At 40.2% G+C, this 218,828-nt stretch overlaps 8 protein-coding genes and 1 long non-coding RNA gene across 21 annotated transcripts; 4 read left to right on the top strand and 5 right to left on the bottom strand.

Moving 5' to 3' along the window:
* Window positions 1–19,583: 19,583 nt before the first annotated feature.
* On the bottom strand, window positions 19,584–63,885 carry GAN (gigaxonin). Of its 2 annotated transcripts, XR_012630631.1 has the most exons (12): window positions 63,651–63,885; window positions 49,952–50,066; window positions 48,730–49,080; window positions 48,067–48,284; window positions 47,008–47,129; window positions 46,409–46,521; window positions 45,194–45,343; window positions 44,746–44,882; window positions 44,106–44,234; window positions 37,002–37,111; window positions 35,934–36,234; window positions 19,584–19,601 (listed from the first exon to the last, which is right to left on the bottom strand). XR_012630631.1 is itself a non-coding variant. In XM_074882193.1 (11 exons), exons 1-11 carry the CDS (start codon window positions 63,815–63,817, stop codon window positions 36,053–36,055), a joined length of 1,794 nt encoding a protein of 597 aa, XP_074738294.1. In that variant the 5' UTR covers window positions 63,818–63,885; the 3' UTR covers window positions 21,881–36,052. The 2 variants fall into 2 exon arrangements, 1 of the variants encoding a protein (XP_074738294.1); XM_074882193.1 differs by lacking the exon at window positions 19,584–19,601 and having other exon boundaries at window positions 21,881–36,234.
* Window positions 63,886–67,552: 3,667 nt separating this feature from the next.
* BCO1 (beta-carotene oxygenase 1) lies at window positions 67,553–136,150 on the bottom strand. 4 transcript variants are annotated; one of them, XM_074881284.1, is made up of 12 exons: window positions 136,069–136,150; window positions 86,473–86,628; window positions 82,591–82,719; window positions 80,958–81,087; window positions 79,018–79,165; window positions 77,997–78,144; window positions 77,679–77,899; window positions 76,565–76,822; window positions 75,290–75,392; window positions 74,392–74,486; window positions 72,151–72,262; window positions 67,553–71,486 (listed from the first exon to the last, which is right to left on the bottom strand). In XM_074881284.1, the coding sequence occupies exons 2-12, from the start codon at window positions 86,534–86,536 to the stop codon at window positions 71,314–71,316; spliced, it is 1,581 nt and encodes a 526-aa protein (XP_074737385.1). In that variant the 5' UTR covers window positions 86,537–86,628; window positions 136,069–136,150; the 3' UTR covers window positions 67,553–71,313. The 4 variants fall into 4 exon arrangements, with proteins under 4 accessions (XP_074737385.1, XP_074737384.1, XP_074737387.1 ...); XM_074881283.1 differs by lacking the exon at window positions 136,069–136,150 and adding an exon at window positions 117,328–117,445; XM_074881286.1 differs by lacking the exon at window positions 136,069–136,150 and adding an exon at window positions 83,920–83,971 and having other exon boundaries at window positions 86,473–86,580.
* On the top strand, window positions 96,332–137,170 carry LOC141948603 (polycystin-1-like protein 2). Its single transcript, XM_074881281.1, is given in 43 exon segments — window positions 96,332–96,349; window positions 96,914–97,078; window positions 100,276–100,461; window positions 101,261–101,371; window positions 101,787–101,934; window positions 103,570–103,799; window positions 104,472–104,876; window positions 105,987–106,085; window positions 106,824–106,873; window positions 108,003–108,120; window positions 108,731–108,938; window positions 109,663–109,783; window positions 110,045–110,186; window positions 110,681–110,881; window positions 111,108–111,253; window positions 111,733–111,927; window positions 112,783–112,908; window positions 114,299–114,481; window positions 115,536–115,660; window positions 116,486–116,612; window positions 117,775–117,909; window positions 118,586–118,811; window positions 119,215–119,408; window positions 119,844–120,074; window positions 120,272–120,373; window positions 120,589–120,767; window positions 121,101–121,247; window positions 121,763–122,032; window positions 122,034–122,331; window positions 122,874–123,090; window positions 124,026–124,254; window positions 125,014–125,245; window positions 125,699–125,795; window positions 127,190–127,330; window positions 128,041–128,226; window positions 129,081–129,408; window positions 129,918–130,051; window positions 130,946–131,073; window positions 131,403–131,563; window positions 133,223–133,433; window positions 134,807–134,908; window positions 136,085–136,216; window positions 137,060–137,170. Coding segments are annotated over 42 exon segments (7,272 nt in total). The 5' UTR covers window positions 96,332–96,349; window positions 96,914–96,918.
* Window positions 137,171–137,726: 556 nt separating this feature from the next.
* On the top strand, window positions 137,727–145,172 carry GCSH (glycine cleavage system protein H). The gene is made up of 5 exons (XM_074881291.1): window positions 137,727–137,874; window positions 141,347–141,426; window positions 142,674–142,737; window positions 144,329–144,460; window positions 145,043–145,172. Exons 1-5 carry the CDS (start codon window positions 137,739–137,741, stop codon window positions 145,138–145,140), a joined length of 510 nt encoding a protein of 169 aa, XP_074737392.1. The 5' UTR covers window positions 137,727–137,738; the 3' UTR covers window positions 145,141–145,172.
* On the bottom strand, window positions 142,746–161,349 carry LOC141948608 (protein phosphatase 1 regulatory subunit 3E-like). 5 transcript variants are annotated; one of them, XR_012630512.1, is made up of 3 exons: window positions 156,331–161,349; window positions 152,113–152,235; window positions 142,746–143,763 (listed from the first exon to the last, which is right to left on the bottom strand). XR_012630512.1 is itself a non-coding variant. In XM_074881289.1 (1 exon), exon 1 carries the CDS (start codon window positions 160,146–160,148, stop codon window positions 159,201–159,203), a length of 948 nt encoding a protein of 315 aa, XP_074737390.1. In that variant the 5' UTR covers window positions 160,149–161,349; the 3' UTR covers window positions 152,335–159,200. The 5 variants fall into 5 exon arrangements, 1 of the variants encoding a protein (XP_074737390.1); XR_012630511.1 differs by lacking the exon at window positions 142,746–143,763 and adding an exon at window positions 146,938–150,070; XR_012630513.1 differs by lacking the exon at window positions 142,746–143,763 and adding an exon at window positions 146,938–148,862.
* Window positions 161,350–172,287: 10,938 nt separating this feature from the next.
* Window positions 172,288–187,543, bottom strand: ATMIN (ATM interactor). The gene is made up of 4 exons (XM_074881282.1): window positions 187,308–187,543; window positions 181,854–181,979; window positions 180,732–180,931; window positions 172,288–179,751 (listed from the first exon to the last, which is right to left on the bottom strand). The coding sequence occupies exons 1-4, from the start codon at window positions 187,536–187,538 to the stop codon at window positions 177,921–177,923; spliced, it is 2,388 nt and encodes a 795-aa protein (XP_074737383.1). The 5' UTR covers window positions 187,539–187,543; the 3' UTR covers window positions 172,288–177,920.
* Window positions 174,578–179,909, top strand: LOC141948611 (uncharacterized). The gene is made up of 4 exons (XR_012630515.1): window positions 174,578–174,615; window positions 175,582–175,609; window positions 176,777–176,911; window positions 179,744–179,909. It is a non-coding gene; the product is annotated as an uncharacterized LOC141948611 (long non-coding RNA).
* A 1,172-nt stretch (window positions 187,544–188,715) lies between the features above and the next one.
* CENPN (centromere protein N) lies at window positions 188,716–198,365 on the bottom strand. Of its 2 annotated transcripts, none has more exons than XM_074881288.1 (11): window positions 198,300–198,365; window positions 197,150–197,331; window positions 195,969–196,014; window positions 195,188–195,244; window positions 194,766–194,842; window positions 193,073–193,249; window positions 192,244–192,345; window positions 191,617–191,674; window positions 191,074–191,183; window positions 190,334–190,457; window positions 188,716–190,037 (listed from the first exon to the last, which is right to left on the bottom strand). In XM_074881288.1, the coding sequence occupies exons 2-11, from the start codon at window positions 197,318–197,320 to the stop codon at window positions 189,922–189,924; spliced, it is 1,038 nt and encodes a 345-aa protein (XP_074737389.1). In that variant the 5' UTR covers window positions 197,321–197,331; window positions 198,300–198,365; the 3' UTR covers window positions 188,716–189,921. The 2 variants fall into 2 exon arrangements, with proteins under 2 accessions (XP_074737389.1, XP_074737388.1); XM_074881287.1 differs by lacking the exon at window positions 198,300–198,365 and adding an exon at window positions 197,761–197,830.
* Window positions 197,954–212,257, top strand: CMC2 (C-X9-C motif containing 2). 4 transcript variants are annotated; one of them, XM_074881292.1, is made up of 4 exons: window positions 197,954–198,091; window positions 205,393–205,529; window positions 209,749–209,820; window positions 211,984–212,257. In XM_074881292.1, exons 2-4 carry the CDS (start codon window positions 205,449–205,451, stop codon window positions 212,056–212,058), a joined length of 228 nt encoding a protein of 75 aa, XP_074737393.1. In that variant the 5' UTR covers window positions 197,954–198,091; window positions 205,393–205,448; the 3' UTR covers window positions 212,059–212,257. The 4 variants fall into 4 exon arrangements, with proteins under 4 accessions (XP_074737393.1, XP_074737395.1, XP_074737394.1 ...); XM_074881294.1 differs by having other exon boundaries at window positions 197,957–198,382; XM_074881293.1 differs by having other exon boundaries at window positions 197,957–198,468.
* Window positions 212,258–218,828: the final 6,571 nt, after the last annotated feature.

Genomic DNA, 218,828 nt, shown 5'->3' with positions numbered 1-218,828 from the left:
CGCCGCCCGCGGAAGAACTGGGGGTGTTGCGGACACGCCATGAGGGGACCCCCAGCCCCGCGAGGGAAAACGTGAGGGAAAGGGGTGTGTGGGGGGGCGCGTAGTGCCGTAAATACCCTTTTCTGTCAGCCCCCACGCCGGGGTAGGGCAGAGGGTGGGTGGCCGCCTCGCCCCTATGGAGCAGGGAAGTGGTGAGGGCGCGTTAGAGGTTGAGTGTTTGCTCATCTTCGGTCCGGCGTTCAGCTCTTGTGCAACCACTGCAGAAAACGGCGTGTCTGGTCGCTGTGGCTTCACCAGTGGCTCCCACTGATCTTCTTTTCCTCTGGCTTGACGGGGGGACAGGGAACTGCTGTGCTCCCCTCAACCACCCGCCCGGGAATCGCAGGGGTCGGTGTGCAAGCCCAGGAAGAGTGGCACCTCCCCAGTACCATGCCGAGCAGGATATTGAGAACCCTCTGATCGTCCACCAAGCAGAACAATTGTTTACCAAAAAAAAAAGAAAAAAATAATGAAAAAGTGAACTCCCTCCTAAGATCTCTAAACCGCTTAACGGCTCAGTAATGCTGTGTGCAATATGGATGCCATGGCATGAGAAATGGTACCATTTATACTTGCATTTTTCTCAGCAATTTAAAAGGTAGTGATAGAACTTGGATCTCGTTTCCAATTTCCTTCTTTGAACAACCGGGTTAGGACCAGCAGAAAAATTACATTTTATATAATACGTGCACATGCCATTAAACTGGGGAACTCATCGTAGTGGAAATTGCCAAGGTCCAGAATTTAGAAGGAATTTTCAGGGCTGTTTTACTTGATGCTAGCAAAATACTCAGGGAAAGTATAAACCTTCATGCTTAAAAGTTTAAGCTCATCTCTTAATTGAGGGAGGTTGGGAAAGGGATGATCTGCTCTGTGACGAACCGACTATGTCACAGTGTGTACCTGCGTCTGGGTTTCTGGCAGCATCTCCCAGCGCAATAGTCCTCAAATGAGAGGTCACCATGCCAAGTGAGGTGCCAGCAGTTACGAGCAGAGTCGTGAGCCCGCCCAAGAGAAAGCGCTTTCATCTGATCTGTCCGCATCACGAGTCGCACAGATTATCTGTTGGAGAGGCGAGCTGCAACTGGGAGGGTTTGGGAGGCTTTGCCATAAAGCCTTTTGTAGTGGCTGCTGTCAAAGACAATACATGACTGGCTGGACCACAATTGCTGCGAGCATGTCCATCACGTGTGTTATTATAGCGCTGTTGTGTTGAAATAGGCTTGCATTCGGCCGGAGAATTGCTGTTTAAACACTTTTCAGGAGGGAAGCTTTTTGTAACCTATCAATTACTAGCAAATCTGAGGGATACTTTTGTTGCATGTTAGCATCAAAATTATTTATGAAAAGCTAGGAAGTCTCCAGAGTACTCCTAAGTACCAGTTGATAGAACGATGCAGAATTACGCAATTTGGCAAACGTTAGAAGAAAGACACTCATTTAATGACATGAATAATACAACCAACAGGAAGACAAAAATCTCTTTTATAGAGGCTCAAATTGTCAGTATCTCATACCCCTGGTAATTACTTACCTCCTGAACTTAAACAAACTGACTGGTCATTATGCACTAAACATTACAGGCGGTTCCCACAGCGCTTAGTATACCATCTACTGCTGGGGTGAATGACGCACGCATTTACACTGAAATAAAACCAGATCTACTCATACCTGTAAATATGTGTGGATCTGCAATAAAAATAATAACAGAAAAAAAAAAAAAAAGACTTGCGAACCAAATTTTAAAAGGACAGCCTTGTTTAGATGTAAGCTTTCTACTGCAGGAACTGTCTGTTTCTAGCAGTTCCTAGGGTGCCTGGTACAAGGGAGACCTGTTCTTGTTTGGCCCGAGGCACCGTTCTGGTACAAACAATAATAGTGTCAACAGTAGGACTGTTCGCGTACACTCACCTGCACCCACACTTCACTCACCAAGAACCACAACCAGTGTAACTGTTTTGGTGAAAGTTTGTGCAAACTAGCCACCTGCTCAAACCACTGCTTTAAATCAGCCGTAATTGTCATCTCTGAGAGCTGCTCGCCAGTGGGAGGACAGTATGTAAAGAGTCTGGTGTTCTTATGTGAATTTCCTGGCACATTAGAGCAGATGTTTTCCACTTGTGTTTCACAGAAGGTAGCAAAAAAAAGCAAGGCTGGTCTGTAGCGGTCAACCCACAAGTTACCTGAAAGGATCCAAGCTTCCACTGGAAATCCACCACTCCAAAGTGTTGAAATCCACTGAGATACTGCAAAAGCACAGCGCATCAGGCAGCGCCGCTCCATCAAGGACAGAGGCCCAAATCCTCAGAGATGCTCTGCATTTGCAGCTCCCGCTGCATCCACACTCTCAGGCTGCTGCAGGTGTTCTCTCTGAAGCAAACTCGGCACAGCACGATAAGATCAAGGTATGAAATCTCACATTCCCTGCCAGAACAGGGCAACTGAAAACCCTGTCTAGACAAGTGAAATCGAAACACGCTGCTTGTTGCACAGCTCGCCGGAACGCACGTTGGCCATCCAACCTGCAGTAACTGGCTGGTATGTGAGCCAAGGCTGAACACACTAAACCTAACGCCTCTCCTCATGTCCCTTATAAATTATACCGAGCACAGGCTGGATGCACTGCACTCCCGGCTTTGTGCTTTTCCAGACTTCCTCTTCTGGCTCCATGCAGCCCAATAGACATCTCAGGTACACAGGCTTGGCAGTATTTCAAGGTGGCATTTGGGGATTTCTGTATGTTTTGTTTTTCTTCCCAGAATCTAATTTTTATGAGCAAATCCAACCAGAAGTTTATTGTGAAAGTGGGACATAATCATTTGTTCATATAGTAAACACTGAGCAAATAATTCATAATAAATAGCACATCAGTGAAAATGTACCTCTAGCTACTCACAAGGTGCTTATGTGCATGCTATCAGTTTTGAATAATTCAAGAATTTTTGAGGTTTTCTATGAAATACTTCATTTCTGTGCTAGAAGAAAAACGCAGGCTTTGGCAATGAAAAGTGAGCAGTTTATTTATTATTATTGATATTACTACCAAGTAGAAGCTCTTTTAAGTCAGGGCCTCTAGGTACAGGTCAAATTTGAAGGGGAAAAGAAATAGTAAGAGGGAGAATTGTTCTTCTCTGCAGAAATATCAGTGCAATTGGACCAAAACGAGAGTGGGGCTGGCAGGGAAGCAGGCAGAAGTGAAGAGGTTTCCTCACAAAGAGAGGTCACTGGCAGAAGGACAATTCAGCTCCATTTGCCAGTCCTGTGCCCTACTCCTGAGCTCAGCCCTTTCATTTACACTTCTTCGTATCTTGCTCTCTTTTTATTATTCACCGCCACTTCATAATAGGCTTTGTAAACACAAGCATCACTTCCTGAAATTCACCATAGCCTGGAAAACTGGGATATACCCACCACGCAGTTTAAGGCAGACAGATTTTTGGGGTCACTCTCAGAGGAACAGGTTTAGACTTTTTTTTTTCCTTTCCTCAAAACTAATTTGGTTGTGATCTGTATTATTCAGAATATTCATCTGCTCAGTTACATGCCCATCAAACCAGGAAGGCCCATAAACACAATCATTTGCAAATACCAGCTGGGATGACAGTCTTAAGAAAAAACACTTTTCATGCATTTCCAGCGTTTGGTCTCTTGCCTGTCTACGCTCAAGTCCATTGGGTGTTCTGCAGAAGTTGTTCCTGGGTGCCAAACCAGAAGCACTGCCCTGATATACCTTCTTAAGCTTGGTAACACCCACATATAAACATGCGTTAAAACAAAACCAATGTGATATTCTGAAGGAAAAGGCAGCAGCAATTTGTGAGTAGTGCTCAGTGCCAGTAACACAGGTTGCATAGCAATGGAGGGCTTGGAAAACCCATGAGAAAACACTTGAGATGCCAAAAACTATGTAGGAAAAAAATATTGCCTAAAGGCACCTTGCCTGAGAGTAAATCCATGCAGTGGCATTATCTGACAAGCTGTATGAGGAAAGCAACGGAGCAGCTGCGGCAAGGGCCAGAGAGAAACACTGAGATGCCTCAACAGCAGATGTGCTTGCCAGGGGAGAGAGCACTGTCCGCAAAGGGGCTTTGCTGGATTGGTAGTATACTTTAAAAGGGAAAACAAGAAAAAGGAATAAAATAAGCCCTTACTACACTTTTTAATTATTCCTGATTTATTTTACAGAATGTTATGGTATTAACAGATGTTTTGGTAAACTCCCCAGTCAATCAAAGAAGGAAGAAAAAAAAAAAAATCTCCTTTTATTGTCTCACACTGAAATTTCCTGTTGGAGGCTGTAAAGGCCTACCACATTCATGCTTTCTGTAAAAACCCCAAATGCTCTTGTCTGCTTAACATGTCTCTGAGAGTTGCCTGTACAGAGGTGCGTGTTACAGTCTTTCCAAGCAGAGAAGAAAGCACCAGGAATTCCCAACTTGTATTCAATATCCGTTTAGACTCTTAGGAAGCAGCTGTCCCTCTCATGTTTGAATCCTCGATGCATATTAGAGATAATGGAGCTTTCTTTCCTTATTCACAGAGGTGCTGCGTGGATTATGGAATTCATTAGTCAATGCTTGCAAATTGCCACTGTTGACTCAGAGCAAATTCCTGCTATCAGACTCACTAGTCAGCTCATTTTCATAACAATGCTATATTGTTAAAAAATACTTTTAAACCATTCTTCAGTGAAACTCGGGAATACAACACATTCAAACAAACATATGAAACATAAAAGAGATGCTGTATCAGTAATGCTAAAAGTCCTCATTTGAAGTTTGTTTAAATTAATCAACATGGTGGTGTCAAGAGGATTCAGCAAGTCATAAAACTTTGGGAAACAGAATTGTTCCCCAGAAGGGGTGATGGACACTTAAAACCTGACTAGATAAAGATTAAAGAAACCCACCCTGCAAGGAGCAGTTCTGTAGTTGCCCCTAAGGGAAGGAAGGGCTTGATTAGGGCACCATTGATCACAGATGCATAAAATAAAGATTGGGTTTGCAAGCATCTCTTTTCCCCAAATTTCTCATCACCCTCTTCTTCTGAGCCTAACAGTAATTTTGGAGGGCACTTCACAAATGGAGTGGTAAGCAGGAAATCAGACTCTGATGTGAACTGATAATTCTCTGACATCTCTGACATTCAGATTTCTACTGTTCTCAGATTTACTCAGTCGCTGTGTTCTTGTTTTCCCAGCTGATGCACATTACACTACAAGGCTAACTGCGTGCTGCGCACACTCTGGTGACAAATGTATTTTTGATTCTTCACTGACATAATGCACACTTTTGAGTGCATGATGAAGAAATCGTACTTCTTTCTGCCTGTCATCATCAGATGTGGTGATGTAGGGGATGCAGGATGAAGCTGGTGGTATCAATTGCTAGAAGGAGCCTGCCATCTGCTGATCTGAACAGCACTCCAGTCTTTTACCTGATCTGCTATTAGTAGAATGGGGCACTACCCAAAGTAGGTAAAATATATTTGAACAGAAACAGGCATTAAAAGACTTGCTGTGGTGAAGGAATTTATTTAAATGGAAAGAGGAAGTCTCATGTCTATAATCTCAGGTTTAAGTCTGAATCAGGCAAACAGAAACAAAAAGGCAACTAAAATAAACAAATGAGTAGATAGGAAGGAAATAAGCCAAAGATACAAGGAAGAGGGGGAAGAGCCAGAAACATCTTTTCTGCTCTGCTGCACCCTATCAGATAGTGCAACTAAGGTATCAGCTGTCCTTTCACCGCATTTACCCTTCTACGTGACAGCAGCCCTAAGTGGTAAACTACGAGCATCTACCTTCTTCCAGGGCCACCCCCATGCCCAGGTGTAGAAAAAGTCCTGGAAAAAGAAGGGCTCCCAGCAAAATTCATCAGGCTGCAATCTCTTTTTCCTTTAGTGCTTACTGCCATCAAGATGTATGTCAAAAACTGTCATTTGGCAGGACGTGGTGAAAAGTCACCACTTCCATTAGACTGACTGCATTACTGTTCCCACCCCCAGCTAATATTTCCTATTTCATCAATAGGTCACATCCTAGCAGTCATTCTAAGTTGTGAGCGCTCGTCAGTCTGAAATGCTCTATTAGCTCTTAACACATATAAAACATCACTGTAACACAAATAAGCATTAAAAGCCAAAGGGAAACAGGATATGATGCAGAGCTGTGAGCTTGTCACAGCAAGGTGAAGTTTCCCCAAAACAGAGGACGAACAACTAAGAAAGAAAAAGGTAGTCCACGGATTAAGGAAGTATATCTTAACTCACTGAACCAACACACTGGGGAAGTGAAATTAGAAGTGGATGAGATGCTGAAAGACATGGATTATTTTTTGAAAGAACAGGGGGAGAAAAACAACAGAATGGGAAAGAGCATCGAGTATTAGCAGGATTAGTATACACAGATTCTCTGGTGAAGAGGTGTCATAGAGGAAGAAAGAGAAGATAAAATAACATTCTTAATTATTGTTTTTATTATTAAAATCCTGTTTTACAATCATTTCAAAACAATGTTACACAAAAGGCAGGTGAAACTCTCCCACTTGTCCTCAGTCTTTTCCTTACCTTAATATGAGCAGGGTTGTAAAGGGAAGTATAAACCCCCATCTGACGATAGTGCACATCATCCAGTGCTTGCGCCTTTGTTGTGCTAAGCACCTTGTAAATACATCCCAGGAAGTCCTTGGCCTAAGTCTAAGAAAACAAATACAAAGGACAGAGAGAAGCATCAGTTTAACATAGTTACCTTTCATGATTTATAGGTACTCAGATACAACTAAAGAAATCATCTGTTTGGGTATGTTTTGCTAATTATACACCATGTAATTTTCACCTTTCCTTCAGCTGAGCATAGCTGATTTCTTGAAAGTATAGTACCCTTAGAGGCTTTACAATCCAAGGGGAAACAGAAAATAAGAGAATAGTAGTGATTTGCTTAGGACAGTCCCTGGCTGACATGCAACAGAGCAAGAAAATAACAAATCTGGAGAATTCTCTGGAAAGCACAGATGGTCAGTAATTGCAGATTTCACCTACACGGACAGATTGTACCATATACCTAGAAGAAATGCATTACCCATCATAACGGGGGGGGTGGGGGGGGTGGGAGGGGAAGAGAAAGAAAAAAATCACACATATAGCTTTCATAGTGCCTAAGGCTGTGGCTGACCAGAAATCAGTTTCTGAGCTATCACAATATCGTAAAATGGAGGCATTTTCTTTGATATACAAATTTGGCTGCCAGTATATAAGGCTATTTTCCCCTAATATGAAAAAGAACTAAAAAGAGTACGTCTTAATTGAACTTTTCTTTGATGGCCTGGAAAGGTTTAAGATACAAATGCAGAATAAGACATTGCAGGAAAGAATCACCTATCTAGCATCAGCTTTTGAAGCCTTTAGTAAGACCTTGAGAGTATTAGGGATGGTACAGCTGTTACTGCAAAACAGCTTGTAAATTGGTTAACTCCATCAGCAAACTGCACCAGGGTAGATATCATTTACATTTGTTTACCACAGTCACACAGGTGGTGGGAGGAAAGGGAGGAGCTGGAGGAGTTGGTGGATGTAAGTGGGCAGCCTGGAGTAGGGCTAGGTTATCATTATCAACAGGAGCAGAATAAAGGCAGTCTGTGTGTACCACGTCTTGTTTGTGAGTACAGGCAGCCAGGGTTTGGCCTCTTGTTTGTCCTGCAGTCAAAAGCAAAGAAGATCATTACCATCCTAAACGCTATCTGAATTTTAACAGAGAAATAAAGAAAATGTTGGATGAGGCTAGCGGGTCTGGGGCACTGGATAGAAAGGTGCAAGTAGGGATCATGGGGCTGGTCTAACACGTTCAGAGGCCTCATGCTATGTAACTAGTACAAGCATATTGAAGATACAGGTAAATCCCATAGTTCAAGGTCGTTTAGGGAGATTACAGTTAGCTTAGCAGTAGTTTTTAATGAGAAAAACCTGCATGTGGACCAGGAAAAAGAGACATTTCAGCTAGTTTCCTTCATGCAGCTGTTTCAGTTGACTTAGATCTGTGGCTAAAATGCCTCCTTAAATGGGTGTGGGGGTAACAAAGTACCAGGCATTAATGAACTACAGTATTTCCTAATGCCCCATATTCTGAGGACAATGGCCATTCAATAAAAAGTCTATTTAATACCTTAGGAGCTGTGTAGCTGGGTTCTGGGAATAGTCCTTCCTGTGACAGTACACTGGGAATTTGTTTGCTTTTATACCTTTTAGAAAGAAAAAAGGAAGACAGGGCTGCCCGGAGCAATCAAAAGAGGTACTTTATGGGTGCAAGTTCCACAAGTCATTCCTTGCCTGGGAACAGGGGATGATTTCAGGAAAGACTGCTATGCTGTTTTCGCACTGATTTTGATTATGAAAGTGTATGGGTTCACGCTTGCTATGCAGCAGTAGTTGCCATTTCCCAGGATAAGCCAATTAGGCTGAAAGAGTGAATAAAGAGATATTATCACCTTTAATATCTGGTGCTGCTACTGCCACCACTTTTCCAAAATATTCTCCTGTGGGCATTAAAGTGATGTTTTCATTTATCCAGCAGTAAAAACGCAGCCTTAACCCATCTGCCTGTCCCTCTGTGTATATATCTGGGTAATTTAATAAATTCTTCTGGGTGATGATTTACGTCATTGTATCTCTATATAAGCACGCCTCTGTGAGCATGCTGTTGGTTGTCTGTGAGCGTTCATTGTTCGCATTTTGTGTGTGTATGTCTGTGTGTCTGAATATGGTTTTGTTTAAAATTTTTCCCTAGAAAAACCAGAGAGTCGGGTGTTTCATGAGGTCGTTAGTTAAAACCAAGGAAAGGAAGGAGGAGACAGTAAGGGATAATTTAGAGAGAAAAAGGGGTAGATTTGGCTACAGTTAATCATCTGCCTCAGTGTTCACCGGAGAAGATGGGGGAGTTCATTCCACGCATTAAAATGTCTCAGGGGAGGATTGTATAGATCATGCTGGAAGAGAGATGGAAACAGTAAATTATCTAAAGGCTGACAAAGCAATGGAGCCAGATGTCATCTGATCCCAAAGCAAGGATAAAAACAGGGAGAGAGAACCTTCCCAAGGTAGGCCCAGAATTCCCTCAGAAACTGTAGGTAGAGATAGGGAAAATGATTTCTAACTGCTATCAGTGAGGTAGATCTCTGGGATACCAGATTAATTTTGAACCCGTAACCTGGTTCCAGCTGTAATTCTGGCTCACTGGGAAAGGTATTATTCTGAGTCAGAATGCAGAACAAAAGAACATTAAAATCGAAGTAAATGCAAAGTTTCCCAACCTGCCAGCATCCCTTGAAAAATAAGCCTTAATAATGGCCCAGGAACACTTTCATAACATGAGTGTCCTCAAACCAACAGCAAAAGGGTTCTGACAGATTTTCCAGCTCCAATGCCCAGATCACTTTGCATACACACTTGTTTTCCTGCACTTAAACAATCGTGGGCCTGACTCACCATCCCTTTGCTGCACTATTCGGCCAGTTCAGCTGCAGCGTAAACAACTGAACCCAGTGGCACCTCACCAGGGTAAAGGTGGGCAAGCAGCAGTGACCCTGTATGCAGGACAGTGACATACTCCATTTCAGACAAGAGAAAGGTAATTCCTGTTTCAGAAGCTGGTGCACATGCTAAGACCACAGACACGGTCACTGGATGTGTCTTGATATATGAGAATCAAAAATTTTTGGTGTTGGTGGCCGGGTATTCAGGGACAGCAGATCTGCTCACACCAGCTTGTATTGGCTTTGTTAGCCAGACGCTGAGAACACAAAAATGTTTGTACATGGAAGTGCTGGGTATGTTACCTACATCCTCCGTGACATTTTGGCTGTGATCCAGCATAGTTCCCGAGAAATACCTGGGACATTTTTTATAAATATAACCTCTGTTTGCAGAGGGACTCCTACGCAGCACAACTCTTCCCAACAGTGCTATTAGACACGAATAACATCAGCTCTGATTGTTGCATGCATTTCCTAGAAGAGATAAAACAAACCGAGGAAATAAGGACTTCTATCCCCACATATGATAAAAACTATCTAATGAAAATATTTTCTGCAACAAAATAATATCCTCTTCCTTACAGAGAAGAGCATGACTCAGATTTTGAGACAGTTGGACATTTACTCCCTATAGAAATTCCCACTAAATTCATAAGCCTTTGATGATCCTGTTCACACTTGTTATTTTCAGGAAGTTTTCCCCATGTTCCCTGATACACTTCCCCTAATTAACATCCTCCATAAAGTCATTTCTCTCCACAGCACACTATCAGCAGCCCCTACATTTTTCCCCCAGCCTGCTGCCTATCTGGCGTGCAGCAGCCACCCCTCTGCAGGGACCAGCAGTACCAGCAGCCCCAGCCATGGGGCCCATCTGCCCATAAAACCCACCCGGCCGTTCCCCAGCACTTCACTTCGTGCGTTCTGAGGCGATGTGTCAGCCAGGGCTATTGTTTTTAACAGGAAGCAAGTTTGGCTGCCTCTGTAATTTAGATTGTGGGCAATAAGCAGGGGTGTGGTGTGCAAAGCAAACAAGTCAGGATTAACAGCTCTTTTCACTTCTGGACAAGGAATCCGTATGGCTGTGGCCCACAGGATCCTGTCCCACATTGACTTCGGCTTCTCCTCGTGACCACAGCCAGGAGTGAAAAACCAGAGTGTCCTCCAGGTTTTCAACAGGAGAATGAAGATAAAAGTCCAGGCCCCATGTCCTGACAGACCTTTACAAGCTAAACATCTTGAAATGAGATTATGAGAGAAAATTAAGAACAGTCTTCTCCTTTCAATAGGTCTTTAAAAACAATAACCAGGCTTTACTGTAAATTCATTTATTTACCCTCAGCGTGCCAATTCCCAAGCTGATATCGCCTCTGTGTACCAGGGATATATATAGATCTAAATGTGGCAAGAAGACAGAAAGATTTTATTTATTTTGCGTAAGGACAGCAATGTGGGGAATTCTTTTTTCCAGGAAGAACTCACATCAGAGAGCTTGTTAAAGAAATACTATGAGGTAAATAAAGTCCAAATTATATTTAGCTCATAGGTGACAAATATTCGTCAGGTTGGCTGTTGCCTTGCTGGAAGTCCATCAGAAACCACTCTCAAAGAGAGCACAAAAATAGAGAAAATAGAAGAGCATGTACTCAAGATGGGTCTTGCATTTGCTAAAGTGATCAACATTCTGCTGTTTATTCCCAACATTTTTTAAAACTAGTTGTGAATGCAAGGAAAGGTACCTAAAGTCAAATCCTGGCCTGCATGCTGCTGAAATCACCTAAATGCCTGGTTTAGATCTCCAGAACAGTCCAAAAAACCCTCACACTACACATAGGACTGTTAGTGGCAAAGACAAAACCTGTGTCCCTTGTCCTGGCAGATCACCACCTCCGTGGCACTGCACATGTCCTTCTGTACCGTACCACAGCCAGGCAGGGACATCATTCCCCACCGCAGCAGCTATGGACAGGGCAGGCTGGATAGAGCCTGGGCAAACAGAGGAAACTTGAGATAAGTTTCCTTGCAAAAACCCAAGCCTGTGACAAAATTGGGCTAGACATCAGCGTGGCGGTGTGTATTAGCTTAGGAGGAAACTCAAAGCAAGGATGAGGCAGCCATAAGCATTCAGATCCCTGGATCCAGACACGCGTTTATCTGTAAGACTTCACATGCAGGGCTGAGCTTTGTGGGGATGCCCTAGATCCATCCAGTGATCAAACACGCTTTAATTCGCTCATAAGGCAGAAGTGCCTCCTCTCACCAAGCGCTTCCTACCCTCTTCACAGCTCCCTTCTGGGTCATCCCTCCCCACGGGGTGAGTGGGTGCTGCAGGAGGATCATTCTTTCCTGGCACAGCAGCTAATCCACCCAGCCTGACTGCAGAGCTAGCTGACTGTTTGGGAAGGAGCAACTGTGTGAGGGGAGATTTTTTTAACCTATTTTTGCCTTGTTCTGTGTAAGGAAGCCACAAAATCTCTCTCACTGAGGCAGCTGATAAAATTGCCTCCTTTGTTCAGCAGTAAAACAGAAAGGACATCTAACCAGAGCAACTGGAATGTAACTTCAAGGGTTATTAAAATTTGCAAGCACTAACAGTTATTTATGTGCACTCTATCAAATGAACATATAATTATCAAATGATTCCCCCACATCTTCTTGGTTGTTGGGGTTTATTAAGCGAAAGCAAAGGATTATACTGCTCACCTGAGATAAAAGAGCCTGCAGAAAGCAGCCTGCCTTACATTACACTTTGCTATGCTAACAGTTGCTGTCTGCAGTCAAGAGTTCCTTCTCTGAGCACTTGAGCACTGTAAAGTGCTTGAGGGGACACTGCCTTTGCCTAGAGACAGATTTTGGGTGAGATTTTGGAAGAAAGGTTTGCATACAAGTAGCGTGTGATCACTGCTGGAATGCTGGTTTCCTGCTAGACAAACACACAGATTTCATGACCCCGTGTTCTCTTTACAAAAGAAAAGTGACCTGCAAAACCCCAGCCTTTCATATCTCAGAGTGGTGGGGCAATACAACCTACATAACAATATGAGTCATTGGGAAACAGAAGGATCAAGCTCCAGGGATCTCCTCCTCAGTACAGACCTGCAAATACACTGGAATAATTTGCATTCCACAGCTTGCCTTGCAGAATCCACAGATAAAAATCAGGCTTGGCATGGCTAGGATAACTGAGCAATATTTAGCAGCAGAACAATGCACCAGCTGGGAAAGCACGTACTTATCCAAATTCAAGTGGGCAAGTCACTTTGGGCAAGATGGTTACTTGGGGATTGCCTGCACAGGGAGGTTGGTACAAAATAAACTAAGGTTTGAATGCACCGTATGTAAACCCACTCCAGACAAAAGTGGTGTAAACAGTCCAGTTGTTCTCAGAGCAGTGGATGAGAATTGTCTGGGGCTTTTCTGGTTGTATGAGATCGGAGGTCCCCAGTAGCTGGGCAGCTGGCACAGCTGCTTCCTACTTCTGCCCATGGCCTGACACCTTGGCTTGGATTGACTGTAGACGTTGCCTGTTCCCTCACCCCTTGCAGAAGTTACTGCCTCAGTAACAGGAACTGGAGAAGCAAACCTTCCTCAGCTCTTACACTGGCACAATTACATGAAGCGACGTGAAAGCCACACTAAATTTGGGATGAAAAAGCAAGATGAAAGTAGCCTGCACAGAACTCTCAGTGTAAGCCACCAGGCTGTGAGCTGGCACAAATGAAGCGTGGATTCAGGTCCTATTATTTACGGCTCAGGCTATAAATTGCAACCAACCACTCCTTATTCCCAAAAATCACAGGTCTGGGTGACACTGCAGTCTCCTTCTCCAGCATGGCAACCCAAACCACGATGATCTCAGGGGAAGCAAAGAGAGAGGCAGTCCCAGGGGGTGCTTACTGATGGCGATTTGTAGGTACAGCTTTTCTGAGCCCTTTAAAAAAAGGAGGAAAAAAATTAAAAGAAAGACTAGAATAGGGCCAAGGAGGAGTGACAGAAAGGGATCAGACCCCAGCCAGATGTACATAAAGCTAAAAGCTCTGATCAGACTTCCCTGTCCCTGCACCCATCAGACATATGACCTGGCGTGCTAATACTGAAAGAGCATCAGAGGAAGTGGGATTTGGCACCGTGTGCAGGCGGTGGGGAGCCAGATGCATGACCAAGGCCATGCGTGTTTATACCACCATGGTGTCCTCCAAGAACCTCCGGCCCTGGCTGTGTCAGCTCTGGTGTGCAGGCTGGGGCTTGGCCAGCACGACCTGCCTGCACCCGAGGGACAGGAGGCGTGGGGCTATCCTGCACTGCCCACCCAGGCAGCTCTCCTGGTTTTGGGAGTGAGGCCATCTCTGCCTGCGACAGTGGCCACATAGGGAGTTTTTCCCACTGAGCAGCTGCTGTGAGTTTCCCTGTGGCCTGGATGAGGGCAGCTCCTTTCTGGACAGAGCCATGATGATGCTGATATGGCAGAACACGATGTGGCTCTTCACATGGGAGCGCTGGATGCTGCAGCAGTAGGGCTTTCCAAGTGTAAGCTTGAGCTCAGGAAGTTTCATGAGCCACCAGTGCTCCTAAATTCTCTACCCCTTGGGGATGCTCCAGGTTTGGTGCGTGCTTCGTGCTTCAGGGGACCCTTGGTAGGACATGGCACTCCGAGCCCCAGGACATCCATCAACAAAAATGGCATTCAGGCATGGCTTATCTCACATGGTGAGAGCAAGTTTACATACAATTTGCATAATACTTTGTGTGAGAAGTCTCACAGGAGGTTATGGTGTCTCTTGTCACCAAGTATCCTTGTGAAAGCAAATTGAAATGCGTGAATCTACTGAAGAGGCTTGTTTAAATTTCTAAGGGAAGGGACTCAGCCTTCCTCTAGCCATCAGAAGTGCAGGGGCATTCACAGGAGGTTCATCTCCCTGGAGAGTATTGCATGTTTCTGCTGAGGAGCAGAAGAGGATGAAGATGACCAGAAAAGCAAAGAGAGTGAGCAGGGAGGGCTAAAGGTGCTGGAGCAGTTTAATCTTGTTCACACTTCCTCCTTCCAGCAGCATCGCTGTGCACTGAAGCATTAAAGGCGAGATCTCTTTGCATCTTGCTGGGCCCTGTGGCAAAAGGAGATATCCGTCTGCCCCTACAGCTATGCGAGAGTTTCAGAGCAAGAGTAGTGCAAAAAATTACCCGTATCTCACAGAAGTAGTCAGCTGACACCAGGGTTTTCTGTGTGTTAGAAGCTCTAAGAAAAGTCCTTTCAATCACGATGGTATCAGCCACCAGTATGGGCAGCCTTTCCTTCCTTCCCCTAGTCTACACCCTGCTGTGGTGGCCCTGTTCCCCAAATAACATCTGGAGCTACCAGAGGTGCTTGAACAACCCCTGTTAAGGAGGGGCAAGAGCCTCTCGGTCATCACGGATTAGCACTGCAGACCAGTCAGTTCTGTTTTCTCCTGTCTAAAACAAGGGAACAAGGAGACAGAAGCATCCCCTCCAAGGTAGGAGCTGACTTTGAAGACAAGAGATCAGAGGATGATCTTGGATGACTTTGGCATGTTCAAAGATCTGTCTCTCTCCAGCCTGCCAGTCACACAGATGGTGCAAAGAAGGGCAAGGACCAGAACTGATTCTCCATCCTCATTGCTGGACCATTTGTCTGCATCTCTGATGAGTTTCTCATAACAGTTCACCAGCATTATTGCTCCTAACTGCTGTCTGCAGCCCACTCTCTGATAACAAACAGGTAGTTTACTTGCAGTTGGCCAAAGCAAGAACAACAATTAACTGAGAGAAGCAGATAGAATTTTAGATGCTTTTCTGGTTCCAGACAATATATTGTCCAAACAGAACTACTACCTTTGTGACATTTTTTTGGCATGGAGAAAATTTAAACTACCATAATTTCAAGTTTCTAGGAGCTTTTTGTTTATAGGAAAAAATAAATGGATAATGTTTGAGGCCCCCAGTGTAAATAGAAACAGATCATATTTATGAGATTAGGATTTAATATTTGTGAATTTTAGGTAATATTTGTGAATTTGGTGACATTCATGATATAGTAGGACTGCAGCGCAGAAACACTAAATCTACTTTGTGCTTTGGACAAATCACTTAATCATCCCGATTCATGGCATCCAGCACTAATGAGAAGAGTCTCTTCCACTAAACTTATCACACATGCAAGCTTTGTTTTGCCAATCAGGACTGTGCCAGGAAAGTGCAAATACCCAAAGATTATAGGCAGTGGTAACGGGTGTAGCAATAAGGATGATCTTGATAATTATGTACCTTCAAGAGAGAGGAGAAACTTGTTTTGACTTGCAAATGGAATAAACCTGTCATAGCTGTGATAGGAGTCACCCAGGCTGGCAAGAACTAGTTTTTTTTCAGGTCTCTTTAATAAACTGGTACAGTGGGGGAGTGGTAGAAGAATCTGTGAGAAGCTCTGCTGAGAATGCGCTTCCTTGGTCCTCCAAATTTTCAGATTTCCTGATCTGTTCTGCTTTCAACCATGTGTCATTCTAGGTCCAAGCAACACTTCCCTGTCTAGCAGTCTGCTACGTTCACAGGGGCCTCGCAAAGGCAGACCAAAGATTTTGCAAATGCAAAACCTAAGCACAGGTCTAAATATTTGTTGGACTGGGGCCTTACTTTGCGATCTTCATGCTGCTTATAACTCAGGGTGAACCCCAAGAGCAATGCTGACATCACAAGTTGGAAACAGGGTGTTGATTCAGCCCAAGAAATTTTATGGAAGATTCCTTCCTTCCAGATTTCTCTAAAAACAGCACAGGGGTATAGATGCCTGTGGCTGTGATGATGGCTGTTTCCTCTATTAAACTGCTCTATTCTAGTGTTCTCCGACTCAGTCTTTTCTAAATGGTTAATAAAGAAAGAAAGGACAAAGTACATCCACAGAACTGAGTGTCCCAGAGAAATGCTGTAGGAAGATGTCTTCTCACCACACTGCCAATGACAGTGAAAGAGTGGAAACAGAGGAGACATCTAGTTCAAATTCACTTCTACAGATATGAAAAAATCTGGAACAATATTATACTTTCTTTTTCAAACTCAAGGATAAAGTAGGCAACAGCTATGCTACCCCTAAATTATTCTCAGCATCTATTCAGGCAAGAAAAAGTTCATATTTAGGACCTTTATAACAGTATGTTTGTACAAAGAAGAGCAAATCCAAGGAGCATCTGTCATCTCAGAGTCTGAAGGTGGTGCCATTTTAATTACATCAGCCTCAAGGAACAGGTTAGGTTAAGGAAAAAAAGGAGCACAGAAAGTTGGAGTGGGCAGTTATTAGCAGGTAGCAGGAAATTACTAGATTTTGGGTTATGTCAGTAAGCAGACTAGTATCTGGAGGATATAAATGCTATTCAGCATGGAGAATAAAGTTGGGCAACACCATAAACATTGAACTGAGTAGTGGTGTCCTTGGTTCTGACGCTGACACTACAGCTCTGAATGGAGACAAATGGAACGTGCCTGCGTTTAAAGACACTTTTCCAATTTAGGAATGTATTACGATGGTATATTGTTATTCCTGCACCAAGCAGTGAGTCCAGCGTATTTCTCTGAGCAGGGACTGTTTAACCTTAGCCACTGCCCCCCACCTGAAGGATTTGTTTCAGAATGTTCTTCCTCAGCCCTTTCCTCGTCTCATTTCTTAACGTGGGTTGCACAATCATTCAGCTGCAAAACAGTTTTGTTTTCATTTTAGCTTGCACAACCTTCCTGTTGTCTTTAAACAAGTACAAGGTAGTGGGGGGTTCTCTTTTTCAACTTTCATTGAAATATTCATAGTAAGATGGAAAATTCCAGGGAGCAGTTACAAAAATGAGAAGGGTAGATTACCGTGCATCAAAGGGAAACAGCATTTGCTAACTCCTCCTTTTTATGTGTGTGTGATTCACAAACTGCTTTATGAAAAGGGAAAAATGATTGAGAAATCGCTCAGGTCCTGACAAAAAAATAAACTAATAGTAACAACCTAATTTCCATGAAAATGGGCTGGTCTCCAAAGCATCTGCCAAGACCAGACAAAGTGGTGCTTGCAGCTTTCCTTTGTTTGCTCTTCAAAGCAGGTAGAGCCAGGAACGTTCCTGTGCCTCATGGCAAGCTCTAAGATGTGGTACGTGACTTTGAGATGAGGGAATTTCACATTTCTCCCTGAATATTTCACACTACAACAGCAAGGAGAACAGCACAGACGCAGCTGAAATGAGGAGGAGACGAACTGAAAGGCCAAAAATGGATTCTTCAGCATTACTCTCTAGTATGGGGAACTGAGAGGGCAATTAAAACCAACATGAAAGAAGATTTAATTGCAAATCAGCGAAACTTGCTGAAGCACAGATAGCAAGAAGCCCAGAATCACCTCACCTGATGTCCAAGCCCTTCACAGAGAGCATTGCCCTCAGCTCTGCGGCAGCTGATGGGAACAGATAGGCCCTTCCCAAGCAGACGTTCAGATCTCAGACTGAGCAGTGCCTGGGGGAATGTCTCCCTCTCCCCAGCACCCAGGGTGACTCACCCTCAGACAGAAGCATATCAAGGAGAAGAAATCTAGGACAAACCCACTCAGCTACTCTGTCAGGAGGAGCAGCACAGCACGACCCTCCCCGTCCCTGCGAGGTCACTGCATCCAGCGATGAAATTAAAACCGTGGACTGTAAGCGGGTGTTGATGGCAGGCCACGGGGTTGTGCCTAACCCACTGCCTGGCTGTCTCATCGCACGGAGACTGCAGCCAGTTCTACAGCACCGTGCAATGATTTCAGTGTATGGGCTACAGCTTTTAAATCTGAGACTGCAAAAAAGAGCTTGAGCAGGAGAATTAAGGACTCAAGAATCCTTAGAGAGGGGGTCACTGGGGAAGGGCAGGAGGGAGCCTGGAGCAAGGGGGAAGAGAGAGGTCTTGCAGCTGATGAGGATGCCAGGTGAGGCTGGTTTTGAGGAGGTGGGCATGGTATGAGACACCATGGTAACACCCTCAGCCTGTCTCTTTGGTCAGGCAGCTCTTACCATTTCAAAGTGTTTCTTTTCTTTGTGACTCCTACCACCGACTGAAGCAGGCAAGCGGGTATTTACAGGATCAGCAAAACCCCTCCTGCCTAGCTGCCCTGAAAGGCATCGTTATTGTCTGCCCTGCAAGCAAATTGCAATGTGTCTTACTTAAAGGTTTTTCTAGTCCTGGGCCAGGATTAAGGAAGGGGAAAGAAGAGCAGGCTGTGGATAATGTCAGGGCCCCGCTGCTGCCGGTAAGGTGAGCCCTGTGCTCATGTCCTGAGCCAAGGGCGGCCGTCCCTGGGCGCAGGGCGCAGGTAGGGAGGGAGCCGAGAGCAGCCTCGGGCGCCCAGCGGCTGCTCTCTCAGGGTGGAGGAGTTCCAACGGGCACAGTGGCAAGCGAGGGGACGTATTCAGCCCCTTTCTGAGCAAAGCACTGAAGCCAAAAAGCAGCCCAAGACCACAGCCACCTGATATGCTGCTTGTTCCAGAAGCAGCAGGGTGGGGTAGAGGACTGTGAGGGGAATCTGCTTTCCTCTTCAGGGCAGAAAACATCAAAGTTGCCCTGAAAAATTAAAAGCTTCTGGACAAGCTCTTAGCATATTTAAAAAAGCAAAACAGACTCTTTTCAAAGCACTCTTTCCAAAGGTCTTTCCTGAACGTACATCACATGCAATGGAAAAACACTGCATGTCTGGCATTTAATATTTTTCACCTGTGACCCAGGATTGATGTCTATTTAACTCCCTGATTTAATCCAACAACATGTCTCAGCAAGAAAAAAAAGCCTTTCAGAGTTGGAAAGGAGTTGGACAAAACTAAAGTCACGCTCAACACTTCCCCTTCCCTGGAGAGATAGGAGTGCTGCTTGCCCTTTCCTGACGATAAGCATATCCTGGTGGTTAAAAATACATTTTGCTCTTACCGTAAATTCTCCATTAGCCAGGTCCTTCAGCCCAGCCCACAGTGTTGGGGTTCACAATTCCTTAGAGGCCACACGTGACACAGCTTGGCCTGTGTGCGTCCAAATACACTGGAGAAAAAGCACAAATAATAGGTCTGATCCTGCTGCCATTGGCTTCACCTGGAGCAGAAGTCAACATCCATTGAGTGGCAACAACCTTGATCTCAAATAACTTGCACCTTTCCCAGGACCCTGTGGAACCTGCATTAATTCTTGACTTTGACTTCACAGCAGCTTCCAGACAAAAAGCGAAGGGTTGTATTGAATTCTGAACAGCAATTAATTCTTCAGTTAATGTTACTGTTTCTGGTGATCATTTTGCCAAAAGGCTGACTTAGCAACACAGAGCTTAGCGAAAAGTGGGGCTCGCTGCTTGATTTGAGATTCTGGAGGCCAGGAGCCAGTTACCTGCTCTGTAAAGCTTCTCGACCTTCCCACATCACCTCCTTTCTCTTCTTCACCTGGAAAATTCACTCTGGTGAAAGCCTGCTCTGACACCTGAGCTCTGCAAAGGACACAGATGTCACCTCTTACCAAGGAGGCACTGGCCCTGGGAAGAGCCTGGCTCAGCAAAGCCGGGGCTGCTTACACACCCAGACACCTCCATGGCAGGTCCAACCTGCAGGGACCCTTTGCCAGCTGTGGTGCCTCTCCTGGCACATTCCTGCCAGGGAAAAGCTGGCGAGACACTCTTCTCTCAGGTTGGGGTAGAAGCTCGTGGACAACTGTCTGTGGCACAGACATTGTAAGAGTCACAAGCCCTCTTGTGTAAACTCAGTACATAGCCTTCTTGGCAAGTACCTTCCAATTAAGGAAGCCCAGGGAGGCCCAGGTGTTGGAGAGCCTCAGCTGAAAATCCCATTTAACAAACCATTTTTGGATTTCTTCTGTGATATTTTAGAAAAAAAGTGAGGGGATAAAAAGAGGAAGAACTGGAAACTTCAATTTTTATCTTCTCTGTGCATAAAAGGTAAAGGAAACCAGGCAGCAGCCCTCTTCCCCTTCTGTTAGGATTCCAGGCTGTGGAATAAAGATAAATCCAAGTTCACCCTCCTGTCTTTGTTTCTAAGACTCAGTAAGACAGGGGAGATAGGGCAGAGCCCATCTACGCAGCCATAACCATGGGAACACCAGCAACAAGGGTAAATCAACACAAGACTCCCTATCATCAGCCCATGTTTACATGGGAGGCCTCAGGCTCTCCACTCCAAACGGGCTGGCAGTTCAGGACCTGTGCTTCACTTGTAGGGCTGGTGAACTAACCAAGAAAAGGTTTTTATTGAGCAAATATCCACCCTGCTGTCCTAACACCCACCATCTCTTTTAGAATACGTGTTTACAGCACCCAGTTTTGCACTCTGCTTTGAAGCTGTGGCCTCACTCCCCCTGCCCAAGCTACCCCAAACCCCAGCTTTTCCTTGACTCCCACCTCACATTCAGCCTTGCCTCAATGTCCTTTTGTTTCAGAAAAAGGCAGACAGCTCTGAGTGAAATCATGTATTTTCCCGAAGATCAAAAGGTATAGGACTACTGCAGCGGCTCATTTTTTTTGCTGTCATCGCACTCCCACCTCTAATCAGAGACGAGGGTATCCCTCCTAATCAAGAGTCAAAAGTCCCTGCTCAGGCTCTTCTGTCTCAGGGGAGGCAGCACTAGCAGAAGCAGTGGCCAGTACACCAGCAAAGGGCGAAGTGCAGTATGAAGAAGGAAGAATATTGCTTAATTTGAGTTGCAGCTGCTTGGCATCTTAAAAGAGCCCAGATCTCTGAACTTGAAGGGGTTATGCGTGCACGCCGTGGCGCAACCAAGGGTCGCCAAGTATCTGCCAGCCCTGGAATGGGCTCTTTGTACCCGCCCTTGGGAGCAGTTACACTTCACATATTTTTCTCCTCCACTTTTAAAGGTCACATGAAAGCAGCAGTATTTGTGAAGAGGACAAGTGAAGGTGACTGCAGGGGAGAATGGAGATCTTCAAACAACTGCGAGAGCTTTTACAGGTGAGCAGAAGCTCCTTCTCACTCCCGTTCCTCCCGGAGTGGCCGTCACCAACATCCATGGCCCAGCGCCCGTAAGCGTTTACTGCCCGGGCAGAGCCGGAGAGGGACTGCTCCCGCCTCCCCTCACTTCCTTAGCCTTTCCTCCTCCATTTATTTCCTTTGGGTTTTCCCCTTTGATTAAACTTCTGGCATGTAGGAACGTTAATAATAAAACAGATAACTCATGGGAAATTATATTTATAAATTCTACTACTTTTTTTTTTTTCATTTTTCGTAAGACCTCAAGAGAATCTTGAACTATGTTCTTCCTTTCTTTTAAAAATAGAAAGAAAATGCATAAGGAGCAGTTAACAAGTTTTCAAACCATCAATGTTTTATTTGGTTAGTTTATTAAACACCTTTAAGACAATTAATTTTGGTCTGTACCCTTCTATAAAATAATTCAAGTTCTGAACAAACCTCCAATACATAAAGCAAAGTTACTTTTACCATACGCAAATTTCAGATCAAAATACAACACTCTGTTTTCTTACATTTATAAAACCCGGTCAAATACAAACAACATTAAAAAAGATAAAACACTTCCACTGATCCTTGGTACAATATTACAGCACAATTTGCACAGTGGCAACTAAGTCCCCAAAGCACAAGTCAAATACTTTAAAAAGGGAACCTCCCTTTAGTCACCCAACATTATACTGAACACGTAAATGAAGCGAGTGCTACTTAATCCAGGAAAATTCTCGTGTCCCTTTTCATATCGTGTGAGCCACAAAGCAATTCTGCAAGGGAGGTTACCACTAAGTAACCAAACAGCTTTCCTGCTTCGCTGTTACAATTTTATGTGCAACTACTCCATGAAAATAAATAGATGGAGGTGGACCAGACTCCGCACTGGGCAATCTATGGCAACTAAAGTAAACCAAGAAATGTGTGTTTTTCTAATAACAGATTATAAAACTCTTAAAAAAAAAATCAGTACCAAATTTATCTGTGGGTACAATTGGAGTAACTGCCTTTTTCTTCACTTTCAAGACATCTAATGTTAGACACAGAGTGTTTTCAATTGTTGAGTTTGTTCCATTGCAAAACCCAGTGTTTCAGCAATAGGTCAAAGTGCCATTAAAATTGCACATTTTTCTTCAATTATGAGAATACATGGTAGCATGCAATGTTCGTCTGTTACTATGCCCAAAAGCTTGCACTTACACTAACCTATGAATGATGTGGGATCTCTTAAAAAACAGGAGCAAGAACAAAAACTAAAATACAAACATAAAATGATAAAACTGAAGTGTCAGTTGACAAACATTCCCAGGAAGGTTCTACTTAGCAAGCCTTACAGTAACACCTCAAGAAGAGCAATAACAGAAGGGTCTGATGTATCAAACTCAGGTTATACTTTGCATAGGCAGTCAAGGCAATTGCACTGCAGTGCAACTAAAGGGTATTTTTGTCTGCAGTTCTGCAAACCCCTGCTTTGCTTCCCCCCACCCCCAAACCACTAATTTTACTTATAATTCAATTTTAAGTTCAGTTACTTTAGTCTCAGCTAATGTGAAAATGTGTACATAATTAAATGGAAAAATACACTAATGGCTCTTTCCTCTCCTCCCTCCCCCAAATTCATGTCATATCCATTAGCATACCACACACTTTCCAAAACTTTTCCTATCTGTTAACATTAGTATTACCCCGACAGAATGAAGAATTGCATACTGCACAAATAGCACATATTTAAATAATGCTCAAGTGTAAACAATATAGGATGGAAACAGTTTTAAAAATCCCAGTGAGATACAGCAAAAACTTAATTTGCTAATTTAGTCTTTTGAGTGCAATTGAAACACTGCATACTGCCCTTCTCCAAAAAGACTCTCCATAATTAAGCTACACTACTAGGCTTATTTCCCTTAAAGCTACATACCCATGCTATAACTCAGTATATCGACTTAATGCAAATATTTGTGGGGGAAAATTAATTTACAGGGTTAATTAAAATCTTTATAGTATTCAAAAGGAATGATAGTAAAGGGGTCAACCATGGAAAATGTGGTAATACACGTTTTTAAAAATATTTCCAATAATTCTAACACAAAACAGCAAGTATATTTTGAAAAATGCATAGAAACCCTGTCAATACAAAAATCCCCACTAGAATTACAGAACTAAGCAATTTTAATCTAAATATTTTATGTGCTTTTCCTATAAAGGCCACTTTGACATACAAATACAAAAAAGTTTACATTTTTCCCCAAAATAAATTATTTGTTCCTCAATTAAAAATACTGAATATGGAAGCATAACAACCCTCTCGCATGCCAGCTGCTCATCTGCAGCGGCTACTTCCGAAGAAGAAAATCTCCAAATATTTTCAATTACCAAAAGAAATAAGAAACGCCTTCAGACTTTGTTCTGCCTAGCAGTAGGAAAAACCTGGGGTTAGGAATGGAACAGGCTGAACCCCTTACACTGTTTGTGCCGGGGAGGGAATGAATATACACAGACATCTGCAGAAAGATTTTCTGTTTGCCTCCCGTGTTATGCACTGAAATCCCTTTTTGAAATCAGAGAAATAAATCAAGGTTAACCTGAATTAAAGAAAGGCAAAATAGTAAATGGAGTTAGAAGGGAGAAGCAGTATGAGGTACGAGGAGGGTTAAGTAAATGAAAAATACAGTCAAACTACTCAGAAGAATGCATGTAAAGGTGAGAAGCCATGATCAACTGCTAGAGAAGAGCTAGTCATGGGATGCAGAACCAGGGGAAACAGTGTACCAGTTTTATTAGTATTTAATAGGAAGAAAAAGAGGAACAGAAAGGAACAAACTTCACCGGAAAAACAAAGCAATGGGAGAACAAAGAACCTTTACCAGCAGTCCTCACCGCAGGGGCATTTATCCCTGAATTGCCATGGAAGCAGCAAAATCAAACTCATACACAAGCACAAGCGGTGGAAACGAAAACTTACTTGGACTGGATTTGAGACGTCACAAGTATTCTTTACTGTAAGCACCAGACCCACAACCGAGCAACACAGGAACATAAAAGCAAGACCTACACCTATCTGGAGGGGCACGACAAACCCAAAATGCCTGACATGCTCTAGAGCAGAGATGCAACTGTCGTGAAGTGGCCCCCAAGTTACTCCAGCGGGTAAGCCACGCTGGCGGGTCTACAAGATAAGCTTCAATCGACAACAGTACGAGACAGAAGTGGGGGATACACTTGGATAGCACATCATTCAGAGCCAAAACACCTAATAAACTGATGGGCAAGGCTGGGGGGAAGGAGGAAAACCAGCGAACAAGAGTTGATCTGGATGCAAGGTTCTTGGGCAGCCATTGACCAAGGCAACCTTGGACCAAGGACTGGATTTGGAAGGACACAAGAGCCGTGAGTCTTCAATAACACAAGGAATTCAGCTCTCTGGTGTGCTGTATTGCATAGTTTGATTGAGACCAAAGAGCATTTACGTCTTATTTTTCCCTGTTTTTAACAGAAGTGACTCGACATACTCAGGTCAGAGCATTCCAAAGTCTGGCCCTATGGATTCATTTCTAAAGCAACACAGGAAGATTTTGGGGTGGGCACAAACAAACAAAAGCAAAAACTCCACTCCCACACAAAGCACAAAAAGACCCACAGAAAACATACACACATAAAAAGCCTGTTACCTCTGTAATACAGAAGTTAAAACATGACAGCTGGATGATGGGAATAAACCTTGCTGTCAAGCTGCATGCCAGTGGTGGTAAACAAGACCAGGTGAGTGTTTCTACCACACCACACTGATGTATTTTTTGTAGAAAAAGCAGCAATATATTCTGACAATATCGTGGTAATTATCAAGACCTTAGATTTGACAGAACACTGAACCTTTACAAGCAGTAACGTGGCATTATGTTCCAACACTCTCCTAATTACTTGGCTCATGGAACACAGGTATCATAATTGGATTAATCAATGTAGTTGTAATTTCATTCTCTTACACTAAAATATTTGTACAGTACAAAGTCAGACTAAGTATATTAGTCATCACTCATATAATATGTATTTCAATTCTTTAGCCCAATCCTACAAGATTCACGGTACTCAAACATAGTTTACAGAGGGAAAACTCTGAAGGTAGAGCACCTAACATGAAGAAATTCTCCTTTTTCCTTTTGAAAGCAAAATTAAAACAAATCTCAGCCTGTAAGGCTCCCACTTAGATTATTAAACAGTAAGCATACAAACTGGGAAGCAGTTAGAAATTTCTGTTTTCTCAAAAAAACCCCAAAAGTGGAAGGGAAAAACCAGGTGGCCAGGAGCTCCCCAGTTATTTAGGCCAATACTTGCTGTTCCACCCTGCAGAAAGTTCCAGAGCCTTCAGTATTTTCAAATTTAAGTAGAACAAATGCAAAATATTAGATGTCCTATAACACTCAGCCCATAAATTTTTACATCTTACCCTTATGTAAGGGACAGGGTGGACTCATCCTTACCCAGGCTGCCAGGGCACAGCTGCAAGACTCAAGTCTCTGGGCACAGGCCTGGCAATGAGTGGTGCTGCTCTTCAGCCTTTCCTAAAATAAAAGGGTTAAGGATTTGCAAGCTCAGTGGTCCCTCATTTATTGCCTGTTTTTCAGACAGTGTTGCAGGTAATGCAGATACACTTCATGAAGGCCACCAGTCCATAGTTCCTGGACAATGACAGTCTGGACAAGTCAGGAAGGTCCAGAGGGCAGCACCCAACATGTGAAGTAGGAGCATGACAAGGCAATCTCAGGACTCTCTTCAAATGGCTAAAGGGCTCTTAGATAACAAGACTGAGAAATGATACACCACTGGGACTGTGAAGCCTAGGAAAAGGCCATAACCTGATGTGTCTGGTGATGGGACGAATTCAAACATCAACCCCTGGATCCTTCCTGCCGCTTCAGACAGGGCAGGAGTATGATTTTTTTATGTCCCCCACAGGATGAAAAACATTGCTAAATGTTTTAAGCATTTAGCAATGTTAAATTACAAATCCCTAAACCGAACCGATGATATGGATTAAACAAAAATACAGCACAATAAAGACAACAACAAAATTCCTATGCAAGATTAAATTCAGCTCCCTACTCCAAGGCTTGCACCTACAAGAGCCTTCTCCTCAGATCTACCAAGCTGACATCCCTCTAGTGATGGCAGCAGTTGGTAGCTTCCCTCCTTTTACCTCCTGACCACCCACAGCATGGGGCAGCCAAACCCTCCGGGGTGAATAGCCCTTGCCAGCCACATGCGTGCCTCAAACAAGGGCTGAGCAGATGAGGTCTGAGGCAAAATCCATACCTGGCCCAACATCCAGGTGCTCTGACAGCCACATAGGTCAGCGTGTCCCAGACACACAGGGAACAACGCACAGCCAGGTCCTGGCACTGAAACCAAGATTAGTATTTACAGAATAGCCACTATGATGCCAATAGAAGGCTCTGGAATTAGCAGCTAATTGGTACAGTCTGCAGAGATGTGAATAGCTCCTTGTTTTATCCCTACTATTTGTGCGTGGCCAGTAAAATGTTTGCTACATTTAATTCAAAGTTAATATGAGCTGCTACCTAAAATTTTAGAGGAAAATGTTCCCCATGAAGCATTTCTTGGTTTTGCCTTTAAGAAGAAAGAAAAAAGGCAGCATTTCCCATTACATTTTGTACTATTAAGGCCTTTTACAATTTGGGAGCTGTCTTTATGAGAAGGGATTTTTTTTTTTTTTTTAAAAAAAAGGACTGAATACGCAGAAGAAAAAAAAAGACCCCAGAGAACAAACACGAGCTGATTATCAGCTTACATTGGTACTTTAAGAAGTCAAGCACAGTGTAAGGAATTCAAAAATATGTCAAAATAGCACCTTTAGAAGCAGAAGAAAACATTTTTTATTTTTTAAAAGTCTTCAAGCTAAGCAAAACCCTGCATACTTGAAGAGCTCAAAGAAATGGGCAAATATATACTCTCAGGTACAGAGGGTGGGTATTTATTTGGACAGTTTCTCCTCTGTAGGTGAGGAGGAACTCCATGGGGAAAAAAAAAAAATCCAGATTAGACATTACAGAACAATCAGTGAATCTCTCTACTGAGATAATGGATCAAGTTCACAGGCAAAACAGTGCAGAGTAGAGGCAGAGAGAAAACTATCTGATCTGTCCTTATAAGAGCAGAGACTTCTATTTTTTAAACAGATTTTTTCCTATTTAAAAATTGTCAGGACAGTCTTTCAATTGCTTCTCTCATTTACAAGTATAATAGTTACTTTCAAGTAATATAAATTTTTATTTACTTTTTACAGCAGCTGCAGGTCAACCTTGGTCTTTTTGTACAGAAACATGCATTTAAAATGAAATTAAAGTAAACTGTCCTTGGACAATGGCATCATTCTGCCCTGCTTCTTGTCTGCTTTTAGTTTTTGATTGAAGGACAAAATGCAATTTAAAACAAAACCAAAAAAAAGATTTGACAAAGTGCAAAGAAAAAAAATGAGGTAGCTGGGAATAGGGGCTTTTCCCCACGGACAAGGCAGCAGACTTCCAGCCACAAGTAACACGCATACACAGGAATGGGGTATGCATGTTCTACCTACAGGATTGCTTACAGATGTTCAGGTGATCTCTAATCTGCTGACATGTTTTACAAGCTTGATGAAAAAGTCATTTCATCATGCATCAAGCACTCTCCCCACATATACTGAGCGGAGTTAAAGGATGCAGAGATGCGCAAAAAGCCAGCGCACAGAAAGATCAAGTTTGCGTGGACATCCTCCAACCCACAGGAGCTCTTCCCAGTGATCGTTGGCAAAAGCAATGCATTCAGAAGTAAATTTGGGGCAAGAGTGAAAGCGAAATCCTGTTAATAAAAGACAAAACAACTGAGACCAGAAAGCAGCATTATGCATGGGGTATGCCCAGGAATCTTCATCCATTGGTCTGACGGGGCTTTAGGGGTCAATTCTCAGCCAGCCACAGCCTCGAGTCCTCTCTGACACTCAACATGTCTGCAGCTGGGCAACATCCCAACCGAGGGCAGCACAGGGTGGCAATTACACAAGCTCTGTGCCAGAAACAGCCTCTTGCCCCATCGGATACACACAGCAAGGCCATATGCAGTATAAGGAGAAATCTTGCTGGTTTACTGACACTTTACCTCCCCCCGTAACACTGTAAAGCTACCTTCTGGGAGTCTACTAGAACACAGCTTGCTGTTTACACTGATTAAACTAAGATACAATAGAATACTACTCATCATACACTGCAAAATACAGTCTCAGACCCTTAAATACAAAAAAGTTTCAATTACAAGCAGCAAATCATTAGGTTTTGGAAGTCAAGGAGGAAAAAAAAATGCTTAGAATTGACTTAGCAGCTGTTTCCCCAAGCAAACAAAAGCAGCTCTTTCCCCAAGCTAGAAGAGATCCCGGTTTCTCTAAGCAATCCAGAAGAGACCTTTGCACTAGTTTAAGACTAGTTCTGAAAGAGTTCAAAAGTATTTCTTAAGAGGGTAGTCCTTGGCCTCCCTTCAGAAAGAAACTTTAACAAGAGCTTTAGAGAATGTCAGCTCTGTTCAACTTGACCACCTTGCCAGATACCCCAGTGTACTGGTTCACTTATTCTAATAATTAAGCAGACTTCGCTTTTTAAGTCCTAAAAATAGCAAAACAAGTGACGAGGATGATAATGCTTCCTGCTATCATGTGTAAATTAATAAAACAGATGCTGCCTAGCTGAAGCTTTAGCATTTGAGATCATTAAGGTGCGAATCTCAAGAAGATGGGGATAGGGTTTTTGTAGCACTCTCCCTATCACATACTGAAATTTAGACTTTCCAAAATGGCTCTTGCTTTTATCAGGTGCAATATTGTTCCACAGGTTTTTTTTCTATTTTGAAATTAGGAGAGGTGGCAACATGCTAACAGAATGCACAGAAATTATACTTGTAAAACCAGCTCACTGTACAGCCTGCTAAAATGGTGTCTTTCAGGCTCTGACTGGGTTTAGAACTACAGATGAAAAACTTGCCCTTGACAAAAAGAGAGGATGTCTTAGCTTAACTGAAAAAAAAGGAATGTGGAAAGGCAAAGAAAAAAAATAATTAAGGACATTAGGTGATAATTCAAAAGCACCTAGTATTAAAAATAAATTACATTTTCATGTTTTATCAATAATGTTACTTACGCTGGGGATGCTTCTTTCTATCTTACTATTTTAATCACATCCATAAGCTTTTACAAGGGCTCAGTATAGTCTGATTTCATTATGAAAATTCAAGGGCATAGGTAGGCAACGGCATTGAGCACGTTCATTTACTGATGCGCTCTGGCGGGTGTTCATTATTCACATGAAACCCTGCAAAAATACTGGGCAACTAGCCTTTTACATTGAAAAGTTCCAATCTTCCAACTCACTTTTTAAGACGTTTCAATAGATCATGTCAAATAACCTTCAAATATTATTCTAAACAAATCCTTTACGTATTTTAATTATTTTTATAACTAATCAGCAGCTACCTAGAATACGCAGTTTTTAAAAATATCTTTAAGATTTTGTATCACCAACAAATTTACAACATTATCAACTGTTGGCAGGTGTTTACAGTTTAATTCTCCTATTACCCTCACACCTTTTTAGTAGGTGTTTATCTAGTTAGGCACTTTGCAGGGTTTTAGTCTATTCTTTCAGCTTACCTGTTAATCAAAAATATGAGAGAATTGATTACTGGAGTACAACAGCAGTTAGAATAAAGAGTCACGCAGGGCATGGCTGATCAGAGATATCACCTTAAAGCCTGGCTGCAATCCTTCCTACAGTAAGGAATTTTCCAGAAAAAACAACCCCAAAAACTATAGGGATGCTGGAGAGCAGGTGCCCAACCTATCAGTAAACTTCAGAGCACCTACAGAAAATGAGTGGTGCTTCACCCAAATCTTACTGGCTTTACAGCAGTATCTCCAAGTCAGCTTTTATTGGCTCTCCTTCCCAATCTTAAAAGATCAGACAGATCTTCCTTACTGTTGTTTCGCATGTAGCGTGCCACGGAAACACAGACCCTACTGACGCAGCTCTCGACTCCAATAACAAGGAAGAACAGCAGCAAATGGCAAATGTCAAAAGGCTACAGCACTGAGGACTGAAATGCAGGCCTGTACTCATTCCTTAACAGTAAAAGGAAATACTCCAAGTTAAGATGGAAATAGTAGCTCCTAACTGCAAAACACACATGTATATAATTAAGACCCCTCCCACCCACCTGAAGAGACTGTTTAAGTACTCCAAAAAATTAAGAAAACACAAACCCCAAAAATCCTTGATGTTAACATTAGAGGCAGAAAGGATCCATACCCCAAATTAAATGTAACTCCTTGGAAAGCATCACTGTGAGTGGCACCAAAACATACTGTAGTTACAATCTTCAGTATGCCTGTGTCCCTGGTTATAGTCACACTTCCTGAGACACAGCTTTCCTTCTGCAGATAAGATTAATTCAAACAAACTGCACTTTATCTAAATATTTCTAACTTTAAATACGAAAACCTGTTGTCAGCTGCCATTTGTTATACACTTGCATGGCACTAGTGCTCTAATAAAGAGCAAAGTGTCCATGTGCATCACATGGAGTGATGTCTCAAGGCAGCTGTGAAGAGTAACACAAACCTGCAGAACAGTATTAAAAAAAAAGATTTACAGTGTTTTAAATAGCATTAATTTAAAAAAAAAAAAAAAGAACCACTGCTCTTTTTTGGAACACAGTGAATTTTAAGCATCTCTGTATTTTAATAGAACAGTTGAGTTATTGTTATATACAGAGGAAACCAAAAGTTTGGCACTTGTAACAACTTGCATTTGTTATTGCATCCTGCACTTTGCATGGCATACGTACGTTACCAAAACCCATGCAGGCTGTATGGCCACAGTATTTATAGAACCAACCAGAGAAACTGCAGTTAAAACAGAGGAAAACGCCCCCCAAACCCCTCACTTTTGTACTTGTGCATTTGCCAGGTTATGTGGGCACAAGAAATACTGCAAAAAAGAAATGAAGCTGCTTGTTTCTTTCTGGAAAGGGAGTTTATAAAGCAAGCCAGGTGCTTCAGCAGCTTTGATGAAAAAACTCCCATTTTCAGCAAGAACTCCACTTCAGAAGGTAGGCTGTGTGACATGCAAGTTTTGTGGAGTCAAAAGCAAAACATATACAGCCTGCCCACAGTTATTAGTGAGCTGATTTTGTAGGTTTGTTTTCAGATTCACCACTATCCTTTTGTGTAATTTCATATTAATTTGCCTTCTGTTTAAGGATGAAGTACTGTCAAAGCTATGGAAAGTCACTTGACCCGGAAGAGCGGAGTTGATACAGCATTTTCACAATAGCTAAAAACTTAAGGAATAGCTGATAAAATATCCGAGGACAGGCAGACCTTGCTGTAGTATAACAAAACAGAATACTCTTCAGGATGCCTCTTTTTCAGGTTATAAAAACAGAAAGGATGAGAATTTGAAATCCAACACTGACTCTTTAGGAACACAAGCATCTCACAGGGCTAGATAAGAAACAGAGACCAAGCCAGGTGGGTGCCTCCCTAAGAAACCCAGGAGATTTATTTTGTGAGAGCAACAGCACTTTACACCTTTGCTTCTGTCATCACTCCTTCTGCTGTGCAGAGCAGCCACAAGACTACACGCATAAAACAAGCACTGAGGACACTGTTGTGTGCTTATAGCATTATCTTCTCCACTTGTTCACTCAAACTTTTGATTTTACCTTTAAATTAGCAATTCCAGAGTTTTTCCAAAAATAAGTTGTGGCACATGGAAAAAGGAAAAGAAAACTTTGGGGGAGGGAATTGTAGTAAGAGGTGGAGTGAGAAGAGAAAAAAGCCACCACTATTCCCATCTTCCACAATCCCTACTTCATATTTGGCAATTTTCTGATTGCAATAGCTGGGGTTTGTCCAATTCTACAGCAGGGGGAAGGAAAGGACACAGAGGCCCAACCCAAGTCTCTCAAGCCTGCAATGTGACCCAGCCAGTCCTTGTTTGGGATAGTGCTGAGCTTGACTCAAGATGCAGCTACCTCAGACCTGCACCCAAGGACCCAGCCCCGATCCGAGGTGTGGCAAGTCATCAGCACTCTTCAGCAATACAGACACTGGTCTCAAAACATCAACATTTCAATGTTGTGATGAACTCACAACCCCAGCAAGGCACCCAAGTTCAGTAAATCAGTAAGGAAGGTGCCTAAAAAAGCCTGATGCTTGGAAGCCAGCAGATGGCACAGACAGCTGGCTAAGAAAATCATTCAAAAAGTCACCTGTGGGGGAACTGACTGAATTTTAGCGCCAATTCACAAGCTGGAAGGAATTAAGGCTACTGTGCCAAGCAGGGACAACTTCAACAAGTTTCTAAACTGCCAAACCACCCAAAACCCCTGGATTGCAAATTGAGAAAATTCACAAGTTGCTCCCCATGTGGTTCAGCCAGCATACGCAGGGGTACGCAGCCATCAGGAAAGCAGGGACACCTGAGGTGCTGGCATGTACCACTGAACCCAATTCAATCTATCCATGTCTGCATGTTCAACACACTCAGGAAACTGGTGACCTTTCTCCGTTCAGCACCTCTGGTATCAAAGTCTCCCTCCTCTACTGAAGTCAACCATCTCTTTCCCCAGAAAAGCCAGAGGTCAACTATGCCCGTACAATCAGACTCTCCCTGCAGAAAGGAGAGCCTTGCCTTCAAAACCTTGCTCCAAACTGGGAGGCAATCAAACCTGTCTATTGCACATCCCAAGAGATGCACTCATCACCCGGCCTGCAGATCAGAACTAGACAGACAGACAGGTCAGACCCCAAAAGATGCGCTCCTTCCCTCCTACACACACACAGAGGCTACAGCATCTCCTGGATTGGCCCCACAGGCAATGCAGGTGGGGAGTGATTCCCATCCCCTTGAAGCAAGGCCAAGGAAGCCAGTTTTGAGATCTTAGAAGTGCCTAAAAATCTTCAGCTTGAGCATGCACCCAGAACTCCAGGAGACAATGTCTCCAGACTTGATCCCTGGCCACCAACCACGCAGAAAGTGACAGGAGTACCCGTGCGCTAAGGAATTAAGTCTGTAACTGTTTCAGGTGAAGAGGCTTAAACTTCTTGGTCAAATCTCACCAAGTGCATTCGCAACATACCAATTACCAGCAGATTTGTTTTATTTATATTTAAAAAGAAAAAAAATACCTACTGTTAATCCTACTTTAAGTGTAAACATTTGGTTCAGTAACTTTAACTGCAAAACACTGCTAGAGTATATACGATTTGGATTTATTATGTGCATTTATTACTTAGGTTTTCTGGATGCTGAATGCCCTCAAGTGTACTGGAAAGCTACAGGGACTCAAGAGATAGCAGCCTGCAACATTCTGAATAATATTTTCAGAAATTTTCTAAGCCACTTAGAAAACTGAGCTCAAAAGTGAAATAGATACTTAGGAACATTCATCACTTTTGAATATGGGATCTTGGCACTTTGTCTAAGAAAAAGAAAATTGAACAATGTAAGATTTTTCAAAAAAGGGAAGTTTTACAGATGAACTAACAGCACTTGATTTATTTCACAAGACAGCCAAGGGTGGAAATAGCAGTTCACATTTCTGAAGTAAAGCATTATATATAAATTTAAAATCTAAAGACATATATATACACACACACACACCAAGTCTACTGCAATGCATAAATATATAAACTTTTGATATGCCAACTAATATAGGTCAGAAAATTGATGTATATAGTTCAAGTTTTGCAGCACTTCAGCATTGTAAAAAATAAAAAAAAAAATAAATAATGGTCAATGGATTGGCTGCTGCCCTCTCTTCCCACCCCTTTGCTCAGAATCAGTAATTCCAACCACACATCAGCACTATGGAAGGACTGAGCAGAAGTAAGTTTCAGAACATCTCTTCAAGGAATATTTAGTGAAATACAACTATTTTGTACCAATTTGGGATTATATTTCAGCATACCTAAAATGATTCAATAAAGATAACGAAGGTTTACACTAACACAACCGAGGGCAGAGGTTGGCTTGTCTGAGGTCCACAAAGTTGCAGAGTGGAAAGTATTGTATGTAGTTATAATACTGGTTATACAAAGTCTTTTTCTGAAGGGTAGGAGGTTTTATTTCTATTTCCATCTCTCTCATTTTATTCCTTTTAAATAAATACAGGTTACGTCCCACCCATCACAATAATGAAATCAAAAATTGAGGTAAAAGTGTTCTACCAGCTGATCCTGACTACGAACAGAAGTCAATTAAATATCACTGTTGATGTGAACAAGACTTAGTAAGAAATAAAATGCAACATACTAAATTCTTCACTATAACCACACCATAAAACCTAGCTTTCCAAGTCAGACAGCAGTAAACAAGACTGTACCTTAGCATGGAAATCATTAGTAAACCAACTTTTGATCCCAAATTAAAGTCATTGTACAAATTTTCCTTAACTCTTAGTCCAAAAATCATGGTTTCTGTAAAACAAATATATCCTTGGCATATTTCACCTTTGTTCTAACAGAGATAAAAGTACACCCTTCTATAATCCTCAGTCTTAAAAACCATTCTTAGTTTGCAAGCAATCTGAAAAAGGAACACAACCTATTTGCTTTAACTTGTCAAGTTTTGTTGTCTTTTACCAAAAGCAGCAATCATCATTAACCATTCTAAACACCGTTTCCCATTTTACTTCAAGGAAACAGCCACCAAAGCCCACACAGAAACGCACGCCACCCATCTCTACACCAGTTCATCAGGCTAGTCAAATGACAGCGTAGAAAAAACAGTTTACTTCTCTGTAGTATACTGTATCCATTTCAGATTAGTCCATTTTAAATATATTAAAAATATTTGTAGGAATGAAAACATCGCAAATGAATGAAAAACCATATGTACACACCTCCACCATTTTTAGGCACAGACCTTAACTTTTGAGGAAGGACTAGAAATAAAAGGTGCAACAACCAACATCTCCTACGGCATTACGGTCAAACAGTCTTTGCAGTATACCAGGGAGGTTGGTTATCATATAGCTTCTGTATATTATAGCTATCCAGTCCAAGATAGCACATTTATTCTTATCAGTTCCCCTCAGGGGAAACGCATCTTAAATCTTTTTTGCTTTTCAATAAACTTCGACAAAGGAATACCAATTCCCAGTTTCAGACACCAAAAACCTCCTTCAATAACATGGTTTAAACTCCAAATGGTTACGACTGAAGGTGTTTCCTTGATCCCCCCTTTTATTTCCCCCCTCTCTTCTTTTTAATGTATACTTAAGTTATTTGTTCCCGAAACAAGAACTGAGACTCAAGCTTTTTAAGCATTTAAAACAAAAACAGTTACCATACCAAAGCACAGCATACAGTGTAAGTTTCAGCTGTAATTTCTCAGCTTTTCCTTTATATAGAGCTATATTATGGTGGACCGCGCAGAATTCTTCCAGTCTCCTCCACTGTCAGCATAGGGATCACGGAGAAGGTACGCGAATGCGGAATAATCCTTGTTGAAGCTGCAGTCGAAAGAGCTTGCAGTTTGCGATACGCAAAGCTGCACAGCCAGTACGGCGCAGGTCCGATGGAAATAGTGGTTTAGTGCGCTGCCAAGTTCCCGTGCTTCTTTTAAATTCTCTAACATAGTCATAATTTGTACCTGAATTCACAGATGCACAAAAAAAAAAAAAGATAAAATGTTTAAAACACACTGTAGCTATAACCACATTTAACCTCTAATAAGGCAAATATGTGAACAAGAGCATGCACAGAAACACAAATCAATTTCTGGATGTATGGCTGAAATTATTGTCAAGAGGAAACTACTATGACATTTCTTACCTACTTAAACCCACCACATTTGGAATTTGGCCTTTCATATTTTTAGAAAGCCCTGTCACACACTCACGTACGTACACATGGCCACGAAAGCATGTAGTCTTCCTAATGTTTTTTACAGTATGTGGCCAGATGCTGAAAGCTGAGTACTGAATAAGTTTGTTAATACACATTTATTTGGTTGGGATTTAGAGTCAAGAACCACTGTCACATCCATATGAATCACTGGACAATGTCCCCGAAATGCAGAACCACCTGCTTACCACTGCAAAGATAAGAGAAACAACCTCAGGCACTTCTTATATTTAGACAAATGCAGTAACATACTCTTAGTCTTGATCTCTTCTGATCTCCAAACTGCTAATCAACGAAATGCTTGTAACACTGAATCTGTTTCTGAAGAGCTCCAATGTACAAAACCAACCTGCACATTTCTGTATGTCCAGCGTAATTCCCCTGAAGACAACAGTAACTTAACCCCAGAACATAGCCCCAGCCTTTCATTCTAAAAAAATTCCCTCTCATTAGTACCATGTATTTAAGAGACTGGAAAAAGACAAACAGGAGGTTATTAGTTCTAAATCTAACCTGTATCGAGATCTCCAATCACATATATGCTGGCTCCAATGGGCACAGCTCCATACACAAATGAAGAACTAGTTGGGATACATAGGTTCTGGTCATTTAGATAAATCCACCTGTAAAAATAATAATTGAGAAAAACAGTATACAATTTTTATTGAGCACATTAAAAGAATTTCAAGTTCTTTTTGCAACTGCCATCTTTGAATCAAAAGCAGAGTGTACAAGTTAATTTGTTACATAAACACTGCTGGGAACATTGCCTAGTTCAGGACAGTCTTGGCTTTTCCTAGCGAGGAAAAGCTTGGGAAGCCGGGGATACTTTATCCTGAATTTATTTCAGAATTGCTCCACTCATCTGTGTAATCTATCTGAAAGAAATTCTTCTTGCAGCCACGCAGTGTGACCTTCTGGAAGAGAGCAGGCATATAAGAGAGCCTCTTCTACGACAGTTATACCAGTCAATTTTCCCTACAGAGAAAGTTTTAGGCAGCTTTGTCTTAAAATCAGTAGCATCATAAAAGCATGTAAGTCTTAATAATTTGCACTAGGAGAAATAACAAATTGCTATATAGCAAGGCCTCATTATTAAGCAGTGCCTTCCCCCATATAATTCCCTAATTTCTTTAATTGCACTTTATCAGTGACAAGAAATCCCCAGACCAGTAAGAACAATGCAGCACTTGGCAGTGCTTAACTTTAAACAAGGGATAGAAGACTGAAAATCAAAATGGTAAGGAATTTTCAGAAAGAAGTGTCCACTACCTGGAATTGAAACACACCTTCCTGATCATCTATCAGGCTCTTTTCAATCACTTTCTAGCTCATACGATAATCTTACAATTTCAACACTACATCAGCCTGATCTTTCTACCAAGTAAAAAGCAGTTTTCCATGCTGGAGCCTTTGGAAACCAGGTAAGTATGTACTCATCACCCACATAGGACACTGGCTTGTAAAGATGTCCCATTTATCTAGAGCCATCAGCATCCTCTCTATGGTTCTGAACCAAATTTCTACAAAATGCTGCTGCACTTCCACAGATGCTGTCGCAGTTACTATTTATAGACCCTGAAGACATACAAATCACTGCTACTTTAGATGACTGCTCCTAGATTTTTTATTAAATAATTTAGAGAACAGGGAAGTTTAAAAAGCCTTTGAAAAGCATCCTATGTATTTTCATGGCCATATCTGGTTAATTTGAGGGAAAAGGATACGAAATATCCTCACAAATACTGCTGACCTTTAAAATTTCTGCATTATCTTAACTCATGATTCAGAAGTAAGCCTCTCTTCTGGCACTGAAGGAGAAGCTGCTACATATCCATTATCTTTGAGAGAGAGATCAATTTTTAAAGGCCAAATGAAAGGATTAGCTGTCCATTATTGTGTCTATGCGCTGTACACTGAAGGGTTAAGATTCAGCAGAAAGCAAGGGAATGCTTTGTAGCTGTCACAGAGGAGGACAGATGAACTGAGAAAAGGAGAAGTCCTCTACACTGATTCAGAAACTCAGTTACAGAGCAGAACACCTTTCACCATATTTCATTAGCTTCCTTTCCTTACTGGGAAGTCGGTATTTTTGCTACTTTTTAGTGCTAAGTTACCTAGAATTACAAAAACTGAGTAAGTGGCAGAGAAATGCAGGAGAAAGCCTGCAATGTCTTTTTTCTCTTTTTTTTTTTTTAAATAGTAAATATAGGACCATGTGGAAGAAGGGAAGAAAACAGAATTAGAGTTTAATCTAGCCACTGATTAAGTTTGAGCTTCGAAAAACACATGAGCTTCAGGGGTTTGTCTGCACTAAATATTCAAGGTTTTGGGGTTTAAATAAAAAAAACCTCACAACAGTGTAGGACCCAAGCATCTTCCTACTGCACATCAACAAAAGACAATATTAAAGTATCTGTAGTTGCTTGTGAAAATTCATTATCAACCTTTCTCAACACATATACTTTAAAAAACAGGCAAAACTTTTCAGGAACGCTTACAGCAGCTTTAGCAGTTAAAACTAGGAAGGAACAAAGACAGGAAGGGCAAGGGGTCACGTTTCATCAGAATTTGACTAAGCTCCAGCTTAATGTGGGTTGTGCCTGCTGTTTGAACAGCATGGAAAAAACACCGTAACAAAAAACTCACGATCTTCAGGAATTTGAAAACACTCCTTGGAACATAGCTCTTGCGTACTTCCCTGGGATGGCTCTACTCAAACCGAATCTGAGAGTAGCAGGGGAGAAGGCATGTACCTCTGTAACCACAGACAGAAATGACTGCTCCGAAACTGAAATATGCTTCCATTCAAGTTTAAAAAAGGGGAAAGAATCCAGATATTTTTTTTTTCAGTCTTAAAGTGATATAAACAAAAAAATAATCTATCCACGGTGCTGTAATTAATAAGCAGGATGGCAACTGTTTTATTTCGAAGTGGGAAATAAATAGAGATGCGATATAGAGCCAACATGTTCCAAACACGTCACCTCAAGCTCACACCAGCTGTGAAAGGAAGCCTCCAAATGAATGAACATCTTCTCTGTGTTCCTCTCATCTGACAGCACTATCAGTCAGCCAGTTAGTTTTCTCATTACATTTGCATAAACACTTTCTTTTAATGAAATTCCTGCACACTGAATGGGAGAATCTTCCTAATTACACATGCTGTGTTACGAGATTATTTAGTTTACTACTTACATACTGCTGAAAGCATTTCCTTATTTTTACCATGTTCCAGCAGCAAAAAGAATGTTTTTAAGGAGTTTTTACCAAGTACTGCTTCTGAACAAGTATCTCTCACTTCTACCTCCCTCAATACCTGCAAATTTTGATAATGCTTTTGAACCAGGAGCTTGTGAAAAGGAAGAAAGCCTACCCCACTTACAGACCACAGTGAAAGGTTATACTCAAGGACAGAGCTCCACCAGCAGCTCTTGCAAAGAATCCTAAAATTAATATTATTAAATATTAAATATTTCTGAATATCCACACTGATAAGAAAAAAGCCCCAGTGTGTACAGACATCCAATTCTCCACACACCTACATGATGCAGAAAGGCATATTATAAGTTATGAACTCTGGCAGAAGGAATGACTGACCCATCAAGGTCTTTAATATGTAGTTAAGATTTCCTGCTTTTTATCGAGTAGACCAACTCTGGATCATTGAGTGAAGGATATCCTTACACCTCCATCTCCCACTTTCACATTTTTAGAAAAAGAATCTATTTTTAGCTTGATCAATATTTTAAAAACCAGGATGCAATGTACACAAAGCTCAATCTATAGTCTTTGAAAAAAAAAAAAATCTACATCCTGAAAAAACCTGCAGTCTGACGTGTATATTTTCTATCCTCGGTTCACTTAAATTCACTCATGCACATGACTAAGGCTAACAAATATTAACTGAAAAAACCCAGTTACAGAAGTACTTTAAATATGAGAATTATTTTCCACATTATCCTGTCCACATTTCATGTGTATGCTAGTATTCTGTCTCACTTCGTTTATTTTATTACTTGTTTTTATGGTATAGCTTAACAGGAGTCTCAATGTTTATTTTTTTTGCTAGTGTGAAGATCTCAGCATATCCCTAGTCTTTAGAAAAGTCTGCGTCACAGTTAAGAGTAACAATTTTGAAAGACTGTGCTCTGTGAGTTCTGGAGTAAGTTACTGTCAAAGTAAGAAATATTTAATAAGTTAATCTTCAGCCCTTTAAACCAATTCAAGCCAAAATCATGCCAGTTTATATGAATTAATATGTTTATATAGTGATATAAGTACATACTTTCACACATACACTAAGTAAAACCTGTAACTCGGATCCTCGTGGACTCTGGATGCTGAGGATGATGCTAGATCCCGTATTCTCAGGTAATGAGAGCTAAGGCACATATGAGAAATGATGCAGATCATACACGTGTGCATTGCTGCACATCACTGTAAACCAACAATATGTGACAGCTGAACTCAACAGTGAAAAAAATTCTTTCCATTCAGACAGAAAGTGAATGTGATGGAGTTCTGCACTCACTTAAAAACAGCTGGGAAAGTCTGTAGCTCATTATGAAGTATGCAATACTGGTATGTAACTATTAAAAAAATACTATGAATTTTGGTTTGAGACTGCTAGAATTTACATGCTGTCCTTTTGACCCACTGCTGCTAGATGATCTTGCAAACATTCCTCCTTTCCACAACTCTCTCTTACCCCAACACTTCTGCACTTCTGTCAGTAACATACACATACGCTGTCAAGGTGGTATTTCAGCATTGACAGTTACAGTAACTTCAATGTAACTACAAAAAGAATATGCACTGTGGAGTCTGAAGGTGCTTATATCCTTCATGATGACTTTTTGAAGCTGCTTGTTTTTACCATTACTCGTAATTAACATTATTTGTTTCAGAAACTATTGCTGAGGAAATAAATGCACTTTTCAACTATAAATTGATCACCTTGTAGCAACTGCATAAAGTTTAAGATGAAGAATCAGTCTTTATATATATTACATTAACTATATACTGAGGAACAGAGAGAGATGCTGTCCACCTGTGGTAGAACCTGTAGCATCACTTATGCTTCACTCAAGTAATGATGCACAGCAGAGCACATGATACCCAGTGCAAGCGGAATTGCTTAATTAATCACACACTAGTATTTAGCATAAGGTTTTCACAGGCTTAAGAGAAGCATATTATTTAAGCTTTCATCCTTCACCCAAAATAAAGTGATTTAGATTTGTTTTCTGCTATTTCTGAATCAGCTCAGGAAATAATACCCTCATGTTTTCCAAAGAGTCAACCTGCCCTCATTTGGTATTCATTTGATATTTGTGAAACACTATTATAATGAAGTTATGATAATTTTTCAGATTCAATCTTACTTCAAAGAAGAGTACCAGACAAGAAAGTATTTTGTCTACCAGTATTTGGCAGGAGGAAACATTTGCTAACTGCATTTTGAAGGGAAGTCCCTTTATGGCTATTTTCTCTCTTTCCCCCACAGGTACAACTGCTCAGGTCTCACAGGCACTGCCACAGCCACCCTCAAAGGCATCTCTCCCGCACAGCACTCCAAGGGCACCAAAATTTGGGGTAACTGTTAGACCCCACGAGCTAGCACGCTGTAGCATAACACAGTGATGCTGCACCCTCTTCTGGTCAGCAACACCCCCTCTGCCTCCCGTGGCTGGGACCGGGGCTTTCCAAAACGGAGAGCAGAGGCACAAACCCCAGCTCTACCAGTACTAGGAGCAGAAGTGGCCATCGTCCCGGTCTTTGCTGGCCCTCTGTTTCCAAAGGAAAACACAAAACCTGTGAACAGTCTGCAGCACAAACACAAATTTATGCCGAGTTAAATTTCTAAGCTCAAATTCTGTGCAGTGGCAGAGCAGAAAGGTAAAGTCTGACTATCTCAGCAGCCCTCAACGCATGCCTCCTCTGGCACCTGGAGACTTGGATTACTTGCTGCTGCCGCCTCACCCTCCTCTGTGCCAGCACGGCCCTCCTGCCACACACACAACATACGGGGTGCTACAACAAGACCTGAAGCAACTGGATTTTTATTATAACTTTACTTGAATCCTGTAACACCTCTGGGATGCCACCAAGCAAAGACACAACACACACATTAGAAATACTGCCGGGCAGGCATCTGTGCTGCAGTCAGCAGGTGGCACCAAGGACCCACCTGCAGCACCTAGGCTGGAACCTCCGAGTTTCAAACTCCACTTTGTGAAAGCTCAGTCGGTATCAACCAGTGAAACAGGTTTACAGTTGCTGGTGAGGAGTCATGAGCTATACCACCTTTTGAAGAAGATAATCAGCCTGGAAATATTTCAGGCAAATCAACTAAAAATAGTGAGCAGGAGAAAGGGGAGCACTTCTTTCCAGGATTCTTTCCCTTTCAAAGACCTCTTGCCCAAAAGTTAATCAATCAGCTTTAGCTTTTCCCCACACCCCTGTAGAGCTACAAAACTCTAGGGAGCATCAGCAGCAATAGCCTTTCTTATCTGTCTGCTTTCTATAACCACTTTAAAGAGTGTTTTTTCTGCAGTTTCATTTGATTATAGCTAGATTGGACACCACTTTGAACAACACTGAAGATCTCTTCATACAGAAACTGAAGTCTTTTTACATCTACATCTTACAAGAAAATCATATAATGAACTTATATCTACTATTCTTTTTTAGTGTGCTTTTATACAGGTCGGATCATAAATAAACCAGTCTTGACTTGTAATACAGACGTATTCATCTCCTTCACTGTCAACAAGCCTTGAAACATCTGACCACAAAGTCTTATTTCAATTTAGTTTATAAAAAAGAGCATCATCCAATTTATAGTTATATGCAAGAAAAAAAGACACCAAAGGAACTAAAGCTTGCCAGTTATGACTGGAGAATAAGGTGACTATACACAAAATTCTGTCTAACGTAACATTTTGAATAGTTACCACATATAGTAAAGTGGATTCCAATACCAGAGCCAAGAGATAACCAATGAAGTCATCAGAAGCAGATTCAAAACAAACAGAAGGAGATTAGCCATGCACAGTGTGCTGAGGTGGCTGTGGGATGTATAGCATCCACAGTGTCTTTCCTATGGCAAAAGCCTACATGGGTTCAAAAAGCAATCGGCTGTAAATGCTCGGAACAAAACCGCATGAAATTTCTTATCTCTCACTTAAGAATTCCCTAAGCTGCAAATCCCTGGAGACAGGACCAGATCATGGAGAAGCATCCCTGTACACACTTACGCTCCCTCATAAGCGCTCAGAGTACGGGTGGGGGGCAGCAGCACCCTGCGCTTGGGGAAACGGCAGGGTGCAGCGGAAGAACCAGGCAATCTACCTGGTCAAGGTGATCAAGGTTCAGAGGCACTCAAGACTGCATGGCAGCCCAGGGCCTTCGGCGTGGTATTTTAGCAGGGCAAGCCACTGAAGCAAACAGATGTTTGGCAACAGCCATACTGGATGATAAAAGGTAAAACGAGTAACGGAGATGCATGGCACAGACCTAACACGCTTTGAAGTGCTGGGGCAAGGGAGGGGGGAACAGACAGCCGAGTGTGCAAGGCACATATTTTCTATGTTTATAGCTGTAGCTAGTTACCTTTTAAACTCATCATGATAAAATTCAGATTTGCATGTCACCATCTCACTGGCTTGACTGTCATCACGACTCCTGACCCCGCCAAATACATAAAGTTCAGAGGCAACTCCACAGGCCACTGCCCCAAATCTGAGAATACAAATAAGAAAAAAAAAAAGCGCAACATATCAAAACCATTTCATATACCCTTCTGAACTCTCTCCATTTGTAAACCTTTTTTCTTTTATATACACACACACATATGCACCTTATATGTTCAACAAGATGAGTCATGAATATGAATTGTAAGCACTTAATTCAGACCATGTAAAAGAACAAACCAGAAAAGTATTTATCTCTAGTCAAAACATGAAGTTCCAATTGAACTACAATTTCTGGTTTTCATTTTGCATCAGGGTAGTATTAACTGTAACATCAGGAGTGTATTTCCACAAAATTAATATTTATTGCTTGGATGCTTATCTTTACTCAACCACATGTTAACTGCAGGCCACCATGATTCAGAAAGACATGGTGAAATTCACAGGGCCTCTGACAGCTATCTTCAGGGATTCATCAGAGAAAGGACAATTTCCTCTCATCAGAGCACTAAAAAAGGTTGTACACAGAAATCTAGTTCCACCCTTCCATTTTCACTCACCTTCTCTCTTTCAGAGGACAGATTGCTGTCCACTGCTGAGTCCTAGGGTCATAACACTCAACAGATTCAAAGAGTTTTCCATAGGAGCCTCCACCCATTGCATAGATTTTCTTCTTCATAGCTGCATAGCAGCCAATCTTGGGGAAAAAAGAAAAAGTACATCTAAAATTACACACAAATGCACAGTATCGAGAGCTCAAAACTAGCTAAATACACATACACACACATACGTATTTGGGTTGCCTGTACCTCATGTCAAACAATGCTGTGCGGAAAATTCTCAGTCACCGTTTTGTTTTAGTATAGAGAGAAGCTGCTCTCCCTCATTTCATTTTGAGACTATATGTTACAGCTTCTACTTGAAGCAAAAGGTTGAAAGAAAAAAAATATATATAGGCATTAACTATTTAACAATAAGTAGTGTGATAAAATATGATGTAGTTCTTACCTTTCTAACCATGGTCAAGTCTGGCTGCTTGGTCCAGGTCCGGCTATAAATATCATAGCTCTCCATAGAGATCAGCTCCCTTTCACCGTCCTCACCTCCCAGGATATACAGAATTCCATCAATCTCTACCACACCAAAATTATGTCGTGCCTAAGGAATATCAATAAAGTCAACATTGTGAAACATAACTGCCATTATGAATAAATCAATACAATCTTTTTTCCAGCATATCTGTCTGCAAAGTGGTACTGATATTATGCCTGATTTTTGGTTTGTTTTTTAAATGAAGTCCTAAACTCCAGAATAAGATTATTAATTTATTCAACAAAACAAAGGGTATTCAAAAAAGAGAGTGAAGCAAAAGCCAATGAGAATACACAGAAATCTAAGAAGAGAGCTTGGACACATTTCAGTTTGCATAGTAGTGGTCTCTAGGATAAGGCTGTTGCTTTCAGGTCTCTACAGCAGTAGAACTCAGACCCATTATCTGTGAAAAGGCAGCTCTTCTATTTTGTCTGTAGGACCTCAGCTACCCTCAGTCTCACAGTAAACATAATATATTGTAAAGTCTTACTAATAATAAGAAGGAAACTTAATGCATCATAAATACAAACGTGGCCAAAACTACAGGCCTTTGCCAACCAGAGTCTGTAATGAGGAAAATTCTGTGGCAAAGAACAATTTCTTAATAAACACCCTATGCTGATTTAAGAAGATAAAAACATGGGTGTATTAAGGATATATGTTTACAGGTAATAAATTGTTACTTTTTGATGATGCAAATATGAAGGAGGAAGCATTAACTCAAACCAAACCTAAATATGTCTGTGCAAGCCAAGTTCTCTATGTTGGCCAGTCCTCTGCCCATCTTTTCTGCGCAGTCCGATCCCTTTGTCCACTTAAGGAGTTCTCTTGGTTTAGAAGGTCAGTATACACAGAATGTTAAGTATACTATATGACTGATTCACTATGAAATTCCTGAAATTTTGTAGTTCATCTTTACAGCTAGCTCTTCAGTAATTGTTTAGTTTTTCCAGACCCTGCAGTCAGTATTGGACCACAAGTATAACAACGGGATATAAACAAGAGTCAGTCTGTAGCACGATTTTGAATGTGTAAGATGCAAGTGACTGGAGAGTCAAAAAAAATTTTGCAGAAAAGGAACATTTTGCCAAAGTAAAAACTTAAATCCCAACAATTAGACAGTGGTCTTGCCTCATTCATTGGTGGTAAGGAACTCCATGAATTGGTATCTGGATCATACTTCTCTCCAGAGCTTAGTGTTCCCTTGTTTTCATCCTGACCACCAAGCACAAATAAAAATCCTTCTGTAAAACAAAAGGGTAACATGGTCTTAAAAACAGGTCTCATGCCCGTACACTGAGCAAGACAATGTGACCAGTGAGCTGTATCCTGGAATTCACAATGAGGTTCAGACCAGTCACAGGTCAAACTCTGGACTGGAAAAGGTAAAGCACATACTTATATCTAGACTCAAGTCTACCCCTGCAGACACTTTTCAATATATTCAGTGATGCAGCAACTAGAATTTACTTCAAACATTAAATACTCCTAGAGAGACAGATGTAGCAGATTCCCACAAACTGTTGTGGGAATAGTGATTTTAAGACAATCAGATGACAGGGATTTTCACAGAATCAAGTTATGTTTTGGGCAGACAAAGGGGAAGCATGGAATAACCCCAGTGCAGTCAGTCTTAAAGAAAAAAATATTATTATAAGCTGTATCTCAGATTTTGAGGCACTGGTAAGTTTTCATAATATTGACTTTACAAATACAAAGTTCCCCTTTACCTGCTGACAATACTCCATGATTGATCCTTGGAATACTCATAGGAGCAAGTTCAATCCAGAGCTGTCTATTGGGATCATAAAGAGGACACATACACCGCATCACTGAGGTTGGTTTCCGTGATCTGAACACAGGGTGGGGAGGGAACAAACAAAAACAGAAAGACAAGACAGAGTTTTACGAGTTCACTGTTAACAACTTGTGTCTGAAGTTTGCTTGTTCATGTTTTAATGTGTATTCACAAATATCCTGGTAAGGAGAAAACCCCCAAACCAAATGTGTGTAAACTGAGTTTTGTACAGCCTGGAGACATAAAAAGCAGGTGCACTTCATTCATACTGTATCTGCCTGTAACATTTTTTATGAAGGAACTTTGAACAAACTAAAAAGAACTGATAGGGAGTTATTAGTAATGTCTGAGTAAAGCAATACAAGCAGTCCACAAACTGAGGTGCCAAATGTTGAGTATTTTATTACACTTCTATAAAGAGCAAACATCTAAGTGCTAAACTTATTTAAAAAGGACAAAACCCTCCCCTCTACTGCAGGGAATAGTCCAGAAAAGAAAGGGACTATTGTGGGGAACAGGAATTTTCACGTGGCATCCCAGATGCATCAATAACGACTTTTTTTTTTTTGGAATCACAGCCATTATAAACAAAACCGTTAAAGCATGCATTCATTATTTTTAAGATTTATTATAGATGCTTTTTCGATTTCTCCAACATTCTGTGCTTATTTTGAGTAACATCTATTCAGTTAAAAAAAAAAACACCCAACAAAAAAACCCCAGCCAACGCTTACTGAACAAACAACACATCCTACTCAGTCGACTACATGTTGAATGTCAGAAAATTATCACAAAATAACTATTTCTTGCTGAATCATTCACAAAGGTATTTTAGGTGTGCCTGACCAACTTAAAAACAAACCCAAATGAAAGAGTAATAAGCCCATTAGGTGCACATATTCTCTGCATGCTGTGTTTTCAGATGTGCCATGCGTGCTAGACCCTTGTATTTTACTAACTGTGACAACCTGCACTGCCACTTCATACTTACACTCGTTCTTCTCCACCAACAGTCACTATACACTCCGAGTAACCCCGGGGCTTGAAGGAGGCCAGCATCGCCTCTCCCTGCTGCGGCGGCGTGAGGGGAATATTGTTGCATTCTTTGACGATCTCCCGTACCAGCGGTTCGCTCATCATCTGCTCACGTAAATACGCTGCATCTAAGCCCGAAACCCACACTGCTGACATGACATCCTTCATGTGAACCTATAGGAAGAGATAAACGCCTGAAAATCCCCCAAACTTTATAGAACAGCAGTAAGGCACTTGTATGACAGATGCTTCTGTATTTATCAAAAACTTAAAAGAGTATTTTTGGTATTTGGAAGTAGTAACAGTATCTACAAGAAGAAAATGCATCAGGTCTTCAAAGTTTCACTAGAAATGTGCTGCTTGCTTTCTCTCTACAACAACATTATAGCATCAAATGCCAAAAAGGTACACTCCTCCCTTAATGCCTATTAAATAATAGAGAGAGCAGATGATATACCATCAATACATCACTGCTGACAGCACTTCAGGCAAATTTCAACTAATTCTATAAATGCAAGATTAGCCCTGAAAGAAATGTATCTATTTTAAGCTCCCACCAATTCGAATAAACACACTGGTTTGGATCCCATTCAAAATATAAACATTTTGATGTCCTGACCTTTCTCGATTCTGAATCATGAGAAATCCACCTAATCACTGCTTCAAAGACGTATCTTTCGTTTCCAACATTGAGCTTTTCCATTGACAGCACTTCTTTCAGTTTTTGAGGAGTCAGTTCCAAGAATTCCTCTGTGCTGCTGACATCTCGAAAGTGAGTTTCCAGATACTCTGAGGCAAGGTAGTGAACATGATGCAAACAATAGTGCAGTGCAAAGTCCCGAATACCAATACAGTTCTCAGCAGCTATGCAACCTTCTAAAAACTCACAGCAGAGAGTTTTTAAGTCTGTAAGCAGCAGGAGATCAGCTGCCTGTACCACATCTTGGATAGTTTCTTCATTTAGCCTGATCTGCAAGAATTAATTTAGAAGTTATAGCTACTACCACTCATTTGTTTCATGACATGTCCGCATTCATTACACTCATTCTCAGTGGCTGAAAAATGGAGCATTAATGACAGTGTAAGAATTACACAAAATTGATATGACTACTACCCGCTTATAAATTAACACAGGGATGGAAAGGCATTTGCTTGACAGAAGGCATCAAGCAAAATTTTGTGCCTGAAGGAACCATGAAATTGCTCATCTAGTCTGAGAACCTAAAATGAATTTTGCTGCAATTAATAAATATTTTTTTTAAATGCATGTCCAGAAGAGAATTTCAAGCCACATCCGCTTTTTGGTTTTCTGCTGAAAGTTAAACTCGTTCAGCGATCTCCATCTCGTTCTGAATAAACTGGACACACCAACTTGAATTTCTGCTCAGGCTACTGGCCCAAAGATCTGAAGGGGCGTGCTGTCAGCAACAAGGGGCCGGAGAGGTGGGCATGAGGGTCAGTAAGGGAGGATGCCTGATGTACTGTTATGTTCAGTGATGGGGTCTCAATCTCTACTGCTATCAATCCAGTTCTCTTTTACAGCTGTCAAAGACTGCATGTTTTAAAGCAGGTTACTGAAGGTAGCCACAAATTTTAATAAAAGCATTTGACATGACTCTTTTTAGAGTCTTTCCCCACGGCATGAGAAGAGCAGAGACAACTCCTGAAGAGCCTACTACCTCTACTTCACATGCACAGCGCCAGCATGATAGAACACTTTGTGGAAGTTCTATGACAAAGCTTTAAACCTTTATAAGTTTATCTTTCAGGATAACACTGTCAAAACCCAGGTTATTTTGGCAAATAATTCAATTTCCATCTATTTTTTTTTAATACCATACCTGCCCACTGAAGATGTAATCTAGTATCTCTTTCATGATATCAACAGATATCCCTTCAAGTTCAATCTTGTATGTTGAGCCATCATCCTTCGGAGGATTATAATTCAGTTTTGTTCTAAGAGAGGAGAAAAGAAAAAAAAAAGCTCACGACCTGGGCATTGCTAGCTCTCAGTTTCCTGAAGAAAGAAGTGCTAGCTATGGATCACTTTAGCTCTAACAGAGATGTTAAACTCTTACAATATGATTTGAAAATTGTCTTTCTTGAATTAGCATGAAAAGGATGCTTGCATGGTCTCTAATACTGCTCATCACATATCCAAACTGAACAAATACATTAAGTCTTGCAAACTACCCATGGCATCAAAGAGCCAAAGTAATTTTTTCACAGCTCACTTACATTCAAAAACTTCACTCAACATCAAAGGAAGAGCAGCTCTGCTGACAGATGAAACTTAAGAATTTGCTTCGATAAAGGTGGGAAAAAAAAAATCAAAACCAAAGCACTTTACCAAGAAAAAATTAGTGAGCAGATGTGATCAGAATATACACTGCCAGCACAAATATTCGGACTGCATTACCATTCTGTGTAGTTTATGTCATCAGCCTAATGCTGTGCCTGGCTGTAACTGAACTGTGCGCTCACAATTGTATGAAACAGCCCATGCGCTGCTCAGCCATGCTCTAAATATTCATCTACATCAGTGGATGCTTCACTTATGAGCAATTTCTGTAAAAATACCAAGAACAGTTTGATGTGCCTTTGAATAGAATGGGGAGGGACTGGGGGAAAAGATGAGAAAATCATAATAATAATACAGCAGACAGCTTTGCTTTCCATCATCAGTTAGTGCAAACGCTTTTTCCAGGAAAGACAACTATAAGTCTTCAAAAGGGAGCAGTGTCCATCAGTCTAGTGAAAACAGCCACAAGAGGTAACAAAAGATCATTTTGAACATCTTTTTTTCCATGCTTTAGGCAATGAAGAATATATTATAGAAAGATCAGAAAACTTGTTTCACTACCTCTGTGTGTATATATATGTCTACATCTATATCACAGCACATTAAAATTAAAGCCTTAAAACCAGTTTTATATTCATTCGAATATATTCTTAGAATTAGTTTCTTAATGTGAAAAGCTGTGGCTTTGCTAAGCTCAGAGTGTCCAGCTTGTTGCAGTCTTCCGCTATCCACGCTCACACTAAGTAAATACATAAATAGGACTTGGCTAAGGGCAGATTCTGCTTCACTTAGTCATATCGGAATAAATTAGTTTCTCACAAAATGAGGTATAACTCTCATCAAATAAAACCCTAGTCTATATGGAGCTATTTTGAAGTGTGAATAAGGATGGTAATTTTAGCCCTGAAGTTACTCGTATTTGTGGTCTTGTTTTCACATCGCTTCTCTACTCTGCAAGAGGCCCATTGCCAGCGAGCAGAACACCCTGGGAGATACCACTGCTCTGGTGCAAACATAGGGCTGTGAGAGGTCAGAAGCTAAGCTGCTCCCCTCTCTGTTTGTACAGCACCTAGCACAAGTTATGATACAAGTAACAACAATGTAATATGGATTAGGAAATTGTTTATTTCCTAACACTTGGAAAGAGATTAGAAAAATTAAGCCTGTTTCGCATGTGACTTCCATAAAGTGCATGCTGCAAGAGCAGACATTGATTTGCAACTTGTATATTCAGTTTAGAAGTTTTCAGCTGACATCTCCAGTGACATCGTATAACACGTATCTCAACTCGCACCATCCTTGCCCACGTGGAACATGCATTTTTCATGCTTATGAGCTCCAAACGAATGAAAGAGCACATACACACAGAGTAACATGTATTTTCAACTCTAACACAGTGCCAAGGCTTCTTTATATGCACTTTCAAATCTATTCAAACTACCTCAATTTTAATTATGCCGACTACATTCAAGTTTTGGGATTCTTGATTTGTAATGAAAGGTACATCTTGTTTCCTGGGATGAAACTCTGTTTTCTTTTACCTTTAACATAAAATGTATCAAAGTTTGAGGCATCTGGCTTCCTTCACCAGAAAAGAGTCAGATGGTATCTGGATCACACACCCATCAAGTACCTATGAGTAGTAGCTGGCATGGTCAGATACACAGCAGTATCTACACAGAACCTGGGTAGTCCTACACACTGTTGGGCTTATATGCAAGGTATATAATAAACACATTGCATGCCAGCACTAATGGGGAGATTAGGGAAAGGACTAGTGCTATTTATCACTAACTTTCATCTTAGCATCACCCGTACACACCCAAGCTAAATCACCTCACTGCACGGACTTTACTCTGACACCTCCTGGTAACAAGACAGTGTTGTTCAGAGGTTTTGAGTCTTATCAGGCTAGATGTTCTAATTGCTGTGTATTTTTTTCAGGCATCAACACTTGTTAACCTGAAACAAACCAGCCACTGATGCAAGCCCAAAACACAAACTCAAAGCAGAAAGATAACCTTAAGAACAAATTGACTGATTTCAAAGTTACAGATACTCCTATGTAGGCAAACATTCACATTATGTAAACGCATCCCAGTTCAGACTAAGCTTTGTTCCTACAATCTGTCCTGAGAAGCACCCATCTGTAACACAACTTTAACTTGTCAGTTAATATACTAGGTTATTTATTTTGGTACAAACATTTCTGAGCTATGACACGAGAACCATTCCCAAAGGGCAGCTGGAGTTACTCCTTGTCGCTCACGTCAAGCACTGCAGGACAGCTACTGGCTGGTGGGAAGAGGGGATGAAAAATTGGTGCAAGGACATATTATAACCAGGTTTGGGGCTGGAAAAGTTTAAGATAGAAAACTGTGAGCCTAATGTGGAAAGAAAGCTGACAGAGGAGATAAAAAGGAGGAGGTATCTAAGCGGAGGGCAAGGAGCCATGCCTCCTCTTGCATCACTTGCACCCACACCTGGCTAGCTAACAGAGGTCTAGGCGTCCTTGTCGTAACACACACAACAGACAGAACGAGAAAGTTTCAAAACACATTTGTTCCCAGTTCAGAAAGACAGAGCGGACAGCATGTAGTGAAACATTTAACCCTGGTCCTCTATCAAATTTCACTTCAGAAAAAAAGTTTCTAGCTATGCTTAAGCAGCGGTTTTCCAATCTATCAGTATCCCAGCAAGAAGGATGCTTTCCACCATGCCCTTCCCCATGGTGATTTATTCAGCCCATGATTTGTGTGGCTGAAAGCTGGAAGTGGCAATCAGCAATCCAAGGTGCAGAGATGTGCCCAGCTGCAGCACTGCTGCTTCTAACACATCCATGTGAGATATTCCTACTCTGGACATTTCTAATTACTTTAAAAGCACTCTAAGCTGTCAAACCATGGCAGAAAAGGCTGCTTCAGTCTTCCTTAATTCAGATGAAAGACCAGAACATCAAGATTTAGAAGGAAACAACTCCCCCCCCCCGCCCCGAGCAAACCAGCAAATCCATTAGCTGGGAGTAGAGCACAGCTGAGACACACACAGAGCTGGGGGAAACAAAACAAGGCAACTTCATCCTGCAAGTAATTTAATTTTGAGCAGCTTGACTCCAGACATGTTTTAAAACAACTTTTTCCATTTTTTAATTAAGATGATCATCACTGCAAGTTGAAATTGCTGCCAGTAACATAAATAGTGTTCTGTAAATGCATAACATCCACTCCAACCTCTTGGGCCTGGTCAGGAAAACTGCTTGGCACATACTACACCTTGAGCAAGTGCCGTAAGATTGGGGTTTATGTTGTGTTTTGATGTTGTGGGTCTGTGTGACAAATTTAGAATCTGCTCTTCCACATCACTTAAGGAATATAATCCTAATGAGTCATCTCAAATGACACTACATAAGGCAGAATGAGGAAAAAAATTTCGATACCTCTTCTGTGTATGTAAGCAACAATATAAGCAAGATAAATCATTAAAATGTAAACAAAGGCTTAAGAACAAATGTTAATATTGCTAGGAGTTACAATTCACATTTCATGGCATAAAACAGATTCAAATAATAATAAAAAAACCCCACCAAAACCAAACCAAGGGATACATTTAAGACTGTCCACGGTTCTTGTCAAATTTAAGATGGATCTTCCAACTTGCCTCTCATTTTAAAAGAGCAAAACAAACACAGTCATACTTCCAACATTACAGCCGAGTCCCTGTGAGAGCACTGCTGTGAGACAGTTAAATTGCAGGAGAAGCACATTAAGAAAGGGTCCATATTTGAAAACTTCTTTTCCTACCTTTTACAGTGGACAGTTTACAGGAGGGGGAATAATTTTTAAAAACCCAACCCACCAAAACAATAAACAAAACAAAAACCAAAACAAGTAATTCAGCTGCCACCGCCAGCACTTACTTTCCTGAGTCAGACATAATTCTGAGGGAATATTTTTATCTTTAAAACCTCTGCCTTATTTGTAAACTGTTATGAAAAAATAACTGATGTGTTTCTACAGCAGTGACACAAGTTATAAAGAGAACACTACAACTCTTGGAATGCTTTAATCCTTAGAGTGCTGGTATATTGGTACCTAAACAGGTGAAGAAAACATCTGTTTGCAAAGACTGCACCTTTTTAAATGAGAATACTCTAGACCACATTCACCTCAAGCAGGTTTATATTTACAGTGAACAGCAGTCAAAAGAATCTGGGAAACAAAAGACAGCTTTTGTTTTTGATGCTTTGCAACACAAAAAACTTTTACCTGCTCTCACGTCATCCCACTGCAAACAACAGAGTCTGCTGACCTACTTACACAGCTGTAGCAGGGTGTAAGGAACCAAACTGCAGGAGACAAGAGGGAAACACTTGTCTTTTTGAAACAAGCTGTCCTTAGATTAATGATTTTGCTCCAGATTAACCATAAGGGCTAGTCTACACAAGCTTTGCCAATATTGCCACACTAGCAAACATTAGTATTAGAGTAGCAAAGCCATCCTTCCAAAGCAGAGAGTAATAAGGGTTTTGATGATATATCCTTTACCTGCACCAGTCTTTTGGCCTTCTCCAGAGAGCATTAGCATTTTAAAATGAGGTTACACCTCCAATAAATGTTTCCAGCAAAGACATGCACCAAACCCAAAATACGCTCACAAGGATGACTCAGTCTCAAAAATGACATAAGTACTTAGAGATTTTGCATCAGTAAGGAGAAAACTTTAAAAATTCTGCTTCTGATGCAAACATAAGGTCAATTTAGTCTCCTCCTGATCTGGGCTTCCTTATGTAGGTTTAAGTCTTTCAAGTACAAGCTTTCCATGTTAAATCTAATTAAGTCCTACTTAGGATTGACCATTTTAATGGTGAAGTGTTTTCATTTGTCTGCTTTTATCCCTGCAACATTTTCTCCCATGAAAGCTGGTCTTTCTGCGTGCAAAAAACCTTAATAATCACATTATTAAACAGGTCAGACAAAAACATGATGCAGCAGTTCACTCCACCCACTGCCATCCTCCAAAAAGATATTTTACAACCAAATCAGAAGGTTTTCTTTGAGGTCGCACCCTGGCCTTTAGCACCACACATAAAAGACAGTCTTCACCACACCCTGCAAAGGGTGCCAGCTCTCAGAGGATTTTGGCTATGCCTCTTGTATGTCTCTCTTCTTAAGATTATCTGTAACTGCAACTTCAGGTCTCAAGGCAAAGTAGTCCACCTAACAGCTCAACACAAAAACCTGCAGAAGTTGCTTTGCTTGGTTTAGGAGAAATAGCTAGGAATAAACTTTCCAACAAATGAAAAAATTAAGTGAGGCAAAAACATAAGGCTTTGCCCACACACACAAGAAAGAGAACAAAGCAATTCCTTCAGCAGCAGCACAGGGGACATGTACAGGGCTCATGGGCTTTGCTCAATGAAAAGCTTGTTTACCCTGAAAATCTGAAGTTACTCTGACTACACTGAGCTCATCCAGAGCTAGATTGTAATCTGAATTGGAAATCTACCCTCAACCAACATCTCTTGCCTAAACATGGGAGTTAGCCCTAAGTAGACAGAACACACACTTGACACAGTCCCTAAGAATGGACCCTTGGAGCTTCTCAGCAACAGTAAGTACCTGCCATTTCATTTTACTTGGGCTATTTTTTAGGCAACTTGGAAAACAACCAATCAACTGTACTAGCCGAGCTTACAAACAATTCAAACACAAGCAATGCGGATGAGCTGGCTGCTGGGCACCAATGGTTCATGCCACACACCTCGTACACAGCGTGAAGCGCCGCTCAGCCTCATCAATGCGTGTAGCCCAGCAGACCTGGGTCAGCAGTTGGCTGTTCAGCTCTTCCCACATGAAGCACAGATCTATTATGTACATTCCTGTATTAGAAGTACTTGCCATTGGACTTAGAAAGGTGGTTTTGGTTTGGGTTTTTTTTTTTTCTTTGTTTTTAAAAGGTGGGGGGAAAAAAAAATAATCTAATCCCTGTTCCTCTACGGGCAGCAGACTAACTCGCATGGAACACCCATTAAAGCATCTCCTTAAGTAAATCTGTATCATATTTATGCCACTTTTGTGCTACACAACACTTAAATTCACTCGCTAAGTAGATGATACATGAGATTTCCAGTCCACATCAGTTAAATTTAGCTTTCTACTGAACAGCAGCGTTACACCTATTAGGTAGCAGTTTGGAACTAGGACTTCCTCAGAAAAGCAAAGGAAGGCATTTCTGGTATAGTTTTAAACCAGGAAAGGAACCGTATCTTACTTGAAAATACATCTTCTTGCAAATGAACTCTGCTTTTAAGTTTATTAAAAATGCTTTTTTAGAAGGAACAAGCACAGTACCGTACCTGTGCTGTTAAACTTACCATTAAATATACTTAAGAAATGCAATGCTGTGTAGCATGTCTCTAGTAATCCAAACATTCCTGTGACTTACTAAAATCAATATTTGGAAAACACCAATGAAGCTGCTGAAAAAACTTGGTTTAATCAGGTTTTTATACTTCACTTATCCTTATAGCACATGGGAGAAATAAGCATCAGAGTCGGAGCAAGATTTTCATAATTGCTGGTAAGTATGAAGTCAAATGGGCAAAATTACAAGTGCACGAGTAGCATCGTGGGACAACTGGAAGTTGCAACAACTGTTTCTTTGGGAATCCAACTGAGGGAGGCACCAGAACTCGGGGCATGCCAGGAGCTCAAAAATAGAGATCTGCAAGATTATCACAGAAAATGATGACACAGCCAAGAAGAAAAAGGAACCAGGAGCATGGATTTCACCATCAAAAGAAGGAAAAGCCAAGAGTGTAATTCGGAGTACTAACTGTGTCTGTAAACAGTAACAAGAGCTGTACCATACAGTTTAGAGTTGTTCAGGAGATGTAAACCAATGAGCCTGAGGACATAAACCAGCCACTAACTACGTGGTATTAAGAACGTACTTCCTTGATAGCCAACAAGCAATGTCAGAGCTGTCCATAAGAGTGATTTTTTTTTTGTTTGTTTGTTTTACTGGAAATATGAAGCAGTCATATAGATATAATACAGGAGACAAGTACAAGACTGGAGACACCCCTCTGTATAGGTAGTGCTACACTGGTACTCAGTACAAGGACAGAGAGAAAGCTTTGTACAATATATGAAATACGAAGTCTGAACAGAGAGTGAAGAAACAAATTCTTTAAGACCATTTGTTACTTTTCATATATGTCAGTCTACACGAGGAAGAAGTTCCTTTTGTAACCGCAGCTGAGACCAATGCAAACAAAACAGGTTCAAAGAAAAAATAATACAAAAACCAAAACACAAATCAAGAAGTCCAAACTCATCAACTCCAGATCTTTCTCCAGACACACGAGCACTTTCAGAACAGCCCTGTTCCATCCACAAAATACATTTTAAGGCATGCAAGAAAAGTTATTAATAAAAAAGATTCTTTTAATAATAGAAGTTTTGCCAAACAAGGCAATTAATGCAGGTGTAAAGGCAACCTACAGAGTATAAATTACCCAGACATCCCAAGCAGCTCCATCCTGCCACACCTCCTTCCACCCCAACTCGCCTCTTGCATCAGGCACACAGACGAACTGTGTGTCTTCAGATACAAAAAAAGGACAAGAAGCTTCATCTCAAGTTCTCGTGTGTAAACAAGATGCTCCGATTTCCAGTTCTCCCTTTGCCTGACGTGTAGGAGCAACCCAACTGTATTTTCTTACTATTCTGAGCTGGGCAAGAGCCTTATTGCTTCCTCCCTTCAGGCCATCTTTAGGGGCTTGTTGGAGCAGGAATATCATTAACAACTCCCCATTCAAGCCTGGTACAGTGATTTTTAAATCCCTTTTAAACCATAAGCTTTTACCATACCTTTATCACTGTTGTCCCTCAGCTACTTATGCAAACATAACACACATTTAGGCACTTATCCTGAGCTACCTCAGGTAGAGAGTTCCTGGTCAAGGCAACTACTTTGATTTATTGCTTCTCAAAGTTACAGAGATTTTACAACTCAGTTATCACTAAAACATCACAAGTGACATTTTAGTTTCCTTTTTTAAAAAACGAAACTATGCCTAATTTAAAAAATAGATTTAAAAGTCTGGAAGCAAATTCTGACATGATTTATTCCTGCCTTTCTACTGCCAGGGCAGCCTGTAAAGTTCCCAGGAGACTGTCAGAAACAAACTTCTCATAAGAAACCTCGAAGACAACATGGTTTTAGAGCCCTCCTTGATAGAGCAGTTACCACAAGGCTGCCCTGCACACCCAGAGAAGAGGCATCGAGCCCTAGCACAAGCACAATGCGATTCAGCTAAACCAGAACTTGAGAGCATGGGGTCCTGACAACCAAATACCTCCCAGCTTCACCAGTGGTTTGTATTTGTGACTCCAGTACTAGTCCCAATTAGAAAAAAGTTTTAAAACACTATAAAAGGTCTCTATAAATGTCCATGAAAAACAAACAGGTATCAGGAAACGAGCAGCAGAAGCTACTGGTACGCGCTGGCTTCCACCTTGCCTTGCTCTACAGTATTTATTGTCTAACAAGTGTTAACAAAAACTGCCAAGTCGCACCTTTCCAGTGCACTGCAGAACAGATGTACCGTCCCACTTTTCACATCAGCACTTCGGGGTGCTCACAGACACACTTACACAAGGACAATGTCTCAGACGACTGCCTTCTCATGGTTTCATGACAGCTCAAAATGCTCCAAGTGCCAGCACGCAGAGGAAAGGACTGGAGTTCAGTGATGGGGAACACGTTCCACCACATCTCTGTGGAAGTCTATTTTGGCACTGGCAGACAGGTTACGGTTTTGTGGCTGTGCAGGGGTCTTACAAGGCCTGCAACATTTTAGGGATGTCAGAAGGTTGAACAGCACAAGTGAGAAGATACAAATGCTGTCAGGTTATTTCTGACCAAAATCCATTTACAAGAAGAACAGCTATTTACAAGTAAAAGGAAAATAATGTGAACTTAATTTTACATTTTTATTTTTGTTTAGTTATGTTTATCTGGAAAAAGATGCAAATATGGTTACTGGTCCACTGCTAAGTTAGCAAAGCCCTGGGGAACAGTATAGAATACCTATACCCATCTGTAATCTGTTCACACAGATGCATGAAAACCAAAGACAAAACTTGTTGAGGTCACAAACATGTCTTAATTTAATTTCTAATACAGCAGCACAATCCCTGCGTAACATTAAGTTCATCTAAGAATCTGAGCTTAAATATCCTCTTTGTTAAGGTAGCTCCCACATGTTCCCTGTGATACACGCAAGCAGACAGTAAGGTAGCAAAATATTAAGAGCTGCAAGTTGGCCAGGAACGACTCATGCCAGACAGTGACTGATCTGTTCAGATGAGAATATCTGCTGCTACCGCTGAGGATACCAGGAATACTTGGACCAAACCTATCCTATAAAAGGTCTGTAGATATATTCTACACTTACACCAAACACACTAGTGCGAGCATGGTTTATTCTGGTAAAGTACTCTTATGCCACAATAATTTACACTGAGCTCACAAACTACATAAATTAAACCAGGGCAATAGAATTGTATCTACATTAGGGCAATTGCCAGGACAAAAAGTACTAAAAAAAAAGGGCAGGCTTCTGGCTGATTTGTTATGGAAGAGAAAATGAAGAACTAACCTGGCTCAAATTTAACTTCTCTGGGATGCACAGCAACATCCCTTTGAGCCAAACCACACTTTGTCCTATGGCAGTCTCTTCCTGAGGAATTCTCCTTTTCTCAGGCTGGGAACATACCACAAGATGTAGGAGATATGCAGGAAGACTTCTGTGTTTTGTAAATGACAGGATTTGCTCCAGGGGCACACAGAGGGATTAGATAAACCTGTACATATAAGGCAGTTCTGTAGGAATTCACACAACCACCCCAGACCTCACTGCCCTCAGAGAGCTATAAGCAACTTGGCATTAAGCAATTGAGGCAAGACCTCAAGAATCAAACTACCACAAAAATTAAAAGTCTTACTGGTCCCACAAACTGAAAGTTTATTCATGAAATGGGCATCTATTTCTTTTCTGTACTTGCAGAAGCTAGCCTATGGACAAGAAAGGCAGATGGGGCCCACGACACCAGTAACAGTTTCCCGTGTTTCTGCATCCCCTCCATGTCTTTTGTTCTCTTTGTGCTGAAGCCGCCATTTTTGAACTGCATGGATAATCCAGTTGCCAAATAACTAGAGGGAAGCCACATCACTATAATTTACAAGTGTCCTACTCATAACCAGTCAGCCAAACAGCTTCCATGCAAAACTAAAAAACAGGTAACGCTCCTCTCTGTGGCTGCACAAATCCTTCAGCACACAGACTCTGCTCACACCCAACCACCCCCTCAGAAAGTCCATGCCTACTTATTTTCCTACTCACACCCTAAATGAAGCATTCATACAAACCCTACACAGCTTCTGAACTCGCCCACTGACTTGCCCACAGCCACAATACACACTGACACAGCCAGACACAGAAAACACCACGCCAACTCGTACTTCCACTGCCTCACTACTGTTTCACGTACCCATTCATTTTTCTTCCAAGTTTTACTTCTGAAATTAGTTAATGGATTTTTCTGAGCTTTATATTGGAATTTTTCAAATGAGAGCAACCCAAATCAATTGGCATTTGGAGAGTGTAACAGCCTCTGGTATCAGAGCGTGCTTTGGAATCATCTACCCTTAAAATACAAGGACATAAAATTCTTGAGTCTCTTGCAGTAACTCCTTATATAGAGACCTAGACCGATCATTTTATTTGAAAAAACAACTCTCAAAATAAATGGGACTTGCATAGACTAGGCACAGGCTGGAGATAAAATTAATCTCAAAAAAAAGTCACTGAAACATTGCTTTTGGCTGGAAACATAATGCTCCAACACTGCCAACCTACCTGACCAATTCTACCCAATGGGAAGACCAGGTGGACTAAGGGATAGATCCTGGAGTGATAAAAAGAAGAGACATAGGCAGCAGGTAAAAATTAGCCCCTGCAAAGGCAGGTAATACAAATGTATTTCTTAATGTGCCATACAGGAACTAGGCACATATATTTTTGGTTCTTTACATCTTGCAAGCCTGAGGAGTAAAGATGAGTAAGCTTGAAAAAAAAAAAAAAACAACAACCTAACCTACTTTCACACATAGTTAATGAGTTCCTTCATGGGATTTGAACCTGAACAATTTTGAGTTTTAAAAAAAAAACCAACCCACAACTCTAATGACTACAAGTTTTGTTGCTAATGCAGTTATGCCTGGCACTCTTGCTCCTCACACACGCTTAACTCATGTTTCCCCAGTACATTTTTCAGAGATGAACAAAACGCAATACCTAAAGATGAAATTCTGTGAAAAAGGTACTTCTTCACAGAATAATTTACAACATCTTTTAATTAAAGTCTTTTTCACAGTAAAAAGTTTCCTGTAAATTCATCTTGCTGTTAGAGTAGAACAGCAGTTTTTCCAATATGACCTCTTTCCACCTAGGGCAACTCTTTTGAACCTCTAATTTCAGATATGGCATACAGTCATCTAAAATATGATGACCAACAACCTAAAAAGCATTCAGGCGTTTTGAAGAGTATTGGATCAATGGCTCATTTCAATTTCATGTCTTTGATTTGTCTTTCACCACAGTCTTCCGAAACTGCTCCTCAAGACAAGCAGTGAAAAAAAATTATTAGTAGTACATAGGCTCCGTGGTGTCTTTTTTGCCAATTCTTGCTGATCTTCTTTGTGAAATTTATTTCATTTTATATCTCAGTTCTGCTAGCTCAACCAGGGCAGAGAACTGTTTCTTTAGGTCTGTCAATGATCAACACCCATTTAAAAGTTAAACTCTATTTTCTGTTTATTTTTGTACTCGAGAACATTATACTATAATGGTCACCCAAAATACCATATTGCCTAAAAGCAGATGATAATACAACACTGAAGCAGGTTGCACTTTTTTGGAGAGTAACACACAGACTCCCCATCCTCACCTAGCTCAAATATGCAGATTTTATGATAACTTCACAGGAAGCTACAACTGGGAGGAATGCCCAACCGTTACAAGAAGTCTGCTACAGACTTATGATAATCCTGCGTTTAAGTGATACTGAAAGGTCTGCGCCTACTTTACAGGCTAAGATAAAATTAATGTCTTTATTAGCTGCAAACGATAAGACTTAAAAATAAAGACCCTTTGGGATTAACCACTTGGAATTATCCTCTCTGACACGCAGCTATGTCCTTTAAAAATCTTATGGCGGGTTTATCCCTTTGACTCGATGTCACTGGACTCATCACATCCAGCGCGATGGAGAGGCTCAAACTGCTGTCGCCAGCTGCGGCAGGACCCCTCACGACATGGGTTTGTTTCTCTGCACACAGAGTCCGGGACAAGCTCCTTGCCGGGCCCCTCGGCAGCCGTGACTGTGCTCACCCAGCCCCGAGCGCTGACCCCGCTGCCGTGACCCGCTGGGCCGTGACCCCCCGGCCCTTCCCCAGGTACGTTCTCAGGTGGCGCACGGGAACTAGAGATGAGGACACAAACCCGTGGGGTTTTTTTTCATTGAAAACCTGATGTACTTCAGGATCCATAAGCACCACCTGGAGCCCTGTCTCGCTAAAAGACGTTACGGAGGTAAAAAAGCTGATCCTGAAGTGCTGACTCGGTGCAGGCGACGGCCGCAGCAGGCACAGCGCACCGGCGGCTGCCCCGCGGCCGGGCCCCTCCCCTCCCACCGAGCAAAGTTTATTTTTTTCTGGGTCGCTCGCTCACGCCAGGCACTTGGTGGCACTTCAGTCGTTGGGGGCGGGTTGTGCCCCCCCTCCCCAGGGGGTTAAACGGCCCTTTCACACCCGGTGTAATGCAGAGGACGGGGGCTCGGGCCGGCGGGGGAGCGCACGGCGGCACTGGCCGCGGGGACGGAGGGAATGGCCCGGCCGGGCCGCTGCTTTCCCCGGGGCGCTGGGGCAAACCCCGGGGAGGGCAGCGCCTGCTCGGGCCACGGCCGCACGCCCCCTCCGCCGGCCTCCCCTGACTCTTTCGTCCTTAAAAGCAGCCAAGCCCGCTCCTTACGTAACCGTTAACGGGCACACACACACACCCCCGCCCGGGGAGCGCGGCCTCCCGCCGAGCCGCCGCCCGGGGAGGGAGCTGGGGAGGCCGCGGGCCCGGCCCCGGCCCGCTGCGGGCCGCGCCGCCGCCCCGGCCGTACCTGATGTAGGGGCTGGCGGCTGCCAGGATGTTCTTCTGCACCGGGATCTCCTCCCCCTCCAGCACCAGGTGCGCGTCGCAGAAGCGGCTCTCCTCGCGGAAGGAGCTGAGGGCCCGCAGCAGCCGCGCCGGGTGCTGGGGGTCCGACACGGCGCTGGGCCCCGACATGCTGCCGGGCCCCGCCGAGCCGAGCCGCGCCGGGCCGGCCGCCTCAGTGCCTGCCCTCACACCATGGCTGCCAGCCCGCCGCTGACATCATCTCCCTGCGCCGCCCCGCCCCGCCGCCGGCCCACGCCTGAGGGGCGGGAGCGGGACGGCCCCGGGCTCCGCGGGGCCCTGGCTCGCCCGGCCCGGCCCGGGGGTGGGGGCGGCCGCGGTACTGCGGGCCCCGGGCACCGCGGGGCCCTGTTTCGCCCGGCCCGGCCCGGGGGGGCGGCGGGGCAGAGCAGGTCGGGGAGCCTGAACCCACCATCGCCTGCGAAATTACTTTTTTTTTTTTTTCCCCCCTCCCCTCTTGGCTTTAAAATATGGCTAAACTCTGCCTCTTACCTATATTTTTTCCCTTACAAGAGCTGGAGGTAAGACGATAGACGTTAGCATGAGAAAAAGTTAGAGAATGAGAATTAAATACAGCAAGACTCATTTCGGTAGTGCCGCTGGAAATACGCCCTTCTCAGGCAAAAAGATTTTGTTCAGGACTGTTCACAAGGTTTTAGGCCGTATATTTAACGCGCTTAATTGCACATTAAGAGATAAATTGATTCCATCTGCTGCTGCTTTAACAGCATCCAGTATGTGAGTAGCGAAACTCTGTTTGCACCGAGTGAAAGTGTCTCACAAACTGTGATCTACTTTACCGGCAGTTCGGTCGGTGCTGCCAGGAGGGGGCAAACACAATAGCTCGCCATGGCCCCTGCTCCGACAGTCAAAAGCGGACTTGGGATTTCTTAGGCTGGGAAACACCCAAAAGGACATCACGCTTTCTGTTTCTCTGTGGGGAGAATAAATTTTCTGAGGGCCTGATCTAGTAAACTGTGATTCTTTTATTATTTGCATTTCTTTAAATCGGTGATGTCAAGCATGATCTATAAAATGCATACCTTTGAAGTGTGGACAACTTAAAATTTTTCAAATTTATCCTAGTCCAGTCTGATAGCTCTCCAAATCGTTTTACCCCTAGAAAAAAAAAGAACAAAGGTGTCTGGAAATGTCCCCATAGGAGAGAGAAATGAATGACTTTACAAAGGCAACATTGTCCCTCCCAAGCTAGACACAATGGTGTTTTGTTCTCCAGATGCTGGGACATCTGCACATGCAGACCCCAGCAGTCAAAACACCGCACCAAGTGCTTGGTTGTGGAGAGTGTGAATAGCCCCTTTCAGCCAGTGTTTACAGTTCAACCCTTGCTTAAGTGCTTTCGGGCTGGAGAGGGGTCGCAGAGAGTACCATGCTCTAGGGTTGTGGTGCAGCTTTGAACAAGTTTTAGAAGAAGCAGAGGATGAGTTTCCCGTCCTGGTGTGATGGAAGGCCTAAAAACATCCTCATCTGCATGAAACACCAGCAACCTTGCATCACTTATTGTTATAACATACCCATTTAAAAATATTAGAAGGTCACTTCTTCTGGCTTGGGTATAATTATCCAGGATGTCAAGTGTAGAATGAGGAAGAGCACAATAGATCAAGAGGACACATCCCTGGCTCCCTTTGAGGGTAATGAAAGCAGAGAGCACTCTGCATCTGGACTGCGGGTGAAAGATGTGTTTTGCTTGTTATTAATACTTTGGTAATTGCATACCCAAGGGAACAGTGGTTTAAATTATTGCGAAAGCTGTCATTGAGTGGCCTGGTTATTTAAAAACACTGGTTTGTTTCTGTGCCTCCTGCATAGATTGTTATGTAGGAAAACATAGTTGTATTTCTGGTTTTTAACTCGTCCTAGTAAACAGTGTTTCTGCTTCCTCCTGCTGTGTATGTGGGGCAATGGGACAAGGTGTAACAGGTAATGTGCACTTCCAGAGAACAAATTAATTATTATGCTTTGTTATTTGTTTCATTTCATGAAATCTGTTGATAAAAAAAGAAAAAAAAAAAAAAACCACTCTACCAACTAGAGGGCCATTTGTAACATCTTGGAAGTGATTCTATGTATGCATACCCATGGCCTGATTCTCTTGCTCAACTATGGTTTTTTTCCTGTAATGGAGCTGTCTATCCCTACTATTTTTTATTTGGAGTCACTAAATCTAGATTATTTTTTATGCCATTACAATAACTCCACTAGTTTTACTGGGCTAATTTATGACTTAAATTGGTGCAAAAGAAGAATCTAACCTTTTTGTCCCTCAAGATTTCATTCATAGCGAAGGATGTCAGAGAGCAAACCAAATGACACACTCATCACCATGTGCCATGTTACCACAACAAAAGAAACCCACAAGCCTTGCAGCCACTTGGCAAAGCATATATGCATTCCCCCTTGTTATTGCCAGCCTAGAAATGATACAGTGTGTTACCATATTCAGGGTAAATGTTTCATCAGATTACTATTGCAGCTGGTAAAAACATTCTTGAACAAATTTGTGATTAGCCATATGGTTTTATCCATATTGTCTCTGCCACAGGAGGATACTGGGATTGGCAAATTCAGATTTACATCACTGTTTTTCTCTGCAGGTTGACTACAAACCTGATGCTAATCAAATCCTGTGTAATACTGACCAAGGTCATATGGCACACTTTGTTTATAAGAATTTGTTTTGGGTATGATTTTTAAATTTATTTTCTGCAGTATACATGAACGTAAATAACACATTTGCTTTCTTGGACTGCAGATAACTAAATCTGATCCGTTTTTATGATGAATATTCCCCCATCATGTCATCTCTGTCGGTAAGAGTTAGCTCCTCAGAAGTCAAGTAACTCTGTATCCAAACTCATGATCATCTTAAAACATAACCCTATGAATTCTACAGAAAAAAGTCTGGAGACAAACTCTTAAAAGGAGATCTATAATAAAGGTTAGACTTTTGATTCATTACTACCTCATAATTCCAGAAATATTTGTGGAGACTTGTTAAATCCAAACTTTTTCAGATTAAAAGAAACAACTCCACAGCTGGTGTCCTTTGCCAACATCAGAAGTCAGTCTTCCATTCCAGTACTGGTTCCATATTACTTACAAAAATGGAATTCAGTTACTACTTTGGAAGATAAAGTTCTCTTAAACAGTAGTGGTAATATGCCTTGAAAACACTAGAGATGACTATTTCTGCAACACACCTTACTGAAGTGTTTATTTCCATTTTATGGAATATATAAACATTTAAATGCCCAAAACTGCATTATTTTAACTCTAGATCTAACCACAGTGACTTTTTTTTACATTAAAAATAGCTTGCATATTCTTTATACTTACAAACTTTAAAGGCTTAAGCAGAGAAAGGGAGGTATAGTTGTTACAGAGCAAACAAGAACTGTGGATGATGTTGGTCCGATTCCTGCTCTGCCGTAAACACCTTGTGTAATCATGAACAAGTCACCAAAGCCCAGATTCTCGTGTGATGGGGAAATAGTAAATGACAATGATTTCATTCTGTTTTCTACCTGTAAAACACAGTGAGCAGCAGAGACACTGTGGGAGTGCGTATATAAAAGAGTGAGAGATACCTCAGTAGTGTTGTGATACGTGTGGAGCAGATGAACTCCTAAAATGGATGGATGTGCACCTAGTTTTCTCCATCAGTAAAGACATCTCCAACAGTAAAAACAGCTACAATAGGAAAATACAATTCAAAGAAAAAAAGCTCTCATTTAAAGAAAAATCAATGCCCCAAATCAGAAAACAGAAATACACTCAGGGGGTTAGGAAATGCCATTCCGATAACAAAAACGAGTCACGGTGTACTTCTACATTGAAACATGCTTTTTAATTGTGACGATGAATGAGAGTTGTGTACTTTTGTTGGGAAGCGTCTGTTACAGGCAATGATAAACCCATGTCAGAACATGGATGCTCCTAAGCAGACAATAAAGCACATGCTTAGCTGTAGCAACAATAGTTTGTAGTTTCAACTACAGTGTAGTCCAGATGAGGTCTAAATTAAGTCTTGCACTCTTTTACCTAAACAGTTTGTTGAACATGTTTATCTGAGTTCTGCTAGAAATATACTGCTCTCATTCAAATATACTGTTATTAACAGAGAGTAGTAGCAATATTATATGTTTATTTTTTACACAATGTAATAATCTGATTACATGAAATGCCATGTCACATATTATCCTCAAGGAAAACTGATTTAAATACAAAACACCTAAGATTGAACAGCACTAAAGTATAATTGAATGCTACATAAAACCATATATTCTATTTAAAGTTACTTCTTTTTGTCAACATAAAAGGGAAAAAAATACACCATGAAATTATTAGCAAAGCAGTTTTTTAAAGTTCTAAATTAAAAAGTTGTAGCACCTCAATGTAATACTTTGGTTCTGGTGGAGTTTAAGAAATCAAGCATCAAGAGAATACATTACCGTGACTTATTAGTATCACAGCAGATCGTTTAATACGAGGTTTTCTGGCAGGAGACAACTTTCATCGTGATCTGCAGTCTTGAAACAGTCCATGGAAGTTACATGACCTGCAGACATATGTGACTCATGCCATGCATCACCCTGTAAACACAGTACTTCATTTGCTCAGAAAGCTACATTCTACTCAAATAAAACATAGAGGGTGTCACTCTCTGTGTCAGTGACCAGCTGGAGTGCAGGGAGCTCTGCCCGGGGATGGATGAGGAGCTGACTGAGAGTTTATGGGTCAGGATTAAAGGGAAGGCAGGGACAGGGGATGTTATAGTGGGGTCTGCTACAGGCCACCCGACCAGGAAGACTGAGCAGATGAGGCCCTCTACAGACAGATGGGAGCAGCCTCACCTTCACAGCCCTGGTCCAGATGGGGGGCTTCAACCACCCTGAAGTGGTTGAAGCCACTTGCAGCATGGAGTGGTTATGCTGCAACACTGTAGCACATAAGCAATCCAGGAGGTTCCTGGAATGCGTTGATGATAACTTCCTTCTCCAAGTTCTAGAGGAGCCACCGAGGAGAGGTCTCACCAACAGGGAGGGGCTGGTGGGGAGTGTGAAGCTCAGGGGCAGCCTTGGCTGCAGTGACCATGAAATGGTGGAGTTCAAGATCCTTAGGTGGTGAGGAGGGCACACAATGAGCTCACTACCCTGGGCTTCAGAGAGCAGACTTTGGCCTTTTCAGGGATCTGCTTGGCAGAGCAGCATGGGATAAAGCCCTGGAGGGAAGAAGGGCCCAAGAAAGCTGGTTGATATTCAAGGATCACCTCCTCCAAGCTCAGGAGCGATGCGTCCTGACAAAGAGGAAGTCAGGTAAGAACTCCAGGAGGCTGAATGGATGAACAAGGAGCTTCTGGACAAGCTCAACATAAAAAGGAAGTGTACAGAGGGCAGAAGCAAGGACAGGTAACCTGGGAGGAATACAGAGAAACTGTCTGAGCAGCCAGGGATCAGGTTAGGAAGGCCAAAGCCCTGATAGAATTAAACCTGGCCAGGGACATCAAGGGCAACAAGAAAAGCTTCTATAGGTACATTGATGATAAAAGGAAGACTAGGGAAAATGTGGGCCCTCTCCAGAAGGAAACAGGAGACCTGGTTACCTGGGACATGGAGAAGGGTGAGGTACTCAATGACTTTTTTGGCCTCAGTCTTCACCAGCAAGGGCTCCAGCCAGACACACCACCCAAGACTCAGAAGGCAAAGGCAGGGACTGGGGGAATGAAGAACTGCCCATTGTAGGAGAAGATCAGGTTTGAGATCATCTAAGGAACCTGAAGGTGCACAAGTCCTTGGGACCTGATGAGATGCATCCACGGGTCCTGAGGGAACTGACAGATGAGGTGGCTGAGACACAATCCATCATATTTGAAAAGTCATGGCAGTCTGGTGAAGTTCCCACTGACTGGAAAAGGGGAAACATAACATCCATTTTTAAAAAGGGAAAAAAAGAAGACCTGGGGAACTACAGAACAGTCAGTTTCACCTGTGTGCCAGACAAGATCATGGAGTGTATCCTCCTGGAAACTGTGCTAGGGCACAGGGAAAATAAGGAGCAGATTGGTGACTGCCAACATGGCTTCACTAAGGGCAAATCGTGCCTGATGAATTTGGTGGCCTTCTACAATGAGGTTACAATGTTGGTGGATAAGAGAAAAGCAACTGACGTCATCTACCTGGACATGTGCAAAGCATCTGACACTGTCCCACACAACATCTTTGTCTCTAAATTGGAGAGACATGGATTTGATGGGTGGACCACTCCATGGATAAGGAGTTGGCTGGATGGTCACACTCAGAGAGTTGTGGTCAGCAGCTCGATGTCTGAGTGGAGAGTGGTGACAAGTGGCATCCTCAGGGGTCATGTTGGGACCGGCGCTGTTTAACATCTTTGTTGGCAACATGGACAGTGGGATCAAGGCACCCTCAGCAAGTTTGTCAGCGACACTGAGCTGTGTGGTGGGGCCGACACGCTGGATGTGCCATCCAGAGGGACCTGGACAGGCTGGAGAGGTGGGCCCATGTGAACCTAATGAAGTTCAACAAGGCCAAGTGCAAGGTCCTGCACATGGGTCGGGGCAACCCCAAGCACAAATACAGGCTGGGTGAGGAGTGGATTGAGAGCAGCCCTGCGGAGAAGGACTTGGGGGTATTAGTGGATGGAAAACTGACTCTGAGCCAGCAACGTGCGCTCACAGCCCAGAAAGCCAACCATGTCCTGGGCTGCATCAAGAGAAGTGTGGCCAGCAGGTCAAGGGAGGTGACTCTCCCCCTCTACTCTGCTCTTGTGAGACCGCCCCTGCAGTGCTGTGTCCAGCTCTGGGGGCACCAACAGAAGAAGGACACAGACCTGCTCGAGCGGGGCCAGAGGAGGCCATGAAGATGATCAGGGGGCTGGAGCACCTCCCCTGTGAAGACAGGCTGAGAGAGTTGGGGGTGTTCAGCCTGGAGAAGAGAAGGCTCTGGGGACACCTTAGAGCAACCTCCCAGTACTTGAAGGGGGCTACAGGAAAGATACACTCCTTTATCAGGGAGTACAGTGATAGGACAAGGGGTGATGGTTTTAATCTGAAAGACAGAAGATTTAGATTAGACATAAGCAAGAAATCCTTCACTGTGAGGGTGGTGAGACACTGGCACAGGTTGCCCAGAGAAGCTGTGGCTGCCCCCTCCCTGGAAATGTTCAAAGCCAGGTTGGACGGGGCTTTGAGCAACCTGGTCTAGTGGAAGGTGTCCCTGCCCATGACAGGGGGTTGGAACTAGATGATCTTTAAGGTCCCTTCCAACCCAAACCATTCTATGAGTCTATGATTCTTGTTACCTTTGTCTCCTATTCCCTGCCCCATGAGTTGTATACATTAGCACTTATTACTGATCATTCTTGTTTTGGAATAGTTGTGTACCAGTTCCACATATAATTATTTATAATGGAAGTTATTGCTATCTCTTATAAGAGATTTTATATAGTTATTGATGAGATAACATTTAGTCATTTCTTGTCATAAGATAAAGTTGTTCCTGAATGATATTATCCTACACTCAGTAGAAGGTTGTCTCAGTCTGTGTAATGGGATAAATAGCATTTTACTCAGTTTCAGTCTTCAAGTCTTTCTCTGGTACAAACATTCCATGCAGGTCCAGATGCATTTCTACATCTACTGTGGCTCGGCCCAATTCTTTGAATGTTTTAGCATCCAAGACAAGTAGGAAGGGTGCCTTCTTTGGATCAGATGTCACAACACAGGTTAGAACAACACCTGTGACATACAAACGAAGAATTAGAAGCATACTAGCTACACCAAGCAGAAAAGATAAAACTGTCAGGAAACAATTCTTACTTCCTAAGAATTTTAGGACACAAACTGAAAGTGCTTACTAGATCAAGAAGTCTACTAAGAGCGCTAAAGAACTAATGAATGCTTCTCTTCTGTGGTTCTTTCTGATCTGCCTGCAGTTCATTGGGAAGGAAAAAAGCAAACCAACACTGAACTATGTGCCTGGCAGTTTTGGAATCATCCTTTCAGCTATTTGCCATCTGCCTTTGCAAGGAGTCACCTGAGAGCAGAACTGGATCAAGATTACAGGGATACTTGCAGTGCCACTTCATGTTCTCATCTGTAACAACACTGACTTCCCACAGCTTCAGCTGCTCCAAACTATTGGTAAATGCAGCTTGAGCGGCTCTCTGGAAAGTCCTAAGCATTGGTTTTATTGTTTATGGCTACCTTGGGACATTACACAAGCTGATTTTGGTCTACCGTTGCTTTGGGTTTTTGTCTGCAGGTATAAAATGGCTGGTGCTAATTTTAATCTCACAGCGGAAGCATCAACCCAGCTTTCTTGACTAAGAACAATGAAACTTGTAAGATTTAATGCAAAAGTCATGTAACCCCAGCTTTCAGAATGTTGTCATTATTTTACCATCATCCTCTTCTCTTGCATCAGGGCTGGGAACGAAAATGGGCTCAGATGGCCAGCTGTGGTCCTCTCTCCAGTGGAGCATTTCCTTTGTCTGGATGTTAAATTTCACAATCTAAATTATTACGGCCAGAAAAGAAAAATGTCAGTGACCCAGACAGTGGTTTATTCCAAAGGTGCAACACGAACAGGCTGCTGACATGGAGAACTAACGCTAAGAGTCAAGGAGCAACAAGGCATGTGTCATCACAAGAAGGAAACACCTGGAAAATTTTAAATATTGGAGTCACATTTAGTGGCTGCATAATCACACAATGTTCTTTCAATTTCATGTCATTAGATTACAGTTACACCTTTCATTTATGGGCTTTAAGTATTTTACAAATCCTAACAGATCATGAGAGAACCTTCATTATAAATAATGCACTCACTATACAGAGGAACATTTAAGTGACTTGGGCCAAATCACTGCGATTCTGTAGTAAAGCAGGAAACAGGATTTAAACCTTCCATTTTCTAATCCTGTGAATTATTTTCCTTTTATTGTGACCTCAATATTTCTCAAGGCCTTCTATTGTTAAGTAGGGTATATATGCCAGAACAAAGGCTATTAATAGTGATGTGTAAAGATTAAACCAACAGGGCAAGAATTCCGCACAGATACTGGTATTTACTGAAGGAACAGAGTACAGATTTTCATCTCCTTAATGGGTCAAATGCCTGACCAAACCAATCGCCAGTGGGGATGCATGGCATTTTCAGTTCAGTTCTATTAAGACCTTTTCTCTACCCATACAGATGCAGTTATATTCTTTTTCTTTTTGACCTTTAGTCAAAAGATATGTTTACACAAAAATTAAACTATTCAAATTACTGGAGGAAGAATTTGGAAGAATTCTCCCTTGTAACCAAGATGACAGCAATTTCGCTGACAGACTTTACCTAAGGTTTATACATGGTTGTTGTTGTGCCTGCACTCATTAAAGAGCAACTGATGTGGAAAAAAAAAAGTCTTCTAACAGCATTTTTTATTATATTTAAGTCAAGCAGGGATTATCTACACTGAAAATCACAAACTTGCAGATTTGTTTGAGCTACTGTCAGATGTGCTGCAATAAATTTTCTTACATCATGCAGAAATCCAGCTATATTTTGTAATCAGTTGTGGTAATTATATACAAGAACCAACAGTGAACTCAATTTGCGCTGCCTTATAGTCACAGAACAAGAATTATAAAGAGTTTGTCTGTACAATACTCTTATCTTCAACTATTAATACCTTTCATCTTGATCTATGTGTACTCTAGGCTGTCTCCTGAAAAGTTGGCATCATTTATACACAAACGAAACATTTGCTACCCTCTAATACCAAACTAGCTAGCAAAACATAAAGCTTTCTGAAATATTAGATACTGTTTTAATATTGTTAATTGATTAGATACTGTTGCAATAACTTATTTTTTTTAGTTAGGTTTCTTAAAGGGAAAAAATATTACAGAGGTATGTCTGTCTAGTACTTCTATTTCCTACTTACTCTCTCCTTGGTAGCTTTTGGCACATTACAGAAGTTCAGCCCACTTTCACAGAAAAGTGAGGGTCTCAGTAACTATTGTGTTCAAGAGACTTTGTGGAAATACAAAGGTGGATAAAGAAGCCTGAGTTTATTAATATTTATGAGGGAAATGGTACAGCACACACTCACCCTTACAGGAATTCAGGCATTTCATGTTTCTTAGCATGTGAATGACCCACCAATGGGAAAAGTTTTGGCAGAAACACATACACTATTGAATACTCGAGAATTCAATCTCAAGTCACACCTGTAAGAAAGCATTTGTTCTGCTGCCTATGGAACTACATGTTTTTAACAGCTGATAATAATGTTCTGGATTTTCAACTAGTAAAATTAAGACATACTGTTTCCATAGTTTGGCCCAGTGAGACTGTTTTAATCATACAAGTAAGCTACACATATGTCCAACTTCTCATCTCCTTGCTTTCAAGTGCTGAAGTTTATGAACATAGTACCCAACTATGTGTCATCGTTTAGAAGCTTTAACTTGAGGTTGAAAAAAAGAGTTAATTTTCTGGCCTCAGAACCACACACTTTGAATTTGTATGTATGAATGCAGATTAGGCAATATTTTGGGTCAAACTAGTAAAGCATGGTCTACTTATAACTGCTTAAATTTGATATGTGTTCTGTAAATACAAAGTTCCTGACTTTGTAAATGTTAATTATACCTGTACAGGAACTGGACTCCACTGGACTTCCGTTGCAAAGATGTACTTGTATTTTTTGCCATTATAGTCATAGTTGATGCGAGGCAGTTCTATCCCTGGATAAAATAAAGTTCCAGACTTAGGAACAAGTGAAGAAAAATAACTCAAATGTACATTTACATATGCCAGCCTTCAGGAAGTTTTGCACTTTGAAAAACCTTGACAGTATTTAAAACAGGTGTGGCATAGATTTTGTGTGTCTGAATTTCTAAAAAGCTGAAGATGGATATTAACACAAAATATTTAAGCCAGGGTTGTTTGTTAGTTCAAAAATTACAATTCTTCATTCTTAGGATTTCATTATACTGGAACTTATGAGGGTTCTTTTGGGTTTTTTTCTTTCTTCATAAATACATGAGATGCGAACATCAGATATAATTGGAGGTTATCATTCTATGAAATTAGTTTCACTGTAGATAAATATATACTCTTTACATATTCCTGTTATTATCCCATGAAAGAAGTTTAAAAATCTACTTTCAAAGGCAACCTTTATAAAATACAGTAGTAACTATTTATAACAGACCTATTCAACTAAAGTTACTCTTGTAGATTTGCAAGCCATATTAATAGCTGTAATATTATTATAAAACTGATGTAACTGCAGACATTTAAAGGATTTCACTCTTGATAAATATGTATCTGAGATGTTCAGGGTCATATATTACTGGATAGACCAAGAGCAGGGTAGTAAAGAGAAAGATATTGTCAATATCTACACTAAACATATTAATTAAAAGTTTTGTTTCTCTTCGCTTTATAAAGATCTTACATATATGAACAGCTATTAGGTATTATTAGAATGTACCTGTGTGTGTTAGAGAACATATTTGAGATTTGTAGAATGGATATGTCTCACCTTCACATAGTATTTCAGGTTGACAATAGATGCTGCCATCTTTCTCTTTTACAGCAGTTGCAGTAGAGGGAACTGTGACTAAATTAGAACCTACTTCAGCTTCCTGAAAGAGACATATGCTGAAAAAGTAATGTGTCTCTAAGAATATGCTTCTCATTTAGAGCTTTCATCAGGTTTGATATTAATACAGACGATTCTGGGATTAAACAAAGAATACAGCTTCAAGAATTTCCTTCTTATGGCGTTTATCTTATAACATTAGATTCTGACCTTTTCATTAGAAATCTTGTTATACTCAGAGGATTTTAATAGATCATAGAGTAATAATTTTGAATCACACCGAGCCTTTAAAAAAGTTTAGATAGACATGGCTATATCCCAGAAACACAACAAATGGATTACATAGTTTGTGAATTTAATTAATGAAGATGGGTTTCAAGGAATTAGGTATCGAATTCCCACTAAAAGTCACCAAGTTTAGGGGTTTTTTTGCACCTGCTGTAAATCAAGTGCAAAAATAGGTGTAATGCACCCTTGTTTTTAATATGCTATTGCTGAATTCTTAAGCTTGCAGAGTAGTTTGGATAGCTGGTGTGATCCAACACATCCTTTGTCATTGCTGCATAACTGTTTTTGAGGCATGACCAAAGCAGCAAGGTTCTAGGATGTAGAAAGAAAAAGTATTATCCATTCCAAATGTATCAGACAGAAACTTGCCCAAGTTGCTGGGCAGTATAAAATCTTCCCTGCAAACAATGATGTAAAATGATGTTTTAAATTAAACTGAAAGATAAATTCTTTCATCTTCCTGGTAAATCTCACACTTAAATGAAATATTCTGATTTTAATAAAACCATTGCAACAGTTGGGAGTATTTATGTATTATATACAGGCTTCCAGTAAAGGGAAGAAATAGATTGTTCAAAACCTCATGCATGCCCTTCCAGTCAACAACCAAGTTGATACATCTGCTCACATTTGATGGCATTTTACAAATAATCTCACTGGGAAGGAAATTACGTGTGCTCAATAGCCCTGTTCTCCCTGAAGAATGGTATCAGAACCTAGATCCAAGTAACTACGTCCAGCTGCTCATTGCCATTTCTCACAATACATACACAAACCAGAACTCCCGCACACTGGGTGAACATGTTATTTTTAAAGAATCAGAAATTTGCACATAAGGGCTGGCAACTAATAATTCACCTATTATTCACACTCATGTATTTTAAATTACTGATCAAAGAACAGATTAAAAAGCAATTTTCTTTTTACCTTGTCATACTGCAGAGGAACAACAAACCGTTTACAGGTTGGTATGGAGGTAAGTTTGCTCTTCTCTTCAAAGTTCTTACTCAGGTTTTTTAAATAGAACAGATCATATAAGCTATTGTCTGTATAGGCAATAATATCAAAAATAATGTGGCCATCCTCTTCATAAGCATTTACATGGTGAAAAAACACCATAGCATCAGTATAAAACTTGGTGGATACTTCTTTTTTAGTCTTCTTGTCTACAAAGTGAAACCAAGTCTGAAAGATAGGAAACATTATTTAAAACTGTTGATGATTAGCAAATAGTTATTTAGGAAACTGTTTTCTAATGATAGCCATCAACATTCTAACGTATTGTCTGTTTCTACTGAAGCATATTAAAAACTCAGGATTTGCTGCTAGGAGACAAGAGGTTCCAACCTGAACAACAGAAAATGCAGGAGTAAAATGAATGTGGAAGTGCTTTAAACTCATTTTACTGTTGCAAATTACTATTTGGACTAGGCTGAGGATTGAGGTTTTCTGGTAAAACCTGGAAAATCCCCTGCTCTATTTTTAAATTAAATAAATCTGCCTTAGTCCAGAGTTTCTGTGGTGCTTTGTGCTGGTGCCCTCTATCCCAGCATGCCCCACAGAGCCTGTGGAAATAAGGTTCTCAGAAAACAGGTTTTTTTCCTCAGTTGCTTTCCTCAGCGAAAGCCTCTCCTTTTGTTGGATGCAGACTTTTCCACCAATCTGGCTCTCCTATCTGATGCAATGGATCTAGAGCAGATCTCATCCACAATATACAGTGTTTTGTCTGGACCAGGAGCAACTGTATGTATCTGGGATGCTAGTATGGTTTTGAATTTCTCTTCAAGCACAGAGTATTTCTAACACCACCAAACTATCCTCTTTCTCAAGCACTTCAGCATCAGATATTTACTGGTGAAATTTCTGGAGATGGGATATGGTATTCAAAAAAATACAACTTCTAAAAAAAATGTGCAACATGGAAGTCAAGGCTTGAAGAAAGGTGAGGGATTACTGAAATTAATGAACCAGATAAAAACAGAACAGTGTGGAAGAGGTCACTGGCCTGGCTAACTCCATTGTTCAGCATTAGGAAAAATACCTTATCTTCCTTATGATAGGCAAGGCAGGAAGCCCAGTTCACACCTCGGATGTAAGCAGTTGCCATTTTGACAATATCCAGTTTGAATGGCTGCTCTACGAAGACAATGTAATTTTCTGTGATTCCAAAACTATGGTAGTAGCTTGGGTGGAGCAGAGAACGAGAAGGGATGGAGCATACCACTTCCAGATGTTTAAGACAAGATTTCTTCTTTTCTTTTTCTGAACATACATGATAAAAAAATAAAGTTATATTTATCATAAATTCCAATCCAATCTCATGCTTGGATTTCTCCCATGTATGAAGTACATATCTTACCTGCCACAGAAGGAGGAATCTTAAATAGAATGTATTTTGTCTTCCCTTTATCAACTATTGAAGTGCCCATGTTGAGAATATTTCCAGCACTGTCATAGTGTGGGTGAGAAGTTGCCACATTTACAGCTACATATTTGCTGTAGTCAACCTGGAAAATGATACAATATGAGATTTTAAAGATGTGTAAGAGAATTAAAACTGATCTCAGTTAACACCACAAATCCACCAGCTTTTTAGCACTGGCAGCCTTTTATTGGTACCCTGTTTTCAAAGGCCTTGAAGTTTAAACAATTAAGCCAAATTATTTATGTAGGTACTCAAATGATTTCCTAATTGAAGGCTAAAACAAGTTACAGAATCTGAACTACATTCACCTCTCCCTCACAGCCATGTAACACGGGAGGACTGGCTAAAGAAGTTACTCTGCAAATGCCCATTTCATACTGAAAGCAGTTTATTTAACAGGGGTTTGAGTCCAGCAATATTCTGGAGCAAAAAGATTTCTATTTGATTTAAAGTTTGGAAATTGTACTCAAACTATACTGCATACTAGAAAAACCTCATTGTGTATTTCAATATGTCAAGATTTCATTTTAATAATTAAGTACTATTTTGCATAAGGTACTTGAAAATTACTCATATAACTGATCCACTGAATTGTTAATTATATAAATTACTTGATAACTACAGATGCATAATAATGGAAATGACCCAAAATAATTATGTCATAAAGCATGATATATGGCATTCCTGCAACTTTGCTAGATTATGTACAAGTGAAATTGCTCAAAGCCCAGCTTTTCCCAAGCTACCTGGGATTTAATTTTGAACTCATGAGTTCTTAAAAGATGTTATCTTCACTATTTCACTTTATCATGATTTCAAAAGTAAGGGAATAGTAGAAGAAGAAAAACATTTTTCCTGTTTTGTGTCCTGCATACATTAAAGGATCCGTATGAGTCAGCCTGAAACTTTATTCATTAGCAGATGAGGAATCAGAATGACAGACAGTTGTTTATACCTTCTCTAATGTCTCCAGAGTCTGCGGATTAATTTTCCTGATGAAGTTAGTCTCACTGGTAGCATAAAAATCATCCCCAGTTTTCATAATGTTGATCAGGCAGTTGTCTGTGAACTCAGGAATGGTGTGAGACAAATACGAGAACGCCCTGCACAGAGGGAGATTTCCTATCAGTTCACTAGAGCTGCAGCAGCTGTAGTGTTTTACCCCGTGCAAAGCAGAAATCACCCGAGCAGTGTGGGCTGTGCACAGCAGCAGGGTCAGGGAGCTGGGTCTGTCTCTCCCCTGCTTTGCTCTCTTCTGGCAGTTTCTGCACCACCCCCCTGGAAAGGGTGGAAAAGCAGAGGAGATGGACTTCTTCAACACCCTTGGCCTGAGCAAGGGTTAAGGACACACAGAATCCCAGAATCATCTAGGTTGGAAAGGACCTTGAAGATCATCCAGTCCAGCCATTAACCTCACACTGACCGTTCTCAACTCCACCATATCCCTCAGCGCTGGGTCAACCTGACTCTTCAACCCCTCCAGGGATGGGGACTCCCCCCCTGCCCTGGGCAGCCCATTCTAACACCCAACAACCCCTTCTGTAAAGAAATACTTCCTAAGAGCCAGTCTAACCCTGCCCTGGCGCAGCTTGAGGCCATTACCTCTTGTCCTATCACTTGTTATGTGGTTCAAGAGACTCATCCCCATGCAACACATGCAACAGTTTTTGCATACGCAAATGGGCATCCAGGTCCAGTCCTGCTGTCAGCTGTAAAATATGCACTGGTTTATCAGGATGGGCTAATCACATGCTCTTCTGGGCATACCTTGGGAAAATTTGGCCTAACACTTCCTACCTAAAAGCTGGTAGGTTTTTCAGCATCTGCCTTCATAAAATAGATGGACTCATTTACTCCCTGATGGAATATTTTTGTTCCCGGTGTTATCCCGTATCACAATTATGATTTCAAAGAAGATCCAACTTCACATATGGGCTTGACAGTTTTCCTTATTAGTTTAGGATTTTATCATATTCTCTTGAAGCCAAGACAAAGTTGCTTATATCCCTTTTGAACTTAAAATACCAGCATTACCCTATTACTGCTGGAAGAGGGAAGAAAAGCATCTTATCTCAGGGTAACAACTGACAACTTATCAACTAGTTTATAATAGCTATCCATGAATATGCTTCTACCAAATAGCAAATTCAAGGTCATTAGAGGTAGTTCAGCCAGGAAGAAGAGATGGGTGAACTACTTGCATTTGTTAGGGAATTTCCATCACCAGTTTTACAACACAGGTGATAACATGATGGCTTACACCTTGCCTCTCACATACAGCCTATCATCCTTGTTAATGGTATGAAAGCAGCTATTGCAGTGATCCCAAGTGGTTCAGATTTTGAATATAAGATTAGTTCAGGCCTATGAGTATAGTCCTTCAAAGCACTGCACCTGATTCAAGGAACAACTGGAATTTTTCGTCACTTTTTTTTTTTGTAAAAATGGTCTTTAATCCAGAAGTTTTTCTGACTCTTTTTCAATCTTTGATGCTTTTCTTCTTGTTGTTGAATAAACTTTGCATAAATACCTTCCCCATCTCTTAATCTTTTCCTTTCTTGCTGCTTCTCCCCTTACAGAGTATCATTTTTTTAAAGTTCTGCAAAACACTTGAAAAAGAAAATACTTGTTTTTTCAAAATTACAACAAAATCTACTCACAATAGTGAATAAAACTGCCAATATTGCTGATAAAATTAATTTTAAATATTTGCCTTAGAATAACCCATAGAGAGTACAGTGCTGGTTATATCTCTTGGCCTTTCCAATATTTAGCAATTGTAAATTTACAAAACAAATTTTGTATTTGTAAATATGTGTCAAGGGTAAACAGAAAGACATCTGTGCTGTAGAGAGAAGTAGACAGAAGAATCTTGTTGGGAAAAGCATTGCTTACTTGGCAAATATGTTTTTGCATGGATCCGGATAAGCCATTGTTCCAAACTCAGACACCACAATTCTGTTTGCTTCTATATTGCAGTTGTATGTGTCGCTTCGGAGATACTTACTTCTGTAGTAAACTTCACCTGACAAAGGCCAAACAGGTTTCAATCACATTTCATACTGAGTTCTTGAAAAAAATTAGTATAAGTAAAGTCAGAGAAAGAGTTTCTCAAGCAGATGTCTTCTAGCTAAGAAAAGTTAGCAATGAAACCAACAATGTTCCTAAATCCCTGTTTTGGAAGGCTTTTTCAGCTCTCTGAGGAACCCAGGACTGTTCCTGTGGCTGCTGAGATTAGAAACAATTTCCTTGACACAGTTGGACAATACTGGGGGACTGGGGAGAGGAAAGGAGGGATTTGGATAAACTATTCCTGTAAACCAAAACAATCTGTGTAAAAATGATTAATTACACATCAGTGTGTGGGTGGTGATAAATCTCCTATATTGGCAAAATTTAGTTATGAGAGAATAACAAATTGCTTGAAGGAATCAATGCCGATCCTAAACAATTTAGTGGACCACTATACTTGAACTAACTGAGCTCAGTTTGCTTTAGGTAAGCAAAATATACTGGCCATTCAATAAACACTGGTCATTTCTTTATAGGTTATTTTGTTAAGGACATAGAGCTGGACATCCTGCAGTGGCATTAAATGCCTCTAATCACAGAAACAGAAACTAAAAACTTAAACACAGAGTAAAGTTGACTTAGCGCTTAGGGATATGCTGTAGTTGGGAACTGTCAGTGTTAGGTCAATGGTTGGACTGGATGATCTTCAAGGTCTTTTCCAACCTAGACGATTCTGTGTAAAAAGTAAACACTAGGAATGGCGGGTGACAGGAGTAAAACCCAGTTCTTTTACAGATATATACATTTTGCAGCAAGAATCTAGGTGTAAAACATCCTGCCTCACACTGTAAACAGCTGAATGGATAAAAAACACTTTAACTGAAAACAAAAAATGAAATTGATTTGGATAGAGGATCTGCCTGTTTTCCCTCCATAAGGATGACAAGTAGGAGGACTGCTTGTAGGGGTGTCAAGTGTACATAAGCTTGATATTTGAAGTGACACAGTGGCCTAGTTTCTGTTCTGACAGGTGTTATAGCTACAACCAAATCCCAAATGGGGAATGCTAGTCTTCCCTGAAACTAGGTTGTTCATCCACAACAGAAAAACCTCTGGATATTACAGTATTTTTGGTTGATCCAGATCAAAAGAATAGAGGCTTTCTTGCTCTGGGTGGAAGGCAAAGGCCGCCCTGCAGTGACCTGCTCAGAACTGGTCGCAGACCGTCCTGCAGTGCAGACAATATTGAACTCTGGCACTCCAGAAAAAAAGACAACACAATCTATCCCTGATAACAGCCCTGCAGGGACACTTGCTGCTGCTGTGGCGAGCGAGGTGTGAGTGTTATGTTTGGAGAGACTTTCCCCAAAGCGGTTACCACCTCACCACACATGCCACTCTGCAGACTGAAACCTGCAACATTCTAACACGAATCAAACTCAAAACAGAATTAGCAACATAAGGCACCAAGATTTGGGTTGTTGAGCTTTTTTTAATCTGATTTGCAACAACTTACCATTTTTAAATGTAAAGCTATGCAGCAGAGCCAAGCCATCAAACCAGTGGTTATACTTAGTGTCCCCTATTGTGTGCATTCCTGGGCCATTTCGGAGAAGTATCCCTTGCAACCAAGGGGGCAACTGACCTATAAACAAAAAGGAGATTTCAGTATCCATTCATTTAGGTGAGGGGAATGTTACAGGACAATTTTCCTAAGGGCATAGGCTTTGTATAGGCAGACAGATTATGGGTGCGTCAAGATTTGTAATAGCCTATAATTATGTTGGGGTTTTAACTAAAATATGATCTGCTCAAAAATGGGGCACTAGTATTATTTACATCAATATTGCTATATGAGATTACTATAAGAAGATGAGATTGCTGGAAAGTGATTTATTAAATATCAGGAAGTAAATAAAGCTGGACATTTCTTTCCTACACTCAAATCTTAAACTGATACATTTAAATGCTTGTACTCACGCCAGGAAAAGCTAGAGCTTATCAGAAACAAACATATTTTATAGGTCATATGACTTGCATTGGCCTTCAGTACATCAATTTAAACTTCAGGCTAAATGAATTCCAGTAAAAGTTTCATTAATTAAATTACACAGCACAATGTAGTGTCATTTTGGGAGTGCTTTTGTGACAGTAGTCATAATGTTGATGTTTTGAACACAAATAAAAGGTAGGAATATTATACTGAAAATATGTAAGTACTGTTGAGGTTTCGGTAAGAAATGTTCCTCACCAAATCCCCGAAAGAAATACATTACCTAGCATTTGACACACAGAATAACAACAATTAAAGAAAGTCATTAGGGTTAAAGAGCTGAACAAAAGCATATCAGATATTAAATTAAAAGCTTCACTTGCTTCTTTGTGCATATGCCTCCTGAGGGAACATTTAAGATCACATACTACTTTTCCACACAATTCCTGCACTGAACATTGTCTCTGCATAAAAAGCTATTCAGAACTTTTAATTCTCCCCATCATTTAGTTTGTGACCCTATGTTGAATACATTGACACACTTTCTTATTAATACTCCCTTTACCACAAATAGAAATGTCCTGTGGAAATATTCAATTTTGTCAAAGCTGATGCAGTTGCAGAGAGGTAACAATTGTTTTGCTGTAAGACTTCTTGAGATCCTAAAGGGACTGTGGCCACTTTCTAAGAGAATATTTCCTGAATTTTGACCTTTAGGTAAGGCAAACAAGGACATCTGCCACTTCTTCAAAGAAATTACATTAAGGACATAAGGAAAAGCCATCCAAATGCAAAGGAAGGGTATGGAGTAAATGCCGGCTTTATCTAAAATATATTTTCAGTCAGGCTTACCAGCTAATATTGTATGTCACAATACTCACACAACTTCATTAGGGTTACAGTTCTGGAATACATAGGAAGATAAAAAATTGTTGACACAATGGATGGACTTTCATTATTATTATTATTTTTACTACATTCTATAAAAGCCTTGAAAACCAAAACTTACTTGCCTTTCTAATACAAGAAGTTCCAATGCAATAATTATAGTACTTTTTTGTCTAAGATGAACAAGTTTTAACCTTTAATACAGATAATTGCACAAAACTTGAGTATCTAAAAATAGTTGGTGAGAAGACAGTGAGGAAATCATAAGTTAGCAAAATAAAATAACCCTTCAGAGAGAATAGGATTATGATCTTAAGAAAGTATACATTCAAAATAGAAACATAATTTTTGTTTGGCTGACTACTGAACATTAATAACTGAACAAGTTTAGTCTGCTTATATACCTCAAATACAAGTGTTTCTCTTCTTGTCACTTCCCTTTCTACAGTTTTCTGTTATGTGGCAACAGAAGATTGTAGGCTCTGCTATTTCTCCAATACTATGGGCAACTGCAGGGTAGTGAGTGTAGTCTTCTGTGTCCCTACCCTCCTACCAATGCCATTTATGATTGTAAATCTGTGCCATGAGCATGGGCTGCAACCAGCCTTTTGCTAACACTGAGTTGGGGCTGACTGCAGGGGGTCTTGCTGCAACCAGCCCTTCTTTCCCTGCAGTGAAAATGTAGTACTTCTGCTGCATATGAGATCTTGTGGGATTCTGATCCAGTAAAAACTATCTTCTGCTTTAGGTCCCGTCATTCAAGAAAAGCAGATATTTCTGCAATTCAATGAACATCTTGCAGTTCCTAGGGCTAAAAATTTTTTTCTCTATCTCAGAATAATGATGCTCAAAAAGTTCCAGGACAGGCCAAGGAAATAATTTCACTGGAACAGATAAATAGGAATAAAAGGGGATCTTCTTTTTAAGGCACTGTGGACTTGATGCAGCTTCTGAAACTTCTGGTGTACTTCAGTGTAATTTCTGGCATAATTCCAGTATGAAAAGCATGGAACAAAGGGTCATCTAGTGAGGTTTTCAGACGAAAATTCATCTTAGTAGGAATTAAGAATTTCTGTAAATCACACGGGGTACCAATCAGCATCCTAAAGAGCTTAAATAGCTTTTAAAATCTGGACCTTGTATCTTTTTTGCTTCAGAATTTTATCTGAAGTGGAAATAATGATACTTTTCTGTACCACATGAGGACACAAAAGTGACACAGTAAAATCTCCAAATATTTGGATGCTTATTAGCTATCATAACAATAGAGTTTCATACAATCACATGGCTGTACGGTGTTTAGGAGAGCGTGGGTTAAATTACAGTTGACGTTAGAATTATGGGGTCATATGTACAGTGTGCATATTGAGTAACAAGGAGCCAAAATACTGGCAGAGCTCAGGGCTAGCAAAATATTTAAAGACGTCAAAGTTCTCTTTAGTCTTCATAATTAGTAAATACTGAATCATCATTGCCAATGAAGGAATATTTTGTATACATAATTTTATGTACTGAAATATGCAGTCTTTGTTCAAATAAGCCATTCCATAATACAGATCAGGTATGATACATGGTTTGTTTTCAAACAACTTCAAATGTTTCGATAATAAGTTTTTATCTTGAGAAAAAAAAATAAATTGAAAGGCATAAAACCACTGCAAATTGTAACAAAATACTTTGTCTGACTTGAAACAAAATATTTTCCAATTCCAAGCCACCAAACTGAAGAACAACAACAACAAAGCCCTGCAAGTTTTAATTGTTGTCTTTTTAAGTGTTGTACTTGGGAAGTGACTTTAAAATTGGTATTAAACACCAATCATTTCTTCGACTAAATATTACAAACAATGCAGTATATATTTACTAAGGAGGGGACCTCAGCAACAAATCTCTCCTATAGCTGTGGCAAAATTCTGTTCTGTAAAGTAAAAAAAGACATAAAAATAATAGATTGATCAAGTGTTCACCCCTAGAGAGCCACTTTAATCTATCTCGCTGAAGGATACCCTGCAGTTTTTACTGGATTAACTTCTGAACCCCTTTTTTAATAGTACATGGTGGCATTCATTCCTGCTGCTTTTCTACTTAGAAATACTATTGTTGAAGAGTCCCAATTTTAGTGCCTCTCTCCAGGAGAGTGCCTCTGCAAGGAAGAGTGTGAGCAGGCAGAGGGAGGGTAGGGAAGGGTTACAGAGAGGAGAAACCGAAAGCCCGAGCAGAGCCGTGGGGGAGGGGGAGGTCACCAGACTAAATCCCGAGATTTCGCCCCTCACCACCAATTTCAGTGAATCCTGTTCAAACAGACCTTTCGGAAAAGTATACAAAAATGCCCACAAAGTGAGAAAAAAACCACAATCGGAGCACAAATATTATCTGAGATCAGTCCTTTAAACAAAGTTCACTTCTCGCTTTCTCAGTTTCCCTTTTCAGTGTTGTTTTGGGTGAATAAGTGTTTCAGTTTTCATTTGAAAACAGCAAAGCAACCACATGTATTAGAAGAGATTTTCTTTCACTTACCTTGCACCTCAGCTTTTATGGGTTCTGGATGTTCTTCTTTATTTCTACCAAATATTGTATCCATCTCTCATATAATAAACAGGTTTTGTGTCCTCTACCCAGCTGCTCCTGCAGCTGTAGTTGTCCCCTCCTGTCTGGGCTAAGAACAGCTCTTTCCTGTGACATATAAAGATAAGGTCAAAGTGCAATACGAGCTAGTGGTTTATAGATCGACAATTTATAATAGCTGATCTTTAATCCCTAGCACATTCTCATTAAAATTAACTCTTTCACTGATTCAAAGGAGAAATAAGAAAAACATAACTCACCTGTTTGTTCCTTATAAACTTATCTGAAGCACCCAGGCACACCCAGGAGTCAGGTAGAATGACTCTGAAACATCACCTTCAGCATTTCGGATAAAATTTTAGACACTGTGTAGGGCTGCTTGCCGCATTTGACAAGTAGGGAGAGAAAAAGAACAGAAATCTCTACCCAGTGTTCTGAATTTGGCTCTTTGGGAGTGACAAACATTTCAGAGCAGGGTGTCATCTTTTTCTTTCCATTCTGTGAAATTTAAACAGGGCTATTCTATTAATTAACAAAATATCATCACTGAACAGTCATGTTCTGTATTTCTTTATATACAAGCTGTTCCAGAGTGAACTGAGGGGCACATCTTTGAATTAAACATCTTTTCACAAATAATCACTATAACATATTCTCCCATATGTGACCTGAATCCACTCTGTGAAAGTATGGCAGGAATCATTAAAAATACGGGGGATTTTTATCCTGACACTTGTTTCTAGATAAGGTACTTAACTGAGTTCAATGTTGTTAATTTCAAAATCCTCTGGGAAAAGAATTATTTCAATATAAAGCATGTGATCACAGAGCAAATCATAGGCCCCATTGAACATGAAGGATAAAAAGATTCTTTGCACAATTATATATTATGCAATTTCCTATGAGGTTACCCTAAAATCCGATTTTTTCAGCTAAATCACTGTTGTTCCCCAAGTGTTTTAACATCACTTCTTAAGGCTGACTGATCTTTTCTAAATATACATATTTATTTTATTTAAAAAACAATTTGTGCTGCAGACTGCTCTGACACACTTGTTATACGTTGCTCCTCTCTTCCTAACCCATTTTCTGTTTGATGGCCTAGCTTCACTTTGGGAGATCATCAAGAGATGTCTTTGTCTCTGTTTGGAAAGCACTGACAGAGGCAGGTGATAACAGATTAAAAAAGAAAATATAAGGTCTTTGTTGGAATTAGTAGTATTAATAAACAGCAGGATTGAACCAGAAGGCTGTAGGAGGCGAAGGGTATCCAAGTCCACATACATACACATATGCAGATATATATATATACATAAACATACATACACTATATGTGCATGTATATGTGCGTATATGTGAGAGAGAGTGTGTGTGTGTGTATTGAGATGTAAACTTACTTGTATACACAAAGCCAAGTAAAGGATTTTTCAGCAGTGTTAGAGACTGAAAGGGATCTGGCAAAAAAGCAAAGCTGTCTATTTCCACTAAGCCATGGGGACATTTTCTCTGTCCATGATGTTCTGCTGTGCTTTAATAAGTTCTCTTCAGTGTATCCTCATCCATTTACATGGCCACAGCTCTTACTGCTGCAGTTTTAATTATCTGACCTGTGAGTGGTCTAACCTGTAGCAGTACTAAGAAGATCCCCATAGAGCAAGCAAGCAAATAAAAAAGATCAAATCAATTTGCCCTTCTCCACCATGACTGTTCATGTAGTTTAAGGTTCAGCCAAGATGAGGTAATTGGAAACCTTGTTAAAAGTTATTTGAATGGAAGAACAAGGAGCTGCAGATATCCAACAGTTTTTGAAATCAACCTGGATGTGTTTTGGTAGCTAATTTCAGGTGTCTGTGCCTGAAAGTTCTGTCCCATATTTTGCACAACTTAAATAAGGTGGCCTTGCAAAGTTCATTTTTCCTGCTTGTCAGTGAAAAGTACTTCATTTGCCAGTAAAACACCTTTTTTGGTTTTGTTTTCATCATGATAATGACAGTTAAACAGTTTAGTAAGGTATGGAGAGATTAATTTTCTTGCTAACTGTGTAATTTTCCCCTTTTTACACTGAAATATCAAAGTATTGATTTACAATTATAATATGTAATTATCAGCAGAAGTAGATGTGTCGTAGGTGACTTTTCTAATTTTATTATTTCACAATGTTTCTTCTCCCTTTGTAAAACCACGTGTTTGATGGGAGAGAATGGAGAAGGCTATAGAACTCTGTGTGGTAGAGAAGATAGATAGAAGATATTGAAATATAAGTACTTAATTTACTTTTATCTCGACCTTTCTCTTATAAAATTCAAGTTCTAATTAAAGCCTATTAACAAAGGTCACATTACCTGAATGTGACTTTAAACTGTGCTAAGAACTTTCAACTACCAACTGTTATCTATTATTACCTAATAAAGACTCCAATAGTAAAACTGATATGAACTGATATGTCGTTCTTGCTGAAATCACACTGACTGCGATCTCACTGTGCCAGAGATATAAGCTCTTATCTTTGTTAAATACTGTCTTATTGACTTGTTCTCATTTAAAAAAATTACCATCAGCACTACCTAGGAATACTTGCACTGTCCAATTGCAAACACAAACTACTAATATAGTTTGTTCAAACTTAAACAATAGTTTCCATACATGATTCTGATCAGGTTTTGTTTGGATCAAAACAGTTTTGATTGAATACTGTTCTGATCAGTATTGTTTGGATCAAAATAACTGTGTTTGTGAAATTTTAATTTTCTTGATGAGATTTTAATTTTTTGTGAGATTTTTGTGAGATTTCATTATTTTTGTGATAAACAAAAATACTATTTTCTTCTATAAAGTCCTATTTTTAAAATGTATGACCAGAAATACTGATTTGTTCATTTAAATAAAAATATAATGTAGCTTAGTATTAAAACTCTTCAAGTGCTGAGGCACAGAACTGCCAGCCTACCCATAGTAGTATCCAACCAGACCAAGCCTGATCATAATGCCCAAGCATTTGAACATAGACATTTGAACAACAGCCACAGTACCCACACCTCCTCACCATAAGACTTTTATAACCTTATTTGCACCTTTCAACATCTGAAGACTATTTACATGTTTTAATATTTAATATGTTATACAGTTCAGTAATGTGTTTTCAAGTGGGCAGAATGACAACATGAAGGTTGGCATTCACTTCCATGACTGAAGGTGTTGCAGACATTTACAGTGGCAGAAGTTAATGCTGCTACACATTGTCCTACCTTTTAGCCTACTGTACATCTTTGGGAGAACATAAAAACTAAAAAGAACTGTTGTCTGGTTTCAGACAGGTGACATATCAGTGTAGAGTGCTTAACACAAAAGCAGTATTCCTGAACAGAGAGACTGCTGGACCTCCAGTATTCTCGTTATGGGGACTGTGAAGCTGATCTCTTTTGTAAGGTGTTGGGTATCTACTGATGAGAGGCATTATTAATGAAAACAACTTGTAATACAGCTTTTTTCTTTCTGCTTTCATGTCCTGTAAGCTCAGAAGTAGCTTATAACAAGCAGAAGAAAAATGTGTAACAAAATGAAATAAAACAAACAAGAGGTGGAAGCTAGACCGCCTTAGAAATCTGTCCAGTCTTACACTTATGGGAATCTGGAGTGACCGCAGAGACACCAGTGGAGTTGTGATGGCTGTAGATTCAGATCCAAGCAATTTTTTTTTTTTTTTTCTGTCTGTGTATGCTAGGAAAAGTTCAGTCCATTTGTATCTACCAGTTAATGTTTTACCCAAAGAGGGTACCTTTAATCCTTAGAACAGTTTGCTTATTAAGATAGTAAGTTAATGGCGCATCTAAATTGTGTCACTTAGTCATGATCACAAGAGCACATGAGGTGTCAGCAGATAGTTCTGCTACTTTCTGTGTGAATTCAAAGCTGACCCTAACCATCAATAACCCTAGCTCAATTAATGTTTGTACAGGGCACACATCCTTTTCTTTCCGACAGTCAAAGTTCTGCTGTGGAAGGCAATAAAACATAGGAACTAGCTGGGAAAGAGGGAGCTATTGAGGCATCAGCTGTATGGCAGGCAAAGAAAGTTAAGCTACAAGCTCAAAGACAACACTGTAGGTGCTTCCGAAGGGACAGTTCCTAGGAGAAGATCCTCAGCGACTTATCCAGGCAACATTTGTGCCAGAAGGTAACCATACACATCCTATAAACAGAAATTATGTCCAACCCAGCAACTCCTGAATGTAGTTCTACTTATCTTTATCCTGACCCCATCATGCCAGACATGAATGCCTAATTTAATTATTGCACCCTGTAAAGATAAGAATTGTTTCCCTGTTTTTCTAAACAAGATAACATCAAACTTGCAACTTGGCAGTGCTCACTGGTAAGTTCACTGTATTGCCACATGCAAAATTAGGCAGTGGAGCAACAACAAAAACAAACCCTTTGCAGTCAGCAAATGACTGGGTGTCACTATCAGGACAAGCAGCCCAGGAGAGCAGCAAGGAAGAAAGAGTGATTGTGATCCACCTTCTTAAACTAATTGGCAGATGGGCTTTTTTAAAGCCAGCTGGAGAGACGGAAGATGTAGGTATACCTAGGGGCTTTTCTCCATCCCTTTCGGATAGTCTGCTCAGTAGTCAGTAGTTCCTACCTATTTGGGTAATATTGAAACAGATCTTTTCAAGAGGCAGTTCTGCACACTGCAGGAGTGTACCTGACACACTAAAATGGACCACTCATAATCTTGTCTCAGGTTAATGATACCTGAAAATAATCTTTTTGCTACCTCAGACACAAAATAATATAAATCAATTTTCCATTTATATGATTATTCAAATCATAGAACAGAGATATATTTCTATTCCTGATAAAATCTATACATTACATTCAGTAACATTCAGGAATGTAAAGATGGTAATATCCTCTTACAGAGAGTAAATTTACTTGCTCTTCCTCAAGGCAAATGAACAACAGCCAAAATGAACAGGGATGTGATTTATTCCTTCCCACTGGCAGCTCTTCACTTCCTTAACTCTTCAAATCTAGTACTTTCTGGCCTCTATGAAGGATTCTGCTGTGCTGCAATGCCCTTTTGAATCACAGGATGTTCTTAGGATGTCATGATGCAGCTGTAATCTGCACTAGGGTACAAATCAGGACCACCCTGAAGTCAGTGGCAGCGCTGTACCTCTCCTCCTTGTTAGTGCACCCAGCTCTCCAATAGCCCAGTGAAACTCTGGAACTGATTTTTCTCAGGTCTGAGACATGAAAGTTCAGGAATAGAAAAGTCTTATGAATGACCTGTGTTCTCCTAATAGCAGCAGTTGGTCATGAAGAAATTTGCAGTTGGATTCAGGGTGCCCTGAACTATAGAGCTATTGATTACACTGAACAAGAATTCAGGCTTGTATTTTTCAAAATTGCAATCCAGTGCTGGTGCCTAATTTTGGGCATGAAAGGCTGATTTGCAAAGGTGTTAAGGCAAGCCTACCATACCTACATATATTAGATAAGCATTGTGTGCTCATCTCCTGTTCTATAAGAATTTAAGCATATAAAGCTGAACTTTCTAAATGGCATATAATTTACATATAAAACCTTAGATTCAAAAAAATTAATTAATTTGTGGTTATGAATACTTTTGAGATTTGCCTACCAAAACAGCTAGTTTTAAGGAGTTCAGTTTTTAGGAGTGGTGAACACCATCTGGAAGATTCCATTACAGAACCTCAGTGTAGGCCACCATCATATTTTTTTAATACCCATTAACATTTTCAGCATCGTTGAAAGGTTCTGCAACAACAAAAATTAATAAACCTTGAAGGATCCATGTGAAAACCAGGAATAAATCATTCATCGTTATTTTTGTGATGTTTTATACAGCACAATGGTCTTCTGAAGAAATTTTCTCTTGATGGCCACCATCTGGTGTAACGCATAAGGGCAAGTCAGGACTCTGTAAGAGATCTGAAGGGCCCCCTAAACATTTCTGAGAAAAATTAAAGACTTATTCCAACAGACGCAAGAGAGTTCACAAACAAAGGAGTTATTCATAGCTTTATCGCAGCTTGGAGTGAGGGTGTGAAAATATTGAGAAAGCTTTGTCACTAATTTCTAGTCAAAGCTTGCAAACCACAATTGCTTTGCAAGCCTTATTTTAGCTGGTGAATATGTTTTAGTTTAAGTCACTGGTACATAACACGTGCTGTAAGGGTGGTTGCTACATCAGCCTTTCAGGCAGACAGCTCTAACTGAACAAGGATTAACAAGTCTTGGCTATATGCACAGGGCTCACACTTCCTTAGAAACAATGCTTATGTACAGACTTCTCTTTTGTGAGCCCGCCCCAGTTCTTCAGAACTATGCAAAAGGCAAACAAAAACCATCAAGTGAATGGTTTTGGTGTATCCAAAATCTATATAGCTGACATGCTTGACACTTCCCTGACATTACTGGAGTGGCTTTACAACACCCATTAGGGGTCAGTTACACTCCCATGGGCAGCCAGAAGAGGAGAACTCATTGTAATTGCCAGCTACCCCCTTGAGACAATGAGAGCGCTTTAATTAAGCAATTCCATAACTGCCTTTTGAAACATGCAAGATGAGATTATACAGCAAGGTGCACCATTTTGTCTCTTGCACACTAGCCTATGTGACTATTTAAGTAACTTATTAAACTATTTAAATTATTTAAATTCAGCAAGCTATACAAAGACAAATAGCAAAAAAAAAACCAAACCCACAACCAAAAAAACCCCCATTATACTGTGAAGCTTCCATGCAGACGTCTGGCATAAGAAAACTATTTTTAAAAAGAAGTCTTTCTGTTGAGGAAGAATGCAAAAGGCATGTTTCTTACAAAATGGTAAATTCAAGGAGCAGAGTTTATTTGAAACCAAGCCATTTTTCACTTATGAGTGAAAAGGGCTTTCAGGAATTTTCTCTCTTCCTGAGGACCCTAGTTGCTAATTTTGATGCTTTTAAAGCAGTGTTGTCTTTTCTGTAAATGCTTTTCTCTTCCTTGTGGTAAACAGAATAAACTGACAGACTGCTTTACTGGCACTAAAACATATGAAGTCAACAAACTGTAGAAGAGGGAAACTGTCTTTCTTCCATTCCTCATCTGCTGCAGGCAGCTGAAGAGTTACTTATAGCAACCGTAGATTGGGAAAAAAATTCACAGTGCTGTAGAAATTGCCAACAGTAGACTCACTTGGAGAGCTTGGCTTTATTTGTAGACACTTCCAAACATTATTTGTTCTTTTTAGGGCCTGTTTCAAAATCCGTCAAAGCCAGAGACAAGACTTCCATTAATTTCAATGGCTTTGGAGCAGATTCACAGAGGATAGCCTGTGGCACCTCCAGCTCTGGCACTTTTAACAGTATGTTCATGTAGTCAGATTTCCGTTGCAGAGACAGAACAGAATCCAGTAATCACTAACATGAGCCAATGGCACCTACTGGAAATGCATAGTCTGCATCACTAAGCCAGATACATTTACGTACAGTCTCCATCACACCTATGTTTTCAGAAACAGGCTGTGTTTCTCATATCTAAAAGGACAAAATGGGAAGGCTGGCTGCCAGCTTCTGCAAAGCCTGGCAAGTCAGCACGCCCAAGAAGCAGCAAGGACTCTGAAGGAAATGTCATGAAAATATACAGTGGCCAACAACTGAACAGCAGCTGCCCTCAGCTCTGACTTTTGCAATAGCTTGAACATAAAACAGTTGGGTTGGGGGTTCCCAAATTGAAGCCTCTTCCAGGAAGGGGATGGGTGTCTGGGCACTGACTGGGCCAGATCCATCAGCTAATTAGAATATGGACTGGCCTTCTTCAGAGCTGGGAAATCCAGTCCCAATATTCACATCTCAGCTGCTCCACAAGCCCTCCCTATTAATCAGTCAGAAATTAATGTGGGATCTGCTCCAAGGGTTCCATAGCTGAAGTAAGCCTTGATTTTCAAATGCAGTGGGAAAGGAGACATCCAGCATAGTGTCTATCCCTCCATCACCATGCATTTTCTTCCCCTTTCCTCTCCTCCCCCACAACTGTCCTACTCATTAAACACTTTCCTATGAACTTTATCTTGAAAACCCTGATCATAGTCCTGCTTTATCCAGCTGAGCAAGGTGACTATGAACTGGCGGTCCAGAAAGGTCTTGGGATTGAAGATCACTCTTGAATGCTTACTGGATGAAGTACATGTACTTTACTTTGCAAGAAAGCTTTTGAGTTAGAGCTGGACTAGCATACTGGGTGGTATGACATGTGCGTTACCTTCAGCTCAAGAGCGCAGTGCAGGTGGCATTTCTGCAATGCAGGACTTCAACCAAACATCACTGCTTCCTGCATTTCTGTGAGGCAGTAGCTGGCTCACTGATCCATGTCTAAATATAAGTGCATGTTCTTTCAGTGTCAAGTTGTGTGGTATAAATTAATAATAATTGCATCAAATTCAATGGAGTTAATGCCAAGGACAGGACGATCGCAATAGCTGAAGATCCTTATTTGTACTGTATTTCTGCTAATCCAGTGGCCTTGTAAACCTGATGGGTGTCTTTTGTAAGGAAGTTCAGAAGCACTTAGGGATTTCAGCTCCTAAATGTTGCTGGGCTGGCTTCCCAAAGTCCATCAGCAGCCTTTGGAATGTGCACACAGGGCTCCCAAGTAATTCTGATGATTAAGGCAATACTTTCATCTGTTCTAAATGACTGCTTTAACTTCTGGCCTTCTCTTCTACCTCCTAGCAGGTATAAATACTGTAGCTCTATATAGTTAAGCAGCTTAGCTTTTAAGGGATGATGGGAGCATTTCACTTGGGGTGTGGAATTCTAAAGACACAAGACTTCAAAATGAAGCTTACTTGGGACAGCTGAGATTAACCTGCATATGTGTAAACAGGTGGGCAGGATGAATACAATACAATAATTATAGACATTGCATTAGCATCCAAAAGAAGCACTTCAAATAATAATTATTAAAAATAAAGCAATCCAAAGCAATGAAATGTATCTAGAGGAGCACTGTGTGTTTTCCCATCTCATATCTCGTGTTCCTCATTTTCCTCATTCTCTCATTCTTACTATTGTATCACTTTGTTGTTGTTGTAAAGACCTCCAGCTTTAATGTCCACACAATGATGACTTTGATGTAGGAGCTTTATCTCTATTTCCCACGTGTCCAACAGCAGCATATATCAACTTTATCTTCTCTGCTCATGAGAAAAGCAATACCCTAATGTCTTCTCTTCAAACCAACTTCACATGGAATGACACATTTAACAATAGGCCTCACAATGGCCATTGCAGTGACTTAACGTCAACAATTGTTGTGTGTATCCTCAGACACAATCACCGTTATATATTAGAGGCAATCTGTTCCATGTTCTATTGCTGCTGTTGTTGCAAGCAGCAAATAGGAAGGAGAAATGCTGATGACACAACAAGGATGACATCTCAAGTGTTTGAAGAAGGCAGCAAAAAGAGTGGTGATGTGATAAGCAAGACGAGTGCCACACAGGGCACTGAGCTGAAAATGTGGCTTGGGATCGCAGTTCTAATTTCTCTTGCTGTATGTTTGGCTGTGGAGGAAGCAACCGTTGATGAAGGAATCCCTTGCTCAAAGTACCAGCTAGCTTTCAACCATTCATGCTATGAGTTTGTTAGACTCCAGCATACCTTCACAAGTGCCCAGAGCTGGTGTGAGAGAGGAGGAGGGCACCTTGTTTTTATTGAAAATGAGGAAACTCAAGAGTTCTTGCAAAAACATATTGCTGAGGACCAGGAATGGTGGATAGGACTGATCTCAAACTCCTTGCTGAATGAAACTACTGACGGTAGGTGGTTTTGAAATCATGTCTTCTTCAAAACTGTATCAGCCCATGACGCTTACTTAACATGGTAACAAATGCAATTAGTCTCTCTGTAGACAACTGCTGAAAAGCCGCTGTCTTCTGTTGCTGTAACTTCAGATTTATATTAAGATGTTTTAATTGCCTGCTTCACTTCCCAGTTGCATGTTGTCACCCTTTCCATTGGATCTTGTGGTTGTGTGAACGCATGGTGAATTAGATCAGCTTGCTGACCTGGTGAAAAAAATGTGCTGGGTTAGGTCTCCAGTGGAAGAGCAACCTGAGCCAATTCATCTTACTAGGAAGTGCTGCAAGATCTGATGCAAGGGAAATGGTGGAATCTTGAGGCTGAGAGCACAGGGGGAGTGGCAGTGTCTCTTTTAATGATTATATCAGGCTAAATATAAAAAGTAATTGAAGATCCCTATGCAGACTAAATCACCTCTGCTTCAGTAAGAGCAGGGCTACAGCCCTGCTCTGCAGGCTCTGACTCTGTAATGGTATTACTGTGGAAAATAAACATTCAGGACACAATTACTTTGTTCACAGGGTCAATGACTTGGCTGGACACTTCAAACATAAGCTACAGTAACTGGTACAAGGATCAGCCATCTCCCTTCTCATCCACATGCGGGTACATCCTGAAGAATGCCAAGTATCAGTGGGGTGTGACTGAAAACTGCAGCCAGGAATTTGACTTCATTTGCGAGTTTGGTAAGGTACACAACAGCTGGAACTAAGAAGTGAGCATGCCGTGTTCACAGCTGTGCATAAATTGCCTTGCTGCTTTCAAAGTGGCTGCACAATAACTTAATCAGGCTTATTAAAAGTGAATGAGCAAAAAGCCATATAACCCCAGCAGGTGCTCTTTTTCCAGTGCACTGATGTAGGCTCTGATCCAAAGAAAGGAAGAACCCTGAAATCTCTAGGAAATGTCAGCGCTCAGCAACTAGCCATTAAGGTCCAGGTTTCCAACAGAGGACTAGTAAAATAGAAATGGATCTGAGAGTGAATCTAAATGTGTAGCGGTCCATGTCTACAGTGGACATAAGCTAGCTAGTTTAAAGCCAATCTGAGCAGTGCGTAATAGCATGGTTGCAAGAATAAACTCCCACAACAGCATAGTACCTGAGCTAGCTGGTACCTGTATGACTGCCCTGTAAAAACACTCCTAATCATAAATATGTGCCAAAATAATTTCCATTTGTAACTGAAGCAAAAATACAGCCAGGCTTCCAGAGACACCACTCCTGGCAGCCTGGAGTAAGCAAAAGTGAGAGCAAGTTTTTCTTGTTTCTTCTCAGACCCTTCCATCAGGTGAAGTTCAAGGGCTTCCCCAGGATAAGGAAGCAGACAGGAACCTGTACTTCCTGGTGGCATTTCAGTGCTCAGACAGAAAATCTACAGACATTTTGTCCCTTAAATTGTGACTTGGAACAAACAGTCCTGGAAAGGAATATCAGCAATATCATCCCATTCAACATATAGATATGAGGGGAATTTGTGTTCCTCACACTTTGCACATAAACAAGCATTTTAACCTGTAACTAGAATTAAGGTCACAAGCAGTGGAAGGACAGTCTGGCTGTAGGCTCACTAGTATAAAAAGTCTTCAAATCCAGTATGCAAGTACAGTTTTCCACAAGCCATAGAACTGCTACTGTCCTCGTCCAGCACTGTACTACTTCTGACACAAGTCACTCCACAATCAGCAAAACTAATAAAGTTTTGTTTCCTGTCCTGATTTTCTGTTCCACATCCCCTCCCTACCCTCCACCTCAGCACTCCCAGTTCACTCCCATATCTCCAGCATGTCCCACCTCTGCAAATACTTTTCACTCCCTCAGCTCCCTCACCTGCAGTTCTGCAGCTCCTCCAGAGCTCCATGTATGTGCTGCTCTGTTGAATCCCACATCGTGGAACAGAGAAACATCAGGTTATAATCCCTACTCCTCATAGAGGCACTGATGTAGCTCTTTCTCCTCTACCTAGTTATTGATTTTCATGAAATTTTAGGGTGTTTTGAGGTTTATATCTATACATCAAATTTGGCTGAAGATGACTAACATTAAAAATGATTGGGGGAGAGGAAATTGGCAGACAGCACAATCTCTTAAGCTTATTTTCCTTGCAAAAACAGACTAAAATTATTTTTCCATTACAACCATGGTAGACAACTGTCTGTTTGTAAGGAAACTATCATCTGTTACCATAGGATCTGACTTAAAGCCCATTAAATTCAAAGAGCATTTGCATTATTGAGCAACATCGTCCTACACTACATCCATCATTCCATTACCCAGGAAACCGAGAACAGATTGAGGCAATTATAGCCTTGTTTTCAGTATCTACAGCCCATGTCCATTGATACACATACATATTTCAATAACAGAGTAGACTCCTCTTTTACCAGTTTTGCATGCGAGGAATTAGATCCGATATCCCAAAGAAACAGGGACAATATTTTTCATTAGTTTCTCCAGGTGTTGAATGTCTGGAAGTTCCTGCAACCTGACAGTGCTTCAGTTTGTCTCTGAGTGATACTTAACACCTTCACGCACAGCTACCGTGAGGCTTGGTTCACATTAACATTGAGTTTGAAGCTTCAAATGAAATGCATAGGTAGCTCCAAATGGTACTGCTATTTGAATTTAGTATCTGATTCCTGATAACTTGTCTACTTGATCATTTGAGCTAGGTATATGTGTACAAACTAACCAGACAGTGTTCTGTCTTCATCCTTTCTTTGGCCACCTACCCTAGCATTATTTGTGTTTCTCAATGCAACTAAAAACTTTTCTTATTATTATTTCTTATTATTTCTATTCTACCATTTGGTACTCTGTAGGTTAGCAATTTGTTGCAGTAAAAATATACATATTGAACCAGGGTTTGTACATAGGAATACAAACCAGGTTCTGTACCTTTTTTCCATGTAAATGTTGATGAGACAACAAATACTATGGGAACTCTATACAAAGTAACGAACAAAAAACTGCACAAGATGATGGTCCGTATTAGAAATTTAACAGCACGTTATTTTTCAAGTTTATTTAGAGAGCTCTAATCTGTAAACTGATCATGTTGCTATAGTTACAGCCAGGCTCAGATTTAGCCTTTAAATAACAATAGCACACAATTACTGCAGTGTGCACACATTGGCACTGTTAATCAAGGTACTTAAGGGGAATGATCAAAACAGCAACTGGAGGACAATGTATTTAAACCTGAGACAGCTGAAACAAAAACATTCTTTTGCAACACTGCCATATGAGAGCAGTCTTTCGCATCCTCCTCTTCAGGGTATTAAGTATCCTGATTACTACAGGATACTAAGAACTCTGAAAGATAATTAACTGTCCCAGATTAATCAAAGAATGAGGTGTACACATTTAGAGATATGACCTTACTGTTTTGAGCAGTCCTGCTGAATGAAGTCAGTCGAATATCACACAGGAACAAAGGTGTCTCTGTAGCAGAAATGGGATCAGGTCCCATGCTTAATATGCAAACTATTCTCCAGAGCAATTACCTGAATATCATGCAAATCGCATACCACCACAAGGCTCTCTCAGAAGTAAGGAGTAACTTTAAACCTTCCAGTACTGCAAGTCAAACAAATGCTAAGTGTTTTCTACAAAGATATGTTTATTTTTTAAATTAAAATACTTTGGTTTACTAGAAATGTTCTCAAATTTTTGTTTAAGGCAGTAAAAACCATAAATATATTACTTTGGGTTTTAAAAAAGGAAAAATATTTTATTTGTTCTTTTTTTCATTTTCTTAATTGTTTAGCTAAAAAGGGAGAAAAGAGAAGAAAGAGAAATGGAAAGAAAAGGGATATGCAGGAGAATTGTAGCAGGTTTTTTCAGAAATTCAAAAAGTTAAATCTGATTTTTTTCTCCTATTAGAATCTGGCCAGAGCATTGCTTGTGATAATTACAATGCCACCATACAGTGTGGATCAGGAGAAGTTATTCAAATTGGAGAGAGCTTCTATGGAAGGAAGACCCCTCACTACTGTGTATCAGAGACTCCTCTTCAGTATGATACAGATGAAGACTGTAGCTGGATCAGTGTCAAAGATGAAGTAGCAGGTTGTATCTTATGGTATTGCTTGTCAGAAGCACAGAGTATGTGCCAAAGTTCCTGGCCCCTAAAATACTTTATTTTGTATTTCAATAGAGTTAGTGAAAGGGAAAATGGATTCTTCCTAAAATGAAGGGAATGACAGAGAACTTCTGACATGGAGGAGGTTCCCACAGGAGGCTGGATGAAAAGGAAAGACTTTGTGAGGATTCAGAGAAGGAGAGGGGGAGCAAATGGAGAACAAGGGCACACTTGGTTCCTCTCACTGTGTGAAGAAAATATGTGGGCACTGATTCACTGAAGAACTCAGTGGGAGACCCTAGGTTTGACAGAGATGGAGAGAACACATCCATACAAACCTAACTGCAAACCAGAAGGGGTGAAAAGGCTGTCACCAGCGGGCACATGAGGGCAGGAAGAGTCTGCTGCTGCCTGCCGCGTGCCGAGGACACAGCCTGCTGGAGCTACCGGGCTCCGCTGCCTGCCAGGTGAAACAGTGACTGGCCTGATAATCACCTGATAGGGTGATTCTTTGGGCTTCCAGCCAAAATTAAACAAAACACATAAATTCTTTTTTGTTCTACCCACTCTAACTCAGCTTTATTCCAATAAAGTGGAATGGTGCTAAGAAATACCAGGCAATAAGCAACATACTAAAGTCAAAGTGATGTGGGAGTTTGTCTAGAGATCAGTGATATGATATTGCTCCCCCTCCCCTTTTTGTTTCTGTAATCATCTCTCATCTGAGCTGTTATGACAGTCAAAGACAAAACCCACTAGTTCCTATAAAACGGTCCTTCTTTCCAGGCCAATGTCATGGTCTCCAGGCCTGCCAGGTGGCAGCAGATGGTACTTTCTTTGGAGATCCTTGTCCAGCTTCCGGAAGCTATTTGTCTATTCAGTACCACTGCAAGGAAGGTAAGTGGGAGGGGGCTGTCAACACCTGTTCTGCTCTTTGCTGTAACACTGTGACCATTGATACTTATCCTAAAAATCACTGCTCCATACTCAGAGAAGAACCTGTAAGAGCGGTGCCTAAAAATAGGCACAAAAATGTAGCTTCCCTGTCCTAACTGAGGGGTTTTGATAGCATACAAAGCCAGGAGATTCAGACACATAAAACATGCTTAAATGAAATTATGTTTCAACAAAAATCTTGACCAGTAGGTATAGTAAATAATCATCTCTGTGTCACACCACTAATGCACTCAAATTAACAGCAGTTATCAACTCGGTTTTGAAGAAAGCCTGCTCTCAATACATGAAAATTAATTGAATTATGTAAGAAATGTAGACAAACAATGGCACTGAATTCTGTCATTATGTTTTACAGGTCTGCAGCTGGTTGTAACAGATACATGCTTTGTCTTTGAAAATATCACAGTCAGTTTGAACTGGCTGCTCTCTCCATACTCTGGCAACCTTTCCTGTATCATCAGCACTGGAGACGGCCACACTATTGATCCTTACTACCCTCTATCGTAAGATATATCCTTCGTGACAACCAGTAAATTCTACTGCTTGCATTTTATTGAATGTTTCAAGTCTCTTAAAAGAAATGTTAAAAATTAAGTAGATTAATAATAGACCATACATACAAGACACCTGGATTCTGCAGAAACTTGTTTTGAAATTAATACAAAATTTTATGTCAAGCTGCCAACCACAATCTTTCTTCTGCTTATTATGACAAGTGATTCCTATTTCTTACTGAGAGAATTTATTCTAGATCCTAAGACACAAAATTACTGAAAACATGTCAGTAATTGCCAAAGAAAAAGGCAAGCATTATTTTCTTCAGTTTAAAGAGTATTTTTTGATAACATTTAAAATAATACAATGGCATTCTGGAGTTTTCTTTTGTTTTAATAGCATAAAAATTGTGTCTTTAAAAGATCAAACTTTTTTCTGCTGGATTTAAAAATCAGATTTTTTGTTCTAGTGCTAGGAATGACAGAGAATGGCTCTAGAAATTTGTCTACCAATGGAATACTACTTGAGTCATTTAGGAAAGTAAGAGTAGAAGACTGAGAACTAAAAAGTGGTAATGTATTAGAAGCAGTAAACATTCTTTCAGAGCTACAGACACAGACCTTTAACTGTAAAGAACTTGAAAAAAAATCTTTGATAGTGAGCCTTTAACTAAAATAGATTTGCTGGCTGTAAGCCGAGGCTTCACGTTTTATGGGAAGCCCTTTTACTTCTGGTTTGATACCTACTCTTATAGGAATTGCCTTTTCTCGTCTGATCTTGTCATTGATATGTTTTTGAAGTCCAGTTAGAATGAAACCTTTTTCTTCATTAAAATAGCTAATGAAAAATATGCATTATCAAGGATGATATGTCCTGATCTTTGTTTGTGTTTGCTAGGTGCTACTGTGATAAGAATATAGAGTTCAGAGAGAATAGTGTCAGGAATATTATTTATTTGCCTTCCATGGGGTATGTCATTCAAGAAAGATATCCTTAGGTTCTTTTCACCATCTCCCTGTGCTCGTTAGTAATAATAGCAGCTACCACGATTTTTTTCATAACCATTCATCTCCTATTGCTATCATGACCAGAGCTGCACCAGAGTGAAGAGACATTTTTGCTATCATGGGCAAGTATAGAAGCAGCTGCACATAAAAAAAAAGAGCAAGGGAGTGCTCTGACAAAATGCTGAGCAGCCTCAGCCTCAACTTCCACTGATATATCAAAATGATGGCAAATTGACAATGAAATAAAGACTAGAGGATTAAGGACACTGTTACATGCTGTAACGTGCATAGTCACATGTCTGCTCAGAGTCAACAAGTCACAAACAAGATCTATTGCTGCATGTGATCCACCTGCTGTGAACTGTGATCTACCTACTTTACAGAAAAATGTATCCACCCTTACAGATAGGCTTTGAGAATGACAGCCTCTGATATACAACCTTACTGACACTGTAGCTGGAACAAGGGAACAATCTTCAACCCTAAAAATTCTATGTAAATAAATGATGGATTAGTGATTGCAGGAGAGCTGAGTCAGGTCAGAAATCTGGGAACTGTGACCTCCATTATCATGTAAGGCTAAGGACTTCCCAGGACAGTCTTCCACACCAAGCAGCTCTTCTCCTTCTATTCCAGACTGGCCAGCAACATCGCATACAGATACTCGTCTCCTGGAGAGTATACTGTTTTTGTGGAATGCACTACCAGCGAATGGCATGTGATGGCACAGAAGCAGGTGACTGTCCGAGATAAGATGGATCGACTACACATTACTGGGTGCTATAACCAGTATGGATCTGGGAACAGCTCTCACTGCCGTACACTGTATGGGGAGTTGCTGTGGATTCAAGTTGAACTCAATGGAGGTGAGCGTAATTACTCTGCATGATTTAAATGGCAGGCTAAATATTATGCCACCCATGGGATAGAAGCAGGATTTTCATTATGCAAAACAGTACTTTTTAGCGAATGCTTTCCTTCTAATTGTTGTATTCCTGAAACCGAATGCTCTCAGCTCCATTGGAGGGGTTTTTTCTCAGAGCTATTACACCACCTCAGACATAAGTATAAACCTTTTTCCCCTCTACACAAAGCCAACAAAGCGTGAGCATAACTTCAGTCACATGAATCCATATGAAGCCAGTAAGAATATTTCCATATTTGAAGTTAGGAATCCACAGAAATGTTTCTCTGATTGAGGGTAAGAGGATTCCACCTGAGCTGGTCACATTTGCTTGTGTACATTTCATTCTCTCTTCAAGTTCCTGGAATCTACATATATGTTTAAAAAATAAAATTCAATAGTGTATGTTTGAATTCTCTTGACTACCCCAACACTCCCAGCAGAAAACACACAATAGACTTCTACAGGGAGTCTAAAGGGGCACAAAAGCACCTGAAGTGATCTTATTAAAAGTGACTGCATTGCTGCAGTGTTCTTACGACTCCTTTATAAATACCTGAATGCTGCACAAAGCAGCTAGACTTGGATGGCCTATTATGCAAGCTGTGAGAAATTCTGAACTGTCTTTTTGCAGGCAATGGAGTGACCTACATTATATTAGCAGATAACATGACGCTCACTGAATCCAGTGCAAAGGAAGGAACTGTCCCTCACAATCTGACACTCAGCAGTACCTCTCAAGAGCTGCTAGGCCCAGGGATACATCAACTGGAAATCCGAGCATCCAGCAACACAACAGCATTGGAGATTTCTGAAAGTATTACTGTTCACTTAATTGAGCCAGTATCTGGTCTTCAGGCTGCATTAGCTTCTCACACTCTGCAGCTGGGGGAGAATTTGGAGATGAATGTCTCTGTGTCTCATGGTGCCCCAGATAAGCTGAAGTTTGAGGTGATTGGATCTAATGAAAGTCACTCTCACAAAGAAGACGGCCCTCACGGGGAACCTCGAACGTACATCATTCCTGTGCACTCTGAAGGTACAGCATGCTGACATCTCTATTTCCAAGACACTCACAGCTGAGTAGAGGAGTTCACATAAACAGTCACAGCATCCTGGGGTAGGGGACAGTAATGTACATCTGAATATGGTAGCTTTTCTAACTGCTCAGACTTGGTCTACAGAACAGTATGAACAGCACAGTCTTTATTGACTTGTACATCAGCTAAAAAAATTGAACTGGCAAATGGGTCTCCATATGGAGACTGAAAGCAAGGCTTCACGTGATTTTTGTAATAAAAAAGACATAGTGAACCAGGGATTATTTTTTCATTACACGGTCTGATTCAAGTACAAATGATGACATTTTCCTGAATCACAAAATGTTTCCCTCCTGTTTGTTCATATGTATAACTTTTCAGGTTTACAGTCCTCTGCATTTTACACTGCAGTAATTAATAATCTGAGCAGATCTCAGCAGAGATGACAAAGAAAAGGGGAGATTTTCTGTGCGTCGGTCTCCAACACATAGTTTTTGTTGGACTTACTTATGAATAAGCTTTTTAGTAATTTTTAGTTTCCATTAATAAGAAATCAAAGCCTTCAAAGTGTGGGATTAGGGAGATTGTCCTTAAGAGTTAATTCAGTGGCAGAAGATAAAAAAGTTTCCTCCTCTAATGAACTATTCAAATCCCATGCCAAAGCTGGAACACTAGAAGCTAATTATTATTTCATTTTATGTTTTAAAATTATTCAATATTAAAAGTTTTATTTGGTCTCCCTATACCCATTTGAACATCACTTCCCTTCAGGCAGAAATTTTCAAAAAAGACAGCTGCTCTCTCAAGATGCCTAAACTCATTTGGACTCCAGTATTTGCACACTTCCAGTTTCCTGTGTAGTAATATCATAGCCAGCTGACAAAGAATAGCACTGCAAGTGCTAGGACCAAGGCAGCTGAGTTATTAAAAAGCTGAGATAAAGCGGAATAACATTCCTTGAAAAGCCTTTCAGCAGTGGAAACTCATCAGAAAAACCCCAAAGCTCTTAACAGAAAAGATTAGGATTTGCTTTACAAGTTGGATTTTATATCCCAAACATGATGGACTGGTCCCACTGCTATTCTTAACTGGCCATTTATCTTCTGTAGGTACTTTCCTAGTGAAAGTGGTGGCCATGAATGCCTTCTCAAACATGAGTCTGGATCTTGGGTTCATCACTGTGTTGGCAAACAGTTCTCATAAAAAAGGTAATTGCAATAATCTGCCAGTGCCGGTTTTGACCACATAAGTGTGTTTTTGCAATCAAAGCATTTCATGGAGTGTTTATGGTTTGCGTCTAGTAATTGCTTTCCTTCCAGCAACAGTGCTGAAAACTTTTGTGGAGGCTTCTTCCCGATGAAGGCAAATTCCCTGGCTTTGAAGTAGTCATAAATTAGCATCACTCTGTATATGTTACACATTGCACATTTGCTATTTGTCCTAGAAATAATTAGTGAAGTTTATGGCTCAGGACATAGCTTTGAAACCAGGAAATATTTGCATCACAGCAGTCTCATAAATTGCTGTCAGTAAATGTTTCTAGATGGCTCATCCTTACACTTACAAAAGCAGATTATATCAGGAATAAAGTGACTTTAGCACTAATCCTATTGAGACTTTTCCGGTGCTTTCCCTCAATTTTTCTTTGTATATTGATGAAACTCCATCACTCTGTGAATTTATTTTGATTTACACCATTATGATTGAAGAATCAGGATCATCATTTTTATAGTATGTGACTAGCTTGTTGCTACAATTTTAGCTACTGTAACTATTTTACCTACTGTAACTAGACTGTTTATCACAGTTCTAAAGTCTGATTCTTATAGACCCATCTTTCAGACTGTTGGTAGTCAAATCCTGTGTATTTAAGTCGTATTTGCTGAGGATATCTGAAAGCTTTACAGGTAACACTAAAATATTCCGCTCTTTTTTGTATTAAACAGATTCTGCTAAAGAAGGCGGCAGCTCCCAAACAAATACCCAAAAGACAAATGTAAGTATTATTTAAAGATCTTTCTTTAAACTGAAATGCTTAGAAATTTTTCTTACCAGTGAAAGTGCTGCATAAGATATTGAAAAGAAGTCTTTGTAGCACACTAGATTATGGACTAGACTTTCTGTGCCCCATTTGGTTTAACATAAAATCTACACCAAAAGACTCTGAGACAAATGTGTTTACAGGCATTCAATCTACAGTTCGTAAAAGCCTGCAAGTAACAATTACAAGATTAGAGAAAATTAACTTTTCACAATGATTCAGTTTTGGAAATTGAAATGAGATAGGTGAATTTTTAAATTATGTACTTGACTAATGGAAGCCTCTCTTTGAGGGGCTATCTCTCAAGCACAGTTTAATATATTTTTATATTATTTCTAAGTGTTTCCTGCTTCTGTATTGGAATGTTTAAGCTACTTTGCAATGAAGAAATTTCCAGTTAATGGCAAACTGAGAAACTAATGATACACCAACTGCTAGCAGCTGCACAAATTTAAATAATGAAACTGCCAGATATAATATTTTATTATAATCTTAAAGGTCTAGTTTTTAGCTATAACACCCGCAGACAGATGTCTGCTATAGGAGACATGCTGCTTCACAAGAAGGCATCATGCTTTACACATTGCCTGTAAGAATATACTGCATGAGAGGAATATAAATCTAATTCAAAGCTAAGTTTATCATAGTCTGTTGCACAAAAAGACAAATTCAGCTACCCTCTTTTTATCTATAGCTGTAATGTATCTAAGTCAGATAAAAAAGGAATGTACTAGAAGGTGTACTAGAAGACAAATGATTGTCCAAGGGTAAAAAAATCTTGGTCTAGAAGTGGGAAACGAACGGGAATTAGTTTCCTAAGTGCCTGCATTAGTTTTGAAAATGAGAACTGGACTCCTAAGCTTTTGGGAGTATTTTGCCACACAATTTCTCTGTGCCATCTGCTTCTATTCCCATAGCTTCTACTTCCATACTACCACTGATCAGGGAAAGATCATTTAAACTACAGATCTGTGTACAGCGACTCGGGTTCTAAACTTTCAGACCTTTTTCATTATAAAGAAGCAAGATACCTATGTGTTTATACATGCCCCTGTCCTAACTGATACATTTACTTATTATTTAGGATCACAAAAGAAAAAACAAAATATATATTAAACCGAGTCGCCATGTGGATCCTTTCACAACTGTTACGCTTGGCTGGCCAGACAACAACAATAATTCCAGTTTTCTCTGGTCCTGTGGTATGTGCATTTCCTGAACTTTTCTACCAAATTCTATTTGATGAGTAACAAACTCACTGTCATGTCAGATCAAGTGGTGAAAATCTGGTGGTTTACTCTCTGGCTTTAAAGTTTGCCACTCCCTGTACATGAAGAATGTCCTTCTACCTTACCCTGGTTTTAACACCAAACTAATTATGGTGTATAATATGGCATAGTACTCAGTTTTGTCTTTTCTCCTAGGTTTCATTTCTCAAGATCTGCCCATCCTAAGCCCTAACCCTCATAGCCAAGAACTAATCCCAAGTGATTTACATACTTAGGCATTTGCAAGGTACATGTGTCTCAATAAATGAGCAATAATTAGCATCAAACATAATGCAAAAACATTTATGGCTGAAAACTGAGTTGAGATTCAGGACATCTGTGTTCTGTCTCCACATTTATCCCTGATCTCATACATTACTTTGAAGAAGTTGGTGTACTCTGAGCTCTGATTACCCACTCTTTAAATTGGGTTCAGGAAACTTGTTTGCTCTATAAAGCTCTTTGAAACCTAAGGTAGCAAAGTCCTTCATAAGAGACATGGGATGTTGTGACTATTTTAATTATAAAGGAAATGTTTGTGCAGGAGCTTGTTGGCCTGAGTGGAACAAATGTGTGCAGCAACAGATAATTCTAACCAACCAAACTGAGGTGCAAATCCCACCTTCCTGCCTTCCTCCTCCAAAGTCAGCAGTGACTGTCAGGGTTACAGTCCGAAACCATGGCAATGAAGAGAAGCAGGATGAGCAATGTCTCTATGTGACTGCAAAACAAGAACTGCAACTGGAAATCAGGTCTGTTTTTAAACCCTAGTATTCACTGGTTAATATTATTACTACACAAACATAGTGCAAGGCCACAGTTACCAATAATAATGATAATAAAGTGATAACATACTTATTGTTGTGAATCTATTTATACCTTACCATTATAGGAATTAACAGACAAAATGGGTCTTGCTACATTTTCCAGTCCACATTTCTGAACATAATCCTTTAAGAAACTGAATAATATTCTTCCCAAAACCGTTTAGGGTTTTTGACCCCACTATATCCTTTCAATGTTGGAGATTTCCATATGCAAACCTCATTGAAACAATCGGAGTAAATGCCATAAAATATATCTGGAATTTCTACTAGACACCCAGATACACATTACTGCCTTAAAAAGTCTGTTCTTCAACAGTCTAGTGCCTCATTAAAGAGCAGTGGCATTTCAATGATCTGTTAATACAATAATTTCAGGAGCTTAGATAGAGGACCTTTCATCTGAGAGCCTGAATCAGTTTTGCAACATAGTTTGAGGGTTCTGGGCCTCGGTCATGTTGAAAATGGAGATCAGGTTCCTAAATCTCTTGCTGTAAGATTAAGTATTTTGCTATTTGTGAGTCACGTGTCACCTGACTCATATTGCAGGGCTTTTGCGGGTTTTCATCAAATGAGAGTAAAACAATAAACATCAGGGACTATGACATCTCTTACCGTTACTACCTGTAACTACCATCTTACTTCCTTACAGGTGTGAGGCAAACTGCAAGCCAGTGAATGCTAGTGATGAGGTTATTTTGAGTGTCTCTGGACAGAAGGACTCCCAGGCCATATATTATAACTGGTATTTAGATAACACATTCCAAACCAAGGTGAGAGCATCAGATTTGTCAGAAATACTGCACACACAAAAATAAACATCCATCCTGAGGGAAAGCCACGTGGTCTCAGAATGATACTTTGTCAAATGGATGCTTTGGAAATCATAATGAAGACCAAGACAAGGGGGTGCCTGGTTTGGGAGGGGTTATAATGAAGGGCACCAAACTGCCACCCTGCTCCTGATACATCACAACAGAAATCACAGTAAAGAGCCTCTACTGTCATGTTTTCTTTCCTGTCTGATTTTCCAGTCTATGCTCCTCCCTCTAGCCTGTGGCCTCACTGGTTTCCGGCAGAACTCTTTGAATTTGCTTCAAAGTAACACATCCATGCTGAAAATGAACAGCTCCTTCTTGCAGACACAGGGAGAAGCTTTTCAGATTAAAGTAACAGGTAGGGGCAAGCAGGGTTTTTCAAACTCCTTTGAGATAGTCTCTGCCATCATGACATCACACTGACGTTACACACACATAGCCTCACTGACAAAGATGAAGTTAGATTAGTCCACAAGTTGAGAGCTGTTACTTTATATGTGGGTTCTTTAAAATAATTAAGAATAAGGTTATTCTGGGCTGTTGCAAAGCAGGACAAAATCAGTTATCTTACTCCAAGCTGTTAATAACTTTGTAAAGACTCATCTGGAAATGAAGTCTTTACAATTTCATCATCAAATAATACAGTTTTGCTTTATAATGCAAACACTACCATGTTTTTAATAGTTCTTTTCCTCTTATGGCTTATTCAGTAGTGGGATTTCATTTCTGATTTTCTGATGTTTCTGGTGTCTGAACAAACAGTATCATTGCTAAATAGGCAAGATGTATGTCTGAAGATCAGTGCTGCCGGGGCACGAATTATTGCTGACGTTCTGCTCCCTCCACTCCCAGCAATGACTCAGCGTGGCTACGGGGAGGAAACGTACCTTGTCAGCACCGTGCCTCCGCCCGAGATCCCCAGTTGTGCCGTGTCTCCCAAGCAGGGATCAGTGCTCACCACATTCACAGTCTCCTGCAGCACTCCTTGCTTGGGGGATTCATGCCAACCCAGTCATAACAGACAGCTCACATACTGCTTCTATCTGAAATCAAGTAAGTCCTGAGGTGAACTGTTTGGCTAACTGCTCCTCCCTGGTTCTAGCAAGCACTGGTACTGTTGCTAACAAGAGCAAAGGCACCACCTGCTTCTGCTCCCTGCAGAGACTAATAAGGAGTCAGCCAGGCCTGCACAGAACAAGCCCAGGGTCCCCTGTTCTGTCCCCTGAACAGGAGGTGTCTGTGTGGTGTCTGGTAGGTGACCCTCTCTTTCCTGTTTCAGATTCTCTCCTGCACTGTGGCCCAGATCCTGAGCTCTTCCCAGTTTATCTTCCACTTGGAGAAGAGGAAAATAATTTCATTTTACATATGACAATTACTGTTAGCAACAACTTTGGTGATACAGTTCAAAGTAGTGCTTCAGTGAAGGTACACAGTAGAATTACTTTCCTTTAAGGTCTCTTAAGTTGATACCTAACTCACAATTCACTTTTGGAGCTTCTTCCTATTTTATAGGTATTACTTCTTTCTGGATGTGCCATAATCACCATTTTCCTATCTAACAGAGAACTATTTTCTGTGGACTCAAGGTAGTCAAAAGAATCTTCTATTGTCCTTTTACTAGGATAGAAATTTAAAAGATGATCTATTTGGACCTTAGGCAGCATAAGCTGTATTTAGGGAGTCTGGAGTTACTCTGTGTAGGCCCCAGAAAACTCCTGCTTCTGCCCCAGTGCCCCAATAAGGAGATCCTTAACAGGCCACTAAAAATAAAATGTTAAAACCAGGGAACACAGAGTTTTCTGTCCCATTCTAGCTAGGCTGTTAATAAGATTGTCATGGAAGCTGTTCAAAGATAATTATAAGAGTGTTGGCAATGTTAAGAGCATATCTGATTTCTTCATCAGGTTGGACATGCAGATATGATGGAAGGGAACCTGACCCTGCAAGCTATTGTATCTGAGAAGGCAAACACCATTCTAAAAGAAGGGAACAATAGCATGAGTCTTCTTCAGCTGTATAAGTCAGTGACATCTGTCCTTAATCAGGAGACCCAAGAGGAATGCTTTAATGTATCTTTACAGATGAACACACGGAAAGAGGTCAGCCAGACACTTGTTTTCCTGCAGAACAATGCAATATAATGGACTCTTCATATTCTTTGACAGCTCTTAAGTAATAAAAAGCTTGTATATCACCACCTGATATCAATGGAGGTTTCAAGTTTCTAGCACCTGTCTCAGAGTTTGGCACAGGTTTCAGCTATTTTTCACTATTTGCCCACATAAATAATTTGTTTTATCATCCATCAGTAAAAGAATTAATTCTCAATTGTTATTGTGTTAATTTAAACTAATTTGGATGATGTTTTTAAACTTAAAATCAACCTGATTTTCTACAAACAATTTAAATATTAATAAAATGGCCTCTCCTGTGGGAGAAATATCCTATCTAATTTTCCCCAAAAGTACTAGATGGCAGGTAATTTTAGTTTGTTCATTTCAGCTACCAGCTTATGTTTCAGTTATAAGCTTGTATTTGTACAGTGCTTTGAGCACCTCAGATTAAAAGATCTAGAGAAATGCAATGTATCCTTCAATTATGATTCATTCTTTGAGTAACATCAATCATAGATGGCTCTGATTTCTCCAGAAGTGGCATTTATACAGTAAGTCACATGCATTAGTACAAATTCTCACAAGTAACTCTCCTTGCTATTAGTGGATGTTAAGTGCATAAATTCTCTGCTGGGTGGTAACATAAAATTCGTGATTATACAGTTGCTAAGGCAAGTGGCATCTTGTCAGTAGACCTAATATCAGTTCAAATGATCCTTGTTGTGGAGTCTTACTCTACCGCATAATTTACAGCAAGCCTGGCTGTCAACATACAGCACTACTTGCACAGTCCTAATTAGCATCTTATTCCTTTGCCTAATTATCCCTTTTCATCCCAAGCTCCGAGGGCTGATGCTGACAACTCTCTCTGCTGTTAATGTAACATCAGTGCAGACTGCTCTTCAGATGTCAGAAGTATTGAAAGAAATCACTTACAGGAGTGAAGAGCTGTCTGTCTCAGCACAGGTAAGAAGCAATTCATCTTAGATCTCCTCAAACTAATAGTATAGACTATTGAACCCCACCAACCTTAGGAGAGATTCAGTGCCTTACAGGTATCTGTTCTTTACCCATTTTTTCAACTATACCAGCATGTGTATTTTGACTAGAAGGGAATATATTTTGCTGTTTAGAGTAAGTGAATTTGGACTCTCAGGCATTGTCTCAGCAACCACTACAGTCGAGACCATCTGGCCAGTTACATTTTATGACTCATCTTCAAGATGGAAACCTTAACTTTTAGTCAGAGGCATGTTAGGATGTAGATTTTATCTTGTAAAGTACCCTTAGAATCCTGAAGAAAAAGAGCCCAGGAGGTTTTTTCTAGAATTGCCCAGATCCATTCATCCCTGATCCATGCACTGTCACAAAATGCATGCAGGCAAGCTGTCAGTGAGGCAGGAACATGACAGCACCCAGAGGAATTGGGCACAAATGTTCAGAATGGACTCACAAAAGTATTTCTTGAATCTTATCTGGCAACATGACATTATTAGTAGATGATGCTATTTATGCATAAGGAGTGAGCACATGGGAGAACAGAACAAACTGTCACTGGGGAAGTTTCCCAAATATGCTGGCAATAAAAAGAGCTGTCCGGATTTCTGATGTATTATACAGTTGCAGCCAGACAATGGCTTGGGAGCATTTCAGCAGTATGTGGTTAACTTTGGCAAGACAAGAACATCACTCAGACTCAGCACTCACCCTACAGTAAGGCTGCTAAGTGTTTGCAGGCTGTGAGAATGGATATGTCCAAGCTTGCAGTGAATTTGCTTGGCTCTCTCACCACCCTGGGCTAAAAGCTGGTCAGTGCTTTCACAATCACAAAGCAATCACTGGCTGCATTCAGGCACAAAATAAAAATTGTAAAACTCATTCTCCTTTGGCACTTAGCTCAGCACAAGGCCAGAGGTATTACTTGCTGTTAATCCAATAGGGTTTGTGGAAACTAAGACTGAAATGCACCTGCACTTGACAATATGATAGTATATTTTGGACACACCACCAAAAGTATAAACTAATTTACTGTATTACTGCACTTCTAAACTGTATCCTTGCCCAGTGTTTGACAGACAAGCTTCTTCAGATGTTATTCATCTTTTTTATGGATTAAATCTGTAGAAGCAGGCTGCATTTTTCAGGTCTGTATTACATGTTAGTATACCATCTAGTATATCGTCTTTATTCACATTTGAGGTATTACCCCAGCACAAATAATTATAGTAAAAACAGCACTAGCCACAAATAGTCCCATGAGATTACTTCTGTTGCAATATTCAGTCATGACACAAGTGTCAATTCTGTCATTTGTAGTACCAACACATATAAACTTTTCCCCTTGTTTCCCACGCAGGTGGAAGCTAGCAACACTTTAAAAGATGTCAGTGCTTCCTTGCTCACTGTAAACACAGAGGACAGCAGAGATGATCAGAAGCTAAAGGATGCAGCCAACTATCTATTTAATGCAGTGAGCAATGTTCTTAAAGCTTCTGTAGAAATCAGAGCTGTGAACACTTCAGTGCCAGAGGCAGAACAGGTAATTTTGGTTCAGTCCAGTTTGTAGTGGACTGTGTGTGAACATCTGCTTGCTTTGGAAGGTTTTTAAGAGTTCTGCTGCCTCTCATATTTTAAAATTGGCATTGGGTAGGGTTCATTGTGACACCATGATGCACTTGAATATCAAAGGAAACTTCTCCCCAGTTAGACCTGTTAGACTGAACCATCTGCTAATGAAGATGATAGAAGCCTCTTAAGATTTGTTACATTTAAAGCTGAACAGGACAGAGCAGTGGAGAACACAGCATCAGGGTACAGCCTCTAATGGATGACAAGCACACAGATTTTTTTCAGATTTGATTCTACCCCCTCCTTTTGCCCCATAATTCAAGGAAGACACAGGTATTCAGTATTCATAACTGGCTTCACTACTTCAAAGCTGGAATCAGCTCTGGTTGCTGCTTACACTTTTTCAGAAAGCCCACTCTGATTTTCTGTTCAGAATTGTGCAACATGTTTATTTTGTCCCATCCTTTCCTATCTCTATGTGAATTGTCACAGTTGCCTTTGTATGCTTCCTGGGCTGAGCATATTTTACCTTTCATCACTGCAAGGGAGTAGGGCATGAAAGAAATCTAACCTGAGAGAAAAGGTTATGAACTGTTCGAACTCCCCCAGGATAACACACTAATAACACACAATTAATATGTAATTAGGTCTTGCTTTTGCAAGTAACTAAACACTAAAGTGTGCAGCTGAAGGGCATTAATGTACAGAAGTGCATGAATATATTGCATTAAACTGATGTCATGTTTGTAGTGCTTCAAATTTCAGTGTGTAGAAGTTATAAATAATAGAATACAAATGTAAAAGCTGGGAAATATTAGTTTGCTGTCTGCAATGTTTTAATGAGAATTACTGAAATTGAATTGCTGATTAGAATAAGTTTCTCTGAGATCAAGAAGCACATCACCAAGTTTGCCAGCTTTGTAACACAGTGAAAATTACTATTTTTTCCTAAAAGGAAGTAAAGGCAAATAATGTGTAACTTGATGATTCTGCATTGCAAGTCTCCTCCTCTAATACTTTTCCAGAGTTCAGTGTCACACCAGCTCCTGAGCACAGTTGAAAACCTACAAAGTGCCCTTCTCTTCGGGAAAGAACCAGATGATGAACCAACAGTCCTTACCACTCCTTCTGCCACAATGTATATACACAGGTAACAGTAACAGCGTCACCCACCTTACTCCTGATAGGTAATCAAATTTGCCCCAAATATTCATGACATTGTCCTTAAATGGAACCACCCAACTAAATACTGTAGCATAATAACAACTTCAACAGTGCAATGAGGCTGTCATTACTGATAGTAAGAACAGCTTGGCCTCCAATTAGTTTCAAAAACCCCACCTTAGAAATTCTCATGCTGTGTCTTCTGTGACCAACAGAGAATTTACTACTATTTCCTGGGTGAGGCAGTAGTCACTTACCTTTGAAATTATGTGGAAAACTCATGTCATGCCAGTTAAGGGGTTTTTCCCTTTTCCAAGTTGCCAATAATGACATGTTATATAGAATTGTAACCAGCTTGGCAGAAGCAAACATAATCATGAGGAGCCTGACGAGCATTCTCCATTCCTTATGATCATCCCTAAATTGTTCCCCAAGAGCCAGGTTTTCATCCACATTTAACTACACATTCAAATCAAGAGCATGTTCACACAGAAACCAGGTACGTCTTTCACATAAGTACACCTAGCTGGGTCCAACTTCCTATCCAGATACGCCAATTCCACACCTTTTTTTGGATGGTTCTATGGTAGCATTGTGTGGAGTACCACATCAGGGACAGATTAATGTACAAAGTATTTACTGGCAGAGTTAGAAATAGTTTTTCAACTAAGTTATTCTCAGGAAGTAAGAAAGCTTTTTCTCTAGATATTAAGTCCAGGCTATTGATGGGGTTTTTTCTGTTTGTTTGTTTGTTTGTTTGTTTTTAATTTCTTTTGTTCTGTTTTGCTTGTGTCCAACCCTAACTGGACAGATTACAAACAGAAAACATGGATGGCACATCCATTAACATCTCCAATTCCAGCTCTGCCAGCTTTACTCTCCCACCTGCTTCCTCTCTCAGTGTTTCAGGAGTTGATGATGAAACAGTGGATATAAGGGCAAGTAAACAGCTTTTATCTGACTCAATCTGATACCACCTACATTCTTGATCTAGTGGCTTTAGAATCTTTTCTTCTTTTACAATGAGTACACAAGCACACAAATCATCCATCCTGTCATGCCAAGAAAATAATTTGAAATATTTTTTGTCAAAGAAGCTTTTCATTTATCTTAATTGCATGAGGTTCTCAGCAAGCTAAGGAGGACTGAAAGGTTAAATTCCCCATCCCATCAGCCCCTCAGATACGCTCCTGATTCATACTTGCATGACTAGAGAAGACAATGGAATAAATCAATACCTATAAATCTATTTGCTGTTTGTTTACATCTTATGCTCTGAGGAGGGTGCAACAGCTCAGAGTCCATATCACCATTAAAACTAACCTGCAGCAGTCCTGTTTCATCCCAACTAGAAATACATGAGTTTGAGGTACTCAGATCCTGCAGGAGACAAAAGGCCTGTGAATGTCCTGATGATAACACATCCCTCATCTGAATTGAGATATGGTGGTTTTTCCCTCAGAACAATAGATTGCATATTATTGTAATATTTTTAAAATAAATTTTCTAAAGGCCTCTCTGGTTCATTTGACACTCCCAGGAAACCCCTAGAATACCTGCAAAAAATATTTTTTTTTCATTGTGTCTTTTCCAGCTCTGCTAAAAAATGTCCAGAGCCCACTGAAACCAGTGGAAACACATCCATTGTCTTACCTGAGTGTTAGGGGAGGCTCCTGAATCCTCTCATTGGACTGACTAACATACTCTTCTGGGCATTGCTATCATAGTAGAAATAGACTTCTGTTCCTAATTCCAAGAGGGGTGCCACAGCCTAGCTTTGGTGGAGTTACTTTGAAAGAGGCTTATGCAAGTGCATTTTGATATCCGGTGTCTAAAAGGCAAAAGAGTTACAATGAATGGAAGCAATAAACATTGTTGTACACATATCGCATTTCAGAATCAAAATCACTTTCAAGGTCTGTGTTTGACCTACCTTAGAGATAAGGCAGCTTCTTATTTAAGTCTGGATGCAGGCTTCTTTTAATGTGAGTACTGTTTGGGTCTGAGCTCAAGCTTTCACTATTCAGCAATTTTGAGTGTGAATATAATTAAATATTGACAATAGCTCAATTGTCTGATTCTTAACTGTCTTGCTAATAGATGGTGAGCTTTGCAGTGAATCCCTTTTTCTCCAGTGACACCAGTTTTGACATCAGTGGAACAGTGGGAGGTCTAAGTCTTACTGGTCTGGATGGCTTGGTCATACCAGTCAGCAATCTCAAAGAGAACATTGAGGTAAACCCGCTAGTTTCTATCCCTCTCCCTCTTTTCCCCTTTTTTCCTTTCTCTGTTAACAAACTGTCATTTGTGTTATCATCTTCTGTGATGTAACTGAAAAAGGTGGTAGCATTCATTACATTATATAATGGAATCATGGTGTCTGCATTTGTGATGGAGGGATTTGTGTGATGTGACAAATAAAATAACAAATATTGCTGTCTTTTCTTAAAAAGAAGGTATCTTATTCTTCATTTAAATGCTTGTGAGAGTGCTAGTGGTTGTGGAAACAGACTCCAGATGACAGTCATCCCAAAACACAATGCAATGTCTAATTTCATTGTCTTATAACTGTATGTTCATATTATTACTGTTTGGGCTTCCTAGCCGATGTATAAGATGACATCTAAATCATTCATATATGCCCTTCATGTAGTCAGTGCTTCAGTCATAATCTCAGCTCTTAGTTCAGAAATGCACCAAGGGTCATAGACTTTGTGAGGAATCTATGTAGGTTTCAAATGAACTTTTCAGAGGTTAGCTGACAGTATCAAGAAAATTACTCTGAAGCCAATATTTTTGCTGGCCATGCTTTCTCTGTGTTATTAAAAAAGATGTGGCTATATTGTGCTTATAGATACAGAAGCAAGACGCTTTGCTGTATTTAAAGCTATGTCTTTCTGTTTAAAACCAGATAATATTACCAAGGCTTTCAGCAACTCAGGAAGATAAGATTCTGCTGAATCTGGGCAATTTTAGCACTTTCCAAGTCAATGTTACCTCAGAAAACACATCTATAGTGATCCACCTGGAATCTGAACATGACATTCCACTAATACTCTACTTAGGGTATGGTTATCACCCAAATGAAACTACCTACGATATGAAAAATCATCTGTCATATAAGAAAACTACTGGAGGTAAGATAACTTGTTAGTAACCCATGAACTTGTGTATTCTGGGCTTATGTAACCAAAAGACTTTCACCACCTGTAGCAAGTTAAGTGCAGTCAGTATGGGGAGTGCTCATCCATTAACAGCACATGCATATATCTGCAGCATGAGCCTTGATCATGAGTTCAGACATCTAACTGGAAAGAAACCTCTCAAAGGAGTTTCAGTCTGTCACGCTTCACGGTTCCAATCTCTAGTACACAGTGTTCACTAACAGGAGCAAAGAGTGGGATGCTTTGAACAATGAGTTGCTAAGAATTATTTCCTACCTGTTTCTTCATTTTGTTATTTGATTCTACACAATAGAGCTGCATACTTCTGAATTAGCATTTCTATATATGCATTGAAACTAAAATATTTATGTTCAAGGTGAGACAAACATCTGGGTTCTTAGCCCAGAAGAACTCGTTTTTGGAGAGGGAACCTACTATTTCATGGTTTTGCAAGATATGGGAATGGATTCCACAGTCTATGACAGGCTAACTATAACTGTCACTTGCTTTGCATCCCGCTGTGTATTTTGGGATGAGCACCAGGGGAACTGGAACAGCTATGGATGTCATGTAAGTAGAGCAAAACAAAGCAATGTTTATATTATATACTTCAAAGCCAGCCCTTATAACCACCATCTTGTAGTAAAATGATAGCACTGAACTCACACCATAAAGCAAGATCATTCTAAGATATTTTAATAAACTGAAGAAGTTTAGTTACACTGGACTAAGCTTCAAATGACATTTCCATTTCAATTTCTTGGTATGGGCTTCTATATAACAAGAAATTGAACCATTCTGACAGGGTTGTATTATATTGTAATGCCTGTTTCTGTCTAGAAATTAGAATTATTATTCCTTATTGGAACTTGAACAATTCTTTTCTGTATAACAGTTCTGCTATACACTAATTTACCAATCTCAGCACTGTCTTTTCATTTGCTTGGTAAGTTATCCAATACTTTGAAGACAAATGTTTTATCAGGGAATTTTTCTGGTTTTCAGGTAGGACCAAAAACAAATTCTAGAAGCACACAGTGCCTCTGCAACCATCTGACCTTCTTTGGGAGCTCCTTCTTCATCATACCCAATGCCATAGATGTCAGTAAAACTGCACAGCTATTTGATACATTTGTGGACAACCCTGTGGTGGTGACAACTGTGGGATGTATCTTTCTGATATATGTGCTTGTACTTATTTGGGCTCGAAGGAAAGACATCCAGGATGATGCCAAAGTAAGTCTTCAGCTAATAAAGACTGAATGTATCTGGGCCAATTCCCACTTTGCCTAGCCTGTTTTAATAGCAAGTCTTCAACCAAACCTACTCCCTTCCCCGTAATTCTCTGTTTACTGGTAAGTATATGCATTGTTCACAAGATGACAAACACCTATCCACAGCTAACACACTGCTTGTGTTGTGTCACTCCGCAGGTGAAAATCACAGTCCTGGAAGACAATGACCCCTTTGCTCAGTATCGTTATCTTGTGACAGTTTTTACAGGACACCGCCGTGGGGCAGCCACCACCTCCAAGGTATGAACAGCACTGTGTGGTAAGACAGTTTATGCACTCATTTAGAGAACTGGATGAATAATGAAGCACCTGAGGCTATTAAACAGAATGGCTCAAATGCAACATCTAAGCCAGAAAGTCCTTAGATTTGATGAAAGCAGGAGGAGTATGCCAGAGGAATAATCATACACAGGATCAAGATGTGCAAGTCTTCATTTTGCCATCTTATTCTCCAGGTGACTCTCACCCTCTATGGACTGGAAGGAGAGAGTGAGCCACACCATCTAACTGATCCCGATACACCTGTCTTTGAACGTGGAGGAGTGGATGTTTTCCTACTCTGCACCTTCTTCCCTCTTGGGGAACTGCAGAGTATTAGATTGTGGCATGATAATTCAGGGGACAGTCCATCCTGGTAAGTGGGATCTGGAGAACCTGGAAAGTAAAGATCCACAAATATTTTTTCCTTTTCTAGAACTTGAAAATTATCCTTTCTACAGTTCTAGAAAGGAAAGAAGTGTTAGTTTCTCATTTTTACAGATGAATAGATTAAATCATAATCCAAACTGCAGGACCAGGAGTGCTTCCCATAACCTGTCCAGTACAGGATGGGATGTGTTCTGTGCCTTACAGTTTAGACACAACCTAGGAAGCCAAAGGCCACAGTTTGTCCTCCATAGTCCTGTTGAGGCTTGAATTCCATACACCTCAGTCACCTGTGAACATGCTCTGTATGTTTTTCTAACAGGTATGTGAATCGAGTATTGGTCCATGATCTGGCATGGGATCAGAAATGGTACTTCCTCTGTAACTCTTGGCTAGCCATTGATATTGGAGAATGTGTCCTAGATAAAGTGTTCCCAGTAGCTACAGAACAGGACATGAAGCAGTTCAGGTACCTTATATTTTATGGACTTTTTTACTCTTGATAGCAATCAGTCTAGAAAAGCAAGTATGTAAAAATGATCAAACCCCTAGACAAAAATGAAAACAAGAGAGGTCTTTCCATTGCCCTCAAAGGGTTCTGAACAATGAAAAGAGGAAGGATGGTTAATTAAGTCTAATTGTTACCCTAACAGTAATACCACACTGGAAATATTGGCATTAAAGAAGGATAGCCTGACAAGACCTAGAGAAACCCAAGCATCTTCTCCTATGTGTAATTTCCCTAACAATTCATATAGAAACTGCTCATGATTAGCTTTCCCTCCACGGTGTGGCCAGAAGAAAAGGACATAAGTAGCTATGACCATTCCATGCAAATCAAGCCATGATATATGGTAATTTCTCATAGTTACTATTTCTTCTGGTTGGGCCTAGAAGCATGAACAGGTCAGGACCCTGAACTATAGCTTTATTCTTCTCTCTCCTTTCTGAGTATCCATTTCATTTCCTGCTCCTCCTTCCCAGCAATCTGTTTTTCATGAAGACCTCCAAGGGTTTCCAGGACGGGCACATCTGGTACTCAGTTTTCAGCCGTTCCCCACGAAGCTCCTTCACACGAGCCCAGCGCGTGTCATGTTGCTTCTCACTGCTTCTCTGCACCATGCTGACCAGCATCATGTTCTGGGGAGTGCCAAAGGATCCAGCTGAGCAGAAAATGGATTTGGGTAACAATCCTCACCACTGCTTGGGCAGGGAAATAGAGAGACAGCAGAATCTAGAAGCAGGAGAGTTGAACTTTTTCACAAGAGGGAGATCTGATGGTTCTTGGGGTTATTTTTCCTCCTCCCCTCTGTTTGATCTTGACAGGTAAGATCGAGTTCACATGGCAGGAAGTGATGATTGGCTTTGAGAGCTCCCTCCTCATGTTCCCCATCAACCTGCTCATTGTGCAGATCTTCAGGAACATACGATCCCAGCCAGCCTCGCAGGGGAGAGAGAAGAAGCCGGGAAAGAATGGTCGAGTGTCCCCAAGCCTACCTCCCACTCCACAGGCCACCCAGGCCATCTCACTCACTCCAGAAGCTGTGATAAAGGCAAGTCCCTGTGGCTGCTCCCCAGTGAGTCCCCACCACCCTCTGCTGCCATACGCTACCCAACACCCCCAGTTTAACAGCAGGTATCTTCCTTCTCAGATGCCCTTCAGTTTGTCTGAAGCAAAAAACCAGTTACACACTGGTGTAAAGCATTCATTTACCCATCTACCTGAATGCCCGACTTTATTAAGATCTGCCTATGTACATCCCAGTCCTTGCACAATATTATGTGTGACCAAACCCATTGTGTTCAGAGGTCAAAACAAGCATTAAGCAAGGCAGTGAGGATAAAAGGTATCACAAACCCAGTCTTTCTCAGCTTAGGTCCTCAGGCAGGTAAGCTGTATTTTTGAATTCTGAAAGCTGTCTTGCTGAACTCATTGAAATCTTCCTGTCACATCCAGCACTATAGGATGTGCTGTCCTTATCCATTCTGGAGATTTTAGGAGTTGGTGCAGCTCCCAGTCAGTGGTGCCTTCAGATCACATCAGCTTAAGTCACTGCAGCCAGAATCACTGCTGTGTTGCTGCTGTCTTTTCTAGGACATAAGAAGAATTGCCAACTCACTCTTTAAAGCCCTGAAGACTCCATCTCTCACTTCAGTATCAGATCTTGGAAAATCAACTAACATCAACACACTTTTGGGATTGGTTGAGGACATAATCTGCCAGCAGAACAGAGCTGGGCAAGAGTTTTATGATGAGAACAAGAAGAAGGATGACCCTATAATTGTCACATTAGGTGCTACGGATATACAAGGTAAACAACACAATGTGACATGCCTACTTAAACCTTTGTAGTGAAAATGATGGTAACGCTGGATGTGATGACCCAAGCTCTTCTTACATTATGACTCAAAGGCAATTACAGAATCACAGAATAGTTGAGGTGGGAAAGGATCTCTGGAGACTGTCTGCTGGAGCAGATTGCCCAGGATCACATCCAAGGATGGAGACTCCACAAATTCTCTGAGCAACCTGTTTCAGTATCCAACAGCCCTCACAATGCAGAAGTTTTTCTTTATGTTCAGACAGAATTTCCCATGTTTTCATTTGTGCCTATTGCATCTTGTCCTTTCACTGTGCACTGAGTGCCCAACTAAGCAAAGACATGGTGAAATCTCTTTCTTATGCCATAGAATTAAATGTTAGCTACCAGCCTTGCTTGGGAGCAAGATCAGTATCTAATAGCATAAAGACTCAGAAATACTAGTTGTTTCACAGTCTTTTTGTCCTGTCTTTTTTTTCTTCTTGGCTTTGTGCTGTTGTTCCTTTCAGTTTGACTCTTAGGCATTCATTTATTTTCAACTAAACAAGAATATATGAGTAAACAATTCCACTGATTTCATTAAGACTCACATTTGGCTTTTCCAATGAGTGTACCAAGGTATTAATTGCACAGGTAAGCTCTGAACAAATTAACACTTGATCTTATCTGACTTCTCTATTAAGGTTTGAAGTCCTCTGTCTAACTAAGTTGCTTTCTGGCAACAATTCCAGCCCATTCCAGCAGACGAGCATTAAGCTCTAGTACTACAGCTGCTTTTACATGTCCCTTCAAATGTTACTCTTCACTTTGGCACATTCATAATCCTGAGCTCCAGTTCTGCTACCCTTTGTACTTAAGAGTATTTTAATCTAGAAATAGTTATGCTGATTTTCTTTAAAAATAAATTAATAATTCTTTGCCTGCAGAAAAAACAAGAAGCCCAACTTCAGAGAAGGGGATGTGTGAGCGACTGAAATACAGTGATTACAATCGCTGCTTGTACGTGCAACTCCAGCATGTAGAGATGGAGCTGGAAGTACTGGGACCCCATAAATTTCTGATGCCTCAGAGTTACACACGAGCTGTTCGTCAGGTTCAGCACATGAAGAATGTCCTGGAGAACGAGATCTGCTCATCAGCGTCCACCAGTGAGAGGTAACCTAGTTCTCATCTCGTTCTCAGTGTAAGTAAATTCAGGTCATGAAATCAAAACTGGTCAGGATGACAGAGCCCAAATAATTACTGCTTAGTATGTGCTAGATAACTATTATTATAGCTGTAGAAACATGTTTTACTATTATACTATTGTAGGAGCAACAAAGACATTTCAGTGCACTATGAACTGCACACAAAAGCAATAATGACAGATCATTGCTCTTTGTCATGTCTGCCTCCAAAATTGAATGTTACAGTACAATGCTACATGATAGTAAAGGGCTGGAATAATCCCTGAGCTCCAAAGTCTCAGAAGTCTCTTAAAATATATGGATAAAGAAAAACTAATAAGCAGACAAATATTTCAGTGAAATATGATAATTAAGTTGAAAGTGTTGAAAACAACAGCACTAATAATCTCTCTGGCCTTTATGGTGATCACAAGTGATGTATCCAGCAGCTAAAATGGACTCATGGTTTTATATGTCAATATTTCTACTGGAAGTTCAATTATGCATGAACTGAGGAGTAAATAAACCCATCATATTTGTTTTGATTTTAGCTGATCTCTGCACACTTCCTCATATTTTTGCTCACTGTATTTTTTGCTATCCATGTATCCTATATAACTGCATCTAGAATATTTTGATTGAGAATTAAAATCATAAGATGTTGCCTATGCCCACTGAACCCAAAGACTGTGATTTTGGCTTCTGTTCCACTGCAGACTGATTTTTTCTCTTCTGGTTGACTCTCAAGGTGGTCCCTTACTCCAAGCTTCTCCGGTGATGGCAAGAAAAGTTATTCTTCGAAAGGGTTGCCCTGGTGGTTTATGTTCATTGCTTGGTTCCTTGTTGCAGCCACCAGTGGTGTATCTGGGTTCTTTACCATGCTCTATGGGCTGCATTATGGCAAGGAGAACTCCATCAAGTGGTTGATCTCCATGGCCATCTCCTTCTTGGAAAGTCTCTTCATCACGCAACCCTTAAAGGTGAGATCCTCAGAAATGCAACCACTGGCCAATATGATCTCATTTGACTATCATTTCAGGAAGACAATGTAGCGTGTTCTAAAGAACCACCGGATTTAACATGTAAAATGAGAAGTATTTGCCCTTAAAACAAGAGCTAGCAGGTGGTTTACAGAGTTCAGTTATCTTTTTCTGACATTAACTCCATTAGCTTCATCCCCCTTGTTTTGTCAGTTTAATAGGTGATGGGGTTTCTGACCAGGGAAGATGTGTCATATGGCAGAATCAGTTTAGCTGGATGGACCCCAGCACTGTGCACTGTTCTCTTCTTTATGAGCTTCAGCTGCATGAGTTCAACAAAGCCAAAGCACAGACGTTCTCCTGCAGTGCCTGGCTCCAAAGGGATCCAGGTCAAAGCCTGAGCTTCTTTATATGAAATAGGCATATGATGAGTTTGTAGCTAATTCTTTCCAGGTGCTGGGATTTGCTGCTTTTTTTGCTTTGGTTCTGAAGAAGGTGGAGCATGAGGATGAAGAAAACACACCTATTGACGGGCCTTTATATACAGCAGGTAACTGCCTGTAAAGTGAGAAATCATTAAAGAAAGTGTTCTCCAAGCTTTTGGAGTGCTTTACGCACAAATACGTGACTCAGCTCAACTGAGAACTTAACTGGTTATCTTTATATATCTGAATCTTAGCTGACAAGGTTAGCAGAAATCATTAAACCCACAGGTGTTGTGACTATGTGCCTACCTATTAGCATTCCAAAGATCAAGGTGGAAGTGGAAACAAACCTAAACTAATTTTTTGCTGGTTGGAGAAAATATAAAGACCATCGTATGTTTAGGTTGGACAAATCTTAAAGAATGCTTAATGAAAGAGACCACAAGATCAAAAAGATAGAAGTAGTTCTGGATCAAAAGAATAATACCTCCTTGTTTATCTTTGTACCGCTACAAATATAAATACATGCACAATCTCCCCTAGTGCTGTTGCAAGATCTCCTCTGTTACTGGAGGACCTACTTGCTGTCAGGATACTGATATGTGACTCCTTCCTTCCGTCCACCCCTGGCTTGCCTATGTCAGGAAAAAAGCAGTGCTCTCCTATATTGCTTCATACAAGACCAAGAATTGTACAAGTGGATACTCAATCACTTTTCAGATTGTCAACATTCAAGGAATATCTAGAAAAGAACATAATAACATGTGGCAAACTGACTGAAGCCATTATCATCAAAATCAATGAATCGGTGCTATTAGTATGCAGTAACCATGCTTAAATATTTTAGCTCTCACGTCAGACATAAGAAAAATCAGATATACAAGGAGGCTTGTTTTAGCTCTGTGCAGACACCTCAGTATTTATGGCATGGCTTGCAACAAAACCTGTAACTATTTCACAACCTAGTGAAAATAAACATGTGACCCAGTGCAAAATTCATCTAGATTGGTAGATCTTTATCTGACAAGCATATCTAAAACTCTCTCTCAAGGAAATTTCCCACCTCCTTTAAGACTTACATGAAAATTCTTAGTTTACATACTTTTCCTCAACCACAATTATCTGTATTACTCCCATAAACCAAACAGTGGCTTCTGCAATCACAGTCATGTCTAAAAAAATCTGACACCAGCAGACAGGAGTCCTAGAGCACAGCAAAGAATCCTAATCTACAGCTTCCTCCTCATCAGCCTCAGGCTCTGAATACATCATCTCCTGAGATGCTCAGCCTAGAGAGACACACCTGGACTACACCTGGTCCTAAACCTAACACACTGTATCTGTGAGCTCCTTCCCTCCCCACTGTGTGCCTTACTATACTAATTGGTTAAATCACATCCCCTGTCTTCCTAAGGAAAAGCATTAAATACAAATGTTTCCTTATAATGTCTAAAGAAACAAAAAGCAGGACATAGATGATCTGTTGACTAATTCCAGGGTTTACTGCTCTCACTCACAGGTGATTCAAATCCTCTCTTCGGAGCCCGACGGGACAGTAGAAGCAATATTTACCAGCCACCTCCTGCAGCTGATGTGGAGAAAATGAAAATCAGCTGCATGAAGGAACAGAGAGCATTTGCCCTCATCAGAGAAATCCTGGGTATTATCTATATGTAGATTATTTTGGTTTATTCACTAGTATTTATCAGTATTTTTACATCAGTGAAAATATTGTTCTTGTGGGTGAAAACGCTTTGGCATATCTTTAGCTTTCTGCCAGCCATTACAGTGTAGAGACAGGCTGCTCAGCGGCAGTTGGAGCTGAAAGGAGGTGAGAACGTTAGCTGGAGATAGAAGTGTAGCTAAGGCTTGATTTTATAGTAAAGAAACATATTACAGACACATGAGAGGTCAAAGAAAAGTTAGAAAGGGTAGAAGGAGGAGGTCAACAGTTAAATGAAGTTGAAATCAAAAGAGCAGATGGAGGCCATCTTCTTAAAAGCAGATAGTATTTCTAGATAATGATTTATACCCCAGTTTTATTTCCTCTAAAAACAATGGAAAAAAATTACCTCAACTTCACTTGGAACAAAGTTAGACTAGTCATTTTATTTAGAGCTGTCATTACTATTGGTGTTCAGCCAGCCTTCCCACTTACTTTCTTGACTGCCACTCGTATTCCAAATGTGATATGCTTCAACTGCAGCACGTTGAAGTAGCTTGTGTAAATTCGTTGGCACTGGTCAGAGTCTAGCAAAGCATCTCCTTAACCTAACAAGTGATGACAGCAGTAATCATTCATGCAATCTATTTTGAACAGCAGTGTTAATTCTGAGCTCACATGTGCTGTCTCTTCTTGCTTTTTTCCAGCCTATCTGGGGTTTTTATGGATGCTGTTGCTGGTTGCCTATGGGCAGAGAGATCCCAATTCCTACTACTTAAACAAACACATTGAGAACAGCTTTACAGATGGATTCTATGATGTCTACAGTTATCAGGATTTTTTCACGTGGGCAAACACTACCTTAGTCAAAAACCTTTATGGATCATATAAAGGTACAGAGTCACATTATTTCACTTCAGCTTGCCAGATTCTGAAACATTATCTTCTATACATCTCCCTAACTTGCACATGCATATTTGACTTGCAGAAAGACTGTGAGTGTGTAAGATGGGTGTAGATTCTTATAATATGAATACTAGTGGTTAACAAAAAGCCCACAGCCTGACCCCAAGTTTAATGTGCTCTGATATTTTCCTTATCTTTAGTATAAACCGAAAGTTCCGCACTGTAATTTTACATTTTTCACATTTTACATTACTTATTCCAGATATTCAGATAGATGCCTCAGTTTTACACGAGTTTCTTTCCATAATTTTAAAAAAAGAATTGCAGACAGGTGGCACTATAAAGCTTTTCCTTAGGAGAGCTCTGTTTGCATCATGACTTAGGTCAATGAGAAGGCTAATTATGCAATATCACCATTTCTATCTAGTCATATCCAGTAATAAATATGACCTGTTTTCCAGCTCACATTTAAGACTAAATACTGAAATACATTAGCAGAGTTGTTCATTAGACATGACAGGCACTGACCAACTGTGGCCAGACTGAACACTGCATACAGCTACTCTGCTGTGCGACTCAAAGCAAGTCCCTTTTCTCCTCCAGGCATGAGTTTCCTTCTGTATAAAATACAGATAGGTAGTGATACTGAACTCTACTATCTAAGAACTTAGTTCAAATCAACACTAAGGCTTAATTTTCATGACTACTTTGCTTACAGTGTTTTTTAGAAGAGGATCTATAGCAAAATATTAACACATCAGTGAATCATAAACGAAATTAAGAAATATTATTATTAGTTCTGTCATCTTGCCAGCACTGCTCTTTTCCATCTCCTGTTTAGGATTCATTACAGATGGCAATTCCAAGCTGGTGGGCAGTGCTCGAATTCGTCAAGTAAGAGTGAAAGGAGGCATCTGTCCCATTTCTCCCAAACTCCAGCATGTAATTCAGGAATGCCATGCTCCATATTCCCTACAAGCAGAAGATACATCAGATTATGGGGAACACTGGAATACTTCAGTCTTTGATAACTCCTCTGACTTGAGCTCAGCATGGCAGTATCAGAGTCAATCCAAACTGAGAGGGCACCCCAGCTGGGGCAAACTTGCCATCTACAGGGGAGGGGGATACGTGATTCACCTGGGAACTGATCCTAAGAATGCCTCCAGGTACCACTCCTATTCTTGTAAATTAGTAGTGCATCTGCTGTAGCATCAACAATGCTCTTTCCTCTACCCTATTTAAGATTCATTTCAGATTACATCCTGAGTTTTCCTGCTGTGCATTGTGCTGAATATTGTAGATATTACCGTGGTGCTGTCGTTGTAGTTTATGTTCCTATCATCTTGCTCAATGCTAGGTAACAACCAGGATCCAAAATCAGAACCTTTTTCTCCTAACCTATATGAGGTAAATGATCAGATACCTGAGGCATCTCAGGTTTAGCACTGGCCAGTATCTGGTACCTGCTTCTCCAGAGGAGACAAAAAGAAACTCACCACCTAGACTGACAGTACAAATATCCCCCATACCCAGACTTGACAGATCAGATGTCCTCTTGAACATCTTACCTCTGGTTTACCCCTTCTCTATGATAATATCCAAACAGTCCTACCCTCCATGTGATGCTGTCTCTTCCCTGCCTGAGTTAGATCACTGGCTGTATATTTTTTGGCAGAATTCTCCAGTACCTTTTCAACAACATCTGGCTAGACACCTTCACCAGAGCAGTGTTTGTTGAATTTACAGTCTACAATGCCAATGTGAACCTGTTCTGCATTATAAGCCTGATGTTTGAAACCAATGCTTTAGGTGAGAACCTTTTTTAAGTTACACATTTCTGAAGACAGCACGCAATGCACCTACAGATTTACATGCTGTCAATGTTTACCTAGTTCTTTATTCAGTACACAGAAGTGTTTTAATAATTCTAATCATGACAGAATCAATGCAAAATTTATAAACCATTTAGGAAAAACGTAGCATCATAGTAATACAGATCATAATGGAATATCTTACGTTTGCTTATGCTGTGGTCATCTGCTGATGAAGAAAACATGGTACTGAAGCTTCATCTCCAGAATTTACACAACAGGAACAAGCAAAATTATGTTTCCTAATCATTTCAGCTAAACAATACAATATTAAGACAAAAAGTACAGATAACAGTCTGTCTTTTTTGTTCCAGAAGACTTGTAATATACAGCTGTGTAATCATATAATACATAATTGGGATACAACAAAGAAAATAGTGAAACTAGATTCTGGTTTGAAGGCCACAGAAAAACATTTAATCTGAGCAGTAGCCTCCCTCAGGTCTGTCCCAGTATTGGAAAATGCCCCAAACTAGACCACAAAACTGAGCTCATTTTCTTTTTTAGAATGAGATTCAGATTTATATCTCCAGGTCCTCCTGCTACATTTCTGTGTTGTAGTCCAATCCAAACTCAGCGTTGCTGGGATTAGTATCATCCAGGAGAGAACTAGCACTCTAAAAGCCATTGACTGCCTGAAACTCCTATTTGAGGAAAATTTCAAAGAACACTTATAAGGCTACTCATATAATCAAGTCTAAATCTTAGTTAGATATTTGGATTCAGTCTCACAATGTGAGTACGGAAGTTTTACTGGTGAACTAAATTGTTTGAATGAAAATAGAATGATGTAATTATTGGAGCACTGAGGTGAACATTGTTTGGTTTTCAGGGGCCTTCTTCACAAGCGCAGAGCTGCAAAGTGTCCGGCTTTACCCATACACCAACAGTCTCCACATCTTTGTCATTGCAGCAGAAGTGATTTATTTCCTCTTTCTTGTGTACTACATGATAGTGCAGGTGAGACCAAATGGAGAGCTTGGCTGACAGCATCACCTTGTGTCTGGTTTTGATTTCACTTATAAAAACTTTAGAACTATTCTTGATTTCAGTAGTGCTGCTGCTGACTTGCACCAATGGAAGATTGAATCAGATACTGTATCTATTAAATAATAGGAAGGCAACATTTTATTTTGCTGGAATGCTTCTTTTAGGAAATTGGTGCAAGACGTAGTTTTATCCATGTGCAGTAGTCTGCTTTATTGCAGAGGGGTTAGCCCTAATCTTTAGAGGTGTGTTGCACGATACAGAGTCATGAGACTGAAACAGTAAAACTCCTCTTTTCGCAGGGAAAACTGATGAAGACTCTGAGATGGAGATACTTCCACAGCAAGTGGAATCTCCTGGAGATGGCCATTATATTGATTAGCTGGAGTGCCCTGTCAGTGTTTGTGAAGCGGACAATCCTTGGGACCCGAGACATCAGCTACTACCAGGAACACAAAGAGGAGTAAGTACTAATGCTATTTAGTGCATCCTTTGTTGGTGCTACTTATGCAGAAACAAATCTATTTTTCCTCTTCACAGTCAGCAGCTTGTCTCTGCTAGATAATGCTACCCTATATGGCTATATTCATGAAGCGTGTAAGTATTTCAGGGCTTAGATTGTGCCAGCAATAGGATTTTCTTCTGATATTGCTCTAATAAAATCCAGCACACTTGAGCACCAAGTTCCCTAGCCTGGCTGCTAGTTGCCTATCTGCATCACCCTCTTCTGAATCAACAAGCCTTTCTGCTGCAGGACATCCATCCAGATAGTAGATAATCTGCCTCATTCTTTCTTGTAAAAAGCCATTGGTTAGAGGATGATAATGGCTTATTTTATGCAGAATGGAAAATTATAACATCTGTTTAAAAATGGTCACACAGGGAAGGGGTCATAGAATCGCAGGATAATTTAGGAAGGAAAGGACCTCTGGGGGTCCCTGCTCCAACCTCCTGCTTTGGTGTTAGATCAGGTTGCTCTGGGCCTTGTTTGGTTGAATTTTGAGTATCTCCGAGGACAGAGGTTCCACAGCCTCCCTGGATCCCTGTTTCCAGTGCTGAACCACTCTTATTGTGGGAGAAAAAAAAAGGTTTTTCCATCTCCAGCTGGAATTCCTCTTGCTGTAACTTGTGGCTGTTGTCTCATCCTTTCATCGTGTACCTCCAGGAAGCATCTTACTACATCCTCTCTAGAACCACTGACCAGGTGGTTGGAGACAGCAATTAGAGACCTCCTCAGCCGCCTTCTCTCCAGGCTGAACAAACCCAGCTCTCACCTCCTTCTCTTGGATGTCCTGTACCCCGACTCCCAACCACCTCAGTGGCCCTTCACTTGACTCAATGTCCTCCTTGCACTGGGGAGCCCAAAGCAGGACTCAGTATTCCAGACACCTCGCAAGTGCTGAATGAGAGGAAAGAACAAACACTTCCTTTCACCTGGTAGCTACACTCTTGCTAATGCGTATCACATTGTATATGTCATGTGCAATATTAGCAAACACAATTTATAAAAGCTTTTTGTGGTCACCTCTGTTGTAAGCAAAATTGTAAGTACAAACAATGTGCTACCTTTATAAATGGTAAATATAAGCATTACCAAGTTTTTTTCAGCTAACATTAAGACTTGACTCACCTCAGTCACAGATCACAGTTCTGACCTCCAATCTTTTACTTCATTCCTTACAGTACTTTCTCACATCTTGTTGGAAATGAGCTAATCCTGTCACAGCTAGTGCATCCTGCTAGCTGCACAGCACCAGTAACCCCATCCCCTCAATTACACATGCATAGAACAACCTGTCTTCCTTTCTAAGGGTCAGAATTTGATAGAAAGTTTGCATTAGCTGCCTTTAAACTGTGACTTGCTAAAAATGAGCAGCATTTGGGCTACAGCCTAGACCCTCTCTCAGCTCTAGCTAACACTGAAAAAAACCTCTGCCATGTACAACTGAGCTTTTTGTGTATGCACAGCAGGAAGTACAGGTGGGAACATTCAAGCAAGAACTCAAGTTAGCCCTCCACTGAAAACAAGGACGGAGGGACTGGCTTTTCCAGCATACTCATTTACGCACTTCAAAGGCTTCTGTGTGCTCGGTCTATTACATCTTTTCTTTTTTTCTAACAGCTGTGTAAGCTTTAATGAAACAGCAAGAGCCGATGCAGTTCTTGGCTACCTGATTGCGTTCCTGGTGCTTCTCTCCACAGTGAAACTGTGGCATCTCCTGAGGCTCAACCCTAAACTAAACATGATAACTTCAACTCTAAGGAGGGCATGGGGTGATATCTCCGGATTCATCACTGTTATTGCAATCATGTTCCTCGCCTACTCCATTGCCGTGAGTACCGCTGCAGTTTCTGTTGTCCGCAGTCTGCATCCAGGTACTGTCAGGTTAAATGAATTATTTCTGAATGCTGAAAGCAATATAGCTTTGAAATGTAAAACTGAATAAAGGTGCCTATCTAAATCTTAGGTTAGCAGCTTGGAGCCCAGTTCTTCAGTGTAAGTAAAAGAAATATCTACTTGTCTGTTCTTTGCAAACTGAAATTTAGTACAAAAATCAAACACCAAGAGGAGAAGATGGATTCTCTGTGTGTAATAGGTGTGACAAAGAACAAAGTATGGGAAAAAATAATTTTCTGGATAAAGCTCAAATTGGGGAGAGTGCAGCAAGTGCCATTTTCTGTTTGGCTAGTTTTTAAGTGGGAAATAATTATTTTTCTGCCCATTATAGGAATACTTATGCAAATAAAATTATATTTTCATTCTAATGAGATTAAAAAATTATTGGACTGCAACTATTTATGCATATTTCCTGACTTGGCTGAAATGTTTTGTGTAAATCTCCTGGCAAAGTGATGTGGGAAATTCAGCACATCTCAATCGCAAAATCACTGAAAAAGTGGAAACTATCTGAACCGAACCCGCTGTCCTGTAAAGGGCAGTCCTGTGACAAACGGGACCTGCTGCAGTGTCACCTGCCTGATTTCAGAGTCCTCAACTCTCCCTTCCTCCAGCACTGACACTCTAGCAACTGGGTAGCTTCAGGCATCAGTAAGGCCACAAACTTAACAGGTGATGAGATCAGTTCCATGACCCAGCCTGTTGTCACGTCATGCAAGTGCTGGAGCTGTGAAAGAAAGAGGTAGTAATATATATGTAAGGATGGAGAAAAAGGTGAGACTGCAGCAGCCCCCATTTAAACCAGACACAGTAGGCCCATAAGGTATAAATGAAGAAAATAGCACCTTGGTTACTGAGTGAAAACAAGGAGGCTGCCTATTGGGGAGGATCTGTGTGCTGAAAGGCAAGTGTTTGTGACTATGATTAATTCGGTCAATCATGCAGGGATATATCTGCTACTTAGGGGTGGTCTAAATTACTTTCCTGACTTTGCCATGTATTTGCAGATTTTTACGTTATCTAGTGGCAAGCTGAGCAGGTATAAGACATTCTCATGTCCATGATAAAAGGTATTACAGCTAAACACATTCAGAAAGTGTGAATCCAGTTCTCAGCTCTGGGTTACTCTTCTGTGACCTCGTCTGGTGTTTCCCCTGCTCATAGACAAAAAAAAACCCCAAAACACACAAAAAGCTTTATGGCTCTGATGACAAGCTAGGAGAACTTTCTCTGAATACAGTAGTCATTAACTGATTTTGCAGCAAGGACTCTGATCATGACACAAGATATGCCTTCTTTCCTCTGCAGACAAACTTGATATTTGGCTGGAGGCTCTACTCTTACAAAACACTCTTTGATTCATCAGAGACCATGGTCAGTCTTCAGCTGGGAATCTTCAACTATGAGGAGGTACCATCTGTGGTTTTGAGAAGTTTATCCCTGTGTAATTAGCAGCTCAGCTATCAAATATGCTTTAAACCAGCAAATAGAAAGACTTTCAATTAATGCTAGACATTACTCTGATTTTGCAAGCTCCACAGGATCCTAAAGCAGCCACCTTTTCTCAACAAGACAAGAAAAAGACACCAAGTGAAATACATCTCACATCCCATTTTGACCACCGGTAGACTCATAATGAATGTTTCATTGAGAAAGGTGCTCACATTTTAACTAGATATGTTGCTCATGGACCACAGAAAGTTTTGAGCAATTTTGTTAGAAAGCTACAGAATGTGAGTGATGCCCTGCAGTTGTTTTGAACACTCACCCATCAGCTTCTCAAGAAAGGCAAGGCCTTTCACAAGGGAACTTTATGTTACATTTGATTTTATTATTCTTGACTTTTTCATTAAGTTCTTTCAAATGTTACAATATCCTTTGAACAGTTCTTTGTGGATTAAGCTAGTTCTCAGACATCTCTGACTGCGAAGTCCTCCTTGGTGGATGTTTTTAGACCATGGATCCAACAGGGTATGGGCAGCTTTGAAGATCAGTAATTGGGCACAAATTTTTTCACCTCTACATCCCACTCATGTTAATCATGAAAATATATTCCTGTGTTATAGCTTACATGAAAATGAGGAATTTGGATTTTTACACAATCCCTTGTTGGTATGTGTCCATGGCAGTCTGACTGGGCTTCTTTGTAAAGACACTACTAAATAAAAGCATACAGAGATTTCATCTACACTTGGAAAGCTGAGGCATGATGGAGCTTCAGCTGTTCTGCAGATAGACAGATCTCCAGGCTTGTCAACTTCCACATGAAATTTCCATACCCTTACAGACAAATTCAAACACTTAAAAAAGCCCAAAGATTGCCCATATTCATATATCATATATATGAAATATTCTATCTTTGTACTGTATCATATCAACATAGGAAAGAGACTAAAGGAGAAAATGTATATATATATGTATAATATAGACAGCATAATTTATTAGACACAGGGATTTTGAGACAAACTCCTTATTGTGTTTTAACTGCCTGTATGTATGTATGTTTTGCGGGGTTTTTTGGTTGTGTTTTTGTTTGGGGTTTTTTTTACAATCAAAGTATGACATCTTACCTTATTAATGCTACAGGTCTTGGACTACAATCCAATTCTAGGCTCCTTCTTAATTGGATCCTGCATAATTTTCATGACATTTGTAGTACTGAATCTGTTCATTTCAGTGATTCTGGTTGCTTTTAGTGAGGAGCAGAAGCACTACCAGGTGTGTTCATTTAAGCTCTCCTGCCATTTTTAGCATTTATTGTACAGTTCTTACTCATGATTTAGGTATTCCACCATCAGATGAAGCCCATGTAAACTCAGTCCAATTCTTAAGAAGTAAACATTTACTCATAAAGCGCGCTTCAGATTTTCCAGATTTATACTGTCCATTCCTGTTCAGACGAGTCCCTGTGCAGATTTAGTGCAAGATCTGATTTGTAGCCTTCTGTTCACATACTAAATCTGGCAAAAGTCTCAGACTTGTGCTGCAGCTCCACGAAATCAGAGCCAAAACTGCTCCTAAAGTCCTTGAGGACTTTACAGCTCCCTTTTAAAATGTCACTGTGAGTGTCTGATCCATTCAAGGTACTGATAGCATGGTGTGAAATTCTGCTTAGTACTCCAGTACTGTCCAAAATTCCTCTATGTTTTAAATAAAGTCAAGGCAGATGAAAACAAAGGACATGGACAATACAAAACAAAGTCTATTTAGCTTTTATCATTTAGTTCATCTAGAAATGGTGGGTGGCTCATTGTGTATACCGCTAGCTGTATGGTAGCTGGCAAGTGAACTCAGGGCTCCTGTAGCAGGATTTCCCTGGGCTTTGACAGAGCCCAAACTTCTGTAACATCCATGCTTACCCATGCTTATTTGGGACTTTTGCCTTGATAAAAATATTGGCATGATGTTTTGCTTTGGCAGTTACTCATGCTCTGCTTAGAGTGAAAGTTGGTTTATTTAATCTCAAGTAGAGATTTTTCTCTTGAAACTTTCTCTGGTTTCAGCAGAAACTGTATCCGCTTCTGGTCTGTGCATCTGAGTAACTTCTCGTTGTTATTTCAGGCTTCAGAAGAAGAGGAGATTGTTGATCTAATGCTAATGAAACTTTTCAGTTTCTTTGGGATTAAATGCAAGAAGGAAGAGAAGCCAGTCACTAATGATCAACTGGAATAACTTGCCAATGATTAAATGATAACCACAATGAAAAGTCACTTTGGGGGTGAAAGACTCACTTTTTAACTATCAGCTGCAGTGGCTAGACTTAAGTTTTCATGGCTTCTGACTAAAATGCTGTGGCACTCAACCAATAAACTGTTGCTGACATGTTATTTTGGAGTATTAGCTAAGAAATAACGCTAAACCTAACATAAAGCATCCCACGCACACTTCCTGTAGACTTAGCATCTGTATTTAATAAACACTGACCGCTTGTTGCACCGTTCGACTAAAAACATTCGTTTATCGCCAAGCAAGGGCCGTGGAAAGATGGCGACCCCCTCGGGCCGCCCTCCTCCCGCCGGCCCGCTCCTGCTCCCGCCTCAAGCCCGGCGGCCCAGCACGAAGCAGCGGCGCTCCCCAGCTGCCATACGGGTCCCTCAGGGCCCGCTCCTTGCCCTCAGGGCCCGCTCCTCGCCCGCTGAGGGGACCGCCTGAGGGCCGCCCCCTCCCGCGCGCCGTCGGGGCTGCCCCTGACGACGCCCCCGCGAGGCGGGAGCTCCGCGCGGCGCCGCCCCCGGCAAAGATGGCGTGGCGAGCGCTACGGCCGGTCGGGCCGGTGCTGGCGCCGCGCTGCCCGCGCCTTTCGCCGCCGCCGCTGCTGCTGCCGCTGCGGGTGCCCGCGGCCCGGAGGTTGGCCACCAGCTCGCTGGTGCTGTCCGGTGAGTGGCGGCCGGAGGGCGGCGGCAGGAGGGAGGGAAGTCCGGTTCTGCGGGGAGTCGTCGCTCCCTCCCTGTCCACCGGGGGGGGGGTGAAATGCGCGGAGCAGCCCCAGAGTGCGGGAAGCAGCGCTCCGCACCGAGCGTGTCGGGCGCGGCGGAGCGTGGCCGGCCGAGGGGGTGCAGCCCGGGGTCGGGTGGGTCACCGGCAGCCGCTGGTGCAGCGGGGCCCGCGTGGGGACCGGGGAAAGGCCTCGCAAGATGGCTGAAGCCTTGCAAGGGCTTGGGGCTGCGGGGGGCAATCGGTGCCGCCCCGCTTTGCCGCGCGGGTGTCACCTGCCCCTTGTCCTGACGCTCTCCTAGTGCCTTCTCCCGTGAGGAGCTGGTTCACTCCCTCAGGTGGCAGAAAACTTTTAACCTCCTCTCCACGCTGCAGTTTTTCAGCAAAGTGGCCCTGTTCCATCCTGGCCCCAGCTGCAGGCTTCACGGAGTGGGCTGAGTGTGGGCAACACGCACTCGACAGAAAAAGCAGATAGCTTTTCCTGGGATCGTCGTGCTGCAACAGCTTGTTGATAGCTCCAAGGAGCATCAGCAGCCGTACAAGAAAGGGGCAAAAATGGGTGGATGGAGGAGGCAGGCCTGCAGCAGTTAGACTGGCGTGGGCTGCCAGGGAGCCTGAGCCAGGTTTTCAGGGCCTTGGGCCTGTTCAGGGTAAAGATGTTTGGCTCTGTCTCACCAGCTCCTGTGCAGTATACAGAAGAGATGAACTTACACATCAGTGCTTGGAGTGATTTTGCACTTAATGTAGTTAATTTGGAAAGTATCTGCTGCTGACGAAGCTCTGTTTGAATAACCGTTAGTCACAGAAGTATGAAAAACACAATCTGTGGTACTCTAGCAAACAGAAAAGTTGAAAAGGTGGGAGAGGAGGAGAATATGCTATAAAAGTAATGATGGTCACTAGGAAGAGGTCATAAATTTCCTTCTAGATGAGTCTTTTAACCTAACTGTTTAACTGCCTTCTGCTGCAAGTGAAAGAAATAACATTAGTCATTATTTGCAACTTAGTGAGTCAAGATCTAAGCTTTTTTCACTATTCTAATTGCTTAATATACCCATCATTTTTCTATAGATATAACTTGAAGGATTAACATAAATTATGCTTTTAATTTAGGCAGAGAGGAAAAATTTTGTATGCCTCTTTGTGGAGGTGTGAGTTTTCCTTCACTCTCAGGTTTATATTTATGAAATATTTAATAGAGGCAGGCTAAACTAAGTGAAGGTCTAAATTCAGAATGTGCTAGTTAAGCTGTAGCCAAAGTCATGTTCAAATGAATGAAGCTAGAGTAAATTTAGCTGCTCTTCTGAAAAGGAATGCTCACAGAAGACATTTGGTGTGCTTTGACATTTCATATTAGTGTAATTTGCTTTATTTAATGGGCTGATCACATAAGCTCAAAGTCCAAATTTTGAGATTACTTATTAACTCTTTTTAATTTGACCTTTACTTTATTTGCAGTGTTTTTTGTTGCATGATCAGAATTTTTCATTTTTCATTTTTTTTCCTCCTACAAGAAGCTTATGTGCTCTTCTGACTGTTGAGAATATTTTGCTGCTATGTTCCAAACTGATCATGAAGTACTAGGGGTTTTTTTAACCCTGCTTTATAGACAAATCTTACAAATATTGCTATCCTAAATAAAAATATATTGGTTAGCTTATTTGATGTGTAACGTCACAAATGTTCAGCTTGGGTTTGAGATTGTGTCATTCTCTGTTCTCGTGGTTCATTGCTCATTTCTAATGAAATTCCTATGGGTTTAATGTCTTGACCTAAAATGATTTAAGACATTTCTTTTCATTAGAATGCATTTTGAAAGATCTTTGTAGGTATAAATAATGCTAGCTGAAATTCTCTGGATGTTTTTGAGTGATAATTCATGGAAAAATACTTCATATTTGTGTTTTATTTAAAACTTTTTGTGTACTGTATTTGCAGAAACATGTATTGCTCTACTGAGGCCTATAAAACTTAGGCCATCTTCAAAGACAAACCATTTTATCTGAGACTCACTTCTCTTACATGTGTTCAGACATAAATAGGAGGATCACTACAATTGAACCAGCTTAAAATATGGCTGACTGACAAGGGAGGGGTTTTAGCAGATCTACAGCGAGAACTTCTGTTTTCCTTCATGTACAAGTTTAGAAAATACATAAGGATTTGCAGAAGTGTAGTTTCTCTAGTGAGTATAAGGAGTCCAGCCTAGAGGAAGAGCCTGAGAGGAGAACTTTAAACTCAAAAGTAAGGTCCAGCTGTACTAGTCTGGCACTAATCACACAGGGAACTCTTGTTTAAGAAGTTATCTTCTCCAGTTTTGGGAACACCCATTGCTTGACTGGATAGGTGCTACAAGTGAAAATTAAAAAGAAATTTTTTTTTTTTTTTAAAGAAGGACGAAAGTATCTATGGGGGAAAAAGGGAAGAAAGTATCTATGGAGACACTACGGAAGTGAGAAAACAGACCAAGCAGGCTGAAAATGTTCAGAGTAAGAAAAGTTCCTGGTAAAATGTTAGCAAGAAAAATTGCCTGTTTCAATTACTTCTTTTGAAGTTTCTCCATATGACTTTATAAAAAGAATTGCTTCTAATAAAAGCTAGTACAAGATGCCCTGAATCTTACAGATCTAAAATATATGTAGAATTGTAAGATTGCTGTGAAAAGATTTAACAGGGTCTTAAATATGCTTATTATAAAACTACTGTGTTCTTCTCACAGTAACAGTATTGAGAGCAAATTTGCCAAAGTAGCAGTTGCCTGTATGAACTGCCTTATTAATTTGCTCTGTCTTCATTTGCCTTAATTTTACATAGATTCGTGACAACAGTAAACAGGGAGACTCTATAGCAAATGTCGGGTGAAGGGAAAGGGATCAGCCACTTTTGCTAGCTAGGTTGCAACTTTCTTACTTCAACTGATGGCTCTATTTAAGTACTTTGAATGAGATTCTGTAAAGCTGCCAGTGTTTCTAACGAGCCATTAACACTGGTCTTCCCAGGAATAATAAAGCGGTTGTCAGAAACAAATACTAAGTATGTTTGAAAAGCCACTATGCTATCATAGAAATGCATAACTATGAGTAGAGTACATATATATGCTTTAGATTTATACTTTTGTTTGAAGTAGAACTACTCCTTTGCTCCTGTACTTTGTATCAGTCTCTAGAGGATTGCACAGGAACTAGCAATACTCTCAGCAGAACACCTTGTGAGCTTCTACCGTTTCACTGGGCATGTAATGAGCAGAACAAAATGCTTCTGTAAATTGTATTTGCTGTTTAAAGTATGTTCCAAGAAAAACTAACAAAACTAACCTCGGTAAAAAAACCCCAGTTTAATTCTGCAAATGTGTTACTGTATTTAAGTGAGCAACATGTCACTTATTTCTGAAATACCAAGTTTGTTTCATTTTAGCCCGCAAATTCACAGACAAGCATGAATGGGTAACCGTTGAAAATGGCGTTGGAACGGTAGGAATCAGCAATTTTGCACAGGTATTGATTCCTTCCCCCTTACCCAAGTCTGCAATATTTATTTTTGCATACCTGCTCCTGTCCTTGTTCTTTGGACAGTTATGTTTTTTTATTGTTCTAATTGCATATGCTATACAATGAGCGTGATTTTTGGACTTGGATCTGTCACATTATTTATGAAGCAAGCGCTGCTTCAGCATTCTGACAAATTCTTAATCTTAATAACTTCAGATTGAGCCTTGGAGAGCTGAACTTGATGAGAACTTAATGAGAACTTGATGAACTTAATGGTTCAGCATAATTTAAAAACTTCTTTATTACTTCAGTTCTTGCAGGCCAGAGGAGTTCGTGGCTATGTGAAGACAGTATCATGCACTTTTTAGGCCACATTTCCCTTGAACTTGAATATAGTGCAGTCCCTCTGGCTAAAGAACAGTTGTGAATAGAAAAGTACAACATTTCCTACTCTAGGATAGGAATTCCTTTGGATTTTTTGTTTTGTTCTCATGCAAGTACTTGATTTGGAATAGTCCCAGGCAAATCCAGGATAGAGATTCACTGTATGTGAAACTTAAAATCTAATGTGAGAGGCTATCAGTGAAGTGCATTGAATTAATGTTTCTTAGGACAAGCAGCATTTCCTGTAATCTCAGTTTTCTGTAAATAACACTAATACTCTGTAAGATCCCCAGTCTTTTGTGAGATAGGGCACATTTGTTAGTGAAGAGGCAGAAGCCTATTCTGGTTGAGCCTATTCTTATGGTGATAAGGCTCCTTATTAAGTAAGGACAAAACTGTATGTTAACAGCTCTGGAGCTGTCCATGTCTGGGGAAGAATCATTGTATTTTCTTTCAAATTGCACTGGAAGTAAATCCTCTGTGCTTTGTAACAAAGATAATTCCACCAAATAATTAGGAACTTTGTCCTTTAAAACAGTTGTTACTCTAGCTGATGTTAAGAATATCAGCAGATGTTACTTCTCATTCTGCCTGAAGAAATCTGTGTATAAACCTTGTAACTCAGCCTGAGGGTTATTAACACTGTAACAGATAAATAATAATTTGGCATTTGGGGCATGATAACAAAACATTTTTTTCAAGTTAAATGTTTAAAGAGAAAAAGTGAAAAATATACAGTCCTTAAGGAATGAGAACTAAATTTAGAGACAGCAATTACTTATATACAGTGATTCTAGAGTTACTGTATCAGACCTCTCCTATGTATAGTTTCTTTTACTTTGCTTTGATGCTTTTGTTTTTCTTTTAAGGAAGCATTAGGAGATGTTGTTTACTGTAGTCTTCCAGAAATTGGGACAAAATTGAGTCAGCACGGTAAGTTTCAGCTCTGATTTCTAATGAATTATTCTGCTCATCCCACTCTCCCTTTGCAAAGATGAATTTTATGAAGTAATCTTTATGTTCATTAATACCATTATAAATCTTCTGGATGCAAAATAAATTCAGGTATTTCTACAAGAGCTGGCTTTAATTTCAAATTCTCACTGTCAGACCATGCATGGTAGCACAAAATACCTGCTTATTAAACTGAATACACTTATTTAGAATCAAATATTTGAAACATCTTTTTGTAATAATTTTATCTATGCTCTGTTTTAGAAATATTTATGCTTTGATTTGAACTTGCTAATGTTTAGGCTGGCTTATTTGTAATTCTGCAGTTACACATTTCATGAGTTGTATGATGTGAAACATCTAATTGATACCAAGCTCTTACTGATTCTGTATAATCATAGAAAAATTAATTTTTTGGTATCAACTGTGATCATAGCTTTTTGCTTATTAGTGATGTACAGATTGTTTTGTTACATTCTTAATCATTCAGTTATGTAATTTTCCATGTTAAAGAAAAGTGAGCATTAAGAGGTAGAAAGGAAAAGCCTATTCCTGTTTTTACATGGAGAGCTGACTCACTAGTATATGAAGAAAAGATTGTCATTAGCTTCAGACACTGCAGAACAAGAATGTAGATCTACTGAGGTAAAGTAGCAGGCCTTTCTTCTGCCATCCTTCTTGTGGAATAGGTCCATATCGAACTGTTCCGGCCAAATCTATTACATTGTGTTGAATGGTGAATGTTAGACAAAAGGTCTTTCTGTTTAGGGTTTTAATTAACCAACTTGAAGTTTTATCTGAAGGAATTTTGTTTACATTTAGTTCTTCTCTTTTCTACCCCTTCTGGCCTTAGTCCAAGCTTTCCCAAAACATGTTGTTCTCTTATTCCTTGTCCTGATGCCTGTCTACTCTTCTGACAGCTCCGTGTTTCTCCAGCCTCTGTCTTGTTTGCTTGTGGCTTAGAGTTACTCTGGACTAACATTGCTTCAGGCACCATTTCCGTAACTGCCTACAAAACAGGAAAAAGGAAAGAGCAGCTGGGTGATTCCAGTGTGGTGCTTCTGAATACTAATGTGTGTTTTCTAGTGAGTGCAAACGTAACACTTGATAGTGTTTCTGAAGAAAAACTGGGATTCCTGAAATTGTGGCTGTGTCTATTTTGTAACCAAATTATGTATAAAAAAAAGGTTTAAATTGTAGATAAAAGGCATATTTAGGTCTCTTGAAGCAAGAGCTGGATGTGGTTCCTTCCAACCCCACATCATATCATATACTGTAGGGCATTAGCCAAACTTAAGCAACTTCCGTCCCTTCTGTAGCAGCCAGCTAGCTAGTGTTACGCAAGTTGCCCAGAATAATTCAGGAGCATAAACATCAAATTTCATACTGCTTATCATTGTCGTAAAGTGGATTACTTCAATCTCTTGACAGCTTTCCTTGCTCAAGATCAAGACACTTCTTCAATGGCTAGGTCATCACCGGAATTGGTGCTTTGTCTGCAAGCACCAACTTTGTCTGAAGTGCTTTGTCTTTTCCTCTTAAAAGCGTTCGATCGTATTCTGTGTTTCAGATGAGTTTGGAGCTTTGGAGAGTGTGAAAGCTGCTAGTGAACTCTACTCTCCTCTCTCAGGAGAAGTGACTGAGATTAATGCTGCCCTTGCAGATAATCCAGGGCTCGTCAATAAATCTTGTTATCAAGATGGTAAGATGTCATTTTTATATTTCAATAATGAATATCACCTGGATTCTTGCTATCACAAATGGCTCTGCAATTCCTAGTTCTTCCAGTTTAATGGTGCGGAGGCTTAAATGGAATATATTGAATATAGTTCACGCCCAATAAAATTTAACATGAAAGTATTATTGTAGTCTTGTCTTTGCTGACAGCTGTGTTACAGTGTGTTCTTTGCAGACATAGGCTGTGGTTGAATTTAAATCTGTTTCCCTTGATTGCACCTCTCTCTTGATCTTCTAACAGCTCGTGATACTGAGAGGTCAGGCTCTTTCACTCTTTCTAGACAGCATCTCACTATTGCCACTGTCAGAGATGACTAAATTAGACAACTGGTCTGACTCAAAAGGCCATTTCTTATGACAGGTTGTTTGTTTATTTTTTTAAAGTATTGCAACATTGTTTTGCCTGCACAAGAAATCCTGTTGATTCTGCCAGTGTTACAGGGCTTGTGTGCCTGCTGGGAGTACTTTTCTAAGGCAGTAGTAACATGAATGAAACTTTCTTGTAGGATATTAGCAACTGATTTTCTTTTTAATTTCCTAACTACAGGTTGGCTTATCAAGATGACTGTGGAAAACCCTGCTGAACTTGATGAACTGATGAATGAAGATGCCTATGAGAAATACATAAAATCCATTGAGGACTGAGCTGGAATAATGAAATAAATCCACATAAAATATTTCAGTGTAGTTTGTCATCAATCAGTGAAGTACAGAATATCCAGTTTTAGCAACCTGAAAAAGACCACTTATGATCATATATACAAGGCCATAAATAATTGCAGCGATAAAAATGTTTAACATCTGTATACCTGCAAGAGGTTTTTACTCTGTTGTCTGATTTATATAACTTCAGGATGTTATCTATAATATTTTTGGAAACAAAGTTTATTTGCTAAAATATATACTTCCCATGATTTATTTGACAATCAAATTTAGGAACAACAGCCTTAATATGGTAATTCTGTAGTAGGCACATGACTGTTCTCGTAACCTGGACTGCAGCTTTCCCTGAAATGCTTTTCTCTTGCTCCCAAGATACTGAAAAGCAGTGTCTCCCTAACCTCCTAATATTTTTACTAATTATAGTTGCAAGGATGATACCAAAAAAAGGAGAAGCCATATCAACTACCTCTTCATGATTTTTACTTCTTTACAGAATTTATTAACCCTTTGTTTTCCTTCTTCATTTTACTATATAATCAAATAGTTTTGCCTTTTGAGACAGAAGGTATGGTCCTTGTCTTCTGATTTATATACTTTGATAGTTGATTATCAAGGTCCTAGAGTGGATTGTTTAAGCTGTATTTTTTGTCTAGTAAACACTACCTATGTCACAAGTAATTAAGGAATTCTACATCTTGTGCCTAGCAATTGTGGTGATACTTGTGAGAATTGTGTGATCAGTAACAGTCTGACATATAATGTATCCATGTGTGTCTGTCTTTAAGATCAAGTAGGCACACTTCTGTAATGACATCACAGGAATGAAACTAAAACTTTTACTTTGCAAACCAGTAAAGCAGCTGATTCCATTAGACTTAAGATTTAATGAATCTACAAATGTGCACTCAAAGTTGATGTGACATCTAAGGGTGAGGTTGAGTTGTACAGACCTGCGCTTTAGGAAAACAGAACAGTACAGCAGAGTTTTGGTCTAAAACTTTCACAATTTTAAAATAGTGATTAGAAGCTAAGCACAAAACAGGAATGAAAACCAAGTATCTGTAAGTTGAGCTAAGAGGAAGCAGGGGAATGTTTATATCATCTTACATGAATAAGGCAAAATTCATATTCCTTTGGAAGTTCCTTTCAAAAGCACAGCCCTTCTAAAGGTTACACTGCAGGTTATACAAAAACCTTTCTAATGTATAAAAATGTAGGGCTTGCTTTTATGATCTGAAGGGATGTCAAAGTAATTGGTGGTTTTTTGAAATCCTAGGAGCTAATTTTTCCTGCACAAGTCACAGATAAAAGCCCTGCCAAGAGAGACTTGCTGTGTATTTAAGATAAAACTATCTTCTCCATAGGAGTTAAACTGCAAAGTGACTAAGAGGAAAGAGTGGGTTAGACTGTTCCACAGGAGTCCTAACTTGGCAGTGGCTGATAAACAAAAGGCTCCAGTAAATCTAGTGTAAATGCTTTAAAAATTGTCAGTGCTTATCCATTCTTCACAGTGTCATGCAGTATTTATTGTGACAACATTCAGGGCCCAGAGAGCTGGGAGCTTGATCCTGGCCTCTTGCAGACTCCCTGTGTCCACTTGAATCTTCCTCCCTGTGGGCTTTCCAAGGGAAAAGAGAAAGTTTGTTTCAAATTAACATGAGTGCACGCAAATGGAGATAGGAAGGCAGGAAAATGTTTCAATTTGATACTGTTTCTTTCACCCTATTTTCTCCAACTTTACTAGAGAGTAATAGGCCCTTCATTCATTGCCATGTAATATATCACCCTTGTGGATCTCCCTTTAAAGGTTAGTCCAGAGCACTGTAATGAATTTTAATACAATTTTTTCCTTAAAATGTTTATATTCTTTCCTTTTGATCAATAAAATACAAAATAGTAATTTCTGTAATCCCCTAAGGAACCTGGGAGATAGTAAAAACTGTGTATTAGCAGGTTTACAAGGTTCCACAAGTACAGCTGAACAATAACTTTCTGGAGAAACCATCTGAAACAGAATTCAACCTTTCTTTCATGGTGTACAGTTAAAGAATGGATGTTCTTTTGCTTAAAGAGGAAGACCAGCAACTTTGCTATCCCCAGTTCTTTCAGGATTCTGTATGACCTTAAAGTGATTTATTACATTTCCCAATTCAACTTAAACTGGGAACAATAATACTTAGGTGTTTTTCTTGTGTGGTTTATGCTGAGAGCTCTGGTGTTCTGCAGTTGGGTTAGGCCAAATGATGTATATCAGAGCAAATATTTTTATATCTTCCTACAATCCACTCGACTACCTGAATTATGCTGCCAAAAGAATGTATTCTTCCTTGTTTGATGTATGCTACCCAAGCAGAGCTCCTGGCTTTCAAATAATCCCGTAACCTCAGCACATTCAGCAGCAAGCAAGAAGCACCGTGCACTGGCTGGAGCCAGGCTCTGCAAAAGCACGAATGCAAAACTTGCCAACATGAATCTGTAATGAATGCATTTCATCAGAATAGAAAGATGGAGTGAATGTGTATTAGCTTTGCTCTGTGACACAATTTTAAATACTTTTGTATAAATTGTAGGGAAAAACATCAAACTTGTTCACCAGTGTGTACTTCTACAGAAAATTAATGAAGGAGATGATTTTTTACAAAAATAACCACTTCATCTGTGACCTCTTAAGTCCTGATTCTGAGCTTAAGAACTTAACACTCATAATTACTGGATATTATAATTACTGCACTCAGCAGAGAGACTGGCTTTATGGCAAATTACAATTTCCATACTTCTCCCACAACCAATAATTATGTCTCTCTATCTCCTAGGGGTTAATTATATCATCACCTTTCTTCTTGCCAACACTTTCTTTCTGTTCCACAAGTACCAACCCCTTTATCTCTTAAATTATTTAACTGAATGATATAAGCTAAACTTGAAACTAATTTTTCAATTAATATTTAGTTTTAGAAGATTTTTACCAACATCAGTCCTGAAAAGATTGCATACCTAAAATTTTGTCTGTTTTTCAAGTAATGGAAGTGCTGCCTCTCCCCGTGAATCTTGACCCATCGTGTATATAAATACAAATCATGTAATTGTTACTTCTCATCAGAGGGGAAAAAAAAAAATCAATGGTATAAAACTAAAAGAACAAAAATACATAACAATCACACTTGGTGGTGTTTTGATGAGCATAAAATAAGGGTAATTATCAACTTCAGTCATTAAATTAGCAGTAAAACAATTGCTCTGATGATTAGAAGTGCAGCAGATCTCAGTTTCTACTGCTCCTCCTAGCTGGTGTCTCCAGACAGTTGATGTCCTGTGGATAAGGATCCTCTTTCTTCATAGTGATAGACTGGGAATTTTCAATTTTCCTGTAGTAATGGGTCCCGCCACAGAGTTTTAATACGCCAAACTGACACATAAAGGACATAACATCTATCTTCACGTCAGCCTAGTCATGTGAATAAACAGAACTGCACCAATAAATCAATCAAGAATGACCCTCAGCTCCTCAACTGAGCATGTGAGACTTTTCTGTTGTGTTGGGTGACATCACACGGCAAGAGGCAAAGGAAATTGCACCACCTCCACTGCATATTTTGGAGAAGAGAAAGAATACCTAAGAATTGTGCATAATTAATTAATAACACGAGTTCACCAGCGGGTGGAATGCTCCAGGTCGTCAAATGGTGACATGCTGATTTAAACAACTGCAAATTAAAAAAAAAAAATTGCATAATTTCACCACACGGTGGCACTCAAAACGTTAAGGATGGTAACACGGGGGCAAGGTCAGGAAGTGCGGTCAGACTGGTTTTCTAGTTCAGCTGCTCAGTCGCTAAAAGGTACTGCAGTGACATCCCTGCCTCAGCGGCAGTTACTTTCCTAGGTCAACTCCAAGATCAGAAGAAATATTAAGCACACCTTGCTTCACTGAAAAAGTTTAAAAAACGAGCCTCACAGCACTACATGCAACAAAGAAATTAACCTGGTTTTACTGTACCCATCATTTTACCATCTTTCTCCTCCCCCAGACTCCTCACCCTCCTTCTTGCAACACACCTAAAATTTGGCCTGGTGGGGAAGGGGTGTGCATGGACAGTCTAAAATTTTACCAAGTTCCAAACATGATGCCAGCCATTAAGTTAATAGGAGCTTTTCAATAACAGAGCAGATGGACTGGGAGCTTTGGGAAAAACGTTCTTCGCAGGTGAAACTGCTTTTACATTAATGAAGTTGCATCAGTCTTAGACTGCAGAAGTCATCTACATGACACAGCTCCATCTCCCTGGACAAATGTGTTTTAATGTGGTAAAATGTGACTGGACTGATGGAAAACTGAACATCCTTTGGCAAGCCCCTTCCAGGGAATATGACCTCATGGATGTAAAACAGTATTAAAAGACTCCTGAGCAATGTCCATCAGTGTAAATTACCAGCAAGATATGCTGCAGATGACACAGACAAAATTTGAGAGCAATTTAGGAACATCCTCAATGTAATTCTCTCCACTTTCTTGACACTATTTGAGACACAGTCTTAGAGGAAGAGTCCTTGGCAGGAGGATTTAGTCTGTGGCACTGGATTGGTTAGAGTTTGCCTCACAATATTGATATCCCTCTCCTCCTGACAAAGCATAAGTCAGTCACTTCAGACCTGATCTATTTTAATGCAGTACAAGTATCCTACATCCTCTGCTATTAGGCTGTTTTATTTGTTATTTGTTTATGGTGTTTAATTATTTATGCTGTTGAATGCATTTTGCTTAGAGATGTATTTTAATGGAGGTACAGCACTTGTATCTTTCTCTAACCACAAAAATCAATCCACAAGATAGGAGGATGAGTCCACACTTCTTAGGACTCAAAGAGTACTTGGTTTTCAGCCATCACCCCTCTCCCTTCTTCACTGCATGGGTCTGGATCAAAAGAAAATGACTGAGAATTAAGCATTCTTGGCAACTCCCATCTGTTCTGACAACCCCTCACTTGTGCCACAACTGGTAAGGCAAAGCCAGTGATAAAACTGGTATAATATCACCACTGCACAACTCTTTTTTGCTGCAAAGTATCATCCTCATTTACAACTGAAACATTTTTGCAGCTTCCTATTAGACTAAGGGGCATTTCTTACATCAGGTTGGCCTGGACTGGTAAATGTGTTAGAAAACAAAGAAGACAATTCAGCTGTTCAAAACCCATATGAAATTTTTGTCTACTTCCCATATCATCCATAGGTTTTTTAAAGAGTAACTGAAGGACAACACGGTCCTTTAATGCATGTCCCTGCTTCTATGTGATCTAAAGTAGTAATTCTAACAGGGAGTCTTAACAGTCTTGCAAAGGGCCACTCTTCCTCCTCTTTGGCCTCTCCCTTCTCTCTGTAGCTGATCCTCCTTGCTCTTGCCACCTCTGCTGGTCACAGGGGCTCCCCCATTTGACAGATTCATGGCATTCAAGTGCATCCCCTGAGCCAAGTCAACTCATCAGTCAGCCCAAAAATTGTTGGTGGATTCCACAAAGCACCCAGAGAGGGACATTAAGAAATAGGGATAGTTATTATTAGTAGTACTATTATATGAATACTTCATACTCTTTAACACTTGTTATTAATAAGACTCTATCTACTGTATGTAATTCTAATTAAGTCAGATGAATTACCATAGTCATATTCTGTCCATGTAAGAGTGGGAAAAAAGAAAAAAAGAAAGGAAAATGAATCCAAGACTGAAGAACAATGTAAAACTATTCTTTTTTCCTTTTTTTTTTTTTTTTTCGTTTTAGAGCATCATGACTTCATTATAATTTTCACCCAGAACTGTAATCTCATTACTTCAGGATCTCTCAAGCATAACAGCAGTTTTAAATTCAAAGCATATTCTTATGAAAAAGAAAAGGGAAATTATACTCTATTACTCTAATTGTTGCAGCCTAATATTTATATAATGGCACCTTAAGAAAACAGTTCTGGATTCTGTAATTTATGTGAGCTAAGAGTTCATTTTTACTTGAACAAAAAGATTAGATAGATGTCAAATCAGAAAACATTCCCTCTGGAAAAAACCTGAAATCTGAGGCTACATTTTAATTATTTTGTCCTTCCAAAGAAACACATAAAAATACTACTATTAATTATTAGTAATAATGAGACAGCTAAACAGATGTTTCTGAAAGAGTATAGAAAAATTAGTTCTACTAATTACATGAGAACAAACATAACAATTTTTCTCCCTACGGCCATATGGTTTTTATCTATATTATAATGAAGGCTTAAAAAGCGCTGGTTAAAGAAAAGCTGAAAACTGTTGTTGGCATTGTAAGGCAAGATGCTGTCTACAGTGAAAGACTGTGAAAACTAGCACATTATAACAATTCAAGAAACAAATATTCTGAACTCAGCAATGAACAGAGAAAGAATATTTGAAAGAGTCCTCCTGATTCATTTAGCTAATACCTAGCCTCAATTCTGCATCACCACTGGAGGAAAAGGCATGTACTTGACTACAGTTACTGCTGAACATACAAGGGGCTTAGAAACCTTCTTCCTAGTCCTTCAGCACCGAAAAATATAAACTGTTATTTTTTTAAAAATAAAAATCACTGTTTTTTCACATCTCTCAGTATCTTCCCTCTATGAAAGCCACTCCCTCCTCTCCTGAAAGACTGGCAATTTCTGTACTTTCTAGCTGCCAAAAGCCTGCGATAGGTGCTAAATGTTGAATTGCACTTGAGAACATTTCAACTGTCACTAGTGACCTTAAGGGGAAGAAGCCACAAACAGCTGAAGTACAGGCATCCTTTCTGAACTACAGACTGCTAAACTACCCCTGAAACAGTGTTAACGATCCAAGACTAAAGACAGCTACATCCCTTTACACCCACCAATAATCTCATCCTAACTTCTTGACAGACAGTTACACTTCAGAAGACAAGATCACCAACATAATTCAGTATACTGCACCTTCCATAGAGAACACTCTTAAGGGAGACTGCCTGAAGACAAGCTGGCTGGAAAATCTGGCCCAAATATTAGGTATTTGTCTTCAGACGTGCAGGTACATCACAACATGTCTTCATACACACACTACGGATGAATCAGAACACAGTTGTTTCAGAACCTCAACAAAAAAAGAGCTCATGGTTTATCAGTTAAAAAAAAATAAAGATTTATATTCACCACATGTTCACAATTTGTATCATTAATCTTTAATGACAGCTAGAAGCTACAGGTTTATAAATATATATATTTTTCATAATTGTGACAACCAGTGACTAGATGCAGTTTTGGTGGAAAATTGTCTGAAATACTGTAAGGCTAGGCAAGGTACAAGGCATTATTAGAAAACGTTGAACTTTTGGTGATATTACATTACTTTTACAAACATTAGAAACAAACATTACCTGGTGAAATATAAACATTGCAGAAGAAACTACAACCAAAAGTAATTTACTAGTTAAGTACATAGCTAAGAAACGAGTTAGTTTGGTTTTTTTTTAAACAAAGCCAAGGTAAACCAAAAACAGTAATAAAAACTTGCATGTTAAAGAGCACTGTCTTCAACAGACAGCATCTCCATTACAGAGAGAAATAACCTGTGTAACGCTATAAGGGAGGAGTTAGGTTTGTTTAAACCATTCCAAGAACAGTAATTTCTGCCACAGCAGTCAATTTCCCTGCATTACAACATGGATTCACGTCCAGATGTCGGCAGGTTTTGCAGCCAGGTAGAGCTCATTTTCTATCAAAGTTAAAAGGCATGAACTTCACGTCAGGGTGCACCTCCATCAAGCCAGTTAGAGGACACACACGAATGTTTGTTACACCACAGTTTAAAAACTCAACTTAGGAGTAATCCCAACCAATTTTAGTTTTGATCAGCTTTAAAAACAGATCTATTAGCTCTCTGAGTTTAAAAGTATAATAATACAATTTGGCTTGTTTTTAAGATACATAAATACAAAAATTTTAAAACTCACAACAGTAACACAACTCTTTGTCCTAGAAGATAATAAAGAGTAAAGTATAACGCGTGATACTTCATTACACAGTTTTATTAAATATTGTCTTGTTACTGTTATTCAAAGGAGTATGATTATGATTTAGTGAAGTCAGATTGGACAAAAAAGAGCCTAAAGATATAACACTGCTTAAGACATACAGTTTCCTTAATGACACTTTTAACAGAATATTCTATACACAACATACCAATACCTCAACTATACCAATCAACTTAATTGCTAAAAAAAATACAGGTGCACCATAATATTGCATAGAAGGAAATCCCTGGTATTAATACACTTGCACCAGACTAGGACTTTCTCCCTGCCTTACTAAAACAAAGCACATATGTTTTTAAAAAAAAGCACATCTCACATTTGATATTTTTCTTCACTATATTCTTTGGAATAGCTTGTGCATGTGTTATTTCAAGCACATTTTTATTCTACATTCTATTGTTTAATATTAAGAAACTAAAATTAAAAGGAAAAGAGTTTTTCTGCCTTCACCCACAAAATATATGTAATTATCTTCCCATGTTGCATAAAAATAAAACCAGACCTTTCTCAACAACAGAAAGCTCAAACAAAAGCCAGGATAGCTGAATGAAGAGGATATTCATACAACATGGGGAAATCCAGGGTCAAAAATCCTCTCTGTAAAATGTTAAAAGTTGTACTTATAAGTTGAACAAAGAGAGTCCAACCAATAGCCAAAGGTTTTATAGCTCAGTACTCACTTTGACCATGGAAGACCTACATTCAAGACCATACACATTGACTGAAGGAAGTACTCTTACTGCTTAACTATTTTTGGGCAATTCTGTCTCATAAGCTGAACCTGAGAAAACCTTCCTATTGAAACAGGTATGTTTCCCTGAACATGGTTCATTTTGAAAAATGTCACCTTTTAAAAAAAAAAAAAAAAAAAATCATCAATCAGCTCTACATAAGGCTAGGGTTTTTTATTTCACAGCAAAATTGACTCTATTTACTTCCTATCTTAAACTATTTATGTTTGAAAAACCTTAATTTTAGTGCTCAAAAATACTTTCATTTCAGTAAGTAATCCTTTCATATATTCAGAACACGTACACATAAAGCGCATACAGGAAACAGAATTACTCATGATTTGCCAAAAAGCCATGCAGTATAAATGGAAGGTAAAAGTAATTTTCTTCAGATATTCCTTACAGTGAGCACTCTAATTTCATGATACAAACTGTACAGACAGATTAAATCCATTCAAAAGTTTTAACAATATGCATTAGGCAGCATCAGATAAATAACAGTAAAAGCTGAAAAGACCATGTCTCCACAAATAGATTTAATAAAAAACTAGAACTTCTGGTTTCAGATAGAATATATATTTAGAATATCTGTGTAAGAGGTGAATATATACAATAAATATATTTTGTTATATTAACTACAGTCACAGTTTGTTTTGTTTTGTTTTTTAAACTTAACCACATAATTGTAGAGGTGTACCAGGAAGACATACTTCTGACTAATTTCTTTCACTGTAATATGGGAAAATATCAAATTCTTCTGGCTGCTACAGATACAGGCTTTCTGGCACAGCTGAAAATGTATCAGGAATTAGAATTGACTATTATATTTTTAGTATAAATTTCATTTTAATGACAAAGCCATTATTGGACTTTTGGTGAGAGAGCTAAGGAACACATGAGATTTCTTCCTAGGAAATGTTGAAAGGCACATGAAAATTTCAATATATATTTAATAATATGTTGAAAAGCAGATTCTGAGTATTTCTGTAGGTTACTTTATAATAGAATTAGCAGATGTTTGCCTGTTGGCGCTATGCAAAAACGTTTCATGTATCTGTAAAGAGATCATGCTTATGCATGAACAGACATTTGTTCATTCAAGTGATACATTTTCCCCTCACATATGCTGAAACAACAAAGAGTGTGCACTTATTCCGTTGTTTACTGAGATATCAAGGCACACACATTCACATCAAAAAGTTACTTGCAAATGGTAAAGGAGAAAAAAAAATTAATTTACCTGAAATTATGTACATTTATTGAAAATGAGTAGGACAGTTTCACTTACTGATTTTATGTTAATAAATAGTAATACGTTTAGCTAGCTGAAATTCCATTTACAGTCACTTAGTTCTGATTCCTTTTAGGATTTCTAATAATTAGGGTAGATTTCTAAAATGTTGCCATGAAAGGCATAGAATCACATGCAAAAAAATCTACCAGTTTAAGTGTGAAGTGGCAAACATCAATGTATATCAGACGTACAGTACAATTTGACTCACTGTATAAAGTATCATTATATTGCACGTAAAATAACATGGCACATTTCATAAAGCTACAACTTTGCACAATAAATGACAGACATGTTTTTACCTCTGCAGAGACATAATTCCCCTAATAGTGAAATACACAACCTAAGGATTATTGCCTTGCCTAAACCATTCTAGTATCACTTGGAAAGGAAGGTGGCATGGGCTCTATTCATGCAAATAAAAATACAAAGAGCTGACATCTTTTCCAGAAAAAGGTTGGCTTGAAATTTTTCAAATATTCTACTGTGCCTGTGACAGTTCATTTTGTGGAACTATATTCTTTAGAAATGTGATTTTTAAAAAGTTGGTTTGCTCCTGCTCCCATTAAAATAACTGCTGTCCTGCCAACTTGAAAATACAGGTTTTTATGCTCAAAGTCATCATTTATGTAAATATTATGTAATTATTATCTGGGATTTTTGTTTCATCTCCATTTAGCACAATGCTTCTAGCAAGCCACACATAGCATCAGTTTGAAATCTAAAGGACTGGAAACTGTACATGAATGCTGCCAGTGGAAAAAGTACTCACAGTCATTGCAACTGAACAGGTGTTTGGAAATGTGAATAAATCTTCCTTGGAAATAAATTAATGTGATAGAAGTGAAAATGTGTAATCCAAGTAGTGCAGCTTTGGCATATACCACTGATAAATTTCTATTAAAACACCCCAAACTTCTTTCACAGACTTCATCAATAGCATTCTCTAGTCAAAGCTGACTGGGCACAACCTCACCTTTCCAGACTTTGAAAAGTAGCTGTTTATAAATGCTATAAAAAGAAGACCATGTCTTTTGCTGGACTTGCATATATATCATCAATGATCTGTGATCAAGTTCAATCCCATAAAGTTACTCACAAAAATCAGTCTTGAGGACAGGCTTCACTGCTTGAAATCTCAGGAGACTCTGTTCTGCGAAACATTCTTCTGGTATGCTGCATCCTTAATATTCAGATTTGCGTTTGACAAAGAGGGCCAGAAATAAAAGAGCAATAATATCTGAACAGTATTATAAAGCCATAGCCTAATTCTGCCTACAAAATTTCATCCGAGAGCAACAGTAATTTTACCTAAAACATTTTTTCCAGTGTAGCTGATGCATGTACATCCATTCAGGTATTCCAAATTTAAAGAGTTTAAGCCACAGTTGCTGTAAGGAGATTTTTAAATGATTAGAGACCTGCAGATGCTGCATAAATGAAACAACAACGAAGACTGCCATTGACTGGAAAATAATTTTGAGGCTCTAGAATTAGAGCTAGTCACTGTTAAAAATGGTTTTAGCACTGTTTGTGTTTCTAAAGCCATTAAAACAGTAAACAGGAAATCTTGTTAAATCCTTATGAACAAAGTTGCAGCATCAGTTGATCTCAAATGCATAGAAACTATGTTTTTCTCAAAGCTTTTTCATCAATCCACAGAACAGTTGTTGGTTCATTATTTGGGAAAAAAAGACCAAGCAAAAAATGTTTTGGAAAGTTCTAACACATAAATAAAAATATGCTTGGCTGTATTTCCACCAGATTTCAAAGTGCTTTCAAATGGAGAGAAGTCTTTTTCCTTCTTTCCAGTATTAAGGCTCTTCCAAAAAAAAAAAAAAGTTAAACTAAGACACTAAGACACTTGGGGGTTTCTTTATCAAATACACCACTTAAAATGTTCATGATTAAAGCATATTAATAGCCTAGTTCTGCAATTCTAGCTTTATAAATGTGTACTAGCAATATGCAGGATTACTTTATTAAAAGATCAGGGCCTTAATATTCTAAAATGCAAAATACTCAGTAGATGTTGACAGTACACTTATTTTATATTTTGTTTTGTTTCTATTAAAAATATGGAGATTAGAAAACTGACTGGGAAATTAAAACCAAGTTACCAGTACTACAGAAAGTAGTCTTGCTATTATTTCTATTAAATCAGAAACAATGATCTAGAGAAATTAAATTAAATACTCTTTTCCTATCAAGTTTCCAGACCTGTTTTTTCCCCCCAGAATGTATAAGTTTAATTATTCTGACTGAACCAGACCCTCAGGGGACAAAAGTGCTCCCAATTCCCACCGAAGCCAAAAGGTTCTGTGAGACCTCGACATTACTCAAGCCATTTGGGACACCTGACCCTTTCGAGGAACACAAAAATGCAGTTAAAAATCACATTTCATTCCTAAACAATCTACAGAAGACTCAAAATGTTAAAGGCCTGCTCTTACAGCCCTTCACAATCAGAAGATCACACTGACACCGGCTTTACCACTCTCAGAAGTCGCATTTGCGGGAGAGGTCCCTCTCCTGCAAACACTACACACCTGAATCCTGGAAAACTAGCACCCAGATTTGGCACCAGCACAACCTGTATTCAGTTGAAGTCCTGAAAATGCAAGTTTAAAAAGGAAAATACTGTGTTTATTGCTAACATAATTGAAAACATACCTTTGAAGGCAGAAGTCAGCATGCTCTGTAAATTTTATGTATCTATTTTTATATGGCAAGATATGACTTTCTCCAATTTGTCTGACTAAATTTTGCCAGTTCTGTGAAATCTGTCACTTAAATTATTACGAAAAATTTGGAGCATTCTGTTTTTCAGAAAGCAGGCTCCTGCACCTCAGCATAAGAAATTAAACTATTAACAGGAATAAAAATGGAAGCGTGGCTTGGGACGCAGGCTAAAATTATGGATTCAAGTCTTGCCATTCTTACTTTCTTTGGTGCAATTCCACGACTTTCATGCTGACCTGAACACAAGCAGCTTTATGGGACCAACCCTACTGAAACGAACATCAGATCCTGACAAACCTTTACAACAACATACCGGGTGATTTTTAAAACAAAACACTTGCTTTTCAAAATCCCTCGGTGGGTTGCATTTCATTAGTATGTGACGTTATTTTTCTTTCCTAAATATGTTTAAACACATGAAACGGGGTTCAAAATTAAAAAAAAAAAATATATCTATCTTTGCTCTGAATGGATTAATCATTTTTACAGCATGATGAAACGCAGCTACACCGGGGGGCATCTGCATCTCGTCTTTTTGGGTTCCAAACCGTAGCCTGTCCCTTAACCTCGCCCTGTCAGGCCCTTAACCCGGCAGGGCAGTTAACACGAGTGGGTCAGCGGGGCTCTGAACACGGCTCCAGCACCTCGCCGCAGCCGGGCTTTGCTTAAGCAGGATTAGGCAAGTCGGACGGCTGGACGGGTGCCGTGTGACATCGCTCCCCGTGCCCCCAGGGCCTGGCCCTGCGGAGGTGACAGCAATTGATCCTGACCTCCGGCACCCGCGAGCGTCTGCCCGCACCTGCGGATCCTGGTCCTGACCAGTAAATTCCGCAAATACCCCGCGGCCCCTCGCCCCGGAGCGGGGCTGGGCGGCTGCTTTGGTGGTAGCCACAGTGCAACCGGGCGGCTGAGGCGGCCGCACGCCGGGCCCCGCTGCCGACACCCCCGGGACAGCCTGGAAGGTTTCCCCCCTCGGCATCGCCAGTGAAATAGAAACTATCAATTACCCATCTGTAAACAGAATTCAGAAAAATACCTTCCGGCTGGGAGCGAGGCCTGCGCTGGGCGGCCGGAGGGTGCCGCGCCCTCCCGGGAGGGGGCCCCGCCGGGCCGCGGCTCTCCGTGGGGGCAGGACCGGCCCGCCCGGGCTCCGCGCTCCCTCCGCGGGGGCAGGACCGGCCCTCCCGGGCTCCGCGCTGAGGCGGCCGCCCCCGCCCCCGCCGCGCCTCAGATGAAGTGGACCCAGGCGGTGCTGTCGGGGTCCTGCGGGGGCCCGGTGGCGGGCGGGACGCGCTGCCGGCCCCGCAGCCGGTAGTTCGCGCCCTGGTTGTTGTCCCAGTACTCGGCGCCGGCGACGCGGTAGCGGACGGCGAACTCCAGCGTGGCCTCGGCGGCGGCGGCGCCCAGGGGCAGGAAGAAGGCGAAGCGGTCGGTGAGGCCGTCCGCCGGCCCGGCCGGCTGGTAGGCGGCGGGCACCTCGGCGCAGCTGGCCCAGGCGTTGAGCGTGTAGCGCACCGACACGGCCTTCTCGTAGGCCAGGTTGAGGACGCGCACGGCGCCGCGCAGCCCCGCCGGCTCGGCCCGCACCCACTCCAGCCTCACCTTGTGCTGCCGCACCCGCTCCGCGAAGCCGGGGCTGGCGCCGGGCTGCGGCGGGAAGAGCGGCTCCAGCAGCGGCGGCGGCGGCCCGAACAGCACCGGCTCCAGGTCGCCCAGCGCCGGCGGCTTCCTGGTCTTGAAGAGGTCGGCGGGGCGCGGCGGCGCCGGCAGCGGGACCTGCGGCAGGTCGGCCTCGCAGAAGTGGCGCACGGAGGTGAGCTCCAGGCCGAGGGAGTCGGCGAACCGCACCGTCTTGCGGCGGGACGGGCTCTGCTGCAGCGCCGGGCGCAGGCTGCGGTCGCCGGGCGTGGGCAGCGACTTGGCGCGGCGGCGCTGCGTGGGGCTGGGGGGCACGGCGGGCAGGGAGGGCTCCCGGCCGCGGGGCGGCGGCTTCTCGCCCGCCGCTTCCCGCACCACGGCGGGGGGCGGCGCGGCGTCGCCGTCGGGGCTGCAGCCGCCCTTACACTGCTCGGCCAGGCTGCCATAGAGGCAGGCGCTGCAGCTGAAGTTGCGCGGCAGGTAGAGCCGGGGTGGCGGCGTAGGCACCGAGGTGTGCAGCGAGCCCGCCTTATCCATGGAGGAGGGCGGGGGGCGGCCCGGTGGGAGCGGCGGCTAGCGCACGGCCCGGGGCCCGCCGCCCTCCCGGCCGGGCCCGGGGCTCCTCCTCTCGGGGCCGCGGCGAGGATGGCGAGCACGGTCTAGCGCCCGGGCGGCGGGCTCTGCCTCTTGCCTGGACCCGGGGGCAGCGGGATCACCTCGGCGTGGTCCCCGTCGCGGCCGGCCCCGCGGGGTGCCGGCGGGTGCATGGGACCGCGCCGCTCCGGCTGCTGCTGCCGCCGCGCCGGGGTCAGGCGGCGAAATACGCCCCGAGTCATCCTTCCTCCCCCATGGCTGCGCGCTCCCCACACCCGCCCCTCTGCCCGCCTCGGTGCCTCCTCGCCACCTTCCCTTCCCTAATTGCAACCCCCGGCTGCCGGCCCCCCCTCGCCCGGCGGCTCCCCTTCCCCCTCTCCCCAGTGCCGCGGCTACGCCGTCCCTCTCCTCCTCCGCCGCCTCCTCCTCCTCCTCGCTGTGTTCTGGGTCTTTCCTCGAGGATCTCATCCAAAAAGAGGAGGCGGGAGGGATTCCCCGGTGGAAGCATTAAAATTCATAGCGGCGCGCTCCCTCGCCCGATCCGTTACAGAAATAGCTGCTGCAGGGAGAAGGAAAGCCGGGCTCGCGGAGATTAAACGGGCCGATAAGAAACAGCTGGCTCGCAGGATGGATCTCGCAGTGTACATTTAAAGGAAGAAATCCAGCTAATCTGCTGTAATGCCTTTACAGTACATCTGCTGAATAAAATACACCTGCCGCAGCCCTGCTACAGAGTTCCATCTGTAGTAAAAGCAGCTCCACTCTAAACACGGAGGGCTGATTATGAAACATAAACCGCGTTTGTTCTTTTTGGAAGAGTATTTGATAATTGCCGAGCAACATTCAAATGAATGATAGTTTAATGAAAAGCAGGCTCTGGTGCAGCCAGTTCAAGGAGCTAAACCACTATTTTAGCAAGCCACTTCATTCCAGACTTTCCATAATCTGGTACTCATTTTTAATTAGTAAATTGCATTAAAAACAGTGACCTTGCCGTCCTGCCGGAGACTGAGCCTCAACTGTGTTGACATGTGATTCTGATTTAGCTTTTGAGCAGAAGCTTTTACACCTTCATTTTATCTGCAGCACTCGGTGTTCATTTGAAAGTCTAGGCAGTGGAAATGCGGTTGATGAGATTAAGAATGGGACAAGTAAACCCGATAAGGACCAAGAGTTAAAGAAAAAAGAAAAAAAAAAAAGCACCACCAGAATACGGGGAAAAGCTCCCCACTGTCTCATATTAGAACTATCAGCTTTAATTCCTTCATTAATAAGTATGAAAATAATTCCTAGGTTATTGCGGCTGGGTTCCAAATCTTTTTAATGACAGATGGTTCATAAGTAGGGAATGAAAAATTATGCCCAGCAGTGTTAAATTTGGCACCATTATGCTTCCCAGTGATTTGTCATGTCATTGCCTTGCATTCACAGGATGATCATAGGTTTTGAAAAACCAAACATTAATAACATAGCGGATTACATCTGAATTCATTAGCCCAGGATCTTAAAATTGTCTCACTTGTCCTTTAATGCACACTACAGGAAGGATTCATTAGGCCTCTTTCCCATGCCTCCCTCCCAAAAATTAGTATTTCAGGAGAAAATATGAACTCATGTTTGGTTTTCATCTATTCATACTAATTTGGGGGAGAGGAAGAACAGACCCAAAGAATTGTTCAAACAGGCTTTAAGGTTACATCCTTTTAAATTATTTTTTTTTAGTAATTTCTAACTGTTGTAATTAAAATTTTCTAAGGAATTAACACTTGGTTTTACTGACGTTAATTTCACTTTAAAACCAGCAAACAGTAACAACTTTATTTTTTACATTAATATGCAAAGTTGCCATTTTTAAACTATTGTGAAACTATCAGAACTAATAAATTGGCTTAAACGTGATTACACATTCAGTGAGTTTTGGGTATGTCTTTGTGGTATACACAGGGAACACAACTGGAGTAACTTAGCTTCTGCTGTACTTTACACAATCGGGGTGTCTTAGTAGAGGTCGACTTCCCCTCTTCTGGTAATTCTAGTTGCCTAACTTCTTCTTCACGTAAACTTGTGTAATAATCTTGCTTTTTGGCTTTTTCAGGCCTCCTCTTTTCTCCCACAACCTTGCTAATATTTCACGGAAGAAAAAACCCAACTCCTTTCTTCACTGGTGATTGTAGGTGATGTAGTTCATGTAACCGAGTTGAAAATACAGATTCTCCAAAGTTAGTAAACCAAAGACTGGCACAAAAAAATGAGAAAATCCTGTAATAAGAAAGCAGAAAAACCCCAACATGCTAAGCTTTAGGCTAGCTGGTCAAGGCAACATGAGATGCAGAGGGACACCCATATAAACTGACTGACATGATGAGAACACAGTTCAGAAATTTCAGTTGAGTTCAGGTCTTGCCATCATCAGGTAAAACCTGATGGTTCTTCAGCCTTGCAAGAGAATGCCTGGGTGTGTGGATAGTGGAGAAAAGGGTAGAAAGAGATGATATAAATGCAGGCCCACTCTAAATAATTTCACAGGCGATCCTTGTGGAGTAGAGTGGAAGAAAGCCATTTACAGGTTTTAAAAAATCAGAATTAAATGGTACTTAAATCATCAAAACATCAAGTCACCAGCTAATCCTAGAGGTGTTCACCTTTTCACCTGCCCCCCCTGCACACATGGCGGCACCTCAGCCTTGTCTCTGTTGAGCACTGTCACCTTGTAAACTCCACCAGAATCCATAACAAAGTTATTTCTCACTTTTTTCTCTCAATCTGAACATTCCCAACGTGTCTCGCCGAATCTACCGTGGGAGGCGTGCTGCTGCTTTCTTTTTACTCTGTCTCCCTTGCCAAGGGTGAAGCTGTGGGAACTCTTACCCACATCTTTCATTTCTGAGGGTGTCCTTATTACTAGGCTGGTCTTCCTCATCTGAGGAATTTAAAACAGACATGGTAAATGAAAGTTTTGAGCACTAAAATTTAACATACACACAGACATTCCCTCAAATAGCCCGCAGCCTTGTGCATTCTTCTGTGATGTGGAAACAGTGGTACCAGTTCAAAATGGGAATCATCAGACGCCATTTGTAAAAGGAAGTTTTTTCGGTTTTGCCTACTGTAAATATTTGTACACAGTAAATGCTTAAATCCTTAGAAGCAAGTAAGCACTACCACACATACAGAAACTATGGCTTAATATATGCAGTGGTAGGCATCCATACCACCCCCTCTCTATCTTAATTTAGTTCACAAAATTTCGAACATGTAAGTTTAGAAGTCTAATCTGTCTGTTCATTTATAGTGCTATATTAAGGACATTATTCAAGCCTCTTTTCTAAATAATACTGTCAATAACAAAGCTGATAAAGAAATCGTTAGGAATGACCTAGCTAGCCCCTTTCTCTTTTCACTGGAAAATAGCAATAATAATAATAGATAATTTTGAACGTGCCAGCATGAACAGAGCAGTCATCATGTAAATTCTAGAGCTCTACAGCGTTGCTGTATTATAGGGTAATAAAAGCAGAAGGTCTTACATTACAATTGGTGTCGACAGACTTAGGAAATGGCACTCGGGCATTATTTTCATTCCTCTCCCTTTGAGATTTAAATAGCATGGTCATAGGATAAAAGTTTGTCCTAATAACATTGTCCTAATAACTTTTGCTCGACCCATCTTTGTATCTTCCAGCTGACATCAAAAATTTTAAAGACAGCCTTTTGTTCTGCCAATGTAGCACTGAGTGACCCTGACATTTCTGCTTTGCAAAAGTGCATTTAAAATCCGTCTGATGCCTGAGAATTTCCAGCGAGCCGAACAGAGATGTTTGGTCCCCTCTTTTGTTAAGATGTAAATGATTTGCAAAGAAAAAGGCAGAACTGATGCAGGCAATGAACTGGGAGCTCTCTTCTACTGAATTTATCAATTGTCTTGACTCCAGGTAATCTAGGAGAAAGCAGATGTTAGTGCTGGGGAGCATTAGGCAGAACTACAATGGAACCATTAATAGGGAGGAGTGTCTGAGTGCTGGGGCTTATCCAAAGTGGCCACTGTCACATGTCCACTTTAACTTTCCAGAACAGGTTTATATTTAGTAATGAGAATTGTAGGAAGATAAAATGGATGTAAAGGCGAAGTGCATTATGATTACATCAGCTTTCGAGATGAAGTTGTGACTCAGTATGTGAATTGGAAAGGTCAGCTTCTACTCTTATTTGTATCTGTGCAGCTCTTCTGAAGCTGATGAACTATGTGGGTGTCACACTAGAATATCACCCAGGAGTTTAATAATCTTATATGACTACATGAATCTGACAATGGTATTTACACTGACAGTTTGTAAGCCTTGCATGATATGCATGCTTATACTTTAAAAATACCTTTCCACACCATTTCACATTAATGTTTAGCTCAGACTTTATTTATTTCCCCAAGAAAATATCTTAGTCACATCTCAAAAAAGTGCCAGGTTAGAATTAGGTAATACGCCTGAGGTGTATACATTAAAAAAAAAAAAAAAAAAAAAAAAAGTAGTATTCTGTTAAAGAACAATGGTATTGATCTTCTGCACCAAATACTATCTTCACCTGACCGGGATATGCAGTCTTTATCTGCATATCCTATAGATGCAAGTTGTGTGATTCACACAGTTGTATCAAGGACATTTGATGTCAAACAAAGATCAGAGAATAATTTCCAAAGGGCTGCACATTCTGCTAAACAGAGATGTGATACTTGGAAAGGTGGCTTTGTGGTTGATTTTTGGTTTGTGGGTTTTTGTTGTTTTTGTTTTTAATATCGGGATTCAAGTGAAAATACAATATTAATGAAATAGAATGGTAAGAGTTTACCTCAGTTCATCACGTTGTGAATCTGCCTTACTGTATGATGAAGCTCACACACAATTTTCTTAGTTAAGTATTAACTGTTTCTATTGACTCTTAAGTGATTGGCTTAAGACTTCTGGAGAGAGCGTAAGCTAAAAAAAGCCTCAGTTAAGGCTACAGTGGAAAAGAAAAAAAACCGCAAACAGTTATATCTCATTTTGTGTAGAAGATGATAATGAGCATTTAAGGTGTTTTTCTTATATAGGTAGTTCTGCTGTTTTTAAACAGATTGAATGTTTTTAACAAGGATTAAGTAACAGCTAGCAGGACTGGGACTCTTTCAGTCCTAGAACTTTTAACATCGATTTTTGTGCACATTTCTGAATAAAAGTGCCTCAGGATGTCCCTGAATCTCATCTGCTGGTAAGAGTGCTTGTGACTTAGCCTTCGTGCCATGTTATAAAATAACCACAGGACTTTCTAGCAAATGCAAATGGTCTCAGTAGTACTAGTTAATGATTTTAGACATAAAAATATGTTCATTGTATGCTTGATTTGAATGTTTGTTTTTTCATAAAATCTATTTGTCAGGCAGTGATTCACTGTGATTATTTAGAGTCCTTGTATTGTAAGATCGATTTGCCTCCTCATTTTTTTCGTTCTTCACCTTTCTCACAGTTTTTCTTTCCTTTTCCTCCTATTTGGTCCTTTCACATCCATTTTTCTCACACTACTCTCTCCCTGTTCATGTTTTTAAACCTCTCTATAGTCTCTTTCCTTCCTTCGGCCCCTTTCAGCACTCTCCTCCTTTTTTCCTTCCAAGCTGCCCGGTTCTGTCATTTCTCCCCTCTGCCATTCTCGGGCTGGTGGTGCCCAGACGCCCTCCTGGCACCAGGCTCCGGCCTCCTCCCCACCGGCCATCTTCCGACCACCTCAGGCCAGCGGCCGGACACGAGCCTCTGCCCTACCCACGCCAATCCCAGCACCCACGGCATAATTCGCGGTCGGGAGGAGCCTCGGGAGCTGCTTCCGCAGCCTCCCCCTGCTCTCCCGAGGCCAATCCGCCGTTTTCCCCTCACGAACAGGCCTGGCGGAGGCGGCCCGCCATTTCCCGCCGCGCGCCCCCCGCGTTGCCGCGGTAACGGCTGGGCGCCGGGGCGGGAGGGCGCCGCCGCCGCCTCAGGGCGCAGCGCCCGGGGGAGCGGGAGGAGGCCGAGGAGGCCCCGGCGCAGGACACGGACCGGGGGCGGGCGGCGGCCACCCGGGGGAGGCGGCGGGGCTGGGGGCCGGGGGCCGGGGTCGGGGCCCGTGCCCACGTCGGCGGCTGGCTTGGAGGTGGCGAACGTCAAAGTGCCGTGTCTGACCGCTTTGAAACCATTTGATAGAGATTTGGGGATTTTTTTTTCCCATAATCGCTTTGATACCCATGGTGGAAAAAAGTGTCCTCCCAGATACGGAAGGAGGGAGCAGTGTTCACCTGTCACAAATGACCGCATCAAAGCTTAGATGAACCTGTTCTCCTCGGGATAAAACTAACACCCCCCACCACCACCACCCTCGGGAGGGACTATGAAACCCCTCGGTTCCTTCTCTCAGTTCAGGAGGGTTTTCACTACGCAATGTTACAAAACAGGACCAGTGACAAATTACACTTACTTAATATTTTGCACTCAGAAGAAAAGACAAATAGCATGAGTATTCAGTTACATCAGCAAAGGCTATTTCTTCTACTTTTTTCTTTTTGCAATACTCTGGCTTGTTTTAGATTTAACATATTTCCCTATGACCAGGTGCGAGGTTGGGGTAAAACTGATCCAACTTGCCTGCTTCTAGCTGTAAAAACAAGCCAAGAAATGCAGGGCAAATTAAACTTCCAACAATTGCCAGTTTTGCTTAGATGTGCTGCAATCTCTTGACAACAGCATAGATGAAGCAGCCAAGACCACCAGAAATCAGTCAAAATCGGAAGGCAAGTTTAATGTAGATGCCATAGCTGATACAGCTTCAGAAAAGAGATTTCAACCCATTCTAGTCTGTTGTCCTACAACATATGGCATTAAAATGGAAATATGTAACAAGTTACACTGTTCAGGCATTCCAAGATGAAGAACTTGCCAATAAGAACACTGTATGTGGAACCTGCAAGATGTAAAAATCTAGAAGCTGAAAGGCATAAAGACATTAATGTGCTTGATCCAAATGACTCTGAATCTTTAAGTCTTCACAAGTACTTCCACCTGTGAAGGATGCCCCTCCCAAGGATACTTCAGACCCTTCTTGGAAGAATACAAAAGCTATTATCTCTCAGAAGATGCTCAGTGGTACTTAAGCTGAGATTGCTTCCTGTAGTCATGATGCTAGAGCAGCAGAGCAGAAGGGTGAAAAAGGAGCTGACATTGAGAATGATAACGTGAGGGGACAAAAAATAGAAATTAATGAATTGTCGTTTATCTCAAGCCATACAAAGGTCTCACTCCTGCAAGAAGATCCTGAGCAGTTATACTGGCACATCAGACAAAAGTATTCAACTGTTTCTAATCCTATTTTAAGAAGAACAGTCATCATGCCTGTATGCAGATTCCACATACAAAGCAAAACTAATATTCAAAACATGATGACATCCAGGGCTCTTTAACCAATAATGTCAGGAACAGGTATGCTGAGGTCAAGGAAGAAAATGTATAAAAATTGCAGGAAGTTTCACTGCTTTCTGGACTAACCTTCCTTAACAGTCAGCCACGTTGTGGGAGCTGCAGTGCCATCCAGACTGACCTAGCATTTCCATATTGTAATTTCACGCTTTTTTTAAAGTTTGTTAGATTGTAAGAAAAAAAAAAATTCCTTGTGAGCAACGTGGATAGTTGTAGTTTTTGTAGATGCTATTAATAGGATTATAAGCTGCTGAATGTCAATTACTTTGACGTAGGTTTAGTTTCTTCCTGTCCATAAGATAGATTCATTAGAGCTTTAAATAGCTTATTCCGGGGATGAAGTGCAACCTCTTCATTTAGATTCACTCTGAATGACTATGGTAGCCTAGCACGGTAATTAGGTATTTGATGCTGCTGAGCACTGAAGCGATGCCTAACTTTAGGAACATTCTTAAATCCATGCCTACTCCGCAAGGCATTTAATAATATTCTTAACTTAAACAGTGCTAAATCCTATTGAGCTTCACAGACAAACATCTGCATCCATTCCTTGCTAATTTGGCACCTAAAAGAAATGGAAATGACCTGGAAAGCACACAGTGGTGGGACTGACAATTACTTACAATTATTTTTTCTTACTCCTTGTAGATTAATTTTTAAAATCCTGTTAATCCTGCGTTCTTTGCTTGTTTCTGTTTAATATGTATTCTGTGCATTCTGATACTCACTGATTTTTGTTTCATCTCATACTGTGAGACTTTCAGATCAAGTTCTCTTTTGCTTTTGTGTTAAAAAACAAAAGAGCAGTCTTTCCATAGATACATAGGTAACTGCAGTTCAATTCAGCATTCAGCACGGAGATTTATTGCAACTTACCCTTCCCCTCTTTTGACGCTTTGATAAAAATTTGGAACAGGGAAAGATAATACCAGTGCAGGGCTCCCAATAGCATATGGTTTCCACTTTAAAACAGATGGAGGAATTCAATGTCTTTTTAGATTTATTTCTTTAGTAATAAATGTGCATAAATGTAGTTTTTAGTAGTTTTCTGGCATCAGTTTGTTGTGTTCAACTTCAGGTATCTCAACATGAGAGCTAAAGAATCATCACCTTCCAGAGGCACAGTTTCAGTAAAATAGGTGATACCTAGTCTATGTATCTAAATATGTATTCTGTGTATCTAAATATGTATCCTATGTATCTAAATATGTGTTTATTCCTTTAAAAAATGGAAGGATGACATGGCTTCATCTCTTCACCCAATACTCAAGTGAAACGATCTCTAGAGAGGAACGCCAGAGCTGAGTGCTAGTGTTAAATAACAGCTCCAAGCAGTTTGCTTTGTCTCCTAATACAAATTTTCCTGGGAATTGCTTAGGGAAATCTGGAAATTTTTTAGAACACTGTTTTGTATAGAAAGTATGTAACGATGCTTTAAGAAGCATATCTTTAAGTAGAGTGGCATATCGGCTTGAGGTGCAGAGTATGCGAGTTGTCGCACTGGAGGTTAGAAGAGGGCCACCGTTTTTCTCCAGCTCTGTGCTGGAGGGAGGAGTGCCACCTGCCGAACGGCGACTGAAACACGCACCCATGCCACAAACAGCACAAGGCTGCTGACAGCGTTACTGTCTGCGGCATTCCTTGACTCTTCCTGAAGAACAAAAGCTAAACTTTTCAATCTGAAATGGCAGTAATATTTTGTACCTGTTTGGTATTTTGCTGCAAGTCAAGAGGGAAAGTTATAAAGAACCTATTAAAAAGTTATAAAGGTCTATTAAAAATCGGTCATTATAGTTGATACTTTTATCTATATGCCTCTTTTATCTCTTTCAATACTCTGGATATCTGCAAATCTCAGCCAATGCCTGTCTGGAGACAAGCTCTATCATGGTTGGTAATTCCAGGAAACACAGGGGGTTTTTGTTGTAGTAACTTGTCCTAACTGCTATTCAGTTATGGTGCTACAGTCACATAAGTGCAGTATCATTCCGACAGAACAGACACACCCTCTGACATACCATTTTCCTCCCTTCTTTGTACCTATCCCTCTATGGTAATATATTTTCTCATCCTGTTTTTCATATTTAGATATAAAATGCAAGCTCTACAAAAGAAGCATCCTTCACAAATAGCCCCAAGATAAATAAATCCATATATACTTATTTCAGTCCCGTTTTCCACTAAATAGAAAATTCAGACATATATGTACCTGTGAAACTAGTAACGTTTTCCATAGTCTAGGAGAGAAGATAGTCCCTCCCATTCAGACAACTGAAAATACTGCTGCTTCAGTGAGAAAACTGAAAAATAAACTGCATTACCAATTAACAGGAAGTAAAGCCAAACATGTTCGTTATAGTAATTACAAGTTGCAGCCATTGCAGACAGGTGGTAAATTCTTTAGGACTACAGAAAAAAATGTTTAAAGTTGCAGGGAAAACTATAAACTTTATTTCCACGTTTTCTAGTGTTTCATGCCAGGTAAGATTTTTGCGGAGGTTTTTGAAACTGTCAAATCAGACAGATTAGACAGAGGTTTTACTACAACCTGAGACAAGATAATATTTGTAAGAACCACCCTCGCAGATTACTGCTAGAAGACCTGTATCAGAAGACCAGAAAAGCTGCTAACTAAAGGCCTAGAACATAAAGAAAGGAATACACAACACTTAAACCCTCGTAAGCTTAATCAAATTATGTGCCCTTGAATACACTGGGTTCTTCTAGCACAGGAAACAGCAGCTTCTTGTTTACGGTAAAGTCTCTCAAGAATAAAGCCATTCCTGTTCAGGAAGGGAAATAAACTTAAGGGCTAGATCAGCTAGAAGTGCTTCCTGTATTCAAGGTGCCAAAACAAAACAAGCAAAAGGGGAACTGTTGTCGACAATGTAAAAATACAATGATGGAACACCTGAAAGTTAAATCAACATTTTTGCCCTTCTGTTTTAGGTCCAAACTTCCAAAGGACTGATTCCAGAGGACTCACTGTCAAATCCTGGAGCCAGAAAGAAAATCTGCCTCTAATTCCATTGTTTTGACACAAAACAATCAGCTTGCCAGCATGCAATTTCTTTAAGTGAAGGAAATTCAGAACTAAACACAAAGCGGTCAGGGATGCTTTCACTGCCAGCAGAAGAAATAAGTGAATTCTCAGCAACAGCAAACAAGAAAGTAGTTCAAAAATACATGAGGCTTCCCTTCTAAACAGCCATTATCTTCTTCTCAATTGAGAGTTAAAGTTCATCCTGCCTTTTACACTGTCTACCATTTGTGAAAGTTTCATGAGGATCAGTCTGTCAAAGTACCTGACTTTTGTCCATGGGCCAAATCTGGTTCTGAATAATGAAAAGCCTGAAATAACAGCCTAAACTAAGCAAAATCATCCCTATGGTAGGAATAGGGCTATTATTCCTAAAAGGATAGCCAGCATCTTATACATTTGACTCTTTCATAATTTTAAATGTTCTGAACAGGAATTTAGTTTCTAGATACTTACAACACACTCCCCTCTGGAAGTACCTTCCATATTTTGCTACCACTAGGGCTGAGCACTGCCTCGTGCAAACGATTGCCTCCGAGTATGACGGGACTGGAAACAGCAGCCTCTATACAGCAGAGAATGCTCCAGGCGTGACTGTAGCTGATGGAAGGGTACAGATGAACTAGGAGCATCTGCTCGTTCACCCACTGAATTATATATGCAAGATAGACAGGTAACAGTAGAAATCAGCATTTTATATTTTCCAACTAACAGAAAATGGTGGGATCGCTACTAAGCATGGGAACTGTACAGGAAGAAAAGAGACAAAGTATGATCCATGCTTCAAGTCAACATACACTAGCTTTTTTTTTAATATTCATAGTGGCAAAAATTATTTTCTCAGTTATATAAAAAATATTGCAAAATAATAAAAGCTATTAGAGAGGACTGTAATTTTCTAGTAGGATACTTTGAAAGCTAATCATCATAATGCAGTTCAATTTCTACTTGAGTTACTTATGACTAGAAATTTTGAAAATTACAGGAGGGGTAGATGGTAGGGTAGATAAAGAATGCAAAGTAATCCTGTCCTGAGAGTCTGTTGTAGAAGAAAGGCCTCTGTCAGTGAGCTGAAACCGCAGAGGTATTCCATTGTGCATACAAGGTAATTAAAGACTTTTAAGTTTTGCATGCACTGCCTGGAGGTTTGAGATGGAGCACCACTAGTGCACCCCCAGTCTCAGTGCCGTTGGTCAGAAGAATCCAGCCCTTATGCATCAGAGTCCACATGAGTCTATGCACAGGTTCACTTACAGCAGAGACCCTCTCGAGTGGATTTGTTTCAGGTTTATGACTCTTGACATTCCAAACACATTTGTGTTGCCAGTTTAAACTTCCGAGGATTCACTGAGAAGCAGGACTACACAGGAAAACTTTTGCTGCCCCTGGAGATCAAGGGCTGACATTGTAGAATAGTTTTAATTTACAAAATTTCTATCAATTCAAAAGACACCTAGCTTTCAAAAGGTAAGGTGCTAAGGAGCAATGGGTGGTACTTACCAATAGGCACTGAGTACCCCACCCATGCCTCTATAGGCAGGGGATCACAGCCATTAAAACAGAAGGCAAAAAATGATTGAAGTTAACTTTATTCCAAAATATGTATAATTTACAGGACTAAATTAAGTGCTTCGTTTGTGAACAAAACGTTTCAATACTTGTGAATAACTTACTAGTAGCTTTGCGTAACACTTCAGTTTCCAACAGAGGGAAATATGAAACAGTATTTTGGCACAAGGTTTTCTCTGCATGCATTAATATACTTAAAAGTTTCACAATTACTAGGACAACATTCTTTCTTTGGGATTGTCTCAGAATTTATGCTTGCTTTTGTCCACTCATCGTTAAGTTCACTGGCTTAAATAGCAAGAATTAAACATGGACATCCTTTGAAAACTCAATTTGTCCACTAGATCAAAATCCCACTGGTGATGAGAAGAAAAGTATTTTAAGGACATTTCTCAGCCTTTTTGAGATTCACTCACACATGCCTTGGGAAAGACTCACCCATGAGATTTATTACTAATCCATTCCAAATAATTACAAGTTTAAATTAGATCATAATCAGGTGTTGAGTTCTGTAAACTGAAGAAAATACAGCTGTCTTTCATATCTAGCTTTATCATAGATGCACTTGTAAATATCTGTAGATAGAAGTACTGTCAATCTAGCTCTGCATGCAAATGCTTGAAGCATGCATGTAAAGCATTAGTTATTGTGCAGTGTACAGTTCACATCATCACAAGTCATCTATTATATTCCATTGCTAGTTATGTTGACAATACTGCTGTAAAGCCAGTATATGAAAAAGAATCAGAAGTAAAGACTTTCTGCTGTTTAACTCAGCAGTTCCTTCAGGAGTTTCCACTGTGTCAGGCTGTCCAATTACATTTTTGGTGAAGTGGAAGAGTCACGCTGATACAAACATGCCCTCAACCTGGCTGCAGGGCAATGCAGAGTTGAACGATGTAGTTCCTTGATTCTGTTCATTGCATAGCAATGGGATTTTAAACAAGAAAATTCAGTCATGCTCTAAGCAGCAAATTCGTCTAGCACACATTTAAATTCACAGCAACTGTTAAAAAACAACAAAAGAAACAGAAGATGCATGTTTGCACCATGCATTGATGCTTGCTACCATGAAACAACCCTGTCCCCACAGTGTTCATATAAAGTTACTACTGGAAGTCCGCTGACAGTAGGCCTGTTCTACTAGGAACACAAGCATAGCAGCACCTTAAACCAAACGTGAATGAAAAAGCTTGCAAGGCCCAGAATGTTAACAACATTTTGGTGTGAATGTATTTGGAATAGCAAATTGTACATTAAGATCATGTTTAAAAAAACAACACACAGAAATATATTAAAGCACAGGAAACTGTACAACCTTAATGATAAAGGCAAGTGCATTTGGTTCACCTCTGAGTTGTCATTTCAGTAATGTATTCTTTTGCAAGTTGAGCACCCTGTGTTGATTCAGTATGTATGAGTCCTACTGAGTTACCCTATATTTGAAAGATTATTAAAAAAACTCTAACACCCTAATATCCCAATCCTGCCAACACTCACATCTCTACCCAGCCTCACCAAAAAAAAAAAAAAAAAAAAAAATTCAGATCTGACTAAGCGCGTGAGCATGTGTTAGCAGGATAAGGATTTAAAACAGTAGAAGGCAGACATCTTTCTTTGTTCTGTTGTTGCCTCTACACAATTAAGGTACATATGACTAACAAGGAAATTCAGCCTTTTGTTTTCAACAGAAAAAATGACTGCGTATGTGCCTTGGAATTAAAATTTTTAAGGAGTGTTAGTTACATACATTAAGTTACAGACACCGATTCAATTGTTCAAAACTAGATGAGGTCTCACAAGGCTTGTTTTACAGCTGTTTAATTTACAGCTGCAAGTATACATATATATAAGATTTCATATCTAGACATTTTCTAGACACAAGCAGCTTTGCATAGCTAAGAATACGTAGCGTTAGTAAACTCTGATTTCAGACTACCAATTTCTCTAGGCTGACATGAAGAGCTGGGGGAGGATTCCCTCCCTACCCAAAGCAGAAAGAAGTATTTACAAGTGTATTAGCAGAAACAGATGCAAATAAAGCCAAAATTAGAAGAAACATACATCTACTGTCATACAAACTTTTAGCATTGTGACAAATATGAAAGGCAACAAGACAGACCTCTCATTTTTCAGCTGTTTTGTGCTTATGCTCTCATAGAATGCATGTCCCAATTTGCTGTGTTTCATTTGTTTCGTTCTTTTATGTACTAAAGAAAAGCTCAAGTGAAACTACAAAACTACCAATTCAATTTTTGAGTAGCATTACACAGGCATCCAGATCAAGATCCAGCACTCACAGCATAACAGAATTCAGCAGGAAATGCAAAGAGTAAGTACAAGTAACATTAGTATGTCTTCCAGATAAAAATTTGTGCTAAGAGGCTATGGAGAATCTGATGTTACTTCTTGTATAGCAGTTAAAATGGCGGTAGAGGATACAAAGGAGAATAAGCAAAGTAGTAAGTCACTGCTGACCAATACTTAACAATAGAGACACTGCCTTGAAAATCAGAGACAAACTGCAGAAAAAGGGAGATAAGTATAATTTTAGTACTACCAAGAAATAGTTTGGACTGAAATTTATTTTTAAAACAATGGCCAAAATAGAAAATTAGCCATTTTAAAGAGTTTGTTCAAATGTGAAGAATCCATAATATTCAGCAGCAGTATCTCAGATCATGTTTCGTTAGGTTTACTGTGGGATTCAGCAAACTATGAAGTCCGGTTGCAGTCTTCACATTTTCACAAAAATACTTATGTATGCAGCAACATTTGTATGTCAGCAACATAGGATCCAAACCTGTTTCTGACTTTTATGAATAATTTGGAGAAGCAAATTTGTGAAGAAAGAAGTTAATTTTGGTCAGAATGAGCCATTTTCCCTAAGGCAATGCAGGCATATTTAATAATTTCCTAATACTGCACTTTCAATAAATAATTTCATGTTGTAGTACTGTGTTCACCTAATTAAAGTTCAAGCTATTTTAAACCCACTGGATGAGGGAAGGGAATGGTATTTGCATGTTCTAATAAAACACACAAAGCTCATGAGTACTTTTAATTACAAAGTACAATAAATGAGTAACGTGTACATTGTAAGATTCTGTCCACACAAACTTTTTTTTTTCTGATAGTCACTGATGTTAAGAGCTTTGGCTTACACTGTAAGAGCAATTCTCATTCCGATTTGTAAATTAGTTTTGAAGTTCTTTAAATGCTAGCTGCTCTCAGATGGCTACAATTCAAAGCCATCTGTAATTCTGCTCCTCATCACCCAAGATTCCTTCTCTTGCAGGAAAAAGACCGACTTTCTAAATTCAGAGGTAATGAACAGTTTCTCACTTCTGCCTTCTACAGCTGTGGAAAACGCAGTTTTCCCCAACCAGATTTATAGTGACTGCTCCTCTTTCATGTGTCAGTACTGACAACTTGCACATGGGAAACACAGAAGCCTATGTATGAAGAGATGTTCTCTGGTATTCCAGCCAGGGGGAAGAAAGGAGAAGGGAAAACACTTTAAAACCTGAAGAAGCAATATTACTAGAAAAATAATGCAATAGAATAAATTAACCTAATTTTGCCATTTATTTCCCACTTTCAAAGGAGGCAAGTAAATATGAATCAGTCATATCTTCAGAAGAAACAGAATTACAAGCAAGGCCTTCCTTTAATTAACATATCCCACCTTTAAGATCAGAACTCTAGGCACTGTGAAACCTGGGGGAACTTTCCCCAAAGCACAATTACTGTATCCTGGGGGGAACTGCAAGATTCCTTTCTGCAGTTTCTTCAGCTAAAGACTGGAAATATCTGAACTCGCGGCTAGAAATGTTGAAAAATTAAACAGGCAACAACAGCTGTGGTTTCAGGAGTTTTTCAGGAGGAAAATATGAGTTTCAGGGTTAATCTAAAGAGATTATTTCCAGTAAAAGTAGAGATGCTTACCATATTAGTGTGTTAACTATGGAAATTTAAAGAGTGGTAGGAAGAGAAAAAAAAAAAAAAAGGCAGTGCTCATTTTCAAAACAAGCTAGCTGCAACGGATGAGTAACTTAACTCCCACATCCTTGTTGGGGATATGAAGCACAAAACAGTGAGTCTTCAAAAACTAAGGCTTGGACACACATTTACTGATGGGCTGCCTAGTAAATATGCAGCCAATGCCTCTCCTCTCACAGTGGAGGAGTAAAGTCTGTTACAGGCCCAGGAACTTGACATGAAGGGGTATCTCTTTTCATTTAAGGTAACAGAAACTAAAACCCTCCAGGACAAAACCAGAGGCCTACATTTTGCAGGTATTATAGTAAGAGATAAAAATTAGTTAAGGCCAAATTTCAATGTACATTCACAACTGGCTTAATTTTTTTTTTTTCCATGCAAATGAAAAATACCACGAACAATGGTATGAGGGGCAAGATGAACATTAAAAATTCTAAGAGGTCATGTTTTTTCTCTGAAAAATCAGTTTGTTTGAATTTGACTGTTCTCAGGAACTGAGGGCTGCAGATCAATGTGCAAAAGCAAGACATTGCTGTTCTGAAAGGGCTCTGTGAGCTGATCTCCCAGCTCTGTTGTACGGATTCCAGTTGGTTTTGGAAGCGGAAAGTCCAGAAAGAGGAGTCTAGGTGAGTGAGTATTTTAGAGAATTTAATTTCCCATTTCTAAAGATTTCTGCTAAGGTAATAGAGGTATAAATCAGTTTGACATTTCTCAACTTATATCTTAATAAAGCTAGGAGAATTTCAGTGAAAACAAATTATTCCAGTCTTTGAGGCACACACATTGTAACATTTGCATCTTACAGACAGAAATAATTTAAGCAAATCCCTCCTGAAGATTCTAAAATGTTAGTCCCATTTATTACACTAGCTAAATGGACAACATACTAAATTTCCCTATAATTATGTATTCCAAGTTCTCTTCCTACCCTTCAAAGGGCATCAGTGCCACTCAAGAGAAAAAAAAAAAAATTAAAAAGTACTGCTTTCTACATATTTTTAATAATAAATATATTCAACAATTCAAGAGTCTGTATGTCTCTAGTGTATTGGACAGGTATGTGGAAAATACCAACTTATGCAGAAGAGCTGTGAAGGCATAAAGTAAAAGAAGACAATACAGCTTATTATGTTCATGCTGGATTTAAAATACAAGCTACTAAAAAAAGTAAACAGAAGTAGCTTACACTAATAGAATCCTCCCCCATAAGTTCAGGGAAGCATCTTAATTGGACAGGTCAGGGTTTTGGTTCAGCACACTGGAACCCTGTATGTAAGCCAGGAACAGATAGATATATAGGAGAGAGAACAACTTAAAAAAGTTCTTCTGTTTAAATGAAAGCAGTATCAGCTTTGTAAAGAAGTCTGAGGAAAAAACATAGGCACCACATAATTTTTTTTTTTAAGGTTCAAATGTATAATTAACATGTGAAAACCCCCCCTTACCCCCCATTTATACACACACAGCTTATGTAGTTACATGTTCAATAGAGTACCTTCAGCATGAAAAGTCTCTTAGGCCAACTGCTCACGATAACTACATTCAATAATGCAAAGTGGCTAACTCGGTCAAGCCATCTCTCCCACCCCAATAACTTAATTTCAAACCACAGGAAACAGTTATATTACGTAGTACTCAATGGCTGGGCTTGTCAGAGCTCTGAAACAAGGAGCACAGCTCTTCACAGGTCTGTGTTTCTACGGAACTGAACTGGGACTCCATTGTATTCCAGGCTAAGTCAGCCAGAAGAAAGTCATCCATTGCTGTCTGTGTCTCATTGCTGGTAAGGAATAAACTCCCTAGGTTCTCAAAGCAGCTATCCATAGTTTGTGTTTCAGTGCTACTGAGCTGGACTTTGCTTTCAATATTCTGAGTAGGCGTATTTTTAGTAGCTAGATATACTTCTGTCTGGGTTTCTGTATCAGATGAGTCAGTACTCATGGAGAAACTAGACTGCTTCAGAATACTTCCTAAAGGCAGATGGGTATTACTGTCCAAAAAGAAATTCAAGTCTGTCTGCGTCTGTGTATCAAACATCTCCAAACCTAAGAAGTTAGAATTTCCTCGGCAGCTATATGATTGAGTGGCACTGTCTGAAAATAAGAAATCAGTCTGAGTTTCAATGTCCAATGACTCCAAAACTGGCTCAGAGTTTAGGGTACCAAGCTCACTCTCTTCAGTCTGAGTTTGGATATTGGATGCTGAAAAGAACTCTTCGATGTCAAAGTCTATTCCCGTGCTCTGTGATGGACCAGATGGCAGATGCGTGTCAGCATTAGAACTTGTCTCGGACAAAAGGCCACGATTATCCAGTGTCTGGCCAGACATGTTTCCTGAAAAGATGTTTTCCAGATCACTTAGTAGGTCCATTGTCTGGGTTTGATTATCCATTGTATTTTGAGGTGGAAGTATATTAGTCTGTGTATTGAAGCTGATAAGGGATTCAGACTTCACCGTATCTTGATTCAGGCTCTTACAAGTACTCCTTTGCAGCAAGGTTTGATCTATATTTGCAGGCATTAAATTGTTTTCTGGAAGTTCAATGTGAGTAGAAACATTATATGATGAATGAACATTGTCAAAGATATCACCGCACATTACAGCCTGGTCCATTTGCACTCTTCCATCAAGAGAGTCCTGTGTCCTACTGGTCTGAGTCTCTCTAGAAATGCCACACGTTGGAAAACAAACCTGACTGAAAGCGTCAGTCTGAGCAGCTATGGATGAAGTCAGTTTGGAAGCAGGCAGCAGCGTCTGTGTTTGCACACTGATGGGTAACGAAACCTGTGAACTGAATGACAGGTCTGTCTGAGAGCAAGAGGATACAGAAGAATTGGGAGTCCAGGCTGCAGCTGGTACAAAGTTCTGTGAAATACAAGATAAGTCAGTCTGTATATTTATTGAAGAAATTTTATTCTTGTGACAAACATTCCCCAGCTCTTGCCCTGTGTTATTCGATGTAAACTTATCCAGCTCAACTTGTACACCAGTACTTACTGGTTCATGATCACCAGAATTTGTCACTTTTGAAACAGGCATACTATCTTTAAATACAAGTGTTTCTGCCTCCAGTGCTGGAATCAGAATTCCTATAGATTGAGGCAATAAATGAACAGTACTTACAACTGAACCTTGATTATCAACAGCCACTACAGCAGGTTTGACAGAAGAGTCTGTTGCAGATACATATATAGGCAAGTGAGCAAGCTGCATCACTGGAAGTTTAACCAAAGCCACCTTGGGCTTTGGTAAAAGCATCTTCGGTGTACTTCTTGGCTGCATTTGGTTTGTGAAGTTAGAACTGCAGGAGCCTTCAAGAGAGGCCACTAGTTTCACTTCAGAGGACTCCAGTTCCTGAGTGCCAGGATTATTATTGCGTGTACTGATGAATGCTTCATTTGCTTTCTCTGCCAGCTGCTGATTATGTACGGAGGTTTCCATTTTCCTTTTCTTACTAGGAGGATCCCTGTGAACGAGATCAATAATTTATACTCCTTTCAAGCACAAAACATCTGCCTTCCATTCTTTTGAGTCACTGCATTGAAAATATAAACTGAAGTCACAGATAAGGTTGGATACGAGAAGACAACTAATCCTGATTAAAACATAAAAAGACTCCACAAACTTCAGTTTTTTAGAATTTCATCCCTCACTCTCCCACTTAAAGAAAAAGGGTTCTCTCTTTTATGGAGACCTCTTTCTAAATGGAGGTGAAGTTTAGACAGTTTCTTCCCCCTTGTACATTAAGCACTCTTTTTTGAACATTTGAACATTTGAACATTTGAAGATGTTTAATTTGTTACTTTGATGCTAACCCAGACTGAGCATTGAAGGGACAGTGCAAAATTAGTGTCCAGGTAAAGATTTCTCATGGAAACTGAAGATACACTCCTTCACACAAAACTTAGTTTTGCAGCAGTTGAATCTCAAAGACAGACAGGCTAGGCCTCAGGAAACAGATCACCCTTTATGAAATATATGTACACAGTATGACAACTATAAATCTAAACATGCATATATAGGCATTTAAAAAAAAATAATCCACTAACACTTGCAAAGACGACTAGACTATAAAATAAACTGAACTGTATTCCACACCACAGTTACCACCTATAAATATTTCCAAATCATCTCTACTCTCACAGAACTGTAAAAGCAGGTGCAACAAGAACTGCTAGTGTTTATGCCATGCAGTGCAGTTTTATCAGTACTTCTTGTTTTATGTGTGGAAATCTGATCTTATTGATCAGACAATCATCGTTGCCTTCAACAAAACAGAAACTACTAAAAGCAACAGAACAAAGAAACTGCAAACTGCTTTACAGCTAAAACAATGGGAGTCTATTTCCAATTTAATCAACAGAAAGGAGACAAAAAGCTAGTACATGGGAGACAGAGGACCTGGTGATGAATGTAGGCATCGTTACTTAACTGCTTCACTTTTACCTGTGTTCTGCAGGAATTTCATGGCCAGTTCTGTAAATATGAGACAGTAATGCTGTTCTGCTGGCATAAGGGCACCCACAAGTACACTGGAAAGTCTTGCCACAGACCTCTATGTGCCGTTTCAAATACCATTCTGTACCATAGGAGTTACTACATTTATCACATTTGTGCTTCTTTTCTGCATGCATTTTCATAAAGTGCTAGAATACACAATGAAAAGTATATTAGCCTTCAGCTAAGACAAAAAAAAAAGAAAATAATCTTTAGGGGAGACATTAATATTTACTTTTTTTTTGTTGTTAAATAGCCTTGAGTAGAATTAAATTTTTTTTAAGTCTCATTAGGAATAAGTTACAAGCTTAAAGAAATCAACAAAAAGAATTTAAAGTTTGCAAATCTGCTTGTGCTATTTGCATCTTAAAACACAGATAAACATTTATGTGTCCTAATGCTACTGGAAGTTTTCTATGGACATTAACAAAACTATAGCTCAATCTTGCCAAAGAGCGTAGTAAGTGTATGTTGCAACACGTGCACACTCCTGAAAATCTACAACTGAGCAAACAGTCTCAATTCAAACAGGTCACCTTCAGAGCAAACACCAAGGGGTAGCTACTCATCTCCTAAGGTCTCCCCAGCTTAGCACAGGTAACCAACAGCAGAAGAGTGCTTTTTTCACTCATTCATGCCAAAACAAGTCTTACATGTTTTCTTAAACAGGTAAATAGTAAACAAATGCATTTTGATACTAAAGCAGAGAAAAACTCTTAATTCTTGACCATCTGAAAAAGCAGTTTAAAAGCATCAGCCACATTTTAAACCCTTATTGGTTGCTACTGTCATTTTTTTTCCCTCTTTGATCTTTCTCCATCTTTTTAATTTGTAGAAAGGGGCTATCTTCTAGTTTAGCAGAACATACTGGCATCTGCCTAATCAAAAGGTTCAAGTCTGCTAACATCAACATGCAAATTCATTAACCATATGCCCATGTGGAGTTTCTGCATACAACTTCTGGATATATGCTGAGAGGCTTTGCTCATATTGGAATGCAAAAGTGCACACTCTGGAGTAGAGACAGTCAGGACTAAATCAGTATAAAAATACCGTAGGAAATAGGAATACCTGTTTTACAAGAGAAAATTGGGAAAATGGTCTGTTTGGTCCTCTAGGGCAGCCTTCAATAGGGCAGCAGTAGAATTTCTGTGAAGTTTTCAAACCCTTCCTTATTGGTGCATTAATTTTTCCATCCTGAAAAAGAACCAATTGAGAAGTTGACAATTCTACAGGTTTGTGTATTAAAGACAATATTCAAAATACACATCAACTTTAGCTCACTAAGTTTACACACCTCCATGAGCGGAAGGCACTTTCCCAAGTGATTTTAAAGTTCAAATGGAGTTTTCCACCTATGTGGATTCTACTGTGCAAACATACCATCAAAATTACCAAGTGAAATTACAAGCTCTACAGAGTAGTGGTACTGTACTATTTACTTTTACCAAAGTACTTGCTGCCCCAAGCCAATTATAATTGCCTTTTGTGTTATTTGAGCAAAACCCCTTTCCCTACAGATACTACACCACACTTCCCATTCAATGTGGTTTTACTTGTTAGTAGCACAGGCTACTTGAAGCTCCATTAAAATTAGCCACACACTGTAACAGAACACTTCCCTGACGCTGGAATGCTGTTGGCACTACTTAGACTTTACTTGTAATAAAATGAAAAATGCCAAGCACACTCTGCCACTTAATTCAGATCATAAACCAAATCTCACTTAAGTCTATGAAACTAACAACTGGTATGCTAATTCTGAACCTCCAAACCTTAAATGACAGGCATACCTGCACCTTCCATGTGATCTGCCTCACTCACACGTAAACAGAAGCAAGCAACATAACTTGCTCAGAGGACCTCAAAATACATATGAAAAGGACACACTGGTGGGATTGTCCAGATTGTTCAACCACATAGAACCTATTCCTATTGAGGACATAGCCATGGAAACCAGACAAGACATATCCCCCTAGACATACCCTGTCTGAAAGAGTCTTGGTGGAAACACCAAGTATCTGTGTCTAAGAAAAAATTAAAAGTGAACTATTAAAAATCTGACACCCGGAGTAGCTGTGAGTCTCCTTACATCCTGAGACTGAGCAGGAGGCCAACCAAGTCCCCAGAGCCAGTTACTGGAGCATGCCCTGTTTTGAGCTCTGCACCTGATTTTCCTTGGCATGACGGCAGTGACAGTAAGCACAGTAAGTGACAGAATGTTGATTTTACACCAGTCACTCCCTAACCTTCTTAGGGCAGATCTCTAGCTGCTTTGTGTTTACACAGGTTAGACCAAACATAAATGTAGATACAAAGTGCAACAGTCCTCCCCCGTGAAGGAAACAAAGTATGTACCACGGCTGCCAAAACACAAAGGGGTTCACTGCTCACCCTCCTGCTTCTTACCTAGCTACAGTTGGGCACAGCCCAACAACTCTGTTCTGAGCTACTAGTGCCTGGCTTTTGAAGTATTCATTTGCACTTCAGGAATACTATGAAGCAGATGAGTGGGACACTTCAATCATTTTGTTTTTCCTCAAATCATCTCTCAGTCGAAGATACTCTGTGTAAAATGTAGTCCCTTCAAGCAATATTTCAGTTACATTTCCACACACTCAACACCGCTACTTGCTGACACTGCCGCAAGTTCGTTAATGACATACCATACGCAAAGAAGCAAAGTTTAGAGCCTCTGGACCAAAATGATCAGCTGCCATTTCAACTAGAAAACCTGGAATAATTCTCTAAAAAGGGAGTTTTAACCTTCTAAGCATCTCTATGTGCAGCAGTTTTCCCCATGGACAAACCATTCATAAACAGGCCTGTTTTATCTCTGCTGAATAATTACTGTGATTATTTTTGCACCTCCTAGAGCCACTGCCCAAACCAGAAATATGACTCAAAGAAATCTAGTTGTTCCAGCCCCACTACCCCCAATTACACTTTTTAACCCTGAGTCTACCCTGAAACACTTTGACCAGATGCCAGTCTCAAAGTCTTCAGGAGAAAAAAATAAATGCCTTTAAGTCAAAGCTATGTTTGGTCCCTGGGAGTTACTTATTTGTAAGTAAGAAGTTATTCAAAGTGTGTTGTATTTAATGTCACAACCCAACAAATGCCAGATCAACATGGGAAAAATGTTCAGGCACTTAACAGGTGAACCACAGTCAGGTTATTTAAAACTACCTAAGTACAAAGGTACAGAATAACACCAAGTGTTTAAAAGCTATAAAAACATGAGAAGACATTTTTTAACAGCTGGAACATAGACTTTCAAGGCACAGATCACAGGCAAGTTGAGAGATACTCCACACATATAAGTAACCCTATCCAGACAGTAATCTTGTTTTGACCATCTTCAAAGTCCTCCTGGCTCTAAATGGTTAATCTTACATATCAAAAACCTGTCTGGCCAGTCATATTTCAGCAGTTCTCACAAGTCTTTTCCTTGTATGTCTGATTTTACTCCCCATGTTTCTATAATAGCCACCCACCACAATTACTGGTAGATATTTGTTAAATTAACTTCTCACAACGCAGACACTTGTATTGTAGGGAATACTGACATTTGGACCAGGCTTGTGGCAACAACACAGAAACTGGGAAGTAACAATCCTCACTACTGATTTAGTCAAGGTGAACTTAGTGACATCTTGCTTTCCTGCACAGAAAGGCTTACTCCAAAGGATTAATTTAAAACAGTAAGTTAGACTGTAGCCAATTATTTAAAACTTTTTTGCAGCAGCAGCAGATCATGCATTTCTTTACTAAATAGCAGAGAGAAGTGCATTTATTCTTATTATAAAAACTATTGTGGTAGTTCAATTTGGGTAACACACCCCAAGGGTAAGCTACCCTTTCCAGTCCACCACTGACTACAGCCTCCCTGCTATCATAGGAATCCACAGAATCTTCTCCTTTCAGGAACTCCTCTAGCTTCATTTTTAAACTACACAGAAGTCTTCCCCTTCCACCCATAAAATAATACAGACAAAAGAAATTTTAAAAATTTCAAGTCTAATATATTAAAGTGCCAGTTTATACCCACTGTTCTCATTTTTTATTGGCTTATTTGAGCTAAGGAGCCAGAAACAAACATTTATATATCAACACTTCATCATATCTTCTTCTGTTAGGACAAAGAAGCCAAATTCTTCTAATTTCCCTTTGTCAGACACACTTGCCATTCATCACCCTTAGCAGCCCTTTTCTACACCTCTTCTGGGTTCATTTTAGCTTATTTGAATCAGATTCCTACCCTACAACAGTGACAGAGAATATCCTTCTGACATATTTTAGGACTGCCCTTCTCACAGCAGCATTACCCTAAATGCTCATACACATATGACTAAATAGCTTTTGCAAGTGTTTCTCATCTCAGTTATTTGTTACAAACTAGGGCTGATCAAATGTTTTTGTTATCACTTCACAAGACTATAACCTTGTACTACTGCACTTGATTCTGTTTTTACAGGATAATCTTGCTGTCCTATGTAAACATCCTTCCTCTGCAGCAACAATACCTCACAGTTTTTGGTATCAGAAGATCCTATTGCTGCTATTTTTATTAATGAAAATTAACCAAGTCAGCCTCCCTTCTCTTCAGCACTACTATGTTTTCTCCTTCCCCAATAGCTTCTTACAATCTCATTTGTAAAGTTGCCTCTTCACTAATTCCTCATGTTTCACTTAAAATGCAATCCACTGAATTCTTTTTGTCTGGGGAATCAGTTATCTCTTAAAAGGAAATACTAATACTAAAATACTAGACCAAGTTCATCTCTTCCTGGAGAAACAGAGTAACACACACCTAGATCTGTATCTTTTTGCCTTCATATCTTTATCCTTTCATTCAAGATGCATTCTCAAGCTGTCCATAATACTGAAGACATTTTCCAATATCATTTTACTCTCAATTACAATGCCCCTGGAATAAGTCAGATGTTCCTGAAAAATCTGCATCCATCCATGTTTCAGTATGTATCCAAGCTATCACAAGATTTAGTAATTAGGTGTATGAAATATTATTCTACAAGGCACCAACACCTAATAGCTACCGAGGCAGTTGGTGAGAAAGCAGCATTTCCTCACCCATCACACCCCAAACATGAGTTATACAACCCACTAGCTGCAGTCCTCGCTGACTGCTGCGTACGCTCAGAGCACAAGCTCACAACCAAAACAACTATCTGCTGGACCTGACTGAACGTTTCCAACTTCTGTTGTACCTCCACGCATAGGAGATACAATACGTAACACACACAGAAGTTGCCAGCGCACATTAAGAGATGAAATAATCAGAGATAGGAGATTGCAAGTATGCTTGAGCCTGTTTCCTTTTGTTCATCACAAACGATCATCCGTAACACGCGCTTGATTCTGTAATTAGCCATTTCACAAAACAAGTATGTTTATTGTTTGCCCACTGGGGCTGCATTTTCAGGATGCAGCTATGAATGCTGTGCTTGAAGTTTTCCAGGAATAGGATTTGTCCTCACACACTTGGCATTATGATTTTGCGAAAAGTAAGGATATCTTTCTGAAAGTCCCACACTCAAAGATATGCTGCTGAACTGTGGCTCTCCTCCCCCCCGAACATGCTGCCGTTTTCTCAGGAGTACTATGGTAATGAGGGCTTGTTTCCAAAATGGCATCCATCTAGGTTTTTTTTGGCTCACAGACATTTTTAAAAAACAAACAAAAACCCCAGCATAACAGCACTCGGCGTTTGGATTACGGTGGCTTGCCAACTGCTCAGGGTAGGAAACGCAGTATGTTTGCATAGCACCTCACAAGTGGGGCTATAATGTCTTACTGCAGAAAGATAAGCAATAAGCAAATGAAATAACAGAAACTGAGTCCTGGAGAACTTTTAACTGCCTTAGTTATGTTTAACACGGGTACAAAATTGGTTATTTTCTATGAGTGATTTCAGTGGAATTCTCAGTACGACTGGTCGGACCGTGCACACGCACACACTCGTGTATTTATACATACACTCGCACACGCTTTTCACGTGGGGGCGATTCGGACCAGAGACAACGAGAAACGCCTGGTAATGCCCACCTGGAATAGCCCCCCATCAGTCATACTCCGCTCCACAAAGTACACCGCAGCACAGCAAGCGCTGCAGACGCGGCCCCCGGCCGCCCCCGGCCCCCCCCTCCCAGGCCCCAAGGGGCTTCGCCTTCCCGCCGAGCGGGAGCGGATCCCCCCACCCGCGGGGGCTCGGGGCGACTCCTCGCAGCGGGGCAGGGACCGGGGCAGGAGGCCCAGGCGGCAGGGCCTGACGGGCGAGGCCGGCCCTCGGGCAGGGCCCTGCGGTGGCCCCGGGGACTTCGGCCCGGAGCGGAAGAAGGAGCTGCGCCATTACAGAGCCCCGTAGACCAAGGTGAGGGGTGAGAGGTGAGGGGCGGGGCACCCCCCCACCCCCCCGGCTCCCGCGGGGCTGAGCAGGAGGGGGGCGGCGGGGCCGGCCTCGCCTCACCGCGCGGCGGGCCCGAGTCGGGGCAGCGGCGGTACCTGGACCGGGTGGGCCTTGCTCAGGTGCATGTTGAGGGCCGGGCTGTTGGGCAGCACCTTGCCGCAGCCGGGCACCGTGCACAGGATGTTGGTCCTCACTTGGGACAGCTCTGTCACCGAGGGCCGCACCAGCTCGCCGGCGGGCGGCAGGTCCCCCACGGGCACAGGCGCCGGCGCCGGGGGCCGCCCCAACCCCCCGCCACGCCGCCCGGCTGCTGCCGCCGCCGCCATGTTGCTGTCAGCTGCTCGGCCCCCCCACTTCCGGGGGCGGCCGCCAATAGTCATTGCCGCTCTTGAATATTCAGCAGGCGCGCGGCCCGGCCCCGCCCCCCGACGTCAGCGTCCCGCTGCGAGCTGCGGCGGCGGCCGGGGCGCTGGGGGGGAGGCGGGGGAAGGAAAGGGTGAAAGCTTCCACGGGGGGGGGAAAAAAAAAAAAAAAAAGAGAGAGAGCGAATCGCGGTGTCGCTATCAAACCGCGCATGGAGCTGGAGCGTGTGAAAAAGCGCTTGTGCCAGCCTTCGCCCCGCTGCCCTCCCCGGGGTAGATGGGGCTGGGGCATCCCCCCTACACATCGCCTGTTTTGCATTGATTTACTGATGCAGACTTGCATTTTAAAGAACCAGTGAAACAACACACAGCTTTTCCCCCTAGAGCGTGGCTAGTTAAAGGAAAAAAAAAATATATATATGATAGCGTTCACTGGGGAAGAGCGAGGTGATGCATACAGCTCCCAGGCTGTGCTGGGGCCTCGCGTTCCTTGTCCAGCCCCTCTCCTCTCCTCCGCAGGCAGGGCTGCTCCCCAGTAACAGACACACGCCTGCTCGCCTGGAAGTGCTGCCCAGTTCCTGTAAGGGCCTGGTTACAGGAAGTTAGAGATGAAATGTTGGTCTCTAATTTTCAGATACACTTTTCAGTTGTTAAAAAGAGGATGGAGGCTGCCTTTCCCAGAAATGAGGCAGAAACAGGCATTAGGCCAGGTACTCACAATGTTGTAGAGTATTTTGGAACTTTACAGTAAATCATTATTGGCTCAGGCATTTAAGTTGCTTGGGAGAGAGCATTAGGAAGAAAAAGTTGCACAGAGTGAAGTGCAGACTGCAGTCTAATGGATCTGACTCCTAGAAGGCTCAGTGAGGGTATAAGTGAGAGAGATTATGTCCTCTTAATGTCCATCACACATTCTGTGTATCACACAAAGCCTGGAATTGTTTCAGAATCCTAACATCACCTTAAGTATTTTGTCAAACGGAACATTTAAATCACAAAAGTGGAAGTCCTAAATATGTATCACTAGCAGATGGTCCTAAACTAACTTTTTTATGTGCAAGTTACCTAGAGATGCTGAAAAACAAACCAAACCAAAAATCAGTATATGTTAAGTCACGTTTCCAAGTCAGGCCAAACAAGCTTCTAAGACTTAATTTACACATTTATTTACAGTTTAAAAAACAAACATTCCCATATCACCTATCAAAATATTTAGACTGTGCCATGAAGTTACTGTGTCTGTACAGAGACATGCCTGAAGTGAATCTGAAATTCCATATACACAAATTGCATGCACAAAATTTGCAGGTAGCAATTCAAAAAGAAACACTTGTACGCTGTAACTGAATCTTCAGATCAAATCCATCTCAAATTAAAACCGATGCAGCAAAAGTTACATATAAATACCTGTATAATTACCAATTACAATTTACCATGTCTAAAGAACTCCAGTGTGAAGCTGTTGTTTGCATTAGTGAATGTTGCCATCTCGATTCTGCAATCTTTATGCCCCCCAGCACAAAAAAGTGGTAATGTGCAAGGATCGCAGAAGGGTCAAATCTTAATCGAAATATTCTAAACCATGGACTTCCTCAAAAGAAAATGATTGCCTGTTCCACTGTATTCCTCTAAGATAAAATTTTGTAAGCCATTAATACCAATAGGCAGATTTTTCTTTTTTTTAAATTTATTTGTTATTGGCTGTTGCCCTTGGTGAGTAAAAACTCTGGATCTGAATTAATATCCATTAAAAGCTGGATGGAAACTTCTAACATCTATACTCCAAGAGTCCCTTCTTCCCCATGGCCTGTAATGGTCTCTGAATATAATCTTCATCTACTAAGACAAAAACATGTCTGACCTGCAGACAGGTATCCCACTGACTTGAATGAGACTATTCACATGTTCAAACTGGGGCACATATTCTGTTACACTGCTGGACTGGAGCTGAAACAAGGCAGCCACCTAGAATATCTTGGCCGTCTACAGCTATGGTAGTGAACTGAATAACTACAGCTGTCTCACTGTATCTTTACTAAGCTTTAACTTCACAAATACTATGAAATATAGAGTTAAGAGCAGTCATCACGTTTAAATTTAAAACCACAGTATCTGTTTAAACTTCGCAAGTAACTTTTTTTTTATTATCCAAGGAAAGGGCTAACTCTTCTGTTATAGACAAATGTGGAAAAATAAATGTGGAAAAAGAAGCCATAACCTGGAAAAATCACTTTAAGGGATTATCAAAGAATGAGTTAACTTTTTTCAATCTGTTTTGAAATTCATTATGATTTAGATTAATACCATCAATAAATGAGTCATTATTTCTCAGTGAATCAGTTTTAAATTAAGGGCTTACAAAGCTTCTCGGAGAGACACCTTTTTTCTCTTTAATTTTAAAATAATTCCTAGCTTTATGTGGTATACATGTAAGTAGTGGCGAAAGTGGTGCATCAGCCATACCTGGAGAGAGAGACAGATAATTATAGCTTAACTCAACCAATATTGACTTTTCGTAACTGTTATAAAACTAAAAACACAGCTTGGGTATCTATGTACAAACTAGTAATTCCAAGAACAAACTGGTATGTATTTAGATGTAAGTTTTTATAGTAGTAACATTATTATTCTACTAAATTTCTATGTATTTCTAAACAAACTGTGAGGGTTATTGCTTATGCAAGATACAAGCAGAATTTAAGATGACAAAAATATTTAACTGTGGATTTTTCCTCCATTTTATAGAGTTGGACACTTACCCAGTGGTGCCAAGGATTTCAGCGATTCTAAGAGATGTGGACTAGAAAACTTGACCAGACATCTGAATGGTTCTTTTTTATTCAAAACATTCATTTGAGGATCACTTTTAAACATTGTCTCAAGCTGTTAATACGAAATTTAACCAGGGAGCATAAGAAATTAATATATTTTATTTATACATTCTCATTTAAACATTGCATTAACAAGGTAATATGTAATAAGACTGTATCTTATTTATCTATTATTTCTAATGTTTACATGATTCCCCCTGGAGGAATATTTTAATAAAATCAGAGGGTGCCACCATGTGGTAAACAGTTTTCTGCTGAAAGAGGCAGCTTGTTCAGTAATTCTATAAAACATTAAATATCTCTCAGAATTTCCAATATATCTGTTCACCAGATAAAATCTGTGCATCATCCAAGAAGTTAAATTATGGTGTTATATGTAGCATGAGCTTTGTATGTACTTCAAATAACTCTTCTCATGCTTCAACACACCACTGGTATAAGTCTACCTTTATTACAAAAACAAGTCAAAATGCTTAGTTCAAACATGATCTAGCAGTCTGACCAAATCTCAATGCAAATCTGTTTCTTAAAGATACTTTTAACTAATTTATTTTAAAGTATGTCCTCCCTAAAATTTGAAGAAATACTAGATTTTTCTTAATTTGCAATTTAATGTAGCTACTACTATATTAAAACCATAAAAAAAGAAAATTTGTTGCTTCAACTACCTTATATTGTGCAAATTCGAGTTTTGGTTGGGGACCATCACCAAAAACTTCCGAATTCACTCTCTGTATTCTTTCTTTCTCATTTCTGTTTTCTTGATTTATCCTTGAATCTGATGCAGGGGAAGAGTAGGGAAAAGCAGAGAGGAAAAAAAAAGACAACTTTGTCAGTTGATACAATACTGGTTTTCTGATCAGGTGATTACTCCAGTGAAAATCTGAAAATAATTTAAAAGAATTCATCACAATCTTTTTCTTTCATAAGCTAGTTGTCTTCATCATTTATATTTTCAGTTCTTACTGAGAGAAAAAACCCAAGCTAATATGAAAGGAGATACTGAGCACTGGGTATTTTTGATTTCATAACTGTGTCCAGTGACAGTCATGGGAAAATACCTCTCCTAGTGACAGCCAGCATTATGGCACCCCCCCAGGGATGGATAACACAGTGCAAATGTAACAGATGGACATTTCCTGTTATGAATCTCATTTCATAAGCCAGCAGTAATGACATTCAAACTGCCATTTAATTTAAAATATACATACCACTTTCTGGTACTACATTTCTTTCTTGTATAGGTCTTGGATAGTAACTTTGGAAGTTCTAAATAGGGAGAAAAAAGGGAAAAAAAAAAAAGGTTTTAGTTCACTTCCACTTTTAGAGGCTGTAGCTGAAAAGAACTTCCCAGATTTCTTTTTACTTCTCATTCTGAAAGTGAGTATTCTTCCAATTTTTGACAATTACTAGAAGTCAGAAAGCCCAGCTTTGTTTTGAGAAAAGAATGCCTGTCCTATGGTATGTGTGGACATTTCCCTATTTACAAGTTTTACATGGATGAGCAGAGTAAGTGCCCATTCTAATAGACTTCAACTCATTGCTCTAGGAAGCCTAGTGAAACGATGCTAAAAAAATCCTAGGATCGAATTGTTCATACAATTTTTAGACTGAGTTTAACCATTAGGAGTAACAATAAAGAGCAGGTGGGATACCAAGTAATTATATTGCTAATGCAGTGTTACCTTAATGAAAGGCTGTCCACCTCAGTAGTTCAATATTACTTTAAACTTGATGGTCTCTCAGGAGAGACGAATTTTCCCCCTGCTAGGGGGTGAGAACTTGGCCTGAAGCAAAAAGCAAGACTTATCTTCGGATGTACTTGTGAAGGGGCTCACCTGGCTATATCTCTTAAACACAATATCTTTAAGGGAGTTTAAAGAATGACTTCGAAGCTCCATTTCATGGATGTCATGGTAATTGGAAGCAGCAACCAGGGCCTTTAAATAAAAATTGAAATTGTTTTAACATCAGTCTTAATCATCACTGTGTTTATAATATGGAAAAAATACAGTATTTCTAGACATTGTGATGTTTTTGTTTCATGGTAAATGACTGCCTTTTAACCAGAAGGATTCTCATGTCTGAAAAAAATGTTGAGTAGACTGTTATTAAGCTTAGGTGAATATTTAAAAGCATTCACAAGATTAACCAGATAAGCCTGTAGCTTTATCAGCTGAAAAATAAATAAATAAAATATGCAGGTTAATAAAATAATTAAATTACTAGTACAGAAGTCTGTTGAATAGATTAAAAAAAATAAAGCCTACTAACACTGGTCACCACAAATTGACAGAAAATGTCTTTTTAAACTAATTAATAGCATTCCCTGATAAGCTCATACATCTAGTTCTTGAAGTTAACTGTGGTGATGTAATACTCTTCAACTTCTATGAGACAATTTAACTGAATATTGCCTAACATTTGATTAAGAAATTAGAACAATTCAAGGTCAGCAAAAATACCAATAAACTTAATTTATTCACCATTCCAAGGGTTAAAGATTGTTTTTCCCCATTTTTATCATGAGTTAAAGGAAAAAAATGACCATGTAAAATAGTAAATTACATTAAGTGATTAATCTTTACCCATCCTCTTAAAAGCTAACACAATTATAGCTGTACAAGACTGTGGTGAAGTCAGGGTCCACATGGTTTTATTCTGTACCTGACATAGCAGAGGCAAGTTGCTCTTAAGAACAGAGACAGAAATGAAGACATAGGGAGTCTGTGAGTGGTATACAACATAGCTGGTTTTGTACTGGTTTGGTTTTGTATATGGTGTTCCCCAAGCAATTCTAATCCAGATTGCATTATCCTCATATTCTCTAAAGTTGATGGTGACCTAAACAGAAAAAGAAAAGCTTTGATATACCAACACATTCAGGCACCCAGAAAGATTTTGTTAGCTATTAACCCTGTGTTCACAAGACCCAAACATAATTTAGTGCACCACTGCTTGAAAAAGAAACAAATCCCACTACTATAGTCAGAATTGTATTTAAATCAAATTTCCACAGAAAAACTATAACCTCACAAACTGAAAAAATAAAAAAATCATCATTCTTTCAAACTCTTCCTGTTGCTTTACATTTTCTTCTGAAGGGTGAAAATAAAAATAGCGTATTAAAACAGCATTGGTTCTCTCTTTTGGGAAAATAACAACACAAAAAGTGGTGTCTATTTAGATGGAGAGCTAGTAGCAATATTTCCAATATGTCCAATTTTTTAGAAAGTACTTTTCATCAACTTGTGATTTTAGACCTGAATATAATCTTTGTCACTGCTCAAGAGTACACAATCAGAAGTTTGAAGAAGATTCCCTTTCCTGTTTTTGTAGATTTGCTCCTTGGTTACTTCTTTTTCCTTGACTCAACCTGGGTGACATAAAAGTCGTAAAACTTCCTTTAAAAAAACAAACCCTCCCTTTGACTGAGGCACATATAGTCAAGCTTTTAGTCCAACCAGGTTGTAAACTGTTTAAATTGCTGGACGAACATCACTTCTCAAAGTTTGTGTGGAAATGGAAATAATGTTAAACTGTTATAAGTTATATGAACTGCAGCTGATTATCTGTTAGTCTGATTTGTATTTGTTGCCCTCTACTGTTGTCAGTGGGAATCCTTTGTGAGTCAAGAAGTGACAGCTAAGTAGCCAGAAGCATCTTCGATTATCTTGCTTAAATGAAGCTGGTGAGCTAAAGCAAGAAAAGGCTTCTGCAAATTGTTTACTAAGAGTGAGATGATAGTTATTTCCTCTCCCATTTTTTTCTTACCATGCTTGTTTATGCAGTCTAGAAACTGCTTCTTGCCATTGACGGTGGTCTTTCAGTCATTGTAATGTAATGAAATACCAGGGCCAAGCTCTCACAGCCATCACAAAATATAATTTCAAAACCAAAACTAAAAGGAAATGGATACAATTTTGCTACTAATCTAAGTCGTAACAACTGAACTTCCTTGTCCTGCTTACTCGCTACTTCAAATTCCCCCTATACTCTGATCCCATTTGTTTGTTGTTTTTGTATTGTTATTAGGTAGCAGGACAAAGCAATATCAAGTTACCTAGGCAACATGTACACTCAAACAGGGCAAAGATTTGACAGAAAACATACTGTCTTTCTTGAAGTCAGTCATATTTTAAGGCAAAATTACATTTTATTTCACTCCAGCATAATGATAAAGTTGCTAGAACAGATATACATTTTTCCTATTTCACATGGAGCTCCTACCATTTCCAAATTAACAATTCCATTTAATTTTTGATGCTGACTGTAAGAAAAAAAACACCTCTCTAAAGTTATGAAAACAATCTATTGACACCAGAGCTGTGTAACAAATCTAGAATGCATTTATTCTTACATTTGTCAAGGCTGACTGAAGTCGTCTTTTAAATTTTTTTTTGAAATCTGTTAAGTCAAAAAAATCCATTTCTTCTCCTGTTACACAAGAAAAAAAAAAAACCACAAGAATTGTGTTTACAAGAAGTAGTTCAGAGATGGTTTTAGTTTTGCTGAAACAAAATTAAGTGGAAAAAGCTCAAGTTGCATAGCCTTATACAAAAAGATGTATATTAAATCTGAGACTCATTATTGCTATATAAAAGTTTAATATTTAATTGTTAGTTACTGATTTCTAAAAATTGCTTGAGAAGTTAATCAAAAGTATTCTAAAAACATTAAAGCTATCCCTAGACTATGTGTGTATTTAAAATGTATGATATGAGGTAGCAGGGCAGTAAATTGCTGAGAACTGGGACATTACAGCAAGGAAAGGCATTTTACCTGTTTTGTTCATCTGGTAAACACTCCACACTCTTTTGTTTGAGTAGATGTGGTTGTCTAAGAAAAATAGGAACTGCTCAATAAGAGTATATTATCAAATGGTAATTAAAGGAACAACTAATTTTATGACCAGGTTATTTCTAAAAGATTACTTCTGATAACGGAATATAATTTATTCAGCATTCTTAAACTACCACTCATAGTAAACCTAAAAGCAAAATATTTTTTATTAAAAGAGATATGAAGATTTTTAAAATTCCGTTAAGCAACTAATAAAGGGTATCTCTGAGATTCAATGTTTAAAGAAGGATTTTACTTAAAATGACTGGAACTCAGTCTAAACTCAAACTAGGAAATGTAGACTGTTAAAAGAAACCTTGAGATTTGAACTATTATATAATCAAGTTGCGATTTAGTGTTGGAATTAGAGTTCCACCTGGAGTATTTGCTAATAATTTTGTCTACATGATATTACTGATTTTAGGGTTTGGTGCACACTGGAGTCAAACATATCTCTCTACATTTATTGCTGGATGTGGCTTACTGCAGTTTACATCTATTTAGACTTCTGAAGAGGAAAACATGCTTTTGTTGATTTTCAGTTTTTGATTTTTTTTTTTAAAGAAAAGGTTGGATCCAGTAAGATTCACCATCTGAAATGTAATCTGTTTACCCCAATTGCATCTGTACCACACTAAGGCAATTACTATGTAATTAAGGGCATTACCAAGTTACTCAGAAAAAATACAAAGATGTTATTTTTATTAATTATTTTACTTACAAATTATGTCTAGGACAGCTGCTTGCTTTATGCCTGCAGAATTTTCCTGGAAAGAAGAGTAACAGTGCATGGTGAACTGCAGGTCCAGAATGCTCTACCACATAGTAAGTGAAACACATCAGTACTGGCAGTTTAAATTACATTGTGCTGAAGTCCACAGCGTGTACTCTGCTCAAATACACCATACCTGGTTTTGAGAAATCAGTAACGAAAGCTATTTCAGCAAGGTTTAAGTGTTCCTGCAGAGGCAGCAAGAAGAATGTTGTCCTTATAGTATGATGTACAAGCAATTAGAAAGTAAAATTCATGGGTATTCATGACATTATGCAACAATGACTAGTATTTCACTGTCAGGAATTTTAAGATGCTTGGTTCCTCCTTATTTAACCTTTACAGAATGAAAAGATTTTTAAGAAACCTTATGACACTACTTGTTACAGAGAAGGATGTTTCAGAAACAAATGCTATTTTAAAGTATGACATTCATTATCTTACAAGAATAATTTAACAGTTATTGCCTGCAATTTGGTCTACACCCCATGTAATTAATCTTCAAGTGTGAAATTAAAAAGAAATTATACAAAAATCTATAGAATGTAAGAGATACCAGCAATAACTGTATCTATCTGGACGATACTATATATTAAGACTCCTAGTACATATAAAGATTCCTAGTACACCAAAATCAGAGTATGTAAGGACATCAGAAAAATTTTCTTTGCTTACACTACACAGAACAGAAGTAGTTCTGGCCAATTAAATTTTTCCAAGAAATCTGAAAAGTCTAAAAGATATAAACTAGTGCTATCATGACCCATACAAATTAGATTTAAATCATCACTATGTAACAAGTAGACATCCCAATCAATGCCTTTAATTTACAACTTAGAAATACACCCATTTTTTAAAGGTTTAACACACTGAGCTTTTATCTACCTTATGCAACTCAGAGCTCAAAACATGTATTTTCATACTCAGCAAGAGTCAATCCTGCACTCCTGCCAATCAGACAAAATTGATGGTATTACTAGCTCAGCTTTACATTTTCCAGACCACAAACTGCCATTTGATGCTGTGTTAGAGCCAAAGAAGATTCATTTCTTTGTAAGAATGTTTTTTGACAGTGCTTCAGCATGCATCCTGTATGTCACTGACAGGCAATTCCTGAAGGAAAGGATTACCTCACAGAGTTGAACAACGTCTTGAGAAATACTCTCCTTTATCTGACAGAAGTTTATGGTTTGCAGTTGCGCCTCAGAGAGAAAGCCCCATTTCTGTAGCACTGTCTTGATTTCATCTCGTGGGATTTTTAGTACAGTTCTTCGGATATACTCAGCAACAATTTCATCCATGATGAAGCCACCTGAAAAGTTAAAACGTTTAATAAATTAAGACAGCACATACATAAATTAAGCCTGCACCGGCAGGCTCAGGAGGTTTGCTCCCTTAGTAAGGTACAGAAAGCTACACCTAGGCACTAGCAGAACACTGGCATCAGCCCTAGCGTGGCACTGCCACAGATTTCGGCGGATATCAAAGACAGCGAGTTAAAACACTTTCTGCAACAATGTTTCCTCACTGACGGAGATCGAGTTAAAACGCTTTCTACAACAATTTTTCCTCACTGACGGAGGTCTGGTGCGACCTTCTGGAAAGGGAGGGGCACTGGCCCTCACTCAGGGCTGTTACCGCCTGTCCGGTCCGATGGGAGTCCAGAGGGCCCCAGACAGCGGACACGGACGCAAAGAGAACCGCGTAGCCGAGAGGAATGGGGCACCGCGACCCTACCTACCATCCACACACCGTCACGGCGGCGGCGGTGGCAATTACCGTCTCTGGAGCCGCCCGCACGCCCCGCCAACCGCCAAGTCCCGCCCGCCTTTCGAAGCGCCCAATCAGGCCCCGCACGGTGCCCGAGCTGCCCAATCACAAGGCGCCCCGCCTCCCGCCTCGCCGCGCGCTGGCGCCGGTGCCGTGAGGGCTCTTCCCGCGGCTGCCGGGGGCGCTGAGGCAGCTTCCGGTGGGGCCTGCCCGGGTCTCCCGCGCCTCCTCTTGGCGCTGTTTGGCGAGTGTGTTGCTCGGTGCCTGTCTCGCCTGCCCGGGCTCGTCCTCTGGGGACTGGAGTAAGTGCGAGAATGGCGGAGAGGGAAGGCTTCGGCCGGACCCGAGTGGGCGGCGTTGTGCCTTTCTAGCTCTAAAGGAAAAGAGGGGCACGTCGGGAAGGGCCCCGCTCCCGGCGCCTCCTTCCTCCCCGCCGCCTGGCCTTGGGGGAGCCGTGCCGTGCTGTGCCGTGCCTGAGCTCAGGGCCGGCTTCTGAGACCCGCCGCTCACCTCGCGTCCTCCTTCGGGGCTCAAGGAGGGCTTTCAGAAGGGCTGTTCGGAGGGGGAGCACGGGGCTCTCCGTTGCGGCTGTCGTAAGCTTGCTCTTCCCTGTGTCTCTGTATCCCGTCACTATTTTACAGATTCCTGGGAGCACTGAGAAACTACAGACTGAAAACAAGTTAGTTCAGTGGGCCTCTTGTGCCATAACTGTTGATAACAGTGTAGCTACCCCTGTCACCTGACAGCAAAGCTGTGTTACACTAACAGTATTTACTTTCTGCCCAGTGCTATGTGCCTTTCTTGAGCGGGTCTTGCTGCTCAAGGGGTGAGACCCTGTCTTTTCCGTCGGGGAGTATGATCCTCTTAATCCCTTTCTCTCAGAAGGGGAAAGTGGATCTACAGTTGGCAAGAAAATTCTGCTAGCGGTACTGAATTTATAGTGTTCTTATCTGCTAGATCGGGAAATGAATGCAATAGTAATGAAGTGAAGTCTGGTCTGGTGGATGCAGCTGAAGTACATGAGCAGCTTGCAAAACAGGAATTTGGTGACAGCACCTCATTTTCAGCATACTTTGCTTTTATACCGGCTGGGTGTTGTCATCCTTGACTGTACATTCTTGTCTTCATAGATGTAGCAGGAAGAGGAAGAGATTGCTTCAGTAATCTTTTGTGATATAATGCTGTATTGTGCAGTGTGACTTGCTGCATATTGCAATAAAAATATTCTGCTAATTGTCCTGTAATATGCTGATGTCGGTTGTATGAATACAACCTTAAATAATTGCCAGGAGGTGAAAATGCCTTATTGTGCTTTACTTGATCAATTATTTTAGCCAGAAATAAAACTGTAGAAATCACTTAATATTCAACTTGCTTTATTTATTAGGACTAACACCTTCTTAACTTGCTTTACTAAGTATGAAACGAGGTATGATGTAGTTTTATCAGATACTTACTCCTGAAAGTAGTGGATGAGTGCTCATTCTGCTGACGTGAGAGGTGTTGCGTTGTTGGCAGAAAGTGTTCATGTAAATAGACAACTAAAATCAGTATGAATCTTACTTATCAAAGTTTTTTTTTTTAATTATTATTTTGGTTCATGGAAAGTAAATACAATCTACTTAATATAAAAACATTTTAAAAGCATACATAATCTCCACCCACCCCCCCTCTGCCTGCTGCGTTTCCTTACTCTTTGCATGTCTTCATAGATATGTAGCTAAATTATCTCTCCCCCTCCCCATTCTCATATGTAATACTGGAAAGCTAGTGCATAGTTTTGAAGACTGAAATTCAAGATGTGACTAATTTTTATAAGATTTAGCTGATCTTGGTTTATTGAAGTGAAGGTGTCCAGCTAAATTTTAGCGGTTGTTCTCACTGTGCCTAATCACAACCTTAAGGATAGCAGCACAGAATGATACTTTAATACCCTGATCTGGAAGATGTTAACCATCTTACTGAAAGCTAGAAACAGACTCCTTAGTTCAGGATTCCCTAGGTTTTGAATGGTGTCCATCAGCTGTGATTTCTCATTTCACTGAATGACTGATCTGAGTATTGTAAGCTGTTATCATCAAAAATCTTTATAAGCTGTGTATGAAAGATAATATTAGTAACGTAGAAGTTCTGCTGAAGTGACACGAATGACATCTGCAGGTAACACCAGCCAGTTAGGTGTGGAGCTGAATCCTTTTTTGCGCTAAAACTTTATATAATCCTACAGAAAACATCCATGATTTGGTGTTAAAGAAAGCAAAGAGCTGGCTGGTTTGTAAGTATTTTTCTCCGAAGCCAAACAGAACAGTACTGTGTAATTTAAGCCCAAGATGTCTGCACTTACTCAGATTAGACGGTGAAATGAAGTGCAAAAGTAAATGTTACGCATGGTGAGTGATACAGTGGCTTTATAGGAATCTGCGGATCTGTTCGCCCTTCCCTCTGTTAGTACATGCTCTCGTTCGCATGGTCATGCTGCCGCCTCGTGGGTGTTATCGGAGTGTTTGTAGCGAGCGTGTGTGTCTGTAGTCCTGTAGAAAGCTCGGTGTTTCTGTTAAGTAGTTTAATGATTAGCAACGTAGATGCTCAGATGCAATTCAGGGTTGGTAAACGAGAATTTGCATTTTGCTGTAAAAATAATTTTTCTGGGAAATACTTGAATTCAAGTTTTTTGGGTTTTTTGTTTGTTTTTTTTTTTTTTTTTTTTTTACTATTGACCTTAGAAACTTGAAAAAAAGATTACTTCTGTGTGCAACTTTTTAAATGGAGAAATTAGCAACACTTGGTTTAAAAATTAGTCTTCTCGCATGTTTTAATGAAATATAGAAAAAACATCTTAGGAAAGCAATTATCTAGATTTAAACCTTTTTGTTGTTGTTGTCCCCCAAACATGTAAATATTAAGCATTCAGCTAATCAGTGAGACTAAAAACAACCTACTTTAGTTTTCCTTCTGCATCAGGGAACTGGTTAGTTCATATTTTTGGGAGATTCTGAGAAAAGAAGGAAGGAACTTCCCTGAATTCCTGACATGCTGATCTCATGCTTCATTTGGGAAAGGAGCGGGACAAACTAGCATGTGGAGAAACAAGCACTGTATCCTAGATTTTCGTGTCTAACAGGAGTGGGAATGAAATGCATACAGTGTTCTTGCCTTCTCTTTTGGGACAGCCTTTTGGTTTCTGCCTACTTGCTAGGTATCTGCAGTTTTATTATGAATTCCATGATATGTGTAGGTTCCTTTTGCACATTCATATTAAATATTTAATGTATTGAACATGTGTATAGGTCAGCTTTTAGATTAGGGATGGGTATCACTTCTTGATAATTTATATGTTGATTCCTGTTAGGAAGTCTTTAGCAATTTGATATGCTTAGTGTCCAGAATTGCTTATACAATATCAGAAATAGCGTGGCCAGCAGGGACAGGGAAGTGATCTTACCCCTGTATTCGGCACTGGTGAGGCCGCACCTCAATTACTGTGTTCAGTTTTGAGCCCCTCACTACAAAAAGGACATTGAATTACTGGAGCGTGTCCAGAGAAGGGCAACGAAGCTGGTGAAGGGTCTGGAGCACAGGTCTGATGGGGAGCGGCTGAGGGAACTGGGGGTGTTTAGTCTGAAGAAGAGGAGGCTGAGGGGAGACCTCATGGCCCTCTACAACTCCCTGAAAGGAGGTTGCAGAGAGCTGGGGATGAGTCTCTTCAACCAAGTAATAAGCGATAGGACAAGAGGCAATGGCCACAAGTTGCACCAGGGAAGGTTTAGGCTGGATATTAGGAAGCATTTCTTTACAGAACGGGTTGTTAAGTGTTGGAATGGGCTTCCCAGGGAGGTGGTAGAGTCCCCATCCCTGGAGGTGTTCAAGAGTAGGGTCGACTTAGCGCTGAGGGATCTGGTGTAGTTGGGAACTGTCAGTTTTAGGTCAATGGTTGGACTGGATGATCTTCAAGGTCTTTTCCAACCTAGATGATTCTGTGATATTAGCATTGGAAATTCAGTACCATTGTCAGAGAATTTCTAAGTTTAGGCTTTAGATTTTTTTTAAAAAAATCTGATTTATGTTGGAAACAAAGCTAGAATATCCCCTATTTTCCCCACTTCAAGATAAACTACACAGAATATTATACTGTAATGAGACAATTTCTTAATGCTTTTTTTCTGAAGGATAGTGTAGATTTAGAAAGTGGTTAAAGAAGCTGAAAGGTCAATCATCTTCATCCATGTCTTCTACTTTCAGAGGCTAATAGTTTATAGAAATAAAGGCATTTCAATTAAATAATTTAGATACATATGTAGTGTAATTTTTAACAAGGAAGGAAAAACTGCGCTGAATTCGAAATCTCGTCTAAAACATGTTGAAGAACAGACCGTTTTTGTGCAACCCAGTGAAATATGTCAGTGCCTTTATGGAAAGAGTTCATCTAAATACTTCTCTCCAAATACTCGCTTCAGTTATGAATGTTTGCTTAGCATTTTGTAGTCCATTTTTCTTCTAAGGCAATTCCTTAATATTGTTCTTCTGCTTTACTGCTAGTATTTCTTCTGCAGCAACTGCATGTTTACCTTGACGTTATTTATCTAGCATTTCTGTTAGTAGTTTTCTCAGAGCAATTTGTATTGCTCATTACCAGATTTTTTCTGTGCCTTTTTTTTTTTCCTCCCCCAGTATTTTTACATACTTAGATTACTTACGAGCCACCACCTATATAAAATTCTGTCCATGTGGACTTATATTCTGGTAAAATGGCAACTTGCAATCCTTATTTTAGTCTCTTTGTAATAATGTTCTAATATAAGAAAATCAATAGCTCATCCTGTCCTTTTTTATACTTGTTTTTGTTACTCTTGAAACTCTTTTGTCTGTCAGTCATTCCCCTCCAGCAAAAATATTTTAGCCTTCTGTGATCATTTATAGATCTCTGTCTAATCTGACACTCCTAAACCTAATTACAATATCGAGCACTGATAACACTGTTCATTCATGAACTTCAAACATTCTTAAAGGCTCCAGTTAAGCCTTCCATGACCACTGTAAGATGTTCTGTTACTTTAATCCATTGTAGCCTACATGAACTGAGTACCATATCTGGTAATTGAACTTGAAAGATTTTAATATTAAATGTTATTTGAAAATTAATTTCAGGAGTACTGATCTATGAACTGATGTGACAGTTAAGACCTCTGATTTGTAGCATCTGTCCTGCAAGAGGTGCCATTGGAAAATGTATTTGAGTTGTTAGAAGGCTTTTATTGATGAAACACGCTGTCACTTATCTGTTTGTGGCATTGATAGCTTTCATCCACTTTATCCAAGAATAATTTTGTAAACAATAGCAATGATTACTAATCTTAGATTAGAAATAATGAATCTTTCCTGGAAATGCTCCCTTTGACTTTCTGGCCTGTGCTGATGTGCGTGCTACGTATTTCACTAGGGCACTTGTCTTGGTCTTCTGAGACAACCAGCTCAGATGACAGTTTTAGGAAGAGCAGTTGGAGGCTGAATGATGAAGAGATTTAATAATCAGCTGGGTTCACACATGTTAAAGTAATGTGCAGTCATTGAGCAGGTCACACTCTCAAGGGAATGCTAACTCTAGTGCTATCAAAAAAAAATCTACTGATAAATTTAAAACATATTGACTTTGTGTGGCATGCAATCAAAAGCCGGTGGCAATAACACAGCAGGGTTCTTAATCACTTTGCTGTTACAGTCGTGTTCCTGCTGTCATATTTCCAAAGGTTCATTTGTTAATTTGTTGAATAGAATGCTTAAGCAACTTGTACAGTTTCCAACTTCTTCTGTGCTGTGAGTATATATAGCGCAATATTAGACTTCCAGATAGCATGGGGGAAGATTTTTGAAAGAAACTACTACATGTGTATTTTGCAACACTATGTGGAACATATTCTCATGGGTCTCAACGGGCTTTTAAATCTGCTTGGATTTTTAAAATTTAGCTTCCTTGTGGGAATGTAACTCTTGTTAAGCTGAACACATGATGGGGAATATTGGGTAAACTAGTATACATACCTCTTCAAGCCGAATATATTACTTGAGTATAGATTACTTGAGTGTAGATTATAGCTGCCAGTGCTGCAGCTGAATCTTGGGATTTTGCAATTGTAAAATCTGACCACTGGCTACTAGTACTTAACTTGTCTATTTAGCTGGAGTGTTAAAACAGTGATGGCTGTTTAGTACAAGTTATGGTGGTGTTTGCCTGATCCATTGCAGCTAGAAAGGTGATCTCTTTGGGAGGAGGGGGCACAACAAAATACTAAGTAAGCAAACAAAAAAGGCATCTATTTAACTCAGTGGCAGTATAGGTCATACAAATAGAATTTGGTCAAGATGAGCCCCTTTGTCCTGGCATGAACTGGACTTTTCTTCTTCCCTGGTGAAATGATCTTCCACAACAAAGATGTCATCTTGTTTCGGCCGCTGTCATATGATGCTTTCATCCTTTTCAACAAAAGATCTTGAAAATTACTTCTGGGAATATATATATATTTTTAAATGGGAGGTAATTAAAACATTTATTTCTAGAATGAAGTTTGCTCCTGCCCCACAGCACCCTGCAGAAAAGGCCCTGGGGGTCCTGGTTGACATGAAGTTGAAACGTGGTTTAGCAGTGCACTCTTGTGGCAACAAAGGCTACCAGCATACTGGGCTGTGTTACAAGGGTAGCTAGCAAGGCAAGGGAAGTCATTATTATTCCCCTCTTCTTGGCAGTCTTGAGGCCACATCTGAAATCCCGTGTTCATTTTAGGGTCCCACAGTCTAACAGAGATGATAAAAAAACCCCGAGTCTAGCAAAGGGGAAACTAAGAGGGTCAGGAGGGTGGAACAGCTGGCACATGCGGCAAGGTTAAGGGGATAGGCTGCTTTGGCATTCAAAAGAGAAGACTCGAGGGGAAACTTAAATGCTGTCTTCCACTATCTGAAGGAGTGGGGGATTTATGTAGAAGACAGATCCAGATGCTTTTCAGAGGACCACAGTGAAAGGGCAAGAGGCAACAATATGAAGTTGCAAGAAGGGACATTCCAATTGGGCATAATTAAGAACACCTATTATTGTTTTGATTAAGTACTGGATCTTAAAGCAGCATCAATGCTTTGGATAAGGATTTTTCAAAAAGCACGTAGATAACTAAAAAAGATGCCAGTTCTCAGAGTGCTGTAATGAAATATCATTATGCTTCCTGTTCTGATCCATCTTTGTAGAAGATAGAAAGAAAATTACATATACTTAGCTTTTTTAAAGCTAGAAAGAATAAAACTGAAGTAGGAAAGTGAAAAGATAATCCGCAGTTCAAGAAAGATTAATACTAGGGAGTCCCTGAAAATTAAAATCCCAAATGCATGCTTATGTCCATGACAGCAAAGAATATAAACTTCTAGATAACTTTTAACATTTGGGCTCTGTAGAAGAACAGACATGTGCTGGTTTAAATTACTTAATATGTATAATTTATATTACACAGTTAAAGTTGCATTTTGATCTAAAATGTTTTTTGTTAAAGTAATACTGTGTGATAATATCTTAAGTGGTTAACTCAAACTTTCTAGTTATAGTTTCATATTTTAATGTTGGCAGGTGGAAGTTTTCTCAGATTCTTGTCCTCGTACTACTAAAATTATCCCTAACTAAAGATGCATCCAGACCTGTCTCCTCATCTGCACACTGAAGAATGTAACCTAGTTATCAGTCTGCTCAAGAAGTGTCACAAGGAGGTAAGGAGTTTTGAGCAGAGAAAAGAGTGGGTGGGTTGGGAAAATGAGTGTCAGATAAATTAGTGAGAATATTATATGATCATAAAGAGAAAAACCTCCTCTAGGCAGAACACCCATGAAACGTAGCTAGTACGTTTTCACTGAAGAGGTATCTGACGACTGTGTAAATCTTGCCACTGATTTCTTTAGGAAATAAAACATGTCTTAAAATTTACTGTGCTACAGCTTGACAAGTATGGACCTATTTTAAGAACTGAAAGAACTTCTACACCTTCTAGTACTGTGTGCCCCTCAAAAAACAATAATAAAAGAAACTTCAAATGCTCTCTTTTTGTACGCTCACAGGATTTCCATCTTCCAGCTGTCCACTGGGCAGATGCTTCAGGCTATTTATAAGCAGATGTGTTGACAAGGATCCGGACACACAGCATGCCTTGCATTCAGTGCTTGGAGAGCTAAACACAAATTACTGTTTGATTTCCATCTTCTTAATAGGCACCTACCCAAGGATGTAAATGCCAGATCATCTTCAGGCTTCTCAAGGCTCTTCATTGCTTCAAGAAGATAGAATCTTCATCTTGCTCATTTAAAAGCCTTTTTTTTTTTTTTAATTTGCTCTGTAGCAAACCTGTAGATGTAGAAGAGTCAGCCACTGCAATGAAAGCTAGCTGCAGCATTGTTGCAATATTGTTAATGATTTTCCCAGTTCTCTCGTATACTCTAAATAGATGTTCTATACAGATATATTTCTGTATTAGTGCATAAAAAGTTGAATTTCATAGCTTCCACTGAGGCAAAAATATATTTAAATGTTGAATATGAGTGTGAAAAACAATGGTTTACACCCTTACATGGAATCTACAATATTTTCACCTCCATGTTCAGATGTGATGTTTATACTTTTTTGTGATGCAGTTATCCATAAATTCTAAGACAATGCATATGTTAGCTTTACTGTTCTGAGCAGAATTCTAAATTTTTCTTTGCAAAAGTCATTACAGAAAGAACAAGGCTGATAATACACAAAATGTGAGAGATGTTTTGCATGAAAGAGGGATAAGATTTTTGCAGATTTTAAAGTAGCTATGCTAACATATAAAAACATTTGCAGTACCACACTTTCTTATGACTTCTAAATTACAACAATGAAGGCAGCAGAGTTCTAATACTAAAGTTCACTTGCAATGAGTATACTGTGCTGGGTTTGTTAGCAATATTTAATCATTTTTTGGTGGCACTCATAGTGCAGTATCTTGAAACGTAAGCATGGAATCTGTTCTGCCATCTCAAAGGTAGTACTTCCTGTACCATCACCTGTCTGTTCCTATGCACTGTGTACATTTTTTTTAAACGTAAGATACAAATTTCTTGTACAGAACATCCCCAAGCTTTAAAACTAAAAGTTATCTTAAGTGTAAGAATTATGTTTTTCTTCTGAGTTCTAAAACTTTAATTTGCCTGAAAATGCTTTAGGTAATTTGAGAGATTGCAGAGACTTTCTTTTTTTCTTTTTTTAGTTAACTTTTTTTTGGTAACAACTTTAATGTTGTAATGTAGCTAAAAGTGTTCATTACCTAGAATTAAGTAAGAAGACTTATCCTTGTACATTAACTACTATAGTATCAAAAGGATTGCTAAATAAAATGACGCTCAGTTAAGAGGAGAATAAAACTTCTATAGGCAATACAAAATTAAAATGTTGTCATTAATTTTTCATAATTGTGAAAACAGATCCAATCAGGAAAGAAAATACCCAGATTTGACCTGCTTTTTGGTACTTACATAGTTGGGCTTTCTACGTTTTGACTAGAGAATCCAGAAATACTCATTTACTACTTGAAAGTAATTGTTGACTCGTGTTTTGTTTTGTTTTTATAAAAATGAATGTTAATATACAAGTATCATGGGCTTTTTGTATAATGTATCTTATTAGACTGCCTTGAGTTTAAGAGGGAACTGGAACTAGAAGATGTACTTGAATTCCTTGGCAGCAAGTGATTCAAAGGAATTTATTGCCAGTTTGATTTATGAAGGAACTAGGAACAGCAATAATACAGTCATGCACAGGATTATATTCTCTTGGTTTTGTCTGAAGTTGATCTTTACATAAAGAGGAATTATGTTTGTCAGTCTTGTGCTCAACTATGAGAAGGTATTTGCGCTAACAGTCTCAGAACAGAAGGGGTGAAGATGGCTTCTTTCACACTCAGTTAAGGGAGCAATACTTGTTTGCTTAAAATTCAAGGCGAATGTACTGAAATATTCTTTTAAGATTGAAGTCACTGAAATCTGAAAAGTCAGTGATCTTAATCATTTATCAGTGACTAACTGCTGTTTTGTTATAATGCCAATATGTCCTAAGAACCTTCATCTACAATTCAAATTAATAGTCCTGAGGGATGAAAAGCATTATTTTTTAATTGGGTGTCCTGTGTGTGCATTTTCATAAAAGTCAGTTTGATTTACTTTATTCCTAATCTAGGACCTGCCCATTATATCAAGTTTTGCATCTACTGAGGAGAGGTTAATGGGATTCCTATTTGATGTCATTATTTTGATATTTTTTTTTAACAACTCCAGTCTGGTGCCAAGTGTGTGCTTTAAAGAGACTTATTTTTACAGGTGCCAGCTGAAAGAAATGCATATTGTCTTGCATTCGTATCACTGCAATAGACATAATAACTATTTTTGAGAAATGGATTCTTTTTTCTTCATAATCTGAGCCAAAAAGTTGACAGCTTAGGAATCTAACTAAATAAACGTAGGTGAAACTCACTGTATGTGCTAGTAAGAGTGGAGTTAGCTTGAAACGTGAGTGCTCACCTTGAAATTTAACATGCAGATATGGGAATAGAATACAAAAAGAAATCTGTATTAGCTAAAATGAAAATGTTGTAAAATCAAGATCAGCTCGCAGTAAAGTGTCCATTTATCACATGCAACTGCTTCAGAGTGTCATCTGATGCCCTTTATAAAGCAGAGAGGTATAAACAAGCTAATTATAGCACTGCTACAGTTTGTCATAATCTCTATAAACCCACTTCTACTTTCAATCATGTTCTGTTGGTTAAAATCTTGTCCACTGTTTGAATTCTTACAAGTGTTCCTGTATTACTTGTATAAATCCATCTAGCTGCTCATCAACTACAGAAATGCACATGGGTTTCCCTCTGAAACGTGGAAGTGACTTCATTCTTATGTCTTGTTCTTCATGGTCTTTTTTGATAAAATTCATTAGTTCTCTAAAAGATTGGTCAAATGGTCTCTATTGATTGTATAGCTGCTAAAACCTCCACTCCTCCAGGTCTTCTGAATTGCTTGGGTGCTCTGCTACCAGATTCTGTGGCATGGTATCAAGCATCGCTCTGAAAAAGTAGTCCTTGTAGAATTACGTATTCTGATAGTGATTGATTGGCTGATAATATGAAATCGCTTTAGGAAATCCTGGCTAAGAGGACAGATTTTTACAGTGAATCTCATCAGGTTAGCTGGGGAATGCCCTCACGAGGACAATGCCTACAGTTTTTCAGAAACTAAGTATGCATAAGGCCCACAGTTGGCCTGTGTTATAAAGATGGTAAATGCATCTTATTTATTAACCTCAAGATTTGGAGAAACTTAATACCAAGTTTTTTATACTGTTTCTAACACTTCAGTCATTTAAACCTGGTGCCCCCATCTTCTGGACCAACAACACATTCTTCATGTGGTTGGGATGATGGAACATCAAGTCCTTTGCCTCTCTAGGCCATGAAGAAATAGTGAAAACTAATGCATAAAGAATATTGCCTCCAGGGTGCCTGTAGATCTCCCTAAGTCTTTCTATATCACAAACTGGAGTTCAGAATATTTATTTTTTGTATGTTATTCAAGCTAGTGTGACTGAAAGTTGTAAGACTGATTCCTAGATCAATAAAATGTATGTTCTACATTTAGACTTCATAGCTTCAGCTTAGGTATCCTATTTTAGTCTGGTTATACAACATGATGAGTACCTTCAACTTTCAGCAAGGTGGGTGGTGGTTCAAATGAGGTTCAGGAGTAGCTCTAACTTCTAGCTACTCAGTAAAAAAGTTACAAAGCATAATTTTTCACAAAAAGAGAAAAGGGAAAGAAGACCAGGATATGTTGCAGAAGCCAAGTGACTTCTAAGAAATGTAGAGCTTCAGAGGAATAAACTTTTGAATTGAACATTTTCTTTTCTCTCCCTAACTGATAGCACAACATTTTGAAATTTTTTGGCCGTTGCAATGATATTGACCGTGAGATGCGGAAGTGTTTAAAGAAAGAGGTAAGGAACAAATTTACTATGAGTGAAATGCTTAACAAAAAAAGAAGTCCATGGGATAGAAATAGAGTTGCTTTTTACTAAGTAGTACAAATCAATAAACAGGCCTTGAAATGTAAGCACGTTCTGGAGTGGGCATTTGAGACCACGTTTAAACTTTTTTTGATAAATTTGTCAGGTAAAATCTGGCTTTAACAAATGGCATGGTCTCTTTTTGGATATCCAAAAATAGGCAAACACACATTTTAACCAAACAAATATTACAAATAGGAACTGACCACAGATTGCTTCTGTTTCTTCTTGATTTTGTTGTTGTTGTTGTTGTAGTGGTATTCACACAGAATTGAATATAAAGCAGTAATGGTCACTTCTGCATGAGTAACACTTATACTGAGGTCAGTTATACTGACTGAAACTACTTGAAGAGTTGCTGAGTTAGGCCCTACTGAATGAAAATATTGCTGCTTAGGACCTACTCATTGCTGTACTACATCTGCAGATAGGAAGGAATGGAAGACTCTAGGAGTTTAAGTAGATTTACTAGCTAATGGGCACATTTTCAGAAGAGTATCAGTGATCTTTATATTTGTGGTTGTCATGCCTACATGACAGAACACATAAATGAACTTTTCACACACCTTTTAACTTGAGATTGTACTTACTAATTTTGACATAAATTTCACAATCCTTTATTATATATAATATATATCATATAATAAATCCCTAAAAAGGGAAACTTCGGGTGCAGGATAGCCAGAAGAGTTTGGGCCCTCTCTCTTCCCTCTGTCAGTCTGTGGTAATTAATTTCATCTGCTTGTGTCAAATACTTTTTTTTCTCTTCCTGAAAAACTGTAGCACAGGTCAGGAAAATAATGAAGTAAAGTTACTTTCCATGTAATCTTATTTTTCTTTGTTCCATTGAAGTTGAAGCCTTTACATTAAAAGGAGTTCTTGATGGCTATATTTGTCTGCCTTCTTAAAATATGGCTACATTGATATGCCATTACTAGGAAGTCCCTGAAAGGCTGTTCACAAGTATAGCATAGGTACTGATGTAGCTTTTAAACATCCATTGTTCTCATTCTACATAAAAACCTGGATGGGTTATTGAAAAATTAAATATTGGCATGGGAAAAAGTTAAGCATTCTGTAAATGTTAAGTAATGTTTTGGGCCATTATTTCAGTTATAAACCAATCAGTATAATGAGTGAAAAACTGCAAATCCTTTCCAAAATCAATCTCCTTAGTAGTTTATTACATTATATAGAGAACTGAGTATTTGTGGGTTACTTGGGTTTTATTCTTGATATCAATTATTAAAAAATTGAACAAATACACACTCTAACTTAAGGCCAAGAATAATTTGCTTCTCACGAAATACATGTCAAATCATGCATTGATTTTTAATTTTTCATTTTTTTTAGCCATGAAAAGGTTTCCTTTTTGGCTGCAATGAAAGAAAGTTAGCCTCTTCAGGCTTTTGCTAGTGCAGGGGCATGCTTGAAAGCATGGTCGTCTTATGTGTGCATCTAAACTGTGAAAGCTTTCTTGGATCCATTTTACACTGGAGTCCTGTCTCTGTTGGGTTTCTTTTTTAAACCATAAAACCACCCAAAACACCTTAACCTCATTCAACCCAAATTTGCCTTTGTTCCTTTCATCCTGGTGTACTACTTTATCTGTGCACATAATTAATGACCAGGATCAAAAATAGACCAAGTCTGTGATGACAAATTCATGTTTTGGAAGGCAGACACACTTATATTAATCAGTATCTTTTAAAAGGAAAAGAGCCTGACCTGTGCTCTAGAATAGCACCAGTGCAACTTTTTTCCTAGTTCATATGTGAAGTGTGGCTGTCATATATCCGATGGCTGTATAATTAAGTTCCTCCATAAGATTAACTGAATCTTCTTTATTAGAATGTTCTAATGCTCTTTAGCTTAATAACCTCAAACTTCGAAACATGTATTTTAATCAAATAAATGTTAATTTCAAAGTAAAAATGAACTGATACATAGATATTAACAAGAACTGCATTTCTAATGCATCAGTCAAAGATATTGTTTCTGTTCCTGAGTAATAAATGCTCTCCACACTTTTAAATTTGATTTATCTGTTTAATGATAATAGCTGATCTATTAATTTCCTTATCTGTCTTCCAGTATGAAGAAAACAGGGCCAGGAACCAGGCGATGCGACAGAAGCTAATTAATGCTCACAAAAACTCAGAGAAGTGAGCTGTACTGTAGTTGGACAGCTGCATCTCAATAGGGACACTCAGCTGAAAGTTGACAGAACACTTCCTTCCCATCACCACTGTTCAGCCTGTGGTTTGTGAAATGGTGAAAAAATAAATGCACTTAATACATACTCATTCCTAACAAGGCAAACAATGGGGGAAAAAATAAATATAATAAATGATCACTCACAACTTAACTTAGTTTTTGACCTTTAAAAGAAAACTATTGTGGCAAGTCTTTGTTCTGGCATAGCTTTGTTATGATTAAGTAATGAGGAATGAGTGTGTGTGGAGTTTTGTGTAGTTATGGCTGCTATATTCCCTACCTTGTGTTGAGCTGTATTTCTTTCTTTGTGTTTAGCAGTTTCTCTTTCATATCTTTTTGCTTTTTTTTCTCTGCAAAACACTGAATGACTTTTTCCATTGCTCTTCGTAGTGTTGTGATAACACTGCTTAAGTGAATTAGCAAAAATAAATTTTAAACAGGTGTGGCTTGAAATTGGAAATTGCCTATCAAGTAATAACTGGAGTTCTAGTATTTTTATTGGAGGTAAAATGATGAAACTACCATCCTCCACTGAGAAGATAAAAATCCTTCCTGCCAACTGTATGTACAGCGTAGACTGTTGTAAGACAATTTGTTCATCTTACTCAAAGCAAGTGGCTTTAGAAATTCAGAATGGAACATTTCCAGGGATTTACAAAGCTTTGCCTTGATTTTTGTTGAGTACAATCAATGCGTGCTGAGTGATTTTTGAAGAGGAGTGCTGCCAAAAATACAAGCTAAATAGTTCTTCCATGTACTATGGTACAAAGGTGAAGTCAAGTTACGACTATTGCTGTTGAAGGAAAACTCACATTGAAGTGAAAGAAAATGTAACTTGCCTTTTGGTTAGGCAAATTGACTAGTATTGCGTTAACCCAAGCTTCCTCCTTAGCCTACAGGAGCTGTTTATTTGCTGCCAAACTGCGGAAAGTCCTCAACAAGTCTCTGAATTAAGAAGATTTGATATTAAAATGTGTTGGTTTGTGCAGTGATGGAGCTGCTTTTCTGGGTGTCTGCTGGATTCACCTTAATTTTAAATGACTTTTCTGTTCTGCCTAGCAACAAAAGATTACTTAAAAAAAATAAAAATCTTATTGAGCCAAATAGATTAAGCATCTTGAAACCTTTTGAAAAAAGGGTGCCTATTCTGCAATGAATTCTATGGTTTGTTGTAAGAACCATTGTTGACACTCAATCTTGAAATCAGTACATGCATCTGTTTTTGGAAGAAAGCTGTATTTTGTGATCTATTTTGAAAGAATCATTAGATAGAATAATTTTACTTATTTTTCAATACCTTGATGGACCCAGTTAAATTGGTAAAACTTAACCACAAATGTTTTCAGTGAAAGTTCCAAGAAAAACTGAAGCAGTTGTTTCTGCATCTTTTGACATGCCGTCTGCTTTCTTAGAACAAGTGAGTGATGCATTATTTGAGTTAAATACTTGAGTGGTTGGAAGTGGTGCAGTCTTTTTATTGGTACTCTTCAGAATACTCTTGATGAGTATAGTGAAGTTCCCTAACTGGGAACACTGCGTCCTTGATCCTTCTTCCATTTGTGATGACAAAATCTACTTCAGGCAGGCTCTTAAAGAGGATTTCGTGATGCTTGTAATTTTTAAGTAAATAAAGAGATTAAGAATTGTCCTAGAAATTAGGTTGAGAAGCTGATATCTGAGTGCAGAAGCACTGAAGCTTTTATTTCTTTCATCAGCTTCTGTGAGTCCAGATCTTTCACTAGAACAGCAACAAAATAAGAATCCAAGAGCCACTTAACACAGCTCATTAGTCAGAGTCGTGTTTTTAAAGATCAGTGTGCTTAATGAATGGAAGACCAAATGGCACACACAATTTTTATTGATACTTTGGACTACATTTAGCAATAAGTCTATTTTACAGATAAACTTTGTTTACCTAGTGAAAGTATCATCATGTTCATCCTTCTGTTTCTCTTTGCTAATTGCCCACTAGTAGTGTGATACGAGATTGCCCATTGATTCCTGTGGTTTTGTTCCTTTTTTTTCTGAGGGGTTATGTTGCTAATTTGATCTTGAAGCTGAGAAACAGTAGTGTAATAAAATAATACTTACAATTTATCTGACAGGGTAAGGGTGAAATGGTAAATGTTTGGTTTTTTTTTTTTTTTTTTGTTCCCTAAAGTGAGCTGAGTGGCAAGTAGGAAAAATGTTGAGTGAAATAAACCTTATCTATAAGGACTTTGAAGACACCTTATTGTAATGTCATTTGTGTATAGAAGCATTTTTCCCCATTGTTCTTTCTGCAGGAGCAAGCCTGAGAGAGAAATAAAAAAGAAATTTGATGGAATTTTGTGTGACGTCACGTGTGAGAAGCTCTTGGGCACTTCACGTGGGAAAGTGAAGAAGGTAGAAATATAAACAGAAAGGGCAAATGGCAGCTATAATAGACCTGGCCATAGCAGTGAGGTTTTTCCATATTCAAGTGCAACAAAAGTCTAGAATACACGGATGGGAGGAGTATGAAGCAAGAGAGTGATAACTACACAGCAGAATCCCTCCAGCTCTACAGAAATACCTGGTAACAGTATTCGTAGTGCATTTTCTCTTGCTGGAAAATGAAATGCTGACATCTTGTTTTCATCTTGTTTTTTTTTAAATAGAAGGAAAGATACTCTGCTGAGTAGCAGCAGCATAATGTAAGTACAGCAGGGCTAGTTCTTGCTCTGGTGTTAAGCTCTGCCCGCAAAGATCACTGTACTGGTGCTCAATTCTACTAGGAATAGTTTGAAACATTAGTTGTCTGTCAGGGGAAATTAATGTGAGAGACATGCCAGTGAGTGCTCAGTGGCTAGCTTGCCATAAATTAGGACACCCTGAACCTGCAGTGAGTGCTCTGGCACAGCACAGCTTTGCCTCACAAGCACAATACCAGAGCATAAGCAGCACCTATTGCGTGTGTGTTTGTGGGCACCATGCTGACAGGGAGATAAGAATTTATTTCTCATTATCCTACTCTGATTTGATTGGTAATAAATTAAGCTAATTTCCCCAAGTCCGGTCTGTTTTGCCTGTGATGGTAATTGCTGAGTGATCTTCCTGTCCTTATCTTGACTCACAAGCCTTTTGTTATGTTTTCTCTCCCCTGCCCAGCTGAGGAGGGGAGTGACAAAGTGGCTTTGGTGGGACCTGGCATCCAGCCAGTGTGAACCCACCACATTCACCCTAGGATTATAGCAGAGGTGTTTGTTGCAGGTTAAAGTCTACATGTAGTTTCTAGACCTTGCAGCAAAACCTTGATTCAGCTGAGCTGACTGTTTGTACAATTTGGGTGAGGGCTGTAGTCCCATGAGTGTTCTAGCCGCTTGCTTTTTCCTATCAGATTTCCAGCTGATACACTGGTTATTCAAACAGTTGGGGTAATTGCTCACAGACATAGGGATGAGCTGATGGTAAATTTTATAGGTGTGCATAACTTCTTGAATATTGGGGTGTACTCAGAAAAACCCTGTAAGAAAAGTAGTCTTGGTACATACTCCACAGGAGTGATTAATATGAATAGCTATTACTAAAATACACAGCTGAAAAGTTAGTTATGCCTACTCTAATTGTGAATCATTGTAATTAACATTTCTGATGTATCTTTGCTAAAACTCTACACCTGTCCTGGTTTTGGCTGGGGTGGTTAATTTTCTTCCTAGTAGCTGGTATAGTGGATTTAGGATGAGAATACTGTTGATAATAGTATTCTGTTATCAGGATGAGAATACTGTTGATGTTTTAGCTGGTGCTGAGCAGTGCCTACATTAGGACAAGGACTTTTCAGCTTCTTGTACGGCCCTGCCAGCGAGGAGGCTGGGGGTGCACAGGGAGCTGGGAGGGGACACAGGCGGGACAGCCGGCCCCAACTGCCCAGAGGGATGTCCCACACCATGCGGTGTCGTGCTGAACAATGGAACCGACGGGAGTTGGTGGGGGGGTACCAGCCTGCTGCCGAGGGACTGGCTGGGTGTTGGTCAGTGGGTGGTGAGCAACTGCGTTGTACATCACTTGTTTTCTATATTCTTTTATCATTATTATTATTTTCCCTTCATTTTCTGTCCTGTTAAACTGTCTTTATCTCAACCCATGAGTGTTAACCTTTTTTTCCGATTCTCTCCCACGTCCCACTGCGGGGGAGTGAGCGAATGGCTGGGTGGTGTTTTGCTGCCTGCTGGGTTAAAGTACATCACCACCACCACACCAATCGAGTGTCCTCAGCACTTCTTAACGTTGGCACTGCCTGTGCCTTAAATGAATCCATGACATCTAATAGAAAATCTTTCTGATAGAAATGAAAGCACATTTCTGTGGAATACCTAAAATGACATGAACAACAGGAAAACTATTGATATCAGAATCTGACAGTTTAATTAAAAATGAATTATTAACACTTGTGCTTAAGCAAAGGGGATTCTCTACCTGAACAACATGATGGATTTCAGGGCTGTAGACTTAAGTTACATATTCAATTTTATTAACATTCACTAAAATGGAGTATAGTAGCAAATCTTAGTGGTCCCATTAGAATTCTCTGTTTATTTAACAGAGCCTTTCACTTGTAATTTGCTAGTTCTAACTCTGCTTGGCATAACAGGAGGAACCTGATGAAGTTAATAGTCTGTCCCCTTTTGTAGAGGTGTTTGCATCACTCAAGGTAAAGAGGTATTTGGTATAACTGAGGCTCACTGGTAACCATGCTGCCAGTCAACAGAACCCGCTTTGCAGTAAGTGAAGGTCTACCAATAAAAACTTTTAAGTGAATACCACATTCGCATCAGGTTCCCCAAACCAGTTAAAACTGCTGTGTACCAAAAAATGTCTTAGTGGGAACAAAATATATATTTAGCCTAAAAATGGTTTTTGTGAACTATCATGCTTTAAAATTATTCCTTTGAACTATTTAGTGACATTTTAAAGGCTGGAAACTTTGATACGGAGCTATCACTTTTACCAGTGAGACTTATTATTTTTTATGTAGACCCCTAGATAAAACAAGCTACATTTCAAAAAGGTAACTGTACAGAAAGATCTTTTGGGGCATTCATTACCTGGAAAAGATCTTATGGATGGCTTGACAAAACTCATCCCCTGTACAGACAGCCATCCAGAATCTGGTGATTTGTTTTGGCTTGGGAAAAACGTCAAATGCCTTAAATACAGATGTGTGTAACTAAGTTACATTACAGCAACCCAGATACGACCATCTCATCCCCAACATTAAGGTGTTGAAAGAACAAGTTACAAAACATGCATTTTGTTGGCATGAAATCAGTGGTCTAATGGCAATACTGTATTTTTACAAAATCTTTGATTAAAAACTGTTCTTGACCTTTGCTGCCAGCAACCCTGGGCTAGACTATTTTGACTCTAAGTAAATATATGAAACATTAAGCTAATTTCTCCTCCAGCACTAGGCTGAAATGGTTATTCCCCACAGTTGTATCACTGCGTTCTTTTTTTTAAGTTACACACTTATTTCCAAAGTGATGTTTTGCACTTCGAACCCAAGCAATGATTGCCGTTCCTTCCAGGCGGTCCGCTGCATACGGCGACGCCACTGGGAAAACCTTCGCTTACAGTTCCAAGGAAGAAAATTGGGAGTTTTTAGGTATTTTCCCCGAGCCCTCGCAGAGCTGCTGGCTGCCACGCAAACAGCCACCGGCCGTGTCCCCGGCGGCTGCCGCTCCCCGAGCGGCCCCGGCGGCCGGTGCTGAGGGCCACGGGGCGGCCTCCGCTGCCTCCTGGGGCCGCCTCAGGGCGAGCCGCCAGTGCTCGGCGCTGCTCGCTCACCGCGGCCGCGTCGGCCGGCAGCGCCGTCTCCCTTCGCCTCTCGCCACCCCGGAACGTCCCTAGGCTCCGCGGCCCGGCCCGGCCTGGCTCGGCTGGGCTCCGATCGGCCTCGGCCCGGCCTCCTGCAGCGGCCCTGCGGTCCCCGCCAGCGCCGCCCAGCGGCCTCCCCGCCGCGCGCGGGCAGGGCTCCGTGTGGGGGGGCCGCCATCTTGGAGGGCCCCTGGTTGGTGCTGAGCCCCTCCCGCCTTTCCTGGCCGTTGGCCACCGTCGCAGCATGGCTGTGCCCAGGTGCTGGGTGCTGTGCTGAGGAATGGCCGCAGCCCTCGGAAGAGCTGGGTGCTGGCGTGGTTGCCATCGCCCCTGGAGGCTGTGTGGTCCAGCTATGGTTTCTGCCTCAGGTAAAGTAACACTGACCCTCTTCCCTCAGTGGGTCCTTCGGGCAAAAAGTTGTCGCAGACGGCCCCCATGTCCTGAAATACTCTAGGGATGCTATCGATCACTTGTTGATGCCAAATTCTCTTGCACAATCCTACGTTATTTATCACCCACATGTTTGTTTTTTTTTTTTTAATTTAAATTAAGTCAATGTACTCAGAACAGCACTGTTGAAATAAGTGAACTTGGCTGGACTTTGCTGTGGTAAGTTTTGAGCAGGGCCCTAGCACTGGGTCTTGCATGTGCTCACAAATCACAGCAGGGAACGGTGCTAATATTGTCAATAATCCTCTCTGTGGTGGTTGGTAGGATTAGAAGACTACACCTCACTGTTTTCCACTCATCTGGATTTGTAGTTATAGCTATAATAGCTATTTTAGAAACAGCAGTGATGTGCCCTAATACAGGCATACCTGTTTTCCAAAGTTCAGCAGGATATTTGAACTGGCTGATGCACCTGGCTGTGGAAGCAGCCAGAA

The sequence above is a fragment of the Strix uralensis genome, chromosome 12 (assembly GCF_047716275.1).
Source record: "Strix uralensis isolate ZFMK-TIS-50842 chromosome 12, bStrUra1, whole genome shotgun sequence".
Lineage (NCBI taxonomy): Eukaryota > Metazoa > Chordata > Aves > Strigiformes > Strigidae > Strix > Strix uralensis.
This window is presented reverse-complemented; position numbering and strand designations above follow the sequence as displayed.

What these genes read in the sequence shown, in the direction of transcription:
- GAN (XM_074882193.1), bottom strand. Translation starts at nt 63,817, where the DNA reads ATGTCGGGGCCCAGCGCCGTGTCGGACCCCCAGCACCCGGCGCGGCTG. An exon ending in ATTACATCTTCAGTGGGCAG is followed by an intron (nt 49,081 to 49,951) that starts GTATGGTATTAA and finishes TAATTCTTGCAG; the next exon opens with ATCAGGCTAAATGAAGAAAC. An exon ending in TGTCCTCTGAAAGAGAGAAG is followed by an intron (nt 44,235 to 44,745) that starts GTGAGTGAAAAT and finishes TTGTATTCTCAG; the next exon opens with ATTTGGGGCAGTGGCCTGTG.
- BCO1 (XM_074881284.1), bottom strand. Translation starts at nt 86,536, where the DNA reads ATGGATACAATATTTGGTAGAAATAAAGAAGAACATCCAGAACCCATA. An exon ending in TGCAAAAACATATTTGCCAA is followed by an intron (nt 79,166 to 80,957) that starts GTAAGCAATGCT and finishes CCCTCTGTGCAG; the next exon opens with GGCGTTCTCGTATTTGTCTC. An exon ending in TGCAAGAGAAGAGGATGATG is followed by an intron (nt 71,487 to 72,150) that starts GTAAAATAATGA and finishes TGTATGTCACAG; the next exon opens with GTGTTGTTCTAACCTGTGTT.
- GCSH (XM_074881291.1), top strand. Translation starts at nt 137,739, where the DNA reads ATGGCGTGGCGAGCGCTACGGCCGGTCGGGCCGGTGCTGGCGCCGCGC. An exon ending in CAGCTCGCTGGTGCTGTCCG is followed by an intron (nt 137,875 to 141,346) that starts GTGAGTGGCGGC and finishes GTTTCATTTTAG; the next exon opens with CCCGCAAATTCACAGACAAG. An exon ending in GAATCAGCAATTTTGCACAG is followed by an intron (nt 141,427 to 142,673) that starts GTATTGATTCCT and finishes TTTTCTTTTAAG; the next exon opens with GAAGCATTAGGAGATGTTGT.
- LOC141948608 (XM_074881289.1), bottom strand. Translation starts at nt 160,148, where the DNA reads ATGGATAAGGCGGGCTCGCTGCACACCTCGGTGCCTACGCCGCCACCC.
- ATMIN (XM_074881282.1), bottom strand. Translation starts at nt 187,538, where the DNA reads ATGGCGGCGGCGGCAGCAGCCGGGCGGCGTGGCGGGGGGTTGGGGCGG. An exon ending in AATTTTCTCTTGTAAAACAG is followed by an intron (nt 180,932 to 181,853) that starts GTATTCCTATTT and finishes TGTGTATTCTAG; the next exon opens with CACTTTATGAAAATGCATGC. An exon ending in GAAATTCCTGCAGAACACAG is followed by an intron (nt 179,752 to 180,731) that starts GTAAAAGTGAAG and finishes TCTCGTTCACAG; the next exon opens with GGATCCTCCTAGTAAGAAAA.
- CENPN (XM_074881288.1), bottom strand. Translation starts at nt 197,320, where the DNA reads ATGGATGAAATTGTTGCTGAGTATATCCGAAGAACTGTACTAAAAATC. An exon ending in AGCTGTCCTAGACATAATTT is followed by an intron (nt 195,245 to 195,968) that starts GTAAGTAAAATA and finishes TATTTTTCTTAG; the next exon opens with ACAACCACATCTACTCAAAC. An exon ending in TTCAGTCAGCCTTGACAAAT is followed by an intron (nt 193,250 to 194,765) that starts GTAAGAATAAAT and finishes TTTTCTGTTTAG; the next exon opens with GTCACCATCAACTTTAGAGA.
- CMC2 (XM_074881292.1), top strand. Translation starts at nt 205,449, where the DNA reads ATGCATCCAGACCTGTCTCCTCATCTGCACACTGAAGAATGTAACCTA. An exon ending in TCAAGAAGTGTCACAAGGAG is followed by an intron (nt 205,530 to 209,748) that starts GTAAGGAGTTTT and finishes CCTAACTGATAG; the next exon opens with CACAACATTTTGAAATTTTT. An exon ending in GGAAGTGTTTAAAGAAAGAG is followed by an intron (nt 209,821 to 211,983) that starts GTAAGGAACAAA and finishes TCTGTCTTCCAG; the next exon opens with TATGAAGAAAACAGGGCCAG.